At 43.2% G+C, this 273,844-nt stretch overlaps 1 protein-coding gene, 1 long non-coding RNA gene and 1 pseudogene across 6 annotated transcripts; 2 read left to right on the top strand and 1 right to left on the bottom strand.

Annotated features, from left to right (window-relative positions):
• Positions 1–77,794: 77,794 nt before the first annotated feature.
• On the bottom strand, positions 77,795–203,559 carry LOC132891467 (ribosomal RNA processing protein 1 homolog B-like). Of its 5 annotated transcripts, none has more exons than XM_060929037.1 (16): positions 203,381–203,559; positions 203,018–203,100; positions 168,979–169,036; positions 158,906–158,991; positions 133,219–133,280; positions 132,989–133,118; positions 132,575–132,639; positions 126,682–126,887; positions 126,088–126,188; positions 125,909–126,006; positions 125,708–125,727; positions 124,895–125,047; positions 100,956–102,826; positions 100,679–100,837; positions 98,347–98,416; positions 77,795–78,315 (listed from the first exon to the last, which is right to left on the bottom strand). In XM_060929037.1, the coding sequence occupies exons 1-16, from the start codon at positions 203,508–203,510 to the stop codon at positions 78,152–78,154; spliced, it is 3,456 nt and encodes a 1,151-aa protein (XP_060785020.1). In that variant the 5' UTR covers positions 203,511–203,559; the 3' UTR covers positions 77,795–78,151. The 5 variants fall into 5 exon arrangements, with proteins under 5 accessions (XP_060785020.1, XP_060785021.1, XP_060785025.1 ...); XM_060929038.1 differs by having other exon boundaries at positions 98,347–98,413; XM_060929040.1 differs by lacking the exon at positions 77,795–78,315 and adding an exon at positions 88,984–89,715.
• On the top strand, positions 91,422–95,635 carry LOC132891466 (uncharacterized; annotated as a pseudogene).
• Positions 203,560–204,140: 581 nt separating the features above from the next.
• LOC132891139 (uncharacterized) lies at positions 204,141–259,808 on the top strand. The gene is made up of 3 exons (XR_009655284.1): positions 204,141–204,663; positions 258,125–259,504; positions 259,593–259,808. It is a non-coding gene; the product is annotated as an uncharacterized LOC132891139 (long non-coding RNA).
• Positions 259,809–273,844: the final 14,036 nt, after the last annotated feature.

Here is a 273,844-nt window from a genome sequence, read left to right as displayed (position 1 = left end):
AGTGCAACTTGAAGTGTATTTAGTGTACTTTTATGTGCTAAAGTGGAACAACAAAGTATATTTTGTATACTTTAAGTATATGACTTTATATGTACTAATATATGCTTAATTAGTACTTTGTATTATAAGTACCTTAAAAATTAGTACACTTTAGAAATTACACATAACTTTCACTTAAAGTATATTTTAGTATAATATATTTCTATAAAGTGTAATATAGTATAATTATTTTAGTGTGTTAAAAGTGTTAGCATGAAAGCGTGATGTTAGTATACTTTTTATATATTTACAAAAAGTACAATTTGTGTAAGTACATTTTCAATATACTATTGAAAATATAAATATACTTTAAATACAATAAAGTACATAATCAAGATAAAATTAGATCATACTGACTGTACAGCTGCTGCCAGCACCTTTGATCAAAAGGTGGGGCTATTAAATATTAGATCTCTTACATCTAAAGCGCTAATGGTTAATGAACTCATTACTGATCAGGAGTTTAATGTACTGTGTTTAACAGAAACATGGATTAAGCCAAATGAATATATAGCATTAAATGAAGCGAGTCCTCCTGGATACAGTTATATACACCAGCCTCGTCTAACTGGCAGAGGAGGAGGCGTCGCGGTTATTTATAACGATTATCTAGGTGTAACACACAAACCTGGTTATAAATTTAATACATTTGAAGTTCTTCATACTCATATAATGCATGTAGCCTCGAAAAATAAGTCTACCAGTTAATTCCATTGCTTATTATTTACAGGCCCCCGGGGCCATATTCTGAGTTTCTTTCTGAATTTGCAGATTTTATCTCAGATCTGGTTATTTCCTTAGACAAAGCTTTAGTTGTCGGAGATTTTAATATTCACTTCGATAACCCAGAAGACCCTTTAAAAACAGCGTTTGTGTCCATCTTAGATTCAGTCGGGATTAAGCAGAATGTCATAGGACCGACCCATAATGGTGGTCACACCCTTGATCTAATACTAACATTCAAATTAAACGTAGACAATATAGTCATACTTCCACAGTCTGAAGTTATCTCAGATCATTGTCTCATCTCATTCAAAATATGTCTGAGTAATAATATATGCACCTCACCACGCTACTGTATTAAATGTACTTTCACGTCAACTACTGCACAGAGCTTTATAAATGATCTCCCAGAGCTGTCAACTTTGATTGGGTCACTGTCAGCCCCTGCAGAACTTGATCAGGCAACTGAATGCTTAGAGTCAACATTCCGCCATACTTTAGATAATGTAGCTCCTCTAAAAAGGAAAATGGTCAGAGACAAAAAATTAGCACCCTGGTATAATGATGACACTCGCACATTAAAACAGACCACTCGAAAATTGGAACGTAAATGGCGTCAAACAAAATTGGTAGTGTTCAAATTAGCTTGGAAGGAGAGCTTCCTGAAGTATAGAAAAGCTCTTAGTGCTGCAAGATCAACATATTTCTCCTCCCTAATAGAAGATAACAAAAATAATCCTAGATTCCTATTTAATACTGTAGCAAAATTAACCAAGAATAAGTCCACTATCAACACATGCACACCTGCAGTATGTAGTAGCAACGACTTCATGAATTTTTTTAATGACAAAATTGAGAATATCCGACAAAAAATTCAAACTACTAATTTAAGGTTAGACAATGAAAGTGACCTTGTAGTTAACAATATAACTGTATCAGATCATCAGTTAGAATGTTTTACTCCCCTAAAAGAAACTGAATTACTTTCATTAATCTCTACATCAAAAGCCTCAACTTGCTAGATCCCTTACCGACACATCTATTCAAACAGATAATGCCTGGAGTAATTGAACCGCTTCTAAAAATAATAAATTCTTCTCTTAGGATTGGCTATGTACCCAAATCCTTTAAACTAGCAGTTATCAAACCCCTGATTAAAAAACCTGACCTTGATCCCTGTCAGCTGTCCAATTATCGGCCAATATCAAACCTCCCCTTTATCTCCAAGATCCTTGAAAAAGCTGTGGCACAGCAGTTATGCTCATATTTACATAGGAATAACATCCATGAAATGCATCAGTCAGGATTTAGACCTCATCATAGCACAGAGACAGCACTGGTTAAAGTAGTAAACAACCTACTGTTGGCGTCTGATCAGGGCTGTGTCTCGCTACTTGTGTTGCTTGACCTTAGTGCAGCATTTGATACCATTGATCATTCCATTCTTCTGGATAGACTAGAAAATGTTGTGGGAGTTAAGGGAATGGCCCTCTCCTGGCTCAGGTCTTATCTAACTGATCGTTGATCGTATGTTGATATAAATGGTGATATTTCTAGATGTACTGAGGTAAAGTTTGGTGTTCCACAAGGTTCTGTCTTGGGTCCACTGCTTTTTTCTCTATATATGTTACCTCTGGGCGATATTATTCGTAAACATTGTATTATCAAATCAAATCAAATCAAGTTTATTTGTACAGCGCTTTTAACAATAAACATTGTCGCAAAGCAGCTTTACAGAATTTGAACGACTTAAAACATGAGCTAATTTTATCCCTAATCTATCCCCTTTTATTAGTTTCCATTGTTATGCTGATGACACACAGTTGTATGTCTCTGCAAAACCTGATGAGAGACACCAGCTTAATAGAATTGAGGAATGTGTTAAGGACGTTAGACACTGGATGCTTATTAATTTCCTTCTGCTTAACTCTGACAAGACTGAAGTACTTGTGCTAGGACCACATACAGCTAGAAGTAAGTTTTCTGATTACACAGTAACTCTGGATGGCCTTTCTGTTTCTTCACGTGCAGCAGTAAAAGACCTCGGAGTGATTATTGACCCCAGTCTTTCATTCGAAACTCACATTGATAACATCACCCGGATAGCTTTCTTTCATCTCAGAAATATTGCAAAGATAAGAATTTTAATGTCATTGCATGATGCAGAAAAACTAGTCCATGCTTTCGTTACCTCCAGGTTGGATTATTGTAATGCCTTACTGTATGGATGTTCCAATAAGTGCATAAACAAGCTCCAGTTAGTTCAAAATGCAGCAGCAAGAGTCCTTACTAGAACTAGAAAATATGACCACATCACGCCTGTCTTATCCACACTGCATTGGCTCCCAATCAAATTTCGTATTGATTATAAAATACTACTATTGACCTTTAAAGCTCTAAATGGTCTCGCACCACAGTACCTGAGTGAACTTCTGCTCCTCTATGACCCGCCACGCCTACTTAGATCAAAAGGTGTAGGCTATCTGCTGGTACCTCGTATAGTGAAGGCTACATCAGGGGGCAGAGCCTTTTCTTACAAAGCCCCACAGTTATGGAACAGCCTTCGAAGTAATGTTTGGGAATCAGACACAGTCTCAGCATTTAAGTCTAGGCTGAAAACATATCTGTTTAGTCAAGCCTTTTGTTAATGGTGTTTATGAGGTAAAGGAGTAGATCTGGAGGGTCCTCAGACATAGAGTGTTTTGGTAAACTGGGATGAATGGATGCTGTCAGTCCCCACTCGCTTGCTCACTCGAGTTTGTTGACGGTGTAGTGGCTGCTGCTTTATGTCCCGGGGCTCCCTCATGCCTGTGTTACCTTCTGGCTCTCTCCTTTTAGTTATGCTGTCATAGTTAGTTGCCGGAGTCCCTGCTTGTACTCGGTGCAATATGTATACTGTTCCTACTTATTCAGGTGACATTGGGCATACCTAACCACCTGTGTTTTCTTTCCCTCCCCCCCCCCCCCCAAATCTGTCCCTCTGAGTTACATGGAGTCAACAGGAAATCTTTTGGTGGAGACGGTGGAGACCTCGACTGGCTATCGTAGCCTGCAGGGAATCGGCCGTCAGACATTCTGTCGCATGTCCCAGACCCGGTGAAATGTAACTGAATTGTCTTGGCCAGCCCTAAGGGTCCCATCTGCATCTCATCATTGCTGAGGAGTGTGCTCCCATCACCCAATCAAGCATCCAGCCAGAGCAGGTCATGATATATTTTACCATATTATTACCATATTGTGTGTTATTACCATATTGTGTGTTATGCCTGATGTAAAGACTCTCGTCTCTGTGAGCCTACCACACAGATTTAATACTTGTCATTTTTAGGGCATACCTAACAACGTGTTTTCTTTCTCCCCCCCCCCCCCCCCATCTGTCCCTCTGAGTTACATGTTGATCCTGGGATTGGGATGCTGGCCTCTTCTGCCCCTCGGACCTGCTTGATCCATCCTGGTGCCCTGTGTCTGGTCGGAGTTTTATCGCCCCACTCCTGTGAAGGACGGCCCCATGAGGACAGTTGAGGGTTATACCTGTTAAAACTGTTAATATTATAGTCAGGCTGTCTGTTGTTGCCCAAATGAGGATGGGTTCCCTTTTGAGTCTGGTTCCTCTCGAGGTTTCTTCCTCATGTCGTCTGAGGGAGTTTTTCCTTGCCACCGTCGCCACAGGCTTGCTCATTGGGGATAGATTAGGGATAAAATTAGCTCATGTTTTAAGTCATTCAAATTCTGTAAAGCTGCTTTGCGACAGTGTTTATTGTTAAAAGCGCTGTACAAATAAACTTGATTGATTGATTGATACATTTTTTTTTTAGCCAGGGTGTGCCTCTTACAAATCTTGTAAAATGATTGTGACAAATGCATCCAAAAATGTCTTGATTTTGGATTATGTTGCACAACGTGCATTTTTCAAATGTGTTTAAGGTCTTTGAATCAAATAATTTAAGAATAAAACAAAATTATAAAACTCTACTGCCTCTTGTTAACGGACATCCAACAATAGCAAAAATGTATATTTTACAGGCAAACCGGAGTTGCATGCTTAAAATGACTGCACATCCAAGATACAGTGGGGCAAACAAGTATTTAGTCAGCCACCAATTGTGCAAGTTCTCCCACTTAAAAAGATGAGAGAGGCCTGTAATTTTCATCATAGGTACACTTCAACTATGAGAGACAGAATGGGGGGAAAGAATCCAGGAAATCACATTGTAGGATTTTTAATGAATTAATTGATAAATTCCTCTGTAAAATAAGTATTTGGTCACCTACAAACAAGCAAGATTTCTGGCTCTCACAGACCTGTAACTTCTTCTTTAAGAGGCTCCTCTGTTCTCCACTTGTTACCTGTATTAATGGCACCTGTTTGAACTCGTTATCAGTATAAAAGACACCTGTCCACAACCTCAAACAGTCACACTCCAAACTCCACTATGGCCAAGACCAAAGAGCTGTCAAAGGACACCAGAAACAAAATTGTAGACCTGCACCAGGCTGGGAAGACTGAATCTGCAATAGGTAAGCAGCTTGGTGTGAAGAAATCAACTGTGGGAGCAATTATTAGAAAATGGAAGACATACAAGACCACTGATAATCTCCCTCAATCTGGAGCTCCACGCAAGATCTCACCCCGTGGGGTCAAAATGATCACAAGAACGGTGAGCAAAAATCCCAGAACCACACGGGGGGACCTAGTGAATGACCTGCAGAAAGCTGGGACCAAAGTAACAAAGCCTACCATCAGTAACACACTATGCCGCCAGGGACTCAAATCCTGCAGTGCCAGACGTGTCCCCCTGCTTAAGCCAGTACATGTTCAGGCCTGTCTGAAGTTTGCCAGAGAGCATTTGGATGATCCAGAAGAGGATTGGGAGAATGTCATATGGTCAGATGAAACCAAAATAGAACTTTTCGGTAAAAACTCAACTTGTCGTGTTTGGAGGAGAAAGAATGCTGAGTTGCATCCAAAGAACACCATACCCACTGTGAAGCTGTTAGGGTTTTGCTGGGATTCAAACCTGGGTCACTGGTGTGATAATCCAGCAAACCCCCACTAGGCCACCAGGGGGATGACTCAAGTGCAGAGGCGTGAGGCGAAAGTAGAGTATCAAAAAACAGTTTATTTACACGATGTACAATTTTTACAATCCGATGGAAAAAACTAAAAGAAAATTCAAAAGCTCAGGAGATAACAAAAATAAAAATATCCAAAGGGTAAAAGTCCAAAATCCAAATAAGAAAAAAGGCAACACTCAAACACTCAGAAGATCAAAAAAGGTCAAAAACAAAATCCACAAAGTCCAAAAGAAAGAAGCAAAAAACCAAGAATACAAAGACACAGGCAAGGTACATGGGACAGAGGGAACTAACACTAACAGCATAACATAGGAAAAAGACTCCGTGACAAGGGAACAAACAGAGGGGTATTTATACACAAACTAATTAAGGACAGGGCGGGGCAGGAAACAGGCAATAAGACAAAAACAAAACACAGAACACAGTGGTGACCTCTAGAGGCCCAAAACAAACATGACCAGAAAAGGAAATAACAGTGGCCTCTAGAGGTCAAAACAGTCCCAGTCCTAACAGGACCCCCCCCCCCAGGAGCGTCTCCTGACGTTCCCAGGACGATTAGGATGGGCCGAATGGAAGTCCCGACAAAGTTCTTTATCGAGTATGTCCCGAGCTGGGACCCAGCAGCGCTCCTCAGGGCCATAGCCCTCCCAGTCCACAAGATATTGGAGGCCCCCGCGAACCCGGCGGGAGTCCAGCAGGCGGCGCACGGTGAACACAGTCTGACCCTGGAAGATGCGGGGGGGCGGGGGGTTCCTAGGGGCAGGGGCATACGTGGACGTCAGTACGGGCCGCAACAGGGAAACATGGAATGTGGGGTTGATCCTTAGCGTACGTGGTAACTGGAGCCGGTAGGAGACAGGGTTAATTCTACATACAACCTTGAAGGGGCCAATGTAGCGAGGAGCAAGCTTGCGGTTCTCCACCTGCAAGCGGAAGGTCCTTGGTGGACAGCCAAACCCGTTGCCCAGGGCGGAAAGTGTGGGCAGGTCTCCTATGGCGGTTGGCCTGAGTCTGGTTGGTACTGGAGGTCTGGATGAGTGTCCTCCTGACCTTGCTCCAGGTCTTGCGACACCATCTCACGTAATGGTTGACCGAGGGCACCCCAGCATCCTCCTCCTGGTCCGGGAACAGAGGTGGCTGGAACCCGAATTGGCACTGGAACGGCGACAGCTTGGTGGCCGATGACTGCAGGGTGTTGTGGGCGTACTCTGCCCATGGCAGCCAGGTGCTCCACGATGTCGGGTTATCCATAGCCAGGCCTCGCAGGGTGGTTTCCAGGTCCTGGTTGAGCCTCTCCGTCTGGCCGTTGGACTGGGGGTGGAACCCAGAGGAGAGGCTAGCAGTGGCCCCGATGCTCTTGCAGAAGCCGTGCCATACTCGGGAGGAGAACTGGGGCCCCCGGTCAGAGACGATGTCCTGAGGGAGACCAAAAACTCGGAAGACATGAGTGAACAACAATTTAGCAGTGTCAAGGGCAGAGGGGAGTTTACATAGTGGAATAAAGCGGCAGGCCTTGGAGAATCTGTCCACTATGACCAATATGACAGTGTTACCTTGAGACTCGGGGAGACCCGTGATGAAGTCGACCGCCACGTGGGACCAGGGACGCCGGGGAATAGGCAGAGGATGCAGGAGACCCTGGGGACGCTGTCGCGGGTTCTTGGTTCTGGTGCAGACCTCACAGGACAGGACGAATGACCTCACTTCCTTCTCCATGTTAGGCCACCAGAAGCATCTTTTCAGGAAGTCCAGGGTCCTCCGAGCTCCCGGGTGGGCGGTGAGAGGGGAAGAGTGACCCCACTGGAGAACCTTGGCCCGGACATGACGAGGGACATACAGGAGGCCCGGTGGCCCCGTCCCAGGATCAGGGTCCCGGCGTTGAGCTTGTCGAACGGTCTCCTCAATACCCCAGCGGACAGGAGCCACAATCCGGGATATAGGGATGATAGGCCCGACTTCACTCTCCCTGTTAGTGGCAGAGAACAGCCTGGACAGTGCGTCAGGTTTGGTGTTCTTGGAGCCGGGGTGGTATGATAGCGTGAAGTCAAACCGACTGTGAAAACAGGGCCCACCTAGCCTGTCATGGGTTCAGTCTCTTGGCTTGCTGGAGGTACTCCAGGTTCTTGTGGTCCGTCCAAACCAGGAATGGATGTTGCGCTCCCTCCAGCCAGTGCCTCCACTCCTCAAGGGCCAGTTTGACCGCTAGCAGTTCTCGATCCCCCACATCATACCGGGACTCCACAGGACTCAGGCGGTGGGAGAAGTAAGCGCAGGGGTGCAGCTTTCCTTCTGAACATTGAGAGAGCACTGTGCCGACACCACTGTCTGAGGCGTCCACCTCCACGATGAATGGTTGGGAGGTGTCCGGGAGGACCAGAATGGGTGCCGTAGAGAAGCGGTCCTTGAGGTCTTTGAACGCCTTTTCCACCTGAGGAGACCAGACATACGATCCACCTGTCCCTTTGGTGAGGTCCGACATGGGTGCTGCTACAGAACTAAAGTTCCTGATAAATTTGCGGTAGAAGTTAGCAAATCCTAAGAACCGCTGAACCTCTTTGACGGACTTGGGAGTGGGCCAGTCCTGGACGGCCAGGGTCTTGGCTGGGTCCATTTGGAGTTGGCCTGTCCGTACAATAAAACCCAGAAAGGAGACCTTGGGAACATGAAATTCGCATTTCTGGGCCTTGGCGAACAGATTGTTCTGTAGCAGCCTCTGGAGAACCTGGCGGACATGGTGGCGGTGCTCCTGCATGGTCCTGGAAAAGATAAGGATGTCGTCGAGGTAGACAAAAACGTACAGGTTAATCATGTCCCTCAAGACGTCGTTGATTAGGGCCTGAAAAACAGCTGGTGCGTTGGTGAGTCCGAAGGGCATCACCTGGTACTCGTAGTGCCCTGACGGGGTGTTAAAGGTGGTCTTCCACTCGTCTCCCTGTCGGATACGGACGAGATGGTATGCGTTCCGTAAGTCCAACTTGGTGAAGATGGTGGCACCTTGGAGCAGGTCGAATGCTGTGGACATCAGCGGAAGGGGATAGCGGTTGCGCACGATGATCTTGTTCAGGCCCCTATAATCAATACATGGCCGGAGCCCCCCATCCTTCTTGCCGATAAAGAAGAAGCCGGCACCAGCGGGTGAGGTGGAGGGTCGAATGAATCCAGAGACCAGGGCGTCTTTGAGGTATTCCTCCATGGCCTTGCGTTCTGGCTGAGAGAGGGAAAACAGTCTGCCATGAGGAGGGGTAGTCCCAGGGAGCAAGTCGATGGCACAGTCGTAGGCACGGTGCGGAGGAAGAACGGCGGCCCTGCTCTTGCTGAAAACTTCCTTGAGATCCCAGTACTCTGTGGGAACTTGAGATAACTCGGTGAGATCAGGAGGCTCGGCAGGAGACACAGGAGAGCCAGAGAGCAGACAAGAGGCATAGCAAGCAGGACCCCACTCCACAACCTGGCTAGTGACCCAGTCTATACGAGGGTTGTGGCGGGTAAGCCAAGGGAGACCTAGAATAACTGGGAACTCAGGTGAAGGAATCAGGTGCAGGGATATTTCTTCCTTGTGACCTTGAGACTGGAGGAAGACTGGAGAAGTTACTTGGGTGACTCTTCCGTCACCTAAGGCTTGGCCATCCAGGGCAGACACAGACAGTGGGACTTCAAGAGCTGCAGTCGGGACATTGATACTTTGGGCAAAGTGAATATCCATAAAGTTTCCAGCCGCCCCTGAGTCTAACAAAGCTTGACAAGAGTGGACGGACTCATCCCAGGAGATGGAGACCGGGATGTAGATTCCTTGGCCAGGGAGTCCGGGAGAGAGGGTAGGCCCCGTCACAACCCTCCCTCGGCTGGATGGGGCAGTCCTTTTCCCGAGAGTTCGGGACATGATGCTCGGAAGTGACCAGGCTTGCCACAGTAGATGCAGCACTTGTCCCTCCTTCTGCGCTCCCTCTCAGATGCGGAGAGGCGAGTACGGCCCACTTGCATGGGTTCTGGACAGTCACTGGAGGAGGTAGACGGGCTCCAGGTAGAGGCAGGGAGGCCGGGGAGGCTCAGGACTTGGCGGCGTTCTCTCATCCTGTTGTCCAGATGAGTAGAATGTGAGATCAGTGTTTCGAGGTCACTTGGGCACCCGATAGAAGCCAGACCATCTTTGATGGGGTCAGACAGACCATGGTGGAAGGCTGACACCAGGGCAGTCTCGTTCCATCCACTTACTGCTGCGAGCGTCCGGAACGAGATGGCGTAGTCTGCGACACTTCCCCCTTGCCGGATGGACATGAGCTTTCTGGCTGCGTCTTTACTGATGTCTGCTTGATCGAAGACACGCAGCATCTCCTCAGTAAACAGCTGGAAATCAGAGCAATCAGGTCCCTGTCTCTGCCAGATAGCAGTAGCCCAGGCTCACGCCTTACCAGCTAACAAGGTTATCACAAAGGCAATCTTGCAGCGATCCGTAGTGTAGGTGGTAGGCTGAAGCTCAAAGGTGAGTTGACACTGGGTAAGGAACTCTCGACACTCACTGTGCTTGCCGTCATACCTCTGTGGTGCAGGAAGGCTGGGTTCGCAAGGTGAAGAAGGCAGCATGGCAGGAGGCACTGGAGCAGGAGCGGATGGTGGAGCAGGAGCAGAATCAGGTGGAGGAGATGGGGGCAGAGAAGTCAGCTGTGCCAGGGTTCTCCCAATCTGCTGAAGCAGTACCTCATGGCGAGCAAAGGTCTCACATTGGCTTGCGAGAGTCCGTCCATGAGTGTCCATGGTGGATCCGAGGCATGTTAATGCAGCCATCATTCTCTGAAGGTTGGCCGGGTAGACAGATGAAGAAGCCTCTGCTGAGTCGGTCATGACAGAGTCTTTCTGTTAGGGTTTTGCTGGGATTCGAACCCGGGTCACTGGTGTGATAATCCAGCAAACCCCCACTAGGCCACCAGGGGGATGTCTCAAGTGCAGAGGCGTGAGGCGAAAGTAGAGTATCAAAAAACAGTTTATTCACACTATGTACAATTTTTACAATCCGATGGAAAAAACTAAAAGAAAATTCAAAAGCTCAGGAGATAACAAAAATAAAAATATCCAAAGGTTAAAAGTCCAAAATCCAAATAAGAAAAAAGGCAAAAACTCAAACGCTCAGAAGATCAAAAAAGGTCAAAAACAAAATCCACAAAGTCCAAAAGAAAGAAGCAAAAAACCAAGAATACAAAGACACAGGCAAGGTACATGGGACAGAGGGAACTAGCACTAACAGCATAACATAGGAAAAAGACTCCGTGACAAGGGAACAAACAGAGGGGTATTTATACACAAACTAATTAAGGACAGGGCGGGGCAGGAAACAGGCAATAAGACAAAAACAAAACACAGAACACAGTGGTGACCTCTAGAGGCCCAAAACAAACATGACCAGAAAAGGAAATAACAGTGGCCTCTAGAGGCCAAAACAGTCCCAGTCCTAACAGAAGCATGGGGGTGGAAACATCATGCTTTGGGGCTGTTTTTCTGCAAAGGGACCAGGACAACTGATCCGTGTAAAGGAAAGAATGAATGGGGCCATGTATCGTGAGATTTTGAGTGAAAACCTCCTTCCATCAGCAAGGGCATTGAAGATGAAATGTGGCTGGGTCTTTCAGCATGACAATGATCCCAAACACACCGCCCAGGCAATGAAGGAGTGGCTTCGTAAGAAGCATTTCAAGGTCCTGGAGTGGCCTAGCCAGTCTCCAGATCTCAACCCCATAGAAAATCTTTGGAGGGAGTTGAAAGTCTGTGTTGCCCAGCGACAGCCCCAAAACATCACTGCTCTAGAGGAGATCTGCATGGAGGAATGGGCCAAAATACCAGTAACAGTGTGTGAAAACCTTGTGAAGACTTACAGAAAACGTTTGACCTCTGTCATTGCCAACAAAGGGTATATAGCAAAGTATTGAGATGAACTTTTGTTATTGACCAAATACTTATTTTCCACCATAATTTGTAAATAAATTCTTTAAAAATCAGACAGACAATGTGATTTTCTGGATTTTTTTTCTCATTTTGTCTCTCATAGTTGAGGTATACCTATGATGAAAATTACAGGCCTCTCTCATCTTTTTAAGTGGGAGAACTTGCACAATTGGTGACTGACTAAATACTTTTTTGCCCCACTGTAGTGTATACATGAAAGTTTTACTTGAGCACTAACAACAAACATGAGCAGTGGAAACACAGTATATGCACCTCTTGTGAACTGGCAGCTGACATCTCCAAAAGTTTCATGAATCTTTGTTTCAGAGGCAGAGATTTGTGTGCTTAAAATGACTAGCTCACAGCAATAGCTTTGTTTTGAGAGACCTTATGCGCTGTGAGCATCGATAACCAAGCTCAAAAAAGATAGTCTGAAGTGCTTCAAAGGTATACCTCATCTCCTTTGGATAATCAATGTTCATGGCATACAGAAGGCCAAAGAGGTATGCAGAGGCAGTACTGAGGTCTAGTAGGTCATGTAGCACAATGGCCCCTTCCAACACAATAGCCATGTCTCGCACATTTGATGAAATGGCAGCATCATCCAGTACTTTTACATGCACATCCAAATCGAGCTACTGTCGGTAATCGAGCTAAGGGTCCCAGCAGGGGTGCCAGAGAAATCCAATCCTACATGCACACAAGGAAATCGAGCTGTGTGAGGTACATTGTGCACCCGAGCCACAGGTGGCGCTACATGCCCCATCGTGTTGGTACACTTCCGGTTGTCGTCATGAAGAAGAGCTATTCAAGAGTATAAACAAAGTTATCAGCAGTGTTGCCAGATACTGCTGACGTTTTCCAGCCCAAAACATGTTCAAATCCGCCAAAATGCACTTAAAACTGCCCAATCTGGCAACACTGGCAGTTCCGTGTTCACAAGTTCCGTGATCAAGCTATTAGGCTTGCTCTAACAGACTGTATGGCTACAAACTGTCCTGCGCAGACCACTGTTTTGTAAGACAACTTATTTTGCACAATTGTATATTTTTCTAAAGTCCATTTTTTGCTTACAAAAATATTTTTTTTTTGCTTACAATTTAACTTATGTCTTAATAAACACAAAAAAGTTCAACTGTTTTGTTTTTATTGGCATTCTTCAGATGGACATATATATACACACACACACACACACAAATACAATGACTTGTTTATGTACACAATTCACAGCTATGCAACAGCTGTACAGATGTATTTGGTGATACAGTAAGTGAGCTAAATGTTAACAGTGCAAACAATGCCACAAAAAGAAAAGATTCATGCCGTTGTCATGATTCGTTGTCATGCCGACCAAGGCTGTTGTGTTTCCCACTTGTGGTCTTGTCACTCGTCACTTCCAGAAGGGGCAGTGCTGAAGTAAGTAGCTCGAATATGTCGCTCAATAGGGTATACATGCACTAATGCCGCTTTTCCACTACCAACGCGGCTGAGTTGGGCTGAGCCGTGCCGTGCTGAGTTGGGCTGAGTCGAGCTGAGTGGGGCTGTTGGAGTTGCATTTCGACTACAACCGCGCTGAACCGTGCTGGCTGGAAGTGGGTGGACACATTGGGTGGAGTTAGCGAAAGTGGGTGGACATCACGTGATGTCGTTAGGCGGCGCAAACAGTGACATCAGTGACCTTTTAAGCGGTAGTCTCACGACCCCAATAGTAAACAATAAACATGGAGTCATTAGTGTTGCTGGTCTTGGTGCTGTGGCTTGTTGTCACCGACAACGCCAACAGATACTGGCAAGAGTGTATAGATGAGGCGAGGCGCATAAGGCTTCAGAAATTCTCGTAATTCGTAATTCTTCTTCTTCCGGGTTTACAGTGTTTACAGATCCCAGTGTGCTCGCGGGGCATGTGTGGGCGTGTGAGGACACTCCTCCTCACCAATCAGTGCACAGGGGAGTGTCTCCTCACGCCCCTAGCCCCACTCGGCTCGGTTTGGCTCGCTTCAGCCCTACTCCAAAACCGTGCGAGTTTTGGGTGCTAAGCAGGGCTGAAGCGAGCTGAGTCGTGCTGCTCTGAGGTAGTCGAAACGCGAGCCGTGTCGGGCTGAAGTGAGCTGAAGCGAGCTGAAGTGAGCTGAAAAAGGGTAGTGGAAAAGGGCCATAAGTAGCTCGGCAGAAATCGCATAATCTAGGTCGTGTAGCTCGATTCCGAGAAATCAAGTTAGGTTCAATTTCAGCTGAATTAAGGTGTATACATGGCATTTTGAACTTCAATTTCAGTCAAGCAACGGCAGAAATTCGATTCTCTCTATGTGCATGTAAACCAGAGGTGGGGACTTGAGACTTGGGGACTTGGACTCGAGTCGACTCGAGTCACTGTTTTCATGACTTGTGACTTGACAAAACATGAAAATACTTGAGACTTGACTCGGACTTGGAAGTTTAAGACTCGGGACTTGACTTAACTTGACACACGATGACTTGAGTGACTTGAGTGTTACTTCCATCGTGTTTTTATTGTGAAAATAAAATGTAATATGCACATAATTTTAATTTTAATACTGTAATATGCAGTAATTTTGATTGCACTGCCGTTGCATTGTCACCGCCCTGTCCATCAGGCACGCTCTCTGTGTGGGCTATATACCACGCCCCATGCCACGATGTGTTCACAGATTTCACATCATATCATCATGTCAGCCATCCCAAGAGTAATTACTTTCGGCTTCAAGGGCTACTGCCTAGAAGGTAAACGACGAACGGCGCAGTGCAAGATTTGCAACATGACGATTTCTGACAGCCAGACCACGACCTCCAATTTTGTCCGACATTTGAAGATTCATTCTGAAGTTTATTAATGTGTTGTTATTTGGTGATAGAAGCTAAACTCCTCGTTAGCCAATGTTAGCCACGAGAGTGAGCAGTAGGAGGATTTTAGCCGTTGCAGATGTAGCTAGGGATTCAGTTTATTATTGTGAAATTCTTATGTGAATGCTGGTAAGCAATGTAGTTACGTCAAGTTTAATGATATTGTATATCAGTAGTAGTAAGTTGATTGTGCACTTTGCAGTCGTGATGCTGAATAACATAAGCAGCTTCCTACCCTGTTGTTCTGTTTCAGGGTTAAGCTAATGGTCAGCTTGTGAACATGTACACGTTTATGAGCAGTACAAATTCGTGTAAGTGTGTTCGTGTACATTAGCCAGACTGTCCATAGGGCATAGAGGCAGGGGAGTTTATCATAGCCGTTTGAAATAGCAGTGCAGCAACCTGCACATTTTTTTCGTCACACGAAAAGAAAACTCCGTCCCACTGCCTATCATGCACTATTGAAAAAAGCGCCACGATTTGGATTCACCGGCATGCCACTCGCTGTTTGAATACAGGCTAGCAGCAATACTAAACTCTGCAAAATAGGCTGACTGTGCGCGGGAGTCTTGGTTCCCGCTGTAACACAGTGTTACGAAAATAAATTGTGCAGTCATCCAAACCATGAATTTACATTTAGTATATCAGGCTACCAGGCCGCCAAAACAATGGTTTGAATGACTACAAGTTAGAGAGCACAACTCTGTAACTGAACAGGTGCATTGGATATTTCCCAGTGAGGTAATTTAAAAAGTCTCTGGGTAATTGTTCAAGGAAAGATGAATCCCGCGCACTGTCCTTTCCTTATTGTTCCCGAAACGTTGCACTTGTGGTAAGGAGGACAGTGCGTTAGCCACGACCAAAACGTTGTGAGCAAAGTTCCTGTGGAAAGGAATGCGCGGGATGCATATTTCATTTAACATTTATTTTCATAACAATCTATTATAGCGGGAACCAAGACTCCCGCGCCAAAGTCGTATGTCCACGCTCCGCACAGGCTGAGGCAGCCTCGGAGAGGGAGAGAGCGAGAGAGCGCTTTTGCACACACCTCTGTAGCTTGTCATATGGGGTAAGATGATGTCACTTTTGCACGGGCGAACAGGTCTTCTTTTTGAGACCTAAATTATGTCTGACACATTTCTCTATCCTTTGTTTTTTGTTTTTTTTTTACTGGCGCAAACATACATCGAAGACACTTCAGGTTTCTCCACGTGTATCTTATTAATAATAATCATCTCATCTGACGTGATTAGAGATTGGAGGAGCTCATGCCCCTGTTAACCCAAGGTGTCGTCCTACCCTCTTTTAACTACGCACATAACAGAATGCCAATTCTCTGTTTATTTTTCTTGTTGGCTGATGACAATGTGAGTGTGGCAGTTCGTGTAAATGGGTGGAGCACAGAAGGACGGCAGGACAGAACTGAGTTCACAAAAACTCTCTTTATTCAGCTTTTCAGCTGCAAACACACACGCAGACACACGCACACACATCAGCTGTCTGGTTGTGGAGAGCTTCCCTCTGCTCTCACTCTCTCTCCTTAAGAAGGGCGCGGTCACTGGGAAGACACACAAACACATCAATTAACAACAGGTGTCGTGATTCTGCCACTTAACTTCCCCAACTCCGCCCTCCTGTCACAGACCGATGCTAGACCACGCCCCCGCTGCCACATACCCCCACCACCCGACTCAGGCCGGGCAGCCGTCCGGCCCGCAGCCGACTCCCCCCCCCCTTGACGGGAGAGGAAGTCCGCCACGACCATCTGCGCCCCCAGCCTGTGGATCACCTTGAAGTTAAAGGGTTGGAGTGCCAGATACCAACGGGTGATCCGCGCATTGGCATCCTTCATGCAGTGGAGCCACTGGAGGGGCGCGTGGTCCGAACAGAGGGTGAAAGGGCGTCCCAGCAGGTAGTACCAGAGGGCGAGGACCGCCCACTTGATCGCCAGGCACTCCTTCTCGATGGTACTGTAGCGCCCCTCACGCACCAACAGCTTGCGGCTAATGTACAAGACAGGGCGATCCTCCCCCTCCACCTGCTGGGACAAAACGGCCCCCAGCCCTCTGTCCGACGCATCCGTCTGCAACATAAAGGGGAGAGAAAAGTCAGGGGAGTGTAAAAGTGGCCCCTCACACAGTGCAGCCTTAACCTTAGAAAAAGCCCGCTGGCATTGCTCCGTCCACTGGACCGGATCTGGTGCCCCCTTTTTAGTCAGATCAGTCAGCGGGCTGGTGATGTCCAAATAATTAGGTATAAACCTACGATAATAGCCAGCCAGCCCCAGGAACTGTCTCACCCCCTTTTTGGTCTTGGGCCTCGGGCAGGCCGCAATCGCTGCAGTCTTGTTAATTTGGGGACGCACCTGCCCGTTGCCCAAGTGGAAGCCCAGATACCGTACTTCCACCCGCCCAATCGCACACTTCTTCGGGTTGGCCGTGAGACCCGCCCGCCTCAGCGACCTAAGGACGGCCCTCAGGTGTTGTAGGTGCCGCGGCCAGTCATTACTATAGATAATTCGCGGCGGGGGATTCGCGGCGAGGAGAAGACACAGGAGGAGGGGAGAGAGAGGAGAGAAGAGAAGAGGTCGTCTGCTGTCCTGCCGTCGGGACAGCCGCCAGATGATCCTCCGCCAGCTCGATTGCCTGATCCAGCGACGCCAGGCGGTGGCACTGGACCCACTCTGCGGTTCCCGCTGGTAGACGTGCGACTAACTGTTCCAGTACCACCTGGTCAATGAGTCCCTCGGCGTCGCAGCTGTCGGCCCTCAGCCACTGCCAGCAGGAGTCCCGGAGTTGCTGGCCAAACGCGAACGGCCGGCCGACTTCCTCCAAGCGCAGAGCGCGGAAACGCTGATGATGTTGCTCCGGGGTGCGTCCCACCCGCTGGAGGACGGCCCGGCGAAGGTCCGCGTAGGCCAGCCGGCGGTCGGCGGGGAGCTGTAGCGCGGCCAGCTGCGCCTCTCCCGTTAGCAGGGGGAGGAGGCGCGCCGCGCGCTGTTCCACCGGCCACCCCGAGGTCTCTGCTACCTGCTCAAAGAGCGTGAAGAATGCCTCGGGGTCGTCCTGCGGGCCCATCTTCGTGAGGGTGAGGGGGGAAGGGCCCGCGGCGGTGGAGTTGGTGGACCCCGCCGACGCAAGGAGGTGCCGGAACGCCCGACGATCTTCCTGTTGCGCCAGCACCAGGGCCTCGAACCGTTGTTCTTGCTCCTTTCGGAGGGCGAGCAGCACCTGGTGCTGACTCTGTTGGGCCGTGGCGAGGGTGTGGATCAGGTCGGCGAAGGTGGAGGACTCCATGGGGCTGTTGTCTTCTGTGCTCATTCCCGGGTTTCGGCACCACTGTGGCAGTTCGTGTAAATGGGTGGAGCACAGAAGGACGGCAGGACAGAACTGAGTTCACAAAAACTCTCTTTATTCAGCTTTTCAGCTGCAAACACACACGCAGACACACGCACACACATCAGCTGTCTGGTTGTGGAGAGCTTCCCTCTGCTCTCACTCTCTCTCCTTAAGAAGGGCGCGGTCACTGGGAAGACACACAAACACATCAATTAACAACAGGTGTCGTGATTCTGCCACTTAACTTCCCCGACTCCGCCCTCCTGTCACAGACCGATGCTAGACCACGCCCCCGCTGCCACAGTGAGAAACTTAGTTGGCTTTCAATCTTGCAATCAATTTTGCCATCAATAAATAACTTTGTGACATTATTACTGTTTTGTTTTATGTATTTTACAGAACATGAGTATTTAAAATGCAAATATTTAACAGGTTGGGCACATGTGCCAGGGATGTTTACTGACATTTACTTATGTATTGCCTTTTCAATGTATTAAATTCATATTTTGCTGCTAAAATTACGCCAATGCCTAAGGTGACTTGACTTGGACATGACTTGACTTATTATAGGACTTGACTTGACTTGACTTGCCCAAGACAAAAAAGACTTGGGACTTACTTGGGACTTGAAGGTTAAGACTTGAGACTTACTTGAGACTTGCACATGTGTGACTTGGTCCCATCTCTGATGTAAACGCACTGATTGTCTTCGAGGACAGTGAAGATGGCAACAGACACACCTCTGAGCACTCGTTCTTCAGGGCCAGTGTCCTAAAGAGAAGTAACAAACATGATTGAGTGTTAAAGAAAACTGAAAGACATAATGCATTTCTTCTTATTCCAACCTAAATTTTAGTATCATGCCCCTTGCCATTCAGCTTGTGGAAGTTTAAAAAAAAAAAGCAGCACACTGAATTACCTGTGTAGGAAATGTGCTGTATAAATAAACTTGCTATTGCTATTACTCACCGAACAATTCAAGAAGAATTTAACGGTATCATCCCAAACAAAAATAGGCAGGCCCCTCAGTGCTGCTGTCTTTCGGTGAGGCACAATGTCCGATGTCTAACAGTACCCAGTGGAAAACACACAAGCATATCAATTAGTATAGTGCCAAAGTGAATTTATACAAAATGCAAAAGGAAAGAGAGAAAGAAATCCCACTGCAATCCTGCATTAATTTGTACTTTTACAAATCAAAAATACTGTAATAATTTTATTCTGTTTCAATTCAGAACACCAAAGCAATGACTGGTACCATCAATTTTTACTGATGCATGTCCATCAAAGCATTTTTTAGCTTTTCTGTCTCTCTGGAATGAAAAAAAGTATATTTATGCTTTCCTAATAATCCTGGGCAAATATTTCATATTTTCAACAAAGGAAAGAGGCATGGGCAGCCACATCTTCTTTGGCTACTGATCACAGCAAGTGCTCAAGGTTTGGCAGTTGAAAAGCATGACAGGTTATTTTCCCTCAACCTATGAATGCTTTTAGCTTCAGGCACATCACTTACCTGTTCATCAAGGTTATCAAGGAGGTCTTCCATCTTCTGACCAAAGCCTCCCTTCCTAGCCTGGTACAGTCTAAGCAGGCGAGGAACATATTTGTCAAGGGATGTAGTGAAAGTCCCCAGGAGGTCCTTGCTGGTGATTCTATTAAATTCTTCAGATATCGGAACACAAACAATAAAACAATATAATTGGACAATAATGATTCTGTCAGGGTTTTTCTTAACAGAAAATTCCTAGGAAGCTACAATACAATTACTCTATAAAAATGTATATCATTTAGTTTTGGCAAAAAAGTTTCATCAAGTTTCACTGGCATCTGTAAAGACGAATCCTAAGGACTAACACATACTTGACAACTTTTCAAAATTCTCATGGGGGAGAAAAAAGTGCGTGAGCGACGTTTTCAACTGGATGAGGGTATGATGCGCGGTTGAAACGATAAAAACAGTGGATCCCAATTAATTGCAAACCATTTGAAATTTATACAATTAAAGAGTTTTTGAATTGTTGATATTATTCTATCAATTACTATAGGTTATGGGATTCATGTATCAGGCATGAGATAGCTCAGAAGTGAAAAATCTGAAATAATACTCATCTTGAATTTTAATATAATAACAATTAAAGGGAAGTCTTAAAATCAGATTTTTAGCTGAAAAATCTCATGCCTGAATATTGTATACATACAGAGACCCACAGAAAATAACACAAGTGATGCTTTAGAAGAATTTCTTAAAATAGTCACAGTGAATGAAAGTATTATTGTCAAGTCAAGTCAAGTTTATTTGTATAGCGCTTTTAACAATAAACATTGTCGCAAAGCAGCTTTACAGAATTTGAATACTGGATTGCATCAAATGTGTTTTCCTTCTGTAAGCTCATGTAAAAATACAGAAAACTATATTATCATATATAAATTAAATTTTAATAAGATTTGACCAAAATAGTAACAACTCAATTAAATAAATACTGCACTGTCTTAGTACTACTAAAATGCCTCTCTCTCACTAAACACTTTCCAACAGAATTTTTAAAAAGCACTAAAAATCCTATCAAAATCCTATCGGAATGCATCAAAGGAATTTGCTCATTTGCAAACTTTGACTGAAAGTTTTCAAACAAAATTTAAAAATGGCTACCATACTATCAAAATATACTCCACAAAGAAATTCACTTGAATGCAAAATTTTAGTACTACCAAAATACACTCACGAGTAATCTTTTACTTAAAACCTCAAAACTCTATCAAAATCAATCACTTTCCAGATAATTCACTTGTAAACTTTCACTTAAAACATTCAAACAAAAATTCAAAATAGCACTAATACACTACCACACTATTCAAATACACTCATCAAACAAATTCGATAGTTACGGCCACCCTGACCCAGCGTTAAAAATTTTCTAACTGAAATAAATTCGCGAGACCCGGATGTAAACATAGAGACTTCTAAACTTTGACCTGTGCGGTCAGTGAATCGCTTACCTTGCAAAATGTGTTGGTCTGGCTGGTCGAACATTTGCTTATCCATGGAAATTAATTCTCCCATGCAACCTGGTATTTGCATTCATATTTTTGCCGTTTGGTATTGGGTTTAGTGGCCATGATGAATGAATGCTTGTAAAAAATGTCGGACAGCCTGGGTGAATCCTACATTACGGAAGTGACTGTCGTTCTGTTCGTTGATTGGTTAAAAATCAGCTGACGTCAGCAGTGTTTCTCATACGAATCTGATTGGACATAATTGGGAGTATTTTTAACTTGGCGGTAGGGATTTCCCCAAACCTGGAGATTATCCAGTTTTTAACAAATATGATCGGGAGGCAGGAGACGGAGGCTAAAATCGGGAGCCTCCCGCCGAAATCAGGAGGGTTGGCAAGTATGCTAACAATTAATTAACACCCTGACTATGACACATCAATTGTTTCCAATTTAAAAGTTGCATTAGGGGACATACTCCTTGGGAGGACAAATTCTATTATGAATTGCGGGGCTGATAGTGTAGTGCAGGGGTTCTCAACCTTTTGCAACCTGGGCCCCACCAAAGCTGGTTCATTGCAGTTGGGGGCCCCTCTTCTCGCCCCGCCCCCATCCCCCCCCAAACACACTCACCCGCAGTGACGCCACCCGACCTACAGCACCTTATATCGACCGATAGATAGATAGATAGATAGATAGATAGATAGATAGATAGATAGATAGATAGCCCTGGGCTAGATTATTATTATTATTATTATTATTATTATTATCATTATTATTATTATTATTAGTAGTAGTAGTAGTAGCAGTAGCAGCAGTAGTAGCATTATCCATTCCATAGAAATACATAGGCCTATTATCATTATTAGGCTATTGTTATAATTGGCAGTAGCACCACATTTCTAATCTGCTTTCGGGCATTATTATAATTATAATTATTATAATAATTATTATTATTATTATGGCCTATTATCATTACTAAGCTGTTGGCAGTAGTACAAGACTTATGTTCTTTCAGGCATTATTATTATTATTAGGCCTATTATTATTATTATTATTATTATTATTATTATTATTATTATTGCTGTTGTTGGTTGTTGATATTATTATTATTATTATTATTATTATTATTATTATGCTATTATTATTAATAGGCATTATTATTATTATTATTATTATTATTATTATTATTAGTGTTTTTATTAGGTATTTTATTAGGCTTATCATTAGCTGGCTATTGATATCATTGGGAATTGGGACCAGGCGTGAATTTAGGTTTTACTTTTTACTGTGCCTTTGTGATCTGCATTTGCGTTAATGCGAGACCTGAGCCTGCTTTGCCTTACAAAGATCCTCGATTCTTGGCGAAATGTTTGACAAGCACAGTCTCAAGTCATCCTCAATTTGCGCACGATTGCGATATTTCGTTTTGAGCGAAGTCATTTTTGAAAATCCTGCCTCACACAAGTAGGTCGATGCGAATGGGATGAGCAGTTTCAAGGCTACGTCACACAGTTGCGGGTACTCCTGCATCAATGCTGCCCAGAATGTCGAAAGAGGGCATGAGGTGAAGACTGCCTTAAGTCTACTGTCACTCTTCAGCTCAATAAGCTGTTCCTGCATGTCAACTGGAAGTTCGTCAGCAGTACACACAAATGGATCTCGAACCCACGCAAAAGAGCGATAATCCTCTGTGAAGTATGCCGCAAACTGTTTTCTCATTACCGACAGGTGCTCTGACGCTGCTTGAAAGACAGATGAGAAATCGTGGGAAGTGCCTGCATTACTGATAAAGTCTGCAAGGCTTGGGAACATATCACAGTTCCCCCGACTGATGCGGCCACACCAGAGGTCAAGTTTTTGCTTGAAGGCATCCACTTTCTCTGCGAGAAGCAAAATGTGAGTTTCTCGGCCTTGCAAAGACAGGTTCAAGCCATTCAAGCGGTCAAATATAGCGACCAAATAGGAGAGACATGCCAGCCACAAAGGGTCATCCAGATTTTTCGCCAGGTCTGAATTGATTTGTGTCAAAAACCGCTTCACCTCATCTCGCAGCTCATACAAACGTTGTAACACCCGCCCCCTGGACAGCCAGCAAACCTCAGTGTGCAGAAGCAGCTGTTCGTGCTCTGACCCCATCTCCTGACAGAGGACCTCAAACAAGCGAGAGTTTAGCGGCCGTGACTTGATGAGGTTGATCATTTTTACTGATTGGTTCAGCACAGATTCCAACAGAGACGGCATTTTTTTTGCAGCGAGTGCTTCGCGATGAACCATGCAATGGGTCCATTTTACAAGTGGAGCTACCTGCTTAACGCGAGCAGCTAGACCTTGCTCACGGCCCGTCATTGCTCGTGCGCCATCCGTGCACAAGCCAACGCATCGGTCCCACGCCAACCCATTCTCGCGAATAAATGAATCAAGGACATTGAAGATGGCCTCTCCAGTTGTGTGTGACTGAAGAGGGCGGCAAAAAAGGACATCCTCCTCAATTAATTTATCCCTGACATACCTGACATATGTAAGAAGCTGTGCCTGTCCAGCAATATCGGTAGACTCATCCAACTGCAAGGCATAGTATGGACTATTTTTAATAAACTGTATTAATTGCTCTCTGATATCATTGGACATATCAGCAATTCTCCGAGCAACTGTGTCATTTGAAAGTGGCACGGTGCCTAATTTGGCTGCTGCACTATCCCCGAAGAATATTCTGCACATGTCCTGCGCAGCTGGCAAAACGAATTTCTCGGCATCAGTGTGCGGTTTGCCTAGCTTACCTATTCTTTTTGCCACCACATATGATGCCTCCAGGCACTGCTTAGATACAGTGCTGTGCACGGAAATTGTTGCCTGTTGCTGATGCAGGCCATCACGCTTTCTTTGAAAGTATTCAAGCGGTTTGTCCTTCAGGCCAGCATGCTTCGTTTCGAGGTGCCTTTTAAGTTTGCATGGCTTCATGCTTTCGTTTGCCAGCACCTCGGCACACACGACACACTGAGGACGAAGATCAGAGGTGACAGTAAAACCAAACTGCAGGTATGATTCATCGTACCTCCGAAGCTTTCTCGCAGCTGGTGGTAGACCTACGTCAGTTGTCTTGGGTTTTTTGACAAGAAATCTATCCATTTTGTTAAAGTATTTGTGAATAAACATGTGTAATAAAGTTGTAACGATAAGTCTGTAGTAGGCTAAGTCTGTAGTAGGCTAAGGGGGCTAACCAGAGGGAACGTATGGGGCTTATCAGTGAGAAACACGATCGATATCTTTATTCGGGGATTTTATAGTTGCAAATTTTAACGAGGTGTGAATGGTGTACTTACTCGTGTGAGTGTGTGTGTGTGTGTTTGTGTGTGTGTGTGTGTGTGGGACAGTTGGATTTTTCACACGCAGGGTGAAAAAGGCAAAGGGGTAGTAGACTAGCAGTAAGAAAACAACAAAAACAACAAATTATTTGGGTAGAGCTGAAATGGGGAACGCAAAAATACAGTGTGGGGTAGTAGTCTTTAAAAAGACTGTTTGGGTTTTGCGCTGTATCGATGGATTGATGATAGTAGACTAGCGAGAGTCGGCACGAGTTAACTCGGCAAGAAACCAGACTAGTGTGTGTGTGGCAAGCACTCACACGGTGGCCACGGTATGCAGACTCACTCACGTGACGTTGCGTCATGTTCGCGTCACGGGCTTAAAATAACCTACACACAAGATTTTATGATAGATTGATGATAGATTTTATAATAGTATTGATTTGTATGTAATAGTCCAATGTCCTGCATTTTGACATGGGTAAATGTGTTGCATCTGCTTAGCTACTATAGCCTGTTAGCCCCAGATTTTTTTTTTCCTCCATACATGAAGCCTACTCGCAACCCCCCTGGAGTACCTCCGCGCCCCACCAGGGGGGCGCGCCCCCCCGGTTGAGAACCACTGGTGTAGTGAGTTGGAGTGTGTGGAGTGGCCTGTAGTGGAGTAGTAGGGCAGGGTATAGACCCTTTTTAGTCACGTGACCTTCGTAACAGCGACTGCCATTTTGGACATGTAGTGGACTTCGGCTCGAATCGGTTTGAATGCGAGGAAGGCGACAAACATAAAAGAAAAAGGAGCGAGATGCAGAAAACTGTATTTACTAGTTTACTGTAATTATGATCTGGCAGCTATTTACACCGGATCCAGTGTAAATAGCTGCCGGAGCCAACGTCCGAGCTAGCGAGCTAGCGCTGGCTCTGGCCGGCCGCGAGCTAGCACTGGCTCCGGCTGGCCGTGAGCTAGCCGGCCGCGAGCCAGCGCTAGCTCGCTAGCTCGGACGTTCTAGTTTACTGTAATTATGATCTGGCAGCTATTTACACCGGATCCAGTGTAAATAGCTGCCGGGGCCAACGTCCGAGGTTCCGGAGCCAGCGCTAGCTCGCGGCCGGCCGGAGCCAGCGCTAGCTCGCTAGCTCGGACGTTGGCTCCGGCAGCTATTTACACTGGATCCGGTGTAAATAGCTGCCAGATCATAATTACAGTAAACTAGAATGGAATGTTAACAGCAATGTAATGCCTTTTCTGGCTAATTTTATTCGTCTTACCTCCAACAAAGTGGTCACTACACAAGCGTTGGTATGCCGCTATCCATCTTCTCTGTCGGTCAGCATCTACCGGGATCCGATAAAACGATAACCCTTGCCTTGTTTGTTGATGGTTACTACATCCAGGTACACAACAATATAGTGGCATGATGGAAGTCTTGCTGAAAATAAACACTTTCTTTGCTGCCGTTCCTCAATGTTGGCTGTGGTAAACTACTGGTAGTACATGTCCAAAATGGCGGCCGCGTTTGTCGTGACGTCATGTGAAAAGGGTCCATAGTATAGCTTGCCAGTATAGTTTATAACAGATCATGCATTTCGTCAATTATAGTCAATGTGGTCAAATTAGACCTACCCAATTACACACACTGCATTTGAATAATAAAATTACTAAATAAATTAGCACAATCTTACATCCTCAAAGGAAAACAGCGCAGGCCTGTTCTGGACCTAATCTCTCCTGGACCTCAGATACCATAGGCTGCCCCTGTACTACCTCTCTCTGCCTAAGGGAAAATGTCAGCTCAATCTTGTGCCATATCATTGTCAGGTTCTTTTTCTTCTTCATTTCATCAACCAGAGCAACTCTTTCTTCTTCAAGAGTAGAATCATCATAGTGTTGTGGATAATCTGGAACATGGTTGAACTCTCCATGTTTGGGCTTTTTCAGGGTGAACAGGCTGTCATCCTTATCTCCACCTTTTCTTTTCCTGTTCACATCCACCTCATTGCAGCCTGCCTGGCACAGCTTTGACCTGTAGTTTCCAAGCTTGTACTTGATACTTGTTTTCCATCCTTCTTAGCCTGTGATGCTACCTGGCTCCTTAAGGCATGGATGCTTGAGAACCAGGGAAGAGGTGACTGATTGAAGTTCATTTTTGTCAGGGTAGCTTTTGATTTCAAAAATTGCCTGTGCAATTTTATCCAAAATGTCCATTTTAATGTCTCTTGTCACGTCAAGGCCCTTCTTTGACTTTTTGTACATCTCATTACCCTTACACAATTTCAGTTCAACATCATATGAGAACTTAGGGATCAGGAATAGAGAGGGCCACTCAGCAACATGCCTTAAATTGCTCTGGACAGAGTCTGAGCTAGACCTGAAATGCTCAGAGCGAACACTGGCTGTATCAAGAGAGGAGACTGAACCAATCGAATGGTCACTGGATTGGTTAAGTAGATATGAATCACAGTCCCACATAATATGCAGGACTGCATGCTCAGCAGGTAACTCAGGCATTATTGTCAAGTTGCATAATGCATTTCCAAAATCTGGATCCTGAAACTGTAGTGAGAAATCACCTTCAAGTCCAGGTCTCTCTTTGAGTACATCAATCAGTTCACTGACAGATCAGAATCTGTCAACATCTGTCAGTACTTCAGCAAGCTGTATCCGTCTGGCTTCTTTGGAGGCGACAACCACCTGAAGTAACAGTCTGAAAATAAGAGCCAAATAAAGAGTGGGAAATAGTCAGACTTGGTTCAAAAACATTTGACAAAATAAAACCAAAGTCTGAGGTGATCACAGCCCAGAATGATGTCTTCAAATTGCTTTCTTAATCTGAGCAGCAGCCAAAGTATTCATTTTATAATAAAAGGAAAAGAATCTTAACATCTCAGTGAAGCTAGTATAAGAAAATGTTTAGTATTTTAACTTGATAATTTTAATCAATTTTCAAAATACATTAGTTTAATCTCAGATAATCAAGCAATTGCAGATACATGTATATGCATGTATATGCAGATACATGTATGAAAATATAGATGTTCATGTTTTATAACTGATATGGTTCAGCATGAACTGAGAATGAAACATTTTTCCCCACATGCATGTATAGTTAAATGACTTAAATAAGACAGAATGTTCTGAGTAACTTCTCTTCCTCTCTGCCATCATGCAGCCAGCAGAGCGCTATTGAGTCATGTAACTACACGCCAACAACAACTCACAGCATAGCAGGAGAGGAGGGGGAAGGGCAAAGTGAGCATGAGCGAAGTGAGAGGAGCGGTGTTTGCACAACCACTATGGTTTGACGGGAGTTGTGTACTGAACGTAGAGAAGAGAAACTGAAACGTAAGTACCGATCTCATCATGCAAGAATCAATCAATACCAACATTGGTATCGATACTTTAGATTGATCCGCCCATCACTGGTGTTTACATTCCTGCCACAGCGTTCATTCAGGAGGCACTGGGAAGACTGTGCTCTTCTCCTGGGCCGAAGTCTAACTAACTTCAAAGCCCCTTCACTTTAATCAGCAAGTTTCAAGCATGATACTATACATTGGCTTGGATCTTGTGGAATTGAAACATTTCTGACTGACAAATAGCCTAGCATTTGCGTTCACTACGCGGCTGCTGCTAACTGCATAACTAGGTCACCAGCCTCTCCCTCCACCGCACAATCCTTGCTCATGCAACAACTACCCCCCCACCACCTTACCCAAGTGCTCATGTGGATCATTTTCTCTTCAAACAAAAGTCAAGTCAAGTTTATTTGTATAGCGCTTTTAACAATAAACATTGTCGCAAAGCAGCTTTACAGAATTTGAACGACTTAAAACATACGAGCTAATTTTATCCCTAATCTGTCCCCAACGAGCATGCCTGTGACGATGGTGGCAAGGAAAAACTTCCTCAGACGACATGAGAAAGAAACCTCGAGAGGAACCAGACTCAAAAGGGAACCCATCCCCATCCGGGCAACAACAGACAACATGACTATAACATTAACAGTCCTAACATAAAGTCAGCTTCGTTGATGCTATAAACCCCCCACCAACGGAAACCCGAGCGCAAAACCGTTTACGACAACCGTAGTCCCAAAGTCAGCAAGGCAACTGCAGTCCCCAGCCACAAAAGCACCACTGCAAGAGTCCAGAGCATCCACCAGGCATGACCCCCAACTGTCCACATGGGGCCGCCCTCCACAGGAGCAATGCAATGAGACTCCAACCAGACACAGGGCACCAGGATGGATCAGGCAGGTCCGAGGAGCAGAAGAGGTCAGCATCTCGATCCCAGGACCGACATGTAACTCAGAGGGACAGATTTTGGGGGGGGGGAAAGTACACCATAATTCAATTAAAACGTATTCTAAATACACACAGTGCATTACAACATATTAACATATTAAAATTAACATAAAGTCGTGTTTGTGGAAGAATTCTTTTTAGGGTAACTAAGCTTGGAGCGCCGTCTGTATTCTAGCTAACAATGTTAACTTTGGTGGTCGGACAAAATGAACCCATATTTCGTTTGAAACAGTAGACTGCACTTAGCTGTTAAAATTCCTAGTCTAGTAAAACAACACTTACCTGCTTAGCCAAATGTAAATGGTCAAAGTATTTTAAGAAACTCACATCCATGTTGTCCCACGGGTTGAGTTGGAATTCAAAATGTCCGACCAGCAAGTGACCCACACATCTCATGTGGGCCACTATGGGGTTTCCATCGAGGGGTGAAACGAAACCTCTCAACTCAAAAATCGTTGTTTACCTGTTTTTTTCTCCCCATGGTTTATTTTGATTTTTACAGTTACAACATCCATGCAAGAAATGAATCTGTAATTATAATATGCATGTAATGATATACATATAAGGTCATCCTTAACGCGTGAAAGTAGAGTTTCAAAGTTTATCTTGAGGAGATTGTTGAATTTAGGAGAGATTGCTATGCCCAGGTATTTAAAAGCCATCTTTCGCCACTTTAAAGGGCAGCTGTGACAGTGAGCTCAAGGGGGTAGTTTGGTTAACAGGAAAGACTTCACTTTTGTGAAGATTGAGTTTATATCCTGATATAGCCCTAAAACGTGTTAAGATCCCAAGAATATGCAGCAAAGACTCCAACAGATTAGAAATATATAAAAGGAGCTCATCCGCATATAATGACACTTGTTGTATGCCATAGCGGACAATACCCTTAAAAGCCGTCAGGTTGCGAAGTGCAATAGCCAGCGGTTCAATTGCCACTGCAAAAAGGAGGGGGGAAAGGGGACAGCCCTGTCTGGTACCCCCATAGGGGGGAAAGCAGTCAGAGAAATTACTATTTGTGTGCACTGAGGCCAGAGGAGAAGAGTAAAGAAGCCACACCCATGCAAGAAAGCCCTCACCAAAGCCAAATTTAGAAAGGCAGGTAAAAAGATAGCCCCACTCAACTCTATCGAAAGCTTTCTCAGCATCCATAGACACAACTACCTCAGGACATTGAGAGTTGTTGTTATCATAGATAGTATTAAAGAGACATTGTATACTTAAAAAAAAGTGTCTGTTTTTGATGAATTCAGTTTGGTCTGGGTGTATAATGGAGGGAAGAGCAGATTCCAATCTAAGAGACAGGGCCTTGGCAAGAATTATCTGCATTTAGTAGTGATATGGGGCGGTATGAAGAGCAGTAGTCTGGATCTTTATTCTTCTTCAATATTAAGGAAATAGAGGCTTGTCGGAGAGAGGGAGGCAGTGTGCCAAACAATAAGGATTCACTGAACATGTTTAATAGAAGAGGCACAATTTGGGCAGAGAACTTTTTATAAAATTCTATTGGCAGTCCGTCAGGTCCAGGGGACTTTCCAGATTGCATAGTACAGATTGCCTTAATAATTTCGTCTCCATGGAGAGTTTGATCAAGGATCTCCTTCTGGCTAGAAGTAATGGTAGGCATTTCTATTTTTATTTGATTAAAGAAGTATGTCAATGCCTGAGGGTCAGTGTTATGCTCAGATGTGTAGAGAGCGCTATAGAAGTCTTTAAATGCTTTATTTCTAAGGGGTCAGTAACTATGCCTGATGGAGTGGCTATTTTTGGAATTAGAGTGGATGTGGAGGTCTGTCTCAGTTGATATGCCAACAACTTGGATGGCCTTTCCCTGGACTCATACAAAGAATGTCTCAACTTTAATAGTTTAGCTTCTGCCTGTTCAGTAGCTAAAATATCAAACTCAGATTTTAAGGTAATAAGTCTTTTAAATCTCTCTGGTGTTGGGCTAGAAGCATAATCATCAAGCTGGGCTATTTCAGCAAGAAGCTGAGCTTGACACTCTTTGAGCTGTTTCCCCTGGAATGCACAAAATCCTATAATTTGTCCCCTAATGAATGCCTTGAAAGTCTCCCAAATAAGTGAGGTGGAGACCCCTGGATAAACATTAGTAGATGCAAAGATATCTATCTGAACTGATATAAAGTTAATAAATGCCTCCTCTGAAAGCAAGAGTGAGTTAAAACGCCAGGGGATGCGGGAGTTGGGCTTCTCAGGAAAAGATAGCACTAAAGATACTGGAGCATGGTCAGAGATTACAGTGGGATTGTAAGAAACCATACGTATATGAGAAAGGAGCCTGTCATCCAAAAGAAAAAAGTCAAAACGAGAGAAAGAGTGATGAACTGGAGAGAAAAAAGAAAACTTTTTTAGTTTGAGGATATAGAAACTGCCAAGGATCACTAACACAATATTCCTCCATAAAATATTTGATCACATAAGCTGACTTTGAGTCACAAATGGCTCTAGTGGAAGACTGGTCCAAAGAAGTATTTAAACAACAATTAAAGTCACCACCTAATATGAGATTATGGGATTGAAGGTCGGGAATTGCTGAAAAGAGCTTCTGAAAAAATATGTCATTATCCCAATTGGGTGCATATATACTGGCAAAAACTACTGGCATGTTATATAAAATGCCTGAAACAAAAACATAGCACCCGTTAGGATCCACAACAGTATGTAGCACTTTAAATGGGACTGCTTTATGAATTATAATAGCTGCCCCCCTTGATCTGCTAGAAAAATTAGAATTATATAATTGCCCAACCCATTTACGCCTTAATTTTGTGTGCTCCAATGCCCCCAAATGGGTTTCTTGTAAAAAGATAACCACTGAATGCAGGCTGTGTAAATGGTTTAATACAACCCCAATTCCAAAAAAGTTGGGACAAAGTACAAATTGTAAATAAAAATGTAATGCAATAATTTACAAATCTCAAAAACTGATATTGTATTCACAATAGAACATAGACAACATATCAAATGTTGAAAGTGAGACATTTTGAAATTTCATGCCAAATATTGGCTCATTTGAAATTTCATGACAGCAACATCTCAAAAAAGTTGGGACAGGGGCAATAAGAGGCTGGAAAAGTTAAAGGTACAAAAAAGGAACAGCTGGAGGACCAAATTGCAACTCATTAGGTCAATTGGCAATAGGTCATTAACATGACCGAGTATAAAAATAGCATCTTGGAGTGGCAGCAGCTCTCAGAAGTAAAGATGGGAAGAGGATCACCAATCCCCCTAATTCTGTGTTGACAAATAGTGGAGCAATATCAGAAAGGAGTTCGACAGTGTAAAATTGCAAAGAGTTTGAACATATCATCATCTACAGTAATCTAACATCTAACATAATATCATCAAAAGATTCAGAGAATCTGGAAGAATCTCTGTGCGTAAGGGTCAAGGCCGGAAAACCATACTGGGTGCCCATGATCTTCGGGCCCTTAGACGGCACTGCATCACAAACAGGCATACTTCTGTATTGGAAATCACAAAATGGGCTCAGGAATATTTCCAGAGAACATTATCTGTGAACACAATTCACCGTGCCATCCGCCGTTGCCAGCTAAAACTCTATAGTTCAAAGAAGAAGCCGTATCTAAACATGGTCCAGAAGCGCAGACGTCTTCTCTGGGCTAAGGCTCATTTAAAATGGACTGTGGCAAAGTGGAAAACTGTTCTGTGGTCAGACAAATCAAAATTTGAAGTTCTTTATGGAAACCAGGGACGCCGTGTCATTCGGACTAAAGAGGAGAAGGACGACCCAAGTTGTTATCAGCACTCAGTTCAGAAGCCTGCATCTCTGATGGTACGGGGTTGCATTAGTGCGTATGGCATGGGCAGCTTACACATCTGGAAAGACACCATCAATGCTGAAAGGTATATCCAGGTTCTAGAGCAACATATGCTCCTATCCAGACGACGTCTCTTTCAGGGAAGACCTTGCATTTTCCAACATGACAATGCCAAACCACATACTGCATCAATTACAGCATCATGGCTGCGTAGAAGAAGGGTCCGGGTACTGAACTGGCCAGCCTGCAGTCCAGATCTTTCACCCATAGAAAACATTTGGCGCATCATAAAACGGAAGATACGACAAAAAAGACCTAAGACAATTGAGCAACTAGAATCCTACATTAGACAAGAATGGGTTAACATTCCTATCCCTAAACTTAAGAAACTTGTCTCCTCAGTCCCCAGACGTTTACAGACTGTTGTAAAGAGAAAAGGTGATGTCTCACAGTGGTAAGCATGGCCTTGTCCCAACTTTTTTGAGATGTGTTGTTATCATGAAATTTAAATTCCTAATTTTTCTCTTCAAATGATACATTTTCTCAGTTTAAACATTTGACATGTCATCTATGTTCTATTCTGTATAAAATATGGAATTTTGAAACTTCCACATCATTGCATTCCGTTTTCATTTACAATTTGTACTTTGTCCCAACTTTTTTGGAATCGGGGTTGTACCTTATTGCACTTGACTGGTGAATTCAAGCCCTTTACATTCCAACTCACAACAGAGTGGTCACCTCCCTGGGTTAAAAAACCTTTAGCTGCTGCCATACGACGCCCAATCAGTCAGTGTAGCAGAAAAGAGTAGATAAATAAAAGAGGGCAGATGGGCAGGGGTATGATAAAAGACCATGTAATGGGAATGGGGCAAAAACAGCCATACAAAAAAAATAAAATAAAAAAACACAAAAAAATGCACAGTAATAACACAAAACTGAGAGCATTTAGAAAATGCAAGCACAATCATAAGCCAGGTACCTCCCCCCCCAGCAGCTTACCAAACAAGCTGCAGTTACTGTATGAACATTTTGGTATCTTCCAGAACTTCAAGAAGCTATACGCTTCAATAGGAACATGTAATAGCAATAACACAAATAACAATGAGGGAGTACTAAAACAATGCCTATATAAGATTGAGAGATCTGCCAGGCTGAAGCAGTGGGCCTATAGAACAAAAATATTAAATGGCCTGAGTGAGAGAGCAAGATAGGGCGGAGGCCAGTTCGTGAACAGAGGAGTTAAAGAGTCAACATTTCCCCATTTCTGTTCAAATTAACTCTGTTGTCAAACCTGGCCCACATTAGCCTACCTTCACAAGTTATGACACAGAGTCCACATCTGCATGGCCATTAGAAGCGACATTGTTATTCAGCTCAGCGGGGCTTTCTTGAATCAATGGATATTGTCGAATAAAGCATTTAGCTGTGGCTGGATTCTTGAATCTGTGCTGCTCGCCGTTCAGTAGAGTGATCCTCAGATGGCCCGGGTAGAAAAATTCATAGTCCTTGACCGCAGAATTCCCACGCAGCAGGTGTTTGACATCAGTAAATTCCTCGCGTTTCTTAGATTGAGCGGCCATGAGGTCGGGGAAAATATGTACCTGTCTGCCATCATGTTGCAGTGAGTCGCCCATCTCCCTGGCTTTGCGAAGTAGAACGGCCCTGTCCCTCTGATACAGCAGTCGTAAGATCGCTGGCCGCGGTGCCTCATCACTCTTCGGTTTAGGACGTAAGGCTCTGTGGGCACGATCGATGGCTGGTTCAAAGCTGAGATCGAGAGTATTTAGTTAGCCAGCTAGCTGCTTGAGGACCCTCTACGCCCTCTTGCAAGCCAATCACTCTGATGTTATTCCGTCTAGATCTACTTTCTAGCTCCTCACATTTAGCTTTCAAGGACGACACCTCATCGGTCAGGGTGATGACGGTAGTGTGCAGGTCCCGTACAGAATCTCCACAAAAACCAGCAGTGTTCTCAATTTTGACTAGCCGGTTAGCATGAGAGTCCAATGTAGCTCGCAGAGCACTGGTAGTGGAGGTCAATTCTTCACGCACAGAAGATATTTCAGTTCTCAATGATCCGACCACTGACTCGATTTTCGTAAAAAGATCAGTCTTCAATATGTTCAACTGGTCAGTGAAAGTCGCCACATTTAAAGGAGCACTAGACTGGCCGTCCTGGCCATGTGCAGAATGTTCACCCTCTTTAGCATTGGCAACTAGCCGCTTAGCACTATGCATCGTGGTTGACCTTGACTGAATAAGTTTGAAACGTCGCAAAAGTCCGATGAAATAACCGGTGACCAGCAAAATAATGCACGCTAGATCAACCCAGTGTATAAATATTAGACTTTGAGATTGTACTTGTCTTGAAAATAACAATTCCCATCACATTTCCAAGGAGCTCACTTAACTACGTCTCCTCGGCTCCATGACCGGAAGCGCCCCCCGTTTACCTGTTTTTAAAATGTGTGTTAAGATAACAATAGCGAGAAGTTTTTGGATAGGCGAGTTTTTGGTAGTTGAAGATGACAAGGCTTTATTTCTGAGACAAATTTGAAAATTTTATGAGATTGTGGCAGTGGGGGGCGTGCCCTAGCGTCGGTTTGTGTATGGAGGGCAGGGCCAGGGAAGGTGAATGGCAAAGTCAATGCACCTGTGTCTAATCAATGTGTGTCTGTGTTGCAGTGACAGAGGATAGAAAAGGAGGGAGAGAGCAGAGGGCTCTCCTGACCAGAACACGTGTGTGTGTGTGTGTGTGTGTGTGTGTAAGAGAGAGAGAGAGAGAGACACACACACTGAAAGAGTGTGAGTGTGTGACGCTGAAAAGCAGAAAATAAAAGAAAATAAAGAGCGTGTGTGAACATCAATTCCCACCTGACGTGCTTCTGTACTCCACCCTCATCAGGGAACTGTTACAGTGGTGCCAAAACCTGGAAGTTCAGAAGGGAACCACCACATGGAGTCCTCCCCATTCCAAGAGCTCATCCATGCTCTCGCTACTGCCCAGCAGAACCAGCATTAAGTGCTGATCGCCCTCCGGAAGGAGCAGGAGCAACGCTTTGAAGCCTTGATGCTGGTCCAGCAGGAAGATCGCCAGGTGTTCCGGCATCTGCTCGTGTTGGCAGGGGCTTTGACCAGCACCACAGTGGACCCTCAAGCCACCCTCATGAAGATGGGCCTGCAGGATGATCTGGAAGCTTTCCTCGCTCTTTTTGAGCAAGCGGCCGAAACGTGGGGGCGGCCGTTCGAGCAGTGCGCAGCGCGCCTCTTCCCGCTTCTGACTGGCGAGGCGCAGCTCGCAGCACTGCAGCTCCCTGCTGACAGCCAGCTCAGGTACGCTGACCTGAAGAAAGCCATCCTGCAGCGTGTCGGCCGCTCCCCAGAACAACACCACCAGCGCTTCTGGACGCTGACGCTGGAGGAGGTCGGCCGGCCGTTCGCACTCGGCCAGCAACTCCGGGACACCTGCCGGTGGTGGCTGAGGGTGGAAGACCACAACGCCGATGGAATCATCGATCTGGTGGCACTGGAACAGTTCTTCTCTCTACTTCCAGAAGGAATGGCGGAATGGGTCCAGTGTCATCTTCCAGTGTCGCTGGAACGAGCCATCAAGTTAGCAGAGGACCATCTGGAGGTGGTCCCGACGGCAGATGGATGAGGAGCCTCTCCTCATGTTTTTCTCTCTCTCCTTTCCCCCCTTTCTCTCTCTCACCCCATTCTCTCACCGCAGCGGCTGGCCTCTCCCCAGCCGGCCCGTCACACCCACGGTGTTCTCCCATGTCCCTCTTCCATGCCTGTGTCTTCTCCCCCTCAGGTTAGTGATGCCCATAATGCCGGTGCAGAGGGAAAGCCTGGGCCGGTGTGCTGGCACGGTGGGGAGCCGTAGCATCTCCAGAGTCAGAGCTCGGTGATGGAGGTGGGAGCTGTGATCCGGATCCCTGATGCACTAGAGACCACCCCCGATCGGGCTGGAATGCATCGCATACCGGTAAGCGTTCAAGGGGATACATATCACGCATTGGTGGATTCTGGTTGTAATCAGACCTCAATCCACCAAAGCCTGGTGCAAGGTGAGGCACTGGGAAGAGCACAAGCGGTGAAGGTGTTGTGTGTGTGCATGGGGATGTTCACAACTACTCTCTAGTGTCTGTCCATATTCTATTTCGGGCCCAAAAGCATAGAGTTAAGGTGGCAGTTAATCCTCGTCTCACCCACTCACTGATATTTTGGGAACAGATTGGCCAGGGTTTCGAATGTTATTGGAATACATAGTAGGGAGTGAGTCCTGCCATAAAATGCCATGGGGGGGGGGGGGGGGGGGGGGGGGGATCATGGTGTGGCATTGACTGGAGAAGCGGTCACAGAGCCATCCACGTCATCACTGCATCAGGGCGATATGAGGAATGAGGAGCAGCCCTCCTCCTCCTCCCGCCCTTGGGGATTCCCTTTAGAGCAGTCATGTGACAAGACTCTGCAGCACGCGTTTGACCAAGTGATAGTAATCGATGGTCAAACTCTCCAGCCAAATGTGGCACCCGTCTTCCCGTACTTCACTATTATTAAGTGATTATTATTGAGTGACTCATTCAGTGAGTGAGTGTGTGATTCATTCAGTGAGTGAGTGTGTGATTCATTCAGTGAGTGAGTGAGTGTGTGATTCATTCAGTGAGTGAGTGAGTGTGTGATTCATTCAGTGAGTGAGTGAGTGTGTGTGATTCATTCAGTGAGTGAGTGTGTGATTCATTCAGTGAGTGTGTGATTCATTCAGTGAGTGAGTGATTCATTCAGTGAGTGAGTGAGTGATTCATTCACTCACTCATTCAGTGAGTGAGTGATTCATTCAGTGAGTGAGTGAGTGATTCATTCACTCACTGAATGAATTTTTGTACTTTTCATTTCATTTTTGTACTTTTCACTTTCGCTTTCCTTTTTCCCGTTTTTTTTCCCGGTTTTTTCTCTTTCTTTTTTCGGAAGAACGCCGAGACCGGAAGCTTTCTTTTTCTCTCCTCCTGTGTAAAGTCCACAAGCGGAGGCCATCTGATCTGCTTTAATATCAACAGATCTTCATTTAAGGCACGTGAATCTTTTCATCATGGCACACCTTCAGCCTGTTCAGTGTGCTGAGTGCAGGATGTTTAGTCATTCTTCTCCGTCACTAGCGATAGCTTTATTAGCTTTACTTGTGATAAGTGCAGATTAGCTCTCTGACGGAGAAGATTACAGTGCTAGATGCGCGTTGTCCAGGCTTTAGAGCAGGTTAGGTGAGCGTGAGAACAGTGTAGTTTCTGTTAGGGAAAGTCTGGACGCCCTAGGTGGAGTTAGCAATCCCCCAACTCCGGCATTAGAGCCCTTACAGCGGGGCGAATGGGTGACGGCATAAGCGTAGAGCCAAAGCTACCGCTGAGGCTCGCCCACGGGAGCACCACTCCTCTCCGCGTCACGTGTCGAACAGGTTTGCTCTCCTTAGTGATGCACCCACTGAGAAACTGAAAGAGCTCTGGTTATAGGGGACTCTATCATACGGCACGTGAAATTAGCTCAGCCTTTAGGGGCACCAGCAGCTTTAGTTAGGTGTATACCGGGAGCCAGGGCGCCGGACATAGCAGGTAATCTTAGGGTCCTAGGCAAGCACAGGTTCTCAAAGATAGTTATCCATGCAGGAGCTAATGATATACGCCTTCGTCAGTCTGAGGTTACTAAGAGTAACTTTGTAGAGGTGTTTAAATTAGCGAAGGCGATGTCCGATGCTGTAGTATGCTCTGGCCCCATCCCAATGCGGCGTGGCGATGTAGCTTACAGCAGGTTATGGTCGCTGAACTGCTGGCTGTCCAGGTGGTGCTCTGAAAACAGTGTGGGCTTTATAGATAATTGGGCTAATTTTGAGGGCACTGCTGGCCTGTTAGGGCGGGACGGTATCCATCCCACTCGGGAAGGTGCTGCTCTCATTTCCTGCAGCATAGGTCATAGTCTCAGAACAGGCCTAGTTAATTTCTGACAATCCAGAGCCAAGGCCAGGGAGCAGACGAACAGGCTAAACCGACTGTCTGCTAGCTGCACAGAGTCGTCACTCAGGGCTCACTACATCGAGACTGTGTCTGTTCCCCGAGCTCAACAAAAAGGTAGAAATTTTCAGAGTTTGTTCCAGCAACCTAATCAATATAAAATTAGATCATACTGACTGTACAGCTGCTGCCAGCACCTTTGATCTAAAGGTGGGGCTATTAAATATTAGATCTCTTACATCTAAAGCGCTAATGGTTAATGAACTCATTACTGATCAGGAGTTTAATGTACTGTGTTTAACAGAAACATGGATTAAGTCAAATGAATATATAGCATTAAATGAAGCGAGTCCTCCTGGATACAGTTATATACACCAGCCTCGTCTAACTGGCAGAGGAGGAGGCGTCGCGGTTATTTATAACGATTATCTAGGTGTAACACACAAACCTGGTTATAAATTTAATACATTTGAAGTTCTTCATACTCATATAATGTATGTAGCCCTCGAAAATAAGTCTACCCAGTTAATTCCATTGCTTATTATTTACAGGCCCCCGGGGGCCATATTCTGAGTTTCTTTCTGAATTTGCAGATTTTATCTCAGATCTGGTTATTTCCTTAGACAAAGCTTTAGTTGTCGGAGATTTTAATATTCACTTCGATAACCCAGAAGACCCTTTAAAAACAGCGTTTGTGTCCATCTTAGATTCAGTCGGGATTAAGCAGAATGTCATAGGACCGACCCATAATGGTGGTCACAGCCTTGATCTAATACTAACATTCAGATTAAACGTAGACAATATAGTCATACTTCCACAGTCTGAAGTTATCTCAGATCATTGTCTCATCTCATTCAAAATATGTCTGAGTAATAATATATGCACCTCACCACGCTACTGTATTAAACGTACTTTCACGTCAACTACTGCACAGAGCTTTATAAATGATCTCCCAGAGCTGTCAACTTTGATTGGGTCACTGTCAGCCCCTGCAGAACTTGATCAGGCAACTGAATGCTTAGAGTCAACATTCTGCCATACTTCAGATAATGTAGTTCCTCTAAAAAGGAAAATGGTCAGAGACAAAAAATTAGCACCCTGGTATAATGATGACACTCGCACATTAAAACAGACCACTCAAAAATTGGAACGTAAATGGCATCAAACAAAATTGGTAGTGTTCAAATTAGCTTGGAAAGAGAGCTTCCTGAAGTATAGAAAAGCTCTTAGTGCTGCGAGATCAACGTATTTCTCCTCCCTAATAGAAGATAACAAAAATAATCCTAGATTCCTATTTAATACTGTAGCAAAATTAACCAGGAATAAGTCCACTATCAACACATGCACACCTGCAGTATGTAGTAGCAACGACTTCATGAATTTTTTTAATGACAAAATTGAGAATATCCGACAAAAATTCAAACTACTAATTTAAGGTTAGACAATGAAAGTGACCTTGTAGTTAACAATATAACTGTATCAGATCATCAGTTAGAATGTTTTACTCCCCTAAAAGAAACTGAATTACTTTCATTAATCTCTACATCAAAAGCCTCAACTTGCGTACTAGATCCCTTACCGACACATCTATTCAAACAGATAATGCCTGGAGTAATTGAACCGCTTCTAAAAATAATAAATTCTTCTCTTATGATTGGCTATGTACCCAAATCCTTTAAACTAGCAGTTATCAAACCCCTGATTAAAAAACCTGACCTTGATCCCTGTCAGCTGTCCAATTATCGGCCAATATCAAACCTCCCCTTTATCTCCAAGATCCTTGAAAAAAGCTGTGGCACAGCAGTTATGCTCATATTTACATAGGAATAACATCCATGAAATGTATCAGTCAGGATTTAGACCTCATCATAGCACAGAGACAGCACTGGTTAAAGTAGTAAACGACCTACTGTTGGCGTCTGATCAGGGCTGTGTCTCGCTACTTGTGTTGCTTGACCTTAGTGCAGCATTTGATACCATTGATCATTCCATTCTTCTGGATAGACTAGAAAATGTTGTGGGAGTTAAGGGAATGGCCCTCTCCTGGCTCAGGTCTTATCTAGACACTGGATGCTTATTAATTTCCTTCTGCTTAACTCTGACAAGACTGAAGTACTTGTGCTAGGACCACATACAGCTAGAAGTAAGTTTTCTGATTACACAGTGACTCTGGATGGCCTTTCTGTTTCTTCACGTGCAGCAGTAAAAGACCTCGGAGTGATTATTGACCCCAGTCTTTCATTCGAAACTCACATTGATAACATCACCCAGATAGTTTTCTTTCATCTCAGAAATATTGCAAAGATAAGAAATGTAATGTCATTGCATGATGCAGAAAAACTAGTCCATGCTTTCGTTACCTCCAGGTTGGATTATTGTAATGCCTTACTGTCTGGATGTTCCAATAAGTGCATAAACAAGCTCCAGTTAATTCAAAATGCAGCAGCAAGAGTCCTTACTAGAACTAGAAAATATGACCACATCACGCCTGTCTTATCCACACTGCATTGGCTCCCAATCAAATTTCGTATTGATTATAAAATACTACTATTGACCTTTAAAGCACTAAATGGTCTCGCACCACAGTACCTGAGTGAACTTCTGCTCCTTTATGACCCGCCACGCCTACTTAGATCAAAAGGTGCAGGCTATCTGCTGATACCTCGTATAGTGAAGGCTACATCAGGGGGCAGAGCCTTTTCTTACAAAGCCCCACTGTTATGGAACAGCCTTCCAAGTAATGTTTGGGAATCAGACACAGTCTCAGCATTTAAGTCTAGGCTGAAAACATATCTGTTTAGTCAAGCCTTTTGTTAATGGTGTTTATGAGGTAAAGGAGTAGATCTGGAGGGTCCTCAGACATAGAGTGTTTTGGTAAACTGGGATGTATGGATGCTGTCAGTCCCCACTCGCTTGCTCACTCGAGTTTGTTGACGGTGTAGTGGCTGGCTGCTTTATGTCCCGGGGCTCCCTCATGCCTGTGTTACCTTCTGGCTCTCTCCTTTTAGTTATGCTGTCATAGTTAGTTGCCGGAGTCCCTGCTTGTACTCGGTGCAATATGTATACTGTTCCTACTTATTCAGGTGACATTGGGCATACCTAACCACCTGTGTTTTCTTTCCCTCCCCCCACCCCAAATCTGTCCCTCTGAGTTACATGGAGTCAACAGGAAATCTTTTGGTGGAGAGGGTGGAGACCTCGACTGGCTATCGTAGCCTGCAGGGAATCGGCCATCAGACATTCTGTCGCATGTCCCAGACCCGGTGAAATGTAACTGAATTGTCTTGGCCAGCCCTAAGGGTCCCATCTGCATCTCATCATTGCTGAGGAGTGTGCTCCCATCACCCAATCAAGCATCCAGCCAGAGCAGGTCATGATATATTTTACCATATTAACATGCCATTGTTGTGTGTTATGCCTGATGTAAAGACTCTCGTCTCTGCGAGCCTACCACACAGATTTAATACTTGTCATTTTTAGGGCATACCTAACAACCTGTGTTTTCTTTCTCTCTCTCTCTCTCTCTCTCCCCCCCCCCCCCCCCCCCCCAATCTGTCCCTCTGAGTTACATGTTGATCCTGGGATTGAGATGCTGGCCTCTTCTGCCCCTCGGACCTGCTTGATCCATCCTGGTGCCCTGTGTCTGGTCGGAGTTTTATCGCACCGCTCCTGTGAAGGACGGCCCCATGAGGACAGTTGAGGGTTATACCTGTTAAAACTGTTAATATTACAGTCAGGCTGTCTGTTGTTGCCCAAATGAGGATGGGTTCCCTTTTGAGTCTGGTTCCTCTCGAGGTTTCTTCCTCATGTCGTCTGAGGGAGTTTTTCCTTGCCACCGTCGCCACAGGCTTGCTCATTGGGGATAGATTAGGGATAAAATTAGCTCATGTTTTAAGTCATTCAAATTCTGTAAAGCTGCTTTGCGACAATGTTTATTGTTAAAAGCGCTATACAAATAAACTTGATTTGATTTGATTTGATTCAGTGAGTGAGTGATTTATTAATTCAGTGAGTGAGTGAGTGATTCATTCAGTGAGTGAGTGAGTGATTCATTCATTCATTGAGTGAGTGATTCATTCATTCAGTGAGTGATTTATTCATTCAGTGTGTGAGTGATTCATTCAGTGAGTGAGTGATTCATTCAGTGAGTGAGTGAGTGATTCATTCAGTGAGTGAGTGATTCATTCATTCAGTGAGCGAGCGATTGATTGATTCAGTGAGTGAGCGAGCGATTGATTGATTCAGTGAGTGAGCGAGCGATTGATTGATTCAGTGAGTGAGAGAGCGATTGATTGATTGATTGATTCATTCATTCATTCATTCAGTGAGTGAGCGAGTGAGTCATTCAGTGACTGGGTGAGTGAGTGATTATGCCCATATTGAGCATGGCCTTGCGTTCGTCCTGAACCACCTTTTTTTTGTTCGGGTAAGCGGTATGGGCAGCTACGCACCACCAGCTCTGGGGCGTTTCAATGTGGTGTTCTATGAGGTGGGTGCAGCCGGGAAGAGGCGAGAACACGTCAAAAAATTTCTCCTGCAACTTGGCTACCTGTGTGAGTTGGGCTGGTGAGAGGTGGTCACTCACTGAATGAATGAGTGATTCATTCAGTGAGTAAGTGAATCATTCAGTGAGTAAGTGATTCACTAACTGAATGAATCACTCACTCACTGAATAAATCACTCCCTCACTCACTCACTGACTCATTTGCTCACAATGAATCACTCACTCATTGAATGAATCACTCACTCACTGAATGAATCACTCACTCACTCACTGAATCACTGACTGACTCACTGAATGAATCACTCACTAACTGAATGAATCACTCACTGACTCACTCACTCACTCATTGAATGAATCACTCACTCACACTCACTGAATGAATCACACACTCACTGAATGAATCACTCACTCACTGAATGAATCACTCACGCACTCACTCGCTGAATGAATCACTCACTCACTCACTGAAATAATCACTCACGCACTCACTGACTCACTCACTGAATCACTCTCACTCACTGACTGAATAACTCACTCACTGAATTACTCACTGAATGAATCACTCACTGAATCACTGACTCACTCACTCACTGACTGAATCACTCACTCAATAACTGAATCACTCACTCACTCACTGACTCACTCACTCACTGAATGAATCACTCACTCAATCACTGAATAACTCACTCACTTATTGAATGAATCACTCACTGACTCACTCACTCACTCACCGAATGAATCACTCACTCACTCACTGAATGAATCACACCCTCACTGAATGAATCACTCAATCACTCACTCACTCACTGAATGAATCACTCACTCACTCACTGAAGAAATCACTCACTCACTGAATGAATCACTCACTGACTCACTCACTGAATCACTCACTCAGTGAATGAATCACTCACTCACTCGCTGAATGACTCAATGAATCACTCACTCAATGAATCACTCACTCACTGAATGACTCACTGAATAACTCACTGAATCACTAACTCACTGAATGAATCACTCACTAACTCACTGAATGAATCGCTCACTCACTCACTGAATCACTCACTCAGTGAATGAATCAATCACTCACTCGCTGAATGACTCAATGAATCACTCACTCAATGAATCACTCACTCACTGAATGACTCACTGAATAACTCACTGAATCACTAACTCACTGAATGAATCACTCACTAACTCACTGAATGAATCGCTCACTCACTCACTGACTCACTCACTGAATGAATGAATCACTCACTGAATGACTCACTGAATGAATGACTCACTGACTCACTCACTCACTGAAGGAATCACTCACTGAAACCCTAACTCACTGAATGAATCACTAACTGAATCATTCACACACTCACTGAATGACTCACTCACTCATTCAGTGAATGAATCACTAACTCACTCACTCACTGAATGAATGAATCACTCACTGAATGACTCACTGAATACCTAACTCACTGAATCACTCATTTACTGAATGACTCACTCACCGAAAGACTCACTGAATCACTCACTCACTGAAGGAATCACTCACTGAATCCCTAACTCACTGAATGAATCACTAACTGAATCATTCACTCACTCACTGAATCACTCACTCACTGAATCACTCACTCACTCAGTGAATGAATCACTCACTCACTCACTGAATGAATCACTCACTGACTCACTCACTCACTGAATCACTCACTCAGTGAATGACTCACTCACTCACTGAATGACTCACTGAATCACTCACTCACTGAATGAATCACTCACTAACTCACTGAATGAATCACTCACTCACTCACTGAATGAATGACTCACTGAATGAATGACTCACTGAATGAATGACTCACTGAAGGAATCACTCACTGAAACCGTAACTCACTGAATGAATCACTAACTGAATCATTCACACGCTCACTGAATGAATCACTCACTCACTCATTCAGTGAATGAATCACTAACTCACTCACTCACTGAATGAATCACTTACTGAATGACTCACTGAATACCTAACTCACTGAATCACTTATTTACTGAATGACTCACTCACTGAATGACTCACTGAATGAATGACTCACTGAATCACTCACTCACTCACTGAAGGAATCACTCACTGAATCCCTAACTCACTGAATGAATCACTAACTGAATCATTCACTCACTCACTGAATGAATCACTCACTCATTCAGTGAATGAATCACTCACTCACTCACTGAATGAATCACTCACTGAATGACTGACTGAATCACTCACTCACTGAATCACTCACTCACTCACTCAGTCCCTGAATAAATCACTCACTTACTCACTCACTGAATGAATCACTCACTCACTCACTGAATGACTGACTCACTCAGTCCCTGAATAAATCACTCACTTACTCACTCACACTGAATCACTCACTCACTCACTCACTCACTCACTCACTCACTCACTCACTCACTCAATAAATCACTCACTCACACTGAATCACTCACTCACTGAATAACTCACTCATTCACTGAGTCACTCACTCACTGAGTCACTCACTCATTCACTCACTAAATGAATGACTCACTGAATGATTCATTCACTCACTGAATGAATCACTCACTCACTGAATAACTCACTCATTCACTGAATCACTCTCACTCACTGAATCACTCACTGAGTCACTCACTCACTGAATTACTCACTCACGGACTCACTCACTGAATGACTCACTCACTCACTCAATGACTCACTGAATGAATCACTCATTGAATCACACACTGAATGACTCACTCACACAATGACTCACTGAATGAATCACTCATTCACTGAATGACTCACTGAATCACTCACTCACTGAATCACTCACTCACTGAATCTCTAACTCACTGACTCACTCATTTACTGAATGAATCACTCACTGAATCACTCACTCACTCACTGAAGGAATCAATCACTGAATCCCTAACTCACTGAATGAATCACTAACTGAATCATTCACTCACTCACTGAATGAATCACTCACTCACTCACTCACTCACTGAATGAATCACTCACTGAATGACTCACTGAATACCTAACTCACCAAATCACTCATTTACTGAATGAATGACTCACTGACTCACTCACTGAAGGAATCACTCCCTGAATCCCTAACTCACTGAATGAATCACTAACTGAATCATTCACACACTCACTGAATGAATCACTCATTCAGTGAATGAATCACTCACTCTCTCACTGAATGAATCACTCACTGAATGGATCACTCATTCAGTGAATGAATCACTCACTCACTCACTGAATGACTGACTCACTGAATCACTCACTCACACTGAATCACTCACTCACTCACTGACTGAATCACTCACTCACTTACTCACTGAATCACTCACTCACTCACTGAATCACTGACTCACTGAATCACTCCCTCACTGACTGAATCATTCACTGACTGAATCACTCACTTACTCACTCACTGACTGAATCACTCACTCACTGAATCACTCACTCACTCACTGAATCACTGACTGAATCACTCACTCATGATATGCTGCATGATATATACACATTTCTGAGCAATATATTGTCATGCAGACAAAATCTTTTTCAGGGAAAGCCTTCCTTCTTTCAATGAGACGATGCCAAACTGCTTTCTGCACATATTACAACTGCATGGCTTTGTAGTAAAAGAGTCTGGGTGCTAAACTAACCTGCCTGCAGTCCAGACCTGTCTCCCATTTAAAACTTTTGGCGCGTTATGAAGTGCAAAATATGACAAAGGAGACCCCACACTGTTGAGCAACTGAAATTGTATATAAGGAAAGAATGGGACAACATTTCTCTTTCAAAACTACAGCAATTTGTCTCTTCAGTTCCCAAATGTTTACAGAGTGTTGTTGAAAGTAGAGGTGATGCAACACAGTGGTAAACATGCCCCTGTCCCAACTTTTCTGAAACTGTTTGCTGACATCAAATTCAAAATGAGCAGATACTTTTCAAAAAACAATAAAATTTCTCAATTTCAACATTTGATATGTTGTCTGTGTACTACTTTCAATGAAATATAGGGTTTCCATGATTTGCAAATTATCACCTTCTGTTTTTATTTCCAGTTTACACAGCATCCCAATGGTTTTGGAATTGGAGATGTATTTACAGTACTGAGGAGAGTGAATGAGGAGGGTGAAAGACAGAGGGATGAGCTGATGACATGTTGCCTGGAGCTGGAATCAAATTCAGAGCACTGTGATGAGGGAGCAGCACCATTTATCCAGGACCAAGTGGCATGTAGGTGGACGGCTGGAATGATGAGGGAGAAAGAAGTGGGAATGAGACAGGGAAGTAAATAAACATAAGCCCAGAAACAAACAGAAGCCGAGTTTGCCTGCTACCACTGTGGCTGGGGCAAAGATCTGGCAGAGAGACGGAGTAAAGCTGGGCGTTAAATGAGGAATGATAATGGGAATCAAGTGTACCATCAATCTAGGGGCATATCATCAGGACACACAAATCAGACAAATGGTTGGGGCTCCCCAAAACTTAAAAGTGGCCCTGATGGCTGATATTGGCATATTTTGCAATGACAACTAAAAACCTCCCATAAAGACACCATACAGTGCACTGCACAAGCCAGAAAAGAGCAGCTAGCAAAAAAGCAGCTAGCTTAACCACAGTGCAACTAAACAGCAAAAACATATTTTCTGTCCTAAACAATTCTCTGCTCTAAATAATACTTAGAAAAGCCAATATCTTGGCACATCATCCACCGAGAAAAGATTTGGGTTTAAAGGATGATGAGTCATAGTCAGCATATTTCTTGATGTCAAGATGGCGGCGTGAATGGACGCAGCGGCCCCTCTCTCTCCGCGTTTAGTGTCTTTGAATTGTCAATCACATGAGTCATGGTCACATTTCATCTGTTGCAGCAAGTGTTAGCTCCAGTGTTAGCACACTCAATGTCTCCACTGACAGAAATATCTAGTAACTTAACATACAGTTAGTTATATATTTGCCTTGGCTGTTTTCATGACCAAGTCAGCATGTTTGTTTCGTAAGTATGAGGTACAGCAGGTGACACATCAGCAAACAAGATGCCTTTAAAAAGGTTTATATAACAGTATAAGGTTTATAAATGTTAGGTGTAGCAGGTTCATACTTGGAGAGAAGTTGGAGCAAGATGGAGTACATGTGAATGAGGGTGAGGACAGTGGAATGGTACAGCTGCAAGGTCAAAGCAGAGGAGTTCAGATATCTGGGGTCAACTGTATAAATAAGTAATGATGAGTGCAAGTAGGTTAGAATGGATGGAGAAGAGTGTCAGGAGTGATTTGTGACAGAAGGTTGCCAGCAAGCATGAAAGGAAAATTGTACAAGACAGTATGGTTTGGAGACAGCGGCACAGACAAAAAGACAGGAGGCTGAACTGGAGGTAACAGAGTTGAAGATGTTGAGATTTTCATTGGGAGTGACAAAGTTGGACAAGATTAGAAATGAGTATATTAGAGGGACAGCACATGTAGGATGGCTTGGAGACAAAGTGAGAGAGGTGAGATTGAGATGGTTTAGACACGTACAGAGGAGAGATCCGGGGTATATTGGGAAAAGAATGCTGGAGATGGAGTTGCCAGAGAGAAGGAAAAGAGGAAGACCAAAGATGATATTTATGGATGTGGTGAAGGAGGACATGAGGACGGTTGGTGCTACAGTAGAAGGACAGGAGGAGATGGAGGGACATTTTCCGCTGTGGTAACCCCTAATGGAAACAGCCAAAAGAAGAAGAACAGGAAGCAGAGGTTTATAAATACTTTAAGCAGTATAAGGTTTTTATTTTTTTCGCGGTCCGGTTTCCATCAAATCCTGTGCTCTGATTGGCTGGCGAGCGGGTCCATATTCTACAATACAGACCCCGGATATAGACCTCTGGCGACTCGCTCGTTAACAACAACAACAACAAACATAGTAGCAATTTTTGTCAACATTTTTCACATTTCTCAGGAGAACAGCATTAATTTTACATCATGGATAGTGATAACCACAGTCTTCACAGTGAAAGCGAGTTTTACTACCCTAATGAAGATGAAATAAAAGAAAACATTTCAGGAGAAAGCTAAAAACCTGTAACTGTTGCTAACACAGAGCAAAAAAATGGCTGAATCCTGAATGACTCAATTTTGTATAAATAGGGGACTACATAGGTGGCAAAATGTAGGTTTTTTCCTGACATGGAAGTGCACTTGTATCCAGAAGAAGAAGCCATTTGCATGACAGCCATGGATGAGGATTCAAAATGGCGGCTCGCCTTGGCTCGGTTTTCCCTTTCGGGCGCTCTCATTTTCTGTTAGAATTTGGTAAAGAAAAAAATAAACATATTATTTACCAGCTTAAGGTCGGTCTGTATGGTGAAATACCATGACCTCGGCCTTGAATAGGGCCTCGGTCAGTACTTTCAAGAATTCGGTCACGGTATTTCACAATACGGACCTCCCAGCTGGTGTGGACAGTGAGTGGGGCATGGGGTTCAGGGGGCCTCAATCAAACAATTTAACACACTGATCCTAGACTCTGGGGGCCCTCTAGGGTCTAGGATTGTCATTGTGTCAATCAGGCCATTGTGTGTCTAAATCACATGCTGCTGCAAAGACAAGTACAAACACACACACAAACAAAAACACACAGACAGAGACAGAAAAAGAAAAAGAGGAAGGGTGTGTACAGTCAGGGCCATGACTTCTTGCCCTTCAAATTTCTTTATTACTTCTATAAGTATTTTCTGAAATAATATTTCACATATAAGTATTTAATGTATAATAAGCATTCTTTAAAAAGTAAAATATTTAATTATTTTCTTACCTTTATACTTGTGCATGCATGACAAACAATACCACTTGAAGTCTTTCTCCAGCTTGATAGAAAGGATGTTGAAAGTATTGTTATTGACAATTATCTCAGGGAAATCTTGCAGACACTGAATGTAAAATACTACCAGTGCAAGTGTAATTAAATGTAAATAGTAAAATGGCACTAAATGTGAAAGGTATTTGTCAATTGTGGTCTTTCAGAGTCCCAGCCACAGATGTCTGTTGCATCAGCAAGATTCAAACTCACGAATCCTGACTGCTTTTTTGAACCAACACTCAGAAGCCACTGAACACAGCAGAAATAATGTCAACAAGACAAAGAAGCCAAATCAAATTTTAGGGCTTCAATTATAATACTGCCACAGGGTTAAACCTAAGAGTAAGAGACATTACAGGAAGAGACTCAGTGGTGCTGAAAGCACCAAATATTAATTGTGAAATGTTGATAATTTTGAAATCACTATTTTTTTAACTCTTCAGATGGTTAGGCCACAGTGAAATTGGTGTTTCAAATTCCAAGTAGAAAAAAAAATATATATATATATATATATATATATATATATATATATATATATATATATATATATATATATATATGTTTTAACACATTTCCTGCTTCTGTGGATTTAAAATAGTAATATATAACAATATTGAGATTCCTAGTGTCATGTCATGAGGTTGATAGTGGATTGATTAACAGAAAAAGGATACATTTTGAACCTTTTTCTTCTTTTTTAAATACATCATATTTATGAATTATCCCTGTGATGACCTGGCAACTTGTCCAGGGTGTACCCCACCTTTCGCCCGTAGTCAGCTGGGATAGGCTCCAGCTTGCCTGCGACCCTGTAAAACAGGATAAAGCGGCTAGAGATAATGAGATGAGATGAAACTGATAGCATTGTTTATTTAGGCAATTTAGATTGATTAAAATTTAAAACACTACCAATTACAAAATTAACCTACTGAATTTGGACCTTAAGTACAAAATCTCTGAGAATGTATGGGATATCAGCATGATTACATCTAACATGACAGTTAGCTTGATGTTAGCTTGAATTTGTTAGCAACATTGGCTGTTGATTTACACAATATAATATTGGTAACCTGACCTATTGGTATCTCATCTCCAGTTCACACCTATACCTCGACAGCCTCTTGCATTTCATGTGAGAATGTGCATTGGAAGACTTTTTTTTTCTCAAAAAAGACATGGCACATGAGTCTTCATAACCAGGTCAATGATCAAATCAAATCAAATCAAATCAAGTTTATTTGTACAGCGCTTTTAACAATAAACATTGTCGCAAAGCAGCTTTACAGAATTTGAACGACTTAAAACATGAGCTAATTTTATCCCTAATCTATCCCCAATGAGCAAGCCTGTGGCGACGGTGGCAAGGAAAAACTCCCTCAGACGACATGAGGAAGAAACCTCGAGAGGAACCAGACTCAAAAGGGAACCCATCCTCATTTGGGCAACAACAGACAGCCTGACTATAATATTAACAGTTTTAACAGGTATAACCCTCAACTGTCCTCATGGGGCCGTCCTTCACAGGAGTGGGGCAATAAAACTCCGACCAGACACAGGGCACCAGGATGGATCAAGCAGGTCCGAGGGGCAGAAGAGGCCAGCATCTCAATCCCAGGATCAACATGTAACTCAGAGGGACAGATGGGGGGGGGGGGGGGGGGGGGGGGGAGAAAACACGTTGTTAGGTATGCCCTAAAAATGACAAGTATTAAATCTGTGTGGTAGGCTCGCAGAGACGAGAGTCTTTACATCAGGCATAACACACAACAATGGCATGTTAATATGGTAAAATATATCATGACCTGCTCTGGCTGGATGCTTGATTGGGTGATGGGAGCACACTCCTCAGCAATGATGAGATGCAGATGGGACCCTTAGGGCTGGCCAAGACAATTCAGTTACATTTCACCGGGTCTGGGACATGCGACAGAAAGTCTGACGGCCAATTCCCTGCAGGCTACGATAGCCAGTCGAGGTCTCCACCGTCTCCACCAAAAGATTTCCTGTTGACTCCATGTAACTCAGAGGGACAGATTTGGGGTGGGGGGGAGGGAAAGAAAACACAGGTGGTTAGGTATGCCCAATGTCACCTGAATAAGTAGGAACAGTATACATATTGCACCGAGTACAAGCAGGGACTCCGGCAACTAACTATGACAGCATAACTAAAAGGAGAGAGCCAGAAGGTAACACAGGCATGAGGGAGCCCCGGGACATAAAGCAGCCAGCCACTACACCGTCAACAAACTCGAGTGAGCAAGCGAGTGGGGACTGACAGCATCCATACATCCCAGTTTACCAAAACACTCTATGTCTGAGGACCCTCCAGATCTACTCCTTTACCTCATAAACACCATTAACAAAAGGCTTGACTAAACAGATATGTTTTCAGCCTAGACTTAAATGCTGAGACTGTGTCTGATTCCCGAACATTACTTGGAAGGCTGTTCCATAACAGTGGGGCTTTGTAAGAAAAGGCTCTGCCCCCTGATGTAGCCTTCACTATACGAGGTATCAGCAGATAGCCTGCACCTTTTGATCTAAGTAGGCGTGGCGGGTCATAGAGGAGCAGAAGTTCACTCAGGTACTGTGGTGCGAGACCATTTAGTGCTTTAAAGGTCAATAGTAGTATTTTATAATCAATACGAAATTTGATTGGGAGCCAATGCAGTGTGGATAAGACAGGCGTGATGTGGTCATATTTTCTAGTTCTAGTAAGGACTCTTGCTGCTGCATTTTGAACTAACTGGAGCTTGTTTATGCACTTATTGGAACATCCATACAGTAAGGCATTACAATAATCCAACCTGGAGGTAACGAAAGCATGGACTAGTTTTTCTGCATCATGCAATGACATTAAATTTCTTATCTTTGCAATATTTCTGAGATGAAAGAAAGCTATTCGGGTGATGTTATCAATGTGAGTTTCGAATGAAAGACTGGGGTCAATAATCACTCCGAGGTCTTTTACTGCTGCACGTGAAGAAACAGAAAGGCCATCCAGAGTCACTGTGTAATCAGAAAACTTACTTCTAGCTGTATGTGGTCCTAGCACAAGTACTTCAGTCTTGTCAGAGTTAAGCAGAAGGAAATTAATAAGCATCCAGTGTCTAATGTCCTTAACACATTCCTCAATTCTATTAAGCTGGTGTCTCTCATCAGGTTTTGCAGAGACATACAACTGTGTGTCATCAGCATAACAGTGGAAACTAATACAATGTTTACGAATAATATCGCCCAGAGGTAACATGTATAGAGAAAAAAGCAGTGGACCCAAGACAGAACCTTGTGGAACACCAAACTTTACCTCGGTACGTCTAGAAATATCACCATTTATATCAACATACTGATAACGATCAGTTAGATAAGACCTGAGCCAGGAGAGGGCCATTCCCTTAACTCCCACAACATTTTCTAGTCTATCCAGAAGAAGAGAATGATCAATGGTATCAAATGCTGCACTAAGGTCAAGCAACACAAGTAGCGAGACACAGCCCTGATCAGACGCCAACAGTAGGTCGTTTACTACTTTAACCAGTGCTGTCTCTGTTAGGGTTTTGCTGGGATTCGAACCTGGTTCGTTGGTGTGATAATCCAGCAAACTCCCACTAGGCCACCAGGGGGATGACTCAAATGCAGAGGCGTGAGGCGGAAGTAGAAAAAGAATCAAAAGGTTTATTTAAACTATATACACTATATACAGGGCAAAACAAAAGACAAAAAAAAAAAACCAAAGAGTATAATCCAAAAGAAAAGCAAAGTGCAAAAATTCAAAAGCTAAGAAGATCAAAAAACACAGTACAAAGGAAACTGGAGATAAACATAACAGCACAAAGACTCCGTGACAAGAGGACTGAACTCAGGGGTATAAATAGACAAACTAATTAAGGACACAGGTGAAGATAATTAGGCAATTAACACAAACACAAAACACAGGAACAGTGGCGGCCTCTAGAGGCCAAAATAAACACGACATGAAAAGGAAATAACAGCGGCCTCTAGAGGCCAAAACAGTCCTAGTCCTAACAGGACCCCCCCCTCTAGGAGCGTCTCCTGACGTTCCCAGGGCGATCCGGATGGGCCGAATGGAAGTCCCGACATAGTTCTTTATCAAGGACATCCCGAGCAGGAACCCAGCAGCGCTCCTCAGGACCATAGCCCTCCCAGTCCACCAGATATTGCAACCCGCCGCGGACCCGGCGGGAGTCAAGCAGGCGATTCACAGTGAACACAGTCTGCCCCTGGAAGATGCGGGGGGGTGGGGGGTTCCTAGGGGCAGGGGCATATGTAGACGTCAGTACGGGCCGTAACAGGGAAACATGGAAAGTGGGGTTGATCCTCAGAGTCCGGGGCAACTGGAGCCGGTAGGAGACAGGGTTCACCCTGCGCACCACCTTGAAGGGGCCAATGTAGCGAGGAGCAAGCTTGCGGTTCTCCACCCGCAGTGGAAGGTCCTTAGTGGACAGCCAAACACGCTGCCCAGGGCGGAAAGCGTGTGCAGGTCTTCTATGGCGGTTGGCCTGAGTCTGGTTGGTTCTGGAGGTCTGTATGAGGGTCTTCCTGACCTTGCTCCAGGTCTTGCGACACCGTCTCACATATTGGTTGACCGAGGGCACCCCCGCGTCCTCCTCCTGGTCCGGGAACAGAGGTGGCTGGAACCCGAATTGGCACTGGAATGGCGACAGCTTGGTGGCCGATGACTGCAGGGTGTTGTGGGCGTACTCCGCCCATGGCAGCCAGGTGCTCCACGATGTCGGGTTATCCATAGCCAGGCCTCGCAGGGTGGTTTCCAGGTCCTGGTTGAGCCTCTCCGTCTGACCATTGGACTGTGGGTGAAACCCAGAGGAGAGGCTGGCAGTGGCTCCGATGACCTTGCAGAACCCGTGCCACACTCGGGAGGAGAACTGGGGCCCTCGGTCTGAGACGATGTCCTGTGGAAGACCAAAGACTCGGAAGACATGATTAAACAAAAGTTTCGCAGTTTCAAGAGCAGAGGGGAGTTTGCACAGTGGTATGAAGCGGCAGGCCTTGGAGAATCTGTCAACTAAGACCAAAATGACCGTGTTACCCTGTGACTCAGGGAGACCCGTGATAAAGTCGACTGCCACGTGGGACCAGGGACGCCGGGGAATGGTCAGAGGATGCAGGAGACCCTGGGGACGCTGTCGTGGGTTCTTGGTTCTGGTGCAAACCTCACAGGACAGGACAAATGACCTTACTTCCTTCTCCATGTTAGGCCACCAGAAGCGTCTTTTCAGGAAGTCCAGGGTCCTCCGAGCTCCCGGGTGGGCGGTGAGAGGGGAAGAGTGACCCCACTGGAGAACCTTGGCCCGGGCTTGATGTGGGACGTACAAGAGGCCTGGTGGCCCCGTCCCAGGACCGGGGTCCTGGCGTTGGGCTCGTCGGACAGCCTCCTCAATACCCCAGCGGACAGGGGCCACAATCCGGGACACAGGGATAATAGGCCCGACTTCATTCTCCCTGTTAGTGGCAGAGAACAGTCTGGACAGTGCGTCAGGTTTGGTGTTCTTGGAGCCGGGGCGGTATGAGAGGGTGAAGTCAAACCGACTGAAAAACAGGGCCCACCTAGCCTGTCGAGGGTTCAGTCTCTTGGCTTGCTGGAGGTACTCCAGGTTCTTGTGGTCAGTCCAAACCAGGAATGGATGTTGTGCTCCCTCCAGCCAGTGCCTCCACTCCTCAAGGGCCAGTTTGACCGCTAGCAGTTCTCGATCCCCCACATCGTACCGGGACTCAGCAGGACTCAGGCGGTGGGAGAAGTAAGCGCAGGGGTGCAGCTTTCCTTCCGAACGTTGAGAGAGCACCGCGCCGACACCACTGTCCGAGGCGTCCACCTCCACGATGAATGGTTGGGAGGTGTCCGGGAGAACCAGAATGGGTGCCGTGCAGAAGCGGTCCTTGAGGTCTTTGAACGCCTTTTCTGCCTGAGGAGACCAGCCATAAGATCCACCTGTCCCTTTGGTGAGGTCTGACATGGGTGCTGCCACAGAACTGAAGTTCCTGATGAACTTGCGGTAGAAGTTAGCGAATCCTAAGAACCGCTGAACCTCCTTAACGGACTTGGGAGTAGGCCAATCCCGGACGGCCAGGGTCTTGGCAGGGTCCATTTGGAGTTGGCCTGTCCGTACAATAAATCCCAGAAAGGAGACCTCGGGAACATGAAATTCGCATTTCTGGGCCTTGGCGAACAGATTGTTCTGTAGCAGCCTCTGGAGAACCTGGCGGACATGGTGGCGGTGCTCCTGCACGGTCTTGGAAAAGATAAGGATGTCGTCGAGGTAGACAAAAACGTATAGGTTAATCATGTCCCTTAAGACGTCGTTGATTAGGGCCTGAAAAACAGCTGGTGCGTTGGTGAGTCCGAAGGGCATCACCTGGTATTCGTAGTGCCCAGACGGGGTGTTAAAGGCAGTCTTCCACTCGTCTCCCTGTCGGATACGGATGAGGTGGTATGCGTTCCGTAGGTCCAACTTGGTGAAGACGGTGGCGCCTTGGAGCAGGTCGAAAGCAGTGGACATCAGCGGAAGGGGATATCGGTTGCGCACAGTAATCTTGTTCAGGCCCCTGTAGTCAATACATGGTCGAAGCCCCCCATCCTTCTTGCCGACAAAGAAGAAGCCGGCACCAGCAGGTGAGGTGGAGGGTCGAATGAACCCAGAGACCAGGGCGTCTTTGAGGTATTCCTCCATAGCCTTGCGTTCTGGCTGAGAGAGGGAAAACAGTCTGCCACGAGGAGGGGTAGTCCCAGGGAGCAAGTCGATGGCACAGTCGTAGGCCCGGTGCGGAGGAAGAACGGCGGCCCTGCTCTTGCTGAATACCTCCTTGAGATCCCAGTACTCTGTGGGAACTTGAGATAACTCGGTGAGATCAGGGGGCTCGGCAGGAGACACAGGAGAGCTAGAGAGCAGACAAGAGGCATGGCATGCAGGGCCCCATTCCACAACCTGGCTTGTTACCCAGTCTATGCGAGGGTTGTGGCGAGTAAGCCAAGGAAGGCCTAGAATAACTGGGAACTCAGGTGAAGGAATCAGGTGCAGGGATATTTCTTCCTTGTGACCTTGAGACTGGAGGAAAACTGGAGAAGTAACTTGGGTGACTCTTCCATCACCTAACGCTTGGCCATCGAGGGCAGACACAGACAGTGGGACTTCAAGAGGTGCAGTCGGAATATTGATGCTTTGGGCGAAGTGAATATCCATAAAGTTCCCAGCCGCCCCTGAGTCTATCAAAGCTTGACAAGAGTGGACAGACTCACCCCAGGAGATGGAGACCGGGATGTAGATACCTTGGCCAGGGAGTCCGGGAGAGAGGGTAGGCCCCGTCACAACCCTTCCTCGGCTGGACGGGGCGGTCCTTTTCCCAAGAGTTCGGGACATGATGCTCGGAAGTGACCAGGCTTGCCACAGTAGATGCAGCACTTGTCCCTCCTTCTGCGCTCCCTCTCAGATGCGGAGAGGCGAGTACGACCCACTTGCATGGGTTCTGGACAGTCACTGAAGGAGGTAGACGGTCTCCAGGTAGAGGTAGGGAGGCTGGGGGGGCTCAAGGCTTGGTGGCGTTCTCTCATCCTGTTGTCCAGACGAATAGCATGTGAGATGAGGGTTTCGAGGTCACTTGGGCATCCAATAGAGGCCAGACCGTCCTTGATGGGGTCAGACAGACCATGGTGGAAGGCTGACACCAGGGCAGTCTCGTTCCATCCACTTACTGCTGCGAGTGTTCGGAACGAGATGGCGTAATCTGCGACGCTTCCTCCTTGCCGGATGGACATGAGCTTTCGGGCTGCGTCGGTACTGATGTCTGCCTGATCGAAGACCCGAAGCATCTCTTCAGAAAACAGCTGGAAATCAAAGCACTCAGGTCCCTGTCTTTGCCAGATAGCAGTAGCCCAGGCTCGCGCCTTACCAGCTAATAAGGTTATCACAAAGGCAATCTTGCGGCGATCCGTAGTGTAGGTGGTAGGCTGAAGCTCAAAGGTGAGTTGACACTGGATAAGGAACTCTCGGCACTCACTGTGCTTGCCGTCATACCTCTGTGGTGCAGGAAGGCTGGGTTCGCGAGGTGAAGAAGGCAGCATTGCAGGAGGCACTGGAGCAGGAGTGGGAGCTGGATCAGGAGCAGGAACTGGATCAGGAGCAGGAGATGCAGGCAGAGATGTCAGCTGTGCCAGGGTTTTCCCAATTTGCTGAAGCAGTTCCTCGTGGCGAGCGAGGGCCTCACGTTGGCTGGTGAGTGTACGTCCATGAGCATCCATGGTCGCTCCGAAGCGTGTCAAAGCTGCCATAATTCCCTGAAGGTTGGCCGGGTAGACAGTTGAAGCAGCCTCTGCTGAGTCGGTCATGACGGAGTCTTTCTGTTAGGGTTTTGCTGGGATTCGAACCTGGTTCGTTGGTGTGATAATCCAGCAAACTCCCACTAGGCCACCAGGGGGATGACTCAAATGCAGAGGCGTGAGGCGGAAGTAGAAAAAGAATCAAAAGGTTTATTTAAACTATATACACTATATACAGGGCAAAACAAAAGACAAAAAAAAAAACCAAAGAGTATAATCCAAAAGAAAAGCAAAGTGCAAAAATTCAAAAGCTAAGAAGATCAAAAAACACAGTACAAAGGAAACTGGAGATAAACATAACAGCACAAAGACTCCGTGACAAGAGGACTGAACTCAGGGGTATAAATAGACAAACTAATTAAGGACACAGGTGAAGATAATTAGGCAATTAACACAAACACAAAACACAGGAACAGTGGCGGCCTCTAGAGGCCAAAATAAACACGACATGAAAAGGAAATAACAGCGGCCTCTAGAGGCCAAAACAGTCCTAGTCCTAACAGTCTCTGTGCTATGATGAGGTCTAAATCCTGACTGATACATTTCATGGATGTTATTCCTATGTAAATATGAGCATAACTGCTGTGCCACAGCTTTTTCAAGGATCTTGGAGATAAAGGGGAGGTTTGATATTGGCCGATAATTGGACAGCTGACAGGGATCAAGGTCAGGTTTTTTAATCAGGGGTTTGATAACTGCTAGTTTAAAGGATTTGGGTACATAGCCAATCATAAGAGAAGAATTTATTATTTTTAGAAGCGGTTCAATTACTCCAGGCATTATCTGTTTGAATAGATGTGTCGGTAAGGGATCTAGTACGCAAGTTGAGGCTTTTGATGTAGAGATTAATGAAAGTAATTCAGTTTCTTTTAGGGGAGTAAAACATTCTAACTGATGATCTGATACAGTTATATTGTTAACTACAAGGTCACTTTCATTGTCTAACCTTAAATTAGTAGTTTGAATTTTTTGTCGGATATTCTCAATTTTGTCATTAAAAAAATTCATGAAGTCGTTGCTACTACATACTGCAGGTGTGCATGTGTTGATAGTGGACTTATTCCTGGTTAATTTTGCTACAGTATTAAATAGGAATCTAGGATTATTTTTGTTATCTTCTATTAGGGAGGAGAAATATGTTGATCTTGCAGCACTAAGAGCTTTTCTATACTTCAGGAAGCTCTCCTTCCAAGCTAATTTGAACACTACCAATTTTGTTTGATGCCATTTACGTTCCAATTTTCGAGTGGTCTGTTTTAATGTGCGAGTGTCATCATTATACCAGGGTGCTAATTTTTTGTCTCTGACCATTTTCCTTTTTAGAGGAGCTACATTATCTAAAGTATGGCGGAATGTTGACTCTAAGCATTCAGTTGCCTGATCAAGTTCTGCAGGGGCTGACAGTGACCCAATCAAAGTTGACAGCTCTGGGAGATCATTTATAAAGCTCTGTGCAGTAGTTGACGTGAAAGTACGTTTAATACAGTAGCGTGGTGAGGTGCATATATTATTACTCAGACATATTTTGAATGAATAATGATGTTGATGTGCAATCTCAGAGAAAGCTTGTCGGTCATTCTCTTCCTCATACCCCTTGTAATTTTATTCACTATTATGTCTTTCTCATCACCAAGTATGTATGAACTGATGTGTATGGGAACAAACAGTTTGGAACAAACAAATGGTTCTTTCGATTACGTTCATTATGTCTTATATTAAATATAGTTCGTTTTTTTTTTCTTTTTTATCAGACATCTAATTTTTGGGTTTGTTTACCTGACATGTTTCGACGTACAACTTCCGTCTTCCTCAGAGTGTCACCGGATGTTAATTGGTGACGCATCTTTTATCAGCTGCTGTTTCTGAAGGCGTGGCCTTCCTGTCTGGTTTGAGAGGTCGGTCACGCCTTCTACTGAACGCACAGCAATAATTACAGATCCACAGGACAAAGAACAGGAGGAACAACATATACAACACGCACTGAAGGCATGTCAATATCCACAATGGGCAATATCCAAAGGGGCGGAACAGGTTAAAAACAACAAAACACAGAAGAAAGAGAAAAAACAAACTAACAAACAAGAACACAGGGGAGTAGTTACATTACCATACATCAGAGGAATAACGGAACGCATTCAAAGAGTAATGAGGAAACACAATGTTAACACACCTGTCAAACCACACACAACACTCCGTCAGATCCTGGTTCATCCCAAAGACAGAATACATCCGGACAACAGATGCAACACCATATATGAGATTCCATGTAAATTATGCAATAAAACTTATATTGGGGAGACAGGAAGGAGTTTCAGCACAAGAAAACATGAACATAAGAAAGAGTGCGAAAAGGAGACAGCTACAAGACAAACCCGAACAATAAAAGAAAAGGCACAACAGGAAAATTATAAGTCAGCTATAACAGATCACTGTAAAAGGGAAAATCACATTATGGACTGGGGGAATGCCAGAGTCATCCGCACAGAAGATAACAAACATCAGCGCTGGATCAGGGAGGCCATGGAGATCCGTAAGCGAAGCCCGAGGACCATCAACCGGGATGAGGGAGCATACATGCTCTCCCACACCTGGAGTGCCATCTTGCAGGGGACAAACAGACAGTAGAAGGCGTGACCGACCTGTCAAACCAGACAGGAAGGCCACGCCTTCAGAAACAGCAGCTGATAAAAGATGCGTCACCAATTAACATCTGGTGACACTCTGAGGAAGACGGAAGTTGTACGTCGAAACATGTCAGGTAAACAAACCCAAAAATTAGATGTCTGATAAAAAAGAAAAAAAAAAAAAAACGAAACAAATGGTTCGTTATTTTTATTAATTAAAAGTTACTTCATGGCTGAAAGAAATGATGGATGTCATTTCTCTTTACTTAGTTGAGCGATTCTTGACATAATATGGATTACTACAGTTGTGGAATAGGGCTATTTACTGAATTTTTATTGTCTACTCTTTGATCTCAAACACATTAAGAAGGCAAAAATTGCCCTAATTAACTTTTGACGAGGCACACCTGTTAAGTGAAAAGCATTCCAGGTGACTACCTCGTGAAGCTCGTTAAGATAATACCAATAGTGTGCAAAGCGTCATCAAGGTAAACGCTGGCTACTTTGAAGAATCTAAAATATCAAACATATTTTTTAAACACTTGTTTACCACATAATTCCATATATATTCCATATGTTATTTCATAGTTTTGATACCTTTAATATTGTTCTACAATGTAGAAAATAGTCAAGATACAGGAAAAAAAAAACTATGAATGAGTAGGGGTGTACAAACTTTTGACTGCTACTGTCCAAATAATATATATTTAATTGAACTGTTCTTTTTCTGTGGCAGTGTGATTGTACTATGTATGTTTGTGTGTGTGTATATAATACACACACAAGGCAAGGGGTTTATTATAGCTTGAATGTTAAATAGCATACAATTGTGATGACTGTTAATACATTAAAAAAAAAAACTGCTCATTTGGATGGCCTAAACCCTAAAGGACTTAGAATGGCAGGAAGCATCAGAACCTTAAGATTTACTGGGAAAAAAAGGGGGTCAAAAATTTATTGCAGTCATTTGCAAGACTGACAGGTGTTTTTTTTTTTTTATTAAATTAACTAAATAAGTGAATGTTGGGAGGGCCATATTATAATACATATGTATCAGGAGATGGGATTATGTAAATTGACAGAGAATGAAAAACTAATATGAGGGGAATAAAGCCTGGATCACAGTGTGGCCTTTACTATATTATAGTATGTCACAGCCAAAAAAATTACACGCCATCATATTTTCACAGATGATGCCAGGACCAAGCAACTTGGATCGTTTTGCTCTTTGAACATTAAAGATTTTAAGGTAGAAACAGCCACTCAGTCCATTCATAAATAATCAAATAGACAAAACCCTTCTGACTGGAGTGTATTACAAGAAGTCTTGATATTAGTTTACCAGCAGGTGTAGTTCAAAGCACTTGCAGAAACGCAAAGTGAAATATATTTTATTTTCTATTAAGAATAACCTTTAAAAAAATTCACTTATCCTTTAAAAAAATTCAGGAGGAGGGTTTCCTCACTGAAAAGAAGATATTACAAAACAAAACCAAATATCATGGGATGGAAATCCTTACAAATATTGAGTATTACAAATATTGACTGCTGGTTAGAACTGTGAACACAACAAGAAGTTAAAAGCAGGTATTAAAAAGGTCATTTCAAGCCCCACATTCTAGGAACAACTGGATGTACAGTGGTGCTTGAAAGTTTGTGAACCCTTTAGAATTTTCTATATTTCTGCATAAATATGACCTAAAACATCAGATTTTCACACAAGTCCTAAAAATAAAGAGAACCCAGTTAAACAAATGAGGCAAAAATATTATACTCTGTCATTTATTTATTGAGGAAAATGATCCAATATTACATATCTGTGAGTGGCAAAAGTATGTGAACCTTTGCTTTCAGTATCTGGTGTGACCCCCTTGTGCAGCAATAACTGCAACTAAACGTTTCCAGTAACTGTTGATCAGTCCTGCACACCGCCTTGGAGGAATTTTAGCCCATTCCTCCGTACAGAACAGCTTCAACTCTGGGATGTTGGTGGGTTTCCTCACATGAACTGCTCACTTCAGGTCATTCCACAACATTTCGATTGGATTAAGGTCAGGACTTTGACTTGGCCATTCCAAAACATTAACTTTATTCTTCTTTAACCATTCTTTGGTAGAACAACTTGTGTGCTTAGGGTCGTTGTCTTGCTGCATGACCCACCTTCTCTTGAGATTCAGTTCATGGACAGATATCCTGACATTTTTCCTTTAGAATTCACTGGTATAGTTCAGAATTAATTGTTCCATCAATGATGGCAAGCCGTCCTGGCCCAGATGCAGCAAAACAGGCCAAAACCATGATACTACCACTACCATGTTTCACAGATGGGATAAGGCTCTTATGCTGGAATGCAGTGTTTTCCTTTCTCCAAACATAACACTTCTAATTTAAACCAAAAAGTTCTATTTTGGTCTCATCCATCCAGAAAACATTTTTCCAATAGCCTTCTGGCTTGTCCACATGATCTTTAGCAAACTGCAGACGAGCAGCAATGTTTTTTTTGGAGAGCAGTGGTTTTCTCCTTGCAACCCTGCCATGCACACCATTGTTGTTCAGTGTTCTCCTGATGGTGGACTCATGAACATTAACATTAGCCAATGTGAGAGAGGCCTTCAGTTGATTAGAAGTTACCCTGTGGTCCTTTGTGACCTCGCTGACTATTACATGCCTTGCTCTTGGAGTGATCTTTGTTGGTCGACCACTCCTGGGGAGGGTCACAGTGGTCTTGAATTTACACAATCTGTCTGACTGGATTGGTGGAGTCCAAACTCTTCAGAGATGGTTTTGTAATCTTTTCTGGCCTGATGAGCATCAACAACGCTTTTTCTGAGGTCCTCAGAAATCTCCTTTGTTTATGCCATGATACACTTCCACGAACATGTGTTGTGAAGATCAGACTTTGTTAGGTCCCTGTTCTTTAAATAAAACAGGGTGCCCACTCACACCTGATTGTCATCCCATTGATTGAAAACACCTGACTCTAATTTCACCTTCAAATTAACTGCTAGTCCTAGAGGTTCACATACTTTTGACACTCACAGATATGCAATATTGGATCATTTTCCTCAATAAATAAATTACCAAGTATGATATTTGTGTCTCATTTGTTTAACTGGGTTCTCTTTATCTACTTTTAGGACTTGTGTGAAAATCTGATGTTTTAGGTCATATTTATGCAGAAATATAGAAAAATCTAAAGGATTCACAAACTTTCAAGCACCACTGTATGTGACTTAATTCTTCAGTGTCACTAGTGTACCTGTGACGGATCCTATGAGGCCCTCAAACCCCCCCAATGTATGTTTCTTGGCTGACAGAACTTGACACCAGCCTGGTCTTCTGCTGTTGCAGCCCATCCACCTCAAGGTTCAATGTGTTGTGATGCTGTGATTCTGAGATGCTTTTCTGCTCACCACTGTTTTAAAGAATAGGTATTTTAGTTACCATAATCTTTTTGTCAGCTCAAATCAGATCCTCCTCTGATGTCTCTCACCAATGAGACATTTCCACCCACAGAACTACTTTTTTTTTTTGGTTTTTACATTTATTCTGTGTAAACTTTACATATTTTTATGTACATATTCTATGTAAACGTTATATGTTACAACAGTGGCCAGAAGAAACCACCATTTAAGCAGCACATCGCTTCTCACACAACCGCTCCTGTGGTGCTGAAAAGATCATGATGCACTTCACCACCACTGATTTGGACAGGGTGGCATGGTGGTGTAGTGGTTAGCACTGTCGCCTCACAGCAAGAAGGGTCTGGGTTCGAGCCCAGCGGCTGATGGGGGGGGGCCTCCCCGTGTCCACGTGGGTTTCCGCCGGGTGCTCCGGCTTCCCCCACAGTCCAAAGCTATGCAGGTTAGGCTAATTGGTAGGTCTAAATTGACTGTAGATGTGAATGGTTGTTTGTCTCTGTGTCAGCCCTGTAATGACCTGGTGACTTTTCCAGGGTGTACCCTGCCTCTCGCTCATAGTCAGCTGGGATAGGGTTGCAGGCAAGCTGGAGCCTGCACAGGATAAACGGTACTGGATGGACGGTTTGGACAGCTGAAAGCAGCAGGGCCACACTGATCACATGAGGCTGGAGCAGTATAATCAGCAGCTCAGTTGGCTCTGATTACTCAACTCCTTGAGTAGCCAGAGGAGTATAAAGAGGTGATGTAACACACAGTGAAGCTCACACTATGCATATCAACTTCCCCTTTCCCTCGGGTACTGCACTAAGGACAATGTAACCCCATCTATGATCTCGCCACTGGTGAACTTGGGCACTCCAGCACTTGTGCTGACTGCACCTTTCACTCATCCTACACTTCTCCTGACCCTATATTTTTATTATGTTATGTATTTGTTTCGCTGAGACCTGGGTTGTGTGTGCGCATTCTCCCCATTGAAACCACAAGTGCCACAGTGTGAAAGTTCCAGGAAATCACTTTCAGTTTCTGAAATATGCAAACCAGCCTAACCCTGTGTGCCAAGCATTATGCAGCCTTTATCAAATCAGGAGTGTCTGTATTACTATAAAACTTTTTTTTTTATGCCTGATTTTCAAAATTTGGAGGTACCATTGGATTCTCTGGATCAAGTGGAGTTCAGTGTCAATGTGACCTTTTCAATGTTCCATATCAATTTCCACCATGTTGAATTTTATGAAAAATATGTACAAGGAAATAAGTAAAAATGTGCGTTGTCCAATTACTGTTGATGTGTTTGCCTTAAAACAAGTAATTCTTATGTGTGTGGTTCTATCTTGGGAGAGCCCAAGGCAAAAGCATTCATCCATTACAGTTAATTGAAAAAGGAGAAACAGGGAAGTGAGATCATAACTTGGCAATACTTTGACGAATCAAAATCAGACTTTGTATATGGACTCCAACATTCTGAGGAAGCACAAAAAAAAATCATTTGACCACTGAGGGGTGCTGCAAAAATGGATTTTGGTGAATAACTGCTGATGTGTTTGCCTTTAAAAACCAGTTCAGATGTCTGGTGGTACCATAGACAGTCCTAAGGCCAAGATATAGCAATGTTTCACATCAACCTAATTGATATGGCCATCATATTGGATTTTGTCAAAGATTAATAATTTTTCACAGACAACAAAGTTTGCCCAATCTTCACTAACTTTGACACAGACAAGCTTCAGATCAAGCCTCACAAAACTTATCAAATGGACATTTGATTTTCGAAACCATTTGTCCATGACAGCCAATCAAATTTGGTGACAAAGCCACCAAACAGGAATCAAGGGCATATCTCAGCAATGCTTTGATGTACTGGCATCAAACTTGGTACAGTGGTGCTTGAAAGTTTGTGAACCCTTTAGAATTTTCTATATTTCTGCATAAATATGACCTAAAACATCATCAGATTTTCACACAAGTCCTAAAAGTAGATAAAGAGAACCCAGTTAAACAAATGAGACAAAGATATTATACTTGGTCATTTATTTATTGAGGAAAATGATCCAACATTACATATCTGTGAGTGGCAAAAGTATGTGAACCTCTAGGATTAGCAGTAAATTTAAAGGTGAAATTAGAGTCAGGTGTTTTCAATCAATGGGATGACAATCAGGTGTGAGTGGGCACCCTGTTTTATTTAAAGAACAGGGATCTATCAAAGTCTGATCTTCACAACACATGTTTGTGGAAGTGTATCATGGCACGAACAAAGGAGATTTCTGAGGACCTCAGAAAAAGCGTTGTTGATGCACATCAGGCTGGAAAAGGTTACAGAACCATCTCTAAAGAGTTTGGACTCCACCAATCCACAGTCAGACAGATTGTGTACAAATGGAGGAAATACAAGACCATTGTTACCCTCCCCAGGAGTGGTCGACCAGCAAAGATCACTCCAAGAGCAAGGTGTTTAATAGTCAGCGAGGTCACAAAAGACCCCAGGGTAACTTCTAAGCAACTGAAGGCCTCTCTCACATTGGCTAATGTTAATGTTCATGAGTCCACCATCAGGAGAACACTGAACAACAATGGTGTGCATGGCAGGGTTGCAAGGGGAAAGCCACTGCTCTCCAAAAAGAACATTGCTGCTCGTCTACAGTTTGCAAAAGATCACGTGGACAAGCCAGAAGGTCATTGGAAAAATGTTTTGTGGACGGATGAGACCAAAATAGAACTTTTTGGTTTAAATGAGAAGCGTTATGTTTGGAGAAAGGAAAGCACTGCATTCCAGCATCAGAACCTTATCCCATCTGTGAAACATGGTGGTGGCAGTATCATGGTTTGGGCCTGTTTTACTGCATCTGGGCCAGGACGGCTTGTCATCATTGATGGAACAATGAATTCTGAATTATACCAGCGAATTCTAAAGGAAAATGTCATGACATCTGTCCATGAACTGAATCTCAAGAGAAGGTGGATCATGCAGCAAGACAGCAACCCTAAGCACACAAGTTGTTTTACCAAAGAATGGTTAAAGAGGGATAAAGTTAATGTTTTGGAATGGCCAAGTCAAAGTCCTGACCTTAATCCAATCGAAATGTTGTGGAAGGACCTGAAGTGAGCAGTTCATGTGAGGAAACCCACCAACATCCCAGAGTTGAAGCTGTTCTGTATGGACGAATGGGCTAAAATTCCTCCAAGCCGGTGTGCAGGACTGATCAACAGTTACCGCAAATGTTTAGTTGCAGTTATTGCTGCACAAGGGGGTCACACCAGATACTGAAAGCAAAGGTTCACATACTTTTGCCACTAACAGATGTGTAATATTGGATCATTTTCCTCAATAAATAAATGACCAAGTATAATGTTTTTGTCTCATTTGTTTCACTGGGTTCTCTTTATCTACTTTTGGGACTTGTGTGAAAATCTGATGATGTTTTAGGTCATATTTATGCAGAAATATAGAAAATTCTAAAGGGTTCACAAACTTTCAAGCACCACTGTATATGGACTTGGGAAGCCTTCCTGAAGATGTGCAAAACATTTTGTGCCATTTGATCACTGATGGTGCTGCAACAAGCAAATCCAAATTTTTGCTTACTAAGTGATGTGTTTTCCCTTAACAAAAGTGATTCTTGTGTCAGGCGATACTTTCAGAGATTCCAAAGATGAGACATGAAAAATTGTCATGTCAACTTAATTGACACAGCCACTTAATTTTTTTTCACAAAAAAAAAAAGAATTTTGTCGAAGACTCATGCCTTTTTCTATGAACAGTTGTGAACTTTAACTTAACTGCTCATTCCACTGAAAAACATCACCTGTTGTACTTGGGAATTAAATGTTGATTACCATTCAATATAAAGAAACATACACCAGACACCTGCATTTGGGACAAGAGCATGTCAGACATAAAAAGTGAATGAAGATAAAGTAATAAACCATGGAAAAGTGCTGTCTGATTCACAAAAGATGATGTGCCTTATAGGGGATGCCATAGACAAATGGTTAGAGAAACAGGTTTGGGACCAAAAGGTCACTGGTTTGAGTCCCTGAACTAGCAGGATTGGCTTAAGTGCCCTTAAGCAAGACATCTAACCCCAAACTGCTCCAGCAAGTTTGGTGGTGTACCTTGTGTCTGATTAGGCAAAGAAAAACTGATGATGCAATTACCAGTTCAGGCAAGAATCTAGCCAGATAAGCATGTGACCAAGCACTGCATCATATATGCTTAAAGCCTAAGTTGCCTTTTCATTTACCGTGCACAGATTTAATTAGACTTCATGAACAGTGGAAGAAAGTGTTGAGGAACTGCAGAACACGAAGTGTGAGTAATTTGGCAGCAGAATTGTATTCTACTGTGAACCAAAACAGCTGCTCGGTTATTTTCTACAGCGTCAAAGTCCATTTGGCATATCGTGAATAAATGAATACTTCCACAGCTGCCTTGCACTACTTAAATAAGATTATGCCTAAACATACATATGGTTTTGTCAGAAAAGTACATATTTTTGAACTTCACTTTTATTTGAATTTATTTTAATTAAAAATGAGATCTCATTTTCAGTGTCAGATGAACATGTTTATAAATACATACATAATACCTGCTGTTTTATGTAGTTCTCTAATCAACCAATCCCTTGACAGCAGCACAATGCATAATATCATGCAGATACAAATCAAGAGCTTCAGTTAATATTCACTTCAAACATCAGAATGGGAAAATTTGCGATCTCTGTGACCTTCACTGTGGCATGGGTGCCAGATAGACTGGTTTGAGTATTTCAGAAACTGCTGATATCCTGGGGTTCTCACACACAACACTCTCTAGAGTTTACACAGAATGGTGCGAAAAACAAAAATAAAAATTAGTGAGTGACAGTTCTGTAGGTGGAAACATCTTGTTGATGAGAGGTCAGAGGAAAATGATCAGATTGGTTCAAGCTGCCAGGAACGATACAGCAACGCACATAATCACTCTTTATAACAATGGTGAACAGAAAAGCATCTCAGCATGCAATACAGAAGACCACATTCGGTTCCACTCCTGCAGCCAAGAACAGGAATCAAGAACATGTTCCTATTAAATTGGCCGGCGACTGTAGATTCATAGGTGGTGTAGGGGTTAGCACTGTCACCTCACTGTAGTATATTGCAGGAATGATCAGTAGATCATGTGTCAATTAGTTGACCCTCGCGGCTGTATCAGGGATTGATAAGGCAGGGCGGCACGGTGGTGTAGTGGTTAGCGCTGTCGCCTCACAGCAAGAAGGTCCGGGTTCGAGCCCCGTGGCCGGCGAGGGCCTTTCTGTGCGGAGTTTGCATATTCTCCCTGTGTCCGCGTGGGTTTCCTCCGGGTGCTCCGTTTTCCCCCACAGTCCAAAGACATGCAGGTTAGGTTAATTGGTGACTCTAAATTGACCGTAGGTGTGAATGTGAGTGTGAATGGTTGTCTGTGTCTATGTGTCAGCCCTGTGATGACCGGGCGACTTGTCCAGGGTGTACCCCGCCTTTCACCCATAGTCAGCTGGGATAGGCTCCAGCTTGCCTGCGACCCTGTAGAACAGGATAAAGCGGCTAGAGATAATGAGATGAGATATGGAAGGCTGAGTTCTCATGTCAGTGTCGGAGTACGAGAGACAATAAAAGTCACATACACAGTGTTCACCTACAAGTTGGACTCTGAATAGTTTTATTCTTAACCATAAGAACATAACATGGTGTCAGAAGAGGTTTTTACTTCTTCCACGAGAGACGCGAGACAACATTGCGCTACACTGTAACTAGTGTGGAAAGGAGAAAAGTGAGTTTGCATCGAGTGAACCGAAGTTTAGCATGGACCAGTTCAAGCCCCCTGCACCGCTCGTGCTCACCGGCAATTTAAGCGAGAATTGGCAATGCTGGGAGCAACGTTTTAAGCTGTACATGACGGCCACAGGTGCAGGTGAGAAGCATGAACCGGTGAAAATTGCTATCATGCTGCACACGGTTGGAGAGGATGCTCTAGAGGCGTACAACACCCTCAACGTTGAGTCTGCCGCTGAGCAAGCCACGTTGGAAGAAATTTTGGATGCATTCAGAAAATACTGCATACCAAAGAAAAACATTGTGTTTGAGCACCATCAGTTTTGGTCACAACCCATGCCAGAAGGAGTCACCGTTGACAAGTTTGTGACCAAGCTTCACCAGAAATGTAAAAACTGAGTTTGGAGTGACGGAAAAAGATATGATAAGAGATAAGCTTGTTTACTGTGCCTGATGCTCGCGTAAAGGAGAGACTGTTAAGAGAAATGGACTTGATTCTAGATAGATCCTTGGCCTCCATCTGTCTCGAGAGACAATGGACTATGCATCTGAGAGTCATTGGTTGCAGCGCCTTGAGTGGCTGAACAGTCCGACTTGCGACCGGCACACTCTGCTGCAATTTGGGCAAGTAAGGGCGGCAGTGTCATGTTCTGCTAGGGCTGGTGTTGGTTCCCTTTGCCTTCTTCTTGATCTTTTTTCTTCCCAATGGAGCTCCCTCTTTCTCTCGCTCCTTTTGATTCGGCTTTGACTACACTGCACCACTTGGTGCGGTCGTCAGCAACAGTTTCCTAGCTCCCCACACCGCAATCCTTCAGGTCGTGTTTGCAGACATCTTTGTGGCGGAGCTTGGGCCTACCAGCATGTCTAGAGCCGGTAGCAAGTTCACCGTAGAGTAGGTCTTTTGGTATTCTGCCGTCCTGCATTCTGTGGACATGGCCTAACCAACGAAGGCGTCTTTCACTAAGCATAGCGAACAGGCTCGGCAATCCTGCCTTTTTAAGGACGTCTTTGTTTGGGATGCGGTCTTGCCACGCGATGCCCAAGATTTTTCTAAGGTTATGCAAATGGAATGCATTGAGTCTGCGTTCTTCGCGAGCGTAGAGGGTCCAGGTCTCGCTGCTGTATAGTAAAGTGCTTAGCACACATGCTTGGTACACCCTCATCTTGGTGTTGGTGGTCAGTGATGGGTTTTCCCAAACTCCGTTGCTGAGACGAGCCATAGTTGATGCTGCCTTGCCAATACGCTTGTTTAACTCGGCTTCCAAGGAGAGGTTGCACGAGATGGTTGAGCCCAGGTAGGTGAAGTCCTCAACCACCTTTAGGGTGTAGTCGCCGATAGAAATGTTGCTGCTGACATCCTGACCCATAATATTGGTCTTTTTGAGGCTGATGGTGAGGCCGAACTCTCTTCAAGCATGTGCGAAGCAATCGATGAGCCATTGTAGAGCATCTTTGGTGTGAGCAGTCAGAGCCGTGTCATCCGCAAACAGCAATTCCCTGATGAGCACTTTTCGCACCTTGGTCTTGGCCCTGAGGTGGGCAAGATTGAAAAGGCTTCCGTCACTTCTAGTGTGGATGTAAACACCATCCTCTGACCCTTTGAAGGCATGTGACAAGAGCAGGGAGAAGATGCCAAACAATGTCAGGGCGAGTACACAGCCCTGTTTCACAGCACTTCTGATGGTAAAAGGATCTGAGGTTGAGCCATCGTAGTGGACGGTGCCTTGCATGTCTTCGTGGAAGGACATGATCATCCTCAGAAGCTTTGGCAGACAGCCGATTCTTTGCAGTAGAGTGAAGAGGCCTTTCCTGCTGACCATGTCGAAGGCCTTGGTCAGATCAATGAAGGCGATGTATAAGGATTGTCTTTGCTCTCTGCACTTCTCTTGCAGCTGCTGGAGCGAGAAGATCATGTCGATTGTTGATCTTCCTTCCTGAAAACCACACTGTGCCTCTGGGTAGACGCGTTCAGCAAGGGGCTGCAGCCTGTTGAGGCCTACGCGGGCATAGGTCTTTCCAACTATGATAAGTAACGATATTCCATGGTAACTATTGCAGTCACCACGGTCACCTTTCCTTTTATATAATGTGATGATGTTAGCATCGCGCATCTCTTGGGGAACTGCCCCCTCTTCCCAGCACTGCAGCAGAAGTTCGTAGAGGTGTTGGTGGAGGGTGGTGTTTTTGCAAGCTTGGATAACCTCGGGGGGAATCCCATCATTTCCTGGAGCTTTGCCACAGGCCAGAGAGTCGATAGCTTTGGAAAACTCGTCTACAGTGGGTGGAACATCAAGGTCTTCCATGACGGGCAAGATTGCGATGCCCTGAACTGCAGCTTCAGTTACTGTATTCTCCCTCGAGTAAAGATCTTGATAGTGTTCTGCCCATCTCTCCATCTGCTTGCTGCGATCAGTAATGATTTCGCCTGACGAGGACTTAAGGGGCGCGAGCTTGATTGCGCTTGGGCTGAAGGCCCTCTTCATACCATCGTACATGGCACGGGTATTCCCGTTATCAGCAGAAAGCTGGATTTTTTTTGCAGAGATTCAGCCAATAATCGTTAGCACAGCATCTAGCACACCGTTGAGCATCATTTCGGGACGATCTTAGTGCAGCCAGAGTCTTCTCAGAGGGGTTCCTTTTGTAGTTTAGTAGTGCTGTGCGTTACGCTGCAAGAGCGGGCTCGAGGATAGCAATTCCTGACTGAAACCAATCAGGGTTTTGCTTCACTCTTTTACCAAAGGTGCCTATAGCGGAGTTGAAGGTGGCGTTGCGGATGTAAGCCCATCTCTCTTCTATGCTGCCAGAGGGACAGTCTTTAAGTGCCTCCTCGATGGTAGTGGTGAATCGATCATGTAGTTCTGGGATTGAGGTCCTGGCCATATTGATGCGCGGTCATCCTTTTTGCTTTGAGTGGTGGATCCGTTTAGGCTGGAGGCGCACCTTACTGCTGACCAGCGAGTGATCAGTATCACAGTCAGTGCTATGGTAAGTGCGAGTTGTGAGAACATAGTTCAACGATGATCTGCGGGTGATAAGGTCCAGTTGGTGCCAATGGCACGATCTCGGGTGGCGCCAGGATACTCTGTGTTGGTGTTTAGTTGCAAAGAATGTGTTGGTTATACAGAGGTCGAAGTAAGAACAAAGCTCAAGGAGCCTCTGACCATTATCATTCGAAAAATGATATGATGAGATAAGCTTGTGTTTACTGTGCCTGATGCTCACGTAAAGGAGAGACTGTTAAGAGAAATGGACTTGACTCTAGATAAAGCAGTTGATATTTGCAGAGTGGCAGAAGCTGCTAAATCTCAAATGCGTGTAATGGGAACAGTGCAGCCAGAGGCATCAGTGGAGGCACTATGCAGGATGGCGGCTCGCTCTCAGAAAACTAAAGCAAACATAAAAGGAAAGCCAAGACCACTAGATAAAGTAAAAGCACAAGCAGCTAGTCCAAATGCATGCAGGAAATGTGGCGGGACACATAAGCCATGGCAATGTCCAGCATTTGGTGTCATATACCATAATTGTAGCAAGAGAAATCACTTCGCCAAAGTGTGCACCTCATCTCAAGACAAGTTAAGCGCTGTGAGAAGTGTAAATGACCTTGACAGAGAGGTCGAATCTCTTTTCATAGGCACTATGTCCTGTGTAGGATTATATCACATGGCTCAGCAGGCTGACAATGCATGGTATACCACAGCCATCATAAAAAACACTGTTGTCAAGTTTAAACTGGACACTGGTGCAGATGCAAATGTGCTACCGCTGAACATTTTTAGGAAGATTCCAGGTCCCAATCATCTGAAGCCCACCCAAATAGCTCTCGTAGCTTATGGAGGAGTACGCCTGAAACCATAAGGTACTGTGAGTTTCACCTGTGAAATGGCCAGGACAAAGTCAGATCTAACAGTTCTTTTTCACCAAGCACTCCTCCACTCCGATCCTGGGCAGAGAAGCATGCGAGAAGCTGCGGCTGGTAAAGAGAATGGAGATGATTGCAGTTAAGGCACCAGCCATGAAAGAGGAGTTGGTGGAGGCCTATCCATCCGTCTTCAGTGGTCTGGGCCAGTTTCCAGGGGTGCATCACATTCACACTGACCCTGATGTGACCCCAGTAGTACACGGCTGTAGAAAAATACCCATCGCTGTCATGGACAGATTGAAAACAACACTGCAAGAACTCATTGACAGAAGTCATAGAACCCGCGACGGAGCCCAAGGAGTGGGTAAATAGCCTCGTCATCACAAAGAAGAAAAACGGGTCTCTGAGGGCGTTTGGACCCTCATGATCTGAATGAGGCTATTAAGAGGGAGCACTTCTCAATACCCACCCCGGAAGAGGTCCTGTAGAGGTTGTCAGGGAAATCCATTTTCACCATCTTAGATGAGAAGGATAGATATTGGCAAGTGAGACTTGACAAGCCCTCGTCAATGTTGTGCACATTCAGTACACCATGGGGCAGGTTTCGTTTTAAGAGACTTCCTTTCGGCATTAAGTCTGCCAGCGAGGTTTTCCAACAGAAAAATTGTGAGACATTTGGAAATATTGATGGAGTGCACGTAATTGCAGACGATATGATAATCACCACTGCGTCTGAGGAAGAGCATGATGCTATCCTACAGAAAGTCATGAACACTGCACAAAGAGCCAACATCAAGTTCAACAAAGAAAAGATCCAATACAAGGTGGACTCAGTCAGGTACATGGGGCATGTCGTCACATCCAAACGTGTAGACTCATCAGGTTTCATGGTGTTGGCCATCAAGAACATGCCACAGCCTGAGGACAAGAAAGGGCTGCAGAGGCTGCTGGGAATGACAAGGTATCTCTCCCAGTATATCCCAAATGAAGCCATGATAACCAGCCCACTCAAGCAGTTGTTGAAAAAGGATGCTGCTTGGCACTGGAACCATGAACACAATGCCACACTGGAAAAGCTTAAGTCCGCTCTCATGCAAGCCCCAGTGCTCCAGTTCTATGATCAGACCAAGCCACTTACCATACAATGTGATGCATCAAAAGATGGGCTTGGCACCTGTCTGCTTCAGGAAGGTAGGCCGCTGTCTTACGCTTCACGAGCACTTACAGAATCTGAGAAGAATTATGCTCAGATAGAGAAAGAGCTGCTGGCGATAACTTTTGCAACGAAATGCTTTCACCAGTATGTTTATGGCAACACAGTGACTGTTCAATCAGATCACAAACCGCTTGAAGTAATTTTCAAGAAGCATCTGAGCAAGACACCAGCACGGCTACAGCACGTTATTGCAGCTCCAATGCTATGATCTGAAAATAACTTACACTTCAGGCAAGGGCATGCACGTTGCTGATACCCTGTCCCGTGCTGTTGTCTCTGACTGCAAAGATGACGTGAAAGAGGATCTGTTTTAGGAGAGAGTGGTCCACGCAATGGAAGCCACAGCTGTATTGGACACAGACACACTCACAATGCTGAAGGAGGCCACAGCTGCAGACAATGTACTGCAACAGGTAATGGAAATGCACCACAAAGGCTGGCCTAGAAGACGAAGCAGTATTGCCACAAATCTACACCAGTACTAGCCTATGCAAAATTCCATCAGCATCAGGGATGGCATACTGATGACTGGTGATAGGATTATGATTCCTCAGAGTGTGAGGCAGATGATGCTTGACAGACTGCACCTTGCACATCAAGGGATACAGCGGATGAAAGCGCAGGCAAGAAAAGTGATGTACTGGCCAGGGATGAGACATGATATTGAGCATATGGTGGAAAGCTGTGCTCCATGCCAACAGCTCCAGCCACAGAATCACAAAGAGCCTCTGATTCCACATGAGGTACCTGAGCTGCCATGGCTAAAGACTGAGGCTGACATCTTTGAGCTTCATGGACAGTCATACCTTGTGATGGTGGATTATTTGTCAAAACACCCACAGGTGCTCCATCTACCTGATAAGACTGCCTACACAGTCATACGCAAGATGAAAACAGTCTTTGCCAGACACGGAATTCCGAAAGAGCTGGTAAGCAACCATGTTCCTTTAACGAGCTGTGAAATGAGAGTTTGCAGTTTCATGGGGCATAAAGCTTGTCCACTCTAGTCCTGGATATCTCCAATCAAATGGCCTCGCAGAGAGGATGGTGAAGACAGTAAAGCACACACTTAAGAAGGCAACACAGGTACAGACCCACACTTAGCTCTCCTATCACTGAGAAACACCCCAGTGACTGGCACAGAGTTTTCACCAGCACAAGTCCTGATGGGAAGAGTATTATGAAGCACCTTGCCAAGCTCCACAGCTGTGCTACAACCGGCTATTCCAGATGGATTTCACTCCAGGCTAAAACATCTACAAGCCAGACAAGAGCACTACTATAATTACAACTCAAAACCGTTGCCTGAGTTCGCTCCCGGTACCACTGTTCACATGGCGTGGATGGGAACCAGCTACGGTTTTAAGCAAAACAGTGGAACCACGTGCATATGATGTACAAACTCCCAGTGGTGTCACTTTCAGGAGAAACAGACGTCATCTGAGGAGAATCCACCCCAGTCTGTAGGGAGATGATGCTGCTGAGCTGCTGGAGCAACCAGTGAATTCACAAAAAGAGGATTCTGGGTCACAGGCCATGCAAGACCAGAGTACACCTGCCTGTGAAGACAACAGTCCCACTCCAGCTACTCCCATCTGCAGCACCAAAAGTGGGAGACACGTAAAGCTTCCTATAAAGTTCAGAGACTTTGAGTTGAACTAATGCTTAGATTTAGCCCACTGATGAGTCAAGTTCAGGCTCTGGGTGTAGCCTATATGCGTGTGTTTTATGAGTCGTGTTTGACTTGTTTGTTTTGATAAACAACAGAATGACAGGGGGGACAAAAAAGCAAGATTGAAATTATATAATTTGTTTAAAAGTTCATGTTTTGAGCAATGTAAAGAGATAATTTAACTGTCTATAATGGCTGTCATTTCAGGTTTAGTTATTAAGTCAAAGATGACTCTCATGCTTAAAAAGGGGGGATGTGGTATATTGCAGGAATGATCAGTAGATCATGTATCGATTAGTTGACCCTAGTGGCTGTATCATGGACTGATATGTAAGGCTGAGTTCTCATTTCAGTGTCGGAGTACGAGAGACAATAAAAGTCACATACAGTGTTCACCTATAAGTTGGACTTGGAATGGTTTTATTCTTAACCATAAGAACATAACACAGCAAGAAGGTTCTGGGTGTGAGCCCAGTGGCTGACAGGGGCCTTTCTGTGTGGCATTTGCATGTTCTCCCCGTGTCTGCGTGGGTTTCCTCTGGTGCTCTGGTTTTTCCCACAGTTCAAAGACATTCAATTAGGTTAACAGGGGGCGGCCTTGGGCTGAAGTGCCCTTGAACAGGGCACCTGACCCGCTAGCTGCTCCCTGGGTGCTGTAGCAGAGCTGCCCACTGCTCTGGGTAGGGGTGTGTGCACGCTCATTGCTTCAGATGGGTTAAATACAGAGGAGGCATTTCACTGTGCGCGCATGTGACAAAGGCTGCTTCTTCTAGATCAAGTTCAAAATATTAACATGTAACTACTGTATGCATTATGAATAACAGCTGAAAGAAGTACTCCAGTAAGAGTCAATGTGTATTCCACATATTACACAATTCACCTCCTTTACAAAATCTGGCTGTAACTGAACTGCAACTGTTGACAGCATAGGGATGGTTTAGTTCTGCAGCTTAGCATATCTCCTTTTTATGCGACTAATGTACAGCAGAACACTGAAGCTCATCCTGAGCAGTCACTGACTCTCCACCTTCAGAGCTTAAATGGAACACAACTGCAGCCTTTAATCATAAGCATGTGCTTCAAAGACAAAAAAAAAAAAAGACAAATGAGATCGAAACAAATATGCATGTTTTATGAAGGCCACAAGACAAAGGTAGAAAATCCAGCTCAGCTTCTCACAAACAGACTTCCCAAAATATTATACAAATTACATTTGCACTAAAATGTTAATCGAGGGCTGGAAAATGCTTTCTTTTATGCTCAGGTTTCATCTACATCCCCTTTCAACTGATCTGCTTTCTGCAAAAGTCAGCAACAGGTATTTCATAATTAAATTTTTTTTTAATATTGCATGTCGTTATTTTGTCTGTCACTCTAAACTCATGAGCTCTTTCAGAATGGGGCATAAAGCAACATGTTCCTCATCAAAACAATATTTAAGGAGAAACTTTCACACAAGCTTTGATTTTTAGAAGAAATCTGCTGCTGTTGCTCTTTTCTGGGCTGCAGCTTTTTTCACACTCAGGACTGGTGACTTCAGCACCCCTGACACAGGCATCTTTTGAGGATCAAATGCCACACGGGATGACCCAGCAGGACTCACCAACAAACTCCTGTCAGTCTTCCTGAATTCTGCAAGAAAGAAAGAAAGAAAGAAAGAAAGATACAGTTAGGTCCATAAATATTTGGACAGAGGCAACATTTTTCTAATTTTGGTTCTGTACATTACCACAATGAATTGTGAACAAAACAATTCAGATGCAGTTGAAGTTCAGACTTTCAGCTTTAATTCAGTGGGTTGAACAAAATGATTGCATAAAAATGTGAGGAACTAAAGCATTTTTTTAAACACAATCCCTTCATTTCAGGGGCTCAAAAGTCTCGTCTTCTTCCGCTTATCTGGGACCGGGTCGCGGAGGCAGCAGTCGAAGCATGGAAGCCCAAACTTCCCTTTTCCCAGACACCTCGGCCAGCTCCTCGGGAAGAACACTGAGGCGTTCCCAGGCCAGCCGAGAGACATAGTCCCTCCAGCGTGTCCTGGGTCTTCCCTGGGGCCTCTTCCCAGTCGAAGGCAGGGGCTCAAAAGTAATTGGACAAATTAAATAATTGTAAATAAAATGTTAATTTCTAATACTTGGTTGAAAACCCTTTGTTGGCAATGACTGCCTGAAGTCTTGAACTCATGGACATCACCAGACGCTGTGTTTCCTCCTTTTTAATGCTCTGCCAGGCCTTTACTGCAGTGGTTTTCAGTTGCCGTTTGTTTGTGGGCCTTTCTGTCTGAAGTTTAGTCTTTAACAAGTGAAATGCATGCTCAATTGGGTTGAGATCAGGTGACTTGGCCATTCAAGAATATTCCACTTCTTTGCTTTAATAAACTCCTGGGTTGCTTTGGCTTTATGTTTTGGGTCATTGTCCATCTGTATTATGAAACGTCGACCAATCAGTTGGGCTGCATTTGGCTGGATTTGAGCACACAGTATGTCTCTGAATACCTCAGAATTCATCTGGCTGCTTCTGTCCTGTGTCACATCATCAATAAACACTAGTGACCCAGTGCCACTGGCAGCCATGCATGCCCAAGCCATCACACTGCCTCCGCCGTATTTTACAGATGATGTGGTATGCTTTGGATCATGAGCTGTACCACGCCTTCGCCATACTTTTTTCTTTCCGTCATTCTGGTAGAGGTTAATCTTGGTTTCATCTGTCCAAAGAATGTTCTTCCAGAACTGTGCTGGCTTTTTTAGATGTTTTTTAGCAAAGTCCAATCTAGCCTTTTTATTCTTGAGGCTTATGAGTGGCTTGCACCGTGCAGTGAACCCTCTGTATTTACTTTCATGCAGTCTTCTCTTTATGGTAGATTTGGATATTGATACGCCTACCTCCTGGAGAGTGTTGTTCACTTGGTTGGCTGTTGTGAAGGGGTTTCTCTTCACCATGGAAATTATTCTGCGATCATCCACTACTGTTGTCTTCTGTGAGTGTCCAGGTCTTTTTGCATTGATGAGTTCACCAGTTCTTTCTTTCTTTCTTTCTTTCTTTCTCAGGATGTACCAAACTGTAGATTTTGCCACTCCTAATATTGTAGCAATTTCTCGGATGGTTTTTTTTCTGTTTACGCAGCTTAAGGATGGCTTGTTTCACCTGCATGGAGAGCTCCTTTGACCGCATGTTTTCTTCACAGCAAAATCTTCCAAATGCAAGCACCACACCTCAAATCAACTCCAGGCCTTTTATCTGCTTAATTGAGAATGACATAACGAAGGAATTGCCCACACCTGCCCATGAAATAGCCTTTGAGTCAATTGTCCAATTACTTTTGGTCCCTTTAAAAACAGGTTGGCACATGTTAAGGAGCTGAAACTCCTAAACCCTTCATCCAATTTTAATGTGGATACCCTCAAATGAAAGCTGAAAGTCTGGACTTTATGTCCATTATATAACTATAACTTGAATATGTTTCAGTAAACAGGTAAAAAAAAAATTTTGTGTCAGTGTCCAAATATATATGGACCTAACTATAGATAGATAGATAGATAGATAGATAGATAGATAGATAGAACAAACAAAACAATATTCTAACAGTTTTTAAATTACATACAGATCCTCATCTTAATCTGCATGTAGCCCATTTACAGTCTCTTATTCTGCTACTAAATGGATTAAAGTTTCAGTCTCATCTAGCCAGACGCTCCTGTGCCCATCCCTTAATTTAAACAAATGTGCATCTTGCAGCAAGACTTGAGAGTCACCATTCCACTGTAGAACAGATCTGACTTCATGAGGGACTCCTTTTTGAGCTTGATCATCTAGAATTACATTACATTACAGGCACTTAGCAGATGCTCTTATCCAGAGCAACATACAACATACCCAGAGCAGCCTGGAGAGCACTTGGGGGTTCGGTGCCTTGCTCAACCACTTCAACCATTCCTGCTGGTCCAGGGAATTGAATGGGTGACCTTTTCAGCCCAAAGCTGCTTCTCTAACCATTAGGCCATGGCTTCCCATATTTCTAAAATATTTCTAAAAACTTGTGCTCTTTATAGTCTTTACCTTTATACTTTGTGATTATTGTGGTTAAGAATGACCATGGGGGCAATTTGACAATTTTGGATCATGATTGATTTTGAATGCATCCAAACTTCATACAAGTTCGATAATCAGTAATAACTGTGGATCCATGCTACATTCACAAACAATGATTTCCTGCTAGATGTCTGTGCTGATTGGCCATGTGTGACATATTTGAAAAAGATTCAACATGAGCTAGCAGCATGGTGGATGATGAGCTGGTGCAAAAAATATTAGAATAGTACATATTTCTCAAAGCAGAGTTCCCTGTAAACTTGGTCAGGAAACAGCACTTCCAGAGATAATACAACAAATCTTAATGGGATCCTCCAGTGGATTTACTCTGAAACTCCTGTTAAAGCATATACGCAGAGCCATGGCCTCACTTTCGTTTATAAATACCTTGAGACCTCAAGAATGTCACAGGAATAGTTTTCAGCGTTAATAATAAATCTAATATAGTAATTTTTACGATTAAAGTGATTCATATAGGTAGCGGTCTGGGTGAATGACCTTGACATCCGTAACGTCTCAGCAGGAAGTCTATCGGTCTCATCACCATTTCCGCTATACTAAAACACAGAGCTGACTGCAACTCCGATCCTCCAGTTTGAGCTAATTTATCACCATGCCACGTAGATGTGTTGCTGGCCAGTGCAGCAACATGACAGAAGGTGGATTTACGTTGCATTCATGGCCAAGAATGTTCAAACTGCAAAGATTTGGATGCGTTTTGCGAGAAGTTCACGGGCACACTGGGTGCCTACGAAGTGGTCTCTCCTCTGCACATTTTACTGAAGACTCATATGAAACCTCTGATCTGTTGAGGAGCATTGGCGATAAGCCTGTATTGAAAGAGGGTGCAGTGCCAATAATGAAAGAAAAAGAAAACTACAAGAAAAGTATTTATTTATTTATTAAAGGAAAGTGAGTTCAGTTGCACCAGTCCTCCCAGAGTGAGCTGAGGGTTGTTGCTAAAACCCGGGATGGAACATGTCGCTCGGGCAGTGACCTCCCCGCGGTTGTTGCAAAAACCGGAGACATCCCATTCCATCCTGGGTTTTAATAATTGCCTGAGCCGAGCAGCAATGGCGGAATACACAGTACGAAGAAAACAGTGAATGAGTGGAGCAGCCGTCTTATTTCTAAACTGGATATTGCTGCCATCTCACCCTTATGTGGAAGAAGAGAATGAACGGAGAACTGAACGAACAACTGAAAGTCAGATTGTTTCAAAAACAAATCAGCCACGATATCAGCCTTCAAGAAGTGAGAGCACAGATGGGCAAGCTCCGACTTGCATTTGGATAAAAAAAACAACACGTTTACTTGCATTTAGATTAGTACGTGTAACTTGTATTGTGTGTTTAAGTTACCGATATAAGATTATTTACTTTGCTTCAGAATGTGATTCTCAGTTCATCTGATTATTTAATTAGCTTTTTACGTTTTATCAGTGAAAATGCATGCATGTACAACCTCGATTCCAAAAAAGTTGGGACAAAGTACAAATTGTAAATAAAAACGGAATGCAATAATTTACAGATCTCAAAAACTGATATTGTATTCACAATAGAACAAAGACAACATATCAAAAGTTGAAAGGAAGACATTTTGAAATTTCATGCCAAATATTGGCTCATTTGAAATTTCATGACAGCAACACATCTCAAAAAAGTTGGGACAGGGGCAATAAGAGGCTGGAAAAGTTAAAGGTACAAAAAAAGGAACAGCTGGAGGACCAAATTGCAACTCATTAGGTCAATTGGCAATAGGTCATTAACATGACTGGGTATAAAAAGAGCATCTTGGAGTGGCAGCGGCTCTCAGAAGTAAAGATGGGAAGAGGATCACCAATCCCCCTAATTCTGCGCCGACAAATAGTGGAGCAATGACGCCATGTCATTCGGACTAAAGAGGAGAAGGACGACCTGAGTTATCAGCGCTCAGTTCAGAAGCCTGCATCTCTGATGGTATGGGGTTGCATTAGTGTGTGTGGCATGGGCAGCTTACACATCTGGAAAGACACCATCAATGCTGAAAGGTATATCCAGGTTCTAGAGCAACATATGCTCCCATCCAGACGACGTCTCTTTCAGGGAAGACCTTGCATTTTCCAACATGACTATGCCAAACCACATACTGCATCAATTACAGCATCATGGCTGCGTAGAAGAAGGGTCCGGGTACTGAACTGGCCAGCCTGCAGTCCAGATCTTTCACCCATAGAAAACATTTGGCGCATCATAAAATGGAAGATATGACAAAAAAAGACCTAAGACAGTTGAGCAACTAGAATCCTACATTAGACAAGAATGGGTTAACATTCCTATCCCTAAACTTGAGCAACTTGTCTCCTCAGTCCCCAGACGTTTACAGACTGTTGTAAAGAGAAAAGGGGATGTCTCACAGTGGTAAACATGGCCTTGTCCCAACTTTTTTGAGATGTGGTGTTGTCATGAAATTTAAAATCACCTAATTTTTCTCTTTAAAATGATACATTTTTCTCAGTTTAAACATTTGATACGTCATCTATGTTCTATTCTGAATAAAATATGGAATTTTGAAACTTCCACATCATTGCATTCTGTTTTTATTTACAATTTGTACTTTGTCCCAACTTTTTTGGAATCGGGGTTGTACATGTATGTTGCATAAGTTATAACACCTATCCTGTTTTAATGAGAGTCAACCCACAATCAATGAAGTCAAATCAGTCTTAGTTGAGCAAGTCGGTAACGGTATTTCTTACTTTCACCATAAATTATTTATATATGACTTTGGTCTATAGCTGTAAAAGGCCTCGGCCTTAAAACCGATTTCCGCAGTGACGTCCCACACTCAGGCATGGCTGGCTCAGCAGGGCAGCTCAAATGCCAACTTTGCTGTCGATTTTAACTCTCAAAAATATATATATATTTTTATTCCCATTTATGCAGCATACAAGAGTCAAGGATGGAGATACTATCCACTCAGAAATGTATTTAAAAATAAAAGGTTTTGCGCCTCTCCTTTAAGTAAATGTATTTGTATATTTCCACTGTTAAACATTCATTTTTGGAGACCAAGTAGTGTTCTAGAAAAATACATTTTTATTAAAATACCAGATGGGCCTCCTGCGGAAGTGATGTATGCAATGACGTGGCGTAGTGGAAGCTCAGAGCAACTTTGCTGTTTATATCCTCTGCTTACAACATGGTTTTGCTAGTAGCGTTCGAACGAATCATCTCATGAAACACTTTCATTTCCTAACAAAGAACACTGGATAATCTTGTGTTCGAAGACAACGGTCTCTGTCTGGATTTCAACACTGACTGGTTCATCTGTTTGCACAGCAATATCCCTCTTTCCAGTCAATTCATGTTCCTAGCACATAAATGAAAATGAAACTGAAACTACCATGAAATAAAACTTTGGAAATTTCAAATGTGTGTGTTTCATGCAAAAGGTTCTCAGTAATTCTCTTATCTGGAGTATGGTAGACCATACGTGAAGCTCAATCAAATGCTCCGTCTCTTGATCCATCAGTGATTGTTCTTTAATGTTGGTGTTTTCTTTGTTACCCGTATTTTCTTCCAGTATATGCTGAAAAGTCTACAACGCATCGGAATGCCGATTACAATTCACCAGGTCAGACACCAACAATATACCAGGGATGGATCCAGATGTACACGTCACGTACAGACGCACGTGCATCGATCAGAAATATATGTGCACCACTTGCCATCGGTCACGGGGCGTTTGTATATTTTACCGCGAGCCAGCTACATGGACTAAAGCCATGCTCAACCAACAGACCAACGGTTCAGGATCCGACCACCTGTAATAAGTGGTGATGCTTACCTGACCTAATTACCTGTATTATCACGATACTTTGTATAGCATAACCTGAGACAAAGAATCTAGGTCAAACAAATAAAACGCTCCAGAAAGAGGTCGAAATTCGTTGCAAATAATGGGCAGAGCCGTGGTCGTAGTGGGCCGTGTCTGGGCTGTTTTGAAAGGTCTTGGAGAGAGGGAGGTGCCTGTAAAGTTTGGCTGGGCTAGGACTTTCAGTGGCAGAGTTATGAATTTTTAAATCCCTGCATGCACGCAGCTAGAGCCACGGCTCATGTTAAAGTTTTTGGCGAGTCACGCTTGCATGGGGCTTCGGGGGCAAATAGCAGGCTGAGCCGCGGAAGTAGTGAACCGTGGCTGCTGTCTTCGTTAAGAGCTTGGGGTGCGTTACGCCCTTGTGTGAAAATCCACAGCCATCGGGTAAAATTAGTAATATTTCTGCAAATGCGCATCTGTCAGATTCTTGGGCTGGATCCGTCCCTGCTTACTACAAATAATCATGGGAGAACAAAGTCAAAACTAACCTCCCGGTGGTGTTGTCCCTGTTGCCGCTCAACACTGCATTGGCGGACTTTTGGAGCTGAACGATGGACAAATTTTTTGGAACAGCATTTTTTGGAACAGCATCTTTCTTCTTATTCTGGAAGCCCCCAATAATCTTTCTTTTAATTCCATCAATACAGCGAAACAGGATGATTAAAAATGTTTGGAGCATAAGTAGGGAACCACAGGTAGATCGTTTTGAGGTCTTCTGATGGCATGAATCCATTTCTTGTGAATAGTTGGACAATTCTGGCCAGGTAGTGAAACGATATCTTCTCATCCTTCTTTTTAGCATAAGATTGACATTTGTATGCTGCGCAATGAGGCATACTTATTAAAAAAAAAAACCCTATAAATTCAGTAAAAATATTCGTAAAACTCACAAAAGCACATTGTAAGCATAGGATCTGAACAGCCGAGTTGCTCCAAGCTTGTACTACACCACGTCATCGCATAAGCCACTTCTGCAGGAGGCCCATATGGTATTTTAATAAAAATTAATTTTTCTAGAACACTATTTAGTCTCCAAAAATAATCCAGCCACTGGGGGTGCATAAATGTATGCTTGGTGCTGGTCCCAAGCCCAGATAAATTGGAGATGTTTGCGTCAGGAAGGGCATCCGGCATAAAACTATGCCAAATCTAACATGCGGATTGAAAAAAGAAAAATACCATACCAGATCGGTCGGGGCCCAGGTTAACAACGACCGGTACTGTTGGTCAACAGGGTGCCGGTAGAAAGTATACTACTGTTGTGCCAAAACGGAGAAGGAAAAAGGGGGGGGGGGGGGGGGGAAGAGTTAGGAGACAACATGAAAGATGGAAGAGAAGGAGCTTAGAATTGAGAGTAGGAACACTGAATGTGGGAACATTGACTAGCAGAGTGAGAGAGTTAGCAGGTATGATGGAAAGAAGGAAGTTGGACATTTTGTGTGTGCAGGAGACGAGGTGGAAAGGAAGCAAGGCCAAGAACATTGGAGGTGGATGCTAGTAGTTGTTTTATGGAGTCGATGGAAAGAGAAATGGTGTTGGTATTGTTTTGAGGGGAGAGTTGGTCAACAGTGTGATTGATGTGAACAGGGTGTCAGAGTGATAGGCATGGAGTTGGAGATTCAAGGAGTGGTAATCAATGTTGTGTGCGCATACACCCCACAGGTTGGATGTGAGAATGAAGAGAAAGAGTCTTTCTGGGAAAAGATGGATGAAGTGGTAGAAAGTATACCGAGGGAGGAGCGCGTGCTGATAGGAGCGGATTTCAACGGACATGGTGGTAAGGGAAACCAAGGAGATGAGGACGTGATGGGCAGATATGGTGTAAGAGAGAGAAATGTGGAAGGGCAAATGGTGGTTGAATTTTCAAAGCGGATGAATTTGGCAATAGTCAATACATACTTCGAGAAGAAAGAGCAGCACAGGGTGATGTTTAAGAGTGGAAGAAGCTCTACACAGGTGGACTACAGAAGGGGTAACCTGAAGGAGATTGGAAACTAAACTGATGGCAGGGGAGAGGGAATTAGACAACATCGAGTGGTCGTGTGCAGGATGAGCTTGAAAGTGAAAAAGAGGAAGCGTGAAATAGTGGAGCCGAAGATTAAGTGGTGGAAACTAAAAGAGGTAGATCAGAAGGAGTTTAGGGAAGAAATGAGACGAGCATTGAGTGGTCATGGAAGTCTGCCAGAAGATTGGGATACTATTGCTATACTAGTAAGAGAGGCAGCAAGGAAGGTGCTAGGGTGGTCATCAGGAAGGAGGAAGAAAGACAAGGAGACATGGTAGTGGAACAAAGAAGTGCAGGAAATTATAAAAGAGAAGAGGCTAGCAAAGAAGAATTGGGATGATCAGAGAGATGAGGAAACCAGGCAGTTATACAGAGAGACGAGACAGAAGGCAAAGAGCAGTAGCGAAGGCGAAAGCAGATGCATACCAGGAGTTGTACGAAAGACTGGAGACCAAAGAAGGAGAGAAAGACCTGTACAGATTAGCTAGGCAGAGAAATAGGGAAGCGAGGGATGTACAGCAGGTAAGCGTGATGAAAGATGCAAATGGAAATGTGCTGACAAAGAGTGTATTAAGAAGGTGGAAAGAGAACTTTGAGGATTTATTAAATCGGGAGAATCCAAGAGAGAAAAGGTCAGATTCATTGGACACAGCAAATCAGGAAACAGAGTTGGTTAGTAAGGATGAGGTGAGGGCAACCATGAAAAGAATGAAGACTGGGAAAGCAGTCGGACCAGATGGTATCCCGACTGAGGCTTGGAGATGTTTGGGTGAGATGGCTGTGGAGTTCCTAACGAGACTGTTGAATAAGATCTTAGAAAATGAGAAAATCCCAAATGAATGGAGAAAGTGTGCGCTAGTCCCAATATACAAGAATAAAGGAGATGTACAGAGCTGCAGTAATTACAGAGGGATAAAATTGATGAGCCACACCATGACATTATGGGAAAGGGTATTGGAGCCGAGATTGAGAAGAGAGGTAGCAATCTGTGAACAGCAGTATGGGTTTATGCCAAGGAAGAGCATGTCGGATGCAGTTTTGCTTTAAGAATGTTAATGGAGAAGTACAGGGAAGGCCAAAGAAAGCTACATTGTGTGTTTGTAGACCTGGAGAAGGCATACGATAGCGTGCCGAGAGATGAGTTATGGTATTGTATGAGAAAGTGTGGAGTGAATGAGAAGTATGTTAGAGTGGTGCAAGACGTGTGAGAACAGCACTGTAAAAAATTGCTGTAAATTTACACACAATTTTCAAAAGTAAAATACTGTTTTCAAGTTAAAAGGTTAAGTACTGTTATAAGAAATGCATTGTGGGAATTTTAACTGATAAATTTGGCCAGAGGCCTTAAACGGTATGATACTGTTTTCAATTACAGTACAATACAGTATTTTTTTGGAAACGGTTGTGTAATTAAGAGTGTTCGGGAATTCGGAGCATGGTCAGAAGTTTGACAACATCTTGAGATTACTAAAATTTCTTTAACAAAATACAGAAATAACTTGTTATAAACTCCTGGATAGACTTCTGAAACCATTATTTGGAAAGAGGATTTTCCAGAAGAGGACGCACAAGTTAGATGGCATGAGCTACACATCATCGACTGTTCTTCAGCATCAAGTCTAGCATCCACAATTTAATTGAATCTTATGTTTTCAATGATGCTTATTGTCTTGCAAGAAAACATGTAATTTATCAGTGAGACTTAGATTTCAATATCTAAAACAATAGGTTTGGGTCTCCATCAGTGCAGCATAATCAGTCTATGCCTTGCCTAGTGCTAGGACCATATCAGAACATTGTTAGTTTTATTTTGTTTTGCAGAGTTATAGCAAGAAAACCGTTGTACTTTGTGACTGCATTTTGTTTACATGGATCTGTGACTGCATAGCTCACAAAGCCAAGTCTCCTAACTGTTTTAGAGTCTTTTATGGTGTCAAAAGCAGCCACATAATCAAGGCTAATGCATGCTACCATCCGGCAGTAACAAAATGTTACCCTGTCAGATCTGTGGTCATAACTGTGCCACAATAGTGTCATATGTGAGGCACATGAAAATTCATAAAAATACAAATAATGTAACTTAAGTGTGTTTTGCCAGATTGCCATCAGACCTTTCGAAACTTTTCAATGTTTAAGTGTCACACTTACAGACACCGGGCCAACAGACGTGTAGTTAGGCCTACTTTGTGTGGTGTTGAACTAACATGTCATGTTGATCTCTGCAGTGCAAGGTGTGAAACTTTGACAACATTTTACTCTCATTTGAAAAAACACATTAGAGAGGGGAGAACAGTTGCTTGTCCTTATAGACACTGTAGCAAGAGCTTTACTGTTGTATCAACATTCACTTCACACATGAGTCGGAAACATAAAAATGGTGCTGAGGAAAATCTGTCCGAGTCCATTGTGAATCCTGGTGTTTCCAATGAAAGGGAACAAGATAAGTCTGATATGCAGATTGATCATGCCAGTGATACAGGTGATGAACTAGAGATTTACCCAGAAATCGCAGTTCTTTAAAAATGTTGCCCTTTTTTACTTGAAATTGCAAGCCAAGTTTTTGCTTCCATCCTCTGTGATCCAGACAATTATTGAAGATTTTCAGGAAATACATGATATAAGCCAGTCTCATTTGCTTTTCAAACTAAAAGAGAAATTGATTACACTTGGAATTTCTGAAGCTGACTCAAACAATGTGATGGAAATCATGAAAACCGAGGATCTCTTTAGGACCTGCAACACTCAGCCACTGAAAACTGATCAGAAAAGAAAATCAGTCTTCAAGAACAACTTCAACCACGTTGAACCACTTCAGATCTGTCTAGGTCAGAATGAGGCAGGTAAAGAGTGTTTTGCCCAGTACATTCCCATTAAACAGACAATTTGTTCTCTGTTCCATTGTGAATCAGTGCAGGAACAATATGAGCAAGTGCATTCCAGGATTGGTACTAAGGATGTTCTTAAGGATGTGTGGGATGGCAAAATTATGGCTGAGAATGTGTTCTTTCAGACAGAGAAGTCATCACTGGGTTTGATCCTGTATCAGGATGCATTTGAAGTGGTAAACCCACTAGGATCTGGAAAGAAAAAGCACAAGATACTTGCAATGTATCTAACTCTTGCAGATTTAATGCCACACAACAGATCCAGCACTGATCAAATGCAACTTGTTCTTCTCTGTAAAGAACATGATTATAAGTATTTTGGTCAAGACTTGGTTATGGGCACCCTCATCAATGACCTTAAAGATGTTGAAGTCAATGGTGTTACTCTGTCTGATGGAAAGGTCTACAAGGGAACTGTGTGTGCCATTGCAGGTGACAACATATGGCCCTTTTCCACTACCCTTTTTCAGCTCACTTCAGCTCGCTTCAGCTCACTTCAGCCCGACACGGCTCGCGTTTCGACTACCAAAAACCAGCACGACTCAGCTCGTTTCAGCCCTGCTTAGCCCCTAAAACTCGCACCGTTTTGGGGTAGGGCTGAAGCGAGCCAAACCGTGCTGACTGAGGCTGGGGGCGTGAGCAGACACTCCCCTGTGCACTGATTGGTGAGGAGGCGTGTCCTCACATGCCCACACACGCCCCGCGAGCACGCTGGGATCTGTAAACACCATAAACCCGGAAGAAGAAGAATTACGAATTACGAGAATTTCTGAAGCCTTATGCGCCTCGCCTCATCTATACGCTCTTGCCAGTATCTGTTGGCGTTGTCAAGCCACAGCACCAAGACCAGCAACACTAACGACTCCATGTCCTCCATGTTTATTGTTTACTATTCGGGTCGTGAGACTACTGCTTAAAAGCTCACTGAATCAGAGCATCGTGGACGAGTTCGCGGAGCGCAAGGCTCGTCGTATGCCCTTCAAATAATGCGCGCAGTAGGCTATTGATGTTTTATTATGAGCCATGTACAGTATGTCGCCGAATGTTTTTTTGTTTCTGAGTTACATGTTCGTTTGAAGGACTTAATGTACAAAATAACATAGTTGCACCCCGTAGTGTTGAAATTGGTAAACACGGTGCATTCAGTGAGGTTTGCACCGCCCTCCTTTTATTTCTGACTCTTCCTGTCACTGCTGCAACCTCTGAGCGCTCATTCGTATGCCCTTCAAATAATGTGCGCAGTATAGGCTATTGATGTTTTATTATGAGCCATGTACAGTATCCTAATGTTTTTTGTTTCTGAGTTACATGTTCGTTTGAAGGACTTGATGTACTAAATAACATAGTTGCACCCGGTAGTGTTGAAATTGGTAAACACCGCAGTTGCGGACATTTTGTAGCCTAAAATGATGTTATGATAAGCTTTAATAAAGGGCCCGGTCATTTGCCCCGCCCCCGGCCCGGCTCTGACTTGTTCCGCCACTGTCACTGATGTCACTGTTTGCGCTGCTTAACGACATCACATGACGTCCACCCACTTTCGCTAACTCCACCCAATGTGTCCACCCACTTCCAGCCAGCACGGTTCAGCGCGGCTGTAGTCGAAATGCAACTCCAACAGCCCCGCTCAGCCCGACTCAGCTCGACTCGGCACGGCACAGCCGCGTTTGTAGTGGAAAAGCGGCATTAGGGTCACATAATTTAGGAGGCTTTGTGGAGAACTTCAGCAGGAGTTCACACTTCTGCAGATATTGTGATATCAGCAGAGAAGCATTCCATGCAGATCCTCTCATCCAGGGCACAAAACGCACAGTGCAGTCATACAGCGGTCATGTTCAGAGCAGTGAAAGACAGTCTACATCTAGCGGAGGTATTAAATTTGACTCTTTGTGTCTCAAATACTTCCATGTATGTCAGCCAGGGTTGCCTCCATGCATTGGCCACGATCTTTTTGAAGGTATTGTATCCTCTGATCTGGCACTGTACATTTTTCATCTTGTTAAGGTGGATAAAATGTTTAGCTATCTTGAGTTGAACAGACGAATTAATCAGTTCAAGTATCTAGGTAGGGATGCTAATAATAAACCATGTGAAGTTAACCCAGAGGGTGGAAAACTTGGAGGACATGCTGTGCAGAATTGGTGTTTGCTGAGAATGTTGCCTGTTTTGATCGGAGACAAAGTAAAAACTCAAAGTGACAGCAAAGTATGGCAGTTGGTTTTGCAACTTAGAGAAGTTGTGGCCCTCAGTTGTGCACCTGCAATTTCAAATGGCCAGATAGCCTACCTAAGAGTTCTGATTGATGAATATTTGCATTGCTGAGTGCAGACCTTTCCTGACAACCCGCTGAAGCCCAAACATCATTATTTTGGTCATTACCCTGAGCTGATTATCCAGTTTGGGCCACTGATTCGCCTATGGACTTTAAGATTTGAGAGCAAACACACATATTTTAAGCAGTGTTTGAGGAAATTGCGCAACTTTAAGAATCCATGTTCTACTCTTGCAGAGAGGCATCAGCTTCTGCAGGCCTTTCTGAGTGCTGGTATCTTCTTCCCTCCAGATGTTTCAGTGGAGAAGGGCACACAGTTTTTCTCAGACGACTACAATGATGCAATCAGAGAGGCTATTGCACATCACAATTTTGAGCCCACAAACACTCTGATAACCAATGAAGTGACTCTGAAGGGGACACAATATAGAAAGAACATGCACATTGTGATTGAAGACAATGAGGGGCTTGTTACTGGAAAAATCAAACTGATTCTTGTTCAGGATTCAGCAGTATATTTTACTGCTGAAAAGTATCATGCACTGTGTATTCCTGATATGGGTGTTTACAGCCTTACACTGATGCAGAGAAATTACTGTTTTATTAATCAGCAGAATCTGCTAGATTACTACCCCTTGCCTGAGTATACTGTCCATGGCATACCACTAATAATTCCTCACCATTCTTTCCTGCTAGTTCTGAATGATGGCGACCATGAGTGAAGAAATCAAAGAGATCATCTGCAAGACTTTGCCAAATCTGTCAGAGGAAACCCAGTTGCAAATAATATCAAAACTTCAGAGCTCCGGCTTGGAGTCAAAAGAAGACTTAAAATATGTACAACAGGAAGACATTGCTGATCTGTTACCTGTTATCCAGCGCCGAAAACTCTTGGATGCAATCAAGTTAGGTAATGTATGGCCATTTTAGTGAAGCATTCTTTTATTATATTATTTAGTTTATTCAGTTTATTATGTTCATGTTTTCTAAAACTTCATAATGCATATTGAAATTTTCCAAGTGCACCTGATATAAGAACTTAGGTACATAGACTTTTGGCAAATGTCTGCTCAGATTCTTTTGTTTGTTTGCGTTTTAGAAAGTGAGACGGTTACCTTGGATTTTGAAATCATTCCAACTTCATCACTGAGTAGTGATTGCTCATTGCCTGGGTCACCATCACCATGCCCTCTGCCTAATTCTACCTCAACGCCTAATTCTAGCTCCATTCCAACATGTTCAAGCAACAGACCCTCCACCTCTATAATGAAAACATGGCCAGAGACATTTGAGGCCCCTTGGGAACAAATGCCAGCAGCAATTCGCACTGCCATTGCAAATGGCACGAGACCAACACCACCGGAGCGACGCCAAATGGTTAGAGTTCTTGCAGATGCAATGACAAAATATGAAGCAAACCCCACTCGTGCACAGTGCTTAACAGTGGTTCGGAATATCATCCGGCAGTACCCAAAGACGTTTGCTGATCTTTCACCAGGTGGGTCACTTCTGAGCGGAGGTTATACATCCCTCTTGATTCAAGTGAAAAACCGCATTGAGAATATCAACCGTGACAGAAGCTTCTCACGTCACCGATCCTCTACAGGCAAGAGAGGTCCAACTGACACGTATGGGCGCACAAGATTTCAGCCAGAGCTACCCCCCGAAGAAACTAATGAGACGTTAGAGCAGCACCGCCAGAAACTGGAAGGGATTTACAGGCAGGATAGTGCAGGTGGAGCAGAAAGAGCCGAAGTGAAACATCTAATGGAGCTCACTTTCTCTCTACAGCGTCATCATATAAATATACTTCCACCACCTGACATTGAAGATGTGAAAAGCAAATGGCCTTTTCTTTTCCTGCCAAGGTACATATATGCACATTTTGAATTGCTCACAGACATCAATGTGCTTCGAAGCTTGGAACTCGGTATGGAGGAATGTGGAAGAGCCATCATAGAATTCTTCAGGGAAAAACCTACTAACAAAGATGTCAAAGATGTCCTCTCTAATGGTGTCAATAATGAGATGGCACTTCGTGTTGTTCAGCTTCTCATGGCACACTTTGGAGAGGACTTAACTGGGCTGATCCTTCTTACAGATGCAAGTTTTATTTGTTTTTCTTTCTGTGTTAGAATGGTGACTCCACCATTCTTAAGTGCACAGATGTGTGTACTAGTTTTGGGGAATCCTATGTGAAAGTAAGTTCTTGTGTGACATAATAGTAGCTGCATGTAAGCTTATAAATTACCTCAATGTTGTCACACATTTCTGAAATCGTATCATGGGTAGGCAGGTGCAAGGTCTTAAAAACAAAAGTTCACATTTTTCTTCCTTAAAATGTAATTATGGTAAGCATATTTTTTTCCTACAGATTTCTTCCACTGCTACTGACATTGAGACCAGTCTCAGTCTTCCTGCAAGTCCTCGGCTGATACTGCCTGGTATGCATTTAATTTACTTATTTATTGATAGACACAGTATCACATTGGCCATTCATTTTGAGTGTGAAAATGCTTACACAAGATAACGCATAATGCATTCAGATCTTACTATGACTTGAAGTTTCAGGTGCAACAGAGAAAGCCACAATTAGAGGGTGGATGATCACCTTAGAGGGCAGTGTGATCTCTGAGGGCATCACACCAACATTTGCAACAGGACTTGCTGCTCTGTTTGCAATCTACTACATATTTAACCTTCAGTATCAAGATGAGGCAGCTTGCACTCGAATTTATTCAGAGGTAAAATCCTGTCTTCCCTTGACATCATTGTGGATTTATACAATTAAATTAATATACTTGTATTGTTTTGCATACAATGGTACTGTACATTTCAACACACACACACACACAGAGAGAAACCTGGTAGTTTGCTAGACTTTAGGCTTTTTTACAATTCCGTATGATGTCACTTTTATATGTTATTCAAGTCCAGTCCATTTATGCAACAAAGATACAGTACAGCATAAAAAACAATTCATTTAACAATGCATGTATTTGAATGTACACAAACAGTATGTTGTTGCAGCAGCACTCTGATCTTATACTATTTTGACTTCAGGCGCTTCATCGGTATTAATCCAGAGAGAGGGACAAAGGCCAAAAGGGGCAAGATTGTCTCCAAGAGAACAGGTGTGATTGTCCAGAAGAAGTCTGCTACAGTCAATACACATGTTGCCATGCTACTGAAGAATCTTGCTGACTTTGAATGGAACTTCATTTAGAATGGTGAGCTCTAATCTTGTACTTTTGACAGTCTGGCATTGCTACATTAATGCACAAGAGAACTGATATTAACTTTATATGCACTGTTTAGAGTGTACTGTGCATTCCTAATTTTATAGTTTATGTATTATTGTAATTATTATTTTTGTTTTTGCTGTGACATTGGCAACACTGGATTAACTCTGCAGAGAGGAACAGCAGCTGCGAAAGTGATGGTCCTTTGGTTCCAGAAGATGTGAAAACACAAGCCTACCTCACAGAACTGCAAGCCAACTTTCTTTTTGCAGAGATGCCAACCTTTCCTGTTTTTTTTTTCTTGATGCATGTTATTCATGCGTATTGTCAGTGTTCTACTATAGTTTCAAAATGTCAATGCACATTTTCAATGGTTCCAAAGTTTGCTTCCAAAATTCTGCATATGTTCAATATGTTTAAAGGAAAGACAGAATTTAATCTTTTGTCATAGTCTAAAGACACTAGTCTACTGTTTCTGTTTGTCAGGAATCAGTGTCGTCCTTCTTTATTTGTCTTTTTTGAAAGAAGCAGTACTCTTGTTTAATGGAAAAATATATTGCTCTTTAAAATAAATTTACTTTATTGTGATTCCCTCCAATTTTGTCTTGATTATTTGATATGATGTACACAAAAATGCATTAGCCCAGAAAACATTGCCCAGTACTGATTGCAAATAAGACTGACATTTTAGGTAACTGCTAAATGTAACTGCTAAATGTAACTACTAACTGTGTTATCGTACTATCTACTGTACCTGTCAATTGAAAAGATGAAGTAACAACTTAAACATAAGTAATTTAACTTGAAGTCTTTTAACAGTGTCAATACAGAAATATACTGTATTTCTGGTTTACAGGCAATAACTAATATCATTTTAAAATTATGGTATATTACTGGCACCTCTGCTGACAGCTCTTTACCGTTATCTATATAAATACAGAAATGTACTGTTTTTCTGTTTTACATACTTCTACCGTAAAATTTTACATATAAATACCGTAAAAATAACGGTAACCTGCTGGCGTCTGTGCTGCCAGCTCTTTACTGTTATTTGACAGAGAAATTTTTTACAGTGAGTGAAACAGCAGTGAGGTGTGCAGTTGGAACGACTGAATGGCTCAAGATGAAGGTGGGACTTCATCAAGGATCTGCTTTGAGTCCTTTCTTGTTTGCCATAGTGATGGATAGCTTGACGGACGAAGTGAGGCAAGAGTCACCATGGAACATGATGTTTGCGGATGATATTGTAATATGTGGCGAAAGCAGAAAGGAGGTTGAGCTGGGTTTGGAGAGATGGAGGTATGCATTGGAATGAAGAGGAATGAAGGTGAGCATTAGCAAAACAGAATACATGTGCATCAATGAGAATGGGGATGAGAGTGTAGTGAAGATGCAAGGAGTAGACGTAAAGAAAGTTGGTGAATTCAAGTACCTGGGGTCAACTGTGCAGGAAAATGGGGGCTGTGATAGTGAGGTGAAAAAGAGTGCGCAGGCAGGGTGGAGCAGTTGGAGAAGGATTTCGGGAGTCATTTGTGATAGGAAAGTCCCAGCAAAAGTGAAAGGTAAGATGTATAAGACAGTAGTGAGACCAGCTGTGATGTATGGATTGGAGACCGTACCCTTAACGAAGAGACAGGAGGCAAAGAGTGACAAGGTTGGACAGGATAAAGAAAAAGCACATCAGAGGGACAGCACATGTGGAGAGCTTGGGAATTAAGCTAAGAGAGATGAGACTGAGATGGTATGGGCACATCCCGAGAAGAGATGCAGAGCATGTTGGAAGGAGAAATGTTGAGGATGGAGCTGCCAGGCACACGAAAACGAGGAAGGCCAAAGAGGAGAGACATGGATGTGGTGAGAGAGGACATGAAAGTGGCAGGTATGGTAGCAATGGAGATGAAAGATCCGCTATGGCGACCCCTAATCGGGAGCAGCCAAAAGAAGATGATTTAGTCTCCAAAAATGAATGTTTGACTGTTGAACTCTACGAATACTTTTACTTAACATAAGTTTAAGATTAAATCTGCTGGAGGATCCCTTTAAAAGGAAGCATCCAAAGGAACATGCCAAGAGTGTTTCACTCAGTTTGGTACAACCCAACTCATCTGTTCCAAAACAAAACAGTCGTCACTGACTGATGCATTACAGCAATCAAAAAACTATGATAAGTTGCACATGATAGAAAGAAGTGATGGAGACCTTCACATCCTAGCTAAACATATGGTGCTGTTCAAAGTCGTGGACAACGTGGGATACAAGACACCAATGCACACTTTAGGTGTATGGCATGATCTGTGAAGTTGCAAATATTTTTCTAATTGAGCCATTTACCAAATGTACAGTGAAGACCGATAGAGGATTTCTGCACAAATAAGCACAGTGAATTTCTGCAATGACAGATAACTTACGATCCAGTCTATTTGAGTTTGGAGTATTTGAAAAGTCTTATTTTATGGTTGTGTTATCTACTGGCTGCTGATTACAACTTGAAGTTGAAACTGTCTGTTCCCCCACCCCATCCCCAAGTGTGAAAGTGTCAGAATTTGAAAAGTGCATTTTTGGAGCAACGTGCTGCCATCCAGATGGCATCTTTCTCAGGGAAGGCCTTGCTTATTTTAGTGAGATAATGCCAAACCACATTCTACACGTCTTGCAACCGCATGGCTTCATAGTCTGAGTCCAGGTGCTAAACTAGCTTGCCCGCAGTCCAGACCTGTCTCCCACTGAAAACATTTGGTGCATTATGAAGCACGAGACATGACAAAGGAGATTCTGAACTGCTGAGCAACTGAAATTGCATATCAGGCAAGAATGGGACAATATTTCTCTTTCAAAACTGCAGCAACTGGTCTCCTCAGTTCCCAAACATTTATAGAGTGGTGTTAAAAATAGAGGTGATGCAACACAGTGGTAAACATGCCCCTGTCCCAACCTTCTTGAAACATGTTGCTGACCTCAAATTCAAAATGAGCATATATTTTAAAAAAAACCACAATAAAATTTCTCCGTTTCAACATTTGATAAGTCATCTTTGTACTATTTTCAATGAAATATCGGGTTTCCATAATTTACAAATCACATTCTGGTTTTATTATTGTGTTTTACAGTGTCCCAACTTCTCTGGAATTGGGGTTGTACAATTTTTTTTTCTACTCACGTTGCATAATCATGGACCATGATTGTGTGTCAAAATGGCAATGAAATGATTTTTTTTGCAAGATTGCCCACACCTAATGATCACGAAGTAAAAAGAGAATAACTTTGACGTAATCGTTCAAAATGGCATCAGCAACTTTACAATGAACTTACCAGTGGTTTTATTGTTCCTGAGTCCAAAGGTCACTTTCTTAGTTTCTGATTTTGGAGTTTGGCATTTCTGCTTTAAAAAAAAAAAAAACATTTTATAATTGGTCAAATTGGATAACTTGAAGAAAACAAAAAGTTATTTCTGTAGCTATTGGAGGTCAAAAGGGTAAAAGGAATGCAATATAATCAGAATAATTAAGTTTTAAAAACCACTAATATCTTGAAATGACAATCTAGAATTGCATGAAGAAAATTAGCAGCCGATGAGGTTATAGTAACAACATGGGTGACGATGTTGACAAAGCTGTCTGCTTACATAGTGACTGGTGCTTTTCACTTGTGTGCAGCTAATGTATGTAGGTTTGTCCTGGAATATTGGGATAGTTCACCTGGATATTTCCCACTTTAGATAGCTGAAGCTTGGTCAGGCATGGAAGCATTCTGCTTTTGACAGAAATGTTTAAAGGACAACCCTGTTTCCAAAAACTTAAGCTGTGTAAACTGTAAATAAAAACAAATGTGGTGATTTGCAAATCATGGAAACCCTATATTTCATTAAAAGTAGAACAAGAGACAACATATCAAATGCTGAAACTGAGAAATTTCACTGTTCTTGAAAAATATATGTTCATTTTAAATTTAGTGCCAGCAATATGTTTCAGAAAAGCTGGGACAGGGGCAACAAAAATGCTTTGAAGAGAAGAAAAAAAAACAAAAAACTAGAAAAGCACTCAGAGAGCACGGACCTCTGCCAAGAATCCTTTAAAAAAATCCGGGATCCAGAAGGTGATCCGGATCACTGCCAAAAGTTAATGGATTGTTACTTGTGCCCAGTCACACCTCTGGAAAAAATTTCAGAGCAATCCGTTCATTACTTTTTCCGTAATGTTGCTAACAGACAAACCAACAAACAAACGCTACCGAAAACATAACCTCCTTGGCGGAGGTAAAAAACCTTAATTACATTACAGGCATTTAGCAGACGCCATTATCCAGAGTGACGTATAACATGCCCAGAGCAGCCTGGAGAGCAGTTGGGGGTTCGGTGCCTTGCTCAAGGGCACTTCAGCCATTCCTGCTGGTCCAGGGACTCGAACTGGCAACCTTTTGGTCCCAAAGCTGCTTCTCTAACCTTTAGGTCATTGCTTCCCCTTATCTAACAAGGAACGTTTCAGAAAAGTTGGGACAGGGGCAACAAAAGACCAGAAAAGTTGTGTAATGCTTAAAAAAATGGTAATTAGGTTAATTGGCAACAGGTCAGTAACATGATTAGGTATAAAAAGAGCATCCCAGAGAGGCGGAGTCTCTCACAAATAAAGATGAGGTGTTCACCGCTCTGTGTAAGACTGTGTGGACAAATAACGCAACAATTTAATTCAATTCCTGAGCCCATGCAGCGATTTCCATGACAGACATGTGTCTGCTTTTAATGCAGTGTTGCCTGAGGACCTGAAGATCACAGGGCATCCAGTGTCAGTTTTCAGCTTTGTCTCTTGCATACAAAGATTTCTCCAGATTATCTGAATCTTTTAATGCTATTATGTACCATACATGATGTGATCCCTAAATTCTTTGCAATTTTACATTGAGGAACGTTATTCTTAAATTGTTGCACTGTTTGCCCACACAGTCTTTCACACAGCGGTGAATCCCTCTCCATCTTTACTTCTGAGAGACTCAGCCTCTGTGGGATGCTCTTTTTATACCTAATCATGTTACTGACCTGTTGCCAATTAACCAAATTACCATTTTTTAAGCATTACACAACTTTTCTGGTCTTTTGTTGCCCCTGTCCCAACTTTTCTGAAACGTGATGCTGGCATTAAATTCAAAATGAGCATAGTTTTCAAAACGATAAGATTTCTCAGTTTCAACGTTTGATATGTTATCTTTGTACTATTTTCAATGAAATACAGGGTTTACATGATTTGCAAAATCAACACATTCTGTTTTTATTTACAGTTTACACAGCATCCCAACTTTTTTGGGAAATGGGATTGTAGATGAAATAATTTGTATTTAGACTGGCCAATCGTTTTGGAAACTGTACTGTAGCTAACGCAAGCTTGATTCGTATTCTCACCGAAAACAAACCCATTTGGGAATAGGACTGAACACAAAGTAACCTATATTTGTATTCCTACCGTCCCTTTTGGAAACGGGGTTGTAGACAACCTACAATCGAGCAGAGGATGCTGCTGGTCTGCATGAACCAGTGAATTAAGTAATGAACACACAGCAGGTCATGTGGGGTGGTGTGATACAGCCCGACATGAAGCTCTCCAGGACCCTCCACCTTTAAAATAAATAAATAAATAAATAAATAAAAATGTACCTTCACGCAGGCCAGAGGTGTGCTGCCTTTTGTTTGGGTTTTACAGTAGATTGGAGTGGGGGGCTTTATTAGACCCTGAAAGGAGACAAAGCCAGATTGTGGTGCAGCTTTTTCCAGCTTCAGCTTCTTGGGAGTGACTGATTTGGAAACCTCGATGCCCTGTTGCCAATAAACAAGGAAACATCACAAAATGGCATGTGTGTACACATCTGAGGTACAGAGGTGAGTCAGAGCTAAAATAGGTGTGCAGGACCTTAATAAAAATGTACAAACTTACACTGTTTTTAACTCTCCCTCCACCCATCTCTTCCTTTGCACGTCCATTACGCTGAGACGTTTCTGCCTCACCCAACTGTAGCCCCCTCTTCTTTTTCCCACTTTTCACTGGGGTGAGGGACTTGCTTCTCTGTGTGCAGATGTCATCTGATGGCACAGTACCTGGTACTTCTGTTCCTGCTTTCTCCTTTACAGTCTTCTTCAGAATGGGTTTTTCTTTTGCTTCTTCTTCAGGCCAACATTGTTTCTTCTGAAGTTTCTCCTTTTTCTGTGGTACTGGTTTTGTCAGAGCAGCTTCTACTGCTGGTTGTTTTTTAGTTTCTTCTTTTGAAGAAACCTGTTTCCTTTTCTTAGCTTTCTTCTCTAATTTGGGTCGAGACCATTCAGCAGCATTACCTTCATTATCATGAGTAGTAACGTGCGCAAGGTCTGCAGACACCCCAGGTTCTTTGACATTTAGTTCTTCCGGAAGTTTGCTCCCAGTTTCCTCTCTTGCCTTAATCTTTCTTTTCTTTGTCTTTACCATGAGAGTTTCTGATGTCTGAGCTTCAGCACTTGCCACTTCAACAGCAAGTGTTGGTAAATCTGTTGCCACCACCTCTGCACAGCTGTCTTGTGGTGTGGCATCTACTTCTTTCCCTACTTCCTGTGAGCTGCACATGAATTTCTTGCTCTTCCCCCTTTTCTTTTTGGTGATACTTGCCTTCAGTCTACACTGTGTTATGTCTTCCTCAGATGTAGGACAGGGATGTCTGCTGATTTCCTCATTATGTTCATCAATGTCCTCCAATATAGCTGGAGATTTAACTGCTACTTGAACTTCCTGTAAGCTGGACTTCAGTTTCTTTCTTTTCAACTTTTTTTGGGTGGTACTTGTCCCCAGTTGGCTTTGTGTTATGTGCGTGTTCTCCACTTCCTGAGGTGTGGACAGCTTTCTGATCACATCACCAGAGTTGTGTTCTTTCAGCAGAGCCTGGACTGCTGCTACTTCCCCAAATTCCTGGAAGCTTGAGCACAGTTTTTTGCTTTCCCTCATCTTCTTTCTCACCATAGTACTGGCCTCTGAATGACCAGGATCACCACCCTGGGATTTTATTTTGTCAACTTCTGCTTCTGTAGTCTCCAAGTGGCCGTGAAGAGAAATCTCCTCTTGTGGTATTTCCACAATCTGTCCATTGGTTTCTGTGTCCTTTTTCCCTTCTCCCTCATTCCTCCTTTTTTTCTTGTTTTTCTTCTTAGTTTTCTCCTGCGCAAGAGAAACACCACACTCAGTCTGTCCAGCTTCCACAGCACTTTCTACAAGTGATGCCATTTCAGGCTTATGATCTGCACAGCTCTGGCTTAATGCTTTTATATCTGTGCTAGTTTGAGTGCTCCGAACACCTGATGATGCTTTGAAACTTTTCTGCTTCATCGCTGCTTCACAACCGTCAGGCTGATTTTCTCCATCAGATTCATCTAAAACGAGCTGAAATTCATATGCTACTTCTTCCCCTACATCGTGTGAGTTTCGCTTCAGCTTTTTACTTTTCCTCTTCTTCTTGACAGTGACGCCAGGCTCCAGGTGGCTCCGAGAGTCTGATTCATTTTGCTGAAACATTGTTTCAACATCATCTTTTAATTCTGAGGTCTTCAGTTGGCCATCATGATGTTGGGATTGATCTTTCGGAACCACTCTTTCCTTTCCCGCATCTTTCTCTCTTGGAACTCCATCTGCCTTCAGTGTAACACATGATGTGTCCAGGGTTTTTTCTGCATCAGTAGGTTCTATATTCTCTTCATCCTTTTTCTCCATTTTCTTAAGGTTTTCTCTGGTATTGTTCAATGAGCCATCCTGCACTGAATAGCTTGGCTTCTGTTCATCCTGACAAGCTATTGGATGTGAGGGGGCAGAACAGATAGTGGAACATTAATCGGGACAAAAGACTGAAAGATTAAATCACAGCATCTCAGTGCAAAGTTTACAGAAAAATCAGCGTGGTGTAAATCAACAAAGCATGGTGACATACTGCACAACTCCAACATCTCAGCTGCGTTTCAGCCTGAGGGAAACCAGCCCTGTATTAGTGACCTGTGTATGATCTTAGTAGATTACAGAGTTGCACTGGACATTGGGAATGAGCTTGGATTTTCCTATTCTTCAAAAGCTTCAAGACTTGAAAAAAAAATGGACAAGGAATCAATTAATCATCCTAAATGAGGCCTAGAAATGAGAAGAGCTATTTCAAGGAAAAAAAAAATGAAATGAACAATGTGTTTGTTTGTCAATAATGTGTGAAACGGGGTCACGTGATGCAAATGGTGGAGTAGTAGCTCAACAAATAGCTTGCTACTGTTTTGGGATTTTATTTCAGATATAAAATAGCAAAAGGAAAGCAGAAGTCCCAGACGAGAGTTCGGAGAATGCCAAGCACTCAGAAAAAGCTCAACCTGACCGCAAAGTCCGCTAAATCTGGAGATGAGGAGTCACTCCAAGACAGCCAAACTAGCATGGCTGACAAGCCACCATTTCTGTGCCATGTCAAGACGGACAGCTTGGTCGATGGAATAACGACTGAAATGCTTAAAGGTGTGGAAGCCCCCTTTGATAAAAAGACTGACCCGATTCTTAAGAAATTCAAAGCTTGCTCATCCAGAATCACCACACTTGTTACATGGATTACCGAAGCAGAGGGCCGCATTTCAGACTCCAAAGATGTGGTAACAAACTACACTGCTAGAGTTGATGAAGTTGAGAGCAAGATGGAGGCAGCCTTGGATAAAACTGACGAGCTGGAGAACATGGAACGGCAGTGTAACATCCGCGTCATCATGCTACCTGAGCGCAGCAACCCCATATCTTTTTTTAAAAGCTGGCTGACAGAGCTACTGCTAGTTAGCTTCAAAGGTGGGGCTGTTAAACTAGACCGCTGCCATCACGCTCTCACCCGTCGTCCCCTCCCTGGACAGCAGCTTCATGCTGTTATCATAACAGTCCACAACTTTCAGGATAAAAGTTAATAATAATAATAATAATAATAAATGTTACATTTATATAGTGCCTTTCGCAAACTCAAGGTCGCTTTACATAGGTCAGAGAAAACACCAAAACAAATTATATTATAATAATAACAATAATAATAATAATAATAAATTAATTAATTTGAAAAAAAAAAGTTGCTAAAGAGTGGCGAGTTTATGCACTGGTGGAGAAATGTTCATGAAACAGAAAGGTTTTGAGATGAGCTTTGAAGAAAGGAAGGGAAGAGCAGTCACAGAGGGATTGAGGAAGGGAATTCCAGAGCTTGGGGCCATGGCACTGAAGGACCTGCCACCCAGGGTAGAGAGTGTCTAGTGCGAGGAACAGCAAGAAGATTACAGCTAGAGGATCTGAGAGAGCGGGATGGAATATAAGGGGTCAGGGGATCACAGATGTATGAAGGAGCAAGGTTATGAGAGCTTTGAATGTGAGTAGTATGATTTTATATTTAATTCTGGACAGAAAAGGTAGGCAGTGAAGCTGAGAAAGAATGGAGGTGATATGAGCAGATGGTTTGGTATGGGTGGGGAGTCTCGCTGCAGAGTTCTAAATGTATTGTAATCTTTGAAGGGATTTAGTAGGGAGGCCAATAAGAAGGGAGTTACAATAATCTAGGCAGGACATAATGAAGGAGTACACCAATGTTTGAACATCACTGGTGGAGAGAAAGGGGCGAAGGCGGGCAATGTTCTGGAGGTGGAAGAAAGCAGTCTTGGTGAGGAATTTAATGTGGGGATCAAAGCTGAGTGAGGGGTCAAGCAATATTCCAAGGTTTCTAACAATAGGTGAAGATTTAACAAGTGCACCATCGATGTTAAGACTGAAACTGGAGAATTTGGACAATGAAGATTTGAAGCCGGTAAGCATGATTTCTGTTTTATCTGTGTTAAGTTTTAGAAAGTTATTCTGCATCCACAACTTTAGGTCTGATAGACAGTCATTGAGGGAACTGGGGGGGGGGGGGGGGGGGGGGGGGGGTCGTCAGTGAGGGAGGATGTAGTGAGATATAATTAGATGTCAGTGTCGCAATGGAAGTTAAGACCATCGTTATGAATAATTTGGCCAAGGGGCAGGATGTACATAAGGAAAAGGAGGGTCCCCCAAGAACAGACCCCTGGGGGACACCACGAGTAATAGGGGACATGGAGGACTTATGTAAACCCAGTGTGACAAACTGTTGTCTGTTGGTGAGGTAGGACCGAAATCATTGGAGGACTGTGGTGGGGTTTACATTAGACCGTATCAGCGGATCATCAGATTAACGTTTTTAAAAACGGTTAGCGTGCATACAGCAACGCCAATACACGATTCGTGTGCACACAGCAACGCCAATACACGGATACGCTAATCACATGACTAATTAGGCGGCACGTAAGTTGAAATGTGTAAATTTCTCCTCAGCGGCTCGGCTCCGCAGGCATCCTGCGCTCCAAATCACTCCGCCCTGAACAGCGAGTGCCCTCTGGAGGGTGCGCACTCCGGCCCTGCGCAGCTCAGAGCGCGCGAGTGAAGCGCACGAGCAGTGATTCGGGACTGAGCCGCTGTGTGTGTGATCCCAGTGCATATCGGGCATGCGCAAGTCACTTACCACTTGCAAGTGGAAGGATGGCAAGCTTAAAGACAATCATAACTACACAATGGGCAGTATTTGCATCAGTATTTGCAGTATTTTCATACTTTTATACTCTTTAATGAAAGGTGATACAAGGTGGAAGTCCACACCGTTTTTCAGCAGTCGCGTCACATGACCAACGCCAGCGAATCAGGAAGGTGGATGTCACAGTGATGTTGTCCAATGACGATGTCAGCTAGAGCTCAGCACAGCGTATCCTCAATGTTTACACAGCACCGGACCAGACACGAACTGGGTTGAATACGTGGGCCCTGGCGGATTCCCGTTTCCCGGCGTTTTAATGTGAACGGACAGTGCATCCGTGAAGAAAACGAGACAGATACGTTCTAATGTAAACTTGGCCTGTGTCTGTGATACCAATATCTGACAGACAGGAGATGAGCGTGTCATGATTGATGGTGTCAAATGCAGCAGATAAGTCAAGGAGAATGAGAACGTTAAGTGAACCACTATCAGCAGACAGGAGGTGGTCATTTACCACTCACAGGAGAGCAGTCTCTGTACTGTGATGTGTGTGGAAACCAGATTGAAAGGGCTCATACAGATAGTTTTCAGAATGAAGTTGTGAAGCAATCACTCTTTCCAGTATTTTTGTTAAAAAGGGGAGGTTGGAGATCGGTCGATAAGTAGACAGTGAGGTTGGATCCAAATCAGGCTTCTTTAAAATGGGAGTAACTGCAGCTGTTTTGAGGGCAGTGGGAACAATACCAGAGTTGAGGCATGAATTAACCAACAATGCAATTGGTTCACAGACGATTGTGGAGTATGCCTTGAGTACAGGAGTTGGGGCAGGGTCAAGCTGACATGAGGAGGAGACTTAGTGATGATATTAGAGATAGAAAGAGAGTCAACAGTTGTGAAGTGGGTGAGTTTAGAGGAGGAGAATAAGGCGAGAAAAATAGAGCAGTAGGTTGAAAGCACTGGTAAATTTGGTTAATTTTGTCTTCAAAGAAATTTAAGAAAGCCTGACACTGTTCAGCTGTCTTGGGGTAAGCTGCCACAGGAGGTTTGAGAAGTTTATCAACAGTCCTAAACAGTGTTTTCAGCCTAGACTGAGAACCACTTGTTATTAATGAGTAGTAGTTAGAATGGGCAGCATTTAAGGCATCCCTATACTTATGAATATGCTCAGTGTAGAGCAACGAGGGGACAGTAAGACCGGTTTTCTTATGCAAACACTCAAGATGTCAGCCAGTGGTTTTCATTACTCTGAGTTCAGGGGTGAACAGGGACAGGTGTGGGTGACAGGGTCAAGCCTATTCTTTACAGGGGCTAAGGCCCTGTCCACACGGCAACGGATTCAGGTGAATCTGATAAAATTGTTTATCATTTCGGCCTGGCGTCCACACGGCACCGGCGTTTTGGGTGCCCCAAAATGAAATCTTTTGAGAACCGGTCCCAGAGTGGAAAAATATGGCAACGGCGCCGCTGTGAAGTCGTCTGGATGAGTAGAACGGATTTGTTTATGATGACGTCACAACCACATGACCGTCAGTGCTTTACGCCGGGTAGAAGTGTAACGAACTCGATGCGAGTGGTCAACAAATCCTATAACTTGGTTCATGAAACGCGCTTACAAAATATTTTCACTGTGAATATTTATTGTGTAATGGTGCAAAGTGAGAGAGAGAGAGAGAGAGAGAGAGAGAGAGAGAGAGAGAGAGAGAGAATAGCCCTTAGGGCAGAGTCTTTAGTCCAAATACTGCGGAAGCAGTACCAAACCGCGCATCGCCCGTGCGCTTTCCAAAAACAAAAACAATCCCGCCAGCAAAAATAGAAAAAATTAAAAAAAGGAGCGATCGCACCTCTTCAGATGTTGGTTTAAGTCTGACAATACATTCCTCAAAAAGGGCATAGAACAACAAAGTAATCCATCAACGTGTAGCATTCAATTTATTCCGGACCATTAAAGAATTCTGGAGGATATCAGAATGTTGGCGTACCGGCTTCCATCTACCCCCATTCATTCCCCTCTCTCTCTATCTACCCCCATTCATTCCTCTTTCCGCGTCTTTCGTTTTACACTACTGACTAATAATCAAAACTTTATGTGGCTAATGCTACAGAAGAAGGGGTTTATGCGCATGCGTCTACTTCTTCTATTGTTCTGGTGTCTCCGATGGGACCATCTTACAGTGCACGTAGAGGTGTGGCATGTGTATTGCATCGTTTTCAGCAAGCGTTGCATTGCCATATGTACCTGAAATTTTACTGATCCGTTGACCATGTGGACGCGATATTTAAAAAAAAAAATCTCGCCGTTGTCGTGTGGATGTAGCCTAAGTCATCCAACAAGCTAGAAAGAGTGTCATTATAAACGGCAACCAGACTGTCAGGGGAGGAGAGATCATCATGTAGATCAAACAAGGATGATGCCTGTATAGAAGCAGCAAAGAAGTTGTGGTTAATAGACCTAATATTCCGGTAGGTGACAGACGTTTTCTTAAAGGTGGGAGGAGGAATGGTAGTATGGAAGCTGCATACAATCAGCTTATGATCAGAGATACCAGAAACAGAGCCAGAGACATCATTTAGACCAGTGAAACAAAGCAGGTCAAGAGTGTGACCTTGTGTCGGTTGTGTCATGCTGTCTGTTGTTGCCCAAATGAGGATGGGTTCCCTTTTGAGTCTGGTTACTCTCGAGGTTTCTTCCTCATGTCGTCTGAGGGAGTTTTTCCTTGCCACCGTCGCCACAGGCTTGCTCATTGGGGATATATTAGGGACAAAATTAGCTCATGTTTTAAGTCGTTCAAATTCTGTACAGCTGCTTTGTGACAATGTTTATTGTTAAAAGCACTATACAAATAAACTTGACTTGATTGTGGGTGGGGAAGTCAACATGCTGCATCAGGTTAAAACAATCCAAAACAGAAGTGAACTCCGAGGTGTAAAAACATTTGGTATCAACATGGATGTTAAAGTCACCAAGCATGATTACAGCAGGACAAAGAGGTGAGATAACTAAGGAATTCATTCAATTAAAAAAAAAAAATTGGCAGATGGTTTAGGGGGCCAATAAACTAACAGCAGGATTAGGGGAGGGGTTGAAAATCTTTAAAGCAATGTATTCAAAAGATGTCACACTGTGTTAGTTCTTTAACAGTCAGATCCGAGAGATACACAACAGCCAACCCACCCCCTCTCCCTACTGATCTGGGTTTAGATAAGTAGGAATAACCAGGGGGAGTCAGCAAGTTTAAGTGTGTGCATTCACCAGGTTGTTGCCAGGTTTCAGAGAGACAAAATATGTCCATTTTCTTCTGGAGGATGAGGTCATTGATTAACGAGGTTTTATTAGCAGTGGCTCGTGCATTCAAGTGGGTGATGTTAAAGTAACGACAAATTGAAGAGGAAGGAGCGGTCAGTATAGGAATACGATGAAGATGGTCATGATTTCTTCCCCTGCTGGCTTTTTTCAGGGGTCGACGAGCATAAGTACATTGAGTTGGAATTTGAGCATCACGTCTGTAGATAAGTGACGGTCCTCTTTTGCAGCGGTGTATGTAATGTGGGCAATGAGTAATTCCAAGTGAGTGGCATAGGTTACAAGATGCCGCATCCAGAGGGGCGTGACGACGGAGTAGTTTGAGATCAGCCGAGGTGTATAAAGGCTGCATTGCCAGATGGTAAAAAAAGTACACATGCACAGCACAACACCAGAGCATGAAAAGGTGGACTGAGAAGGCTTTAATCCAAACACCAGCAAATGCCAGACAGTAGAACTGTCACATATATAACACCACCATGCTAACACTGCATGTTAGCCAACCAAACTCCCAACACAACCCAGCAAGAACTATGATCAACGCAAGTTTAATATGCTTACCACAGAAACACACTGGCGACAACAACGAGGCAAGAGGGTAAAGAGACACTCACCACAGATGTAGTCACTGTGGAGAAGGAAGAGGGCTCATACAGGGGAGAAGCAGGTGTGCTAGGAGACAGACAGTAGTAGACTGGCAGAGCAAGTGTACAGTCCAGTAAACATCAGCAATAGCAGCAATTTAGTCCAAAGTATCAGCAAAACACCAGATAGTAAAGGTGAAAGTAATCTGATCGTGTCCTAGGAGTTCCCCAAAACAAAAAACAGTTGCGAAAAAACACCAGAGAGTAGCGGTAGCCAGATGCGCACAGTGTTCACTCAACCAGAAATGTGGGGATCAAGTTCAGATCATTCAAGCAACAAGGAAAGCTGAGGCTCTACCTTACGAGGGTGCCTGAATCATGATATTCGAGGATTTCTCTGCAGCTGTTGTGAAGACGCTACAAGAGTTTTACCCGGTTAAACAGCAGCTTAAGGAAAGGGGGATCATCTTCGCCATGCTGTATCTGGCTGTCCTCAGAATTAAAACACAACAGACAGGAGCTGTTCTTTAAGCAGCTGGAGGATACTGCAACATTCCTGGAAAAATTGTCTCAGCCCAGAGGGTCACTTCCCCACTTGTCCACGGAATGAAGACATCTTTCTGCATTTCATCATGCATACAGATATGGTCTAATGCTGACCCTTAAAGATAATGTAAGGCTTGGTTGATACTTGGAGTCGGTGAGCATATAATTCATTATTTTGACATTTGTCTTGGTGGCGCCGTCACCTCCTTGTCTTTATTTTTCCTGAGTTACTGGGGAATTTAATATGTTAAATTGCATGTAACACAGTGATGCCTCTGACACACACGCACGAGAGTTGTGTCCAAGTCTCCCCCTGACCCCAATGCTGTAGTGACTTTTCTCCACCCCCCTTTAAAAAAATATTTTATTGGTTAAGGAATCTTATTTCCATGTTTATTAAATTTTGTTAAATCTGGTCATTTATATCAATAGAGCTGTAGGCCAGCAGTTGAAGTGTGTCTACCGAATAATTTAAGTGTTCAGGTTGGGAAAAGGTTTGAAACTGGTCCAGCATCTTCCTCTATACAAGTAGCGAAGCTAGCTTACGCCCTTAACGGGTGTAAAAGGCCAAAGTCTGACCTCCAAGTTTGTCTGCTGTTTTTATCTTTTGATGTTTGTACATAGTTCTGTTTTTAAAGTTGGCAAAGCATCCTGTTTGATTGTGTGTTCATATTGTTTGTCTCTGTTTAGTTTCTGTGAGCCCTGGATGCAATCTACATTCTCATATTTGTATAGCCAAGATACTTTTCGTAATATAAAATGGTGAGTGACAAACCCACACTAATAATCTGCAGCTAGAATGTGAGCGGGATACACAACCTTATTAAGAGGAAAAAAATTCTAAGCATCTTAAAAAAGGAACATGTTCACATAGCCCTTTCGCAAGAAACTCATCTGTCAACTATTGAACATTCCAAGTTAAAACGAGACTGGGTAGGTCAGGTGCTCAGTTCATATTTTAGTAGCAAAAGCAGAGTAATATAAATTACTATTTATATTAATAAATAGGCACCTGCTCCTGTCTGATGTCCAACTATTTCAGATAAATCTGGTACATTTGTTATGGTAAAGGGCCGTCTTCATGGCCAGATAGTGTCATACTTGAACATATTTTTTCCACCTGTACAATCTAATGATAATCTCCTGTGTTTTTTCTAAATTTGCTGATTTGATTACTGAGAACACTGTGATAGCTGGGGATTTTAACTGCTACTTTTCTTCAAAGATAGATCGATCTCCGCCTGTGGAAAGTCCAACGTGTAAAAGAGCCAAAATTATTCAGATACTTGCATCGAACTTGGCCTAGTTGATGCTTGGTGTGTTTTACATCCCAAGGGCAAGGAATTCACATTTTACTCAACTGTACATAAATCAAGTAGTAGAATTGACTTTCTTCTAACCCATAAAATACCATTGGGTAATATAAAGTACTGTAGTATTGGGAGATATTCTAGCAGACCATACACCCACTTTTATTGGCTTAAGTCATTTAAATTTAGACTCCCAGAGCCAACCTTGATGTTTTTTTTTTCTGAACCATGACCCTAATTTTAAAAAATTTCAAATAAATAAATACATTTTTTATTATTATTATTATTATATAAAGAAAATAAGACCCCTGATGAGTCTCTTGGACTGGTATGGGATACCACAAAAGCTTACATTTGTGGTGTAATTATATATATATACACACACACACACACACGAGTGATTCCACGCTTATGGGTACTGAATTGGGGACATGAACTTATTTTAAAAAATTCACCTAAAACCATTTCTTTTTTTACCATCAGGTCACAAAACATGTAATCTTTAATGAATGAGATGTTAAAAGATAACTTTAATTTTCTGAGACGTAATAAAAACATATTTATATGCCAAAGTCAGAACGTAACAGAAGTGTTGTGGACATATATATTCTCAATTTTAACAATGTAGAATTACTTTTTGAAACATAGGAAGGTGATGTTTTAGCAAATATAATTAATAACCATGTGTAGTAGAATAAACATACACATTCTTTCAATAAGATTAACATGGTATATAGCTAGATTGTAATTAATTTGTAATAGATGCGAGATGGACAATCGTAACAGAAGTAATGTAACAGACATCATTTTGGAACTCATAGGCTTGACTTTGGCATATAAATATGTTTTTATTACATCTCAGAAAATTAAAGTTATCTTTTAACATATCATTCATTAAAGATTACATGTTTTGTGACCTGATGGTAAAAAAAGAAATGGTTTTAGGTGAATTTTTAAAAATAAGTTCATGTCCCCATTTCAGTACCATAAGCGTGGGTGGAATCACTCATATATATATATATATATATATATATATATATATATATATATATATATATATATATATATTTTAAAGTTCATCAGATGGAGATGAATTATATTTAGTCTGAAGTTCTAGCACCAGTTTTCTTTGCTCCCCTTCTACATTTCTTTTTAATCCCAGATATATATCTGGGATTAAAAAGAAATGTAGAAGGGAGCAAAGAAAACTGGTGCTAGAACTTCAGACCAAATATAATTCATCCCCATCTGACGAACTTTAAAATTACATACAGACAGTCAGAACTGCCTTAGAGACTTTGTCAACAAAGAAAGCTGAAAAATCTATGGGTTTTTTTTTTTAAGGATGTACAAATTTGTTAAACCCAATCGCTATTTGGCCAATCTTCTGCATAATGGAGCTTATACCTAGAATATTTCAAGCATTAGAGATTCGCAGGGTACTACAATAATAAGAAATCAATAATATTTTTAAATTATTCTACAAGCAATTATCACAGTTTAATCTACACTCTAAGATATATATATACATATACACACACACACACACACACACACACACACACATATATATATACACACACTTTTTTTTTAAACAAAGGTTGATTTACCACAAATGAGTCAGTCATTTGTGACTCTACTGAGAGAGTCAGAAGAGAGAGAATCTATGTAGGCCATTGACTCAAAGTTAAATTAAAAACTGCATTCAATTATTCCCCAACAATAAAGCTCCGAGCCCTGATAGTTTTAATACAGAATTTTATAAAAACTAACACCATTCTTGTCAACACACTGTTTGAAATGCTGCAAGCCTCATTGGGTCCCTCCCTCCATCCCTAATGGAGGCTAATATATCCTTAGTATTGAAAAAGGGTAAGCCAGTAGAAGAGTACTCTTCATATAGGCCTATATCTGTTTTAAATTTGGATACGAAGCTTCTGGCAAGGGTCCTGGCTTCACGCTTGGAAAATGTCCTCCCTGCTAGCATTACTAATGACCAGACTGGTTTTATTCAAGGGAGGTTTTCTTTTCATAAATATAAGATGATTACTCAATATCATTCAGCACTCCTCGATGTGCAGCCTTTCTTGACGCTGAGAAAGCTTTTGATCGACTGAAGTGGCCCTACCTTTTTTGCACGCTTCATAAATTAGGACTGGGGGAGTACTTTATCAAATGGATTCAGAGCTTGTATACTTCACCTCTTTCTGCTGCAATTACTAATGGGCTCAGGTCTAGTAACTTTAGTAATGAACGGGGTGCTAGGCAGGGCTGCCCCCAAGCTCATTGTTATTTGCTCTGGCTCTGGAACGCTTTGCCATCAGGGATCACATTAATGCAGAAACTGTGCATTTTTATGCACAAAAATGGCAAGCAAGCCCCCGGTTGGTGAGGAAAATGGGCATGCCTTGCCGGCTGGGATAAGTGAAATGCCCCAAAACGTGGATTTGACTGTGGAACGGAAAAGGATATGAGCTAAATGGACTAAGGAGGATAAACTGTTGTTTGAGTGCTATGTCAGGTGTGTTATGCTGGAGGAAAAAGGCTACAGGAAGCACATGCTTCAGATTTGGAAGGGCAGTAAACCACCCGAACGTTTTAAGAATGTCAGCGAACAACGTCTAGCTGACCAGATTAGGCAGATAAAGTCAAGTCAAGTTTATTTGTATAGTGCTTTTAACAATAAACATTGTCACAAAGCAGCTTTACAGAATTTGAACGACTTAAAACATGAGCTAATTTTATCCCTAATCTATCCCCAATGAGCAAGCCTGTGGCGACGGTGGCAAGGAAAATCTCCTCCAGACGACACGAGGAAGAAACCTCGAGAGGAACCAGACCCAAAAGGGAACCCATCCTTATTTGGGCAACAACAGACAACATGACTAACATTAACAGTCCTAACATAAAAAGTCAGCTTCGTTGATGCTATAAACCCCCCACTGACAGAAACCCAAGCGCAAAACTGTTCACAACAACCGCAGTCGTCAGCAAGTCAACTGCAGTCCCAAAGTCAGCAAGTCAACTGCAGTCCCCAGCCACAAAAGCACCACTGCAAGAGTCCAGAGCGTCCTCCAGGCGCGACCCCCAACTGTCCACATGGGGCCGCCCTCCACAGGAGTGATGCAATCATAAAGAAGAAAAAAATGGTTGGAAGACTTGGAACAAGAGTATTAAGATCAGAAGTAGAGGAGACGGAGGAAACACCCGCGGGTCGTGAGCATCCACAGAATACGGATATGGACGTACAGAACAGGACAGACGCAACAGCTGGTAGAGAGGAAGAAGCTGTGTGTGTGTGTGTGTATATATCTGTAGAGACTGGCGAGGCTGATGAGGACGGTGACGAGGAGGAGGTGGATGAGGAGATACGCAGAATACGCGATCGGCTGATAGAAGTGCTGCGAGGAGGGAAAGAAAGCAGTTACGACCACGAAAGGCATGTAACAGGAAACAGGTGAAGGAAGAGACAGAGAAAGTTAATAAAGCAGTGTTACTGATCCCCACATCCAATGTAACAGAAACCAATGACCTGCTGTATGCCGCCGCATATGTCACCACCAAGAGATTGGGGAAATTGAAGGAAAAGATAACTAGGAAGAAAGATGAACTGTTTTGGAAAAGAAGAATAAAGGGTAATATTGTCCGATGGCGTAAAGACCTGAGCAGGCTTGAGGAGGTAAGGAGGGGCAAGAGGAAACTCAAAGGAGATAAGACGTATATGGACTGTAAATACAAACCTGTGGACAAAGGCACTTTAGTTGTGTGTGACATGTTGAAACAAAGGATAACAGCGGGAGGTGTGAAGATCAAAAGATACGAAGAATGATGTCTATAATTTCATCAGAACAATCTGTTTAGAATGAACCAGATGATGTTCTATGAAGAGCTAGATGGGAAAGTAGGCAAGCCAACTGAAACACCAGACCCTGAGGAGGTGACAAGATTCTGGAGTAAAATTTGGTCAGATGAAAATCACATAACGAAGGTGCCCCTTGGCTAAATGACGTGGAAGAGGAGTTGAAAGAAACACCCGTGCAGCAAGAAATAGAGATTACGAAAGATGATGTGTAGAAAGGTATTGCCAAGATGGCAAATTGGAAAGCACCTGGACCAGACTTAGTCCAAGGCTTTTGGTTCAAACGGATGCCTGGGTTACATGAGAGAATTTCTGAACAGCTGCAGATGTGTGTGGAAAATCAGGATGTACCAGACTGGAAAGTTACAGGAAAGACAGTGTTGATACAGAAAGACCCATCAAAAGGGAATGTTGTGAGTAACTAAGGAGGAAAAAAAACAAAACAAAAAAACCCCTGAATACCTACCAAACAAACAAATATCTGAATAGTCAAATATTCGGGTCTATAATCTAACATTTTTCTGCCTATAAACATACTTTGACACCTCTAATTTGAGATAACGTATATAATTTCACCAAAACTAAGAAAAAAAATTTTAATTCTAAAATTTCTGCAAAGGTAAAAATGAGCTAGTTAAATGAGCCAAGTTTGATTACTTAACCCATTTAACCAAGTAAAAATAAGCCTAGTCTAACAAACATGGCTGTAATATGGTCAGTATACAGTACCAATGAAAAGTCTGGACACACCTAATTCAAGGTTTTTCTTTATTTTTATTAATTAAAAGTCACTTCATGTCTTAAAGTAATGGAGGTCGTTTCTCTTTACTTAGTTGAGCGATTCTTGACATAATATGGTTAGTACAGTTGTGGAATAAAGCTATTTACTGTATAATCTCAAATGCATTAAGACGGCAAGAAACTTGCCTACTAATTAACTTTTGATGAGGCACACCTGTTAATTGAAAAGCATTCCTGGTGACTACATCATGAAGTTGTTTAAGGTAATGCTAATAGCGTGCAAAGTGTCGAGGTAAACACTAGATACTTTGAAGAATCTAAAATATCAAGTTTTTTTTAACCACATAATTCCATGTATATGTTCCAGAGATTATTTCATAGTTTTGATGCCTTCAGTATTGTTCTACAATGTAGAAAATGGTCACAATACAGAAAAAACTATGAATGAGTAAAGTAGGAGTGTACACATTTTTGACTCGTACTGTATGTAAAAAGGTACACTATTTCAGTTACTGTGCTTTTCTAGTGCAGTGAACATTATGCATCATCAAGTTGCTGGTTATATGCTGTTGCATAACGCACAAAAGCCTGACAGATTTCATTTGTAAAAATTATAAATTTGAGTATAAATTAGCCACAATGAATACATTTCAAATTTAGACATTAAAACAAAACTCACTGAATTAATCAGTGATTACTTTCCCACTGATAATCAAGTGGACAACAATCAGTCAAGAGAGCACATGAAGCTACTGTTCATTAAAAGTCATGATTGACATTAACTCATAATGAAATTAAATGTAAATAAAATAGATAGTAGGATGGTTTCCCAGGCCATCACACATTTAATATCGCAGTTATTTCCCTGAAAAGGGTTCAAAAAAAGTTACACGTGAGGGAAATTTAGTGGATGAACATTCCTATTCTCTGTTTCTCTGTATGTTGAGCTCAAGTGGCCTAGTGTACTGAGAAAGTTGTTTTTCCCATGTTGTAATCGCCTTTCTGTGGCCCTGGTGGTGATAAGCAGGGTGCCTGAGTTCTCCCTAACTACGCATCTGCCTGCATATATCAGAGCATTCCAGGTGCACGCTGTAGCAGAATTTCATAGAAAATCTTGAGCCAATCACATACAGATGCGAGCAGTAAGCGAATGCCTTTTAGAGTATAATAGATAACAGCCACAAAAACACAACTTGGAGTGCGCATACTTTCGGCATCATCAGAAGTGGTGTCCTCTTCTTCTTCTTTTTCCTTTCCTATTTTATATATCTGTTTTATATGACCTACTATAATAAATAACTGAAAAGACAACTGCTAAGCGTTCTGAAGTGTTTATTAGAAGTTTCCATTACAATTTGGCATCCCTGGGTGGGCCCTACGCGTCTGATCCTCAGATGACGGGACACTCCCAAGGCTACAGTGAGGAGCTGAGAACTCGGACGAGAGACCAGACCGTCAGGGCTCACCGAACCAGTAAGTGATAACTTTGCATTCTTGTGTAAAGAAATTAGTGGAAACAGTATTTAAAGACTGATACAAGAGACGGACAGAGATTGTCCCAGTCAAGGAAGACTGATATAAGAGACGGACAGAAGTTTGTCCGAGCCCAGGAGGACTGCTTAGCTGTGGTACCATCAATATGTTTGCAGAAACGGATAAAACACAATTTTGAGACAATAAACCATGAGTAGTTTATTGGGTTGTGTAAGAGAAAATCCGCCTAAGTGACGACTGGGTAATAGCTCACCTACTTGAGAGGGGGAAGTACAGGTACATGTTTCGACAGATTCACGTTCAGCGATTTGTAACTGGGAAAGAATTGAATCTTGCTCCCTTTGTTCTGTGTGAACAACTGGCCCGTCGTAAGAACGGGATAGAGCGGTTCGATCACGAAATCGCCAAGACACACCAGAGTGCACGCAAAATATTGATGAATTAACAGAGTACTGTCCTCCTCCAAATTCTGAAACAAAGAAATAGATTTTGTACACATGCATGAGTTGTCTTTGAGGTTGTTGTGCTAAATGATACCTACTTTTAGCTTAAGGCAAATGTCAGATAAATTGTTTACTAATAAGAACATGCCTAAAGGATTATTGTGTCGCATTTTTGGACATAGTCCAACCTGTTCTTCTTGTGATCCTAATTTAAAAAAAAAAAAAACACTCAGCCATTGTCGTCATAACCTATTGATATAACAGTGTACAATGAGGAACAGAAATGGTAAGTTAGGGAAAGAAAAGAAAAAGCATGTAAGTATGAGGCTACATGTGCTATAATAAGAATTGGGTGTTCCTATGACAGCCCAAACATCCAGTTTATGAAAACCTTGTATGGCAAGGATTATTTGGCACAGTTTGACATATGGGTAAAGGACTTAGGATTTCCTGAGAAAGGTAGTTTTAGTCCCAGGCAGAAAGAACAGTTAGAAGAAAAGTTGAAACGGAAGGAAAAAGAAGAGTCTGCACATAATGCTAAGTTCTTAGGGGACTGGAGGGCGTTTTCTGCATGGAAAGAAGAAACGCTTAAGAGAGAGTACAAAAGAGAGAAACGACAGGCAGGGCTCTCACCCTCTTCTCAGTGTTTGAAATTTCAGATGGACCCTGACCTGGAGTCCGCCTCACCAAAAGTCTGAAGTCCTTCATCTTCCAATGGTGGAAGTGGCTAGAGCTGACAGCGTGCTTCTAGTCCACAGACCCTGGACGACAGCTGACATGAAGGAAAGCATGGCTTCTCTTCCCAATATGAGAGAGGTAGGAGGAAAGAGATTTGGTAACGAACTGTTGATGTTTTGCAGAGAATTCCGACCGACCATCCATGAACTTCGCTGCCTAATCATGACCAAGATGGGTATAGATTGGGTTTCCAGAGAGTGGCCAGAAGCTGACCAGTGGATGGCAATAGTGAGTATAGAAATACCCTCACTGCTCTCTGTGCTTGTCTGATCGAAGCTTTTCCCTTGAACATAGACATTACTAAGATCAGTATGTGTAAGCAAGATGGTGGTGAAGTGGTGTCAGCGTTTCTCGCTCGTCTCACCACCATGCACGAGAAACACAGTGGCCTGACCAGTCCCGTGACCCTGGCTGGAGTGGAAGGCACTCCTGAGGTCTGGGAAGCACATCTGCGGAACAGTTTCATGAACGGTATGAATCCAGCAGTGGCCAAGTCAGTAAAGCAGCTCTGTCTCTTGTGGGAAACCACCAGCCTCACCAAGATCGAGCAGTACGCTGTGCATGCAGAAAGGCTGCTGAAAGAGAAGGAGAAGACAAAGTCAGCACAAAGAGACCAAGACCTACACGCCGCCACTCTCTTCTCCAGACTGTTCAACCTGGACAAAGAGGAAGAGGTTGAGGTAGGGGCCGAGGCAGGATGACCTGGGGTGACTCGTCCTGGATAAAAGGCACAACCTGCTACAACTGTAATCAGAAGGGACACATTGCTCGAGATTGTCTCCACAGTAGCAGCCAGAGGCCCCATGAGGAGTACAGCAAAGCAGACTGACGGGCAGACTCTGGGAACGGGCCCCGCACAGAGAACAGGGGAGGTAACACACACACACACACACACACACGATGATACACATACGAGCATTCACATAACGTTAAACACATTAGTAGCAGCACCTGCATGCAACAGCAAGACTACACAGAAATGCCCGATACACCAGTCAAGATAGATACACCTGAAGTTGCATTAAGTTTGTTAATATACACAACTACTCCCTTCTCTGAACTCCCTTGTATGCCCTTCACTGTATGTGGGCATGTGTTAACCTTTTTAGTAGATTCTGGAGCAAGACACTCAGTGATGCAACATGGGGTACTTCCAGTGGACCCACCGCTCAGCTCAAATTCTATTCAGACAATGGGCATCTCAGGACGACCTGTGACCGAAACTTTCTCAGTCAACCTCCCGTGCAAAAGCGAGGGAGGAATAGTAACATCCCACTCATTCCTTATCTCACATACATGTCCAGTAAATTTGTTAGCACGCGATTTATTGTGCAAATTAGGAGTAAATCTCACATCCACTCCAGATGGACTAACTATTGAAGTAAGTGAAATGTGCGGTGTGCAGTATGGTCTTGGAAGCCCCCTGTATGTGTATGTCTGGCGGCTCTGCTCAGATCAACTCACACAAACTCCCAAACACTTTGTACAGCTCGCACACTTGAACACCTCATCAGTTGACACAGATTATATGAAAGAGGAAGATTTACATTGCACAGCACATGTTCACCAAGGGCAAGATGTAGAGTTTGAAAAGACTTGGTTTGCAGACCCCGATGTATGTGAAAGATTGACCCTCAAAACTATGTATTGGTCTAAACATTATTGCGCTGCGCAGGTCCATTTTACTCATTGTCCAAACAGCTGCATCAATGTTCATCGCAGTGTTCTCAAACATGTTATATGTGGCCTCATGTCAGAGGACTCTGAGGTCGACTGCTGCCAACATGATTTCTTTGACATCATTAATTCTATACCCCATGTCTCATTAGCGAAGCCACGAGCTGCCCATTGGAAAGACATGGGGAAGTGGGTCAAGAAGTGCGCAGTCAATGGCAATGAATGGTCCCAAACAGAGGACCCTAGTGTGTTGTTTTGTCAAAGGCTTGGGGTCTACAAACAAAGTTATGCTATGTGTGTGCATGTTAAGCACAGCGTAATATTAGCCACTGATGACCGGGATCCTGGGGACCCCGGCCATAGTGGCCTGTTTGTCTCTGTTTCTACAGGCATAACTCCAGCAGACGTGCACCCCAAATTGGCGGGAGTTCCAAATTCTGTTTGGGCGAAGGGTAAACATGATGTAGGCCTAATAAAGAATGCTGAACCAGTGGTGATCACCCCCAAATCAGATTTCAGGCCTAAACAGACCCAGTACCCACTCAAACCAGAAGCAATCGCAGGTATAAGACCGGTCTTTGATTCATTGTTGAAGGCAGGTGTAATCGTCCCTTGCCAGGACTCTCCAGTGCACACTCCTATTTTTCCAGTTAAGAAGGCAAGAAAACCATCCCAGCCCGATGAGTGGAGGTTTGTCCAAGATCTGCAAGCAGTCAATGCTGCGGTTGTTCCGCGCACGCCTGACGTCCCTAAAGAGCGCTCTACAGACCACACCCACTCTGGGATTGCCTGACCCCAATAAACCATTTGCTCAAACTGTAGATGAAAAGAAGGGTTTCATGACCTCTGTTGTTTTTTTTTTGCAGAAGCACAGGGATAGATTAAGACCTGTAGCCTACTTCTCCAGCAAATTGGACCCAGTGGCGGCTGGACTTCCTGTTTGCCTGCGTGCAGTTGCTGCAGCTGAAAAGGCGGTAACTGCTTCCAGAAATATTGTGGGGTATTCTAACCTCACCCTTTTGGTCCCACATGCTGTCTCCCTGCTTCTGTTGGAGAAAAAGACATCACATTTGTCAGCACAGAAATGGTTAAAGTACAACACCGTCATACTTGATATGCCTAACATCATTGTGAAATGTTGTACTGTTCTGAATCCTGCCTCTCTTCTCCCTACAGAGGACGATGGACAGCCATATGACTGTGTTGCTCTCACTAATGATTTTTGTTCCCCCAGGGCAGACTTAAAGAGCGACCCTTTGGAAAATCCAGACATGGTCCTCTATGTGGATGGTTCAGCCTCCAGAAACCCAGGGACGGGAAAGAACAAAGTAGGTTTTGCCATAGTGTCAGATCATGAGGTCCTCAAGGCGTCGTGTCGGTCCTCAAACCTGTCGGCACAGGCAGCAGAGCTCTGTGTCCTTTTCGAGGCATGCAAATTGGCTGCAGGGCAATCTGTCAATATTTTTACGGACAGCAGGTACACATTTGGCGTTGTGCACGATTTTGGCACCATTTGGAAACACAGAAATTCTCTCATTAGCACAGGATCTCCCATTGCACATCATAAACTGGTCTCCGAGTTGTTGGATGCTATTCTACTCCCTAGAGCCATTGCTGTGTGCAAGTGTGCTGCCCATACTAACAATACTGATCTTGTGTCTCAAGGAAATGACAGGGCAGACGTGGCAGCTAAGTGTGCAGCCTCAGCTTCCAGTTCGCCCTCTAACCTTGCTTTTCCTCAGGTTCCTACCCCCTGTTTACAGCTAGCAGGCCTTCAGAGCACTGCCACCCAGGACAAGAGACAAGTCTGGAAACGGGCCGGCTGTATCTTTGCAAACTCAGTCTGGGTTTGTCCCTCATGCCGTCCCTGTCTACCAAAAACATATGTTCCCTTTCTATGCAAAATTGGCACATGGGCTCACCCATGTGTCAAAAGGGGGTTGGTAGCAGAAGTAACAAAGAGATGGTTCACAAAGGGGTTTTCAAATTATGCTGCGAAATTTTGCAAGCAATGATTGATACGAGCACAACATAATGCAGGTCAAGGTATCAAACTAACTCAAGCAGCACACCCAATACCAGACAAACCATTTGATCATCTCCAAATGGACTTCATTGAACTGACACCTAGTGAAGGGAAAAGGTATTGCCTGGTAATTAGCTGACATGTTTTCAAAATGGGTTGAAGTATTCCCCACAGCTAAACAAGACTCAGAGGCGGTAGTCAAAGCTGCAGGGCAATCTGTCAATATTTTTACGGACAGCAGGTACACATTTGGCGTTGTGCACGATTTTGGCACCATTTGCTCACCATTTGAGAGATACAATTCCTAGGTGGGGTATACCTAGCAAAATCTCAAGTGACAATGGAACACCCTTTGTTAATGCAGCCCTAAAGAAAATAGGAGCATTCCTAGGGATAGACCTGAAACAGCATTGTGCCTACCATCCTGGCAGTGAGGGAGCAGTAGAAAGGGAAAATGGGTCCCTTAAAAATAAACTAAGCAAAGCTTGTGCAGAAACAGGGCTAGTCCTCCCTGTAGTGCTCCCACAAATGAGGATGCAAACTAGGCCTAAACATGGGTTAAGCCCATTTGAAATTCTGTTTGGATGAGTATCCAACACGGGGATAGGGCCAGCTCAAGGAACACTGCCGGACACCAGACTGTGTGATGATGCAATGTTGAATTACTGTGCAACGCTGTCCTCTGCTTTGAAATCTAGCCACAAACAGGTAAAAGAAGCACTTCCCAAGCCCGCTGAGGGACCTCTGCACGATCTACAACCAGGGGATTGGATAGTGGTGAAGGAGTTCCGATGAACCAAGTGGAACAAGCCACGGTGGAATGGCCCATTCCAGGTCCTGCTCACGACCCCAACGGCAGTGAAGGTCACAGGCAGAGTGACGTGGATCCACACTAGCCACTGCAGGAGGGTTCCTGAACTGGCTGAGCAGGAAGAAGAGGAAGGCCTAAGTGGCCCAGATGCTGACTAAAGCTCGTGAGGAAGAAAGGCATCACTACATGGAACAGTGCGAGTATGACATCAATCACGCACGCACCCAAGAATTAGTGGACACTGGAAGGTGTAACCCATTAGGAGACGGGCTGTGGCTCCTTATCACGGACGAAGAGGTCAGGGTGACCGCTCTGGGAAGACAATCCCAGCGGACAAATCTGAATGACACCAACGAGGAGAAAGAAGTGTTGAGTACATCTTAGAACAGAACCCCAACCATAAGGTGAGACAAGTGGTAACCCGAGACTCAGGAGGAGAGGTAAGCAATTATCATTTAGAAGATGCCCCACATGTCCGCTTTCCCACCTTGATCCAAACCACGTGGCGAGTAAGTTCCATGGAACTGAGCACAGCAGCACAGTTACGCTGTTGCACCCTCAATAGAGAAGAGTATTTCAGTATCTAGTCAGTAAACTGGTTTCAGAAGTCCCGAGTTTCTCCAAGTCCCGGTGAGGTGGGACGAGGGCTGATAGGGCATGCCCGCCCTCTGAGCACCAATACACGTCAAGAAGGGCAAGGGTTAACTTGGAGACATAGTTAACATAAAATGAAGGGGGTAAATCATTATAAACTAGGTCCAGTCGTGGGCCTGAGCATCCTGATCCTGCTGGGGCTCACGGGAGGATTCGTGTGGTGGTCGATACAGGGAACCCAGGCTGACACAGAGTCAAAGACAGTTGGTTTAGTGGATGGAAGACTCTGATTTAGTGATTGTGATGCTATGTTTGCTCCCTGTTTTCTGTCAATGTTGTATGTCTGTGTTTCAGAGGCAGCTGACAAATATTGGTTACCAGATGGTGAAAATAGACCCAGACGACTTGCCTGACTGGCCTCCAAACCCACACGAAGACTACAACCCACCGTTTGACGACGTCAGCACAGCTGATATGAAATTAGCCCTAGCTTAAAACACACTCATTTGTGGTTGCTTTTCTGTTCTATTGTTTCCTGATCTATGTATATAGCTTGCTAGCATTAACTTAAGACATCTATGTCTTACAAAACAGCCTTAGCATTATCCGTGTACACTCAATGACGTGTTAAGTCGAATCTCTCTGGGAACTCTTACCACTGAAATTGTGCACATTTCTTTCTTTAGCAATTATTATCCTGTAGCATAAAAAGGGGGGAAATGTGAGGGAAATTTAGTGGATGAACATTCCTATTCTCTGTGTTTCTGTATGTTGAGCTCAAGTGGCCTAGTGTACTGAGAAAGTTGTCTTTCCCCATGTTGTAATCGCCTTTCTGTGGCCCTGGTGGTGATAAGCAGGGTGCCTGAGTTCTCCTTAACTACGTATCTGCCTGCACATATCAGAGCATTCCAGGTGCACGCTGTAGCAAAGTTTCATAGAAAATCTTGAGCCAATCATGTACAGATGCGAGCAGTAAGCGAATGCCTTTAGAGTACAATAGATAACAGCCACAAAAACACAACTCAGTGCGCATACTCTCGGCATCATCAGAAGTGGTGTCTTCTCTTCTTTTTCCTCTCCTATTTTATATATCTGTTTTATATGATCTACTACTTGTATAATAAATAACTGAAAAGACAACTGCTAAGCGTTCTGAAATGTTTATTAGAAGTTTCCATTACACACAAAGTGACAGCTGACCTTTGCTCCTCTTAGCGACAGTTTCATCCCCAGTTGCGGGCCTCTCATTTTTTCTCCTCCTCTTCTTCTTGTTCTTCTTGTTAAATCTCTCATCATCTGACATGTCATTCATGTCGCAGTAATCATCATCATCATCTTTTTGAGGGAAAATACCTGTACACAGAAATGACAAGTTAGATACCTTCACTAAACATGAACGCATGCTTTTTGAGAGAGATATTTTTCTCCACAAGGATCTGATATGATGGTCTGTGGTTTCTGACTTCATAGTTCAAGGAGTTTACATTAAAGAGCAAACAGTAAAGTGAGTCACTGCTTTGTTGCATTAAACACCCCACAGCCCTCCAATTTGCACTGATCCACTGTCTCATCTCATTATCTCTAGCCACTTTATCCTGTTCTACAGGGTCGCAGGCAAGCTGGAGCCTATCCCAGCTGACTACGGGCAAAAGGCGGGGTACACCCTGGACAAGTCGCCAGGTCATCACAGGGCTGACACAGACAACCATTCACACTCACATTCACACCTACGGTCAATTTAGAGTCACCAGTTAACCTAACCTGCATGTCTTTGGACTGTGGGGGAAACCGGAACACCCGGAGGAAACCCACGTGGACACGGGGAGAACATGCAAACTCCGCACAGAAAGGTCCTCGCCGGCCACGGGGCTCGAACCCGGACCTTCTTGCTGTGAGGTGACAGCGCTAACCACTACACCACCGTGCCACCCTGATCCACTGTATTTATGGCATCTCATGGCAGTAAAAAAAGTCCCACGTTGCACTTGTAAACAAATCTCAGAGGTTACTCACCTTCACTTAAATCACGAAAGCTTCATTTGCAAGCATGTGGAGGGAGAGAGAGAGAGAGAGAGAGAGAGAGAGAAGAAGAAAAAAAAACACCAGACAGTTAATAACTGCACTGGGGGGGGACCTGTGTGTGTATATAAAAAATACATATATCACACACACACTGTAGATTGTTATACAGCAACAACTGAATTCACGCCTTACGCCTTCACCAAGCTGTACATCTTCGTGCGGTTGATGTTCCGTGTATTCAAGTGGCTGCCCAACTCAAAAAGATGATCAGCTATTGCACCGTAGTCAAACTGCAACATCAGGAAAAGTAATCATTTTTCCCTGTCTCATCCTGCTACCTGATGCAGGATGAGGGACTTTGTCTCACTCACCTGGAGAACAGGACCAACACCGTCGTTCTCTTCAGAGCCCATGATGTCCAAGTCCAGGTCATCTTTTCTTCCCTGGCTATATTCCACTACCTCAGGCATGCCTGGAAAGCACAAACGCACAAAGCAATGTTAAAATAGCAGCATGCTCAGGAGAAAATAGTTCTAGTGCCAAGGCCATGAGGAGAGGCTGCAGATCTACTAGAGTCACTAAAATGAACCAGGTGGCCAAGCCAACAAATTTTTGAATATAAAATGAAATCAAATTTATATTTTTACAAGATAATTCTTAAACAGTGCTACAGCACACATACCAGTTCAGTCTGTTCTTGCAGATTTTATGTTTGGAGAATAAAAACAACATGGCAGATTATTTTTCTTATTAATAAGTTTATTAGCAGAGTGAGCTGGTGAGACAGCTTTATAAATCGTGCCTGCTGGACGATCTGCTTACTGAGTCAGAGGACATGGCACAACGCCACATGGAGGCCGCAGATATGCTACAGGCCTTACAGAAAGCCAGTCAGGTCATTAATCTGAACTGTGGAGCCATCCTGAGAGAGAGTAGTTTAATCCAGTGAATAACCCTTGACTTACCGTTGACCTTCACTTTAGTCTTCACTTTTACTTTTTTCTTCAGCTCTCTTTCCTCTCCCATTTCTTCCTCCTCCTCCCCAGAAGCCTGACCAGAATCTGAATCGTCTCCATGATGCAGCTCCCTCATCAGGTCTTCAACTGCATAAGGCGCATGATCCACAATAGTCCTGAAGATGTTCTTAGAGATGGAGATCAACAGCAAGTGACTGCAAACACAGAAGGCATTGACCATGTAGTAGGCATTATCAGGTGAAAATTCAAATTCAACCCAAATTGCTTGAAACTGGTCTCACTGAACTCAGAATTAAATGCAGAACATACTTTTTATCGAATAAAAATGCTTAGCCTTTCTTGAGACATTACAAATCAAAGATTGAAAAAAAAGCTTTATTTTTTAGAAAACTGCTGTAATATTATGTATTAGGATAACATGGTCTAAAATGGGCCTAATTATCGAATGAGATCAATTTTTTTTTCTTAAATTTATTTCTCAAGATATTTACATGAAAATTGGCAGGCACATAGATGGTTGTATACTGAATACAAAAGTTACAAAATTAATAAAAATGTATGCAAATTAGCAGTTATTATGCTAATTAGGTAAAACCCGTTAAATCGGTACACTCTTCAAAGTTTCACCAAATGGCTTTATTTGTGCAATGTAAAGCTGATCTTAACTCATTTATACATAAATCAATGTTAATTACAATTACAAATACAATTATAAAATATGCATAAATAGCATTGAATGCCATTCACATCTACCATTCTCTATCAAAATAAAAAAGAAATAAAAGTATAATACCTTATTTGTGCTCTGTAGGTCTTTGTATTTCTAAGTAAGGCCTATTAGTGTTTATATGAAAGAATATAAATGATTATTTTGATTAATAATTCACAGCTTTCATGGCTAACCTCGAAAAAGCTGTGAGAGCCACATCCAATAAACAATTGCATTTCACTGAATTGAAATTGACACTTGTGTTTGACTTCCATTTTTTTTTTAAATGTCATTCTGACCACGAAGATCTCAATATTTTTTCATCAAAACGACTAGAGTTATACTCAGTTATTTATTTATATGAATCAGTTTGATTTGGGGGAGAAAAATCACTTCAAATTCTCCTATAAATCATAACATCAAAACTAGCAGATGGAAATTTTTGCTGAATACTTCATCAGAAACAGTGAGAGCTAGGGAACATCCCTATAAAAGTTATCTGACTGATATTCATGAGTAATCCAGTCGGAAACTGATCAGAAGAGAGCCCGACCACTTTCCCGTGACTCAAAAAGCACCAGCAGTTTCCCCGACTTCACGCGAGCAGAGTTTTTACTCTGTTGGATGAACTTCAACCTGCCGTTGCTCCAGGGGCTTAGCCAGGATTGGGAAGGTTGGGAGTGTTTTTTTCTGAAAGTAAGGCGCGTAACTTGGTCGGGGGGAGGGATTTTTAAAAAAAAAAAGTATAAAAGTTAAAGTTTAAATTTAGTTTTTTATTCATTAACCAGAACTTTACAAATTACTGTAGTCATTCCTGCAATAAAAGCAGAAACCTTAAATTATAATTTCTAGTGCACTTAAGACCAAAAAAAAAAAAACTTGCTGCAATCAAGTCCAATTATACAGAATACAGTGCCTTGCAAAAGTATTCATCCCCCTTGGCATTTTTTGGGTTTTGTTGCCTCACAACCTGGAATTAAAATGGATTGTTTGAGGGTTTGCATCATTTCATTTACAGAGCATGCCTACAACTTTGAAGATGTGAATTTTTTTTTTTTTTTGTGAAAGCAAACAACAAATAGGACAAAACAGAAAACTTCAACATGCATAATTATTCACCCCCCTAATATCAGTACTTTGTAGAGCCACCTTTTGAAGCAATTATAGCTGCAAGTCGCTTTGGATAAGTCTCTAGGAGCTTGCCACATCTAGCCACTGAGATTTTTGCCCATTCCTCAAGGCAAAACTGCTCCAGCTCCTTCAAGTTGGATGGGTTCCACTGGTGAACAGCAATCTTCAAGTCTGACCACAGATTCTCAATTGGATTGAGGTCTGGGCTTTGACTAGGCCATTCCAACACATTTAAATGTTTCCCTTTAAACCACTCCAGTGTAGCTTTAGCAGTATGTTTAGGGTAATTGTCCTGCCGGAACGTGAACCTTCATCCCAGTCTCAAACCTCTGGCCGACTCAAACAGGTTTTCCTCCAGAATTGCCCTGGGCCATCCATCTTTCCTTCAGTCCTGACCAGCTTTCCTGTCCCTGCAGATGAAAAATATCTCCACAGCATGATGCTGCCACCACCATGCTTCACTGTAGGAATGGTGTTCTCAGGGTGTTGGGTTTGTGCCACACATGGCATTTCCCATGATGGCTAAAAAGTTCAATTTTTGTCTCATTTGACCAGAGACTCTTCTTCCATGTGTTTGGGGAGTCTGCTACATGCTGTTGGGCAAACTCCAAACGTTTTTTCTTAAGCAATAACTTTTTTTCTGGCCACTCTTCCATAAAGCCCAGCTCTGTGGAGTGTATGGCTTATTGTGATCCTATGGACAGATACTCCAGTCTCTGCTGTGGAACTCTGCAGCTCCTTCAGGGTTACCTTTGGTCTCTGTGCTGCCTCTCTGATTAATGGCTTCCTTGCCCAGTCCGTGAGTTGTGGTGGGCAGCCCTCTCTTGGGCAAGTTTGTTGTGGTACCATGTTCTTTCCATTTGATGATGATGGATTTGATGGTACTCTGGGGGATCATCAAAGATTTTGATTTTTTTTTTTAAATAACCCAACCCTGACTTGTACTTCTCAACAACTTTGTCCCTGACTTGTTTGGAGAGCTCCTTAGTCTTCATGCTGTTGTTTGGTTAGTGATGCCTCTTGCTTAGTGGTGTTGCAGCCTCTGGGGCCTTTCAGGAAAAGGTGTGTGTGTATGAAATATTCTTGAATGGCCAAGTCAGTCACCTGATCACAACCCAATTGAGCATGCATTTCACTTGTTAAAGACTAAACTTCAGACAGAAAAGGCCCACAAACAAACAGCAACTGAAAACCGCTGCAGTAAAGGCCTGGCAGAGCATTAAAAAGGAGGAAACACAGCGTCTGGTGATGTCCATGAATTCAAGACTTCAAGCAGTCATTGCCAACAAAGGGTTTTCAACCAAGTATTAGAAATGAACATTTTATTTACAATTATTTGTCCAATTACTTTTGAACCCCTGAAATGAAGGGACTGTGTTTAAAAAAATGCTTTAGTTCCTCACATTTTTATGCAATCATTTTGTTCAACCCACTGAATTAAAGCTGAAAGCCTGAACTTCAAACTGCATCTGAATTGTTTTGTTCAAAATTCATTGTGGTAATGTACAGAACCAAAATTAGAAAAATGTTGTCTCTGTCCAAATATTTATGGACCTAACTGTATGTGACCATCAGATGATTTTTTTTGTCAGCTAGAATTTTTTTTTATTTGACAAAAATGTTTATTTATGCACTACCCCTATTTAAATAAAATCTCTCAAATCTTTCTCAAATGTCAGGCAGACAAGCTCAACCGCTCAACAGTTAGATGGTTATCTGTCTGAAGTGCCCATCCCCAGTAGTGATAACCCTCTTGCCTACAGAGATCTTGCAGTCACGTGACCAGAAAGTACACAGCCGCCATCTTGTCAGTAAAAAACACAGCTGAATACTACTACACTCGTGTACAGAATGGATCAATTTCAACTGACTGACTACACGGCTCATTTTTCTAATGAACAGATAACTAGATATATGTCTAAAATAAACGATCTACAGATTAGTGACCCTTATGGCTTACCGGACGTAGTTTTCACGACCGTGTCAGTGGATATTGAACTGCCAGCGGAATACCCAGACGTGTATAATTACCTCATTAACTTTCCCTCGCTGTTCAGTGGTGAAGCACTGCGTGCTTATAAATCTCTGGACAGTTATCTTTACAGAAATTCAGGATTTGTCAGCCGCGGCATCTTGTAAACAAGAAAATAATCCTCATTGGACGGGTAAGTCACTTAAGTATTGAGTATAGCACTGACCAGCCGATTATAGAATAGAATAAGGTAATTCCAGCTGTAATTCCAAATCGTCCATCTTGTTTACCATGGATAGAGAGATAGAGGCTTAGCAGTGGAGATTTGGGTGGCTGTTTTCTGAGCTTAGTCAACAGGCCGGCTCTGCCTGCAGCCTCGCTTTTGCTTCCGCTCCTGACGCCGCCTCCTTCGCTTTGCTTCCGATAACAATCCACGGAGACCCCGCTGGTCTCGCTATCTCGTCCGGAATGTTGTGCATGCGATGGAAATCGCTACAAACCGTCATTTTCTGCTGGAAACCAATGTCCAGTAAGTCCATACGGTTGTAGTGGATATTGAAGTCCGGTACAGATGAACAACACGCAAAAATACACACGAAAAACATAAAAAACGTGCACAGGTAGGGAGAGCTTGCAGCCGCAGTAGTAGAATTGTATATAGTAGGGTTTTCCAGAAGAAAAGGTAGAAGTAGAAGCAGAAGTAGAAGTAGAAGGCGGAAATATGGCGTTTGACCGACAAGATGGCGTCTGTCACAATCTGGATCGGCTGTGATGTCACATGCAAGTACTCTATTGGAGAAATAACCAAGGTCGCTTTCCTGACCTGGCAAAGATGGCACGCAAGTACTTGTCTGCTCCATGCACAAGCACTGACAGCGAGAGACTGTTCAGTGCTGCAGCTCATGTTCTCAATGAGAAGAGGAACAGACTTCACTGTGATAAAGCAGAGAAGCTACTCTTCATCAAGAAAAACCTGCCACTTTACCTTAAGAAGTAGAATGGGCTTGTGTCTAGTGTTTAAATAGGCTATTTGTTTTCCACTTTGCACATCTGCAATTCTCGGTGCATTTGTTGTTGTTAAAGGCCTACAGTTAACACATGGGCTATGGCAATCTTTGTTTTGATACACTATTATGTTGTAGGCCTACAGAAAAAATAGTTATATTTTTCAGCAGTTGCACTTGTTCTGAATGCACTTTGTTGTAGTAGTCATACAGAGAAATTTTTAAAAATGCACCTGACTTAAATGCACTGTGTTTTTATGAGAGAACATATTTAATTTTACAATCTTTCAGCAGGCCAGTCAGTTATAGGCCTGTATTATTATTTAATGTACACCTGAGTGGGGTCAAGTTAAATTTTTATTTTTAATTTTGTTTTATATTGTGCATTGTTGTAATGTCAGTGCTAATAAATATTTTCATAATTTTGTAATTTATTTATTCTTTGAAGCATTAATATTAATTTATGCAATTGCAATGCCTTGATTTTAGTGAGGTTAGTACACAGTCATAGCCATGAATGCAATGGTACTAATAATTGGCATAATAATTTATTTCAGTGTTTCGGTTTTCGGCCTTGGTTTCTTCATTTTTGGTTTCGGCCAAGAATTTTCATTTCGGTGCATCCCTAAAAAGTACTGAACAAATCTTAACAAGATAAATTTCTTTGGAAAGCAGAGATTATAAGCTTTTTAATGATAGTATTCATGATAGAAAATATTTAAGAGTTAAGCAATAGCAGATTTGGAAACAAACTGTGCAAGCAGATGCATTTTCACAGCATGGCCAACAAGCATCAGATATGCCTACATGTAGAACTATCATCTGTAGTTATACAATCACATTTAATATACACACTAATTCTATCTGTGCAGTTGGATTTAAAAAGAGCAAAATAAGGAGGAGTACTACGAGTTGTACATGCCTTATGACAAAGATAGTCATCTCTGCTTAAAATGAGCTTGTTCGGGATTCAAAGTATTATTTCCTGAGGACAGGAATAAAATTATTTTTCTACAGTTTGATATGGGCAGGTATTGAAATGCACAGATAATTCAAGTAACTCACTCTTTAGTCTTGGCCATGGTTTTGCAAAAGGGGTCGATGAAAGTCAGGTTCTGGTCCGCTGTCAGCTGCAGAAGAGGAACAGCTTTGTAAGGTCATAAAACTTTCTACAAAGACACTGACTGAGGTTCTGATTAATTGCAGTAATCAAACATTACAAGTACTCCATCATATATAGTAGTCCATCACAAAAAACAGGAAAAAACATTAATATCCTTTTCTTGGACATTTCTTTTGAAGAGCAATTAAAACAAATGTGCATTGACAGATTTCAAAAGGCAAAGACAGCATTATGATGCATCTTATTTACCCAGGAGGAAGCTGGATATTCAAATAATTAAAAGAGGTGCATACAATTATAAAATATTTGTTGCTGATTAAAAAAAAAATGAAATAAAAACCCTCAGCAGGTTTTACCTCAGCAGATCCAACCTGAGCCAACTCACTCATGTAGAGGTCCAGAACATGCATGATCAGGCCTTTAGGTACACGGTCAGTGTTCTGCAAAATCTGCTCTGTGAAGACCTCTAAAAACTGATTTACCACACTAGAGAGAGAGAGAGAGCAAGAAAATTAAAATGCTGAAAGAATCTCAGAATCTTAAAGCACACTCTCCAGTCAATGCACACAGAAGTAAGAAGTGATACCTGGACTCCCATTCCCTCCTCTTGAGAACCCCGAAAGCTTGTCTGAACATGAAGCGAACCAGCTTTTAGGAAAAAAGAGGAGAAAATAAAAAAAGAATCTAATTAATCCACATTCTCAGACAAAATGTTGTGAGCTGGTCACAGGAGTGTTTCCCTCACAGCACACACACTGGATGTTTATTGTGTATCTTTTGCCTAGAAATGATCATGTAGTGGACCTTTAACTCTCTGTAGAATTACAATCATGTACCTTAAATAACAATTAATTTAAAACAGACGGCACAGACATTAAAGATGTAGCCTTGATTGAAAGGACAACCCTGGACACAAGGAAAAGATTGTCCAAGAGTCTACATTCAGTTTGTGATTTTAGTTGTGATGTTAAATTTTAAATTAGGGATTGCATGACTTGTTTTCAATCAGTGATCATTTCCATAGTTAAAACAAAAACTGATCCAAGACATTTTTTTTATTTTAGGTGGTTTTATTAGTGCTGATAAACGGCAGCAAAGAATTTGTACATTTGTTAAACTGCACTTCAGTTAAGAGCCATACACAGGTCCTGAACAAGTGGGTTTCAGCCTGGATCTGGACCCAGCAAAGCACAGTATACAATTAAAAATTGTACACTAAGAGATGCAAACTGAATACCTGAAATCTCACAGCAAAATCAAAGGGGGCAGGGGGCCTGAAGTTCAGTGACAAGTTTTCTAAATTTCTGTAGCAGACCCTCTCCTGTAGTTTATCCAAAACGCGCGCACAGGAGTCAGGCTTCTCCAGAAAATGTGAAATTACCAGCTTTATTAAAAAATAAATAAATTTAAAAAAAAAAAAGTGGCGGCTCTGGAAGGTGCGCTAATGCTAAGGGGGCATGCCCCCCCAGAAAATTTTGAAATTTGTGTGTCTTCTGGGGGGCTTCCAGTGCATTCTCGGCTAATAAAATTACTAACCATTTCCTTATAAAATACTTGCAAAATCTCATCAACTCTAGCTGCTTTATCCTGTTCTACAGGGTTGCAGGCAAGCTGAAGCCTATCCCAGCTGACTACGGGCAAAAGGCGGGGTACACCCTGGACAAGTCGCCAGATCATCACAGGGCTGACATATAGACACAACCATTTCCACTCACATTCACACCTACGGTCAATTTAGAGTCACTAGTTAACCTAACCTGCATGTCTTTGGACTGTGGGGGAAACCAGAGCACCCGGAGGAAACCCACGCAGACACGGGGAGAACATGCAAGCTCCGCACAGAAAGGCCCTCACCGGCCACGGGGCTCAAACCCGGACCTTCTTGCTGTGAAGTGACAGCGCTAACCACTACACCGCCCTACTTGCAAAATATGTATGAAATTTCCTTCCAGATGCATGTGTCCTTGGCTTTCTCAGTTACCCTCTGTAGTATGCTGCCTAGCTCTAACATAACATGGTGTAACATAACCACAGTGGTGCTTGAAAGTTTGCGAACCCTTTAGAATTTTCTATATTTCTGCATGAATATGACCTAAAACAACATGATTTTCATACAAATCCTAAAAGTAGATAAAGGAGGACCCAGTTAAACAAATGAGACAAAAATATTATACTTGGACATTTATTTATTGAGGAAAATGAGCCAAAATTACATATCTGAGTGGCAAAAGTATGTGAACCTTTGCTTTCAGTATCTGGTGTGACCCCCTTGTGCAGCAATAACTGTAACTAAACGTTTCCAGTAACTGTTGACCAGTCCTGCACACCGGCTTAGAGGAATTTTACCTCATTCCTCCATACAGAACAGCTTCAGCTCTGGCATATTGGTGGGTTTCCTCACATGAACTGCTTGCTTCAGGTCCTTCCCACAACATTTCGATTGGATTAAGGTCAGGACTTTGACTTGGCCATTCCAAAACATTAACTTTATTCTTCTTTAACCATTCTTTGGTAGAATGACTTGTGTGCTTAGGGTCGTTGTCTTGCTGCATGACCAGAGATGCCTACCCCAAATTTTGAATTTCAGTATACTTGAAAACATTTTTCAGTATTTTGGAATGACTTTCAGTAACATTAATTTATGCACATTTTCATTATAAAGAGGTATATATCCACCAATATGTTTAACATTTAAATTATTAAAAAGAACTGTTTTGTGTGAATTGAATAAACAAAACGCGAGCAGCCATCTCAACTGAATTTCCACTCAACAAATTTCTAGGAGCATACAATATATCACATTTTTATAAATACAACAGTGTTCCCTGTTTGCAGACATTACGGTTGACTACCAATCATTGGTATTGAATGTAACTCCTCAAAAGTATTATATTATATTGCCTGGCAAAATGTTCTACCTGTTAACGGATTCTAATAAAATTTAAAAAAATATTCTTATTTCATGCCAAAGAGAGTCCGACATTGTTGTTATCTTAATGTCCCAATACATAAATACTTCAGCATAATGCTTCAGAAGAGACATTGAATAAAATGACATTTATAATTGTATTTAAAACAGTGGAATGATCAATTTTTTGCCACAATCCCAACAGCACTAATCATAAAATTCTGTTTTTGATCATACTACATGTCCATTTGTACTTGCAACACTGAAAAGACTTTGAATTAAAGAAGTACAGCCAGTGTTTGATATTTCAGTGAATAAAAATCATACACGTAAAAAGAAACTGAATAAGTTTAACTCACATTTCATGACACTAATTGGCAAGTTCAACTCCAAGCATAGGTCAACCATCACCGCTTCAGCACGTGTCACGTTCCGTGTCTTTTCATCCACAGATTTCATAAAAAACTGCTGGATACCCCCAGATTTACTTTCCGCCTGACTCGCCATTTCAGCATACTCCATATGTTTTTTGGAGTTGACATGCCGCCTGCAGTCATCGCGACCACCATGAGTGATGTTAATGTCAGTTCTACACAGTTTGCAGTGCGCGTATCCATTGCCCTTTTGACTGGGTGTAATGCACGGCCATTCTACCGTATCGAAAATAGCGCGAACAAATGTGCGGAATCTGCGCATGTCACACACAGCATGTGCGGAATCTGCGCATGTGTCACACAGCATGTGTGGTTGTCGTAAAAATAAATAGCCTAGCCGTGAATCGCACATGGATTGAAAAAGTCGCTTGGACATTTAAAAACAACTCACTGGAATTTTTTAAGACTTTATAATAATTCCGTACAGAATAACACTGTTTGCCGTAACATCGTATTTACGTAACTTTTCCGTACAAAATACGGCCAATCCGTACTAGTAGGCATCTCTGCATGACCCACCTTCTCTCGAGATTCAGTTCATGGACAGATGTCCTGACATTTTCCTTTAGAATTCGCTGGTATAATTCAGAATTCATTGTTCCATCAATGATGGCAAGCCGTCCTGGCCCAGATGCAGCAAAACAGGCCCAAACCATGATACTATCACCACCATGTTTCACAGATGGGATAAGGTTCTTATGCTGGAATGCAGTGTTTTCCTTTCTCCAAACATAATGCTTCTCATTTAAACCAAAAAGTTATTTTTTAGTCTCAGCCGTCCACAAAACATTTTTCCAACAGCCTTCTGGCTGTTGAAAAATGTTTACCAAACTGCAGACGAGCAGCAAATGTTCTTTTTGGAGAGCAGTGGCTTTCTCCTTGCAACCCTGTCATGCACACCATTACTGTTCAGTGTTCTCCTGATGGTGGACTCGTGAACATTAGCCAATGTGAGAGGCTTAGGCCCTGTCCACATGGCAACGGATTCAGGTGACTCCGATACAATTGCTTATTGTTTAGGCCTGGCGTCCACACGGCACCGGCGTTTTGGGTGCCCAAAACGCAATCTTTTTGAGAACGGGTTCCAGAGTGGAAAGATATGGCAACGTTGCCGTTGTGAAGTCGTCTGGATGAGTAGAACGGATTTGTTTACGATGACGTCACAACCACATGACTCTGAGTGCTTCACGCCAGGTAGAAGTGTAACAAACTTGATGCGAGTTGTCAACAAATCCTATAACTTGGTTCATGAAACGCGCTTACAAAATATTTTTACTGTGAATATTTATTGTGTAATGGTGCAAAGTGAGAGAGAGAGAGAGAGAGAGAGAGAGAGAGAGAGAGAGAGAGAGAGAGAGAGAGAGAGAGACTCTGCCCTTAGGGCAGAGTCAATCCCGCCAGCAAAAATAGGGAAAAAAAAAAAGGAGCGATCTCACCTCTTCAGATGTGGGTTTAAGTCCTACAATACATTCCTCAAAAAGGGCATAGAAGAAATTAATCCATCAACGTGTATCATTCAATTTATTCCGGACCATTAAAGATGCCGCCTTCCGCGTAGAATCATACGTCATCCTCGTCGCCATATTGGATAGGTCAAAGCGGAGAATAAAGATTCATGTGCTGCGTTTAAGTGTACCAACAGGTTTACCGTCCAAACGAGATCATATGGGATTACCTTTCACAGGTGAGAAACAACAAATTAATCCATCAACGTGTATCATTCAATTTATTCCGGACCATTAAAGACGCCGCCTTCCGCGTAGAATCATACGTCATCCTCGCCGCCATTTTGGAGAGGTCAAAGCGGAGAATAAAGATTAGCTGCGTTTAACTGTACCAACAGGTTTGCTGTCCAAACGAGATCACATGGGATTACCTTTCACAGGTGAGACTGGAAAAATACTTTTCATTGTATTTGGTCATTATAATGTAATTTTACAAACAGATTTTCCTGACTTTGTGGCTAATATGATAGTTTATGCGCATGCGTCCTTACTTCTTCTATTGTTCTGGTGTCTCCGAAGGGACCGTCTTACAGCGCCCCTAGAGGTGTGGCATGTGTATTGCATCGTTTTCAGCAAGCGTTGCGTTGCCATATGGACCTGATATTTTACTGATTGTTGCCCATTTGGACGCGATATATTTTTAAATAACATCTCATTGCCGTTGTCGTGTGGATGTAGCCTTAGAAGTTACCCTGGGGTCCTTTGTGACCTCGCTGACTATTACACGCCTTGCTCTTGGAGTGATCTTTGTTGGGGAGGGTAACAATGGTCTTGAATTTCCTCCATTTGTACACAAATCAATCTGACTGTGGATTGGTGGAGTCCAAACTCTTTAGAGATGGTTTTGTAACCTTTCCCAGCCTGATGAGCATCAACAGCACTTTTTCTGAGGTCCTCAGAAATCTCCTTTGTTCGTGCCATGATACGCTTCCCCAAATGTGTTGTGAAGATCAGACTTTAGCTCCGTTTACACGTAGCCGGATATCTATGAATACGCATATTTATGTGGTTGCACTTCTCATTTACACGTAAACGGAGGTTTCAGTCACTGAAAACAGATATCTTTGAAAACTCTGGGCAAAGTGGAGATTACTGAAAACTCCGTTTTCATGCCTGCGTGTAAATAGTGGAAAACGGAGTTTTAGGTTTTCCCGATGTCACAATATGCGTCACAGAACAATATTTGCGTCAGGGGCTCAATATTTTGGTTTGATGGTCTCATGGATGCAACACGGGTGGTCGTCCTTTTTACATATTTGCAAACACTTTTGGTTTGTTTGCATTTGCAAATAGGACTACAACTGCTTTAATGAGGAGCAGAGGAGAAGGACTGCGAGGAGGGTCACAGTTTTTCAGGCACTTTTCCTCCCACCAATGTGACAATATGTCCGCATATTTTGCTTGACATCACTCCCAGTCTGCGTTCTCCTGTATTTTTATTGTTTTGTATTCTAACGCTACACCTAAGAGCAGCTCCACTTCTCTGTCTGTCCACTGAAACGAACCTCGCGCCATGTTTGCAGTTAGGAGGAAACGGAAGTCATGTCATTTGTATTTTCATGATTCTGATAGGCTAATATGGCTTGATACTTCTCCTTATACCGCCACCTATATGTTTGGCATGCTCATCATAGCGCTTAGCCGTGTATCTATGTGGATCCGTGTAAATGCAGATATTTTGGAGAATGGTCTGGTGTAATTGTGGATATTTTTGAAAACGGAGAGGCGGGGTTATCCATTTCTATACATACCCGGGTATGTGTAAACTAAACATTTGATAGAGCCCTGTTCTTTAAATAAAACAGGGTGCCCACTCACACTTGATTGTCATCCCACTGATTGAAAACACCTGACTCTAATTTCACCTTCAAATTAACTGTTTATCCTAGAGGTTCACATACTTTTGCCACTCAGATATGTAATATTGGATCATTTTCCACAATAAATAAATGACCAAGGATAATATTTTTGTCTAATTTGTATAACTGGGTTCTCTTTATCTACTTTTAGGACTTGTGTGAAAATCTGATGTTTTAAGTCATATTTATGCAGAAATATAGAAAATTCTAAAGGGTTCACACACTTTCAAGCACCACTGTACATAATTTCTGATAACATGAACTCAGTGAACTCTGAATTTAATTTTCCCGTCACGGCTGACAGATTTAGTTTTAAACATATGGTTACAATGGTTCATTCGAATATTCATAGCCTCCTACGAAATATCGAAGAATTACGTCTTTTTGCCCTCGTCGACACACGTCCTGATGTCATAGCCTTATCAGAAACTTGGCTGGATAACTCTGTATCAAACGAAGAAATCCTTATTGACTTATCAACTGGAGCGTTGCGATAGCAGCAGACATGGTGGTGAAACAGCCATCTATTTACATGAGCACTTTGTTTATAATCATCTTTCATTGCCTGTTAATTTCAATGACTTGGAAATAGTTCTTTGTAACATCAAGCTTCCTCGATCTAAGCCTCTACTCATTGGATGTGTTTATCGCCCTCCTGACGCTACTACCTTCTATTCTAGTCTACTTAATTAGCTTAACAGTGTTGATTTTGAAACCTCAGAATTCTTTCTGTTAGGTGACTTCAACTGCAACACTGGTTCAAAGCAGGGGAAGGATTTTATCAAAAAGATGAAGGATATTGGCCTAAAACAACTCAAAGAGTCAACTCGTGTCACACCGCATTCTTTCACTACGATTGACTTGATTTTTACCAACACTAGTCAGCGTGTATCCAACTCTGGGTGTCCTTGAGCTCTCCCTCAGTGATCATTATTTGATTTATTGTAACAGGACCTGCAAAGTCCCAAGACCTAAGGCTAAGGTGATCAATGTTTGTAGTTAATACCTTCAATCCCATTGCCTTTATAAATGATCTTGAGATACTACTAGTCTTTTTGATAACCCTGACAATGCCTGGTTCTGTATGGAAACCTTCCTTGAAGATCTTTGCAACAAGCATGCTCCTCTACATTGGCTTCGAGTACATGGTAGCCATCCAAGGAGGCTATCTGAAGAAATCAGAACCGCTATCAAAAGTCGTGATATACTAAAGCGTAAAGCTGTAAGATCAAAGTCTTATGACGACTGGATTTGTTACAAAACGCTAAGATACAAGGTTACTCAATTTATCAGTGAGGCCAAGCGTGATCATTATAACACCTTACTTTCTGACAATGCTGATGACCTTTCTAAGGTCTGGTCCATAATCAGAAAGTTGATTCAGAAGAAAAACAGACGGTTATTGCATGAACTTGTTTATGAAGTTCTGAGATACACTGATGACTCAAGTATTGCTCGCTGCTTTAATGATTTTTTTTTTTTTACAACCATTGGATCTCAACTGCGTGGTGCTCTTGGCTGCCTTACTGGCAGTCCATCCATAGTTTGCAGCAGTTTGTCTGATGTCCCAGCCTTTGCCTTCAAAAATATATCATCTGACGTTGTACGGAAAGAACTTTCTTCGCTTCGAGTCAAAAAGTCCTCAGGTCTTAATGTCCCTCCACGTCTCCTAAAGCTTGGTGCTGACATACACTTTACGTGTACTGCCCTCTCGGACGTCTCAGATTATATTTTGAAGAACATTGACAACGGTAAAGTCATTGGTGCAGTCTTCTTGGACCTCAGTAAAGAACTGTCTTATTATACCTTAGTAAAGACTGTCTTATTATATCTGGGGATTTTAACTTGCATGTAGATAATCCTGAAAACACTTACGCCAGAGAACTACTTGCACTTATTGACAACTTCAACCTAGTACAACATGTACAGGGGCCGACCCACTCTCGTTATCGCAAAGGGTCTTACTGTTTCTACTACTGTTGTTGACCTGGCCTTATCTGATCATTTCTGTGTTTTCTCTGATGTTTCTATGTCCCCTCACATTCAGAACAGCTCAACGACTATGGGTAGGAGAGTCATAAACGACAACACGTGTTGTCTTTGAGCAAGCTCTCTCTCGGATCTCAACTAAAATGTCAGACTCTGTGGACGACTTGCTGGAAATTTTTTATTTAAATATGACCCAAATTATGGATGATATTGCTCCATTCAAAATCAAAAGAGTCAATGACAAGCAGAAAGCACCATGGAAGCAATACCCAGCTGTTAAATTGCTAAAGAAAGAATGTAGGAAGACGGAGCAAATCTAAACTTGACATCCATTATCAAATCCATAAAGAGATGCTTTGTAAATATAATTATGAAATTGGTAAAGCAAGACAGTCTTTCTTCTCCAACATCAACAGGAATATAAACAATGCCCGTGTGCTATTTTCAACAGTAGAGAAGCTAACTAATCCCCCACCACAATTAGCACCTGAACTTCTCTCAGTTAATAAATACAATGAGTTTGCATCCTTCTTCAAAGGTAAAATTGATAAAATACGGCAGAGTATTGCTCATAATATATCTCAGTTGCAAATAACTGAAAAGCTGCAATCACCAGTGACACAGACAGACAATTTCAACACAATGTCAGAATTTTGTTTGATTGATTACGAGACTCTTGGGGGGGGGGGACTGTACAAAATCTCAGTTCCTCAACATCTGAATTGGACATTCTGCCCACCAACTTTTTTAAGTCTGTTCTTCACCTCATAATTACAGATGTGCTTCAGATCATAAATACATCCCTAGAGACTGGCATTGTTCCTGTGTCCCTGAAAAAAGCCGTCGTAAAGCCCCTACTTAAAAAGAATAATCTGGATGCTTCAGTATTAAACAACTACAGGCCAATATCAAATCTACCATTCATCGGGAAAATCCTTGAAAAAATTGTCTTCAATCAATTAACTGCTTTCTTGATATCTTGATAACTTTCAGTCAGGATTTCGTGCCAATCATAGCACTGAAACAGCGCCGATTAAAGTTATAAATGACATGCGTCTTAATACTGATGCAGGCAAAACATCGGTCCTGATGTTACTGGACCTCAGTGCAGCTTTTGATACTGTTGATCACAACATACTGCTATATCGACTTGAACACTTGGTTGGGTTGACTGGTAAAGTTATCAATTGGTTAAAATCATACTTAAAAGATAGAAGCTTCTTTGTTACCATGGGAAATTGTACCTCAACATCAATGTCCTTGACCTGTGGTGTCCCCCAGGGGTCAATCCTTGGACCATTACTATTCAACCTTTATATGCTCCCACTTGGACAAATTATCAAGAACAACTCAATTTTGTATCACTGCTATGCAGATGACACCCAAATTTATTTTGCTCATCACCTAATGATTATGCCCCCCTTGAATGTCTCTACCAGTGTATCGACCAAATCAACAACTGAATGTCACAAAATTTTCTTCAGCTGAACACAAATAAAACAGAAGTAATTCTATTTGGGAAAAAAGATGAAAGACTCAGGATTACCACTATTCTTGACACAAAGGGGATTAAAACAAAAGATATGGTTAAAAATCTTGGTGTTTTCATTGACAGTGAGCTAAACTTTGACAGTCACATGAAAGCAATCACTAAATCGGCATTTTATCACCTAAAAAACATTTCCAAACTAAGAGGACTTATGTCAAAAAATGATCTGGAAAAACTTATACATGCCTTCATCTCTAGTAGGGTTGATTACTGCAATGGCCTTTTCACAGGCCTGCCAAAAAAGACCATCAAACGACTTCAGGTGATTCAAAATGCAGCGGCTAGGGTTCTCACACAAACAAAAAGAACAGAGCACATTACTCCAATTCTAAGGTCCCTTCACTGGCTTCCAGTAAGCTACAGAATTGACTTTAAAGCATTGCTGCTGGTGTACAAATCTCTAAATGGTACAGGGCCCAATTACCTCTCTGATATGTTGCAGCGGCTTAACCCAATCAGAAATACCAGATCGCAGCAGCAAAATTTACTGGTAAAACCTGTTGTTAAAACAAAGTGTGGTGAAGCAGCTTTTAGCTACTATGCAGTACAGCTATGAAACCAACTCCCAGAGGACATCAAAAATGCTCCTGCTGTTGGCAGCTTCAAATCTAGACTAAAGACCAAGCTGTTCTCAGATGCTTTCTGCTAACTGATAAATATCGTCATCTTTACATTTTAAACTTTACTTAACTTTTACAGTCTCTGCATGTTTTAAACTTTACTTAACTTTTAATCTATTTATTCTGCTGTTTTTTACTGAACTTTTACTTAATTTATTTTATTTCTACTATTGTTTAATTCTTATTTTTTTCTCTCTTCTTCCCCATTTATTTTATGTAATTTTATTTTCTATTGTTTACTGTTTTGCTTTTACCTCTGTAAAGCACATTGAACTGCCACTGTGTATGAAATGCGCTATATAAATAAACTTGCCTTGCCTCAGTAAAGCATTCGATATGGTAAGTCATTCTCTTCTCAAACATAAACTAGAGAATATTGGTATGCGTGGTGTGGTCTTAGCTTGGTTTGACAACTATCTGAGCCAGAGAACACAATCTGTCTGTGTCAACAGAACTTTGTTTGATCAATTCGAGCTTACATTGGGAGTTCCACAAGGATCAGTACTTGGCCCTTTGTTGTTTATTATCTATATATAAACGACTTGCCAAGTGTTGTCCAGCATAGTAAAAGTTGTAATTTATGCCAACAACACAGCACTATTCTTCACTGGCAATGATGTTGCTCCCATCCAGTCTTCTCTCCAGCATGATTTAAATTGTCTGAATGAATGGTTCAATGCCAACGAACTTATAGTTAACTACAAGAAGACAAAAGTAATGCTGTTTGGTAGTAGACAGAGGCTTGCTAGATGTACCCAACCTGTTCTATCATTTGCAGCTTCTATACTGAACTTCACTGATACCATAAAATATCTTGGTTTGACATTTGACTCTTATGAACTGGCATTCACATATAGACACTGTTGCTTCTAAGGTTTCATGCCAGCTAAGTCTGCTGAGTAGAATCAGAAAATATCTGAACAAGGACACTTGTCAACAGCTGCATACATCCTTGGTCCAGCCTCTATAGGAGTATTGTGATGTAGTTGGACTAATGCAGATCCTACTAGTCTTGAAAGACTGCATCAGCTACAGAAAAGAGGTGCTCGTATTATCTTAAGAAAGTCAGAGATGAATATACAGAAATATTACCTAGAAGTCTTGGTTGGGTTAGTTTAACCGCCAGGTGGAATTTTCATAAGTGTTTGATTATATTTAAATGCTTAAATGGCTTTTACCAGTCATATTTGTCTAATATTTTTTCTTGAATTCAGAAGTACATAACACTAGATCTAGAAATAATATATGTCAAAAGTTTCTTCCAAGTCTGGCCTTCATTCTTTTTCCTTTTCTTGCTGCCAAATTGTTTAATAGTCTTGACAGTATCAAGAAATCTTTATGTGAGGGCTTTTACTAATAATTATTGGTCTAAAGTTAATTATTAGTCTGTGTATTTTGTATGTATTTAAGTATTGGCACTAATCTGACCTTCAATATCATTTCATCTGATGCTATGTAGAATTGTTAATGTAGTTTCTTATTTTTGTTTTATTATTAAATGTTAAAATTTTTTAATGTACTTGTACAAAATTCCTAAAACTAAACACAGCTCCAATGTAAACAAGGTTTATCTTTTTGGATTCTGTGTATAATAAAAGTTTAAACTAAACTACGGTGTGGTCACGTAGTCCAGCTCAGCCAATCAGAGCATGAGAATCGATCAACAAATATGGCATCGCTTCCAGTCACGTTAGATCCGAATCGAAGACAATTTCATGGTGAAATAATTGGATTTGCAGCAAATTATGAGCAGTGGAGCCAATTAAAAAAAAGTCAATGGCAAAAATGTTTGAAGAATGGACACATTAGTATGCATTTATTGTCCAAGTCAAGTTCAAAACATGCATCACACACCAGAGAGGTACTGTGAAGTACCACTAGAAAACAAAACAACCACATTCAATTGTCTTATTTACAGTCACCACCACTGGGCTCAAACCCAAAACCTTCTTGCTGTGAGGTGACTGTGTTAACCACTACACCACCCAGGCCGGTCACGATAAACGTTGTTGGACGATATATTGTCTCAGGGATTATTGTGATAAACGATATTATTGTTGATGTCTCTTCAAGACAATTTTATGCCACTAGTAAAATAACGATCATACAAATACACCCTTTCAGAAGAACAGTTTTCTTCTTCTTTTGGCTGCTCCCAATTAGGGGTCACCACAGCGGATCTTTCATCTCCATTGCTCCCCGTCTTCCGCATCCTTCTCTACCACACCTGCCACTTTCATGTCCTCTCTCACCACATCCATGTATCTCCTCTTTGGCCTTCCTCGTTTTTGTTTGCCTGGCAGCTCCATCCTCAACATTCTCCTTCAAACATGCTCTGCATCTCTTCTCAGGATGTGCCCATACCATCTCAGTCTCATCTCTCTTAGCTTAATTCCCAAGCTCTCCACATGTGCGGTCCCTCTGATGTGCTCGTTCCTTATCCTGTCCAACCCTGTCACTCCCATCGCAAACCTTAACATCCTCAACTCCGCCACCTCCAACTTTGCCTCCTGTCTCTTCGTTAAGGGTACGGTCTCCAATCCATACAACACAGCTGGTCTCACTACTGTCTTATACACCTTACCTTTCACTTTTGCTGGGACTTTCCTATCACAAATGACTCCCAAAATCCTTCTCCAACTGCTCCACCCTGCCTGCGCTCTCTTTCTCACCTCACTATCGCAGCCCCCATTTTCCTGTACAGTTGACCCCAGGTACTTGAATTCACCAACTTTCTTTACGTCTACTCCTTGTATCTTCACTACACTCTCATCCCCATTCTCATTGATGCACATGTAAATCCAGCCACTGGGGGTGCATAAGCATATTCTTGGTGTCGGTCCCAAGCCCGGATAAATTGGAGAGGGTTGCGTCAGGAAAGGCATCCGGTGTAAAACTGTGCCAAATCTAACATGCGGAATGAAAAGGGAAATACCCTTTCAAAAGAACAGTAAACTTGAATTAAGTCAACTTCTTCAATTCAACAGTGGAATGTAAAAAAAAAAATATATATATATATATATATATATATATATATATATATATATATATATATATATATACACACACACACACACACACACATACACACAAATATAAATAAATAACCTAAAGAAATAAAACAAAATAAAACCCACTCAACAAAAACAATAAATAAAATACAATCTATGGCTCTTGAAAATTGCACTTAAGTAAATATTAACTTTTCTTCACAGGCAACATTCTGCCAATCCAGTTTCTCAAAGATTCGTACCCAGATAAACAAAAAGTGCAAAGTAACAACGTATTGTCAGCTGTCATTTGGATAAAAGTAACAATTAGAACGAGATAACATGTAGGCAAGGGCGTAGGTGTGGTATTAACATTGGTGGGGACAAAAACCCAATGCCAACCCCCAGTGGCGCCAACTTCAGGTCAACAACAGAGGGTCACAATATTTTGCTCCGTTGTGTTCCACCAAAGTGTTCCATCATCTCTCCAAAGTCCAGACTTTAAAAATTTGAAGTTCAGAACTGTAGTAATTCATGAATAATAATAATAATAATAATAATATGCAATTCATTTGATTAATTGCAAATCTTGCATGTGATGATTAACTCATTCTACCAATTTGCAAATCTGTTTTACAAGCGAATAAACGCATTGACTGTCAAGGAGTATGTTCCTTTCCCTCATAAATAGAAGTAAAACACATACAGAGCCTTAAATACTGCATTCCATTAGGCTGGCAGGGGGAGTAGGCTATCTTCTGTATGATCTTAAACTAGCATTCTAAAACTAGTTAAAGCTGATATGTGATTGATCTAACGGTAAAATAGGACGAGGGCTCTAGAACTTTGACATGTTGAAAGGTTACAATTTTACTTGGCAACAGAATGTATCTGAATTCTGATTGATGGTTGTTACGGTATATTATTGCCCTTTTGTTGTCTTCTTGAGCCCACAGCGGAGAGGGGAGGGAGAGAAGGGAGTGACAGGCAGGGCTCTACACTAACTTTTTTTTTCAGGAGCACATGTGCTCCTAAGTTAAAAATTTTAGGAGCACAGGGAAAAAAAAAATGGGGGCACAAGCTTTTCACAAGTTTTCATTTTAAAGGTTTATTGCAGCACAAACCTTAGACACACCAACACATAAAATGCAAAATTCAATTGAGAATGAATGAACAAATGAATGAATGAACAAACAAATGAACAACGAACAACTGAATGAATGAACAAACAGTAGCTAAACAGAGAGCAGAGCTCAGCAGAGCTAACATCATCATCAAGGACAGCTCCCACCCTGGCTCTGAGTTCTTTGACTTGCTGCCCTCAGGCAGGTGTTACAGGTGCATCAAAGCAAGGACCAACAGACTCAAAAACAGTTTTTTCCCCACAGGCCATAACCACCTTGAACAATTAGCCTTTTTCACATTACGTCACTTGCAGGGGAACTCGTATCCGTTTTCAGCCTTTTGAATGGAAGAGGTATACGGCGGCAACATTTGTTAACAAAACTGTGTCATTCACAGATAAGATTGATGATAATATTGCGCATTGTTGTTTATCATTACGTATTGTTAGCGACCATTCCAGTCACCTTTCTGCCTTGTTTTGGAAAGGAAGTTTACTGACTTTCTATGGTTGCTACTTGTTAGCCAGCAGATTAGCATGCCGCCTCTTCTTCCATTCAAAAGGCTGAAAACGGATGTGAGGTTCTTCTGCAAGTGACGTAATGTGAAAAAGGCTAATTACATGCACTGACTGATGCCACTTCTGGCAGGTGCAACAATGCACCAACAAGGACCTAAAAGGACAATATTCTCACACTTACCTGATACAGTGCAATACTTATTACAGTGCAACCTGACAGAGCAACTTTTTAGTTTTTATAGCTTTTGTATATTTTATATTTCTACACTTTTACATCCATACCCAATACAATACCAAATACAGTGCAATATCCTGAGTTTTGTAGCTGAACTGAGTTTCCATAACTAATGTGCAATTAACATCTGCAACTCAACAAGCCCAGTTGTATATATATTCTTTGTCTTTCTGTTGTGTTGTGACATGCACCATTTGTATATACTGTATATTATTTGTTTTTCTGCTGTGTTGTATGTTCCCATCTAAATGTTTGCACTGGGGTGTGTGCTTTCCATCTCATTATATAATTTTCCCGCACCTTCTCCCGTCGTTCTAGCTTTCTTCACTACACTTTCTTACTCATCCGTTCTTTTATTCTTGTTTCCACCATCATTGCTTTTAAAAAACACCGTTATTCTCTGCATAGCGAATATATTTCTTAGCTCGGTCCGAACCAGCTCTCAGTTATCTTTCAGTTGAATGATCTGATGAATCCCTAAAAAGCACTTTTCCCACCTAATGCCACACCCACAACATACAACCGTGGGAAAGAGGGGCAATCACAGAAAGATGAGTAGAAAACGGGAAATGTTTATTGTGATAGTAGGCTATTGTAGCGTCAGCACAAAAGCACCAGACTCAACTTTAACTGAAAGTGTTATTCAGTAGCCCAAACTTGTTCAAGCTACAGACCGAGAAGAATAAAAAAGCTGAAATCTCATGTCCCGGTAAAACGCACTAGCATGGCAGAACGGCAAAAAAAATTAACTTTTTCACACACCCCCGGCTACCGTGGGAACCACCGCAGTGCAAGACAGAGGCAATGCACGCAACTACAGACAGGGAGCAAGGCGCAGGCAGAACACACACGTACACAACACTGAACACACACACACACACGAACACACACACGCCGTTACTCGTTACACTGCCATGAGGCTACAAGCATGTGTCTCTCTGAGAGGGAGCAGCCCCTCCCTCCTGTGTGCGAGAGAGCGAGCAGCCCCTCCCCCATCCGCGCGCTGAGGGCAGAGACACAGAGAGGCACACAGAAAGTGAAGGATTTTCTCAGAGCGCTCCCTCCAAACAACGGGGATTTACATGAAAACGGAAGGAGATATTCACAAAATTATTTCACATTGAGCACTACAAGGCTCTGATGAACACATTGATGTAATTTTCTTGTCTCTAGTGTTAAAAATGATATTAGGTAGGCTATCCAGCGCTGGATTTACATACTTTGCAGTTTAACGTTTGATACATTTTAGAACGTTCAACTCGTCGCGTCTGTGCTTTCCTAAATTGTCGGCCGCAAGAAGCCCTCGCACGAATGAGCATTTTTTTTTCGTCGTTCGCATGCTGAAAAATTCGCTCGCAAATGCGAGTGAAATGTGCGCACTGTAAAGCCCTGGTGACAGGGTTCTACAGAGAAGTTTTTAGCCTACCGCTTTCAAATGAACCCCCTCAAAAACCAATCAGTTCAGCGTGTGTGTGTGTGTGTGTGTGTGTGTGTGTGTACTCGGTATGTGACGTTTTCAAGAGAGGCAGGAGTAACCAAAAATTTCTGATCAAGAAGGCAGAGGCTGTTATGCTTATTACGTGAAAATGTTTTATTTGATTAAAAGGCGTCTGGGCCATGAACAATGTCCACATCACCATCGGGTTGTTGCTTACATGTGTCATGTTACACGAACTTGGTCAGGGCTCTCTGCAGGTCTTAACTGAAGCACTTCAAATTAAGGGTTAGCAGGCTGCTAAAGTTGGCAGGCACTTCACAAGCAAGACTTGGTGCAATATTAGCCAACATTAGCACAATTTGATATGATTTAATAATTTCTTTGTGACCTTAATGAACACCAGTTGTTGTAATCAAGTCGGACTGTTATTTACATGCCACACAAACTTAGAAGAGTGTCATATTCGTATGTTGTCGTTTTTACACACTGAATACGAACTGTTGTTAACGGATTCATTTTACAAGCTAATCTAACGTTACATTCCTCAAGGACAGTTTGCTAGCTAGCAGCCGGTCACTGCACTGCAACCGCACTTGCTAACTGACACAATAGCCTAACTGCATGCTGTTTTCGCAACCACACCCCCAGAGCGAATATTCATGAGTGAATTTTGCATGGTTTCGCCCAGTGGAAATCTACAGTAACCATTTGTGTACCGTGCGGAGTGCGATTTTTTTTCTCTTCAATCAGAAATATTAGTAGGGACATATCAGCCGTCGTTTGATATTGGTAGGGACACGCCCATACCCAATTCTACACCTATGGTCTGTACAACGGAGCAACGTGTTGTCTTTTCCCCCATTCAGTGGATACCCTGGCTGGATAACTGTTGCATGCTGGGAGGCCCCGCCTCTGACAGAGAGCACGTTTTAGTCAGTCAATGGGTCAAGCTAATACTCTGGCGACTTCCCCATGTAGATGTACAGTGCGTAAATGCCAAAATCGAGGTAAAAAAAAATTACTGAGTTCATTTTCATTTACCGTACGATAAGTCGGTATATCAAATATCGTGACAGGCCTAACACCACCACCCAAGGATTTCCGAGCCAGCCAGGAGTCAAACCTAGAATTTACTGATTGGTAGTTAGGCACGTTATCCATTGCACCACTGGCCTGATTTCTGACATTTGCATACCACAAATAACTGATACCACAAAATTTGAAGCACACAATTATACAGAATGTCTTTATAAGCTGTAGCATTACAGTTTCCCTTCACTGGAGCTAAGAGGCCCAAACCCGTTCCAGCATGACAATACCCCAGTGCACAACGCGAGCTCCATGAAGACATGGTGTGTTCAGGTCAGAGTGAAGAACTCGAGCGTCCTGCACAGAGCCTTGACTGAACTCAACCCCACTGAACACTTTTAGGATGACCTGGAACACTGACTGTACCTCAGACCTCCTCACAAAATCATCAGTGCCTGACCTCACTAATGCTCTTCTCGCTCAATAAAAAGAAACCCACACAGCCACACACCAAAAATCTAGTGGAAAGTCTTCTCAGAAGAGTGGAGCTGGTTATAAGAGTAAAAGGGAATAAATCTGGAATGGGATGAGTGTGATGATCAGGTGTCGACATAACTGTGGCCATAACATATATTAGGGGTTGCCACAGCTGTTAATTTTTACTCATCAACCTGTAAATGACTGCCTTCCATTAAAGCAAAAACCCCCCACCCACCTACATAAAGTGCCTGCATTTCTTCCCCATCTGCCTAGGTGTTTTTCTACTGCCTGACATTTCCACAACAGTTCATCATCATCATCATCATCATCGTGTTTTCCCGTGTGGCACGTGGTCGGCCTTGGGGGGCAGCTGCTTGGCTGATGGAAAACAAGAGGCCAACAGCTGCGTGAAGTCAGTCTTGTGCATCATCATTTTCAAGATCTGTTTTTTGTCCATATTCAGGCATTCCTCCATCTTATTCCAGTTAGTTCTTCTATCGAAAAGGACTTTCTTCAGTAGGGAGTTGTTGCTCATCCGACAGATGTGTGCAAGATACTGTAGATGTTTGGTCTGGTAGTAGTGTTTTATCGGTGTAGAGCCAGTAATGCTCTGAAGCTTACTGTTTGATATTTTATATGCCCAGTCAAGCTCTCCATCAACGAGGGAGGATGAGTCCACGCCCTTTCGTTGTTTGTTTTTCGGTGGAGCATTCTTACGGGCAAAGCCTCCTGCGATCATTTTTCTCAGGAAGCTGTTCCAGATCACCTCTAACTTTTGGGTCTCTGTTGATGTGAGATCCCACGCTTGAACACTGTAGAGCAGCCTTGAGCGGACACAGGAGGTTAAAAACTTCATTCGCGTACTTCGATAGATTTCACGATCAGTAAGGATGTGCTTCAGCTCGTTCCATTTCTCAAATGCTGAGGCAATTCTTTGGTGAAGGAAGGCTGATGTTTTGTTAGTGTTTGTCATCAGATGTCCTAGATACCAGAATTCTCTCACGTTCTTAACGCAACACCATTGACAGTCACTAGACTTTTGTCTTCTTTTATGCTTTCATCAACATTGAATGCCATAGTCTCGGTCTTCTTGTAGGACATACATAAGCCGAATCTTGTAAAGGTGTTGTCATAAATCTCAATAATCTTCTGAAGCTCATCGATACTTTCTGAAAAGAGCACATCATCATCCGCATATAGTAACTCCGTTATTCTAATGATACCATGCGCTTTGGTGGTACGAAGCGCTCGGGGGGATACTTCGTTGGGGATTGTAAACTCTATGCGGACTCCAGCCTCTGGGAACTGAGTATGGATTTCATGCTTAGCGCATCTCATCACGAAGTCCATGTAGATATTAGAGAGACACGGGCTCTCGAGGGCCCCTTGTCTACATCCCACAAAGGTTTCAAAATACCTAGCCGTGCGCCTGATGCAAGCCTTGGTACCAGAATACAGGGCCCTTAGGATGGAGATTAATGTAGGGCAATTTAAGCGGACCTCTAGAACTTGGAACAACGCCTCGCGTGGAATCCAGTTGTAGGCCGCTTTCAGATCGATGAAGCGCAGGAAGAGAGGTTGGCGTTCTTTGGCTAATATGTGCCGCACAATGAATATTGCATCGCAAGTGGACCTGTTCTGTCTAAATCAGGCCTGTCTAAAACAGTTATTAGGGAATATGATTGACTAGTTTACAACCCCTAATGTATATTATTCATTTTTAATGTTAATAATAGTGCAGTTAATTAGCCATTATTTTTTACGAGAATGCTTCTCAACCATTTTCAGAGCCTACATTATTGGTGTTAATAAAATAGATATTAATACTTTATTAATGAACAACATTAAATTATGTCCCTTCAATGGCTCACAACCATGCTGATGTGGTACATTTGTTTTAAGGAGAGATGAAGCAAAGGCTAATTCCCACTGGTGCCAATCAACAACTTCTCACCTTCTCACCATACGCCAGGTAGATGATTGGTTCATCTGTCAGCTAGACGTCACTCCTCACAATCTGTCGCCATCTTGTTCTGTCTTCATATATCTGTTCTTCATCCACTTGTTCCATCTCTAGGCCTCTCCTCTCCAGTCCGTCCTTCACTCCCTCCATCCATCTCTTCCTCAGCTTGCCAACAGGTCTTCTTCCTTGCGGCGTCCACTCTAGGTATTTTCTTGGTTTTCTGTCTTCCTCCATTCTTTTAACGTGTCCATACCATCTCAGTTTTGATTTTTCCAATTCCTCTAACAGTCATGTAACTCCTAGTTCCTCTCTTATTCTATCATTCCTCATTTTGTCTCTTCTTGTTACCCCTCTTATTAGTCTTAGAACTCTCATTTCGGCAGCTTGTACCTTGGACTTGGTCTTGGTGGTCAGTGTCCAACATTCCGCAGCATATGTTAATATTGGTTTTAATATGGTTTTATATATGATCATCTTGCATTTTCTAGGTACGTATTTATCTTTTAGTATCGGATACAGCATGTTTACATTGGCATTATACTTTGCTATCCTTTTATTGAGTTCCACCTCTTCTTTCATTAAAGTATACTCCTAGATATGTATAATTTTCTCCTTGCATAAGTTGATGTTCCCCTGCCCTGATGTTTAACTCCTCTCTTCTGCGTCCTACAAACATCACTTCATTTTTATTTTTATTCATTTTCAAACCATTTCTTTCTAGCCCTGTACTCCATTTCTCTATCTCCTCCTGTAGCTGATATGCCGTGTCAGCTATCACAGCCACGTCATCTGCATAAACAAAAGTTTCTACATCTGTTCTTTCTTCGCAAATGTGTCTTAGACATTTGTCCATATATATGATGAACAACAGAGGGGAGAGCACTCCTCCTTGCCTTACCCCTGTTTTAACATCAAACCAGTTGCTATCCACTTGACTGTTCTTTACCTTATTTCTACATTCTTTATACATGCTCTTGATTATTCTCACTATTTAGGTTGTATGCCATAATGTTCATCTTTCAGAATCTTCGAAAGTCTTTCCCTGTTGATTCTGTCAAATGCCTTTTCTAGATCTATAAAGGCCAAGTATTTATTTTGGTTCCATTCCCATCCTCTCTTTAACAACATTTGTTAGAGAATACAAAATGTTAGAAAAATGTGGTACATTTGTTTTAAGGAGAGATGAAGCAAAGGCTAATTCCCACTGGTGCCAATCAACTGCAGGTAGTAATACGGCTTTGTGGAAACTAAAGTGAAAATAAACTAACATGTCAATGAAGAAAGTTTAAAGGTAGACTGCCTTTCAGATTTTTCAAGTGTAGGTCATAAAAAAAAAAAAAAAAATTGCCCTGACACCCAATTATTTTTTGTTTAGTCGACTGAAAGCTTCCAATTTTATTAATCCCCCCCAAAAAAGAACAACGAATGAATTTCAGACCACATAACCCTAAATTCTCCACTATTTTTTTCTTTCTTCAACATGACCCAATTCAAGATACTGTGACATCACGTGGTGGGCTTTACTTGTTCACGCAAGGCATTGTGGGATACAAATTTGAAACAGGAGAGAAAAATGGAGGACATGAGTGTGCAAATAAAATGTGACTACAGTTCCGACTAGGGATGTTAACCGATGACCGTTTGACCGATGGTTGACCGAATCAACGCCAACTGGTTAATTTTTTTTTTGGTTGTCGGTTAAAAAAAAAAAAAAAAATCAATCGTTTTGAAGCTGCCGATTTTGGAGCGGAGAACCTGGAATTCTGTGTTGTAAACGCTTGGGGCATGCCATGCGGTGTAAGGACGACAGCTGACAAATCAGAAACAACCATTCAGTCATGTCCCGCCCTCCCGCCCCAGTTGAAGACAGCTGCCACTCGGCGAAAGAAAAGTGTAGACACAGGCTTTTTAGCTTACAAATTACAGGGATGCCAACGGCGCGCCTTTTGGCGGATGCCGTCTTTTTCACGGCTGAATCGCGCAGATCCGATTTTTTTTTAGGGGGGGGCGTTGGAGTGTCTGATTATAATTTCAAAGTAAATTCTGTATTAAAATTACTAAATAAGCAAATGCCGTTACAGTCCATGAAACATAGGAAGTATAAGTATGAGAAGAAAACAGTAAATCAGAAAGCTGCGCACGTTTGCGCGAAAGCTGCGCAGCTTTCTGATTTACTGTTTTCTTCTCATAGTTAAGGCCTCTGCATGCTCTTGCGACAAGGCTTTCGCAGATAGCTTTTCGTAAACAGTTGTAATTTATCGTTGAGCGGGGAGTAATAGGCGTGCACGATGTTATTCACCGCCACAACGCAAGGGGGCGCGAAGTCGCGAAATCGCTAGGAGTAGTTGGTGGGTGTGGTTAGTGGAGTGTTTATCCTCCGGTTACTTATAATGACTAGAACTGGAGTTGTATAGATGTACGTACTTCCTCACTTCCTCAATCAACCGCTCTTCGTGCTGCTCCATCTTCGCTCGTGTTTTTAAAAATGGTGGTCGTGAAAACAAAACAAACCGGGAAAGTAGGGAAGCGGAAGTGCGTGTACAGCGGATGTAGAGTGGACCAATCAGAGCCCTCTTGTCTGCGACGCTGTCTGCGGTGGTCACAATTTTTGGGAGGTGCGCGCAGAGCGTCTGCGAAGGGGGGGGGGGCTTCGCAGACGCCATCTGCGACGCCATCTGCGAGGACTGGGTTGTCAGCATAAATTGGCCTTTATACTTCCTATGTTTCATGGACTGTAACGGCATTTGCTTATATACAGAATTTACTTTGATGAAATTATAATCAGACACTCCAACGCCCCCCCATAAAAAAAATAAATAAAAAAATAAATCGGATCTGCGCGATTCAGCCGTGAAAAAGGTGGCATCCGCCAAAAGGCGCGCCATTCTGTTTTTTTTAAATCATTATTAGAAGGCACATCGAGTTTAATCCTTCCTTGGCCAGTGCATTCTGACAGTGCATGTTTCGGTCTGTAGCCAACAATGCATGTCACAATGCATGTCAACAATGCAACAATGCATAATGAGCAGATCATATCTCTCCACACAAACTAAAGGCGCAGATGCCGACTTTCGGAGGGAAGGGGAGAGAATGAAATGACAGCGGTGTCTGGAGGGGGAGTGACAAACGCAGTTTTTATGTCTGTGAGCCAAGTCGGTGACAGCTTCAGAGCAACTTCAATACCATGCAGTAATGGCGTGTTGATATTGGTAATGGCGTTATAAAGATTGTAGCTAATTAATTACATTACCCGGCGTTATAACAGCCTTTATTTTAACGCCGTTATTCCCATCACTGAATGTTATGTACTTCTTCTAGCACTTGACTTTATTTTCAACGCCATCATGGCCAACTGAAATGGTCTCTAAGCTGGAGCCATTTGTCCTCCGCTCTAATACAAACCCCTCGACATCAGTGCCGCGTTTGACTAAATGTTTCGCGCTGTAGAAAAGGTAATGTGAGTGGAAGGCAGCGACTGGGACTGAATGTGCGGATGCTCACGGTTAGATTTAGAATAGATTCTAATAATTCCAATTCTAGAATTTTAAACTCATAGGTTAACCGACTTTAACCGGCTAATGAGGTTCGGTGGTCGGTCAAGATTTTTTTTAGTTTTCGCCATCCCTAGTTCCAACTACAGTAAAGTGAGAAGAAAAAGACGTTATGTTGCGAAGGAAACGCAGAACCAAACTAACAAATGTTGGCAGTCAGCGAGCACCTCGGAGTCATCAGCTGTTCATTTAGTGACAGAATGATGGAACTATCAGTGCATGATCAAGGTAAACCTGTAGATGGCCGTAATGCAACACTGTGGATGACAGCTGCCATAAAATCCAAAATAAGAAGGTAAATCTGCGCATGTGCACACTGACTTCCTGTCTGCTTGACTGCACGAAGCAAGCAATTTCATGCACATCATTTGCTAGGGAATCCTCTCAAATTAAATAACTTCCCAGCCACAGAATGGCCTGATATTTTGCGAGATATTTCATAAAATGGTGAAATTTGGTCATTGTAATATGTTTATATTACAATGACCAAATTTCACCATTTTATGAAATCGAAATGTCATCTAGCTTTAAATTTACTCAATTTTGTTACTAAACACAATCTTGGACACCACTTAGAGATGAAAGTGGAGCAAAGAAAAAAACCCTGAAAGTCAAACTAAGATATTGGGGGGGGGGGGCAACGTCCCCCCAAAATATTTGAATAACATAACACGCAAAACCCTGCATTCTAGTGCATTTTAGTACTTGTTTTCACTTTTAAGCCATTTTCTTTCATGTACATTAATGATTAACATGTCAAAAATATAAAATTTAATTCCCCTAGTTAATGAGTAATTTTCAGGAGTGCATTTAGAAAATGCGGTGATTTTCCTGGCTACACAGTTAATTACTTTAAAAAAAAAAAACAGTTGAAGGTAAACTCAGCAAAATCCCAAAACAGTACTGTTTAAAAGTAAAGGTCTGTTAGAGTTTCTAAAGCTTTCAGGTTTCAACGTTGTGGGCATTGAGCCTCGTTTATCAATCTTTTAGTAGAGTTGTGCGCTTGCATAAGCTAAAGTGAACTAAAAATTTCCAATTCATATTTATGCGAGTTGAAGCCAATTGTTTACCTTAGTTCATTGTCTGTAAATTTAAACACACCAATGAATACCAAATTTCTCATATAAATCAGGGGCATAGGGTGTGTGTCACACACTGACTGGCACCCTGAGTATATTTTGCAACAAAAAAACAATTACCATTGCTAGTTTTAGGCAGCTTAGAAACCGGCTCTTCCATTATTGCTGTTTCTTCCATGTTTTCTTGATGTTGTGTTCTAGAAACGGCACTAAAGCTTAGCTTCGAAACCACAAAATGCAACTTTGATGGGGAAAAATAAATAAATAGCTTACCTCTCTTCACATCGAAAGGAGGAGGAAAGTTTTGCTTGTTTTGACATGGCGAATTATTAACAAGAGAAAATACTCGTAATTCGCAACTAAAAAGACTGCAGCTACACTGGCAGCTTGAACGTGCTTTCTAGTGCGATTGTGTTGCGCTTGCGCAGAATGGTGTCAGTCCTGCACGCCTTAGCACGTGCACCTGAAGGCGCGCCTTGGGCGCGTGCGCCTAACGAGCTCCGGCACGCGTGCCGTTAACAAAGAACACCTGTCTTTAAATCAATGAGCTATGTTTGGGCTATTTAAGGACTGCACCCATGCAAGGATGATGCAAAGTATTACGCCGCGTCTAGGAACGCGAAAAATCCGAAAAATAAATTTCTCCATTCGGAAAACCGGAGATTTTCAAGAGTTTTGTCAAATATCCGGATTTCCGGGTCATTAGCGGAAAAAATCTGGAGGAAAATCTAAAAATCCGGAATTCCAGGAAAATCCGGAACACTTTCATGACTAACCACTGAAGACTATTTATTAATAAGAAATAGGAACACAAGTCATTCAGAGTAGATTTCTGCTTTAAAACATAACTGCTGAAGCCATTCCCTGTCTGTTGCTTATCCAGGCTTTTGAAGCAAAGCATTTTATGTAACTGGACCTTTAGAACATTACCGTTGAAGACCTATGATCCTGCTGTAGGTAAAGTGTTTATTTTTGGTGCGAGTTGATTATTTTAGTACTGACCTGGTAAAATTTGTCCATGCGAAGTCTGTCAATGCCATTCCATTCTCTCTTTACAGTCTGGAGAAATGTTGCAAAATACAGCAGCTCTACAGTTTGGGAAACAGTTCACTGTTAAAATTAATAGTTGTACTTGTACCATTAATAACCATAAATTAAGCTAATACATCTTCACATTTCCTGAATAAGACTTAAAGGAGATACACAGAACCATGGCCTCACTTTTTGTTTATAAATGCCTTGAGACTTCAAGAATGGCATAGGAATTAGTTTTAAGCGTTAAAAATAAAATAGTAATTTTTATGATTAAAATGATTCATATAGGTAGCAGTCCAAGTGAATGACCTTCACATCTGCGATGTCACCGCAGGAAGGCTATCGGCCTCATTGCCATTTTCTTCTATATTAATATAGAGCTGACTGCAACTTCAAGCTTCCATTTTGAGCCAATTTATTGCCATGCCACGTAGATGTGTTGCTGGCCGGTGCAGCAACACAAAAGAAGATGGATTGACGTTGCATTTATGACCCAAGATTGTTCAAACTGTAAAAGATTTGGATGCGTTTTGAGAGTTGTTCACAGGCACATTGGGCGCCTACGAAGTGGTCTCGCCTCTGCACATTTTACTGAGGACTCGTACTAAACCTCCGATCTGTTGAGGAGCGTTGGCTATAAACCCGTATTGAAAGAGGATGCAGTACCAACAATTAAAGGAAAAGAAAACTACAAGAAAAGGAAAGCAAGTTCAGTTGCACCAGTTCTCCCGGAGTGTGAGCTGAGGGTTGTTGCTAAAACCCAGGATGGAACGGCATGGAACAAGACATATCGCTCAGGCAGTGACCTCCCCATGGTTGCTGCTAAAACCGGTGACATCCTGTTCCTTCCTGGGTTTTAGTAATTGCCTGAGTCGAGCAGTAATGGCAGAGTACTCCGTATGGAGAAAATGGAGAATGAGTGGAGCAGCCGTCTGATTTCTTTGCTGGATATGCTTGCAATATCTCGCCCTTACGTGGAAGAAGCGAATGAACGGAGAACTGAACAAACAACTGAAAGTCAGACTGTTTCAAAACAATCTGCCACAAGGTCGGCCTTCAAGAAGTGAGAACACAGACAGGTAAGCTGCGACTCTCATTTGGATATAAAAACACTCATTGTTTACCTGCATTTAGATTAATACATGTAACTTCTATTGTGTATTTAAGTTACCGGTATAAGATTATTTAATTTACTTCAGAATGCGATTGTCTCAGTTCATCCGATTATTTAATTAGCCTTTTACATTTTATTAGTGAAAATGCATGCATGTACATGTATGTTGCATAAGTTATAACACCTATCCTGTTTTAATGAGAGTCAACCCACAATCAATGAAGTCAAATCAGTCTTAGTTGAGCAAGTCGGTCACAGTATTTCTTACTTTGACTGTAAATTTTTATTTATGAGACTTTGGTCTATAGTTGAAAAAGGCCTCAGCCTTAAAATCGGTTCCTGCTGTGACGTTATGCACTCGGCTGGCTGGCTCAGTGGGGCAGCTCGAATGCCAACTTCGCGGTCAGTTTTAACTCTCAAAAATATATATTTTTATTCCCATTTAGGCAGCATACAAGAGTCAAGGATGAAGATACTATCCACTCAGAAATGTATTTAAAAATAAAGGTTCTGCATATCTCCTTTAAGATTAGAATACTTTAGGATTAGACATTTTTACCTTTAAATAAATTTGTTTTAAAATAATAATAATAGGCGGCACGGTGGTGTAGTGGTTAGCGCTGTCGCCTCACAGCAAGAAGGTCCGGGTTCGAGCCCTGTGGCTGGCGAGGGCCTTTCTGTGTGGAGTTTGCATGTTCTCCCCGTGTCCGTGTGGGTTTCCTCCGGGTGCTCCGGTTTCCCCCACAGTCCAAAGACATGCAGGTTAGGTTAACTGGTGACTCTAAATTGACCGTAGGTGTGAATGGTTGTCTGTGTCTATGTGTCAGCCCTGTGATGACCTGGCAACTTGTCCAGGGTGTACCCTGCCTTTCGCCCGTAGTCAGCTGGGATAGGCTCCAGCTTGCCTGAGACCCTGTAGAACAGGATAAAGCGGCTAGAGATAATGAGATGAGATAATAATAATAATAATAATAATAATAATAAAAAAAAAAGATATGGTCGATTTGGGTCACTAGAATCCAGAAGTCTGTTTACTTCCTAGACACCTCCATTTCAGTATGATTCAACAAAAATCTCATTTTACTCAGATTATACTAATTATTTAGAAAAACATTATACCACAAGATTCATGTATTTTGTCATTGGATGCTGAAAAGGCATTCGACAGAGTCGAATGGCCATATCTATTTGAAGTACTCTCCCGTTTTGGTTTCGGGGTTTACTTTAGGCATTGAATCAAACTTTTATACTCAGGACCATGCACAGAAATTATAACCAATAATATTATTTCCAAACCATTCAATCTCCATCATGGGACCCGTCAGGGTTGCCCCTTGTCCACCCTGCTTTTTATTTTAGCGCTAGAACCCTTTGCCATCTCCATCAGAAATCACCCTATTATTAAAGGAATTCAGATTGCAGATATAGAGCATTGCATAGCTTTGTTCGCAGATGATACATTACTTTTTCTGACGAACTTGGAACAGTCTTTCTCAGCCCTTGCTGACGTGATCAATAGGTTTGGGAAGTTCTCAGGATAGAGTTAACAAAACTAAATCCTCGGTTCTCTTCCTCAATGAGCGGGAAAGACTGCATCCCACAGTCCAGCACCCGTTTATGAACACGCCTCAAGGATTCAGGTATCTTGGTATCTTTATTACTCTCAATCTAAACTCATTAATCTCTGCCAATTACAACCCAGTTATTTCAAGTCAAGGAATCTCTCAAACAGATGGATCTCACTTCCCCTGTCTGAGATTGGACGTATAAATGCTTTCAAGATGAATGTCCTCCCCAAATTTCTTTATCTGTTCCAGTCAATCCCACTCCCGCCTCCTCCTAAATTCTTCCAAGATATGAAAACAACTCTTACAAAGTTCATTTGGAAAAATAGGCACCCGAGACTCTGACACCTTCCATTTGACAGAGGAGGCCTAAAGGTACCAAACCTAGTATGGTACTACTGGGCAGCCCAGCTTAGAGCTGCCCATTTATGGTTCTCATCACATCCAGACTTACCTTGGGTAAAAATGAAAGCATCGTCCACAAGAGGGCTAGCGCTAGATTCATATTTATATTCTGACTCTCTTAAGAACTTGAAGAAAAATACACTAAATCCATTTGTTAGAAACACCTTGATATGGCATGAAGCTCATAATGCTGTAGGTGACAATCCACCTTTGTCCTGCCTTGCACCTATCTGGGGAAACACTGAGTTCAAACCTGGCGCGAAAGACTTAGGATTCAAACAATGGTCACACAAAGGGATTAGAAGGATCATAGACCTCTATAATGGTGATGCACTGATGTCCTTTAACAAAATCAAAGATAGATTCAACATTCAGTCTCACTTTTTTAAATACCTACAGCTGTGAAGTTTTATCCACTCTAAGTTAAATCACTCATCTAACTGTCCCCCTTTAACAACCCAGCGTCAGTGAAGCAAAGGCCAGATCTCTACACTTTACAATATATTCTCAACTCATTCTCAAGATTCAGCTGACTCAAAGAGGTGGTTATGGAGTTTAGGACTTACAGGAATGTGTGCTGGACAGTGAGTGGAGTCAAATATGCTCAAAAGGCCCAGAGCCTCTCCGTTAACTCTAGACTCAAATTAATACAATATAATTGGATAATGAGGACCTACATTACCCCAGTAAAGCTGAACAAATTTAACCCAGACATTCCAGACACTTGTGTGAAATGTCAAACTCATAAAGGCACCCTCTTCCATTGCATCTGGGAATGTGAGAAGATGCAAAAATTTTGGAAGGAAGTAATACATATAATTTCCCAAATAATTTCCAAACCCATTCCTATCTCCCCTAAATTCTGTATCTTAGGCCTCTATCCTGAAAATCTTTCCTTAAAATTGCATGAAATCAAATTGATTAATCTTTGCCTTGTCCATTCAAAACATCTCATTGCCATATACTGGAAAAATATGTCATGTCCCCCTATTAGTCATTGGCTTAAAGAATTATCATTGTGTCTGGCTTTAGAGAAGCTAACTTGTATATAGTATTAAACATAGGCTTTGTGAATTCGATTAAATCTGGGGCCTTTTCTTGCATTTTCTTGAAAGCGCAGATCTGCACTGTGCCCTTGACCCTTGAATTTTATTGCTCGACACTGGCTCTGTAATCGTCTGGGTGCTGTCACTCTGTTGTCTGCACATTCTTTTTTTTTAGTGGCATTGCACTGTGTTTGATTTTATAGCTCTATGTATTCTTACTTTTTCTTATTTTCCATTTGTTTATTTATTTTTCCTGTTTTTTTCCCCCTTTCTGTGGACCTTGATGGATGAGATGCTTGATGGGTGGGATTGTTGAAGCTCGTGTTATATGTTAATGTACACACTGCTAACTCAAAATGCTTTAGCTAACTCAAAATGTCAATAAACATGTTTTAAAAAAGAAAAAAAATTATAAAATTCCATGTTTTAATTTATACATTCCTATATGTTGTAATATCTCATCTCATTATCTCTAGCCGCTTTATCCTGTTCTACAGGGTCGCAGGCAAGCTGGAGCCTATCCCAGCTGACTACAGGCGAAAGGCGGGATACACCCTGGACAAGTCGCCCGGTCATCACAGGGCTGACACAGACACATTCACACTCACACCTACAATCAATTTAGAGTCACCAGTTAACCTAACCTGCATGTCTTTGGACTGTGGGGGAAACCGGAGCACCCGGAGGAAACCCACGCGGACACAGGGAGAACATGTAAACTCCACACAGAAAGGCCCTCGTCGGCCACAGGGCTCGAACCTGGAACCTTCTTGCTGTGAGGCGACAGCGCTAACCACTACACCACCGTGCCAATGTTGTAATATACTGTACATGTGAATATTCTGTTAACTTCAGTTCACTTTATCAAACAGCTGTCATACCATTTTGTTTCTTTTTAAACACAAGCAAGCTTGTAAACACAACACTAACGACAACATGAATTATCAATTAGAACATTTTCAGAACATCAATGCATCCATTTTCTACCGCTTATCCAGTTCTAGGTCACGGGGGCAGCAGTCTCAGAAATGATGCTCAAACCCCACCCCCACCCAAGGCGATGCCAAAGCTTTCTCAGGACAGCCAAATATAATTCCCTCCAACATGCCCTGGGTCAGCCCCAGGGTCTCCTTCCAGCTGGGTATCCCCAAAATACCTCCCCTGGGAGGCAACCGGGAGGCATTCTAGATTGATACCTGAAGCACCTCAGCTAGCTCCTTTTGATGAGGAGGAGCAATGGCTGTTCTTTGAGTCCCTCCCGAATGTCCAAGCTCTTCAGCCTAAGGCCGAGCTCAGACATCCTGCAGAGAAAGCTCATTTCTGCTGCCTGTATCCACAATCTTGTTCTATCAGTAATTACCCAGAGCTCATGACCATGGGTGAGGATAGGAATGTAGATTGACCAGTAAATCAATACCTTCATCTTATGGCTCAGCTGTCTTCACTACGACAGATCGGTAGAGCATCCGCCTACCGTCAGCATGGTGCTGACGCTGCACCAATCCGCCGGTCAACCTCCTGCACCCCTGCTCGTGAACAAGACCCCAAGACACTTAAACTCCTCCACGTCAAGCAGCGACCTACCCCCAACCTGGAGAGGGCATTCCACCCTTTTCTGGCTGAGGACAATGGCCTCTGATTTGGAGGGGAGATTCTCATCCCAGCCACTTCACACTCTGTTGCAAACAGTCCCAGGGCACACTGAAGGTCACAGCTTGATTAAGGTAAAAGGACATCATCTGCGAAAAGCAACAACACAATCCTGATTCCCCCAAACCAGACACCTTCCACCCACTGACTGCTCCTAGAACCCCTGTCCATAAAAATTATGAACAGAATCTGAGACAAGGGGCAGCCCTGGCAGAGTCGAACATCCACTAAGAACAAGCATGACTTACTGCCGGCAATGCGAACCAAGTTTTTGCTCTGTTCATAAAGGGACCTAAATGGCCCGCATTAGCAGGCCCAGTACCCCATGCTCCCAGAGCATCTCCTACAAGACTTCCCCCAACAGGCACAGTCATATGTCTTTTCCAAGTCCACAAAGCACATGTGGACTGGTTAGGCAAACTCCCATGAACCCTCCAGTGTCCAGGAGAGGGTAAACAACTGGTCCAGTGTTCCCTGGCCATGGCAAAAAACACATTGTTCCTCCTGAATCCGAGGTTCAGCTAACAGAGGAATCCTTCTTTCCAGTACCCTGGCACAGACCTTCCCAGGGAGGCTGAGGAGTGTGATCTCACTAAAAGTTGAAGCACACCCCCTGGTCCCCCTTCTTAAAAGATGGGAACCACCACCCCAGTCTGCCAGTCCAGAGGCACTGTCCCCAACCTCCACACAATGTTGAAGAAGCACATCAACCAAGACAGCCCAACAACATCCAAAGCCTTCAGGATGAATCTTATCCACTCCTGGAGCCCTGGTGTTGAGTTTAACTACTTCAACAACCTCAGCTCGAGTTATGGGTGAGTCCTCCCTGAGTCCTTCAACTCCGTCTCCTCAATGGAAGATGTGTCAGATGGGTTCAGGAGATCTTTGAAGTATTCCTTCCACCACCCGACTATATCCCCAGTTGAGGTCAATAGCACTTTATCCCTGATGTAAATAGTATGTGCAAAGCACTTAAAGTCCCCAAGCAGAATGACAGTCACCCAAAGGGGTGCCTTCCAGCACCCCACCCAAGGCCTCCGTTGCCCCTTTTCCACCAAATCAGTTCCAGGGCTGGTTCGGGGCCAGTGCTTAGTTTGGAACCGGGTTTTCTGTTTCCACTGACAAAGAACTGGCTCTGGGGCCAGAAAAACCGGTTCCAGGCTAGCACCAGCTCTTTGCTGGGCCAGAGGAAAGAACCGCTTACATCAGCGGGGGGGGCGGAGTTGTTAACACCAACAACAATAGCAAGATCGCGAAAGGTCGCCATTTTTAAATAAGCAACGAGATATCATGGACGCAGTAAAGCAGCAATCATCCATTATTATTATTGTTGTTGTTGCTTCTTCTTCTTCTCCTCAGTGTTGTTGTTGCTTCGATGTTCGCGCCAAGGTTTATGCAAACGCAGCGACGTAACTGACGTATACAGTGACGCAATGACGTGGCTCCCCTTAGCACCCCGAGCTATGGAAAAGCAAACTGGTTCTCAGCTGGCTCGCAAGTTGAACGAGTTGTGAACCAGCACCAGCACTGGCCCTGAACCAGCCCTGGAACTGATTTGGTGGAAAAGGGGTACAAGAAGGCTAAATACACCGAACTGGTGTTACCTCTAGGTTGGATTATTGTAACGCCTTACTGTCTGGATGTTCCTGCTTTCTCCTCCCGAGTCGCCTGACGGTTTACCAGAACCTCTTCAAGGCCGACCAAAATTATTTTTCCATGTCCTCACCAAACTCCTCCCACACCAGCGTTTTTACTTCCACAACTACGCTCCGCTTGGCCTGTTGGTACTGGCTTTAAAAGTTTCACAAGCCAACCAGGCTTGGAAGGCCCCCCCATTCTTCAGCTTGATAACTCCCTTCACTGCTGGACTCCACCACCAGGTTCTGGGGTTGCCACCACAACTGGCACCAACAACCTTGCAACCACAGCTCCTTACAACCACTTCAGCAATGGAGGCACAGAACATGATACATTTGGACTCAATGTCCCCAGCCTCCCTCAGAAATGCAGGAAAAGCTCTGCTGGAGGTGCAAGTTAAAGATTTCTCTGACAGGGGGCTCTGCTTAACATTCACAGCACACCCGTACTATTCATTTGGGTTTGCCAGGTCTGTCTGGCATCTTCCCCCACCATGTGATCCAACTCGCAACCAGGTGATGATCAATTGACAGTTCACCTCCTCTCTTCACCAGAGTGCCCAAGACATATGGCTGTAGGTCGGATGATACGACTACAAAAATCAATCATAGACCTAAGACCTAGAGTGCTCGAGTATCAAGTACCTTATGCTTGATCATAGTGTTCATTATAGACAGACTATGCCTAGCACAGAAGCAGGGGCTTCAAAGTTTGGGAGAATAGCAGGGTACAAATAATTTGCAGCAGGGTGCAAAATGGTAAAATGTCTGCCAGCGGCAGACATAATGCATGCAAAGCGTGCAGGGATGGAGATAGAGATATATATATATATATATATATATATATATATATATATATATATATATATATATATATACATATAGAGAGAGAGAGAGAGAGAGAGAGAGAGAGAGAGATAGATAGATAGATAGATAGATAGATAGATAGATAGATAGATAGATAGATAGATAGAGATATGCAAGTACGAATTTTTCATGGGGCGGGATGGTTTGGAACAGGCCATCTAAAATTGGGATAACATTTACCTGGGACGGGTATTTGAGGCGGGTCATCTAGCTTAAGCTTGATTAGCGTTGTTACGCACGCCAGTGTTTCCCACAGAAATTTTGGAGACTATGGGGGAGGCGCGGGGGTTGTTTAAAATTGAGTGATATGTTAAATATTAAGTTATTACTGAAAAACTATTGATTAAAAAAACAGACACTGAGAAATGGTCCTATAAACAACTTTACCAATATAAAAGATTACCAGGACTACAAAAATGCAGAAAAATAGGCTTTACTTATCCAAATGCTCCTGTTGGTTCAAAAGTTAAAGTGCATAGAACCTCACAGCACAACATGAAGTTACCTTAAAATAATATAAATGCCTCAGCTTTCATGTAAGAAAAAAAACTATTAATACTAGTGCTGTGTGCAGGCAGTCTCTCCTGAAGACTAAATTAAACAATAATTATAAACTAATAAAATAAATGGCTCAGGCTTCATAGAAGAAAAAAAAACAATTTGAACAGAATCTCACAGTATGATGCTGAAGCTGCCTAAACAATGGAAAATAAAATACCATTTTGGCAAAAACGTTAGCATCCATTAATTTCTTGTATTAAGTAAAAAAATATGTTGCCAGATACTGCTGACGTTTTACAGCCCAAAATATGTTCAAAACCTGCCAAAATGCACTTAAAACCGCCCAAATTGGGCGGGAAAACGCGCAACCTGGCAACACAGGCGGCAGTAATGGCTGCACTCGTGTCGAGGATGTAAACACAGTTGATGCGGCAACGGACATACATGACAGTGGATGTAATTTACGTTCACACCTTTTTTTGCTGTCAGAAATATTTAATATTAAATTTTGTGACTCAACTGACAATAGCCGGCGGCATAACAAGCCATAGCCGGCGATCTTCCGCCGGTGACCGGCTATTTTTTAGACCGCTGCAGAAGTCCAATAACAAAGCACCACTCAAGTTCAGATCGGTTGGGCTGTTCCTCACAAATCACACCCTTCCAGGTTTCACTGCCACCAGCATTAAAGTCCCCTAGCAGAATGAGAGTTACCCAAAGGGGTGCCTTCCATTACCCCACCCAAGGCCTCCAAGTAGGCCGAATACTCTGAACTGATGTTCAGTGCATAAGCACAGTCAGAGCACATGCCCGAACCTGAAACCTCAGGGAAGCAAATCTATCGTCCACAGGGGTGAACTCCAACGTACTGGCACCAAACTGGGCTATGAGAAAACCCACACATGCCTGCCGGCTCCAGAATAGAGTCTAGCCTCTCTCCAGGAGTTTGGTTCTGGAGCCCGTACCACGCATTGAGGTGAGCCCAACCATATCCAGCCTCTCTACCTCCCGTACCAACGCAGGCTCTTTTCTTGCCATAGAGGTAACGTTCCATGTTCCAAGAGCCAGTTTTGTCAGCTGGGGATCAGACCGCCAAGGCACCCGCCTCATACTGCCACCCAATCCACATTGCACCAGAGCTTTATGCCCCCCCCCAACAGTGGCAAGGCCACATATGATATATAGTCATATCATACACTACGATGTCAAATAAGTTATGTATAGTACAAATGAAACATTGATAAAATGTACTTACGGTTGTCAGAGGTGTGGAAACTATGAATCAGGCCAGAGATCCTGTGGGAAATTTCCTCCTGAGACCAAAAAGACATTATGACTTTAATATCATGTAGTATGAACCAGACATGATCTCTTTCTCTCTCACACACACACACACACAAATGGCTGTAACCAGTCACACTATAACTCATTCTAATATGCTCATGTGTTTGTGTGTTCCCTCAAACCTTTATTACCTTTTCTGTTTTCTTTTCAACATCTTAGCAAACTTGCATTAGGGTCAATCCATGTGAAATCGCCAGAGGCCTCGCCACTGATCATCTCAGATTTGCTTCATACTTTCTGGAAATATGGTCAGTGTGCCCAATAAATAGTGTACAAAGTTTTAGGCCTGTACCTTCATTAGTTTCTGAGATATAGGGGCTTAAAAAAGGGGCGTGGCCCCAATTTCACTGTTGAAATACATGCTACAGAAAATGGACCTAACTTCCATAAGTCATTAATTTTAAACCATTCATGCAAGATACATGAAATTTTCAAGGATTGTTCTTCAATGCCAGACGCCTTTAAATACTAAAATAAAGTTCACAGTTCAATATTTGCCAAGTTATGGCTTGCTGAAAATCATTAAAAAAAAAAAGTGCTTTGGAGCAACTTTGACGCCCCATATCTCCACATTAAAAGCACACCAGATCTTTCAAATTTTCTTATTTATTACTCATGTTATAGTACTCTTTAGGCAACTAGGTATGTGTTCAAAATAAATCAAACTTTGATTTATTAGGCTTTAAAAATAAAAAAAAAAATGTTGCCTATAATTCAAATGTATGACAAGGTCTACTATAAAAACAATTATACCACTGGAAAGAGATTGTTTTGATAAGCAACTGGACAAAATATGAAGTTGGTACCCTAAACCAAACTATAAATATTAAGGTATCAGCATGTTTTACGATAGATAGAAATGCTTTTTTTAAGGCATATAATCTACTAGCAGACAAACTAGCAAAGCTTCATTTCATTGTCAAACAACAGAGTGGATATTTGAAGAATCTGAAGGAAAATCTGTCAGCAGATGAATGTATTATGCTTTGGGATTTTGCCGAAAACTATTCATTCTGTGTACAGGATTCTGCCCAGGGATACCACTGGAACAACAGCCAATGCACTCTTCATTCATTTGCAGTGTACATTAGAGCAAAGAATAAAGATTGTACAAAAGTAATGAAATGCATCTCTATCTGCATAAGTGACTGCCTTAAGCATGATACAGTGGCCGTGCATGCATTCTTAAAAAAGGTTTTACCATTTATGCCATTTACATCCCCAGCTGAAAAGGTCATTTACTTCAGTGACAGATCAGCAGCCCAATACAAAAAACTATAAAAATGTCACGAATCTAATAAAGCATGCAGACGATTTTGGACTTTTTGGCAGAATGGCATTTCTTTGCGACTTCTCATGGTAAATCACCCTGTGATGGTATTGGAGGCACTGTAAAGCGGTCAGCAGCTCAAGCTAGCTTACAGGCAGTCACAAGTGATCACATACTAACCCCATCTGATTGTTTTTTGTGGGCAGAAAAACATATCAAGAACATCCATTTCATCTGGGTTGGTACAGGGGAAGCTATTGAGAGTGGAAAAGCATTGGAGACAAAATTTTCAAGGTCAGCTACTATTCCTGGAACAGGAGACAATCACTCATTCGTTCCAGTCATGTTCAACCAGCTGCAGGTCAGCAGGGTGTCAGGTGGTCCTAGCTTCATTGTGGATACGAGTGGGAATCGGCCACAAGAAACGCGTAAAACCCCTGTTAAATCAGCAGTCTCTCTGGCAGATACAATTCCTGGTAAATATGTTGTATGTCTGTAAATCTGCCCATACATACACACACAAATCTGTATGTATGCCCATCCAGTGGTGGATGGGCAACATCCGTGCATTATCAGAGGAAGAACAAGATGTACAAGTAACATTTATGCATCCTCATGGTCCCTCTCAGACTTACAGCTGGCCCAAGAGAGAGGATAACTGTTGGGTCTCTCTGGTGCATGTCATGAAAATCACTGATGCCCCGCTTACATCAACTGGCAGGCAGTATAAACTTCCATTTGATGTGGAAAAGCAAAATCAATACACTGCTTAAGCTCTTCAAATAAAGTATTTTTAAGGTTATTTTTCCTACACTGTAGGTTTGTAATTGTATTGTAATATGCCTTAAAAAAAGCATTTTGATCCATCGTAAAACATGCCGTACTTGATACCTTAATATTTATAGTTTGGTTTAGGGTACCAACTTCATATTTTGTGCAGTTGCTTATCAAAACAAGCTCTTTCCAGTGGTATAATTGTTATGGTAGACCTCGTCATACATTTGAATTATAGGTGAATTTTTTTTTTAAAGCCTAATAAATCAAAGTTTGATTTCTTTTGAACACATACCTAGTTGCCTAAAGAGTACTATAACCAGGGGTGCACATAACTTTTTTTGTGAGTTACTCAGATGAGTACCAGGGGATAGTGTTTGGTTAGCCTGGCTAACGCGACTTCAAAGCTCTCCGAGCTATTGGTCTGGCCAAGATATTAAGCCCAACCGTTTCCCAGAGCCCGTGGTTGACCCGCCTTCCTGAAATGCCTCAGTTTGCTACTGGTCGAAGCCAGAAAAGGCAGTGACGAAGCTTAAACCAATCACATCACTCTTTCCTCTGACGTATGCGACGCGACGGGGCTAACTGGTAGATTAAACTCTTACCGAAGCCGGTTGGGAGCAAGGCGAAAACGTCCTTCCTTTCATTAAATACCTCCAGGGCTGCTCCTTGTTCCATTTTAATGAGAACTTCCCGTTGAATGCTTTCAATACAGCATCTATGCGTAATAGATGCGGAAGTGTGAATGAAGCGCTTCCGGCATAGATTCTGTAAACAATCTATGGCTTCCGGTCGCAGTTCTACTACGTCAGTGCCTTGAACACGCCTCTACCCAGGGCCGTTGGAGATGCTCAAAGTTGATTGGTTCCCGATTTTTCGGGAGCTTGGAAGAGCTGTAGATAGCTTTCCTGGCCAGACTAAGCTCGCAACAGGCCCTCGTGTTGCGTCACGCTTAGGATGGGCGGGCCCAGGCTAGTGTTTGGTACACACCCCTGTAGCACGTGGTCCTAATAAGTGCAGTCTTCCTCACTGTCATCCTCAGTCTCCCCCCCCCACTGTCCTCTGCTTCAGCTTCCTGCGTGGTGGATGATGAAGATTCGCCTTCCTGTCTCTGATTGAGCCTCCGAGCAGCTGTCTCCATCCAGAGGTCAACAGCTGGCTTTGTGTCAAATGTCTCTGTGGTCTTTTTTGACAGGTGAATGTGCATCAAGGCTGAGAGATGAGTAGGTGACAGACGAGATCTGTACTTGTTTTTTATTGAGATGTGAGAACCCCCTCTCGTAAGCTGCACTGCTTAAAGGCAATGTAAGAGACAGTTTAACCAACTTGATGTTGGAGTCTTCATCTGGGCCACTTGTATTTACTATTTGAATCAAGTCATACACAGAGGAGGCTCCCAAGCGTTTTCCTGCCTGCTTTAAGTGCATTCGTTCTCTCACAGTGGTGTCTCTGTCTAGTTTCAAGGTGGCCTCATATTTCTGAAGAATGCTGCAAACTGTTGTGTTGCCAAAACGGTGGAGTTCTTGCATTTCCTGAGGCCATGTTGAAGGATCAAATACCAAGAAATTATCACATGACTTGAGGGAGTCAAATATGATTTCAAACTGTTCAATTAATCCCCTGAGTAAGTTTGACTTGTCTCTGTCAGCATCAGCATTAGAAACAGTTTGTGTGCTGTTGTGGTGGCCTTCACTATCGAGCAGAAGTGTGAACTGTCCAATAGCCACCATGAGTTCATCCTTACATTCTCCAATGGTCAGCTTTTCCTTCTGAAACCTAATGGATGTGGTCTTCAAAATGTTGCCAATATCAAGCATGTTGGCCAGAAAACACTGAAAACGCTCTGTGCAGACATGCTGCAATTCACTGTTATCACTCATGGCCAGTTGCATTTTAATGGCTGGCAATAGTCTTGATATTTTTAACAGTGTTTCATGTCTCCATGCAGACCATCTGATATTATGAAACTTGCCCAGTTTCACAAAGGAGATGCCATTTTCTTCACAAAATTTCTTCAGTGCTGCAGTGTTTTTTTGCTCCACCTTTTTGTAAATAAAACTGCAGCAGCTTGACCACAGAGCGATTAAATGTCTCACAGTAAGGAACGTTGCGATCAGCTGATTTTGCGCAGTTCTCCAATGTGTGTGCAGTGGCACAAGAGAGTTTCCTACCACCACAAGTTGTAGTTTTGGCACAACACCGTTGTACATACCGAAGTTAACAGCAGCCCCGTCTATGCACACAGCGACCAACTTCGTTGTCCAGTCATCCAAGCCTGCATCATGGAAAAGCCTCACAAGTCCATCTGTTATAGCCTGCGCGGTTCGGTCAGCACCCAGTTCAATCAATCCAAGAAAGTCCGACATAAATTCTCCATTGCTGGATACAAACACGATGTAAACGATTTCCTGCTCGGTTTTTGTGATGTCCTCAGAACCATCAAAAAGCAGCCCCCAAAATTCAGCAGACTGCAACTTTTCTCTTAACTTCCCGCTGATAGTATGTGCGATGCTCTGCATTATCCGTGTGCCTCCTTCACGTGAGTAATAAACACCTCTGACATTCACTCCGAGCTGCTTCAGTAAAGTAATATCCCCAGAATAGGAAGACATGGGACTTGTGTGTGTTTAGCCTTATGAAAGGCAAGGAGAAAAATATTACACAGGGCTTGCTGTTGTTCTTCATTTAGCTTGTCTTGCCATCTGGCAAGTGGACGAGTGGATATTTCTTCTTGACTAGCTTGTTTATTAGCAATGGCTTTTGCCACATTCATGTGCTCCTTGCTCTTTTCGTGTTTATCAAATAAAAGATGATTGAAATTCTTTGAGCCTTTATAAAACGCACCTGTTTTGTCTGCTAGCTGTGGATGCAAGCGGCAAATCTTGCACCACATTTCAGTGCACTCCTCATGAACATCAAGCCACTGCACATCTTGGAGCCACTTTTCAGAAAAAAAAAACAAAAAACTTTTCTTCGGCTCTGGCTCGGTTTGTCGTTTCTTTGGTGTTGGTGAAACGCCAAAAAAAGCTGCTTAATGTCTTTTGTTTTTTAGACATAGCTTCGTGTAGACAAGATCTCTGATGTCGGTAACTGTCAGGTACGCAAATGCGCCGTAGCGACACACGTGATGTTACGCATTTCTAATTTTCGCCGCGCATGCGTACCTGCGTACCAGTTATGTGCACCCCTGACTATAACATGAGTAATAAATAAGAAAATTTGAAAGATCTGGTGTGCTTTAATGTGGAGATATGGGGCGTCAAAGTTGCTCCAAAGCACATTTTTTTTAAATGATTTTCAGCAAGCCATAACTTGGCAAATATTGAACTGTGAACTTTCTATTTTTGTATTTAAAGGCGTCTGGCATTGAAGAACAATCCTTGAAAATTTCATGCATCTTGCATGAATGGTTTAAAAGTAATGACTTATGGAAGTTAGGTCCGTTTTCTGTAGCATGCGTTTCAACAGTGAAATTGGGGCCACGCCCCTTTTTTTTAAAGCCCCTATATCTCAGAAACTAATGAAGGTACACGCCTAAAATTTTGTACACTATTTATTGGGCACACTGACGATATTTCCGGAAAGCATGAAGCAAATCTGAGATGATCAGTGGCGAACATTTTTCTAACTCTGGTGATTTGGGGTGGAATTGCCCATAAAAGCACAAGTCCCTCTACATATGATAAGTTGCACACAATGTGCAGGCCTACATTTTTGATTCACCCCAGGTTATTTTCACTACCTTTACCTTAAAGCTCTTTTCTTGTTTTTTTTTTTTTTTTCTCCAGTCTAACTATCCAGATCTTCTATTATTCAATATGACAACACTTGCACATTTATTACATTAACCTTTATATGAAGGGGGAAAAAAATACGACATCTAACAAAATTACGCTTTTAGACATCTCACCATAAAATGCTTGTAGTACATACCCTGGCAAGAAAAAGTAAGAGAACCCTTTGGAATGCATTTATGTACAAATTTATATATAAATTGCATTTATGAATTTCTCTTAAAATACAATCTGATCATTTACATTACAGTAATGTACAAATTTATATATAAACAGGTTTTAATCAAAATAAACAAATTATTGCCTTTCATGTCTTGAGAGAACGCACCCATTAAACATTCACAGTGCTGGTGTAAAAATAAAGTGAACCCTTGAATTTAACAACAGGTCAAACCTCCTTTGGCAGCAATAACCTCAAACAAGTGCTTCTTCTTGTAGCTGCAAATCAGCCCTGCACAACATTCAGGAGGAGTTCTGGAGCATTCTACCTTACACAACTGCTTTAGCTCAGCCAGATTCTCAGGGTGTCTGGTGTGAAAGGCTCTCGATTGGGTTTGTCAGAGCCATTGACTGGGCCACTCTAAAAGGCAGCTATCCTTTTTTAAAACCATAATGCCACATGTAGTGCTATGTGCTCTTCCTGAATAATTCAACCTTCATTTTTTTCAGTCCACAAAACATTTTTGCAGTAGCATTGTTGAATGTCAAGATGCTCTTTAGCAAACTTCAGGTGCACAGCAGTGTTTTTTGGAGAGCAGCAGTCTCCAAAAAAACACCTCTGTGGTGTCCTGCCTAGGCATGGACACCCTACCTTTTCAATGTTTTTCATTTGGGAGACTCATGAACAAAAGATATCATCCAGTTCCAACGATTCCTTCAAGCCTTTAGCTATTACTCTACAGTTTTTCCTTACCTCATTGAGGATGCTGCATTTGGAGTAATCTTGGCTAAGCATCCACTTCTAGAGAGACTAGCCACAGTATTAAATCATCTCATTTGTCTAACTGATGAATATCTAAACTCTGACATTGCTTTGTAACCCTGTCCAACTTTTTGCAAATCAACAATTCTTGGTCTTAGGGCTTCTGAAAACTCTCTTTTGCAAGGTATGGTTCACATTAGCTGAAGCTTCCTCCAAGTAGCAAACTCAATGTCTGTGTCAAAGTATCTCAAATCCACATCTCCAAACTCATTTAATTGGCTGGACTCCAGATTTCCTCCTGAGTTAACTTTTGTTGAAGTCATTTACCTCAGGGTTCACATAATTTTTTCAATTTATCTTGTAAATGCTTGATGCATTCAATATGGACAAGGACAATGCAGGTAGTCCCAAAGCAGTGTTTCCCCTACCATTACACTGTGTTCCAAATTATTATGCAAATCATATTTTCTCAGATTTTCCTAAATTATCTATATTAATGGCAGTCATCATGATTTTCCAGTCATCAACCATTTGAGTACAATTCAAATGTTTTTGAACGAACCTCCCAATGATAACAGTAAATTTTTAAGAAATAAACACAAATGCACCCAAAATGCATGTTCCAAATTATTACGCACAATTGAGTTTCCAAACATTTTGTCATAAAGAACAAAAAATGGTCATGTGTGAAATTAGAAACATTAGCAGGTCATGACTAACTGAAATGTAACTGAAATCAAACACTATTTAAATCAAAACATTATCACAAGTGAAGTCACATCTGAACATAGGACCCCTTGTTGAAAAGGACCTTCTCAAGTCTTCCATCCATTGAATTTATCAGTTTTTGGATAGTATCTGCTGGAACTGCCTTGCATGAGGACAGAATAGCCTCCCAGAGCTGTTGTTGAGATGTGAACTGCCTCCCACCATCATAAACACTTCTCTTGATGATGCTCCAAAGGTTCTCAATAGGGTTGAGGTCAGGGGAGGATGGGGGCCACACCATAAGTTTGTCTCCTTTGATGCCCATTGCAGCCAGAGATGCAGATGTATTCTTTGCAGCATGACATGGTGCATTGTCATGCATGAAAATGATCTTGTTTCAAAAAGCACGATTCTTCCTTTTGAACCATGGCAGGAAGTGTTCTTTGAGGAACTCCACATACGTTATGGATGTCATCTTCACACCGTCAGGGATCCTAAAAGGGCCGACAATCTCTCTCCCCAAAACATCCAGCCCAAAACATCACTCCACCCCCTCCTTGTTGGCGCCGTAGCCTTGTTTGCATGGGGTGGCCGTCAACCAACCATCCACCACTCCATCCATCTGGACCATCGAGGGTTGCACGACATTCATCGGTGAACAGAACAGTTTTGAAGTCAGTCTTCATGTATTGCCTGGCCCACTGGAGCCGTTTCTGTTTGTGTCCAATGGATAGGGGAGGTCAAAACGATGACTTACGCACCGCTGCAAACCCCTGGAGGACCCTGCATCTTGTTGTTCGGGGCACGTTGGAGGCACCAGCAGCTTCAAAAACTTGTCTGCTGCTATGACAGGGCATTTTTACAGCTGCTCTTTTGATCCAACGCATTTGCCTGTAGGAAAGAGTCCTGGATTTTCCATTACCAGCACGTACACGTGTGTGCTCTGAATCAGCTACATACTTCTTGATAGTGTGATGATCGCGATGAAGTCTCTTGGCAATTTTGATTGTTGCCATGCCTTGACCCAAACATTCAACTATTTGTTGCTTTTCAGCAGCCGACAGGTCCTTTTTCTTGCCCATTTTGGTTGAAAATTGTAGCCTGCTTAATAATGTGGGACAACCTTCTTTAGTAGTTTCCCCTTTAATTGGACTCACCTGCCAAACTAATTAGCACAGGTGTCTTCAATTGGTTTCAGTGATATACAGAGCCCTGATACACATTACCATTCATGAGTTTAACTGACAAACAAAAATCTCTTACCTTACCACTCTTAAAACACTTGTTGCATAATAATTTGGAAAACAGTGTATATTGGGGGATATGGTCATAATAAATAGAAGAAATATTTACACTTACTCGAGTTGATCATCGGCTGGATTGAATCGAAGTTTAATTAATTAATTAATAAAATGAATAAGTCCCGCTCGTCAGTATTGCAAGTCTGAAGATTGAATTGAATCGCTATCCTGAATCATCCAAAGCGCATAAAATCCACAAGCCATCTCGCAACAAATTTTACCTCCAAATAGTCTAAACTATGTTTAACATTTTATCCTGTTAAGAGAAACCAAAAGCATGAAAGTTTCACTCGTTCCATTACCATGTGAATAGTCTTATGAACGCGTAAGTGGGGACTTAGCACACCGACTCTGCTGTGACTGAGTAAGGTGACAAGTTTTATTTAATTTAGTAGGGTTCTCCACGGATTGAAAACATAGGGGGGTGGGGGTCAATCGGATGACCTTGAAACACATTTGCATAAATTTACATACGTCATTTGCATAAAATTTGCCAGGTTATATCCTCACGGTTTTATAGGCAATATCACGCTTGCCGCACCAACTTTGAACTTTTTGTTTTTATCCTTTATTTCTCTGCCGACAATAACAATCAGTTATCTCGAACATGGTGTCGATTCACACATTATTATAAAGGCGTGTTATCTCCCGGCGCAAGAACAATGTGTCAAAAAACGCCGAAGTGTGAAACGCTTTTCTTAGACTATAATCATCAGTAGGGCTGAACGATTTTAAGAAAAAACTGAATTGCGATTTTTCTGCCAGATATTGCGATTTCGATTTCAACCACGATTTTTTTTCTTTAAATCAAGTTTCAGTGCAAATTAATTAATACAATGAATTCCATAAAGCTAATGCAAGAATGAAAGCTGAGGTCAACAGATTTCAAATGTAGGCCTGTTTATTAACATTGAGTGCCGGAGGAACAAGTTATAATAACTTAAAATAAAAAGACAGCCATCTTTCTTAAGTAAACTTTTGCTTCTACTTTTCCCATCTACAACATATGAGACATAAAAAAAGGTTGATCAATGGCTCAGCAGCATCAAAATATTGCACTTTTGTAAAAGAATGTACATAAGCATTATAAATTATAACTAGAGACAATTCCCCAGTGGGAAATTGTGAGAGTGATCCAGTGCGCTTAGCAGTCACTATTGCAGGAGCTGCACTGTACTGTGTGAATATTGGCCCTTTTCCACTACCCTTTTTCAGCTCGCTTCAGCCCGACACGGCTCGCGTTTCGACTATCTCCGAACAGCACGATTCGGCTCACTTCAGCCCTGCTCAGCCCCCAAAACTCGCACGGTTTTGGAGTGGGGGCTGAAGCGAGCCAAACCGAGCCGAGTGGGGCTAGGGGCGTGAGGAGACACTCCCCTGTGCACTGATTGGTGAGGAGGAGTGTCCTCACACGCCCACACACGCCCCGCGAGCACGCTGGGATCTGTAAACACCGTAAACCCGGAAGAAGAATTACAAATTACGAGAATTTATGAAGCCTTATGTGCCTCTCCTCATCTATATGCTCTTGCCAGTATCTGTTGGCGTTGTCGGTAACAACAAGCCACAGCACCAAGACCAGCAACACTAACGACTCCATGTTTATTGTTTACTATCCGGGTCGTGAGACTACCGCTTAAAAGGTCACTGATGTCACTGCTTGCGCCGCCTAACGTCATCACGTGACGTCCACCCACTTTCACTAACTCCACCCAATGTGTCCACCCACTTCCAGCCAGCACGGTTCAGCGCGGTTGTAGTCGAAACACAACTCCAAAAGCCCCACTCAGCTCGACTCAGCACGGCACGGCTCAGCCCAACTCAGCCGCATTGGTAGTGGAAAAGCGGCATATGTGACTTGCCCTTATGCTACAAGCCTGTGTCTCTCTGAGAGGGAGCAGCCCCTCCCTCCTGTGTGTGTGTGTGTGTGTGTGTGTGTGTGTGTGTGTGTGTGTGTGTGAGTGAGAGAGAGTGTGAGAGAGAGAGTGTGAGAGAGAGAGAGCGTGAGCATCCCCTCCCCCACCCGCGCGCTGCGAGCAGAGACACAGACAGGGCAGTTTTTCCTCAGAGTGTTCCCTCCAAACAACGGGGATTTACACGAAAACGGAAGGAGATATTCACAAAATTCTTTCACACTGAGTGTCACAAGGCTTTCCTGAACACATAGATGTAATTTTTTTGTCTGTAGTGTAAAAAATGAGGGCAATTTATTGACGAAACAAAACATGGGTCAGTTTAGGAGCACTGAGAAAAACCGCGGCTTTGACGATCCCAAAATCGTATTGTCTGAGATCGCGATTTTCGGTCAAAAACGATAGATCGTTCAGCCCTAATCGTCAGACTGACTAAACTAATTGCTGGTAAATGAGTTTCACACTTGGGTGTTGTCGCGTTGTCGGTACTCCAACAGAGAAAGGCTATCTGTCACAAAGAAAACAAAGGGATGTCTCTTCCTTTTGTAAAGGGGCGGCAGAAATTAAACGGGGGTGGGAATCACAGAAAGGGGGGGCGGCCCGCACCTCTAAAACCCCTTGTGGAGAACCCTGATTTAGGTAATTTAAAAACTATAATATTTGGCAGTGGGCACATAGTTAAGTGTAAAGTTTGTCAATATGTTTATCATGCTTGTATGATTAAAAAAAATAAAGCCTCGAAGATATTTATCTAAATACATGACCTACTCATTCTAAACATGTCAAGCTTCACCGGCGAAGCTCTTGACCCCAAAGGGTTAAGGTCGGATCTTAAAAAAAAAAAGTAAAAAAAAAAAAAAAAAAAAAAAAAAAAAAGGAGTGCAGGCACTAGGGCAGGGGTGGCCAACCAGTTGGAGACCAAGAGCCACATTTTTTACTGTATTACCGCAAAGAGCCACATCATACACATGGGCACACGAACATCACCCATCCCTTCCTCTCTCTCTCTCTCTCTCTCTCACACACACACACACACCTCTGTTCAGCCAGATTAATAGTAAATGTCACACACCAACATATTTACTCCTACAGTACTAAGACCACAGGCTGAGGACAGTCATTTTTAACAAGGAACATTGTGTGCACTTACTATGCATGCTGCTTAGTGGGACTTATGGCATTACCAAAAAAAAGCCACACCATACACATGACCGCACATGAACATCGCCCCCCCCCCCCCCTCGCTCTCTCTCTCTCACAGACACACACGCACACGCACCTCTGCTCAGCCAGATTAACAGTAAATGTCACACGCCAACATGAGAGAAATTTACTCCTTCAGTCAGTACTAATACCACAGGCCAGTCATTTACAGCAATCAATATTGTGTGCACTTACTATGCATGGTGCTTAGTGGGACTTCTGACATTCCTTGCCTTGAACAATCCTCTTCAAATCTGCCTTGTATCCCATCGTTGCCACTCGAAGCAGTTCTTTCACATGGGTTTCAGTCAGAACAGAACGATGCTTTGACTTCACGTGTTTCATGGTAGAGAACACAGACTCACAGACGTATGTTGACCCAAACATTGACAGTATCTTAAGCGCAGCCCGTTTCACATTCGGGTATTTTTCCAATGGCACACTTTTCCAAAACTCAATGGTGCCTTCCCTCAAAACAGGTTTCAGTTGGTCTTCCTCACGAAGATCGATCATCTCCAATTCAGCCACAGCCTCATCTGTGACAAGCAGGGCTTTCAAACAGTCCATCTCCGCATTGAATGGGTCGACGAGGAACGTAACCTGTGGCCTTTTCAGTTGTATATCACGGAACCAGGTTACAAAGCTTTCGTGCAGGTTTTCAATTAGTGTTGCATATCTGGCTCCTTGCTTATTCAGGGAGGCGGGAAGCTTTGAAATGAGCTAATGACAACTGACATAAGGCAGAATGGCTTGCCATTACGTTCAACAAAAAAGTATAAACTCTCCCACTCTGTTAAAAATGTCCTATGTTCGTCTTCATATTTTCGTTTTGCTGTGCATTTTTTCATTGCCATTTTGAGAGGCTAGTTGACACAAGATACACCTTGCCCAAAAACTTAGCGATTATCTCACGCACATGCGCATTTGACATGACCTGAAAATACCGTAATATACCCAAGCAAAGCGAAGATGCATTTGACGAAAATACCATACTGAACTCAAGCAAAGCGCACACGCACATAAAAAAAAAAACCACAAACTTCGATATGAACGTAAGAGCCACATGACACCAGGCAAAGAGCCGCATGCGGCTCGCGAGCCGCGGGTTGGCCACCCAAGCACTAGGGCCATGCAAAAACATCCCCACTCAAGCTGCCAGTTTCCCATCTGCTGCACTGTCCTCTCTTGCACTCAAAAACTATTCAAACAATTTGATTCAAACAATAGTTAGCAATGTCAGAACCCTCCAAGCAGCAAAAGCTGGATGACATTTAAAAAAACCATGAGTGATGTCTTCAGACACGCTCTATATTAAGTTAGCTAATGTTATGAATATTCATAGTGAAAAAATGTTGGGATATCACTTTGGAAACATCAAGTTAGCTAGCCACAGAAAATGACATTTTTTTTACGTTATTTAAAATGAGCACAATCAGCCCACTACAATACTTCTTCATTCAACACATACATCAGAGTAGTGATAGGCAGTGGAGAGGTGAGTGAAAACACATTACAGAAAGAAGAAATTAGCTATCTGACTTTCTAATTAGAAATATAAATCAATTAGAACTATAAATGGTTCATTTGCCATCTTAATCTCTAAGTCACTAGAGTATAACACTTTTTTTTAAATTAAAGTATTTTTATTTGGAAATAATTTATTGTGTCTGTAACTCAGCCGGGACAGCTGCCCCAGGCAATGGGCAGGGAGCAGAAGTGAGCGAATTACAAATTAAAGAATCAAACAATAAGATATGAGAGGCTGTGGTACAGATGGGTGAGAAATTAAAACCAAAATAGTGTGAGTAGTGAGGCCACCATGAGTCTCCAGAATATCTTCGGTGCTCCCTGTCAAGTCTGTGGAACTGTATTGGGGAGATGAAGTTTCCTCCAAGATATTCCCTCATTTATATACAACCTTTAGTTAATTGGGTAATTTAATTGAGATCAAGATTGCTTTTGCAAGAGACACCCAGGTACAGCAGACAGATCTCAGGTAGGGGTATCTGAAAAACAAGGTGCTAGTCTTATGAAAATGACATCATAAAATCCCAGGTTGTGTGCGCGATATACTCAAACAGGTTGTAAAGTTCACCAATTTTAAATAAATAAATAGAAATTTAAATTATACAGACACACACACACAGGTAGTCGTCAACTTACGACCTATGCAACTTACGACCGATCGACTATACGACCGTCTGGTTATGACTGGCAAGTGTTTCCCAGCTGAGCGTACGACAGCTTCTGCCCCAGCTCCCGGCAGCACCTCTCGCCGCGTACAACAGTTTCTGCCCCAGCTCCAGGCACATGCGCAGTCTCTCTTGCGCTCCCTCGCGCACTCCGTCATACAGTTTCCGATCCAGGCACATGCGCAGTCTCTCTCGCGCTCCCTCGCGCACTCCGTCATACAGTTTCCGCTCCAGGCACATGCGCAGTCTCTCTCGCGCTCCCTCACGCACTCAGTCATTCAGTTTCTGCCCCAGCTCCTGGTTTATGAAACGAGCAAATGCTCCCGCCAGCCCGAGCGCTGCAACAGCTGATGATGACGTAGATGACCCACAGCCAAGCACCAGTGATGCCAGCAGTCACTAAATTTTGTATTTTGCCATGTTTCAAACTAAAATGTTTTCTATTTTTCACACCTGTATTTCGTATTTTTTGTTTTGCACATATTAAACGAATTGTACTGTATGCAGTGTTTGACTTAAACCAAATAATGAGCCAAGGTAATGAAATAAGAAAATGTTGATAAAATAAGACTTTAAGATGATTACAATGTCATTACACATCACAGTATACTTACGTTCATTTAACATAGGCCGACTTACGACCAGATCGGTTTACGACCGGTCAGTCGTAAGTCGACGACTACCTGTGTGTGTGTGTGTGTGTGTGTGTGTGTGTGTGTGTGTGTATATATATATATATATATATATATATATATATATATATATATATATATATATATATATGTGTGTGTGTGTGTGTGTGTTTATATATATTTTAGTTCGAAAACATTTTTTTTGGAACAGAATTCAGATGCAAGTCACTAAAAGCTTGTCAGCCATTGTTAGATTGCAGTGATTTATAGGTTAGCGGCGCTGCATGTGTGATGTCATGCGCCACTGACTTCTTTTGTGTCTACACTGACTATAATATTCTCTGCAATGGCGTGCATTCTTGATACTAATTCTTTTTCAAAAGACGACAAAAGCTACAAGGGGCTGGTACACAAGTGTCATTATTATTGTTATTAGGATGCAGTGCAAAGCACAGCAACTATTGTTCTTCTACGTGTTTCTTCTTCTTCTTCTTTTTATTTTTATTATTCCTACGCAAATTTCAATTTCGATTAACTCAATAACCGTACGTCGCACACAGACAAACAATATATCAAAACGTGCGGCTCGATCGGACTCGCTATGCTATTACTTTTCTCTACAGAATATGATTTTTTCGCGACGATCGTCGAAAAAAACCCCATTCATTTCTATGGGATTAATTGAAAAAAAAGCACTTTTTCAACGTTTTTCAAACGTCCGCTGCTCTGGCATGCTTTCACCTAGAGACGTGATTCAAACTCTAAAACGTAGGAAAACTTCTCCTCCGTGGATCTGGCATTCAACTTTTCTGCTAGGTTCTACACTTTCGGATCAGTCCCGGCTCAAACGCCATGTGGGTTCCGGAAAAAATCCAGCTTTTGAATAGGTGTCTATTGCGTTACACACCAGTGAAGCTCGTTAACTTAGAGTGGAGAGAGGTTGAAAAAAAAGCTCAAACTTTCTCGCTTAAACTGTGTTTTCGGCCACAAATTTCACTCTACAGACATGATTTTCTCAAAAGTAGTAGTAAAACTTGTAAGCATGCACCGATACTGGCATCGGCCCCGATACTCCACTAATATACTCATACTCGTACTTGTCAAACAGTTGCCGATACCATGAACCGATACCAATGTTCCCCGCAGCGCTTTTTGTTCCATTCGAGAGAGAAAAAAAAAACTGAAGCATTGTTGAGCTCAGGCTTGAGCATAATATGATAGGCTATACCATGTGCCGATAGTGTTCCGTGAAGCGCCTTTTGCCAGCGTCCGTTCGAGGAAAAAAAGCCTCTCCCAGGAAAAAAAATTGTAAATCTCAAGCATTGAGCATAGGCTAATTTCGTCAGAAGACAAAAAAAATTGTTCGACAACAACCCATTTTTCCATGACGAAGATGTGTTTGCGTAGTCATGAAACAGTGCCGTCACAACATCTTTCCCCAACACTGTCATTTTAAACATTTCTCCACACTCCACTCCCTTTCGCTGCCATACGCAGATAGGCCTACGCTAAGATCCCCAACGTTGTCCTTTTTTAATGTTGGCTATTCGCCTAGGTAAGGGTTTTGTAGGACAGGCTACTCACTAACAAACAAATGAAAATCGGATTTTTGTATAGGTGAATCCAACCGGCAGAGTTTTTAAGTACGAGTCCAACCGGGAGAGTTTAAGAGTGAAGAGTGAGAGCTTTAAGAAATGGCTGATTGAGTTTTCCAACTTGTTTCAGTTGAGGGCAACGCTAAGACCAAGGAAATTGACGTCCCATCTACAGGTATGGAGCTCCACGAGCACGGGACGCGATGTTGCGAATGGACAGCAACAGTGTCTGCCTAACAAGTTCTGCGACTGAACAAGAGCGTGCTCGAGGCATTCAACTCTCCTGCAGCACACAGCAGGATGTGCGCACATGCACATGGGGGGGGGCATATTTTAGTCTGCATTACTGGCGATGGAAATTAAATAATACATCGTCGCCGGCCGCCACTGTTATCTTGTGCACTCTCTGTGATGTTGCGATGGTCACTGCTCCTCCCTTTCACGCCCTTGTCTTGTTGCTAAATGGGTCATTCCGTGCCAACTCACCTAAATTTCAGGAACTCCCCCACATCACCGTCTCAGATTTTACTCAAAAAATTCTCTAATCAAGAATCATATGTTTGTACCACACATGCAAAATATTAGCCCCCAATTATGTTGTAGTTTTGGAACTACAGGCCTTTGAAATATTGATGTCAAAACACCACATGTCGAAATTGGCTCTTTCCCCAACTTCAGAGACCCATAACTTTTTATTGCAGCTATCTAGAAAGTTGTGTGTGCAGATTCTTACTGAATGATACCCACTCTTTTCAAATCTGTTGCCAGAAAGCCTCTGAAGGACATACTTTTTGCATAATAGGAAGCCAAAAATGGCATTTTGGCCAAAATCGCTTAAAATTCATTAAAACTCTAAGGGGCCTAGTAGAAATATGAAACTAGTTAGATTTTTTTCCTCACTACATAGTAATTGTAGGGTTGTTATCTGTTCACAGAAACATATTTTGCGATGAAAATTATATTCCTGAATTTTAAAAAATTTTTTTAACATCTTACGTCCTTTCCGAGGGGGCTAAAATAGGGCATTTTTGCCATCTTATTTGGTAATGTGGCTAGGGGTTTAGGATCTTCTAATTTTTTGTGAAGATGCTCTCATATAAGATGTAACTACTCCCTGATTTTTTTTAACAAACGCCCCTTGCTTCATATTTTAATAATTTGTTTTGTACATGGACAGTTTCATCATTTTTCACTTTTTTCCACATTCAGAACTCTGTAACTCTACATTGGAAAATTCCTACTAGCAGCTATTTCAGATTTACATACACTGACATACAATTTTTCATATTTTAGTAGTAGTATGCCCAAGAAATTCATATTTTTCTTTCTATTGGGACCTAAAAACAGCTATTTGGCCAAAAATGATGACTTTATATTTTTCAAGTTCTGGAGGGAATGGGCTATTTTCCTCATAAATTAAAGATGTGGTGACTTTTTCTATCCATATATATATATATATATATATATATATATATATATATATATATATATATATATATATATATATTAGCAATGATATCCTTAGCCCAATTGCACCCACTTAGCTGGAGATAAGAAGGGTTTCTTCTGATGTGGTACCATCATCGGTAGTGGACATAGGACCTGAAACCACACCAGTTTTACAGTCCCAGTTACAGGCCCCAAGCCAAATGTCCCAATCTGCACCAAATATGTACCAGCCGGGCAAATATATTGCCTGTGTTTATGACAGAAAATGGTACATTGGAAATATTGTCACCAGAAATGAAGAAGAAAATGATGTGTATGTCAATTTCATGAGACAAGGACGAGGCAACACATTCTCATGGCCACCACAAAGCAGGAAAGATGAATGTTGGGTGCCTTTGCTTCATGTCCTTTGTGTGGTAGAGGCCCCAAACATAAAAAGTGGGGGACGCCAATACCAACTAACAGAGGATGACTTCAAACTTGTGAAAGACTTAAGTTTTAACTTATGTACTACTAGATGACAGTTTATGAGTGTCTTAGCACATCACATGAAACTGTACTGCCTGTGAATGAATTACCCATTATCACGGATGCCCATATTTGACTTTAAATTATGTACAAATCTTGTGATGTTTTTCAACATCATGATCATGGATCATTGAATGTGTTAATATGTAAATAAAACCTCATTGCTAAATGTTTTGTGCTTACACAACCTTGAAGTATATTAAAAATACTACTCCAGAATTTTGTTGTTATTTTTCTATATTTTCCAAGGATATTCAACAAAAATTGCAATTATACCTAAAATTTTCTAATTGCAAAAAATACTATATAATACAGTAAAAGTTGTTCAGGAAATGTGTATGCCTAGATTAGGTTCTTATAAGCCTTAATTTGTGTGCAAAACACCCCTTCATTATTCCCTTGTTTATTAAAAGCTGCCCAGCGTTTTTGTCATTTTTGGCCAAATAGCTGTTTTTAGGTCCCAATAGAAAGAAAAATATGAATTTCTTGGGCATACTACTACTAAAATATGAAAATTTGTGTGTCAGTGTATGTAAATCTGAAATAGCTGCTAGTAGGAATCTTCCAATTTAGAGTTACAGAGTTCTGAATGTGGAAAAAAGTGAAAAATGATGAAACTGTCCATGTACAAAACAAATTATTAAAATATGAAGCAAGGGGCGTTTGTTAAAAAAAATCAGGGAGTAGTTACATCTTATATGAGAGCATCTTCACAAAAAATTAGAAGATCCTAAACCCCTAGCCACATGACCAAATAAGATGGCAAAAATGCCCTATTTTAGCCCCCTCGGAAAGGACGTAAGATGTTAAAAAAAAATTTTTTAATTCAGGAATTGAAATTTCATGGCAAAATATGTTTCTGTGAACAGATAACAACCCTACAATTACTATGTAGTGAGGAAAAAAATCTAACTAGCTTCATATTTCTACTATGCCCCCTAGAGTTTTAATGAATTTTAAGTGATTTTGGCCAAAACGTCATTTTTGGCTTCCCATTATGCAAAACGTATGTCCTTCAGAGGCTTTGTGGCAACAGATTTGAAAAGAGTGGGTATCATTCAGTAAGAATCTGCAAACACAACTGTCTAGATAGCTGCAATAAAAAGTTATGGGTCTCTGAAGTTGGGGAAAGAGCCATTTCGTCATGTGGTATTTTGACATCAAAATTTCAAAGGCCTGTAGTTCCAAAACTACAATGAATTGGGAGCTAATATTTTGCATGTGTGGTACAAACATATGATTCTTGATTATAGAATTTTTTGAGCAAAATCTGAGACGGTGATGTGGGGACCCTTAGGTGAGTTGGCACGGAATGACCCAAATGTAATTGGAGTAGTTTAAGCGCACCACCAGAACAACCCTTAAGTCAACCAAGACCGCAATGTTGCGGAAGGCCGATGATAGAGGGGGTAAGTGACCAGCGGAGTGAAATGATCACGCTGCATGTGGTAACTCACTGCTCTCTCCTCCCTTCATCAACAATCGGTCTTACACGTTGCAAGAGTGCAAGTCTTTCTTGACTTCGAAAGTTGGACATTGTAATATAATCCAAATAAATAGCAGCCTTTTTCAGAAATTGCAGCAGCTAAATATTTAATTCTTTGTGTAGGCTATTTGCAATGAGTGTAGTTTTCTGGGAGTGAATGTTGCGCGACAATCGAGAGAGGTTGCACACGGAAGCGCAGATAGCCTTGTAGTCCACGTTACACTGCCAGCAGACAGCGCCTCTTCATTTAACGGCTGAGTCTTCTTCTCTATACACTCGTTCATGACTAGTTGTCTCCCTCTGCTGGGTACTGAATGTCAGTGCGCAGAGTTGTAGTGGGTGGTTGCGAGCATTGCGGCGGCCCGCAGGTGTTAGATTATAGATATGTAGGTAGCCTATATTTTAATAACATCAACAGTATCGGTATCGGTAGTACTCGGTATCGACAAGTACTGAAATGATAGTACTCATACTCGTATCGGTTTTCACAAATGTGGTATCGGTGCATCTCTAAAAACTTGTCCTGATTCACACAATGTGTCTACCTAAACGATAGGATTTACAGTTTTTGAATGAGAAGCCTCAAACTCAGGAGTGTGCAGCCGAGAGGCCTCATTGACACCCATTATAAACGTGACAGAAAAGTCACTCATTTTTAACTCGCTCTAGTGTCCTCATTTTTAACACTACAGAAAAAAAATTACATCAGTTTATTCAGGAGACCCTTCTAGCGCTCACTGTGAAAGAATTTTGTGAATAGCTGCTTTCGTGGTTGAGTTATTTGTCATTGTTCGAGGCCTGCTCCTTAGTAAAAGACAGCAGAAAACTCAAGACCTTGTGTGTCTTAGCTCATTGACACCCATTATAAACGTGACAGAAAAGTCACTCATTTTTAACTCACTCTAGTGTCCTCATTTTTAACACTACAGACAAAAAATCACATCAGTTTATTCAGGAGACCCTTCTAGCGCTCACTGTGAAAGAATTTTGTGAATAGCTGCTTTCGTTGACGAGTTATTTGTCGTTGTTCGAGGCCTGGTCCTTAGCAAAATACAGCAGACACCTGACAAAATCGTGTGTGTGTCTTAACCTGCTCAGGCCCGTCACCATGCCGACTGGATTCAGTAAGGGAGCAGAGAGAAGGGGGGCTACTGTCTCAAGCACACACATAAATCATGGCATTGTAGCTTCATAGCAGGTCACACAACCGTACGTCGCACACAGACAAACAATATATCAAAATGTGCGGCTCGATCGGACTCGCTATGCTATTACTTTTCTCTACAGAATACAGAGAATATAGAGAGCTTGAAAAAAATAGCTCAAACTTTCTCGCTTAAACTGTGTTTTCAGCCACAAATTTCACTCTACAGACATGATTTTCTCAAAAGTAGTAGTCTCACTTGTCCTGATTCACACAATGTGTCTACCTAAACGATAGGATTTACAGTTTTTGAATGAGAAGCCTCAAACTGAGCAGAGTGCAGCCGAGAGGCCTCATTGACACCCATTATAAACGTGACAGAAAAGTCACTCATATTTAACTCGCTCTAGTGTCCTCATTTTTTACACTAGGGACAAAAAAATTATATCAGTCTTCAGGAGACCCTTGTGGCACTCACTGTGAAAGAATTTTGTGAATGGCTGCTTTCATTTTGGAGTTATTCGTCATTGTTCGAGGCCTGATCCTGAGCAAAAATCAGCCAAAAACTGACGATTTTGTGTCACTCTGTGCTTTCTCAGGCCCGTCGCCATGCCGACTGGGAGCAGTGAGGGAGCGCGGGGGGGGGGGGGGGGGGGGGGTGTCTGCTGTCTCAAGCACACACAATCATTGCATTGAAACATCTTTGCCGGTCACACATTCACGGCCAGCAAACATGCGTGACCGAATTGCTTCGCGCACTGCATCCTCTCACAATTTCCCCCGGGGAATTGTCCGGTCTAGTTATTATTATTATTATTATTATTATATAATTTTAATAATTATGTGCCTATAGTAAGGAATTAAAATGCTGTTTTAGGCACACCAAATCCATTACATTCTAAGGAATACAATAGATTTGAAGTCAGTATAATAAAGGAAATAAAAACAAAAATAGCACAAATAAAGAAATAAAACTGGTATAAGTACCTGCCAAAACAGTTATTGGAGAATCAATCATAGTTTTAAATATATTCACCCAGATGCTCTTATTGACTTGTATATGTATCTCCTTTTATTTTACTTTATATTCCAGCATTTTAATTTTGGACCGCATAGCTTTCTTATCCGATTTCAGAGTTAGGCAGTTATCACACTGTAAATTAGAGGAAAGAGGTGTACTTGATGACAATGGCTATCCTGTAAAGCAAGCCTCAATGCCAGGCATCGCAATTTGCGCGACCAAGACGCTCAGGCAGAAATATTTTAGCAATTTAGGCCCATTAGGGCACACCCATGGTCGGCTTCTTTAGGCACAAAAATGATTTTCAAGCAAGTACGTTACAAAAAACAAGACATATTAACCAGCATCACCGCCTCCCCTGTGATCGCCATTTTGTTTTTTCTTCCCAATTTGTAACAACTCTGATTGGCTCGCTTCAGGTGCGCATGTGCATTTCTGCTTTTCATCATCACTACGAGAGGTCGCTGGTGCCCTCTACGTTTTCCCGGGTTGACTTCAGGACATCCACATAGACATATATATGTATAAAAATTAAAAAAAAAAAAAGCTTGTGGTAAGTAACATTCAATGAATAGAAAGATATGCTTTTTGGGTCTCAAATAGCAAACCACACCCTCTACAGTATATATAATCATTTACATAGTGAATTATCCCATAGAAAGATCCAATACATCTTTCATGTTTTCAGTGCTTGTCTTGTTTTTCTGTTGCAGAAATAAATGATTTTTAAAAATAAATGGTTTAAAAAAAAAAAAAAAAAAAACACTTTTGTCTAAATAATTATACTCCTAGAAAACATCAGTACTGCCTTGAACCATGTACTTGAAAACTTGCCAAAATACAACAAAATTTTAGGGCAAAAGGAAATTGAAGGGAGGGCAAAAATTTGAGGCCATAAGGTGTCAAAAGTTAACACTGAGGACTATAAAATCTGGAATGAGAGTTGCAAAAGTACTCGAATGAGAGAGTGGAGTTGTAAAAATCTTTAACTGTTCCAGAGATACAGTGATTTTAGTAAAAATCAATAATGGTTAGGTCTTTCAATTACATAATTTGGGCTACATCCTGCATTTCTGAATTTGGGCTTTTCCGTCGTGATACAGGGTAATTTGGGCTTTTCTGCACACACAAAGTGCTGTTTTCCCAGTGCTCTGTGTTTAAACCTGCTGCTGCTTTCTTAGCTACAAATTTATGAATAAAGAAGTCTATGAATGTTATTTTTACCTTTATTGCAAAATGTCTACAGCATTAATCCCTCTTGATGTACATGACAAAAATAATTAAAATACAGTTGGTTAGTATTTAAAAAGATGTGTTGGGCCCTGAGGAGAGCCTGGAGGAAAGGAGCCTGTGAATGAAAAAGCAAGTTATGCACTGTTGCCATCAAAGAGACAAACCTGTAGTAGACCTGTGACGCAAAAGGTTTTTCAGTCACATCACAAGAATTGGCAGTGCAATTCACAGTATGTAGTCAGGTAAAAGATCTTAGTTTAAATGAAAGGCCAGTGTCTAAGACCATCAACAAGAGGACCAAGCACCAAGTCACTGATTCCACCCACCACACACAACCGTGTGTATTTAAGATGCAAGCTGTATCTTAAATACAGACAGTTGTGTCCTGAATAGCTCTCTTTTATTCATTCTTTTACCTGATTTAAATCATATGAAACTAGGTATCAGAGAGGTATTGCAGTTGAGGTCAGATAATGTGAGATATAGGGCTATTTTTAGGTTTTTAAATGATACAGGAATTATTATGAGAATTTAGCACAATAGGGTAGTAAGCATTCTGGTTCACACTCCAGTCCAGAAGGTGGCGGTAATGCACCTAAAAGCTGTTTGCCAACAGCCATAAAACAATATAAAAGAAGAAGAAAGAAGATTTACCTAATGTGGAAATCCCACTCTGGTCATTGGTACGCGAGTATCACTCCTCCACAAAATCATGGCGTGCTGATAGCCGTTGATGGAGAATTCGTGCTCTGCACGAGGCTTACGGCTAGTTCAACGAACCAGGAACAACATGGGAATGGTGCAGATTTCACGTCAATTACGAGAAACTGCTAACTCTTGCCAATTTCGGTGTTTTTAAAAGAAGAAAAAAAGTCAAGACATTGGGTTTTACGCAGCCAAGTTTATTTAATCAACATGTCTTTTTTTTTTTAACTTTTGGTAGCATATTTTGGGCGCTTGACCTTAATTTGGGCGCCTACGAAGTTATCCGTCGCAGGTTTCATGTAATTGAAAGGCCTGACGGCAATTGCGCGCCGACCCCCCCACCTAACACTGTAGCACAAAATAGAAAGGGTCTACATCAGGGGTCATCAAACTACGGCCCGCGGGCCGACCATGGATTAAAGCAAAAAAAAAAAAATCATCTGACTGAAAAAAAAAAAAAAACTCCATGTCGTTGGCCCCTACCATGTCAGCGATGCGTCAAATTTTAAACACCGTGTTGTCCATTATCCCCTAGGCCCCTACTTATAGTACATTTACATAATTTTAACAAATGACTAAAGCTAAGGCAAGACTTTACCATTGTCATTACTGGCTATTCATGATGAAACATCAAGTTTTCAGCGCAAAGTGCAAATTTATTTCAACAATACTTTAGTAATGCACAACAGTGGTTCAGAGAAAAGTGCAAGTGCAGTCGAACTTGAACCATGCTTTCAGAAGAGTGGAACAGAAAGAAAAATAGGAAAATCTGTTGAAATAAAGCCAGGAAACAAGAAAAGTAAAGTGAAAGTTCACTTTTTCTGCTTCTTCGCAGTGAAGCCAAAGGCATCTAGTTTGGCAACACCTGATGCCTGTTTTTGTTTCTTTTTCCTTGGCACAGCAGCAGGAGCTTGCCATTATCGCCCATTTCATTTCGCCAAGCCCATCTCCACTTATACTTTACCGTTTTGTCAATGTCTGACACATCTGTACCTTCATTTAAAAGAAGCGCATCCATGCTGGCAAAACCGAAAGTAATTTGACGCGCTCTAGTGATGGAAATCGAAGGGCCTATGTCAGGTGGCCTTATACGCAGTACTCAAGTTGAGGGGGGGATGGCATCCCCCTTCTGAAATAAAAATCTCAAATCATCCCCCTTATAAAACGGCCATCCCCCCATCACATCCCTTGGGCCATTTTACCAATTAATGTGGAAATTAGCCTACTATTATTTTAACAAATATTACTACCATTTCAATATTAGAGGCTTTGCGCAGTGATAGCCTACATGTAGCCGGATAAAAAAGATGCATATTTATTTATTTGGTTGCACCTCTCATTCACACCTATACGGAGGTTTCAGTCACTGAAAACAGCTACTTTTGCAAACTCTGGGCAGAGTGGAGATTTCTGAAAACTCCATCTTCAGACACTCGTGTAAATAGGGAAAACGAAGCAACAATGGACGAGAGGGCGCGCGTGAATATGGACCTTTTTCACGTGACGTCACGACAAACGCGGCCGCCATTTTGGACATGTACTACCAGTAGTTTACCACAGCCAGCATTGAGGAACGGCAGCAAAGAAAGTGTTTATTTTCAGCAAGACTTCCATCATGCCACTATATTGTTGTGCACCTGGATGTAGTAACCATCAACAAACAAGGCAAGGGTTATCATTTTATCGGATCCCGGTAGATGCTGACCGACGGAGAAGATGGATAGCGGCATACCAGCGCTTGTGCAGTGACCACTTTGTTGGAGGTAAGACGAATAAAATTAGCCAGAAAAGGCATTACATTGCTGTTAACATTCTGTGGCAGCGAGTGTGTAACCAAATAGGCTAAAATAACCCATTGTAACCTCTTTGTCCTTCTGTAGTAGCTATTAGCTAACGACATTAGCTAGCGTTGTGTTCCTTTGCTGTTGGTAGACTGTAGGACAGATCAGAGGCAGTGTCCTACAAACAGCGCTTAATTTGAGGGGGAGCAAGCCGGAGCGCGCTCCGGAACCTCGGGCATTGGCTCAGGCAGCTATTTACACTGGATCCGGTGATCCGACACCTCTTTTGACTATGTAACAAAAAAAAAATAATAATAATAATAATAATTAAAAAAATGCAAGTTTATTTAGTGTTAATGTCTGATTTTGATATCTTTCTTGTTGATGATTTCTCTCATGAAACGACATCCACAAAATATCTGCAGATGAACTTAATTTGCAGTGTTATTACAAAACATGCCCAGAAGCGCAGCGCAGCGCCCCCTCCCCCCCTCTTTTTTTCCGCACCGGAGCCGCTCATCCTCTGCGCTCCGGGACCTCCCACTTTACAAACACTGCCTACAAATAAGTGTTCAAAATAAGAGGAACATGTATTTGTCTCTTAAATCCAGGCCGTTCCCTGTAATCTGTCACAACGTTTGGAGAAGGTAATGGCAAATAGTGAGTGCACAAACCATAGAAGGTAAACTGTACACAGCGCCAGGGCAGTGTGATGGTATGTCTACTTTTAGATTGTGTTAGCTTATCAATGAACACACTCGTCACTCGACGAGTTTCACGTCTTTACGACGGATACTTAAATGTGCGTTAGGTATTATTGTTGCAGTCTAAGCAGTCATTGTAGCAGCTAGATGAGCGAGAACCGAAAGGGTCTGTGCCATAAACCGTTATTTCTGTACGGCATTGCTAATGTGTCGTGTGAGGGGAATTTTTAATGGATGAACATTATTATTCTCTGTGTTTCTGTGTGTTGAGCTCAAGTGGCCTATACTGAGAAAGATGTTTTTTCCTATGTTGTAATCGCTTTTCTGTGGCCTTGGTGGTAATGAGCAGGGTGCTTGAGTTCATCCTAGCTTGCATCTTCTCATGATGTAACCATCATTCCTGGCCTTGGTGGTGATAAGCAGGGTGCCTGAGTTCTCATAACTACGCATCCGCCCGCACGCCAGGTACACGCTCTAACAAAGCTTCATAGAAAATCTTGAGCCAATCACGTGAAGATGCAAGCAGTAAGCAAATGCCTTTAGAGTATAATAGATAGCAGCCACTAAAACACAACTCAGAGAGCGCGCGCGTACTCTCACATCACTAGAGGTGATGTTTTGCTTTAATTTTCTTTCTTTCTTATATACCTTTGTATGATTTACTTTAATAAATGACTGAAAAGACGACTGTTAAGCTTTCTGAAGTGTTTATTAGAAATTTCCATTACAGTCGTTACTGTTGTTATTTCTCCCTCTGCTCGCCCTGTAAATGCCCTGTGTCGCTGGATAGCGAAGGTGTTTTCTGCATCTCGCTCCTTTTTCTTGTATGTTCTCCGTTTGTCGCCTTCCTCGCATTCAAACCAATTCGAGCCGAAGTCCGCTACATGTCCAAAATGGTGGTCGCGTTTACGAAGGTCACGTGACTGAAAAGGGTCTATAATGAGTCATAGGTGTGAATCTTTCACCGAATGCCAATTGTCCCGGTTCTTCATGAAATCGCACATGCACACACAAATTCATTAGGTTAACTTTCAAATAACTGTTCTTGTGCACTTGCGACACCGGAGCCACTTTCCTGAATTTTGAGCTTCGGAGTATTTGCTTCTTTATCTATTTAATCAATGAATTTATTTGTCACATACATTAAATTACTAATGTAAACCATTAGTAGCCTATTTAAGCAATAGCTGTTTTCTCCACTGTTTTCCGACCTTTTGTACTTGGTGAATGAGACACTTCATTACACTCCACTGACCGACTTCCAATTCCGGACTTTTTTGAAAATGTAAAATATAGGCCTACGAGATGTTTTTTTGGGACTTAATTCGCGTTGGTCCTTCACTATTAATTTTTTGAGACTGACGAGGCACTAAATACTGTGGAATTATTTTCTCCTTACTATGAAGTTTGGCATCTTAAACAAGTGTCGGGAAATCTTGCAGCCTCCAATGTTTAAGCGAACTGCTGAAACCATAATGTTTAAAGATTAAATCGTAGGCTAATCAAACCAAAGAAAAATACAGCCTTTCCAGAACGTTGTCTGCCGAAGCCTGTTTAACCTACAAAAGGCTTAATAGCATAGATCTTGCTGCGGCTTCAACAGGGCTGTTTAGATTTTTTCACCTGCTCACCTTTCAATAGGCAAATATCATTATTATTATTACTACTACTACTACGACTACAATAGGCCTAGTATTAGTAGTAGGCAAGTAGTTGCCTAGTAGTAGGACAGCCAGATTGTTTCATCAGTGGAGCCACCGTTAAAAGGAAACTGATGCGGAGCGCCGTGGCTCGCCTCGGGGTGAATCGCGTCCCGAGGCGCGGGGCTGGCCCGCCCTGGCAGCGCTGGTTCGTTGGGGAGAGGGCAGAGGTCGCTGGCTGCCAAGTTTGGAGAGGCTGGGACCTCCCCTGGCCAAGTTACAAGCATGCAAAGTCGGGCTGGAGCCGCCGATAGAAACAAAACTCAAGCCGAGCACCGCGGCTCGCTGCCTACGCCCAGCCTCCCTGGGACTAGGATAGTAGCGGAGGCTGTATTTATTTATTTAGACCTATCTAGCGCAACAACTTATTCCTTTACATATACTCAAACATAGCACAAGAAAGGGTTCAACAACAGGCAATCACAGCAGCTTGGTGAAGTTCTAAATCACATCGGTGTCAGACCTATGGGCCAACCCCCTTTTTTTCTTCCTCGGATCTGCATCAATCTCATTATTGACCTTTAGTGCTCCCAGTTGACGGAAATCCGTCGTAGCGACGGAAAACTTTAATCCATGGCCGACTCCGGCCCACCACCCCAGCCCCTCTGCCCCCCACCACTTGAACCGGCCCTATGAGGCAATCCCCAAAAGTGGTCATGGCCTATTTTTTTAAATTGCTTTTTGGCAAATAACATTTCTGCATCTTGTATTTTGTTGATTTTATCAATTAAAATTGATATTTAGTTATAAAATGAACTATTCATATTTTCCGAATTTTCATCATATGCTCACGATCAGGCAGTGACAGGCAGCGCACACGCAGAGATCTGTCAGTGTTCAGGACAGCAAAATGGCTAGCGGTAAGCGAAAAGTTGACAGAGAGTGCAGAGTTTTTAAAGAACAGTGGACCACCGATTATTTTTTCGTTCAGTGTAAGGACCGTGCAGTTTGTCTTGTATGTAAAGAAAGTGTGTCGGTTTTCAAAGAATATAATCTGCGTCGTCACTACGAAACCCGCCACAAAGAGTATGCTAGTTTGCGAGGGCAAACAAGAGAAGACAGGATTTGGAGGATGAAATGCGGACTGGCTGCACAACAGAATGTATTCCTTCGCCAAACCCAGATCAACCAGGCTGCTGTCCGAGCTAGCTATAAGGTAGCTCACCTACTAGCTACCCATGAAAAGCCGTTTACTGATGGGGACTTTGTTAAAGTATGCATGCTCGCTGTGGCCAAGGAGGTGTGTCCCGACAAGAAGGATGCGCTCAACGCGGTGAGTCTCTCCGCACCTACTATGAACAGGCGAACTGAAGATTTGGGGGACAACGTGTATGACCAGCTGAATGAGAGAGTGTCAGAATTCGAGTTTTTTTCTTTGGCCATGGATGAGAGCAATGACGTGCAGGACACAGCACAACTGCTGTGATCTATTGATCATATTATTATAATTTCACTGTTTTTTTTTAATGTATTTATTTTATAGGCCTATTTATTTGACCTTTATTAAGTGCTGCACACAATTATTATTAATAATATCAACAGGCCTACCTACAATTTATAATTTTTCCACTCACCTTTGCCAGTGTCAATCACCTCAACTAGGCAGATGTTTCTTACCTTGACAGCTTTGATGTTATTTTTATTAGAAAATAAATGGAATATCTGTGGTATTTCAAATTAAAACAGTGTGAAGACTCGATTACTACTTTTGCAAACCACTAGTAAAGATAAACAAATATGTGCCAGGAATCAAGTGTTGATATAGTAGTGGGGATGGCTGTGCCAGGCTAGTAATCTCTACTACACAATGAGGCCTGCTGGTGGTCATATTTGTCTGGGTCATACAATTCTGTGTTATATAGCTGACCCAGCCCCCCATCACAGTCAGGAACGACAATGTGGCCCCCAGAGAAAAAAGTTTGGTGACCCCTGGTCTACATGGTCCTAATTGGTACTGTTAGAACTAAAAAAGGTTGTAGTTTTATGGGCAACTGAGTTTTGGAGGTTAACCCTCACAAACTCCTGGCTGCTGCACACAACGCGTCACCTGTTTCTCCTGGCTCCAGCACTGAAAGCAAAAGTGCCTGACACAAGCTTGACACTTACTGTGCAGTGAACTCTTTGGGATGACACTTTCTGACTTTTGTTTCCAGATTGTAGGAACTGCTCCAGGTAACAAACGTCACTCAAATCCTTCTATGTGAATTTACCTCACAAATTTATCTTTTTCAAAAATGTATGGAGCAGACACCAAACCATCCTGTTGGCTTGAAGTTACCTCTCTTTGTCTGTACAAATCGAACCCATTTATTCCGCAAGTGTCCTGCCAACTTTGGGCTATAATGGATCAAAATTCCACCTTTTTTTTTTTTTTAAATAAAAATCAGCTACACTTGAACAACCTTGAATGAGACACCTCTTAGGAGGCATGCTTTGATTTTATTTATTTTTTAATTATTAAAAACGTGCTACACTTTGCAAAGCAGACGAAGCCAGAAACGTCACGAACTTTCAAGCGTTGCGCATGACGTCACTTTCTTTGAATTAACAATAACTTACCAGGAATGCATGTGTGTAATGGCGGACTCAAAGAGCCAAACTTTAAATAGAACATGTTCCCAGTTTCGTATCAAAACACAATTTAGATAGTAAACTATTTAACATGTCAAGTTTTAAAAGGTATAACTTCCAGGGGTGATGTCATTTTTGTAAGACTAGCACTAAGCCCTTTTGAGGATTTGTGCCTATACTTTGTCCTCTGCCTAAAGAGAACACTAAATAGAACTGCATCCCCTCACCACAGGACTCACCAGAGGACCAGTGGCTTTGATCCAACTTGGATTTTAAAAAAATAGTTCTGTTATAAAAATTGTTCTAATTATTATTCTAAAATAACTGAAGACTTAAATATGTCTCCTTTAACGGTTTGGCCAGGTCCAAATGCTCTGTAATAGGAGCCGTAGGGAGGGCTTCTGCACATGACCATCCTCATGTCCCCCCCCCCAAAAAAAAGTAAGTTCAGGGAAACATTGCAAAGGGTTCACTTACTTTTCTTACCACTGTTTCTCTCTTCATAATTGTGTGCAAAAGATTGTCTGGAATCTAGCAATACCAGAATCATGATGGTGGGCACACTGACTTAATTTGTAAAAATATGCGCATCATATGTTGTTGACTAACTGTAAATATCAGGAAATGAAAGCTCTGATTTGATTCTGATCCATCTCGTATCCATCTTTTGATCTCAAAAGTCAAAAAGAATTGACTCCAATACTTTCAGAGGAGACTGTACAAGTGTGAGGGTCAGGTGTTCACAAATTTTTCACCAGTATATAAAAAAAAAAAGAAGTATGATGTCCCATAATTTGTGAACACCTGACCCTCACACTTGTACAGTCTCCTCTGAAAGTATTGGAGTCAATTCTTTTTTACTTTTAAGATCAAAAGATGAATACGAGATGGATCAGAATTACTATAAAAATAAAATTGACTTGAATCATTAACTGATGAGCTCAGTTGGATGAGTTTACAGTTCTCCATCTGCCCAACATGTATCCTGCTTATCCTTCAGGGTTGTGGGGGAAGCTGTTATTAACTTTAAAGTGCTGATGACACGAACATGACTCTATACAATTTCTTAAATAAACTATACAACATGGCAAACATGTTAGATTTCTGTTATAAATTACGTGAAAAGAAGCTGTTGTTACGCGAATATCCAACTTTTAATTGCACAGCGCAAGAAAACTGGGTCCGTGGCTCGCGGCCATGTTGTGACGTCAGCGGAAGAACACGCTGCGGTTCACTGGCTGTTCTACTCAATGGAAATGGCGCATGAAAACGCCAGTGAACTTTCTAGTGCTAGCTCTTCAACAACCAAATACTGGTACTTTAAGCAGTGATCATGATGGCATGATTTTATCTGATTTTAAATCAAATCAAGTTTATTTGTATAGCGCTTTTAACAATAAACATTGTCGCAAAGCAGCTTTACAGAATTTAAACGACTTAAAACATGAGCTAAGTTTATCCCTAATCTATCCCCATAAATAAATGAGATTGATAATAATGTGAATTTTCACAACTAGTACATACAAACTCTGCAGCTTCTGATTCAGCAACTGCATAATACTCCGCAAAAACATCAGCAAGAACCTATAATATAAATGGAAATGCAATACACTAAGCTCAAATTACTTTTGGAAAGTATAATTTCTAAATTTTTTCTACATATTCTTGAAGTCGGTCATCGGGGTACTTGCTACCGTTCCCTAATAACCCATGGCAAAGGGTAAAGTGTAGTGTTGCTACGAGTACTTGCTAAAGCCTCTGGTGGAAGATCCTCGATGTGCTGATAAGACATACAGTTCTGTATAACACACAAGTGTCACGATAATCACAAAACAGATGCAAATTGTTAAAATACCTAATTTTTAAGCAATCATGTATTGATCTCTTCCGAATAGAACCTATGATAGCCTACCCTCTTTACCCTTTGCCTCTCGTTGCTAGGCGGCAGTTACATGAAAGCCGCAAGCTTTCACAAGCAAATACATGACTGATATCACGCCGACTTTATGATTACATTTATGATTATCATGAATGTGTACTCTATGATGTGTACTCTATGAGCGCTCTGGAGCGAGTCACTTCCAAGATGGCCGCGCAGACTGCAGTGTTACTATTTTTAGCATCATGTCGGAGCACTCTATAGCTCTACGTACCTTTATCTTATGTCGTTTCTCAACACATGTTCTGACAGGAGGACTGTCTTTGGAGGAGTCGCCTTGTCCCAGGCGACTGCTGGATCCGGCATAGCTACTAGTAGACTCCCTCCGGAATACTGTAGGCACTGCTGTTGGTAGCAGCACACGTTTGTGCTGAACTGAACACCCAAGAGATTCTTTTAAGCTGGGAAGGGTGTCAAAACAATCCAAATGTTCAGAGCACAGGACGGATGTTGGTGAGGGCTCCCACTTGTCACGAGTGCGCCTGACTTGCTTCACCCACTTCGCATGCAGCTCAGGATCTCTGGGAAACTTGAATAAACTTACCCCATCCTTGTGGGTTTTGGAGCAAAAGCCGGCAACACAACGCGAAGGCATAATATATATATATATATATAAAATAATGTATAATAATGTATAATAAAAATACTAATAATGATAAACTGAACACCTGCCGCATCAACAACAAACCGGTAAGTTAGGAGGAAGGTTCTTTCGCTGATGTCATATAGCTCCTCCTCCTCTTTCGTCTCCTGGGTGCTGCAGCCCCGTCAAATTTGCCCAAATAACCGCGTTTTTTATCAGAACTTGTAAAATAGGCGCCTTCGTGAATTAATATATGGATCATCGGGAATTACTTTTTATGTTATAAAACATCGCCAAAGATGTCAAAAACGTGTCATCAGCACTTTAATAACAGCTTCCCCCACAACCCTGAAGGATAAGCAGGATACATGATGGGCAGATGGAGAACTGTAAACTCATCCAACTGAGCTCATCAGTTAATGATTCAAGTCAATTTTATTTTTATAGTAATTTTAATAAGGAACATGGGCCACGGATCAGCTTTACAGAACTATAAAAATTCCAGATACAAATTTTAAAGATATAAATTTCTCCCTAATGAGCAATCCTGAGGCAATGAAAAAATTCCTAAGACAACATGAGGAATAAAACTTGAGAGGAACCAGACTCAAAAGGGAACCCATCCTCATGTGGGTGACCAGGCGTCTGATCAGAAATCACCAAACTGTGCCAACCTTCAGTGGTTTCATACACAATACTATCCAGCAAATCTACACACTACACGTTCATCACGGTCTAAATTCACCTCTGATTGCACTTGAGGAGGAAATGTGACACCCGTGAGGGAGGGAAACAGGTTTACCTGCAGAAGAGGCTTGTCCTGCATCCACAGGCAGTAGAAAAGCCCCTTCCATATCTTCAGCAAGTCTTCACTCGTGAAACCACCTTCAATTGTATATTAAAAAGAGAGAGAATGTTTTTACGATTAACAACGTTAGCTAAATGAACGAAATAAACAATTTAATGCGTACTTTAGTAGATTACCAACGCGGTAAGCAATTTTTACAATCTTTCCTTCACCCGCACTAAACAAACAGAATCTGAATTATTATTTAATGTGCCCAAGTTAGCATGAAGTCAGTTAGCATGAAGCTAAAAGCACCACGTTCCCCACATGCTAGTAACGCTGCTGTTTAATCAAACAAACACTCAACATCTCATTTACCTTCAATTTTTTGAGATCGAAGATTAATGTACTTCCTGAGCATCTTTAAAGCTTTAGTCCTCACAGATTTATCATTTGATGCTAGTCTTTGGGCAAAAGTAATCTCAGGCTCCTGTTGTACCGCTGCCATGGCTAATACTTTTCACGTGGAATAAAGCTTTCCCACCCGTATTCCTACAAACCACGCCTCCTTCACTAGGATTGGTCAGAAATTTCATACACAGTGAACGGATTGATCCGAGCATCGAGACGGAATGAAGCATTGTATACACAAAGCTTGATTTGTCAAAATGTGGGTGGGAACAATAACTTTTCAGTGAAACTCAAGCTGTGTCAGAAATCACTCACTCATTCAGTATGAATGAGGACTATATAGCTCTGAGTTCATTGGTAAAATGAAGGAAAAAAAAACTATTTCGGACACTACTCCGTCGCGACATTATTTACGTCATTACTGTCGCACAATTTAAACGTACCAGATCAGTCGGCTGGTGGGTTTTCAAAATAAACACATATTATACTGAGTGTATTTCCCGCATTAATAAATACAAAGTAATTTGTGTCTGCTGCAGTTTCGGTTACTTTAAATAATGCTGAATATTTTCTTCCTTGCCGCTGCCTTTTATTAAATCAAATTTAATTAATTCCTCACTCTGCACTGTAACTTTTATTCTTGGATTTTATCTGTCTTATTCTATTTTAGCTTATGTGTTTCTTCCTCCGTCCATTCACCCCCAACACACTACAATATTATTGCCGTTGTCGCGCCACAACTTATAAATTTGTCTCGTGCCTGTTTGTTGAAAAACAAACTACTGCCCACGTGACCAAGTCATGTGATGCATCGTTAGGCTGCCATTTTGGACGTCACGGCTCGAATCAGTTTGAATGCGAGGAAGGCGACAAACGAAAAACATAAAAGAAAAAGGAGCGAGATGCAGAAAACACCTTCACTATCCAGCGACGTAGGGCATTTACAGGGCAAGCAGAGGGAGAGGTATTTGCAAAAATTGAGGTTAGCAGGCTTAGAGAACGATGTTTACCTGCTTCCACCAGGATTGTTCACTGACGTACGGAAGTACACGAAGCCCTCGTCTTTACCTGACTTCGGCCCACATGATCTGTATACCTATGTCATTAAAAACCCATCGCCATACACAGGTATTGATCTGAAAGCGTATAAGAGTTTGGATGCCTACAAATATTTTGTGTCAGGCTGGGTAACATGCCTACATCAGTGAGTCGTCCCTGGAGCCGGTGGTCGCCATCTTATTACAGCTAAGGTTTGTTCACATTTTCATTTACTTTCGGTCCTCAGGATAAACAAAATGTTATTAAATGTCATTGAAATAACTTCTTAGTCTGTTGAGACATGGCCCGTTATAAATTTGCTGTTGCCAGGCAATGACCAAGAACTGTATTATTAGGGTCGGTGTCTGTGTTGTAGCAGTGTACTAGCAGCTAGCTGTTAGCACTAGCTAATGTCAACAACATAGTAGCTAGTATGTTACTGTAGCAATGTTTACGTTCAGTCATTTGGATGACTGTTAAAACCTTTCTGTCTCAATTTTTTCCTTTACTGTATTTACTAGTTTACTGTAATTATGATCCGGCAGCTATTTACACCGGATCCAGTGTAAATAGCTGTTGGAGCGCACTCCGGCTTGCTCCCCCTCAAATTAAGCAGCGCACTCCGGGAGCAAGCCGGAGCGCGCTGCTTAATTTGAGGGGGAGCAAGCCGGAGCGCGCTCCGGAACCTCGGCCGGAGCACTCCGGGAGCAAGCCGGAGCGCGCTGCTTAATTTGAGGGGGAGCAAGCCAGAGCACGCTCCGGCAGCTATTTACACCGGATCTGGTGTAAATAGCTGCCGGATCATAATTACAGTAAACTAGTAAATACAGTAAAGGAAAAACTTGAGACTGAAAGGTTTTAACAGTCATCCAAATGACTGAACGTAAACATTGCTACAGTAACAGACTAGCTACTATGTTGTTGACATTAGCTAGCTTGACCTTCAAAATGGTGGACATCGGGGCGTCACATGACCCTGTGACGTCAGGTGAAATACCTCAATACTCAATCTAAAATACTTAACGGTCCTTATAGTTTTTTTTTTCAGCGCAACCGCAATACATGATGGTATAGAGGATGTGCAGTCACATGACCCGTCCGTGTTTACTCCGCCATATTGGACGGCTTCAGGATTGTTTACCTTGCGCGAGCGTAGTGGATCCAGGGAGTAATCCCCAAGAAAATTCGGAAAATACCCCATCTACATCGCGCGATAACTTGTCTAAGTTTGTTCAGCATCTTGAAGGTGACGTGAGGCAGCGTTACGTGGAAAAGTGTTCCAGGTTGGGGATTGCAGATCCGTACAACTTGCCGCAATCCTTGTTCAGGGAAATTCAGAGCTCCTGTGCCGGCGATTTGCCCGATCTGGCCTACCACGACATTTACAATTTTCTTGTTAATCGTGAATCGTGTTACACTGGCAAAGCCCTCAAAGCTTACAAGAGCCTGGAAGCTTATAAATATTTTGTTGCGGGATGGGTATCCCAACTATACCTCTGGAAGATTCCGAAGAAGAATGTCTACTTGATAACCTCACGGGTAAGTGGCATTAAGACGTTTATCATAAAGAGACTATGCAGGACGCTTTATCGTAAGAATGTTCGAAATCTAAACTCAGCTCCAGGTAATGGCAGGGTTGTAAATATGTATGTTTTTGTCTGGAAAAAAAAAATCACAAATCACTGCTATCTTTATCTGTGCAGAATTATTATTCAATATCAGATCAAAGGCATATATGAGCCAAAAAGATTAAACATTGTCATAGACTAGGCCAGGGTAGTAGGGCTAGGCATAGCCATTTTAAATGTTAGAGATCAAGCGGACTAACAGCTACAAACACTGTACTGTCTAGTTTCTAAATATGCAGTTATCATTCAATCCGAAAATCAACTTAACAGATGTACTAGGAGTTAGGAATTAGAAGATTACACCTACCTGATATGAAGTGTTCACTACAAATTCAGCTAGTAGAACTGGGGTACCAGTTTTCTCTTCGCACAGCGGACACCCATTTTGCGTGTCTCTCCTCGTCTGCAGGGAATCTATAAAATGACAGGCCCTCCTTTTGGCCCTGTCTATTGGTACAACCAAATGCTGAACAAGATATAACCATTCTCGAAAGATCTACTCCCACACACTTGATAATTAGAACGGGTTTGTCTAAGTTCTATGCGCGGCCATGCCGTCCAAGATGGCAGATTTGCGCGAGCTGTGCAAATGTGCGCAGCTTTCCGATTTAAACTGTTTTTTTCTAATCCTTATACTTCCTATGTTTCATGGACTGTAATGGATTTGCTTATTTAGTAATTTTAATACAGAATTTACTTTGAAATTATAATCAGATACTCCAACGCCCCCCCCCTAAAAAAAAAAATCGGATCTGCGCGATTCAGCCGTGAAAAAGGCGGCATCCGCCAAAAGGCGCACTGTTTGCATCCCATATACCTAAAATGTTTTTCAAAAATGACCCTTGCGTGAGTGAAGTGACAAGTGTCAAATAGAAACGTGACAAACGAGCGATATTAAGTGTACATTACAATGTAAACGTACACTCAGCGGTTCCAGTTAGGCATTCTCCAGAGATTGTTTACATGATGTTTTGGTTTCCAAAAACAAACTTAAACACAATTGATTGTTTATTTAAACAACTTACCACTTATAAAATGGTCGGAGCAGACTTTGCTGTGTTTGGAAGGCTGATAATCCTTGCGGTTGATTCTCGCAAGCCATAGATTTCTCCTTTGTATGCTGAGTTTCTTTGTTTGCTCGCCTTCGTGCTCCCGTACAGTGGGAATTCCATAAAAGCTCCGCTTGACGTCATCATCTGACCTATTACGCCAGCCGTGAATACAACAGGTGTGCACCATTGCTAGCTTTAAATAGCCTGCTTGGGTTCTTTTGAAGACTTTGTACTCGCGCGTTACAATGTGTGCTCAGTGACCCGTATGGTAAGCTTGACCCACAAGATGGCCGCCACTAGGGAATCCCCGACTCTGTGACGTCATGTGAAAACTATCTATAAACAAGTGCACATGTTCATTTGTTTCCATACCAACTGAGAAACTTTGAGGCCCCAAAGGCTCCTCTGAAGAAAGTTGGCAAGGCTCACAAGCCAGTTTATGGGATTGAGCTGAACACAAATGGGAATAGGGCCAGTGATGGTCACAGAGCCTGTATGTACTGCAGGTTGCAGGGAAGGAAAACAAAAACCCTGTGGAAGTGCAAAACATGTGATGTTTTCCTTTGCCTTTAACCTGACAGGAACTGTTATGATGCTTGGCATCCAGATGAGGACTGCGATGAGGACTGACAGCAGAGAGCCACAATCCAGGGATGATCATTAGCTATTGAACATTTTATTGAGTATCTTACAGTTGAAGAGGGCATATTTATTATAAGATTTAGAAGAAGCCAGAATATTTAATCTGTGACTATGATAGCTTTGGCTTTTAGGGCTTCTTTTCTTTGCAGTAATTTTCCAAGCAGAGAGGTGTGGGGGCAGGGAGGTACAGTGGCCAGGGCCAGGGTCTTTGTCTTTGACAAATGGACTATTGACAGTGACAAGGGGGATTACAGGTGAATTATACCTACCTCATCAATATTCATTTGAAAGGGCAACTGGCTTTGGAGAAAACAAAGGTAGTCTGAAGTTTCTACAATTAATATTGAAACTACATAACATTTCTGAATGCTGTTCTTACTTTTATGGAGCCAACACCTATGTTAGGTTCAGACTTCAAAAGTCTTGTGCAGATATATTTATAGTGTGGTTTTGTTTGTTTTTTTCCAAGGTTTGAAGACTCTGAAAATAGTTTTTTGTAAGGTTGTGTTTGCACTTAATTTAAATAAAAACAAATTTCATTACATTCACTTTACTCTCATATTATTATTGCTGAGGGTGTCCAGAATATAACCATGTGTGTCACTTTTGCATGGATGTTTTTAGTTAGATGAAATACTTAAAAATGTCAAGGTTTATCAGACAGAGTGTCTGACAGGTCCAGGACCTCCAGCGTGGGGGACTATGTCCTAAACCATCGTATCCGATCAAATGCGCCCTAAGAAAAGTATTTCCTGACTTTTTAATTTCCATTCATTACCTCCTCTTATTTTCTCAACTTTAGTCACATTCCTTACATATTTTTATCATGCTCTCCATTATTATTGGGGTTTTTTTTCCTGTTCATCCATTATCTGTAACCGCTTATCCTGTGCAGGGTTGCAGGTAAGCTGGAGCCTATCCCAGCTGACTATGGGCGAGAGGCAGGATACACCCTAGACAAGTCACCAGGGTTGACACAGAGACAAACATTCACACCCACAGTCAATTTAGAGCCACCAGTTAGTTTAACCTGCATGTCTTTGGACTGAGAGGGAAATCGGAGCACCTGGAGGAAACCCACACAGACACAGGGAGAACATGCAGACTCCACACAGAAAGGCCCCCATCGGCCGCTGGGCTCAAACCCAGAACCTTCTTGCTGTGAGGCAGCAGTGCTAACCACTACACCACCATGCCACCCTTTCCAGTTCAGTCTCTGGTAATTTTTTGAATGGCTCTTTTACTACTAGAGCGACGGCTACAATTAGAGACACCTTAATGATGTTTTGGCCATTGCAAAAGTAGAAAAGACTTTCAATATGTAAACTGTGCATGAATAATTACTCAAACTTCCACTGGAAAAAAAAAATTAGTTGATTCCCGATTACTTAGCGTATCAGCTCACCTCAGAACACTGTTCGACACTTATCAACATCCATTTCTAAAAAATAATAATAATAATAATCGCTATGTAGTATTAAGTCAACAAAAGTTTATTTAGAATTTGTTTTACATAGGCTTATATTTAGTACAAAATATCTTTTATATAAATATATCGATGTCAGTGCTTACGTAAATGAAGTAATTCTCATGTTTGTAAACAAATGAACTGATGTTTAACCTGTGTCAGAAAATCTTTGTTCCACTTTCTACCAACTTTCTCAGTATTTTCGTAGATCATATTTTGTTAATCATTCATTGTTGTTTGTATTAATTTCTAGTTTTTTAGTTTACCAATAAATGTCAACAGGCAGTTGAAATTGTAATCACATGAAAATTCAGGTCAAAGGTGGCGTCATTCCTCAAACCAAAATATAAGCTGTCTACTGATATTGTGATATGTGGTAGATATTTACAACAAACGGCAAAAAAAAAAAATATTTCTGAATGGAATAGAAAAATATGAATATTTCAAGAATGTAATTTTTATATACTAGGAATTTAATTCTGGTCTAATTCTATTTATTATAATAGGATTCCAAATACTCTATAAGCATTCCATTCTGTTATGAATCAGAAAAAATATACATTATAAATCAGAACACTTTTTTTTTTAAAGTACTTCATCTACTTTAACAATGTTACACATAGATCAATATAAATGTAACTGTCACTTAATTCCACAGGGTGTTAATAATGGTGAAAGTGATCACTATTATTGACACCTCACGCGACTTCTCAACCACAGGTTTAGATACAAAATGGTGACGGTCAAATGAAAGAGTAAGAAACAAAGTAGGTTTCAACAAGGATATTGTGAAATATTGGTGAATTTCATAAGTAAAAACATGATCACACTGAAAAAATTCCATCTCGGGTAACAAGCTGCATCATCAGACGACAAGATCAAAGGACGGGGGGTTGTCTTCTGATTGATTAATTAACCAAATGCTGGGTTTCAGTCACGTGACTTTTCTTAGCAGTTTCACCGGAAGTGAAATAGCTGGTGGTCTAAACAGCTGCCATAGTGCAAACAACTAGCAATAACATTAGAGAATGCTCGTAATCTAGAAGCCACTGCTCGCTTTAGATATATTCAGGAGGTTGCTATGTGCAGTGAAATACACTCCTACAGTCTGGGAAAGAAGGATTTGTTATATGATCTCAAAAACTACCCTTCAGTTGAGTTCCCCGACATCTCGAACTATCTGGTGTTGCAGACATCCTTCTACATCACAAAACAAATGAAAACGTGGAAGAGTATGGAGGCTTACAACTTTTTTGTATGTGGCTGCGTAAAGGACCTTGGTATCAAGTCGCTGCTGAATTAATCCTGTATTGTTTGTGCCTGTGTAAGTATGTTTTTTTTTAAGCTTTTCGTTTGTGTCTTTACAACAAAGTGCTGCAAGTTGAAGGGTAAACAAGGAGCAGTTCACTTGATTCTCACTTGTGTTCACGCTTATCTCTCAGGTAAATCATTCACAAAGATCATCAGAAACCCCTTTAAAGACCTGGATATTAGTTATACAAGATGGAGAAGTGATTACGGCGCATTGTAACTGTATGGCTGGGTAAGAATTTTGTCGCAACCTTCATGCATATGGCCTTTGTGAGGAGTAAACAAAGAAACAGCTGGGGACTTTAGCACTTTGTGACTTAAAAAAAGTATCATAAAATAATGACACATGGCAAGAAAAGTACTTGGAAAACACTAATGACATAGCTGAGAGGGATATACAAACCTTTCCCGAAGTGATCACTGCAAACTTGAGCATGCTTCGACTCAGCTCCCTTTGATGAGGGAGCTTAGTTGAAGCATGGTGAGAGGTTCAAAAGCCACCTTTCTCGACATCTTTTTGTGAAATCCCGTGTTCGTTCACCCTTTTTTATTAGTTTATGGGGAACCCTGAAGAAATTTTTCAGTTTCACGGTTTGATCGATTCAAACAACGCAAGCGTTTTTCATGCACCTTCTCCGTACAAACATTTTGTCAACTGCGCTTTGGTAGACCACCAGCTAAAGTTTTGAATAACTAATGAGGTGGATGTGACGTCACTTGAAACCCAGCAATAATAACTATTGTAATTGAAACTCACCTTTGTAAAAATTGTTTTTTATTGGTAAATCTGAAAATAATCCAGCCACTGGGGGTGCATAAGCGTACTCCTGGTGCCAGTCCCAAGCCCGGAAAAATGGAGAGGGTTGCGTCAGGAAGGGCATCTGGCGTAAAACTGTGCCAAATCTAACATGCGGCTTGAAAAGAGAAATACCATACCGGATCAGTCGGGGCCCGGGTTAACAATGGCCGCCTCCGGTACTGTTGGTCAACAGAGTGCCAGTGGAAAGTATGTGTCATGCTCTGCCCCAGACATCCACTCCAGAGATTACGGATCTCTCACGCTAGCGCCGATCCGGATCCGGGATGGGAATTCCATCTCAACTGTATTCACTTCCTGGTTTTCACCGCTGCTTGTAAATACGCCGTTCTCAGACTCTGACTTCGCCAGAATGTCGTTTGCTACTCTAGCCGTTTCTGTGCCTTTTTGCATCTCATGGTTTTTTGCTCTAGCTATTTTTCTGGTTCATGATTTTTTGCACTAAGGTTTTTTTTCTTGTTCATGGTTTGTTGCACTAGCGTTTATTCTTGTTCATGGTTGTTGCACTAGTGTTTTTGCACTTGCCTGTCTCATGTTTTTGTCAAGTTTTTTGTCTCTTTTTTTTCCCGGACTATTTTTGCCATTTGTTTCTTGTCCTGTTTGTTTACCTTTTTGCCACGTCCTTTTTCCCTGGATTTATCACCTTATTTATTGGATAACTGTCTGTGTTCTGCTTTTGGAGCCTATCTCACCACACCTCCACCACCCCAACAGTATGTTACTGTTGCGTTAAAACGGAGAAGGGGGGAGACGTGATAGGAGAGAGCGTGAAAGATGGAAAGGAAGGAGCTTATGAGACCGACCCAAATGACTAGAATTTAGCCCCTAACTGAAGCTACTTCAGTCCAAGTGAATCACCCTTAAATTAATCTGTAGTGTTCCTCCACAGAGCAGGCCATTCAACTTAATGAATGTAGCAGACGCATGATTCCTCAAATGCAACACTTTATTAAGAATTCATTTCAATATAAAAATATATTTAAAACATGCAACTGTGGGCGGCACGGTGGTGTAGTGGTTAGCGTTGTCGCCTCACAGCAAGAAGGTCCTGGGTTCGAGCCCCGGGGCCGGCGAGGGCCTTTCTGTGTGGAGTTTGCATGTTCTCCCCGTGTCCGCGTGGGTTTCCTCCGGGTGCTCCGGTTTCCCCCACAGTCCAAAGACATGCAGGTTAGGTTAACTGGTGACTCTAAATTGACCGTAGGTGTGAATGTGAGTGTGAATGGTTGTCTTTGTCTATGTGTCAGCCCTGTGATGACCTGGCGACTTGTCCAGGGTGTACCCCGCTTTTCGCCCGTAGTCAGCTGGGATAGGCTCCAGCTTGCCTGCGACCCTGTAGAAGGATGAAGCGGCTAGGGATAATGAGATGAGACATGCAACTGTAGCTCCAGTATAACTTGTATGAATTGGGCCTCAAGAGGCAGCAGTGTAACAATGCGACATAGGCTCAGTCCCCCTAACCCCACAAACCAAACAAATAATCATAGCACTCTAGAGCAAAAACAAAATAAAAAATACAAACCCAAATAGGGGCGGCACGGTGGTGTAGTGGTTAGCGCTGTCGCCTCACAGCAAGAAGGTCTGGGTTCGAGCCCCGGGGCCGGCGAGGGCCTTTCTGTGCGGAGTTTGCATGTTCTCCCCGTGTCCGCGTGGGTTTCCTCCGGGTGCTCCGGTTTCCCCCACAGTCCAAAGACATGCAGGTTAGGTTAACTGGTGACTCTAAATTGACCGTAGGTGTGAATGTGAGTGTGAATGGTTGTCTCTGTCAGCCCTGTGATGACCTGGCGACTTGTCCAGGGTGTACCCCGCCTTTCGCCCGTAGTCGACTGGGATAGGCTCCAGCTTGCCTGCAACCCTGTAGAACAGGATAAAGCGGCTAGAGATGATATGAGAGATATGAGAGACAAACCCAAATAATAAATACACACTCAATAAAACCTGTTACAAGAGACACGTCACCACACACGCACAACATAGACACCAAGCATACCACAAACACATCAAGCCGCCATACAATGGCCCACAGGAAAAGTGGAGAGCAGCAGCCTTAGATTAAGACCCGTAAAGGTAGTTTAGAAACGTTAAGCCGAGTAGCAGAAGATGGCAGTAGAAAGCAGCAACCGCATGCAGCATATGTAGCAAGCCGAATCGAAACAGCAAAGTGGCAACAGCAAAGCAGCAGCCAGCAAGTTTCATAGTTGCTGTGGTCAGCACAAGGCCAAGAGCTGACGTAGCAAAGTGCACAAGGAACGAAGGCCAGCGATCTGCCCCAGCACAAAAGCAGCTCTCACCCTCTCTCCTCTCCTCTTGCACAACACTTTCCTTAATGGAGCTGAGCTGCTGCAGTCCGCAGGCCGCCAGGTGCCTCCAACAGTGCTCCCCGAGGCACGCGCTCTCCTCGCACAGCTCATGCACTTGGTGTTCAAGTTCCTCAATGCAACCCCTCTGCCTCTCCAGCAACCCCCGCTGGGTCTCGACCATGTTACTGAGCTCCCCCAGGTACCCAGCCGCCCCACCGGGGTCCTCCGCCACGCCCTCCATGTCTCAGTGCGCGAGACGCCCGTCCACAGGGACAGGCCTGTGGACACCACAGCACGCTCACGCACAGGCTGCGTCCCAATCCACCACCGTCGCCGCTGCACGCTCTCCACACAAACGTGAGCTGCAATCATGACACCTGTGCCTTAAAAAGGCCAACTGCACTGATGGCTAAATTAATGCCACACCCCCGTTCTCACTTCCATTGCACTTCGTCCTACCACACTTAGAATTGAGGGTAGAAACACTGAATGTGGGAAAAGTTCCCAGAGTGAGAGAGTTAGCAGGTATGATGGAAAAAAGGAAGTTGGACAGTTTGTGTGTGCAGGAGACGAGGTGGAAAGGAAGCAAGGCCAAGAACATTGGAGGTGGATGCAAGTTGTTTTATTATGGAGTCGATGGAAAGAGAAATTGTGTTGATATTGTTTTGAGGGGAGAGTTGGTCAACAGTGTGATTGATGTGAAGAGGGTGTCAGAGTGATAGGCATGAAGTTGGAGATTCAAGGAGTGGTAATCAATGTTGTGTGTGCATATGCCCCACAGGGTGGATGTGAGAATGAAGAGAGTCTTTCTGGAAAAAGATGGATGAAGTGGTAGAAAGTATATCGAGGGAGAAGCGCATGCTGATAAGAGCAGATTTCAACAGACATGTTGGCGAGGGAAACAGAGGAGATAAGGACATGATGGGCAGATATGGTGCAAGAGAGAGAAATGTGGCAGGGCAAATGGTGGTTGATTTTTCAAAGCGGATGAATTTGGCAATAGTCAATACATACTTTGAGAAGAAAGAGCAGTACAGGGTGATGTTTAAGAGTGGAGGAAGATTTACACAGGTGGACTACATACTCGGCAGAAGGGGTAACCTGAAGGAGATTGGAGACTGTAAACTGATGACAGGGGAGAGGGAATTAGACAACATCGAGTGGTCGTGTGCAGGATGAGCTTGAAAGTGAAAAAGAGGAAGCGTGAAATAGTGGAGCCGAAGATTAAGTGGTGGAAACTAAAAGAGGTTGAACATCAGAAGGAGTTTAGGGAAGACATGAGACGAGCATTGAGTGGTCATGGAAGTCTGCCAGAAGATTGGGATACTACTGCTGTACTAGTAAGAGAGGAAGCAAGGAAGGTGCTAGGGTGATCATCGGGAAGGAGGAAGGAAGACAAAGAGACATGGTGGTGGAACAAAGAAGTGCAGGAAATTATAAAAGAGAAGAGGCTAGCAAAGAAGAACTGGGACGATCAGAGAGACGAGACAGAAGGCAAAAAAGAGTGGTAGCGAAGGCAAAAACAGATGCTTACCAGGAGTTGTATGAAAGACTGGGAACCAAAGAAGGAGAAAAAGACCTCTACAGACCAGCTAGGCAGAGAAACAGGGAAGCGAGGGATGTACAGCAGGTAAGAGTGATGAAAGATGTAAATGGAAATGTGCTGACTAAGAGAGTGTATTAAAAAGGTGGAAAGAGTACTTTGAAGATTTATTAAATGAGAATTCAAGAGAGAAAAGGTTAGATTCGTTGGAGACAGCAAATCAGGAAGTAGAGTTGGTTAGTAAGGATGAGGTGAGGGCAGCCATGAAAAGAATAAAGACTGGGAAAGCAGTAGGACCAGATGGCATCCTGACTGAGGTTTGGAGATGTTTGGGTGAGACGGCTGTGGAGTTCCTAATGAGATTGTTAAATAAGATCTTAGAAAATGAGAAAATCCCGAATGAATGGAGAAAGTGTGCTAGTCCCAATATACAAGAATAAGGGACATGTAAAGAGCTGCAGTAATTACAGAGGGATAAAATTGATGAGCCACACCATGAAGTTATGGGAAAGGGTATTGGAGGCGAGATTGAGAGGGGTAGCAATCTGTGAACAGCAGTATGGGTTTATGCCAAGGAAGAGCACGTCAGATGCAATTTTTGCTTTAAGAATGTTAATGGAAAAGTACAGGGAAGGCCAGAGAAAGCTACATTGTGTGTTTGTAGACCTGGAGAAAGCATACGATAGAGTGCCGAGAGATGAGTTATGGTATTGTATGAGAAAGTGTGGAGTGAATGATAAGTATATTAGAGTGGTGCAAGACATGTATGAGAACAGTGAAACAGCAGTGAGGTGTGCAGTTGGAACGACTGAATGGTTCAAGATGAAGGTGGGACTTCATCAAGGATCTGCTTTGAGTCCTTTCTTGTTTGCCATAGTGATGTTTGTCTTGTTTGCCATCACTATGGCAAACAAGAAAGGACTCAAAGCTTGACGGACGAAGTGAGGCAAGAGTCACCATGGAACATGATGTTTGCGGATGATATTGTGATATGTGGCAAAAGCAGAAAGGAGGTTGAGCTGGGTTTGGAGAGATGGAGGTATGCATTGGAATGAAGAGGAATGAAGGTGAGCAGTAGCAAAACAGAATACATGTGCATCAATGAGAATGGGGATGAGAGTGAAGATGCAAGGAGTAGATGTAAAGAAAGTTGGTGAATTCAAGTACCTGGGGTCAACTGTGCAGGAAAATGGGGGCTGTGATAGTGAGGTGAAAAAGAGAGTGCAGGCAGGGTGGAGCAGTTGGGGAAGGATTTCAGGAGTCATTTGTGATAGGAAAGTCCCAGCAAAAGTGAAAGGTAAGATGTACAAGACCGTAGTGAGACCAGCTGTGATGAATGGATTGGAGACAGTACCCTTAACAAAGAGACAGGAGGCGAAGTTGGAGGTGGTGGAGTTGAGGATGTTAAGGTTTGCGATGGGAGTGACAAGGTTGGACAGGATAAGGAACGAGCACATCAGAGGGACAGCACATGTGGAGAGCTTGAGAATTAAGCTAAGAGAGTTGAGACTGAGATGGTATGGGCACATCCTGAGAAGAGATGCAGAGCATGTTGGAAGGAGAATGTTGAGGATGGAGCTGCCAGGCAAATGAAAACAAGGAAGGCCAAAAAGGAGATACATGGATGTGGTGAGAGAGGACATGAAAGTGGCAGGTATGGTAGAAAAGGATGTGGAAGACAGGGAGCAATGGAGACGAAAGATCCGCTGTGGCGACCCCTAATCGGGAGCAGCCAAAAGAAGAAAAGAAGATTGGTAAATCTGAAAAGGTGTCGATAATTATGGACTGTCAATAATTGTAACCACAGGTCTATAATTATTTTTTAGGGAGATTATTTCAGTTTTTCTCTGATACAGTGCATCTTTATCTTTTGTATAGGCTATTCCTTCTTCCTTTCCATTTAGGACAGTTGTTGAAATAGGGTTATTTTCTCATGTTATTTGCCATTTTCACTTAATTCACAGTCATGTATTTATTGGTTACATAATTCACATCACACATGAATCGATCCTGATAGAGTTCAATAAGTTATAGATTATTCCTCAGTGCTCACACTAATATTGTACATCTCATTTGGCTTTTTTTATCCTATTGAATTGTTTATTTTATTTTTGTTTGATATAGTTATAAATAGGCGGCACGGTGGTGTAGTGGTTAGCGCTGTCGCCTCACAGCAAGAAGGTCCTGGGTTTGAGCCCCGGGGCCGGCGAGGGCCTTTCTGTGTGGAGTTTGCATGTTCTCCCCGTGTCCGCGTGGGTTTCCTCCGGGTGCTCCGGTTTCCCCCACAGTCCAAAGACATGCAGGTTAGGTTAACTGGTGACTCTAAATTGACTGTAGGTGTGAATGTGAATGGTTGTCTGTGTCTATGTGTCAGCCCTGTGATGACCTGGCGACTTGTCCAGGGTGTACCCCGCCTTTCGCCCATAGTCAGCTGGGATAGGCTCCAGCTTGCCTGCGACCCTGTAGAAGGATAAAGCGGCTAGAGATAATGAGATGAGATGAGATGATTATACATAGTTTGTAACTATTGCTGTTAGGAATGGGACTGTTTTGGCCTCTAGAGGCCGCTGTTATTTCCTTTTCTGGTCATGTTTGTTTTGGCCTCTAGAGGTCACCACTGTGTTCTGTGTTTTGTTTTTGTCTTATTGCCTGTTTCCTGCCCCGCCCTGTCCTTAATTAGTTTGTGTATTTATACCCCTGAGTTCAGTCCTCTTGTCACGGGAGTCTTTGTGCTGTTATGTTTAGCTCCAGTTTCCTTTGTACCGTGTTCCTTGTCTTTTTGGTTTTGCACTTTGCTTTGCTTTGCTTTTTGGACTTTTGTTACCTAGTATTTACTGTTTTTTGGATCTTCTGAGCGTTGGTATTTTTGCCTTTTCTTTTCTGGTTTTTTGGCTTTTGTTTTGTACTTTGGATAGTTCTTATTTTTCCCTTCATCTTCTGAGCGTTTTGGATTATTTTCGTTGGACTGTATATATTGTAAATAAACCTTTTGATACTTTTCTACTTCCGCCTAACGCCTCTGCATTTGAGTCATCTCCCTGGTGGCCTAGTGGGGGTTTGCTGGATTATCACACCAGCGAACCAGGTTCGAATCCCAGCAAAACCCTAACAGAAAGACTCTGTCATGACCAACTCAGCAGAGGCTGCTTCAACTGTCTACCCGGCCAACCTTCAGGGAATTATGGCAGCTTTGACATGCTTTGGAGCGACCATCAACGCTCATGGATGTAGGCTCACCAGCCAACGTGAGGCCCTTGCTCGCCATGAGGAACTGTTTCAGCAAATTGGAAAAACCCTGGCACAGCTAACACCTCTGCCCTCATCCTGATCTGGCTCCTGCTCCAGTGCCTCCTGCCATGCTGTCTCCTTCACCTCGCGAACCCAGCCTTCCTGCACCACAGAGGTATGACGGCAAGCACGATGAGTGCTGGGAGTTCCTTACCCAGTGCCAACTCACCTTTGAGCCCCAGCCTACCACCTACACTACGGATTGCCGCAAGATTGCCTTTGTGATAACCTTGTTAGCTGGTAAGGCACGAGCTTGGGCAACGGCCATCTGGCAAAGACAGGGACCCGAGTGTTCTGACTTCAAGCTATTTACGGAGGAGATGCTTCGGGTTTTCGATCAGGCAGACATCAGTAAAGATGCAGCCAGGAAGCTCATGTCTGTCCGACAAGAGGGAAGCGTTGCAGACTACGGCATCTCGTTCCGGACCCTCACAGCAGTAAGTGGATGGAACGAGACTGCCCTGGTGTCAGCATTCCACCATGGTCTGTCTGACCCCATCAAAGACGGTCTGGCTTCTATCGGATGCCCAAGTGACCTCGAAACTCTGATCTCACATTCTACTCGCCTTGACAACAGGATGAGAGAAAGCCGCCAAGTCCTGAGCCTCCCCTGCCTCTACCTGGAGCCCGTCTACTTCCTCCAGTGACTGTCCAGAGCCCATGCAAGTTGGCCGTACTCATCTCTCCGTAGCCGAGAAGGAGCGAAGAAGGAGGGACAAGTGCTGCATCTACTGTGGCAAGCCTGGTCACTTCCGACCATCATGTCCCGAGCTCTTGGGAAAAGGACTGCCCCGTCCAGCCGAGGGAGGGTTGTGACGGGGCCTACCCTCTCTCCCGGACTCCCTGGCCAAGGAATCTACATCCCGGTCTCCATCTCCTGGGGTGAGTCTGTCCACTCTTGTCAAGCCTTGTTAGACTCAGGGGCGGCTGGAAACTTTATGGATATCCACTTCGCCTAAAGCATCAATGTCTTGACTGCGCCTCTTGAAGTCCCACTGTCTGTGTCTGCCCTCGATGGCCAAGCGTTAGGTGATGGAAGAGTCACCCAAGTTACTTCTCCAGTCTTCCTCCAGTCTCAAGGTCACAAGGAAGAAATATCCCTGCACCTGATTCCTTCACCTGAGTTCCCAGTTATTCTAGGTCTTCCTTGGCTTACCCGCCACAACCCTCATATAGACTGGGTCACTAGCCAGGTTGTGGAGTGGGGTCCTGTTTGCTATGCCTCTTGTCTGCTCTCTAGCTCTCCTGTGTCTCCTGCCGAGCCTCCCGATCTCACCAAGTTATCTCAAGTTCCCACAGAGTACTGGGATCTCAAGGAAGTTTTCAGTAAGAGCAGGGCCGCCGTTCTACCTCCACACCGCGCCTACGACTGTGCCATCGACTTGCTCCCTGGGACTACTCCTCGTGGCAGACTGTTCTCCATCTCTCAGCCAGAACGCAAGGCCATGGAGGAGTACATCAAGGAAGCCTTGGCCTCTGGGTTCATTCGACCCTCCACCTCACCCGCTGGTGCCGGCTTCTTCTTTGTCGGCAAGAAGGATGGGGGGCTCCGGCCATGTATTGATTATAGGGGCCTGAACAAGATCATCGTGCGCAACCGCTATCCCCTTCCGCTGATGTCCACAGCATTCGACCTGCTCCAAGGTGCCACCATCTTCACCAAGTTGGACTTACGGAACGCATACCATCTCGTCCGTATCCGACAGGGAGACGAGTGGAAGACCGCCTTTAACAACCCGTCAGGGCACTACGAGTACCAGGTCATGCCCTTCAGACTCACCAATGCACCAGCTGTTTTTCAGACCCTTATCAACGACGTCTTGAGGGATATGATTAATCAGTACATTTTCGTCTACCTCGACGACATCCTGATATTCTCCAAGACCTTACAAGAGCACCACCACCATGTCCGCCAAGTCCTCCAGAGACTTTTACAGAATAATCTGTTTGCTAAAGCCCAGAAATGCGAGTTTCATGTCCCCGAGGTCTCCTTCCTGGGATTTATTGTACGAATGGGGCAACTCCAAATGGACCCAGCCAAGACCCTGGCCGTCCGGGACTGGCCTACTCCCAAGTCCGTTAAGGAGGTTCAGCGGTTCTTAGGATTCGCTAACTTCTACCGCAAGTTCATCAGGAACTTCAGCTCCGTAGCAGCACCTATGTCGGACCTCACCAAAAGGACTGGTGGTTCCTATGTCTGGTCCCCTCAGGCGGAAAAGGCGTTTAATGACCTCAAACACCGCTTTTGCACAGCACCTATTCTGGTTCTCCCGGACACCTCCCAACCATTCATCGTGGAGGTGGACGCCTCGGACAGTGGTGTCAGCGCGGTGCTCTCTCAACACTCGGAAGGGAAGCTGCACCCCTGCGCTTACTTCTCCCACCGCCTGAGCCCTGCGGAGTCCCGCTATGATGTGGGGGATCGGGAACTGCTAGCAGTTAAACGAGCCCTTGAGGAGTGGAGGCACTGGCTGGAGGGAGCGCAACATCCATTCCTCGTGTGGATGGACTTATAAGAACCTGGAGTACCTCCAGCAAGCCAAGAGGCTGAACCCACGACAGGCTCGGTGGGCTTTGTTTTTCAGCCATTTCAATTTCACCCTATCATACCGCCCGGGCTCTAAGAACACCAAACCGGACGCGCTCTCCAGGCTGTTCTCACCCAACAACAGGGAGAGTGAAGTTGGGCCTATCATCCCTGTATCCCGGATTGTGGCTCCTGTCCACTGGGGTATTGAGGAGACCGTTCGACAAGCTCAACGCCGGGACCCTGATCCTGGGACGGGGCCACCGGGCCTCCTGTACGTCCCTCGTCAAGCCCGGGCCAAGGTGTGTTCTGTGTTTTGTTTTTGTCTTATTGCCTGTTTCCTGCCCCGCCCTGTCCTTAATTAGTTTGTGTATTTATACCCCTGAGTTCAGTCCTCTTGTCACGGAGTCTTTGTGCTGTTATGTTTAGCTCCAGTTTCCTCTGTACCATGTTCCTTGTCTTTTTGGTTTTGCACTTTGCTTTGCTTTGCTTTTTGGACTTTCGTTACCTAGTATTTACTGTTTTTTGGATCTTCTGAGCGTTGGTATTTTTGCCTTTTCTTTTCTTTTTTTTGGCTTTTGTTTTGTACTTTGGATATTTCTTATTTTTCCCCTTCATCTTCTGAGCGTGTAAATAAACCTTTTGATACTTTTTCTACTTCTGCCTCACGCCTCTGCGTTTAAGTCATCTCCCTGGTGGCCTAGTGGGGGTTTGCTGGATTATCACACCAGTGAACCAGGTTCGAATCCCAGCAAAACCCTAACAATTGCGACAGATTGGTATCAGTTGGTTTCTAAATAGTTAATTTGTAATATCTACATGTAACTCCATAACTTCCCTCCATTCTGTGCAATAGACTGTTTGTTTATTTTTATTTTTTTATTGCTGATCTGCAACAGCATATGAGGGTTCACATGCCTCCAGGCAACAGAAAATTACTTTTGTGGACCCTGACCCAGATGCTGTCTCCATGTCTGTAGAAACCAGAATTGTTCTGTCATATTGTAATGTACACTTTGTTTTCCTCTCTGTTATGCATATATTGCCAATGGATTTTCTATTTGGTTGAATTATTATTATTATTATTATTATTATTATTATTTTCATTATTATTTTCTGCAGTAATCTTCCTGAATGTATCCATGATGATAAAATGTAGTGAATACTTTATGATTAAAACACACATGCACCCAGCGCTCGAAACTAACGGTGTCCCGATGTCTCGGGGACCATAAAAAATGTCATCGGGACACAAAATTATCATATCTGGGACAATCCCGGGACAATGGAAAAAAATAGATCTAGAAAAAAGTTCTACATTAATATTATTTACAAAGCCGTAACACATACGTAGACATTCACCTAATTTGTCAATTTTAATTTTAAAACGTTAACAGCGAAAAATACATAGTAGCTACACTTTCGATGCCCCTGCATCCGTAGGCTACAGAGCAGCGCATTCTGTTCTAGAATCTTCGGCCGGAGTCCGCATTATATGGACTTGGAATGGAATTGCTACCGCACACGCTGCGCCGACTCTTGCCAGAACAAAAATGCTGAAGTGGTTGAAGCGGACCGACCGCGGGGAAGAAACTGAAAGCCCAGACATAACGTCTCCGGGACCTTCAGGATCCAAAGTGTCCTCGCCTGGTCTGCAGGCAACGCTAGCAACTGAATGAACTTAATGACCACTGTTAGACACGTTATAAAATACAACAGGAATGATGTGGATGATATTGACGGAAGATACCGTTCAACAGAATAAGTGAGTTTTCTTGGTGTCTTTCTAGTTCAGAAAGTTTAGTCAGTCAGCAGCACAACTAGGCTCGGACCTGCTGGCACTATGCTGATATTGCTAACATTTGCACCCGGCAGCGAAAGTTCATAAAATGGATAACGGAAAGTTCATAAAAATGGATAACGGTAATGGATAACGGAAAGTTCATAAAAATGGATAACGGTAATGGATAACGGAAAGTTCATAAAAATGGATAACGGAAATGGATAACGGAAAGTTCATAAAAATGGATAACGGTAATGGTGAAAATTATAAGTTGGCCTTATAAGTGCCAACAGATATTCAAGGTATAAGTAGATGAAATGAACATAAAAGGGGTCTTATTTTCAGCTAAAGTGTACTGCAGATGTAGGGAGTTGAAACATTTTCTGAATGAGCTAGTTGGCCCCTTTAAATAAACGGGTATCTATTCATACAGTGAGATCGCCAAAGTTTAATAAACCGAAAATGCAATAACTGTAATTTTGAAGTAGATGATGTATAGGACATGTGTCGCTTGTGTCTTGTGACTTATTGTAAAAATGATATAAAGGGTTCAAAATCGCATAGTTACAAATATAATAGTAACTTCATATGATGGGCGGCACGGTGGTGTAGTGGTTAGCGCTGTCACCTCACAGCAAGAAGGTCCTGGGTTCGAGCCCCGTGGCCGGCGAGGGCCTTTCTGTGTGGAGTTTGCATGTTCTCCCCGTGTCCGCGTGGGTTTCCTCCGGGTGCTCCGGTTTCCCCCACAGTCCAAAGACATGCAGGTTAGGTTAACTGGTGACTCTAAATTGACCGTAGGTGTGAATGTGAGTGTGAATGGTTGTCTGTGTCTATGTGTCAGCCCTGTGATGACCTGGCGACTTGTCCAGGGTGTACCCCGCCTTTCGCCCGTGGTCAGCTGGGATGGGCTCCGGCTTGCCTGCGACCCTGTAGGGCAGGATAAATCGGCTAGAGATAATGAGATGAGATGAGACTTCATATGATAATATTAACCACTGGTTATTTCAGAGAGGAAAAAAATGGGGACACTATTGCTTCCATTCGGGACAATACAACACAGAATTCGGGACCACTGGGGGACACAAAGAAAAAAAGTTAATTTCGAGCCCTGCATGCACCCATACACACACACACACACGTGTATAAATACCATGTCCATTTTGTGTTTTTTCTCAACAATTAGATGAATAATATGTCCAGTTTTGTGTAGCTTCCTAGGCAGTGATATGACCGATCTGATGTGTGTGGTAATATGGCAGCCAGATGGCTTCACTCTGATGAACCAATGAGTCATCCAGATCTTTTACTTAAAGATCAGTGATGGCGATGCAGTCAAACTTTACCTGCCAAATGGAAGTTACTATGCTGACATGTTGATTTACTACCTATCGTAATTCTCAGATTTGTTTATTTATTTTGGCCAAGTCACATTGATTAATTGTATAGTGGATAAAAATTCTTTCCTTAATGATTTTTGAAACAATGGCTTAAAGGGAGGGTAGGTAATTTTGGAGGAACTAGAAAGAGATTTTTAAAGTATCCACCTGAAAAATCCCATCCTTCCCTTAAGCCCTCCCTCCAAAGCCAGTCCTCCAAAACACATGAACATGCACTGCCTGACTATAGCTGGAGGACGAGTCCATGAGAGAGCACTAGGAAGAGATTATCAATAAACATATCATTCTATTCATCATACGATAGATATTTACTTTAGGGGGGACCATGTGATGATGGCTGGTTGGAGACATGTTTGCACAGAGCTTTCGCTCCCACTCATCTTTAATCATATTTAACACAAGTTATTATCATTTGGACTTGTACTGATTAAGTGGCATAAGAATCTGTGGCAAGAAGAAAAGGTGCCTTTCCGACAAATAATGATGTCAAAACATACGAAAATTAACTCACGAAGAATGACGACTGCTAATACTGCAGCTTCGCGCTCAACAGGAGGTGAGGCCCCACCGGCAGGGAACACCATGGCTCTGATTTACAAGATGATTCAAAACTTTAGCGACACAAATACACAAATTTAGGCTATTAAGTATTCAATACTATAAAGTATTCAATAAAGAACAAACAGTGTAATGCCAGCTTATTCATTTTATTACTTATAAATAATATAAATATATCAATTCATTTATCAAATCAAATCAAGTTTATTTGTACAGCGCTTTTAACAATAAACATTGTCGCAAAGCAGCTTTACAGAATTTGAACGACTTAAAACATGAGCTAATTTTATCCCTAATCTATCCCCAATGAGCAAGCCTGTGGCGACGGTGGCAAGGAAAAACTCCCTCAGACGACATGAGGAAGAAACCTCGAGAGGAACCAGACTCAAAAGGGAACCCATCCTCATTTGGGCAACAACAGACAGCCTGACTATAATATTAACAGTTTTAACAGGTATAACCCTCAACTGTCCTCATGGGGCCGTCCTTCACAGGAGTGGGGCGATAAAACTCCGACCAGACACAGGGCACCAGGATGGATCAAGCAGGTCCGAGGGGCAGAAGAGGCCAGCATCTCAATCCCAGGATCAACATGTAACTCAGAGGGACAGATGGGGGGGGGGAAGAGAGAGAGAGAGAAAGAAAGAAAACACGTTGTTAGGTATGCCCTAAAAATGACAAGTATTAAATCTGTGTGGTAGGCTCGCAGAGACGAGAGTCTTTACATCAGGCATAACACACAATGGCATGTTAATATGGTAAAAAATATATCATGACCTGCTCTGGCTGGATGCTTGATTGGGTGATGGGAGCACACTCCTCAGCAATGATGAGATGCAGATGGGACCCTTAGGCCTGGCCAAGACAATTCAGTTACATTTCACCGGGTCTGGGACATGCGACAGAATGTCTGACGGCCGATTCCCTGCAGGCTACGATAGCCAGTCGAGGTCCCCACCGTCTCCACCAAAAGATTTCCTGTTGACTCCATGTAACTCAGAGGGACAGATTTGTAATTATTTATGCATATAATTACATCACTTATCTCTCTCTCTCTCATACACACACACACACACACATTACTACATCACTCCTCCATCTGCGCGAGTCTCTTCAATTTAAGTTGCAGTCTTTCCTTTTGGAGCTGCAAGACCTCAATCTTGTTGTATTGCTTGTCAAGCACCGTGGCCATGGTGGTGGTTCTGGTGGTGGCAGATGTCTGGGAGTCCTCCACAACCAGTTCAGGGATCAAGGAAACTTAAAAAAAAAAAAAATCAGACCAAGGTTTTCATTATTAGAAACTGTAGTCACATCACAACATAGTATTTAGGTCAGCTTGTTCCAAACGTCTTTCTTTACGTGTACTACCTACTGCAGCAGAATTTAAATCTATGTTGGTCAAACCAACGACTGTATAGTCTATGGGTCAAACCTATGTTCCATCGTTTAGTAACAGACCTTGGTATCAACCGAGTGGAATAGCTATTTCGCCATTGCAAGGTAACTGTAGCTTAGCTCAGTGCTGTGGGAACATAATCTCCCCTACTGTTTATGCTGAAATGACAATAAAACCCCACTTGACAACGTTTATAACTTAAACAAGACTCTACCTGTAATTTCCTCCTGATCGGTAGGCTCTTCGTGTAGTGTCACATCCGCGCAGGTACTGGGTGATGACAACTCCGAGGGTGAAGGAGCCTCAGCTTCAACGTTGCTAGCAACGTTGCTAAGGGAGTTGCTGCTGGGTCTGGCGAAGCCGGTTACTCCGCTCTCCTTTCCTCCTTTCACTCCCCAGAATAAGGGCGACTCGTCGCCATAAATGTTGATGACCATTTTGGTGGTTACTTTTAGTTTTTTCAAACCCCCTCCTCCAGTGGGGGTGTTTTTACGTTTGAAAATTTCTTTTTTTGCTTCTTGGACCATATTTTTAAACCGTTTCTGCACAGCAGTAACATCTCTTCTCGCACGGCAGTAACATCTCTTCTCGCTATTCACAGACGACGTTATTTTTTCCCACACTTCATGTTTTTTCTTATTGCTACATTCTTCGCTGAATTTGCCTAATAAAACGTCTTTGTAGGAATTAAATTCCTCTAATATAGCCAGATTTTCCGAGTGGCTAAACGGCACTGAACGACCACTGTCTGCCATTTTTTTTGTTTTGAAAAGAGTCTTAAAATACCCATAATCCTTTGCAGCATAGTACGACTTAAGATAGTCGGAGTCTTAACTGCTTTGTGCAACAGTATTTGTTAGACGTCTATGCTAAGCCCGACTATACCCGCTGTCTAAATTAAAGTCATAGTCTAACTTAGTGAAACCGGCTGCAGAAGTGGAAACTCCTTTTGGCAGCATGTGCTCATATTGCACTACCCAGTGGGTAGCTTTCTGTTTTTGTTTTGTATGTTCATAATTCTTACTTTTTGATGTTTTCTTCATATTCCTTGTTCTTGGAGTATGGAGAAGGTTCTAGTTATTTTTTCGTCATTAGAAGATGGAAATATTCATGCCAGCACAGTTTACTTTGTTCATGGGCAAAATAATATTGTATTGCACTATATTTGCTGTAATGGGTTATCTAGCCATTTAATCTGGATCACTTTCATTTGTTTTTTGATCAATTAGAGATTCAATGAGTAACACAAAAATCACAACACTAAATGTCAAGGGAATTAACCATGCTGTTAAGAGATGCCAAAATACTTTCCATGCTTAAAAAAGATAAGGTGCAAGTGGCACTGTTACAAGAGGCCCACCTTACAGACCCTGAACATTTAAAATGTGTGACTGGGTAGGCCAAATTTATTACTCCTCTTTCAATTCAAAAAGTAGAGGGGTAGCAATACTTATTCACAAACATCTTGCGTTTGCACTTGATAAAGTCGTCTGAGATACAGAAGGAATGTTTATTTTAATTACCAGGTTTCTGTATGGTGAACAAATTCTTCTAGGAAGTGTTTATGCACCCAACACTTTTGACAGTTCATTTTATTCTAAGTTACTGGCTGATACTTCCTCAATATGTCCACCTTATATAATATTTAGAGGGGATTTTAACTGCAGTCTGGCTCCTGAGATGGACTATATCCCTCTTAAAGCCCAACCTTTCTCAAAAATGGCAAAAGCAACAATAGAGCTTTGCTCAGATCTCAGCCTATTTGATGCATGGAGAATCACTAATCCACAAGAGAAAGATTTCACATTTTTCTCATGTCCCAATCATTCTTTTTCTAGAATTGATTGTTTTCATTTCTAGATTGGCCCTTGATAGAACCGGAACCTGCTCCATTAACACGTGTTCTCTCAGACCGCTCATCAATCTCTACAGAACTCCTGCCTCCTTACTATGACCCTTTATCTAGACCAGTGGTTCTCAAACTTTTTTCACCAAGTACCACCTCAGAAAATACTTGGCTCTCCAAGTACCACCATAATGACCAACATTAAAATACAGTAGCGTAGTAGGCCTAAGTATTCATTAAAAACAAGGCGGAGGTTTTATTTACCAAGTATATTTAATATTGTTGGCCACTGTAACATTACACACAGTACTTTGAACAGTAACACTGTGTTTAAATATAGGAAAATAAAACACTGTACTTAAATAATGAATCAAATAAATTGGCCAAATCTGCAACATCTGTAGTCTCATCAAGCTGTATGGTAAAATATCTACTGTTCTTAATGCGCTCAATCAGTGTCTTTTTAACATCGTCAGCCATGTCATTTATTCTCCTTGACACGGTGTCATTTGAAAGCGGCACCAAGTTTAACTCTCTGGCAGCTTTCTCTCCACACATGATACGTGTCATCTCTTTGGCTAATGGCAAACACAGAAGTTCCCCAATTGTATGCGGCTTACCGGCTCTGGCGATCAGGAGGCTGGCACGATATGAAGCTTCCTGTGCTTTGGCTACCATAGGACAGAATGGTGGACTTGGACTGCTTCAGTTCATCACGTTTTCATAAAAAAAAAAATCCATTGGTTTGTCCTTTAGTGCTGTGTGTTTGGTTGTAAGATGCCATTTGAGATGCGATGGTTTCATGGACTCATTGCTCAGAACATCGCCGCATACAACACACTGCGGCCTGGGCAGCTCCTCTGTCCCGCTCCAAATTAATCCCAGTTTTATGTATTTTTCGTCATACTTCCTCCTCACTGGTTTCTGCCGTTTGCTAGCAGTTTTGGGGCTGGTTTTGCCACTGTCATTAGCATCTGCGCTCGGCTCACACACATCCTCTTCAGTTCTCCCTCTCCCCTGATCCACGCTCCCATTCGCGGATTTAAGCCACGACAGTAATTTTGTCGTACTCGTCATAATTAGCAAAGCCACCTCCACCTTTTCCCATCACAGCCTAGTCTACCAATGGCGGATAACCGTCTGTCAGCGGAACCGGCGGGAATGCGTACGTACGCTACGTATGGCTACCCAGAAGCACTTGCAAACTTTTTAAAATTATTAACTTAATTTGTATCTCCTTCCATTTTCTTGTCATCGGTTGATAAGATATTTTCATCCATTCGGATATTATGGATAGTATTTCACGTTTTATTTTATTTTTTAAATTTTATTTATATTTAATTAAGTGATTCTTTGGCGTACCACTAGAATGGAGCCCGCGTACCACAGTTTGAGAATCACTGATCTAGACATTGGCATTTAAATCCATCTCTTCTAAGCAACCCTGCATTTTTGACATATTTAGGAAATCAATGGGAACTTTTTATTTCTACAAATGATTCACCTGAGGTTTCAGCCTCTACCTTATGGGAAACAGGCAAGGCCGTCCTCAGAGGGTCCATAATTTCTTACACAACTGCGAAGAGGAAGAATATATTGGCAAAACAGTTGAAGCTTGAACGAGACATTGCTATCTTGGAAAGAGATTTTAAAGTGTCTTCCTCCATTTCTGTGTTAAAGAAATTAGAAGCAGCCATATCTGGTTTAGATCAACTGCTAAATCAAAAAGCAGAATCAGCAATATTTTATGCCAGGCACAAATGATTTGAATCCGGGAATAAACCCGGCAGGCTACTTGCTCGCCTAGCTCAGGGCAAGGCAGCATCCCATGCAATACCCTCAGAGATAAGAAGGGTGAACAACATTTTGAGACCAAAATTATTAATAAAATAATGAAAGAGTTCTACCAAGAATTATACTCATCGGATTGTCAAAATGCATCAACTCTAAGGAGAAGGTTTTTTTTGACAGAATTAATCTCCCTACCCTATTTGAAGAAAGCAGAAAAGATCTGGGTAGACCAATCACAGCCCAGGAAGTCTTGGAGGCCATTAAATTCCTACAGAGGGGGAAAGCACCAGGCCCTGGGCCTGAATTTTATAAAAAGATGGCAAAGTTTGTAGTGAGGCCCTTGACTAAACATGTTTATGGACTCTTTTAGGAGGGGCACACTCCCACCAACATTAAATCTTGCCCATCTCATCTCATTATCTCTAGCCGCTTTATCCTGTTCTACAGGATCGCAGGCAAGCTGGAGCCTATCCCAGCTGACTACAGGCAAAAGGCGGGGTACACCCTGGACAAGTCGCCAGGTCATCACAGGGCTGACACATAGACACAGACAACCATTCACACTCACACCCACGGTCAATTTAGAGTCACCAGTTAACCTAACCTGTATTAGATAGATAGATAGATAGATAGATAGATAGATAGATAGATAGATAGATAGATAGATAGATAGACTTCAATCATCCCAGAGGGAAATTCCATTGTTTCAGCGGCCTTAAAAACATACAACACCATACACATAAATAAATAAGCACAAATACATTCACCCACAAGACACAGCCAGAGGTGAGGTAGCTGTCAAGACACACACATATCCAAGTAGCAAGTGAGACTGTAACTGCTTAGTGAGGCATAAAACAGTACTATGCATCAACATTTTAGATTAAAAAATAAGTCATCTCTCTCTGCTCAGAGAGGAGTCATTATAAAGTGCTATTGCTGTGGGTAAGAAAGTCCTCTTATATCTGTCCCGACTGCAACTGAGCTGGCGAAGCCACCAACTGAAAACACTTTTTTGCTTTGCCAATGTACTGTGTAGAGGATGTGATGCATTGTCCATAATGTTAATTTCTGTAACATTCTCCTCTCCACCACCAACTCTAGGGGTTCCAAAGTAGTCCCCAGCACAGAGCCTGCTTTTCCAATCAGCTTGTTTAGTCTGTTAGAATCACTCGCCCTGATACTGCTACCCCAGCAGATGACAGCAAAGAAAATTGCACTTGCCACCACAGACTGATAAAAAATTTGTAGCAACTTAGTACACACATTAAAGACCTCAGTTTCCTCAAGAAATAAAGCCTGCTCTGACCCTTCTTGTAGACAGCTTCAGTGTTGCATTTCCAGTCCAATTTATTGTCAGTGTGCACCCCCAGATATTTATACTTCTCTACCACCTCTACCTCCTTGCCCAGAATGGTGATGGTGTTTGGCTTGGCCTTGTTTCTTCTAAAATCCACCACCATCTCTTTAGTCTTGGCCACGTTCAAGAGCAGGTGGTTGTTACCACACCACTCCACAAAGTGGTCCACCATCTGCTGATACTCTGTTTCCTCTCCCCCCCTGACACACCCCACTAATGCAGAATCATCTGAGAACTTCTGCAGATGACAAGACTCTGAGCTGTATTGAAAGTCAGAGGTATAGAGTGTGAAGAGGAAAGGGGATAGAACAGTCCCCTGAGGTGCTCCTGTACTGCTGGTCACCCGCTCAGACACACAGCCCCCAAGCCGCACAAACTGTGGCCTATCTGAGAGGTAGTCCATAATCCAGGAGGTGATGGTTGTGTCCACCTGCATCCTCTGCAGCTTCTCACCCAGCAGTCCAGGCTGAATTGTGTTAAACGCACTGGAGAAATCAAAAAACATGATTCTCACAGTGCTGCCTGCTCTGTCCAGGTGAGAGTGAACTCTCTGGAGCAGGTATATGATGGCGTCCTCCACCCCCACCTTGGGACAGTAGGCAAACTGTAGGGGGTCCAGGGAGGAGGTCACCTGTGGTCTTAGATGGGCCAAGACCAGTCTCTCCAGCACCTTCATGATGTGTGATGTCAAGGCAACTGGTCTGTAGTCATTGAGGACCGATGGAGAAGGCTTCTTTGGAACTGGAACAAGGCAAGATGTTTTCCACAGCACAGGCACCTTCCCCTGCCCAAGGCTGAGGTTGAACAGGTTTCTGTAGGATCCAGCACAGCTGGTCTGCACAGGATTTCAGGACCCTGGGACTGATGCCATCTGGACCCGCGGCCTTGTTCAGGTGAAGTTTTACCAGCTGCCTTTTCACCTGGTTGCTGGTGACTGACAGACAGGTGGGAGGGCTGGAGGAGGAAGAGGCAGAGGAGGCAGCACTGTGGGCTGAGGACAGTGGGGCTTGTGGAGCTTGGAGAGACGGGGGAGGTAGATGGGGACCCCGCACTGAATCTGTTGTAAAACATGTTCAGCTGGTTGGCCCTGCTAGGGCCACCCTCTGCCTGATTCCCCTTCCCCTTAAAGCCAGTGATGGTCTTCATCCCACTCCACACGTCTCTCATGTTGTTCTGCTGGAGCTTGTTTTCCAGCTTCCTCCTGTATGCCTCTTTGTGCTCCTTCAGCCTCACCTTAAGCTCCCTCTGCACACTCCTGAGTGCCTCTCGGTCACCATCCCTGAAAGCTTTTTTCTTCTTGTTTAGTAATGCTTTCAGGTCGCTTGTGACCCAAGGCTTGTTGTTGGCAAAGCACCTTACTATCCTTGTAGGTACTATGCTATCCACACAGAAAGAGATGTACTCTGTAATGCAGTCAGTCATGGAGTCGATGTCATTTCCATGAGGTTCACAGAGCACATCCCAATCTGTGACCTCGAAACACCCCTGCAAGATTTCAATGGCTTCCGGTGTCCAGCGCCTCACTGCCTTTGTGGACACTACACACCCGCTGCACCATGGGTGTGTAGGTGGGAGTGAGCAAGACCAGGTGGTGATCTGATCTGCCCAAGGGGGGGGAGCACTAGAGCTATATGCATCCTTCACATTTGCATACAAGTCCAGTATTTTATTTTCTCTAGTAGGGCAGTCTACATATTGTTGAAAAGTTGGAAGAGTTGCAGAGAGAGAGAGAGAGACATGATTAAAATCCCCTGAAATTACTATTAATGCATTTGTATACTGAGTGAGTAGTCTTTGGACTGTGGGGGAAACCGGAGCACCCGGAGGAAACCCATGCGGACATGGGGAGAACATGCAAACTCCACACAGAAAGGCCCTCGCTGGCCACAGGGCTCAAACCCGGACCTTCTTGCTGTGAGGCGACAGCGCTAACCACTACACCACCATGCCGCCCTAAAGCTTGCCCATATCTCTCTGATTTTAAAGAAAGATAAACCTCCTGATCTTTGTACATCATAGACCTGTTAGGACTGGGACTGTTTTGGCCTCTAGAGGCCGCCGTTATGTTTATCTTGTCATGTTTGTTTTGGCCTCTAGAGGCCGCCACTGTGTTTTGTGTTTGTCTTGATTGCCTGTTTCCTGCCCCGCCCTGTTCCTTAATTAGTTTGTGTATAAATACCCCTCTGTTTGTTCCCTTGTCACAGAGTCTTTATGCTATGTTGTCTAGTGCTAGTTTCCTCTGTCCCATGTATCTTGCCTGTGCCCTTGTGTTTTTTGATATTTTTGTTTTCTTTGGACTTTGTACTTTTTGATCTTCTGAGCATTCAGCATTTTTGCCTTTCCTTTTGTTTTTGGACTTTGAACCTTTGGATATTTTTATTTTGGTTTATCTTCTGAGCTTTTGGATTTTCTTTTTGTTTTTTCCATTGGATTATACTTTTTGTTTTTTGCCTGGATTGTATATAGTGTATATAGTATAAATAAACTGTTTTTTGCTACTTTCCACTTTCGCCTCACGCCTCTGCACTTGAGTCATCCCCCTGGTGGCCTAGTGGGGGGTTTGCTGGATTATCACACCAGCGACCCGGGTTCGAATCCCAGCAAAACCCTAACAGAAAGACTCTGTCATGACCGACTCAGCAGAGGCGTCTTCAACGGTCTACCCGGCTAACCTTCAGGGAATTATGGCTTCTTTAACACACTTCGGAGCTACCATGGACACTCATGGACGAACACTTACGAGCCAACATGAGGCCCTTGCTCACCACGAGGTACTCATCTCATCTCATTATCTCTAGCCGCTTTATCCTTCTACAGGGTCGCAGACAAGCTGGAGCCTATCCCAGCTGACTACGGGCGAAAGGCGGGGTACACCCTGGACAAGTCGCCAGGTCATCACAGGGCTGACACATAGACACAGACAACCATTCACACCTACGGTCAATTTAGAGTCACCAGTTAACCTAACCTGCATGTCTTTGGACTGTGGGGGAAACCGGAGCACCGGGAGGAAACCCACGCGGACACGGGGAGAACATGCAAACTCCACACAGAAAGGCCCTCGCAGGTCCCGGGGCTCGAACCCAGGACCTTCTTGCTGTGAGGCGACAGCGCTAACCACTACACCACCGTGCCGCCCCACCACGAGGTACTGCTTCAGCAAATTGGGAAAACCCTGGCACAGCTGACTCCTCTGCCTGCATCTCCTCATCCTGATCCGGCTCCTGCTCCACCATTTGCTCCCGCTCCAGTGCCTCCCGCCATGCTGTCTCCTTCACCTCGCGAACCCAGCCTTCCTGCACCACAGAGGTATGACAGCAAGCACGGTGAGTGCCAGGAGTTCCTTACCCAGTGCCAACTCACCTTTGAGCTTCAGCCTACCACCTACACTACGCATCGCCGCAAGATCGCCTTTGTGATAACCTTGTTGGCTAGTAAGGCACGAGCTTGGGCAACAGCCATCTGGCAGAGACAGGGACCCGAGTGCTCTGATTTCAAGCTGTTTATGGAGGAGATGCTTCGTGTCTTCGATCAGGCAGACACCAGTAAAGACGCAGCCAGGAAGCTCATGTCCATCCGGCAAGAAGAAAGCATCGAGGACTACGCCATTGCGTTCCGGACACTCGCAGCAGTCAGCGGATGGAACGAAGCAGCCCTGGTTTCAGCCTTTCACCATGGTTTGTCTGACCCCATCAAAGACGGCCTGGCCTCTATCGGATGCCCAAGTGACCTTGAAACTCTGATCTCACATTCTACTCATCTTGACAACAGGATTAGAGAACGCCGCCAAGTCCTGAGCCTCACTGCCTCAACATGGAGCCCGTCTACCTCTTCCAGTGACTGTCCAGAGCCCAAGAAAGTTGGCCGTACTCGTCTCACCGCAGCTGAGAGGGAGCGCAGAAGGAGGGACAAGTGCTGCATCTACTGTGGCAAACCTGGCCATTTCCGAGCATCATGTCCCGAGCTCTCGGGAAAAGGACCGCCCCGTCCAGCCGAGGGAGGGTTGCAGAACGTCTCCCGAACTTCCCGGCTAAGGAGTCTACATCCCTGTCTCCATCTCCTGGGGTGAGTCCGTCCACTCTTGTCAGGCCTTGTTAGACTCCAGGGCGGCTGGAAACTTTATGGATGTTCACTTTGCCCAAAGTATCAATGTCCCGACTGCACCTCTTGAAGTCCCACTGTCTGTGTCTGCCCTGGATGGCCAAGCCTTAGGTGACGGAAGAGTCACCCAAGTAACTTCTCCAGTCTTCCTCCAGTCTCAAGGTCACAAGGAAGAAATATCCCTGCACCTGATTCCTTCACCAGAGTTCCCAGTTATTCTAGGTCTTCCTTGGCTTACCCGCCACAACCCTCATATAGACTGGGTCACTAGCCAGGTTGTGGAGTGGGGTCCTGCTTGCTATGCCTCTTGTCTGCTCTCTAGCTCTCCTGTGTCTCCTGCCAAGCCTCCCAATCTCACCAAGTTATTTCAAGTTCCCACAGAGTACTGGGATCTCAAGGAAGTTTTCAGCAAGAGCAGGGCCGCCGTTCTTCCTCCGCACCATGCCTACGACTGTGCCATCGACTTGCTCCCTGGGACTACCCTTCCTCGTGGCAGACTGTTTTCCCTCTCTCAGCCAGAACTCAAGGCCATGGAGGAGTACATCAAGGACGCCTTGGCCTCTGGGTTCATTCGACCCTCCACCTCACCCGCTGGTGCCGGCTTCTTCTTTGTCGGCAAGAAGGATGGGGGGCTCCGGCCATGTATTGATTACAGGGGTCTGAACAAGATCACTGTACGCAACCACTATCCCCTTCCGCTGATGTCCACAGCATTCGATCTGCTCCAAGGCGCCACTGTCTTCACCAAATTGGACTTACGGAACGCATACCACCTCATCCGTATCCTACAGGGAGACGAGTGGAAGACCGCCTTTAACACCCCGTCTGGGCACTACGAGTACCAGGTGATGCCCTTCGGACTCACCAATGCACCAGCTGTTTTTCAGGCCCTAATCAACGATGTCTTGAGGGACATGATTAACCAGTACGTTTTTGTCTCCCTCGACGACATCCTAATCTTTTCCAAGACCATGCAGGAGCACCGCCACCATGTCCGCCAGGTTCTCCAGAGGCTGCTACAGAACAATCTGTTCGCTAAGGACCAGAAATGCGAATTTCATGTTCCCGAGGTCTCCTTTCTGGGTTTTATTGTATGGACAGGCCAACTCCAGATGGATCCAGCCAAGACCCTGGCCGTCCTGGACTGGCCCACCCCCAAGTCCGTCAAAGAGGTTCAGCGGTTCTTAGGATTTGCTAACTTCTACCGCAAGTTTATCAGGAACTTTAGTTCTGTAGCAGCGCCCATATCGGACCTCACCAAAGGGACAGGTGGATCGTATGTCTGGTCTCCTCAGGCGGAAAAGGCGTTCAAAGACCTCAAGCACCGCTTCTGCATGGCACCCATTCTGGTCCTCCCGGACCCTTCGCAACTCTTCATCGTCGAGGTGGACGCCTCGGACAGCGGTGTCGGCGCAGTCCTCTCTCAACGCTCGGAAGGAAGGTTGCACCCCTGCACATACTTCTCCCACCACCTGAGTTCTGCGGAGTCCCGGTATGATGTGGGGGATCGAGAACTGCTAGCAGTTAAACTGGCCCTTGAGGAGTGGAGGCACTGGCTGGAGGGAGCGCAACATCCATTTTTGGTCTGGATGGACCACAAGAACCTGGAGTACCTCCAGCAAGCAAAGAGACTCAATCCACGACAGGCTAGGTGGGCCTTGTTTTTCAGTCGGTTCGACTTTACCCTATCATACCGCCCCAGCTCCAAAAACACCAAACCTGACACGCTTTCCAGGCTGTTCGCTCCCACCAACAGGAAGAGCGAAGTTGGGCCTATTGAGGAGGCCGTCCGACGAGCCCAACGCCAGGACCCCTGTCCTGGGACGAGGCCACCGGGCCTCTTGTACGTCCCACATCAAGCCCGGGCCAAGGTTCTCCAGTGGCGTCACTCGTCCCCTCTCACCGCCCACCCGGGAGCTCGAAGGACCCTGGACTTTTTGAGAAGACGCTTCTGGTGGCCAAGCATGGAGAAGGAAGTGAGATCATTCGTCTTTTCCTGCGAGGTGTGCACCAGAAGCAAGAACCCACGACAGCATCCCCAGGGCCTCCTGCATCCTCTGACCATTCCCCGGCGTCCCTGGTCCCACGTGGCAGTCGACTTCATCACGGGTCTCCCTGAGTCACAAGGTAACACTGTCATTTTGGTCATAGTTGACAGATTCTCCAAGGCCTGCCGCTTTATACCACTGTGCAAGCATCCTTCTGCCCTTGAAACAGCTAAACTAATGTTCAATCACGTCTTCCGAGTCTTTGGTCTCCCACAGGATATTGTCTCTGACCGGGGACCCCAGTTCTCCTCCCGAGTGTGGCACGGGTTTTGCAAGCTCATCGGAGCCACTGCCAGCCTCTCCTCTGGGTTCCACCCACAGTCCAATGGCCAGACGGAGAGGCTCAACCAGGACCTGGAAACCACCCTGTGAGGCCTGGCTATGGATAACCCGACATCATGGAGCACCTGGATGCCATGGGCAGAGTACGCCCACAACACCCTGCAGTCATCGGCCACCAAGCTGTCGCCATTCCAGTGCCAATTCAGGTTCCAGCCACCTCTGTTCCCGGACCAGGAGGAGGATGCGGGGGTGCCCTCGGTCAACCAATATGTGAGACGGTGTCGCAAGACCTGGAGCAAGGTCAGGAGGACCCTCATCCAGACCTCCAGACGCAACCAGACTCAGGCCAACCGCCATAGAAGACCTGCCCACGCTTTCCGCCCTGGGCAGTGGGTTTGGCTGTCCACCAAGGACCTTCCACTGTGGGTGGAGAACCGCAAGCTTGCTCCTCGCTACATTGGCCCCTTCAAGGTGGTGCGCAGGGTGAACCCTGTTGCCTACCGGCTCCAGTTGCCCCGGACTCTGAGGATCAACCCCACATTCCATGTTTCCCTGTTGCGGCCCATACTGACGTCCACATATGCCCCTGCCCCTAGGAATCCCCCACCCCCCCGCATCTTCCAGGGTCAGACTGTGTTCACTGTGCATCGCCTGCTTGACTCCCGCCGGGTCCGTGGCGGGCTTCAATATCTGGTAGACTGGGAGGGCTATGGCCCTGAGGAACGCTGTTGGGTCCCCGCCTGGGACATTTTAGATAAAGGACTCTGTCAGGACTTCCATTCGGCCCATCCGGATCGCCCTGGGAATGTCAGGAGACGCTCCTAGGGGGGGGAGGTCCTGTTAGGACTGGGACTGTTTTGGCCTCTAGAGGCCGCTGTTATGTTTATCTTGTCATGTTTGTTTTGGCCTCTAGAGGCCGCCACTGTGTTTTGTGTTTGTCTTGATTGCCTGTTTCCTGCCCCGCCCTGTTCCTTAATTAGTTTGTATATAAATACCCCTCTGTTTGTTCCCTTGTCACGGAGTCGTTATTGCTATGTTGTCTAGTGCTAGTTTCCTCTGTCCCATGTATCTTGCCTGTGCCCTTGTGTTTTTTGATATTTTTGTTTTCTTTGGACTTTGTACTTTTTGATCTTCTGAGCGTTCAGCATTTTTGCCTTTCCTTTTGTTTTTGGACTTTGAACCTTCGGATATTTTTATTTTGGTTTATCTTCTGAGCTTTTGGATTTTCTTTTTGTTTTTTCCATTGGATTATACTTTTTGTTTTTTGCCTGGATTGTATATAGTGTATATAGTATATGTAGGTTGAATTGGGATTAATTAAATTATAAATTATGTAATAATTGATAATTAAATTAATCAATTTATAAATAAAGATCAGTCTCATAAAATCTTAAATTATTAATCTTAATACTCACTGTGAATGGTTACATTCAAGATTAATGGTAGCTCTGTATTAGATGGGAAACCCAGTTGTATACAAAAGCTAAATTCTGAAGGAAAAAGGAGTTCTAAATAGTTGACCTTGTGAATAAACAACAGGAACAAGTAAAATGCAATTCAATTTTATTAGCTTTTATTTGTCTACTACTCACTAATAATAATAAACTCAAAATACATTCAATGTCGGCAAAGGTAATAACAAGACAAAACAATGGAACAATTACACCTGGACTATAAATTTGAGGGAAAGAGAAAGAGAAAAAGATAGAAAAAGAGAATCCCTTGTGTGTGTGTGTGGAGGTGTGTGTGTGTGTGTGTGTGTGTGTGACCTAGCTTGTCGTTAGCTAAAACAAAGGAATGTTAGCTAAATAGAACAAAGGATTAGCTCTGTGGCTAATGTGTGCTTTGTGTAGGTATCTGTGGGCAGATGCTAATGACTAGCCACTCTGGCAATGCTTGAACAAAATGGCGGTCAGTGCCTAGGTGTCGTATCACAGGTAACTCAATGAGGAAGGTATCAAAATGGCGTCGGAAAAATGGCGCCTGCAGGCCTAGTCGAGAACACAAGCCTACGAGCTAGCGTATCACCCTGAGGTAGCTAGCAATAAGTTGCTAAGGAGAATCTGACCACGTTACAGCTGGATCCAAACACTGTACTTAACAATTTCCAACAGACTATCTAGGCAAAGAACTCAACTCGAGAGAGAGAGAGAGAGAGAGAGAGAGAGTGTATATGTGTGTGTAATAGGTGTTGGATGGAGAGGACTAGGCCTTGTAGCGGTCTAGCCTCGGAGCTTAAAATAACAAACTTGTCGCTGCGCTGCTAATCAGATAGGGAAGCTAGCAATGGAGTTAAGGAAAGATATCATGCAAGATACCCTGTCTAACAAGTTCAAAGAAAAAAACAGAACCAAAACAAACAATAAAAACAAACAAACACCTTCCGTGTCTGAGCGGGTATGCTAAATAGCTCAAAGCTTAAACATGACCCTAACAACCATCTGAATAAGCTACAAATTAAAAATTTGCCCAAGTGCCTACTCAATGCGATGGAAGTTCTTTCTCCGATGTCCGCGCTGAGGGTCGCGGTCCGAGGAGAGGAGGTTAGCGGCGCGTTGCGTCCAACCGCGGCTAACGAAGCAGGGAGATGGAGGCCTAGCTGGCCCACGGTGCTTCAGGAGAAACCTCCGGTGATGCGTCGACGAGAAAAAGCTGAGAGGAGCGAAGCTGTCCGCAAATGCCTCTTAGCGTGGAAAACTACTTAACTGTAGTTAAACTTTGCAAAGGTTTAGAATCAAAACCACTATATCGCTGAAACTTAGCGGGTCGTTCAAAAGTTCGGCCGAAACTAATTTGAACAGGCTGTTCTCAGACAATAGCGGTTAGTCTCAACACTGTAGGCGAGCGTGCCAACAGTCCGTCCGACCACTCCAGTAGCCAGAACACGAGAGGACGAATCGAGGCGCTCTCGATACCGTTAAAGCAGTTCCACTTTACGTCACATCCGGGTGGAGCGCGCAAGGAATTGTGGGATCGTTATAGGGGGCGCTGGCGAGTTACCAACATTCCCCCCTTGGCCATAGGCGCTGAAAGGAGTGATACCCTATGGGCACATGGTGTTTAGTCTGCGACCCACGGTCCCTAGTAATCCACAAAGAGGTAGTTCCACAAAGAGGTAGTTCCACAAAGAGGTAGTTCCAAGGGTCCTTTCTGTGAAAAGTCTTTCAGACACAGTTCAACAGTTCAATTCATTTCATACAGTCCATAAGATGCATAGGCACTTGGGCATGAAAGCATAGGCACTTGGACATGAAAACAATTACACTATGGCTACTTAACTACCTTCTACATACAATATTTCACACAGCAAACAAAAATAATCAAAACTCCATAAAGGAAAATGGAAAAGAGGGGTTAGTTAGCGTGTTAGCAAGCCTACTCTTCAAGAAAGTTAGTGGAGGCCTTAGGCCTGATGGAGAATCGGACAATGCCACGATCTAATTTCTCAGGTGCGTAGATCGTTTTGTCCAGTTTGCGGTGTAGTGTCAGTATGTACCTATGTAGAGTGATGGCTATGAAGACTGTGATAACCCAACCGCTAGCTAGAAATCCCAGCGCAATTCGGCTTATTAAAGATCCTTGATCGGACGAAGGGTTTGCGCGGTTATTCAAGAAAGTGGTAGCGATGCCAGTGGGCTTAAGATCGAATTGCACGGTTTTGGTCCCTTCCAGCAGTAGTTGTGCTTGGAGGGTGGAGTTTATCTCAAGTTCGTGACCTGGGAAGGCATCGGGCATTTCTATCTCGGTCTCATACTGGTCAGCGCTAAGGTGATGGAGGGTGATGTCACCCACGTGAACAGTGGCTCCTAGTGGGACACTTAGGAGAGAGGTTTCGTTAGGGATCTTCATTCTAGTGGCAGTGTTATGTTGATCATATGATACCAGAATCTCAGTTTGGGGAGTGTTGATTAGCCACCGATTACCAGCTCTTTCTACTCTAGTTCCTATTCCTTCATCTTTAATAGACAATTTGCCTGCACACTTCTGATCGGGGACTTTTGTCAATCCACAGAGACGGTCTGTGGTGTCTCGGATAAAGGGATTGCTGGGGCAGACCCAGTGGATATCTTTGGTAGAGGTGCACATGTCTAAGTTAGGGACGAGGTAGATAGAGGGGTTGTCATCGTGATAGGCTATGGTGGAAGGTGTCTGCAAACGTACGTGTACGTCGTTGTTCCAGAAACCTACATTAAGGACAGATTTGATTCTGTATATGTTTTGCCGTTCAATAACAGGGAGATTGAGGATGAAGCCTATTTCTAGGTTTTGAGGGTTCACAAAAATGGGGATAGCACTGCCAAGACTATAAGCCAGATGAATCTGTGATGAGTAAACGTTAGTCGTGGTAGTAGATCGGAGTATGCTGTCAACCATGCTGAGGGGTATCAAATATGGTGGGATTTTACCTCCACTCAGGGTGCTGAGAGAGCTACTTACTTCTCTCATCAGGTCCTGCATTAGGTCTCGGATTACTCGGACATACTTGACTTCGCTTCTCATGATTGCTGCTAGCCTGTCTACGGCATGTACTGTGTTCTTGACTAATGTAGAATGCATGTTAACGGTTAGTATGGTTCCCTGCAGGGTTTTGCCTAGGCCCTGCAGCTCCTCCTGTTGAGTTAGTAGTCTACCCTGGATTTCTGGCATTTCTTCCTTAAGAATGTTCATTTCTCGTTTGACCGCGGTCAGGCTAACGGTGTTAACGGCAGATAGGCCCATTGAGAACAGAGAGCCAATGGCGGATGCAGCAGTAAGTAGTCCTCCGAGGAACCGTTTAGGGCGTGTTTTGCCGCTGAGTTCCTCCTCAGTGACTATGAACTTCTGTAACTGTTCGAGCATGTGAACTGTGGTACGCTTGGCGTGTTCGATGTTGGACCCAATCTCGGAGTCAGGCCCGGTTTCGAGGTTTGTTTGTGTGGGCGATCTAAAATGCTTACGGTACACGTCCCAAGGATCAAGGCGGGTGTACACGCGCTGGGTATGGACGCGGCAATTGGTGAGGAGCAGTCCTGGGGCATCTTGGAGAACAATGCCACTTGGCGGACCTGGTTCCACTATGTTACCGGCCAATGTGGTCTGCAGGACTAGGAAGATGCCGAGGATCCAGAGAGGGGCCATTCTGCAACATACAGGAGTTTGTTATTCCGATTTGAGTGGTAACAAGGGTGGTTACTTATAGATGCACGCTTATGGATTGAGAGGCATGCAACCAAGTTGGGCAGGCTATAACTTATTGTTTGTCCACCCCCCTATGGAGTGTGGACTGCTCAAAAAGCTTTATTTGGTTGCTATGGACCCATCTATACGAAGGCGCCTGGCTGGGCTTCGAAGTTTTGATGCGGTAGGCGACGGGGGACAGTTTACCGACGATTTCGAAAGGGCCGGACCAACGGGGTAAGAATTTTCTGGCTACTCCTACCGGTTTGGTGAAATTGAAGTATAGGACTATGTCGCCTACTTCGTACTCACGGTGTGTCGCCTTTCTGTCGTAGTAAGCTTTCTGTCCTTTCGCACTCTTTTCGAGGTGTTCCTGGGCCCACGCAAATGTGGCCTGCAAGTGGCGTTGCAAGTCGGTGACGTACTGGTGTGCGGTGTACGCAGTGGCAACACTTAGGTCCTCTGGTCGGTAGAGGAGGTGTAAGGGAAGAACCATTTCACGGCCAGTCATCATTTCGAACGGGGTGACTCCGGTGGTGCGGTGAGGAGTGGACCGAATGGCCATCAGCACCAGAGGGAGTTTGATGTCCCAATCTTTGCCATGGTGACTCACATACTTGCGAAGCATGCTCACGATGGTTTGGTTGGCGCGTTCGACCTGACCGGAAGACTGAGGATGATACGCGATGTGGAATTTTGCCTCGACTCCGAGCATCTCCCACAACACTCTCATGACCTCTGCGGTGAAATGAGTACCTCGGTCGGAATCAATGGATAGGGGCAAGCCCCAACGGCTGAACACATGGTTCATAAGAAGGAGAGCGGTGGTCTCTGCGGTTTCGTTTGGGGTGGGCAAGCATTCCACCCACTTCGTGAACGCGCAAGTGACGGTCAGGAGGTACTTATTACCTCGAGCCGATTTCGGCACCGGTCCGACCCAGTCTATCTGGAGATTAGACCAGGGGAATGAGATGCCTTTGCTTTGCAGTGGGGCGCGGTTCAGTGGTTGGGCTGGTCGGAATTGGCAGCAAATCAAGCACCCTTTGACATACTCAGTAACGTCCTGAATCATGAAGGGCCAATAGACAATCTGTTGGAGTGTCTGGTAGGTCGCCTGAGCGTTCCTATGGCCCCCGCACGGGCTGTCGTGAGCGTACTGCAACATGACCCTCCTATGATCTGTGGGCACGACCCACCGGGGAGGTCCCTGGTTGCGTGGTGTGTACACCAGGAGTCCTTTCTCGAGTTTTAAGCCGTTTTTGAGATTGTGAAGGTGATTTAAGTCTCGGGACTGTTGCAACTCTTGTGGGGAAATTGGGGACGCCACGGGGTCCGCAAGGAACTTACGGATTTGGTGGATCACGGGATCCCTTTCCTGCATAGACACCAGGTCGGCATCCTGGGGCAGTCGGCCGAGTTGCACTGTTCCTGCTTGGGGTACTGCGTCAGTTTGACCTGCTCTAGCCTGTCGGCGAGTAATCGCGGTTACGTTATGGCGTGGCGTCTCGGGAAGCCATGACGGCTGGAATTCCCAAAGGGGGCCGTCTACGGCTCCCGCTTTGGCGAGGCCATCTGCCTCATCGTTACCGACTTTGTCAGGTCCTGGGACTTGAGAATGTCCCTTCACCTTCTTCCAATAGACGCACATTCCCTGTTCGGTTACGAGTCGATCGCATGCTAGGAAGAGTTCGGAGTGTTTCACTTCCTTGCCCCTTGCGTTTTTCATGTCCTGCACCTTCCACGAGGGAAAGTGTGAGACGAAGCTATGCCTGGCATAATTTGAATCAGAGCAGAGGACTAACCGCTTGATGTTCTCACGGGCAGCTTGTTGCAGGACGATGAGCACGGCTGCTACCTCCGCATACTGGCTAGTCTTAGCCCCGAGTCGATGTTGGTATTTCCCTTGTATAGGGCCGTTCGCCCATACGATACCGACACCGGCTTGGACTTTGCGTTCATGATGGAATGAGCATCCATCTATGTAAGCGGTGGGGAGGTCTTTGCAGACGTTCTCGTCATAGTAGTGGTGGTCGGAGGGGAGAGCAGGTACGGTTGTTAGTTCGGTTTGATCCGGACTATTCTCGCAGTCGCAATGCTGGCATTCCGCCAGGCCTCGGCCAAGCGCCATCTTGTGGTTCTGGGCGTACTTCACCTCGACGTCGTAGCCCTGTAATGCCATCATCCAAGCTGCGATGCGACTGTTCGAAACTCTTCCCTCTCTCAGCCTCTGGCTGTTCAAGAACGAGACCGGTTGATGATTGGTCTCTATCACCACCTTCTGGCCACCAATGTAACTGCGAAAGTGTTCAACGGCCCAGACCGTGGCCAGCAGGGCTTTTTCACAGTCTGAAAATTTCAACTCCACAGCACTGAGGGGCCGACTGGCGTATGCTACGACATGGCGATCTTTGTCATGCTGCTGTGACAGTGCAGCGCTCAGGCAGTGGGTGGAGAAACTAGCCTCCAAGAAGAACGGTTTGTCTTTGTCGGGATACGCGAGGCAGGGAGCGGAGCAGAGCTTCTGCTTCATGCTCTTGAACGCGAGTTCTTGAGGCTCACTCCACTGGAAGGGTTTATCCTTTCGGAGGAGCTCGGTGAGCGGTCGTGCTATCTCCGCGTAGTCCTCGATGAACTGTCGGGAGTAGTTGCAGACCCCTAAGAAGCTGCTGAGTTCGGGTACGTTGGATGGGGCTTTGATGTCTTGGATAGCCCGCACCCTCCCTGACTGGGGTTCAATGCCATCTGGCCCGACGCACAGTCCAACGTATTCGACTTTGGTGCGACACCACTGCCCTTTGGTGACAGAGAGCTTCGCTCCTGCTCTGGACAGCTGAGACAGAACATGGCGTATCTCTTCGAGGTGTGCATCAAAAGTCTGTGACCTAATGAGGATGTCATCGACATAGATCAAGTTGCCACGAGCTGCGGCATCGCTCATTGCCTTATGCAAGATGATGTTGAATTCAGTGGGGGAGTTCGCGTAGCCGAACGGACATCGGTTGAAAGTTAGCTGGCGGTTCCCAAAGGAAAAGGCCAGCTTGTGTTGGTCAGCTGGATCCACACGCATGGTCCAGAATCCACTCGCCACGTCGGCGGTGGAGAAGAACTTTGCACCCTTCACCTTGGCAAGTTCTTGATCCAGATGGATCATGGGCCATCTTGACAAGGGCACTTGCTTGTTCAGCTGCCTATAGTCAATGGTGAGACGCCACTTGCCGTTCGGTTTCAGCACCGGCCACAAGGGGGAGTTGTAAGTCGAGTTACACTCGCGAATGATCTGCTTTTCCAGCAGAGTGTCCAGTGTTTCTTGTATTGAGTCGTATGCGGCTAACGGGATTTTGTATTGCCGCACGAACGTCGGTGGAGCGTTCGGATCTGTTGGGATTCGGACGGTGTGGATGTCCGTGACTCCGCAGTCATTGGAATCTCGCGCCCAGATCGCCTTGAAGTCGTAGAACAGTTCACGTAGCTGTTGTCTCTGGGCGTCCGTGGTCAGGCTGTCAGCTTTCACCAGCTGTTGTTGAACTTCTCGTTCGAAGCCTGGGTACGGTTCACCTAGAGCTGAATCGACGACCTCAGTTGCAGGGGTGTCGTTGCTCGATTGCGTGGCAAGAGCGTACACCAGGATGTGTTTCGGGGTGTCAGTTTTGGTCATGACTATGCGCTCGTCGCGAAGCATGTCGTGAGGTTCGACGCGGATCATGTGGAAAGGAAGAGTGATCCAGGGAGGTTCCACTGGATCGGAATGAGTGTCCGGCGTTCGCAGCTCACCGATGACTGGAATGGTGAGTTCAAAGTCATGGAATGCCTGGTCTATCAGAAGGCCTAAAGGCCGACGGGCGGGGATCGTGATGGCGTCCCGCGTGGAGTTTTGAACCAGGAGGTAAGCGGAACGATGACTCACTTCAAGCAGCGGAGTCCCACACACGGCTAAATCGAGCTCCATGAAGAATCTGAGAGGCTGGAAGAACGCCTGGGAGCTACGAAACTGTTGGTCTTTCATGATGACCAGCTTAAGAGGGGAACCAGCAGTCCTAGCGGGAATGACAATGTCAAATTCGCTAGCGACATGGCAGGCTTGGGGAATCGTTTGTCCTGACCGCATTTGTTCCGGGTCAGCTTGGAACGGGTGCTTAGCAGCGTCGGCTTGGGTCCAGATGACCCGGTTGACTAGGTCCAGTTGGGCTCCCAGTCTGACCAAGATGTCTGCCCCAATGACCAGTGGGTCAGGAAGTCTGGGGATGACACTCAAGAAATGAAGGAATTCTCTCTGACCGATGGCGAGCGACGCGGCGCAGACGCCCGTGGCTTTGATGGGGCTCTGGGGTTGTTCGGCTGACAGTAGCCGGTGGCTCTTCTGCACAAAGACAGGGGAAGGAGTGCTCTGACGCACTATGTCGAACCACGTTTGGCTGATGGCTGACTTCTCTGACCAAAGCGCTAACCTGACGGCAGGTGCCGTGACGCCGTTGACAGTAATGTTGCCAGATATCCAGGGGTAGTACCTGGTTGGGGCAGATTCGCCAAGAAAGCAAAGGAAAGACGGGTGGCCATCAAGCGCGTTGCGGTTGAGAAGAGTGTCGGTTGAGTTTGGTGCGTCTTGACTCGGCTCAGGGTGGAGCGGAATGGTCTCGAGGTTCTCGGGGACCTGCCCTGACTCAGCTATCGGTGGAGTAGCCTCCACGCTAACTTCATCGCAACAGGCTCGATCGTGACGACGAGGATCTGGGGTCTGTGGGGACGCGACCTGGGCCCACAGTTGCCCACGACGACAGTCAATGAGGGGCGCTAGCCTATCTAGTAGGTCTTGGCCAATGAGGAATGGTTCTACCCCAACAGAGCAGATGTAAGTGGGGTGAGTGATGGACATGCCCTGGAAGGTGAGTTCTAACCATGCAATGGTTGTTACTGGGGCTTGATTCTGGGTGAAGCTAACCAAGTTGACGTCACAACGTTCGGTTCTGATGGGTCTACCTTGCGCGCGCCGCGCATCAGAAACCTCTGCGAAGACTTTGGAACACATCAGGGTGATTTCCGACCCGGTATCCAAGAGAGCTTGGAGGGAAACGTTGCCTTCTACCACAACTGGGGTATAGATACGCTTGGCGTTGCCTTTCCTAACCAAATCTCCAAGAAACTGCGTCAGGGGTGCATCCTGCGGGTCAGGCTTCACTAACGGAGGGGGTGGTTTCAACTCATCGCTGCCTATTGGGCAGGGGTCCTTTCCCCACCCCACGAGGTAGACACGCGGTGGTGGTGGGGATGGGTCCCGGCCTAGTCATGCTGACGGTTCGTCCCTGTCCTTGCTCGGCTTACCCTTCCTGTTCTTATTGCTCAGCAGTTGTTTAACTCGTGCTAATTCGGTCCTCAGTTCTGCCATCCCAAGCGGCTCTTGGTTGGCTTGTTTAATCCGTGCTAATTCAGCCCTCAGTTCTGCCATCCCAAGCGGCTCTTGGTTGGCTTGTCTAGCGGTAGCTAGCTTAGGGCTCCGCTCCCTTCGAGAGGAGTTGCGATAGGGCCTTGACTGTCCGCTATTCTGAGATTTAGGGCCGTGACTGCCAGGTTTGCGGTTACCTTGCCCGTGGGCGATGGGGCCCTGTTCCCCCTTGGCTCCAGCTTGTCGAACTTTCCAGTTACCTTTGGGTTGACTCGACGTCTGGTGGCCGGGGTTTGGGTTCGCCCAAGGGGGCCCGCGGTTTGGGGCTTCACCCCCTTCTAGGCCTAAGGACTGACCTTCCTGCTCATATAGACTGAGGACTCTGGGATCGTCCTCGTGGCGGTCTGTGGGTCGGACGAACGTCTCCCACGTTAGTTGTGCGGTGCGACGCATTTCTCTCATAGTATGGGGGCGCTGGCGACACGCGAGTGTTACTTGGTTACGGATGCACGGGTGAAGGTTATGGAGGAAGAGGGACTTGAAGTTGCGATCTTCCTCTAGCCCGGGCTCGCTTCTGCCCTGAAAGTACGCTGCACGGAGCCGACGGTAGTACTCGCGAGGGTGTTCGCTTCGTTTCTGTCTGATTAGAATGGCACCCATCATCGCAGCAGTCTCGTCCTCGTACAACGAGTATTCCTCTTTCAAGTACTTACGTATTTTCTTGTAGTCGTCGAGGACTGACTGCGGTAGGGTCTCAACGAATGCTCGTACGCCACTACCTAAAAGTTTTCCAGACTAGTCTGGCCTTTTCATGCGACGTAGCCTCTGGCAGGTCCAGGAGGCTACGCTCGATTTCCCGGAAATAATCATTAACGCTTCGGTGTCTATGATTTTCCGGCTCAAAACGCTCTATGTCTTTCGCAAGGACGTCGATTTGGCGGATCCTAGTTTTGCGTTCTGCGACGAGGCGTTTTGATTTTGACCCGTAGGGGTCCTCGCTGTCTTCGCTATTTGAGCTGCTCTCATATCGCCTATGTCTGTGTTTCGGCTTGTAGGCGGCCTCTCCGTCAGAGGAGTCTGAGGGTACGTAGCGTGGCGTTTTCTGCGGGCTAGAGGCTGCAGCGATATTGAAGCGCGAGGGGGTGTAGTGGGGAGTAAAGTAAAAACTCCCAGCGCCACGAGGTGGCGATCGCGCGACTTTCACGCGAGTTGAGCTTGAGTGCGGTGTCTGATCTACCGTTCTAAGCTCAGGTTCTTCCTCCTCCAGAGCGGAACTCTGTTCTTGGGAGGGTTTGGCCGATCCCTCATCTGAGCGACGTGCTTGCGTCACTTCTTCTCTGAGGTATTCTATTTCGCGCTTTAGTTCATCTTGTGTGGCTCTCAGGCCCACGAGGCTACTCTCCGCGCTTTCTGCTCTCATTTGAGCTTCGGCCAGTTGTCGTTTTAGTGTTCTTTTCTCTTGTTCGAGGGTCATACACACATGTTCCATTTCCTTATAGTAGATCATGAACAATTTGGGTAGCCCTTCTGGGAGAGTCATAGTACGCTCCTTAAGTTCCCTAACGGCTATGTGTATTTCATCAAAGCGAGCCTTTTGGTCCAGATCACAGAAGTAATTTCTCCTATCCTCCGGGACTTGGCCTAAATCGCCTACAACGTCGAAGAGAGAGAGGAGGGGCCCTTCTGACTCCCTTGATGGGGAACGCGACATTTTGTTCGAAATGTATTAATTAACTTAAAGGAAATTAATACTAGGTGTTGATTAGGTTAGAATTTAATTTAATCCAAGTTGCTGAATAATTGATGTGGTTTCTTAGCTACTTTGTTTTCACTAATGTTTCACTTGTATTAATTAGCTCAATTAATAATTAGTTAATAATAATGATTATTATTAATAATATTAATTAAGTACTTGGATTAGATATTACTCTAATGTACTAATCAATTAAACCAGTTTATCAGCTAACTGTGGTTGGCAGCTGAATTTCAGTTCTGTGATCAACACACTGTTAATGATTCACCATTAAAGTCATCTGTGTTATACCTTGGCAGTTGATTTTGGGTATACAGCAGTTTACAAGTTATTGTTGAGAAATTCACAAGGTCATTAAACTAATGCCTCACACGGGGCACCACTTTAATGTAGGTTGAATTGGGATTAATTAAATTATAAATTATGTAATAATTGATAATTAAATTAATCAATTTATAAATAAAGATCAGTCTCATAAAATCTTAAATTATTAATCTTAATACTCACCGTGAATGGTTACATTCAAGATTAATGGTAGCTCTGTATTAGATGGGAAACCCAGTTGTATACAAAAGCTAAATTCTGAAGGAAAAAGGAGTTCTAAATAGTTGACCTTGTGAATAAACAACAGGAACAAGTAAAATGCAATTCAATTTTATTAGCTTTTATTTGTCTACTACTCACTAATAATAATAAACTCAAAATACATTCAATGTCGGCAAAGGTAAATAACAAGACAAAACAATGGAACAATTACACCTGGACTATAAATCTGAGGGAAAGAGAAAGAGAAAAAGATAGAAAAAGAGAATCCCTTGTGTGTGTGTGTGGAGGTGTGTGTGTGTGTGTGTGTGTGTGTGTGTGTGTGTGTGTGACCTAGCTTGTCGTTAGCTAAAACAAAGGAATGTTAGCTAAATAGAACAAAGGATTAGCTCTGTGGCTAATGTGTGCTTTGTGTAGGTATCTGTGGGCAGATGCTAATGACTAGCCACTCTGGCAATGCTTGAACAAAATGGCGGTCAGTGCCTAGGTGTCGTATCACAGGTAACTCAATGAGGAAGGTATCAAAATGGCGTCGGAAAAATGGCGCCTGCAGGCCTAGTCGAGAACACAAGCCTACGAGCTAGCGTATCACCCTGAGGTAGCTAGCAATAAGTTGCTAAGGAGAATCTGACCACGTTACAGCTGGATCCAAACACTGTACTTAACAATTTCCAACAGACTATCTAGGCAAAGAACTCAACTCGAGAGAGAGAGAGAGAGAGAGAGAGAGAGTGTATATGTGTGTGTAATAGGTGTTGGATGGAGAGGACTAGGCCTTGTAGCGGTCTAGCCTCGGAGCTTAAAATAACAAACTTGTCGCTGCGCTGCTAATCAGATAGGGAAGCTAGCAATGGAGTTAAGGAAAGATATCATGCAAGATACCCTGTCTAACAAGTTCAAAGAAAAAAAAACAGAACCAAAACAAACAATAAAAACAAACAAACACCTTCCGTGTCTGAGCGGGTATGCTAAATAGCTCAAAGCTTAAACATGACCCTAACAACCATCTGAATAAGCTACAAATTAAAAATTTGCCCAAGTGCCTACTCAATGCGATGGAAGTTCTTTCTCCGATGTCCGCGCTGAGGGTCGCAGTCCGAGGAGAGGAGGTTAGCGGCGCGTTGCGTCCAACCGCGGCTAACGAAGCAGGGAGATGGAGGCCTAGCTGGCCCACGGTGCTTCAGGAGAAACCTCCGGTGATGCGTCGACGAGAAAAAGGCTGAGAGGAGCGAAGCTGTCCGCAAATGCCTCTTAGCGTGGAAAACTACTTAACTGTAGTTAAACTTTGCAAAGGTTTAGAATCAAAACCACTATATCGCTGAAACTTAGCGGGTCGTTCAAAAGTTCGGCCGAAACTAATTTGAACAGGCTGTTCTCAGACAATAGCGGTTAGTCTCAACACTGTAGGCGAGCGTGCCAACAGTCCATCCGACCACTCCAGTAGCCAGAACACGAGAGGACGAATCGAGGTGCTCTCGATACCGTTAAAGCAGTTCCACTTTACGTCACATCCGGGTGGAGCACGCAAGGAATTGTGGGATCGTTATAGGGGGCGCTGGCGAGTTACCAACATATAAATAAACTGTTTTTTGCTACTTTCCACTTTCGCCTCACGCCTCTGCACTTGAGTCATCCCCCTGGTGGCCTAGTGGGGGTTTGCTGGATTATCACACCAGTGACCCGGGTTCGAATCCCAGCAAAACCCTAACAAGACCAATAAGCTTGCTTGGGGTTGATTGTAAAGCCTCACTCACAACCTGCCATAAGTGTTTTGGACATGCACAGGTCGCAGGGTTTGGTAGCTCGCAGCCATGCTGTAGGATTGTGGTGAACCCGGGGGAAAGTTTGGGGGAGGAGTACGGGCAAAGTACTACTTGTCAAGTACAGGTAGCACACCTGACTTCTTCGAGGCGTGGGAAAAATTGTGCCGTTAGCCCATGGAAAGCGTATATCTGACGCACATGTTCAGTGAGTGTGGCGTGTGTGAGACTTGCATTTTACCAGTTTCCTGCACTATGAGTTCGGGCTGCACTTGTGAAACATGTACGACACATGTGATTAGTACATTATTACTTACTTAGGCCGCCCTCAGGCGAGCCGCCTGTGCCACACTCCAGCATCCCCTGTCGGACATCATGGAACTCAGCTCGTCCAAGGAGACCACACCTACGTCGGTCTTAAGGTTATCTACGTATGTCTTGATGGGCCTCCCTGGGTTCCGCTTACCATGAGCTGGTTCCCACAGCACAACCTTGTTTGCAGCCAGTTCCAGATGGCGATGACAATGGCCAGCAATCCCCATTCTCCTCGATTTTATTTTGTCAGTTAGAAGTGGTAGGTCCCTATAGAGAATGGTGTTTGGTACCCGGTCGTACCACTTCACATTGAGCACTGTGCGTAACATTCTTGTGTAGGTCCCATTCAGGGACTTTTCCATTTGCTTTGTCAATGTCCAGCATTCTGAGCCATATAGGAGAATTGTTTCCACTGTTGCTGTGAAGAACGTGAGCTTTACACTTCGAGATAAGCCAGAGTGCCACACTGCGTTCACCCTATTCATTGCCTTCCATGCAAGTGCTTTTCTTACTTTCATGTCCTGCTCAGAGGACTTTACCCACGCTCCCAAGTATTTAAAATCGCTGACTTCTTTCAGATCGTGCCCTTTGCTGGTCTTCAAAGGGAGGCTTGGTTGAGGGATGTTCACGGTGATTACACGGTGACTACTGCACAGAGCTTTATAAATGATCTCCCAGAGCTGTCAACTTTGATTGGGTCACTGTCAGCCCCTGCAGAACTTGATCAGGCAACTGAATGCTTAGAGTCAACATTCCGCCATACTTTAGATAATGTAGCTCCTCTAAAAAGGAAAATGGTCAGAGACAAAAAATTAGCACCCTGGTATAATGATGACACTCGCACATTAAAACAGACCACTCGAAAATTGGAACGTAAATGGCGTCAAACAAAATTGGTAGTGTTCAAATTAGCTTGGAAGGAGAGCTTCCTGAAGTATAGAAAAGCTCTTAGTGCTGCAAGATCAACATATTTCTCCTCCCTAATAGAAGATAACAAAAATAATCCTAGATTCCTATTTAATACTGTAGCAAAATTAACCAGGAATAAGTCCACTATCAACACATGCACACCTGCAGTATGTAGTAGCAACGACTTCATGAATTTTTTTAATGACAAAATTGAGAATATCCGACAAAAAATTCAAACTACTAATTTAAGGTTAGACAATGAAAGTGACCTTGTAGTTAACAATATAACTGTATCAGATCATCAGTTAGAATGTTTTACTCCCCTAAAAGAAACTGAATTACTTTCATTAATCTCTACATCAAAAGCCTCAACTTGCGTACTAGATCCCTTACCGACACATCTATTCAAACAGATAATGCCTGGAGTAATTGAACCGCTTCTAAAAATAATAAATTCTTCTCTTATGATTGGCTATGTACCCAAATCCTTTAAACTAGCAGTTATCAAACCGCTGATTAAAAAACCTGACCTTGATCCCTGTCAGCTGTCCAATTATCGGCCAATATCAAACCTCCCCTTTATCTCCAAGATCCTTGAAAAAGCTGTGGCACAGCAGTTATGCTCATATTTACATAGGAATAACATCCATGAAATGTATCAGTCAGGATTTAGACCTCATCATAGCACAGAGACAGCACTGGTTAAAGTAGTAAACGACCTACTGTTGGCGTCTGATCAGGGCTGTGTCTCGCTACTTGTGTTGCTTGACCTTAGTGCAGCATTTGATACCATTGATCATTCCATTCTTCTGGATAGACTAGAAAATGTTGTGGGAGTTAAGGGAATGGCCCTCTCCTGGCTCAGGTCTTATCTAACTGATCATTATCAGTATGTTGATATAAATGGTGATATTTCTAGACGTACCGAGGTAAAGTTTGGTGTTCCACAAGGTTCTGTCTTGGGTCCACTGCTTTTTTCTCTATATATGTTACCTCTGGGCGATATTATTCGTAAACATTGTATTAGTTTCCACTGTTATGCTGATGACACACAGTTGTATGTCTCTGCAAAACCTGATGAGAGACACCAGCTTAATAAAATTGAGGAATGTGTTAAGGACGTTAGACACTGGATGCTTATTAATTTCCTTCTGCTTAACTCTGACAAGACTGAAGTACTTGTGCTAGGACCACATACAGCTAGAAATAAGTTTTCTGATTACACAGTAACTCTGGATGGCCTTTCTGTTTCTTCACGTGCAGCAGTAAAAGACCTCGGCGTGATTATTGACCCCAGTCTTTCATTCGAAACTCACATTGATAACATCACCCGGATAGCTTTCTTTCATCTCAGAAATATTGCAAAGATAAGAAATTTAATGTCATTGCATGATGCAGAAAAACTAGTCCATGCTTTCGTTACCTCCAGGTTGGATTATTGTAATGCCTTACTGTCTGGATGTTCCAATAAGTGCATAAACAAGCTCCAGTTAGTTCAAAATGCCACAGCAAGAGTCCTTACTAGAACTAGAAAATATGACCACATCACGCCTGTCTTATCCACACTGCATTGGCTCCCAATCAAATTTCGTATTGATTATAAAATACTACTATTGACCTTTAAAGCACTAAATGGTCTCGCACCACAGTACCTGAGTGAACTTCTGCTCCTCTATGACCCGCCACGCCTACTTAGATCAAAAGGTGCAGGCTATCTGCTGGTACCTCGTATAGTGAAGGCTACATCAGGGGGCAGAGCCTTTTCTTACAAAGCCCCACTGTTATGGAACAGCCTTCCAAGTAATGTTCGGGAATCAGACACAGTCTCAGCATTTAAGTCTAGGCTGAAAACATATCTGTTTAGTCAAGCCTTTTGTTAATGGTGTTTATGAGGTAAAGGAGTAGATCTAGAGGGTCCTCAGACATAGAGTGTTTTCGTAAACTGGGATGTATGGATGCTGTCAGTCCCCACTCGCTTGCTCACTCGAGTTTGTTGACGGTGTAGTGGCTGGCTGCTTTATGTCCCGGGGCTCCCTCATGCCTGTGTTACCTTCTGGCTCTCTCCTTTTAGTTATGCTGTCATAGTTAGTTGCCGGAGTCCCTGCTTGTACTCGGTGCAATATGTATACTGTTCCTACTTATTCAGGTGACATTGGGCATACCTAACCACCTGTGTTTTCTTTCTCTCCCCCCCACCCCAAATCTGTCCCTCTGAGTTACATGGAGTCAACAGGAAATCTTTTGGTGGAGACGGTGGGGACCTCGACTGGCTATCGTAGCCTGCAGGGAATCGGCCGTCAGACATTCTGTCGCATGTCCCAGACCCGGTGAAATGTAACTGAATTGTCTTGGCCAGGCCTAAGGGTCCCATCTGCATCTCATCATTGCTGAGGAGTGTGCTAGTGTGCTCCCATCACCCAATCAAGCATCCAGCCAGAGCAGGTCATGATATATTTTTTACCATATTAACATGCCATTGTGTGTTATGCCTGATGTAAAGACTCTCGTCTCTGCGAGCCTACCACACAGATTTAATACTTGTCATTTTTAGGGCATACCTAACAACGTGTTTTCTTTCTCTCTCTCCCCCCCCCATCTGTCCCTCTGAGTTACATGTTGATCCTGGGATTGAGATGCTGGCCTCTTCTGCCCCTCGGACCTGCTTGATCCATCCTGGTGCCCTGTGTCTGGTCAGAGTTTTATCGCCCTACTCCTGTGAAGGACGGCCCCATGAGGACAGTTGAGGGTTATACCTGTTAAAACTGTTAATATTATAGTCAGGCTGTCTGTTGTTGCCCAAATGAGGATGGGTTCCCTTTTGAGTCTGGTTCCTCTCGAGGTTTCTTCCTCATGTCGTCTGAGGGAGTTTTTCCTTGCCACCGTCGCCACAGGCTTGCTCATTGGGGATAGATTAGGGATAAAATTAGCTCATGTTTTAAGTCGTTCAAATTCTGTAAAGCTGCTTTGCGACAATGTTTGTTTATTGTTAAAAGCGCTGTACAAATAAACTTGATTACTTCAGTTTTTTTTACATTTAGGTGGAGCCCTACTTTGCCACACTCTGTTTCTACGTTGTGAAGTAATTGCTTGGCCTCTTCTATGGAAAGTAGGCAGATATCATCAGCAAAATCTAGGTCTGACAGGGTGACTGCAGGGTTTCTACGGGAACGTCTTGGAGTGATTATAAACCCTAGATCCCTATCGTGGCAGTCGATGACTTTTCTTAGCGCATAGTCCAGGACAATAACAAAGAGGTAGGGAGCAAGTGTATCCCCTTGTAGTACGCCAGCTTTTATTTTGAATTCTTCAGTTATTCCATCCGGCGAGATTACTTTTGCTCGTGTGTTGGTGTACATTTGCTCGATTGCATTGAGCAGTCGCGGTGGAATGCCACAGGCTTGCAGGATTTTAATCATTTTCCCTCTATGTATGCTATCAAATGCCTTTCTAAAGTCTATGAAGCTCATCACTGCGGACAGGTTGTTCTTCTTAGTTTCTTCGATTATTCGACGAAGTGCTAGGATCTGATAAAGTGTAGATCTGCCCTGCCTAAATCCATTCTGATTTGGTCTTAGGAATGAGTCAAGCTTGTCTCTTATGCGATTGAGGATCATCCTGTTCATGATCTTTGAAATGATGCACGTCATACTTATACCACGGTAATTATTGGTTGTAGAGAGATTTCCTGGTTTAGGGACTGATCGTATGTGCGAGAGTGACCACTGCTCAGGTCTAGACCCCTCCATTAATGCTCTGTTGCTAAAATCGAGTAGGAATTCATCCAGATCGCTATATTTAAGCACTTCGGGAGGAATGCCATCCGGCCCGGCGCTCTTGTTATTCTTTAGTGCTCGCTTCACTCTCAGCAGCTCAGATTGTGTAAAAGGACCATCATCTATGCCTAGGTCGCTAAAGATTGCCTGTATACTTTCATCTTGATTGTCATTAATTTCTGGGACTTTGCCAAGAAGATCTCTGAAGTGGTTATACCATGATGTTACTCTTTCTTCAGCATTTGCACCATGTAGCTGGCCTTCTCTGCACTTCCTTTGTCCTGTCATCTCATTTACAACTTTCCATGCCTCTCCATATCTAGTCTCTTCATAACACTGTTCTATCCATCTGCTCATCTCCTCCAGCTCTTGTTCTTTAATAAGATTGTATGTTTCAAAGAGTACTCTTTTGGCAAGGTTGAGCCTTTCTACACTCTCTATTACTTCCTCGTTGAGGTTTTCACTTGCTTCAACTAGTTCCTGCCTTGCCACTAAAATCTCTGGGTGTTTTGACCTTGCGGATCTTTTTCTCTTCGCTTTCCTTGGAACAAGTTCTTCCATAGCTTCTTGGTTTACTTTGCAGAAACTTTCATAGCATTCAGTGATGTCTTCAATCTTACTTAACTCTTGATATCTGTTACAGACCTTAAATGCGTACTTCCCTTGTAAAGTCACGTCCGACACAAAGGCACCCCAATCACACTTAACCTGCTGTTTAGATTTTGACACTCTTAAACTTAGCTTTATTTTAGCAATGACAACTTTGTGGTCTGATCCAACCGTCTTGAAGGAGCTATAGGCTTCCGAGTTATGAATGGAATTTCTCTGCTTTTTGCGTGCTAGTATTTGTCTGCTTTTTGCGTCCAACTGTCTCAGTGCCCCCATTCCTCGATCCTTAAATGTCCAGAGCTTTCTACGCTTTTTGCAAAACTGTGTGTTCGTTGCTAACAGATCGTGCTCGGACATCAGCTCTACCAGGAGTTCCCCGTTCCTATTTGTGGTGGAGTGGTATGGGAATGGAACATCCTCCTTGCCAATCCTATCGTTAAAGTCTCCAAGGACTATGAGGAAGTTGTGAGTTGGGACACATCGCAGGAGTGAGTGCAAATCATCATAGAATTCTTCGGTTTCTTCAAGTGGGGCTGAGTTGGTGGGTGAGTACACTACAACCACAGTTGTTATTGGATTACTCTCAAATTCAGCAAGGAGGATTCGTTTGGAGTGTCTTTCTGTTCTGCGTAGAGCTTTACGTGCCTTAGTGCTAATGATCAGACCTACTCCCCCTACCGATGCCTGCATATCATTTCTCCATGCTGAGGAAACTATAAGGTAGCTGCTTTCAACTCTCTCCATCTCTATTATGTCTGCATTCTCAAGCACTTTGCGATGTTCTTGTACTCCCGTTATATCGATTTGACATTTCTCTACACAGTGTGTAAGTTCTAGTACTCTTGCTTCTTCACGTAAGGTGTTTGCATTGAAACTTGCCACTTGTAGAGTCTTTCTGCAACGCAGAAGAGCATTGGACCTTCTGTTGCCATCCAACATCCCCCTCCCAGTTGGGTTTAAGGAGATATCTTCATCCATCTCAACTATCGTTGGGCCATCAGAACTGTCCACTCTGTTTACATTTCGATTGTAATTATCCTCCATTACCGTTGTGTGATACATTTGACTTGACAATGCTAATAATCACCGTGGGCGCAACTCCACTCGGTGATAAGCGGATTGCTATGGATACTCAGCCATAGGACACTACTCAAAAGAGCTCATACCAGGGTCCACCGGTAGTTACAATTTTTACAGGCCTATTACCAAACCCCCAACCTGGAGGACCAGGTGTTGCAATTTGTCTGGACTTTCCCCTAGTACCTGCCCAGCAAGGTTGAACCTGACAGGGACCTAGGTCCCAACTGGTATAGCTACTAGGATCATCAAGCCACACAAACTTCCCCACCACTTTAAGGCGCAACACTTAGGGAAGACACTTATAAACTCTTCCCTAAGTACATTATAATCGCTCATAACTTGCGTGTGATACAAGCCAGGAGTAGGTATAAAACCAGCGTGTCTGCAGCATTCTGCATCTGTCTTTTGACTGAAGAACATTGGATATTTTGTGGGAAAAATTTAAAAATTTTCAGTTTAAAGTTTAGAAAATGGGACCCAAGAAGAAGCAACCAAAAGTAAAGTAACACAGCCTGAAACAGCAGAGGGGGAGGAAGAATTTGATGATGATGGTAGCAGCACCGGTGAGCCCTACGCGGACAGGGAGAAGTATGCCTTCAAGCCGGCAGAAGGCACAGCACCCCGCCAGAGGTATTTTCACAGGTAAATATACAAGCTTTAAACATTCATTTCAGTATCTATATGCTTATGTAATTATTATAATATATGCTGATTTTCATACATGTTTCAGCTAATGACGCCCAGAAGTGAGGACATCACAATCCCATCATCGCTGTCAGGCCATTTTGCCATGCTCAGTGATGAGGACATCCCAACACCCCGTCCCACCCTTCAGCAGGAGTAGGAGCAGGACAGCAGCTCAGAGTCAAAGCGTGTTTCAGTGCTCAAACTGTTGGGCTATTTAGTTGGGATTTTTTACAGTGTAATAAAATGCGTTATTCCCTTATACTCGTGTTTTATTATTTGACGTTTGCATGGTAAATTAACATGTACTCAAATAAAAACAGCAAATGAGGTAGTCTTCTTCCTTTCTACAATGCACGATTGGTTCCTTGGTTCCTCCCCAATATATATACACCCAGAGTCTTGCCCCTCATGTTGCATGCAGGTCGCGTGCGCTGTGTGCAGGTCGCGTGCGCTGCATGCACACCACACATAGGGGTAGAAAGTGAGATGCACTTCTGTCTTGCACGCTGCACAAATAAGTGTGGATACTTGCATAGTATTTCTGAGGCACGTCACTCATACAATGACCGTGCGTCACTCCTGCATCTTAATGTCATCGCAAAAAGCCCCTACTAGCCGTGCTGCTGACTTGGTTCAGGCGTACAAAAGGAGTACGGGTCCCGTACGTAGTGTATGCATTCTTGATTTGTCGCAAGACCTTTTAGAATTTGCATGTGCAGGACCCAAAGTCTCCACAGGCAGTCTGTGACCTTCTACGGCGCTGAACACACGCAAGTGTCACGCAAGTCTCAAGCACGGTCTTGCCAAATTTTTTACTGTAGACCACCCGTAGCAGTACGTACAGTGGGTTGTGAGTGAGGCTTAAAATTTTGTCTAAGCTTCTGGCTAGAAGGTTGGAAGAGGTGCTTGCCGTTTTAGTGAGACTAGACCAGACAGGATTCATCAGGGGTAGGAATTCACATTCCAATGTCTGACGGCTTCTAAATGTTATACAATTTTCATATATGACAAAAAAAAAAAACAAGGTTCTTGATGTGTCACTGGATGCTGAAAAAGTATTTGATCAGGTGAAGTGGGAGTATCTATTTGATGTTCTGAACAGGTGTGGTTTGGGCTCTGGTTTTGTTGAGTGGATCAAGGTGCTGCACAGACTGCGAGGGTTTTGGTAAATGGTTCCATATCGGATATCTTCCCCTTGAATAGAGGTACTCGTCAGGGCTGTCCCATCTCACCTTTATTATTTGCGCTCGAGCCACTTGCAGAAGCTATTAGAATCCACCAAGGGCTTTCTGGTGTCAAGTTAGGAGAGGTTGAATACAGAATCTCGCTCTATGCTGACAATGTATTACTTTTCATTACTAACCCTGAGAATTCCATCCCTACTTTAATATCGATCATAAATCAGTTTGGCCTGATTTCAGGGTATAAAATTAACTATAACAAGTCAGAGGCCTTACCCTTGGGGGACTGGGTAACTCCTGTCAATTTCCCTTTCAGGTGGTCAACCTCAGGTTTTACATATTAGGGCATGAGAGTTTCAGCAGACATTAAAGAGCTGTATAAACTAAATTTTAAAGCAATTGTGATATCTGTTAAAATTACCTTAACAGGTGGTTTGATATTCCGCTATCTTGGATGGGTAGAATAAGTTTGATTAAGATGAATATACTTCCCAGGATATTATACCCTATGCAAATGATGCCACTTAAGATCAATAGGAGAGTCATTTTAGATGTTGAAGTATATATCTGTCAAAATTCATATGGCACGGAAAGGATGAAGGATAAGAATGAAGACTTAACAGTTGTCAATACACAGTGGGGGTCAGGCACTTCCCAACTTCCTTTACTACAACTGGGCTTGTAATGCCCGAATAATATCAAACTGGCTTAAATACTTTCTACATCAAGGGGAGCCCCCTGTGGATGCATGGTGTTGCACTCCTTTTTCCCCTTTTCAGCCTCATTTCATCCAACATCGGTGAACTCTCAGCGGAGGTTAAAACAACTCTATTATAGCTAGCACACTCAGGATCTGGCGTGATATCACTAAACTCACTGGCTGCAGAGAGTTTATCAGTATTACAACCTCTAATTAAAAATAAGGCTTTCCCTCCAGGCATAGGAATGAATAATTTTCAATGATTGGTATTCCAAGGCACTAAGAGTTGTTTCTGGTTTATTTGAAAATGGTAATTTTGTCATTCACACAAATTCAGAAAAAGTACAAAATACCAAATAACCACTTTTTTGGTTTTCTCTAAGTGAGGCATTTTGTTAAATCATATCTTACATTCCCAACTGATCAACCTATTTTAAGCCCTACTGAAAGCTTTCTTCTTAATTTTAATCTAACCACTTCTAACGACAAGAAATTAATTTCTCTTTTTTTATGGAAAACTAATCTCCTTTAAGTCTGCTAATGCTGATAGAACCAGGGAGCTATGGGAAAAGGACTTGGACATTAAGCTTGATGCAAAGGTGTAGTCAGATGCTTTTGTGTTTGCTAAGAAAATATTCATGTGCAATAGACTCTGGGAGAGTCAGTATAAAATTTTACAATGGGTGCAGCGCACTCCTCACTTTCTACACAAAATGAATCCCCAGATTTCTCCCCTTTGTGTGAAGTGTAAAAAAGAAGTGGGAACCTACTAACACTGTATCTGGCAATGTCCATTCATATCCAGATATTGGAGAAATATCACAAAGGAGCTTAGCTCAATTTTCCACAAAACAGTTGCTTTAGACCCAGTATTGTTTCTTCTGGGTATACCTTCGGGACAACTTTCTTTATCCACTGACTTTAATTTGTAAACTTCTGCTTTTAGCTAGGTAATGTATTCTGTTCCAGTGGATTCCGGAGAAGCCTCCCTCAGTTACGTAATGGGATAGAGAAACATTGAAAGTTTTTTCTATGGAATATGTCAGTTCTGCTTTAAAAGGTAACAGCAATGTCTTTTATAATAGATGGCAGCCCCTTTTTGAGCATGATCTTGTTGATCTATTGCAGAAAGGGTATCCATACCTTGTCTTCACATATAAATCACAGGCTTTTGAATCTCTTCCTTTGACATGACCCTAATGCAAACAATGATGTATATAAAATGATAGTATGATCCTAATATGTCCTCGGACCTGCCTGATCCATCCTGGTGCCCTGTGTCTGGTTGGAGTCTCATTGCATCGCTCCTGTGGAGGACGGCCCCATGAGGACAGTTGAAAGTCACACTTAGAGGATGCTCTGGACTCTTACAGTAATGCTTTTATGGCTGAGGACTACAGTTGACTTGCTAACTTTAGGACTGCAGTTGTCATGAACAGTTTTGCACTCAAGTTTCCATCAATGAAGAGTTTATAACATCAACAAAACTGACTTCTTGTTAAAACTGTTAATATTATAGTCATGCTGTCTGTTGTTGTCCAACTGAGGGTGGGTTCCCTTTTGAATCTGGTTCCTCTTGAGGTTTCTTCATGTCGTCTGAGGGAGTTTTTCCTTGCCACCGTCGCCACAGGCTTGCTCATTGGGGATAGATTAGGGATAAAATTAGCTCACGTTTTAAGTCGTTCAAATTGTGTAAAGCTGCTTTGCGACAATGTTTATTGTTAAAAGCGCTATACAAATAAACTTGACTTGATGTAACCCATGTACATTCATTTTTTTCTTTTGATTTGGCAAGATATGTGTTGTAGGGTCTGTTTGTTTTGTTTACATAAAAAAAAAAAGATACTTTAGCATACCTGGTCACAGAAGACCGTTAGTATATGAATGCATTCCAATGGAAAGACAGATTAAATATACTTTGCAACCCCTGAAAATGAAAAGTAGTAGATCAAATTGTGTGGCACAGTTGCGCCCTTCTAGGGAGGTCCGGGGGCACACCCCCAGAAAATTTTTGGGGAAAAAAAATTGCAAAATAGTGCATTGTCCTGCATTTTGAGTGTCATATTTGAAGAAAATTGATTGATAAATCAGACTGATGTACTTCACAAAATGCTGCACTTCACAAAATGCTGCTTCCCACTTTGCCTTGATGTTTTGATGGTGGATGATCTGATGACCAAGTCGCCTTGAACTTGTCATCGTGAATCTTTTTTTTTCCTTTGGAGTTTTCATTGTTCATGATCACCAGTGTGTTTGGTTTTTACAAATACTAGCATGATTTGTTGTAACGCGAGCTCATTGCTGATTGGCTAGGACTATAATGAGAACCAATGGATTGGTGTGATAGAGCGATACAGTTTAGATTCAATATCATTATTGCGCTGTTCCATTGGCTCTCAGCTTCACATATGATGACTATTTGACGCTGTATACTTGTATCCCCTGTGCCAAAAACAGCTGAAGCGAGATTAGAAGAGCAAATCCAACAGTGTTCACTGATTATTTTGTAATGCGGTGTTTTTTAGAACTAAAATCTGTAGGTGGTATTCACCTGTCAGAATCAGTAGGGTTGGCAAGTATGTATTAAACATTCATTCAGTAGCTACATTACACATAGCTAGCTAGAAAGATGTTCTGGTTTACCAGATAACATTAGCAAGTTCTCTTCTGTCTCTGGTAATAGCATTGGTCATGTGACTGCTGTAACATGACTTTTGACTGCCATCCATTTTCTTTTTGTTGTTAGAGCATCTGATTTATTCATTGCTATTGGGATGTAAAGAGAATTTCAAGAAATATAACAAAAATGCTTCTAAAATAAATTGCCTACCCTAGGTTTAATATTAAGATGTTTTTGTCCAATTTTATTCGCTTAGGCTATTATTTTGTGTTCATTGAAAATATTGATCTACTTTTTTTATAACAAGCTTTTTAAATGTTACAAATAAAGATTATTTTTCTGAAATGAATGGCTGCAGTGGTTGCCATGGCTTTTAAGTAAATTAGTAATTATCAAAAATCCACTTAAGAATGTAAGCCCTAGTAAAATTGATTGACGTGTGTTTTTGATGGTTATTGAATAATAAGTTGTGACATGCTGGTGGGTGTGAAGGAATTAAATAGATGGAAGCCAGGCATGAGCTTCTTTAACTAGTAAAAGTTTAATAGTTTAAAAGTTATTCTTCTTTAACTATACTGCGACTCCGTTAGCTAATGCTAATCTTAAATACAACAGTTTTCTTGCAAAAAACGAAGTATACTGGGAGCCAGGGTGCCGGACTTGGCAGGTAACCTTAGGGTCCTAGGCAAACGTAGATTCTCAAAGATAGTTATCCACATATGAGCTAATGATATACGCCTTCATCAGTCTGAGGTTACTAAGAGCAACTATGTAGTATGTTCTGGCCCCATCCCAATGTGGTATGGAAATGTAGCTTGGTCACTGAACTGCTGTTTGTCCAGGTGGTGCTCTGAAAACAATGTGGGCTTTATAGATAATTAGACTAATTTTGAGGGCACTGCTGGCCTGTTAGGGTACTTGGGAAGGTGCTGCTTTCATTTCTTGCAGCATAGCTCATAGTCTCAGGACAGGCCAAGTGAATTTCTGACACTCCAGAGCCAAGGCCAGGGCGCAGATGCCTGTCCGCTAGCTGCACAGAGTCATCACGCAGGGTCCACTATATCAAGACTGTGTCTGTTCCCTGAGCTAAACAAAAAAAGTAGAAATACTCAGAGTTTGTTCTACAACCCCGATTCCAAAAAAGTTGGGACAAAGTACAAATTGTAAATAAAAACAGAATGCAATGATGTGGAAGTTTCAAAATTCCATATTTTATTCAGAATAGAATATAGATGACATATCAAATGTTTAAACTGAGAAAATGTATCATTTGAAGAGAAAAATTAGGTGATTTTAAATTTCATGACAACACCACAGCTCAAAAAAGTTGGGACAAGGCCATGTTTACCACTGTGAGACATCCCCTTTTCTCTTTATAACAGTCTGTAAACGTCTGGGGACTGAGGAGACAAGTTGCTCAAGTTTAGGGACAGGAATGTTAACCCATTCTTGTCTAATGTAGGATTCTAGTTGCTCAACTGTCTTTGGTCTTTTTTGTCGTATCTTCCGTTTTATGATGCACTAAATGTTTTCTATGGGTGAAAGATCTGGACTGCAGGCTGGCCAGTTCAGTACCCGGACCCTTCTTCTACGTAGCCATGATGCTGTAATTGATGCAGTATGTGGTTTGGCATTGTCATGTTGGAAAATGCAAGGTCTTCCCTGAAAGAGACGTCGTCTGGATGGGAGCATATGTTGCTCTAGAGCCTGGATATACCTTTCAGCACTGATGGTGTCTTTCCAGATGTGTAAGCTGCCCATGCCACACGCACTAATGCAACCCCATACCATCAGAGATGCAGGCTTCTGAACTGAGTGCTGATAACAACTTGGGTCATCCTTCTCATCTTTAGTCCGAATGACACGGCGTCCCTGATTTCCATAAAGAACTTCAAATTTTGATTCGTCTGACCACAGAACAGTTTTCCACTTTGCCACAGTCCATTTTAAATGGGCCTTGCCCAGAGAAGACGTCTGTGCTTCTGGATCATGTTTAGATACGGCTTCTTCTTTGAACTATAGAGTTTTAGCTGGCAATGGTGGATGGCACGGTGAATTGTGTTCACAGATAATGTTCTCTGGAAATATTCCTGAGCCCATTTTGTGATTTCCAAGCCAGAAGCATACCTGTATGTGATGCAGTGTCGTCTAAGGGCCTGAAGATCACGGGCACCCAGTATGGTTTTGCTCTGGTGAGGCAGCGAGAGTTGTAAATATATCATCCAAGGTGGATCATCCAGCAGCTTCCTGTCCCTAAACTTGAGCAACTTGTCTCCTCAGTCCCCAGACGTTTACAGACTGTTATAAAGTGACCGAAGATTTTCTGCGCTGTCTTAACCACTCTCTGCAACCTCTTCCTGTCTGCTTTAGTGCAGCGTGCATACCACACAGAGATGCAGTACATCAGCAGGCTCTCAATGCAGGATCTGTAGAAGGTCTGCAGCAGCTTACTATCCAGGTTGTTCTTCCTGAGCACCCTCAGGAAGTGTAGTCGCTGCTGGGCCTTCTTGATAACTGCTGTGATGTTTGCAGACCAGGAGAGGTCTGCGAAGATGAGGGTGCCGAGATACCTGAAGGTGTGGACCCTCTCTACACAGTCACCGTTGATGTAGAAGGGGGTAAGATCAGCCCTGTTCTTTCTGAAGTTGACAATGATTTCTTTAGTTTTTCAGAAGCAGGTTATTTGCTGAGCACCACTCTGTCAACTTCAGGACCTTGTTCCTGCAGTTCACCTCCTGAGATCAGCCTAATCACAGTGGTATTGTCAGCATATTTAATGGTGGTGTTTCCAGGGTAGGCAGGGGTGCAGTCATGTGTGCAAAGAGAACAGAGTAGGGGGCTCAACATGCAGCCCTGGGGAGAGCCAGTGCTGAGTGTGTGGGAGGAGGAAAAGCAAAGGCCAAGTTTCACTGTCTGGAGGTGATGTCAGAAAGTCCTTTATCCAGGAACAGGTGAGTGAGGGAATGCCCAAGTCCAGCAGCTTTACAACTGGTATGGCTTGGATGATTGTGTTAAAAGCAGAGCTGTAGTCTACGAAGAGCATTCTCACATAGCTCCCCTGCTGCTCCAGGTGGCATAGGGCAGTGTGTAGAGCTGTGATTATGGCATCTTCAGAAGATCTGTTTGCACAGTAGGCATACTGGTGTAGGTCAAAGCTGGGAGGGAGACATGCTATGATATGATGTTGAAGCAGCTTCTCAAAGCACTTTGCGATGACCGGTGTGAGAATGACAGTCCTTGAGGCTGTCTATGGTAGGTTTCTTTGGAACAGGGATGATTATGGATGATTTCAGGCAGGATGGAACAACAGCTTGTGACAAGGAGAGGATGGAAGTGAAAATTCTCGAGAGCTGGTAAGCACATGCATTGAGCACCTTCCCCGGCACTCCATCTGGACCAGCAGCTTTCCTGGGGTTCACTGCCCTGAGCACCCGCCTCACGTCATGCTCCTCAACAGTCAGTGTGTGTGTGTGGGGGGGGGGGGGGGGGGGGGGCGCGCTGGTGCAGGCAGCAGTGGAGTAGCTATGTTCTGTTGTATCTCAAAGCATGCAAAAAAAGCAGTTCAGCTCCTCTGCCAGCGATACATCTGAGACTCTGGGTGTCACTACATGGCCTCTGTAGTTGGTAATGACCTGTATACCCTGCCATACCTGCCGTGGATTGTTGTCTAAGAGATGGTTCTCTAGCCTCCTCTTATAGTCCACCTTAGCATCCCTTATTCCTCTCTTAAAGGACATGGGACATGAAACATAAATGCACGCTATATCAGTTTCTTTCCATTAAAAATATGAATTAATTGCATCAACAAATACAAAATCATCTATTAAATTCAGCAAAATCGTTATATTCGTGATGATTATATGGCATTTCTGCTCGACTTCCGATATGCATTTTCTACAACCGGAAGAGCCGCTGTCACGTGATCATACGTCACAAAAACTTTCGGGCACAGCACAAGCGGGTAGATGAATGGAGAAGTGGATGACAAGAAAATTGTTTTTATAGTCTTTAAAGTACATTGGACATCATACATTGGACATCATGGTGTATTGTGCTGCTTATGGTTGCAATAATTCCAATGAGAAATGCCCTGGAGTAAGTTTTTTTGCATTCCCCAAGGACCCGAAGCTGAGGAAAGTGTGGGCTCACTACTGCCGTAGAAAAAACTTTGCACCTACTGTTTCCCACAAACTGTGTTCGGACCATTTCACAGAGGATTCTTTCAACTTTAATACTCAGGTACTGAACGAAATTAATTGCCAAGCCAAATTTACCTTCACTCGGAGTTGTACCATTATTTTTTAGACAGGGCGGATGAACCAGGGCATTCGCCCGCCTGGCCGTGCCCGACGAGGAGCGCTCTCGGCCGGCTTGGGAGGCAGACGGCAGCCCCTCCTGGAAGTGTGGTTTTACCATGGGCCTCATGCGGAAAAATGCCGAGGTGCATTCGCTAAGCGACTGAAAGCCGAGGTAAGGATTAGTATTATAATTTTGGGTGTATCAATTATTGATTATCATAATTCTGACTCGTTTCACCATTTTGAATGTTTTCATCTCGGACTCTGGAAGCATTGTATCTCAATCAATCTCGAAAAATATCAGCAAAAAAAAAAATAGCTTGCAACGGACTTTAGCTAGATCTATGATGAACTTTCAATGTATGATACAAAAATAATACTTCTTTCAACAGATCTTTAGCCTTTGAGCAGAATTGTTTTTAACTTACCAGGAAGTGTTATCGAGCCGACCGCTTTCAGTTTCATGGGGACTGAATGAACCCTCACTCTCAGAATCATCTGACCCGTCAGAGTAAATACAAGATCCATGTTCATGTGAATTTCCAGCTATCGGTTCGAATTGATAAGGTCTAACTTCACATCTCTGTGAAACATCGGGAATATCACTGTCGATGGTGTCCATTTCGGTAACCTGTTTACATTAGATTCCCAAGCGCTGGCTCCTTGGAAAGTTTTTGTTACGTCACGGGTCACGTGACCACCTAGCTCATTAACGAATCCTTGTTTTACGCTGATGTATAAAGAAACTTGAATAATGTGATGATTTTCACATTTTTGACACCCTGCAGTGATTTAGATGGCATTTCTTATGTCCTTTATACATAATTATGCCCAGAAAAAAATCCATGTCCCATATCCTTTAAGATCAGCTCAGGCTGCACGGTACAGAGCTCTGTCATCTGAACTGAATGCTAAGTCCTGGGCCCTGAGGAGCGTATGGACATGGCCGGTCATCCAGGGTTTCTCACTGGGGAAGACATGTATGCATTTAACCACAGTAACATTCTCGATACAGAACTTGATGTAGGATAGGACAGACTCTGTGTATGTTGACAGGTCTGAAGTCTGTTTGAATACATCCCATGCAGTGTGTTCAAAACAGTCCTGTAACAGAGTGCGCAGCCTCGGGCCAGGTTCTAATAGTCTTTATGGCTGGTGGTGATCTCCATCTGAGGGGGTTGTATGCTGGGGTGAGCAGCAGGGAGAGGTGATCTGACTGGCCTAGGTGAGGGAAGGGAATAGCTCTGTAAGCATGCTTGATGTTAGAATAAACATGGTCCAAAATGTTCCTCCCTCTAGTCAGGCACTTCATGTGCTGGTAAAAAGCTGAGAGTACTGATTTCAGTTCAGCCTGATTGAAATCGCCGGCTATAATATGAGCACTATCGGAATGGCTACACTGCTGCATGTTTATGGCATTTAGCAGGAGTGCAAGAGCTGTGCTAGCATTAGCATTGGGTGGTATGTATACAGCAGTCACAATAACTACAGTTAGCTCTCTTGGTAGAAAAATAGGACAGCATTTGACTGACACGTACTCCAAATCGGGAGAACAGTAGCTGTCTATGATGGTGCTGTTATTAGACCATTCATTATGCACGTTAATACAGAGCCCCGCTCCTCTGCTCTTACCTGACTCCCGGTTCCTGTCACAGCGGTGGAGTGTGCAGTCTGCCAGCTGTACAGTAAGCATCGGGGATTTGTGGGTGAAGCCAACTCTGTTATGATCAGGACGCAGCAGTTATGGATGTAGTGGTTCTCAGCAAGAAGCAGTTCCAATTCATCCATTTTGTGGACTATGGATCTGGCATTGGTAAGTAATATGCTGGGAAGAAGAGGCTTGTAGGGTTGTTTCCTGAGTTTAGCCAGGAGTCCGGCCCTACAGCCTCGCTTCTGTTTTCTTTCCCTCTGCGTCATCTACTAGGCCCGATAACAATCCACAGAGAGCCCGGAGATCTCGCTAACTCGTCTGGTATATTGTGTGTGCTGTGAAAAACACTCGAGACCAGTAACTTGCATTGAAAACTGATGTCCAGCAGGTTTTGTCGACTGTAGCACCAGTCTGCAGAAGTATGTGCACACAGAAGACACAAAAATGCACAAAAAGGGAAAGCCTAGAGCCGCTGTGAACATGCGCACCATCATGATCAGGAGTATAATCTACTGTGTTTAACAGAAACTTGGATGAAGCCAAATGAATATACAACATTAAAAAAAAAAAAAGCAAGTTCTCCTGGATCCAGTTATACACCAGAGGAGGAGGCGTCGCAGTTATTTTTAATGATTATCTAGGCGTAACACAAAAATCTGGTCATAAATTCAATACATTTTGAAGTTCTTCATACTAAAAAACAACTGGATACAAAATACACTGAAGGTGTGGGATAATGTAAGGAAAAAGGGGAGGGGGCAAACTAAAATATCAAGGGCTATGCCAATTGCAGGAAATACAGACTTCTGTCCATCTTTGTGTGATGGGGGCTTTAAAAGATGGTTAATGGTAACCAAGCCCAAGTCAGGGCTTGGTTACCATTAACCAGTTAATGACAGGAAGCAGTTTGAAATCAATTGCACAGTTACAGCAACACTTTGGGTTGCCTTCCAAAGATATGTTTAAATACTTTCAAATAAGGCATGATTTGATTACTCACAGTGAGTGGGAAACCATTAAAAGACCACCAATGGGTGTGGAACAGTACTTTATTAATTTGATGGAGAAAAATTTAATTGAAAAAAAATGTATATCCAACATTTATAAAACTTCACAATTAGATGAATCAGGAGATACCTACTATATGAAGGAAAAATGGGAATTGGAAGCTAATGTTAGAATAAATGATGAAAAATGGGAGGAAAGTCACTTAAGTAGCCATAAAATCATAAATAGCCCTATGTGGAGAGAGTTTGACTGTAGAGTTAAGGTCAGGTACTTTAGGACCCTTCAAGTGTTGTCTGGGTTTGTTGGAGGATCCTCACTATTATGCTGGAGGGACCGTGGAAAGCTTGGGGACCATACCCACATTTTTTGGGATTGTCCTAAACTGCAAAAATTTCGGGAAGATATTAAAAATGAGAAGTCATTTTTAACTTTGATTTACCTTTAAAATCCTTAGTATTATATTTTGGGATGTATTCCAAAAGGTATATTTTAAGGGTATTATTGTTAATTGCAAGGAAAATGATAATCTTTTGGTTGCAAAATCGACCTCCTCATGGACTAATAAACTGCAACAGGTATACATGATGGAAGAGATGACTGCACAATTGCAAATGAAAAAAGATATCTTTCTGCAGAGATAGGCACCTGCAACTCGATATCTGGCTGAAATGTAGAATACTCTTAGGATGGTATCCATCCCTTTGTAACCATTTTATTTTACTTTTGTTTGTGCTTGTGGATTTTTTCTTCTTTCTTTCCTTTGCAAGAACTGGGACTGGTAGACCACTGAGCTTTTGTTGTCAAGGAATGCTCAAGGTTGTATGTGATCAATGTTTTACTCTAGAATTAAATAACATTATTTACCAAAATAAATAAAAAAATAGATCTTCTGCACTTACAACTGTCTCCAACCATCCCCGACAGAATACTTTGCCAAAACATGGACTTAGTAGAAATAAACCAGCATGCCCCTCTATGCCATTCCAGTGTTTCCGTGCCTCAGTCCCTACCTGTGTTTTTCCAGCAGCATCTTGGAATGGGCACTTTAGGTGATATCGTAATATCACCTAAAGGGATTCACCCTGCAATGTTCCTTTTTCTATGCTGACCTGGAGGAGCCCAAGCCTCCAGAAACCATCTGGGTCAGCTGCATGATTAGCTGGCCCATGGGACAAGCACCCCGATGGGCCAATAACCTGGTAAGAGAAGAACATCCATTTCTGCGTAGCGCACAGTCTTTTCATGTCATGCTGTGGTATCTGTATGACGCTTTGGAGAGGGAGGACCCCCATGAAATTTTTTGGGGAGGCTACCATGTTGGAGGCTGACGCAGCAGCAGCAGAGGAGGAGGCCGACGCAGCAGCAGCAGAGGAGGAGGCCATTGCTCCTGAGTTCCTTCCTAAGGCTGACACAGCGGCAGCAGAGGAGACCATCACTCCAGAGCCAGTTCTGCAGCCAGCACCCGAGCCAGCACCCAAGCCAGTGTCCGAGCCAGTCCCAGAGCCAGCATCAAAGCTGGAGCCAGAACTAGAGCCAATGCCAGAGCAAGAGCTGGAACCAGAGCCAGTGCAAGAGCCAGAGCCCGAACCAGAGCAAGAACCAGTGCCAGCACCAGCACAAAGAGCCAGAGCCAGCACCAGAGTCAGAACCTGTGCCAGAGCCAGCACCAGAGCCAGAGGCCGATGGAACAGCCTCTGCCTCAGACTTCTATGAAGACATCGTTGTCCCACCTCAGCCCAGCTATGAAGACGTCGTTGTCAAGTCAAGTTTATTTGTATACCGCTTTTAACAATAAACATTGTCACAAAGCAGCTTTACAGAATTTGAACGACTTAAAACATGAGCTAATTTTATCTCTAATCTATCCCCAATGAGCAAGCCTGTGGCGACAGTGGCAAGGAAAAACTCCCTCAGACGACATGAGGAAGAAACCTTGAGAGGAACCAGACTCAAAAGGGAACCCATCCTCATTTGGGCAACAACAGACAGCATGACTATAACATTAACAGTTTTAACATGAAGACAGTTTCGTTGATGTTGTAACTCTTCATTGATGGAAACTTGAGTGCAAAACTGTTCATGACAACTGCAGTCCTAAAGTTAGCAAGACAACTGTAGTCCTCAGCCATAAAAGCATTACTATAAGAGTCCAGAGCGTCCTCCAGGTGTAACTTTCAACTGTCCTCATGGGGCCATCCTCCACAGGAGCGATGCGATAAGACTCCAACCAGACACAGAGCACCAGGATGGCTCAAGCAGGTCCGAGGGGCAGAAGAGGTCAGCATCTCGATCCTAGGACCGACATGTGACTCAGAGGGACAGATGGGGGGGGAAGGGAGAGAAAACACAGGTTGTTAGGTATGCCCTAAAAATGACACAAGTATTAAGTCTAAATAATTAGTTTTCTTTTGTTTCAGACATGTAAAAGCTTTTTACCTTTACCTGACATGTTTCGACGGTGTAACAGAGGGTGACCCTCTGATGAAGACGGAAGTTACACCGTCGAAACATGTCAGGTAAAGGTAAAAAGCTTTTACATGTCTGAAACAAAAGAAAACTAATTATTTTGATTTAAGAAGAAGACATAATGAACGTAATATATTTAGTATTAAGTCTGTGTGGTAGGCTCGCAGAGACGAGAGTCTTTACATCAGGCATAACACACAATGGCATGTTAATATGGTAAAAAATATATCATGACCTGCTCTGGCTGGATGCTTGATTGGGTGATGGGAGCACACTCCTCAGCAATGATGAGATGCAGATGGGACCCTTAGGCCTGGCCAAGACAATTCAGTTACATTTCACCGGGTCTGGGACATGCGACAGAATGTCTG

Source organism: Neoarius graeffei, chromosome 9 (assembly GCF_027579695.1).
Source record: "Neoarius graeffei isolate fNeoGra1 chromosome 9, fNeoGra1.pri, whole genome shotgun sequence".
NCBI classification, from domain to species: domain Eukaryota; kingdom Metazoa; phylum Chordata; class Actinopteri; order Siluriformes; family Ariidae; genus Neoarius; species Neoarius graeffei.
This window is presented reverse-complemented; position numbering and strand designations above follow the sequence as displayed.

Bases quoted from the DNA above. Each gene is read 5' to 3' on its own strand.
- LOC132891467 (XM_060929037.1), bottom strand. From the start codon at position 203,510: ATGGCAGCGGTACAACAGGAGCCTGAGATTACTTTTGCCCAAAGACTA. The intron at 169,037-203,017 runs GTAAACCTGTTT...TTTTGGTCTCAG, and splicing joins AGGACAAGCCTCTTCTGCAG to GAGGAAATTTCCCACAGGAT. The intron at 78,316-98,346 runs GTAAGTTCATTG...TCTTTCTTGCAG, and splicing joins CAGGAACAATAAAACCACTG to AATTCAGGAAGACTGACAGG.